The following is a 247,263-nucleotide window of genomic DNA, read 5'->3' on the forward strand; positions in this document are numbered from 1 at the left end:
TCCTTTTACCTTTACTTTAACAAGGCTTTACAGCCGACCAGGGAGGCATTTGCCTGATTGCTCTTGAGCAACCCCCTGATACCCTTACAGAAGCTGACACCAAGACTTTATTTGTGTTGCACGTAGGGAAGTGTATTGCTTTAATTATCAGCAGACATGGCCTGTGCACATTCCGGCCAAATGGCTCTATCTTTTCCTCTACTCACACCCGAGACCTATCCAACGTGGCAGGTCAAAATGAAAGCGCTTTTACAAAGGGAAAAGCTATTCCACACCATAGAAGATGACCCCCCCCCCCAGGAGGATGCAGATGAATGGCCTGAGTGGCACGTTGCAGACATGAGACCCCGGGGGACAATTGTTTTGAGTGTCTCAGACCACTTGTTGGTAAACTTAGAGGGTCAAGAGACTGCACGGGCTGTTTGGCGTAAACCGAAAGTTATGCATTTGAGACAAGGTGCCAGTTCCAGCGTGATTTTCTTCAAGAAGCTGTGCAGGCTGCAATTAAAGAAAGGTGGCGACTTGAAAAGAACTCTTCTTAATATATCCGTGTACTCCCAGAAGTCGACCTCGCCATTGTTTCTTTCCAAAGCCTCATCAATGACAGAAGAGGCCTTTTTGTTGTGCAGTTGGGAGAGAATAAAGAAGGAAAGATGGTTACAGTGGCTGAAACCAGTGGAAAAAGCAAGCGTTCTTCTGATGAATTCAAGCACACACAAGAGTATGATACATTTAGTCATCCTTCCTGGGATGTTCTAGGAGAGCTGTGTCTCTCCTAATGTCATGGGGCTCCCAACTCCCATTGGCCCCAGTTAGCACAGCCAACAGTCAGAGATGACAGAGGTTGTGGTCCAGACACTCCTGGGGGAAAACACAATGGGGAAAGCTGGCTCAGAAAAATCCAAGGTTGGAAGCAGTGTGTGATGGCCTGGGAATCTGGTTCAGAGGCTGAACCTGAAGAATCCCAGCCTGCATAGGAGTCCCCGCCTCCAGGGCCGGCTGAGCCAGGGCAGGGGCTTGAATCTGAAGGGCCCACACGTGTGCCGGATCCTCAGGAGCAGACACCAGATGAATTCACTCTGGCTCCAGAGGTGATTGAGGACCCGTTGCCTGCAGGTGCTCCTCTCTCAGCCCTGTCAGGGGAGGGGGAGGTAGCCTCTGGGTCCAGTAACCCTCCAGCCTCTCCTGAGCTGCAGAGGCTCAGGGCAGAGAGGCCGAGGGAACTAAGTTCTCTCAGGAGGAGTGCTCGCCTCCAGGCCAGGAGACCTGTGGATCGGGACCGCCTTGGCCCCAGAGGAGATAAAGGCCAGTCAGCCCAGTCCCAGGTTGCGGGAGCAACATTGCTGGAAACCTGTTTCTGCCAGCACCCTGACCTGCTCTTCCCAAGTTCCTGACCACGCCTGGCTCCTTGCCTTGGACCCCGCTTCACCCTTGACAGACAGCCTCCAGACCCTCGACCCAGGACCGGACTCAGACCACGCCGCACGGTAACCTCCCCAGGACCAGCACACAGTGGTAGTTTCAGCCCAATCCTTCAATAGCAGGCTGATAACCAAGAATAACTTACAGGAGGGATGGGGAAACTGCCACACACACACACACACCCCGAATATTGCTGGACTCTCCAACTCACAGTGACCCCAGCAGTTGACAGGGCAATTCCTGCACTCAGGGATCAAAATCCCCCATTGCAACCATTGGAACCAAGAAAACAGTAACTTGTAACATGGAATTCTTCACAGAGAACATTCTAATGCATTTTTTGTTTCATCACTGCTAGATGTCATAACACTTTGTTAAATTTTATGCCAGACTGATTCTAACATTGGTTTTCACTTTTGACATCTTGGGTAAACTGTTTAGAGGTCTTTGTAGATTAAACAGTAAAAGTGTTGCACCCAAGTGGGGTTTTCCTTTCCTTTTCTGTCTGTGGAACAACTTCTGCAAGCATAACAGAACACCCCCTCCTTCTCCTCCTCAGCGCAGTCACAGAAAATCCACTCTGGAAGGTTGTGGAGAGGGAGCAGAGGGAGGAGAGAGGGAGGAGGCTTGGCTGGCCTTGTGCGGATCATTCTGCTAAATAAATAAAAAATGAAAAAGTACCTTAACAGTTGACTAGTACCAGCCAGGAGGGGGGAATGGTAAGTAATTGCTTTACAGCTGAAGGGGAGATGGCTTCAAAACAAGAAATTTCTTAATCCCGAAAAGGGAAAAGCAAAGGGCAATCTGAGAAGTGAGAATTTTGAAAAGATGAAGAGAACTGAAGTGCTTCCCCCATTGCAAGCAGTAACCCAACTGAGCAACAAACCACCCTCTCCTGCTCCTCACCTGTGGCATGTCTGGAAGCTGGTCCTTTACCAGTTGACGCAGTCCGCTCTCACTCAGCACACGGCGTTCCTTAGGCTGAAGCATTGCACTCTCATTCATGCCCATTCTCTGTGGTTCTTCTGCATACTGATTGAAAACATCGATGATTATAGAAAGGGAGCGCTCCAGTTTAGTGCGGCTGCCTGACATTTTGACCTGTCAAGAGAACTTTCAGGTGAGTCAAGGAAGTGGAGGAAATGCGGACAGACTCCAGCCTTCCTCTTGAATGGCGATCAGTTGCCACAGAATCGTATTTAAGCTCCATGCTCAGAGGAATTTGGCAGAACATCAAGCTGGGCAACCCATGCAGATGGGAGGAGTACAAGTAATATATTTAATATAGCATCATCATTATCATCAAACAATCAATGTTAATCAAACAGTTATTAAACAGTCACAGACCAGATTAACTCGTACAGCTAGTCAGCAAAGCATAACACCGGAAAAAACAAAGGACAATTTCAATACAGATTAGGCCATAACAGCAATTTAAAATTAGACAGCATAAATAAAATTAAGTATTTGCCTTCGCCTGCATATTGGCATTGGAAAGCTCTTGTTTCCTGCGCCTAATAGCAGCTACGCAGAATTTGGCAACATTGATCGTAATTTCAGGAACCTTATCTTCTACCAAGGCTCTCATACGTTGGAGTTCTGGTTCATTTTTAAGCTTTTGTAGAACTGGGGCAATAAAGGTCAGGCGTAGATCCTCGTAGTAACTACAGTGCAGCAATACATGCAGACTTGTTTCCACTTCCGATGAGCCACATGGGCAAACACGTGACTCATATGGTTTGCCCTCATATCTGCCTAGCAGCAGGGCAGAGGGCAGAACGTTAAATCTGGCCAGGGTAAAGGAGTGTCTGTACTTAGGTATTTGTAAATCAGCCAGATAATTTGCGGGTGAGAACCCTCTCCCAAAGTCTCTAATTGTGGCATGTTTATCCATTTTGCCCATATGACATTGCAGCTCTATGTCCCTAATGCGTTGAAGCACTTGACTTCTGGCTCTCTCATATCCTGCCGCTATCAAGATCTGCGGGGAGAATCCCAAGCTTCTTATCTTTTCAAACAGGGAAGCTTTCCAGGTAGAATGAAAGGTGTCTAAGAGTGTTAAAGGAGCCAAACCGGCCGGGGAAAAAATAAGTTTTAACCAGTAGTGTATCTTTAGAATCCACAACCGCGCGTTAACGGGTGGTTGTCCAACTTCTAAGAGGACAGCTATATTAGATACACAGGGGGGATCCCCAATAAACACCGATAGAATTTTGTTTGAAATGCCTCCATAGGCGCAAAATTTTTAAAACTGCAAACCTGGGATCCATAAGTGAGTTGTGGGAGTATTTTTGCAGCAAAAACCTGGGAGGCTGCCGGAACGTATTTACCCCCTTTCCCGTGAAAAAATCTTTTAAGGGCTTTATTGGCCCTTCCTGCGTTGGCAATGGCGTTTTTCATCTGTTGGTGCCACGAGACCCTTTCCTGAAAAGTTATTCCCAGGTATTTGAAAGTTGCTACCTGGTCAATAGGTTGACCATTAATTCTCCATTTGTGTTTCCTTCTTTTTTTTGAAAACACCATAATTTTACATTTGCTGTAATTTATTGATAGTTGTTCCGCTTGACAATAGTCAGCAAGTGATCTCAAAAGCTTCCTCAAGCCAACACAGGAAAAGGAGAGTAGGACTGCGTCGTCCGCATACAGAAGCACCGGGAGGGGCATACCTGCCAGATTGGGAGGGTGGGCATTTTCTTTCGCCATATTTACTGCTAGAGAGTTGATATAAAAATTAAATAACATTGGCGCGAGGACACATCCTTGTTTAACCCCATAGTGCGTTTGAATTTTTTTAGTTAGATGGCATGACCGATCGCATCTTACCCTCACCCTGGTGTTTTCGTATAGACCACGGATAAGGCGTAATAAGCGTTTATCTATGTTTGTAGCGCCAAGCTTTTCCCAGAGTCTGTCCCTTGGTATTAGATCAAAAGCCGATTTAAAATCCACAAAAGCTGCATATAAAGACCCCCCTTTTCTAGAGTATTTGTCTGCCAGGTGTTGAAGGATAAGGGCCTGGTCTATAGTTGAACGCTTTGCTCTAAAACCAGCTTGAGCTTCTGATAGAATATGCTCTCTTTCCATCCACTCCACTAATTTATCACATAAATAAGCAGCGTACAGTTTGCTAATAATACTTAATAGACTGATTGGTCTGTAGTTAGCTGGCTCAGTTCTGTTTCCTTTCTTGAATATTGGAATGATGATGGCTAAACCCCAGTCCTCGGGGATAATAGCTGCTTGATTTATACTAGTGAACAAGGCGGCTAGCACAGGGGCCCACCATTCAACATTTGCCTTAAGAATTTCTGGTGGGATATTGTCAGCACCCGGGGCTTTCCCTGATTTAAGAGATTGAATAAGGCCAGTAATTTCTTCTGTGGTTACAGGGGGCCATTCCTTGCCAAATTCACTTGAAGCAGGAAGCAGAACTGGGACCAGTTGATTTGATGAATATAATGAGAGGAAATAGGCCTCCCATGCTCCAACGGGTATAGAGTATTCGATTTCAATCGGGGAGTCTCTCCAGCTTTTTGCAATTGTTTTCCAAAACGTGGCAGAATCTTTCCTTTGGGAGGCCTCCACTAGGCACTGCCATTCCTCCCTTTGTGCCTGGAGCTTTTTCTTGTTAATCAAAGCTTTATAACTGCGTTTTAACTCAAACCAGTCTAATGGAAGCGAAGGTAAGTTCGCTGATCTATAGTTCCTGTACTTATCCAGCATGAGGCGTTTCATAGCCATGCATTCTTGGTCAAACCAAGGTTTGGATTTATTAGAGTGTAGAGATTGCCGTGGCATTTTTTTGTTGGTCAGATAAGGTTGTAGAGACGAAATCAGTTCCCAGAACATGTCTAATCTAGCCTCAGGAGTTGGGGAATTAACGAGGTTCTCCTTTCTAGGAAGGAAAGTATCTGAGTGAAGTCTTTCCGATATTTCATCACTCAATTTGCTGGACCATTTAATACGTGAGTATCTTAGCTCCATGTTTTCGAAACATGGGGCTACAAGTTTATCAGAGCAAAATAAATCTTTTCTTACATCCAGTATTAAACAAAGCAGTAGGTGGTCGCTGTCAACCCTCTCCACCACTTTACATTCCCGTGCTCTGCTCAAAAGGTTAGATGACACCAGGACGTAATCGATAGTGGAGGCTCCCATGTTGGATATAAATGTAAATTCCCCACTGGGTTCTCTGTCGACACGACCATTTAATACAGTCAGATCCAGATTGTTGGAAAAACGTAAAAGGCATAGGCCTGCGTAGTTGCAGCCCTTGTCTTTTGAGAGCCTTGGGGGAATAGAAAGGGCTTCTTCAGAAATGGGAGGTACGTCACGGAAATGAGCATATAACGCTTCGTCTGATTGGCCAATTCTGGCATTTAAATCCCCAGCCAGAAGCACTGCCGCTGCAGGAGTTTGATTCATTAGCTCATTGACATATGATTCTAGCCTATGCCAGATATTTTTGATAAGCTGCTTGCCTCTTTGGGGAGGGGCATATATATTAATCAATAGAAGTGTGCAATATCTGCATTTCATTAATAATGCCATGGCCACACTGCTCAGAGGCTCCAGCTCGACGAAAGATGCTCTCAGCCTTGTGGATATTAGAATGCCTAGCCCACCCTTTACTCGTCCCCCTTTGTTGCTAGGTGAACCTGCGAGCGAAAATGAGGCAAAACCATTTACATCTAAATCCCCTGTTAGCCATGTCTCTTGCAGGAAGACTATATCATGATCTTGAATAAAATTGACAAATGATTGGTCAGTCGCCTTGTTGAGCCAACCAGCAATGTTCCATGATAAAAAATTAAGATTGGCTTTATCGCAGTCGAGTCTTTGTCAATTATTAGCTAACGTACTTTTAGGGTTTGTCGCTTTATGTATCGGTCGCCTATCGTCTTTGTATGGCGGGCTATCCAGCCGCTCTATGATTTCAATAGGTGGATGCAAAGTGCTCACGTTTGTGGACACCGGATCTTTATTATGCATAAATTCCTTCTGTGGATATTCTGTTGCGGCCTGATTTTGGCCCAATTCTGTTTCATCTAGGTATCTCACTTTGTCCCATACGTCTGGTGGGGTCACCTTAGGGATATTTCTCCTTCGAGGGGGTGATGGAGTGCTCTCCTTGAAGGGTGGCACATTCTCTCTTGGTGGAAAGTTAATCTCCGCTTTGATCTGAAGGTTACGTGTTGTGGTCTTTTTTTGGTCCCCCTTAATAACCTCGTTGCCTGAAGCTCTCTCGGCCAGCTTATCTCTTAGCTTGTCTACTCTTCCCAAGATGTCAGTTTGTATTAATGGTGGGAACGTCCAGAATTGGTCAATTAGGATATTTTCTTCCATAGTGTAGAAATCCTCACCTTTGCTCACAAGGCATTGCGGATTCTGTTTGTCAGGCCAGAATTTTGAGAGTTGTTTCCCCTTTCTAAGATTTGCCTGCTTAGTTTTCAAAAGGGGGCTCAAATTTTGAAGAGCCTAAGTATTGTTATCCATGCTTTTAAAAAGGCAGGTCTTGACCTAAAAATAAACTTGGCCAGGTTCTGATCCCTAAAAGTGGTCAGTGCTCTCACTGAGTGACCATCATAATGTAGATATTCCACCGAGATGATATCATTAGAATTAACCATTCCTGGCAGTATGTCATTTAGGCTAGATACAAAGTTCATTATTCGCTGTTTCCCTGTAAGGAAGCCCTTAGGCTTCGGGAAGTTCGTGAGTACCAATTTTTGGGGATTTAGGATCAAATTCCAATCTCTTTCCTGACTGGAGGCTTGCCAGGTCTGAAGGGGTGTATCATCTCTACTGAACGCTTCCTCTTCCCCGCTGTTCGGTTTGCTAGGTGTTTTATTGCCTTCATAGGTAGAGGCCTCTACTTCCGCAGCATCAGGTTTGTTAAATAGTTGGTTATCCAGGGACTGAATTGTTACTTCTGCCTTCTCACTTGCTACTGGAGTCAGCCTTGACGAGTCCTCCTTAGCCGGTTGCTGTGTAACTATCTTTGTTTCTCTCTTTTTACCCTTCTTTTTGCTGCCCCGTATGATCGATTTATTTGGGGCCGAGGGAAGAAGTTTAAACAATTTCTGCCAATGTATGCTTCGATTACTGCAGGTATGCTTGGCTTTCCTTGTTGTTTTGATATTTTTACTTTTCTTCACTTTTACCCTAGAGTTATGTCTTTGCAGATTCTTATTTATTACTGGTTTGTTCGTCCCCACTAGCTCAACTGTTTTATGTTCTTGGGACATATCATTTAATTTTATCTCTTTTAATTGAGGTATGAGATTTTCTACTAACGTCAGCAGTAGCCCATTTGTTATTGTTAGATAATTTTTTATGTTGGCTAGATCAGTACTTATTGCTAGGGAATAATCCAAAGGGCGGCCGTCACTCAATTCTGTTTGAGAGTATTTTGGAATAGGTATCTGGTTTTGATGGGTTGATGTAATTTCTTCCGTGGGCAGCTGTTCCTTAGTAATAGAGGTATTTCCCTCCTGAAGTTCCTCGGCTAAAGCTAGTTCTTGCGCTAGGCTGCATGGAGAGTTAATATTTCCAGTATCTTGATATATCTCTTTAAAATGAGACGTCCAATCAAGAACAGTAAGAGAGGGGGGTATTACTTCATCAAGAATTAACTCTTTTTGTGGACTCTTACCCTCCTCCATCTTAGGAAAGTAATTTGTGATTTTGCTTTGTCTTTTACCAGGGCCCGGGGGACTGATTGCCGAGTCAGGCAGTATACCCAACTCCTTATATGTTCTTCTAGTAAAAACCATGGTAAAAGTTGTCTTGATATAGAGAGAGGGCAGTTTACCCCAGGTGCGACTGCCTTAAATTGGGGGGCAAGTGGGGGTATCAAGCTATATTCCCACCTGCTCTCTGCAGCAGCTTCCTGATGTGCTCATCAACAGCCTCAGTATATTTCTCTATTTTGAGTTCTCTGCTTTTAGATCTTGGCGATTGTCCTAAGCCTGTAGTTTTCACCTCAATCATGCGACCAGCGCTGTTTCACAGATGCTGCAACCTAGTCAGAATATAATAATAAAACAATGCTGCCAAAGGGACAGCAGTAGTAAAACGGCTAAAAACTACATTAAAGTTAAAATTGCCTTATTTAGGCAATTTATGTGCAGCTGGAAAAGGATAATAGTGGAGTTTGGCTATAGCGCATGTACAGCTATGATAACCTTGTATTTCGGGCCCTAGCTTAGTCTTTAGAGGCCATCTCCCACCGCCCTATACTGAACGAAGGATATCCAAGAGCCCCAGAAGGGAAACTTTCTGTGGGCTGGTTCACTGATTCCTTCTACAGAGGCCTACCACATAAGGCAGGGCACAGAACGATATCTTGCTGAAGCCGGTTTTCCAAACCTCCAGAGGGTCCTATCCGATACACTGTTGTAGAGTTATTGTGTAGATTAAAAACTTCCTGTAAAAAACTCAGGATGCCTTCACCAGGAGTCTCTGAGAGTATAAATGCTGGTCTCCTCAGAACAGTTTGTTAAAATGAAGAGTCTTTCCAGCTACTGCTCTTCCTCTTCAGCTGCGAAGCAGGAATGCTGTCCCCAGCTAGTTCACACAGCCCCCCAGCTGGGCGGGGGTCAGTCAGTTCAGTTAACCCCCGAATCTCCAAGCTTTATCTTTCTCTGTGTTCAGCAGAGCTGGGTGTCTATGGGCCAGTCTCAAAGCAGGGCTCACAGTCGTGTCTCTCCTTACCCTTCTTCTCCAGGCACCGTTGGTCGGGTAAGCAGTTCACAGTTCTGTCTTTAGACCTCTTCTCTCTCTGCTCTCAGTTCAGGCAGCAGCGTTCTCTCCTCTCTGGCAGCCTTGACCGGGCAGCTGATAAGGAGGGAGGGAGCAGGCTGGGACAAGCTGAAGACAAGCTCGCAGAGCCAACAGGAATTATAAAAGTGCTCAGAGTCTTTAAAATGTTTTCCGTTTGTTAGAAATTGGCATCCGGAGGGCAATTATGATAAGGTTTTAAAAGAATAAAAGTGAGCGCCGGAGAGCGTGACTTGCCTCGGCGCCATCTTGGCTCCTCCTTTGTTCAATGTTAAGTAAGTGGAGGAAATGGAGCTAGACTCCAGCCTTCCTCTTGAATGGCAACAGATTGATCCATTTTGCGAGGACTTCCGGGTTGGCGCCTCCGGCAATGGCGGAGCTCCTCCGATCGGGAGGAACTTGCTCCGTGAAAAGCAGGGTCTGACCGCCACGGCGAAGGCGGAGACCCATAGAAATCACAGGCGGGAGAAGCCTGTGAACCTGGGATTCGGCTGGCACCTTTTGCGCCTCCCCTACTCGCAGGGAACCCCTGTTTTGGGGATCCGGAGCGACGTGGGGTGAGTGGCGCGGTGCTTTGAATCGACTGCTTCTTTCACAGAGTGAAGCCGCATTGCTGCTGCCGGAGAGCGCTGACTTTTTCCTGTGGACAATTGGATTTTAAACAACTACCCGTGAGTAGAACGGAAAATTGGATTTCTAAATACTTTAATCTGGCATCGAAGCGGGAAGGTTCTAAACAGGAAGTCCGCCTTCTGCTTTTGTAAATAGATTGAAGCAAAGACGCTACAAGCTAAAGTCTCTGAAAGTTTTTGACAAAGGTTTGAATTTCCATCGGACAAAAATATAAAACCCCCCTTGGAAGCAGGAGAAGAGGGGGGAAGTTTTGGATCTAGTGTGCCTGCAGGAGAGAGTGAGAATTAAATTGCCACTGCTCTGAACCTGGAAAAGGGCTGCCAGATGACGTTTGGGGAATGTTCATTGACAGAACGGATTTGACAGTTAGCTATAAGAAAGATAGTTTCCATTGTCCTCTTTTGCGTTCAAAAAAGGAGGAAAAAGTAACTGAAAATTGAAACTATTTTTATTTGTTCGAGTCGTGCTTGAAAGAATTGATACAAGTGGAGACTATTTCCCTCTAGAGGGAGCATGTGAAACTGTTACAGGAATGTAACAGGGAGATCTCCAGCTGCAAGATAAGGATTCTGAGAACCAGAGATTGACCTTGGATCATTCAAAATGCTGATAGGAGAAGCTATTGTGACTGTATTATATAAGATAAACTACTCGCTGGAACAGCTTCATAAAAAGACAGATGACACGATTTTTAAAATTGACAACTTGGAACAGAAAGTGACTAATTTGAGTCAAAAAGTGAGCACCAACACAGAAACAATTCAGGACTTGGCACAGGAACATACCTTGGCAGGACAAATGGTGGAGGAAAAGGAGAAAGCTGTTGTTGTGAAACCTAAAGTAGTACAAGCGGGATTCTCAATTTTTCAGAAGCAAATTGAGGATTATAAATTGAGATCTTCCATGATTGAACCTAGCAAAAGTCAGATCTTGAGGATTGGATCCCGGCTTGGGAAGAAGGAAAGTTGGAAAGATCCCTTTATCCAGGGATTGACTGACTTTTGGGACATGGGCCTGGGTTTGGAGGAGCTTGAAGTTTTGGGGGCCTCTAGATTTGGAGGAATCCTGAAATACGTCCTGAAATTCTTTATGGACTTTAGTTTTAACTATGGAAACTTGGCTGAACCATCGAGAAGGAATAAAAGTATTGCTAGGTTGGAATTTTCCCGAGATTTGCTCCCGAGCATCAAAGAATATGAAGAAGATCCGCAGAAGGGACTTGGAAAAGATTTAAGAGCCTCGGACATAAGATCTCCAGGTTGATGGACTATATGGAACTGACGGAAAGGACTGGCAGAATCAGAAACCAGGGAGAGGAGACGGTGGAAGAACACTGGAAAATTTAAAGTGTATATTTAGAAATATTGTAAAAGTAATGACTGTTAGAAAGATGGTGGAATGATATTTTATGGATTTAGCAGACATGATATGAGAAGCTAAGTACACATAAGTAATTTAGTCTTAATGGGAAATAAGGCTTATATGTTATTTATAATATGATAGAAAATAGAGAAAGATGGAAAGAATTTGCTGAAACAAGTACTAGAAGTGGGATATAAAAAGGGAGGTGTGAGGAAGTCGAGGAAACAAGGGAATGAAGGATAGAGTATGGAAAAGGAGGGATGTTTTTAAATTGTTTTTGTTTTGCTTTATTCATGTGTTTAGTTTAATGGGTTTAGGTTGGGTTTGTATTGTTTATATATTGTACTGTATTGTTTTTGCTTTTCTTCTCTTTTTTTCTTTTTTCTTTTTTCTTGTCTTTTTCTTTCTTCACCTTTTTGTAACTTTTAAAAGCAATAAATATTATTTTTTAAAAAAAACAGATTGATCCATTTTGCATTACCTTTTATGGGAAAGTGCGCCTTGGTTTTGGTACGCTTTGGTCTTGGAACGCATTTCCGGATCGGATTAACTTTGAGAACCAAGATACCACCGTATAATCTTAATGCTCTTGCTAACTTGAAAACCCATCTAAAGAAACAGTGTCCCATGGACCATGTTCCAGTCTTTAGAGACAGGTCCTGTGAAGATTTTACTCTGAACATCCCATTTAGATTCTTTAAGACCTCTTTAAGATTCTTTCTGAATCCAGGGATATGATGATCTTCAATTTGTCAACTAATTTGTATGGCACAGGTATTTACTGGGGCGGCTAGACACTGTATTAATTTGCTTTAAAAATTTAAAGAATATTTTAAAAACAAAGAATACTTTGCATCAGTTTTCCCATGAAAAACATTGAGTTAACCAGCCTGGAATCACCTGGATCCCCACTGGGGGCCATTTTTAAGAAACAGTGTCATGTGGACCATGTTCCAATCTTTAGAGGCAGGTCTTATGAACATTTCAGTTCCTCAAGAGCTCATGCATAGAGCCCTTCTGGACCTAGGGATATGATATTCTTTGTCAATTAATTTGTCAGGCCCAGGGACCTGCACTATATCTTCTGCAGTGAAGAGTGAAGACTGATGCTAATAATTTATCCAGCTGCTCTACAATTTCCCTGTCTTCCTTTCAAAAGACCTTCTATTCCTCTTCATCCAAAATTCCAGCTCCCCACCCACCACCCAGAACCAGTTTCTTCCTTCTAACAAAAAGAAACAGTATGTTATGTTGATCTTTAAACAAGATTTCTATTTTCTTACTAAGTCTTTTTGCCACTTCTCATTTATCCTACTGGAATCCTCTTATCCCCGAGGGAATGTCCCTGACCTGCAGTTTTTGCTCCAGCTAAGATTCTGTTACTGTGCTTCTGAAAAACACCCCACAAAAGGTGATGGATCTTTGAATCAAATCTTTATTGTCTCAGGAGGACATGAGCTTTAGAGATGGAGTTGAGTTGATGGATTCTTCACCTCCAGGTTGGTTCTTCATGGTGTGGAGTTCTCATAGAACATGGTAAGAAATCTTCTTACTAGATCCGCAAACTCCCGATAGGTGACCAAGGTATCATTGCCTTCCAAAACTTCATCAACAACAGAAGAGGCCTTTTTGTTGTGCAGTTGGGAGAGAATAAAGAAGGAAAGATGGTTACAGTGGCTGAAACCAGTGGAAAAAGCAAGCGGTCTTCTGATGAATTCAAGCACACACAAGAGTATGTACATTTAGTCATACAAACTGCATACATATTGATTATGTTAGAAATGTCGGTTTGCAAGCCCCCCCCTCCACAGAGGCTGGCCCCTCTAGCTGTCCTCGGAGCTTGCATACCGGTAACCTCCTCTGGCTGATATCCAGACAGACCAGTTAGATTTTGATAGGCGACATTTTCCCAAGTGTGGGTAAAATGCACACCCCTCCTCCTGCTTCTGCAGGGGAAAGAAAATAAGTCAGAAATCTATTTACATGATGTTTATTTCTGACATTACAGCACTACAGAAAAACACGTCCTTTCAGTTCAGTTCTTCCAGCAAGTCTGGCAAACTTCCTGTACATGCGCACACGGAAGGTTTCAAATTACACTCTTCACAGAGACTTTTCCAGCCTGTGAACTTCCTGGGAAATTCTTCTTTCCCACATATAGGCGCATCATTTGATGTCAACAATCTGGCTGTCTGCAGCTGTGATGTTTCCATATACTGACATCCTCCCCCATATGAATCATCGTTAGCTGCGGACAAAGCTTGATCCAGAGAAGAAAACAAACAGTTGTTATACATGTAACAATCCCCTGTTGTTTCAGTTCCACCCTTGGAACTACCCGCCACTGGTTTCACCAATGTAACTCTCTGGTTGTCTGTTTTCCAAGGAATGAGTGCATCTGCATTACCTTGGTTAGGGAATGTAGTGTTATGCTTAGCAACTCCCTGTTGTGCTTTGTCTCTGACTTAGACACACCTTTAACCTGTTTTGAGCTGTCAACAATAGCAATACATGCAACAGCTGAACTAGCAAACTCTTGAGAATACCTCTTGGGTGGTACGCCCTTTGTTATTCTCTCAGACCTGCTTATGAGGTGCTGATCCTCTTTGCTGACTGGTTCAGTTTCAGGACTTTTCGGAGAACCAGTTCCAATAGTAAACAGTGGTTCATCCTTAACCTGCAAAGATCTAGCTTTTGTGTGTGAACCTTTCTCAATAACTGTGTCAACAGAACTCTCTGAACTTTCAGTACCACTATAATCAGAATAATCAAATTCATCATCTGAATCATCAGCAGTGGGAAATGTGTGAAAAATTACTCTCTCCTGCCCAGGAGCACTTTCTAGAAATTTTGTGAGAATCACCTGACCAGATTCAGACAAAATTACTCTGTAGAGACCCTTTTCATAACCCACAAAAATGCCTTTGGCATTCTTCACCCCATCTGGAGTTTCCGTCCTGATTTGAGATCCAAAAACCTTAAAATGCACTACAGAAGGTTTTCTGCGGAATAGCCTCTCAAAAGGAGAACATTCCATGGATGTCAGGGAACTGTCATCTGAGACGAAGGAGGTGAAAGGGCTCATGGAGGGTGAGAGAGACCACTCAGCGGAGGAGGGGACCAGCAGGGGGAGAAGTGGAGTTCCAAGGGAAAGTGAGTCGGAGGGAGAGCTCAGAGATACTTCTAGCGAGAACAGTGGGGGGGTTTCAGGACCTCCCCTAGGAACACCCACTCCTCGGCGGAAACTGTCACGCCGAGAGTCCAGAAGACGCGTTTCCGTTAAGGAGCTTTTATGCTGGAAGAAGTTCCGTAAACGCCCACTGTCCGATTCAACGAGCGATTGATGGAGCCACGCTTAAGGAGCTCCATCACAGACAGAGGTTTGGGAACTTAGCCAAACTCTGAGGGATCAGGATTTTACGCACAAGCAGCTCATCATCCCATCACAGCAATCGGACAGTCCCTGAAAGCAGCTTGTGCAGAGAGGCATCATGAGTGACCCAGCCGGAGCCGGAGGAGCAGGAGGAGCTGGAGGAGGTCCAACTCTGGAAGAAAGGTACAGAATGTTGGAACTCCAGCTAGCAATGCAAACGGCGAGGCTAGAAGAAAGGAGGGCGCAGGATGCAGAAAAGGCAAAAGGCGCTACACTAGCAAGAAAGATGCCAGGAATGGTGCAGAAGTTTGGGGGGGACCCCAGGAACTACCAAGCCTTTAGGACAGAGATGCAGTATGCTCTTGAACTGCAGTTTAATGACTTTCCCGATGAGGCGTCGCGAGTGGCGTTTGTGATTGGCCATCTCGAAGGAGGGGCGAGAGACTGGGTCAGGCCCCTGATGGCAGGGAATAGTGACATGCTGAAGGACGCGAGGAAGTTTTTTCGCGCCATGGATTTGATGTTTTCCAGCGAGATTGAACAGGGACTGGTACGCAGACAATTGATGGCTTGCAAACAGGGGAGCCGATCGGTTCGTGAGTACTGGACTGAGTTTACAATGTTGATACATAGATTGGGGTGGGACCTATCGGCGGAACCCATTCAAATGCTATTTGAAGAGGGGCTTTCTTCGGCGGTGAAAGACGAACTTTCCCGGGCGCCCAGGGCGGAGTCTATGGACCAGCTGACCAAATCAGCGCTGACCATTGGAGCGCGCCAGGAGGCAAGAGCCTTGGAGAAGCGGGAGGGGAAAGGAGAGCGTTGGAGGGATTTCCGCATTCCAGAGATTCCAGAGCCAAGTTTCCCGCCCGGAGAGCCGATGGAAGTTGGAACAGCGCGCGCGCGCGCAGTTTCAAATCCCAGTGAAGGGAGGAAGAAGGAGGGAAAGAGCGCCAAGAAATGTTACCTCTGCCAGCAGCCAGGTCACTTTGCCAGAGTCTGCCCGCAAAGAAAGGAATGGCAAGGGATGGCAGGGGCTGTTGGGGGGAAGGAGGAGGAAGTCCAGGAGCCAGTAAAAGCCAACGCCTGTCTGCCTCTGTCAGGGCACTGCAGACAGGCCAAGGAGCAGTAAAAGTGCCCACTCCGGAACCTCCAAGACCAGCCCTAGTAATAGAGGTGTTGCTAGAGCTGGCAAACGGATACCCACTAAAGACCAAGGCGCTGTTAGACTCAGGCAGCTCCTGTAATTTTATGAGCAAGGAGTTTGCAGCGGAACACCAGATACAGACACTCCCTTTAAGCAACCCCCTGCAGGTCACTACGATCGATGGGAGGGAGCTGTTGGGGGGAGAAGTTAGCCTACAGACCGTCCCAATGGTTATGAGGGTGGCAAGGCACACCGAAAGGATAGCGTTCAATGTAGCCACCCTGGGAGGGGCGCCAGTCATTTTGGGAATGAGCTGGCTAGCGTTGCATGACCCGCTAGTGGGCTGGCATCAGAGAGTGGTGTCCTTTGGGTCAGGACATTGCCTGGAACACTGCAAAGAGGGAAAGGTGCCAGAAGGGGCAAAAGCCTCCATAGCAGGGACGGAAGTGGCGAACAAAGGGAAGGTGCCCAAACAATACGCTGACCTGAGCAAGGTCTTCAGCGAAAGGGAAGCAGATAAACTACCACCGCATAGAGACTTTGACTGCCAGATTAACCTGGTCCCTGGGGCCCATCTACCCGTGGGCAAGCTGTACGCCATGTCAGACAGGGAAATGCAGGAGTTGAGGGAGTTTATTGACAAAAACCTGAAGAGAGGTTTCATCAGAGAGTCCAGAGCGGTGGGGGGCAGTCCAGTGTTTTTTGTGGACAAAAAAAACACGGATAAACCGAGATTGGTCGTGGACTACCGGGCCCTGAATGCCGTGTCAGAACCAGTGACTTTCCCCATGCCCAGGATTGATGACATTTTGACCAGGGTGAGGAAGGGAAAGATATTCACGAAACTGGACTTGAGAGGAGCGTACAACCTGATACGAATAAAGAAGGGGGATGAATGGAAGACAATGATGTTCACCCCCCTAGGGGCTTTCGAATATCGCGTTATGCCATTCGGATTGCAATCAGGCTCCGCCTGTTTTCAATCGCTCATGAACCATGTACTGGGACCTTTGCTCTACAAGAATTGCGTGGCATTCCTCGATGACGTGCTGATATATTCGGAGAATGAGGAGCAGCATGTGAAGGATGTCAGGGAAGTGCTGAGCCAGCTGCAAGCAAACCAGTTGTGGGTGAAATTGGAGAAGTGTCAGTTCCACACCAAGGAGGTGGAATTCCTGGGGTACCGCTTATCAGACAAGGGATTAGCCATGGATCCAGGCAAGGTCCAGGCGGTGCTGGAATGGAAGACACCGAAAACCAAAAAAGATGTGCAAAGGTTCTTAGGGTTTGGGAACTTTTACCGTAAATTCATCAAGAACTTTGCCCACTTAACGGCTCCCATCACGGACTGTCTAAGCAGCAAGAAGAAATTCGTTTGGACGGCAGAGGCGGAGCACGCTTTTGAGGAATTGAAAAAGGCATTCGCTTCGGAAGAACAGCTCCTGCATGTGGATTTACAAAAACCCATGAGAGTGGAAACTGATGCCTCAGACCGGGCGGTGGGGGCAGTGCTGCTTCAGCCAGGGAGCAATAAGTCGGAATGGAGACCGTGTGCCTTCTTTTCGCGTAAGCTGAACAAATCCGAGAGGAACTACACGGTATATGACCGAGAACTACTCGCCATTCACGAAGCGTTCCGGAGATGGAGACACTTACTAATTGGCGCACAGCATAAGGTGCAAGTGTGTACGGACCACAAGAATTTGGAGTATTGGAGAACAGCACGAGTGCTCAACCAACGACAAGTGAGATGGGCCCAGGAGTTCTCCAAATTCCATTTTGAAATCTGCTACGTGCCAGGTCCAGAAAACATCAGAGCGGACGCTCTCTCTCGCAAACCTGAATATTTGGAGGGGGAGGGAGCGCCAGAAGAGAGACATATTATCCCAGAGGACCACTGGGTGTGTGGTGCGGCCTGGGTGGGGCAAAGAGAACTGGTAGAGGGGACGGTCAATGATGAGTACGCCCAGGATAAGCTCAGAGGTTTAAGGAGAGAGGGAGAAGACCCAGGAGGTTTTGAAGAAAGAAATGGGGCATTGTATTACAAAGGGGCACTATATATACCCGAAGGGGAATTGAGGGGGAGAGTACTCAAACAGTTGCACGACAATCCCACAGCGGGGCATTTTGGGCAACACAAGACCATGTGGTTGGTGACCAGGGAGTTTTGGTGGCCCAAGGTGAGGGAGGATGTACGGGAGTATGTGAGAAGGTGTGACCAATGCCAGAGAGCCAAAGGAGAAAGGCGGGCACCAGCGGGTTTATTAGAACCGTTACCCACACCAGAAAGACCGTGGGAGGCGGTGTCGATAGATTTTATGACTGATCTGCCCAAATCCCAGGGGAAAACCGCCATACTAGTCGTAGTAGACCAGTTAACTAAGATGGGTCACTTTGTAGCTTGCTCACATGCAGTCACGGCGGAAGAGACAGCGAAATTGTTTGTAGAACATATTTTTAGGCTGCATGGCGCCCCCTTGAGGCTGGTGTCCGACAGAGGGAAACAGTTCACGTCCAGATTCTGGAGGAAGCTTATGAGCTTGTTGCACGTAGAGGTCAACTTTTCGACTGCCAGGCACCCTGAGACCAATGGGCAGGCGGAGAGGGCAAACGGTATCCTTCAACAATACCTGAGGTGCTATGTCAATGACAGAGAAAACGATTGGGTCGAAAAGTTGGCACTAGCGGAATTTGCTTACAATAATGCAGAGAATGTGTCCACCGGGATGAGCCCATTTTTGGCTAATTATGGGTGCCACCCCAGGGCGTTTCCAGGGGAAGGAGGAGAGAGATGGAGTGTTCCGGCCGCTGAACTTTTTGTAGAAGAAATGGAAGCGATCCATCGTCAACTCCAACACCACTTAGAAAGGGCCAAAGAAGAATATAAGAGGCAGGCAGACAAGAGCAGAAGGGAAGGTGAAACAATTAGGGTGGGGAGTCGGGTCTGGCTATCAACCCAAGGGTTGCCGTACAAGGGGGGTTGCAAGAAATTGAGACCCAAAAGATTGGGACCATTTGAGGTCATCCAACAGATCAACCCAGTGGCTTTCAGACTCCGGTTACCGAACCACATGAAACTGCACCCAGTATTCCACAGGTCATTACTGTCACCATACCGGGGGGAAGGTGAAGGGGTATCCACACGGGGGCCAGCCATAGAAGAAAGGGAAAGCCGCAACTATGTGGCGGAAATCATCGACTCCAGGTGGAAGGGGAATCAGGTGGAGTATTTGGTCGCGTGGGAAGGGGAACCGGAGTCAGAAAACACCTGGGTGAAGGCAGAGGAGGTCCATGACGAGGTCTTGATCGAAACGTTCCACCAAAGGTTCCCCAGGAAACCTCAGCCAGTAGCGAGGTTCCGAAGGGAGTACTTTGGCACCACCGACGATGAGGAGGAACTGGAGGGATTCAGGGAATCGGAGTTGGAAGGAGGTACCGACTCCGAGGAGGAGGAGTACTTGGAAACCGGGAACAGCAAAAGGTGGAGGGAAGTGTTCGAAACTTCGGAAGATGAGGGAGGTTCCTTCAGGGGTTTTGCTCCCTCGCCTCCCGCAGAGGAGGGGAGGGAAGGGGGTGAAGGGGGCCCTGGAGGGGAGGTGGATGTCAGGGAACTGTCATCTGAGACGAAGGAGGTGAAAGGGCTCATGGAGGGTGAGAGAGACCACTCAGCGGAGGAGGGGACCAGCAGGGGGAGAAGTGGAGTTCCAAGGGAAAGTGAGTCGGAGGGAGAGCTCAGAGATACTTCTAGCGAGAACAGTGGGGGGGTTTCAGGACCTCCCCTAGGAACACCCACTCCTCGGCGGAAACTGTCACGCCGAGAGTCCAGAAGACGCGTTTCCGTTAAGGAGCTTTTATGCTGGAAGAAGTTCCGTAAACGCCCACTGTCCGATTCAACGAGCGATTGATGGAGCCACGCTTAAGGAGCTCCATCACAGACAGAGGTTTGGGAACTTAGCCAAACTCTGAGGGATCAGGATTTTACGCACAAGCAGCTCATCATCCCATCACAATACCCTTTGAAACCTTTCTAACCCAAGTGTAACAAAAACATGATAAAGATTCAGCCAAAACTCATGTGCCAAGTGTGAACTCAGCAATTGTGCCTTCATGCCATTTTGCAACTCCTTGTTCACTTTTACACAAACAGTTTACACAAACAGTTCTGCAGCTTCAGAAACAGCAACTTTGTGCTCTATCCCTTGCTTCTCAAGGAAATCCTGAAAATCCTGTGAAAGAAAAATTGGCTTTTCATCTGTGAAAAGAAAATCAATATTAGCATCATGAACATTCTTAACCTTATCACAAAACTCCTTAAACCTTTCCAAGGTTTCTCTGGGACTCTGCAAAATGTATGTCCATACATATTGAGAAAAATGATCAACAAATAGTATTTTGCATTGCCTCTAGATGGTGCGAAAGGACCAATTACATCAGCATACACTCGCTGAAAAACTTTGTTAATCTTTGTTGCCTTTCCTCTCGTGTCTTCTTTCGCGATACCTGCAAGAGAAAGCATTTTAGATTCACATGCTGTACACATTTTATAATCATTTTTATCAAAAGTTAACAGATACAGTCCGTCTTTCTCTCTGGCAGAAAGATACAGCTCTCCATCTTTGTAGATTTTGCAGCTTTCCTCATCATAGGATAACACCAGTTTCTTCTTAGTTATTTGAGAAACACTCAGCAAATTGTACTTTAAATCAGGAACAAAATAAACATTGTTTATAGTCAAGTTCAGGCTTTCTAGATACACAGTTCGGATCCTGGTTGCTTCTATTTCCTGGCCGTTGGCCAGTTTCACAGTGAAGTGTTGCTTCTCAAACGTAGAAAACAGTTCCCGGCGTGATGCCATGTGTTGCGTCGCTCCTGTGTCAATAACAAATGCGTTTTCCACTGATTATGTGGCTTTTAGTGACATCAAAGCCATATCTGGTTTCGCCTGGGACTGGGTACGACCTTTGTTTGAGGCCTCAGGCTTTACAGAGCTCCCTCTAGCTCCTTTCTCCTGATGTGGTGTCTCCTGACGAACAGCGTTCTGAGCTACAGCTTTCTGCTCTGTAGCAATAGTAGTGGGGGTGCTTGATTTCCAAGCTTCACTCCCCCCATCAGCAACAGCCATTGCAGCAACAGCAGGGCCATCATCAGCAACTGCAGCAACAGTCCCTTCACTTCCCTGTTGTGGCTCAAAGCTCCTTTCAGCTTTCGATGAGCTCTCAGGAATTTGGCTAGCTTCATCTTGGCTCTCCCCCTTTGGCACAACCAATTCTCGGTCCTTGCTTCCCACCCCAGCTTCACAAGCTTTGCGAAGTGACTCCCAAGCAACCCTTGGTTCTTCTGCACCCTTTAGGACTGGCTCAAGATAAGCTTCCACATTTTCCGCCAAAATTCTGATCACACGCTGTTTCAATTCACTTTGAATTGCAGCCTTCTTCCCCTGTGCTTGTACAGCAACAGGCTGTGGAGTCTGGACTAAGTCCCATAATTGCTCTCCCACCAGCAAGAATTCCATTGCAAATGACCATTCTAGCCAGTTTTGGCTTTTCAGTTTCTGAGAGAACAGAGCCATCTTTAATCCCAAGCTGCAGCTTCAGCTACAAGCTGGAAAATCCAAAAGTCTATATCCTGTTTACTAGCTGCTTTGCACCTGGCAGTCAGCCCAGCTGCCTGGAATTTTCACTTCCGAGAATCTGTAAACAATAAGCCTTCGCTGCAATCCAACAGCAATCAGCATGCTGCTTTGGAAAGTCCCTTTCCAACAGTTTGTTTACAAGCGTCACTGAAAAACACTCAGCCTTGCTTTCGTTTTTGAAGCTTCTTTTCTCTCTTTGCTCTTTAAGCTAACCAGCTCATAAATTTAGCTCAAAAAGTACTCACGATTCCGTCTCCAAGCAATGGCAGCTCTTATCAGCTCTGGAATGTGAAGTATGTGGCTGCTCTCCGCTCTGTTTTATCCAAAACAAGACACTGGTTCAGCACTTCCAGTGCCTCGGCGGCATATGCAAAGGAGAAATAGAGCTGAGTGTAATCAGCATACGTACTACGAACCTCCGGATAAACCCACCCAGTGGTGTATATGTGTGTGTGTGTGTATATATATATATACACACACACACACACACACACACACACACTTTTATTGGTTTTTTTACATATCATTTCCAAAAATCATTTAACATTACTGTATTTTTCGCCCCATAGGGCGCACCGCCCCATAGGACGCACCTAGTTTTTTTGGGGGGGGAAATAAAGAAAAAAAATATTTCCCCCCCAGGCGCAGGGCTGGCGCGGGGGAAGCCCGAGCTTCCCCCAACCCCAGCCCCGAGAACAGCCTGCTATCCGCAAGCCTAGGGAGCCCGGCGGGAAGTCCCAGGCTTCGGAATGCAGGCAGCTCTGCGCAGCCATCCGGAGCCCGGCACGACTTCACACCGGTCTCCCGAGGGTTGCGCAGAGCTTCCTGAAGCCTGGAGAGCGAGAGGGGTCGGTGCGCACCGACCCCTCTCGCTCTCCAGGCTTCACCGAAAGCCTGCATTCGCCCCATAGGACGCACACACATTTCCCCTTCATTTTTGGAGGGGGAAAAGTGCATCCTATAGGGCGAAAAATACGGTAACTTAGTGGATATTTCACCTCTCCCATTGCAAGAATCTACTAGCAATGTTTTCAGAAAGGAGGGGGCAGAATCTGCTCATCACTTCTTCTGAGAGCCAGTGTGGTGTAGTGGTTAAGAACAGTAGACTTGTAATCTGGTCAACCGGGTTCGATTCCCCACTCCTCCACATGCAGCTGCTGGGTGACCTTGGGCTAGTCACACTTCTTTGAAGTCTCTCAGCCCCACTCACCTCACAGAGTGTTTGTTTTTCGGGAGGAAGGGAAAGGAGAATGTTAGCCGCTTTGAGACTCCTTCGGGTAGTGATAAAGTGGGATATCAAATCCAAACTACTACTACTACTACTACTACTACTACTACTACTCTTCTTCTTCTTCTTCTTCTTCTTCTTCTTCTTCTTCTTCTTCTTCTTCTTCTTCTTCTTTCTTCTTCCGCTCCAGCCTGACTCTGTGGAAGTCTGAGTGTTATCTGTGTACAGTGGTACCTCAGGTTACATATGCTTCAGGTTACAGACTCCGCTAACCCAGAAATAGTGCTTCAGGTTAAGTACTTTGCTTCACTGTAGAGATAAGATGACTCCTTAAGCAACTGTAACACTCATGCAGTCCAGTAGTCTCTGTTAGTCTTTAGTTTCTAGTTTATTTTTAGTTTGCAGTAGCTGTAAAAGAATAAAGAAGATATGCTTCAGAGCCGTCATTCGTGTAGTTCATATTCTGCTGTGCTCTGCGGACTTTGGCACTGAGTTTGGTGCTCACAGCTCAAAGTTGTGAGTCCATAGCAGTTAGACCTGCTTCGCTTCAGTGAGAGCTTTCCCAGCTCTCCTGGCCCAGTCGGGGCTGAAGAGGTTGAGCCCAGTCGTTGGCACCGGCTCAAAGGCAAAGCTGACATCGGTTATGGGGCCCAGTGGCTTCTGACGCTGATGCCGGACGGCAGAACAGAAGCTGCAAGTTGGATTTATTTGCGGTGCCCAGAAGTAGAGTTTTCAGAGCTGTTTTCCAAGCTGTTTTCCATGCTGCTGCTGCTGCTTGTTTTATGGAGGTACGTTGCTGGCTGCCAAGAAAAGAAGATATCGTCCCTGTTTGCCTGCTAATTGCGCGGCGAGTGGGAGAGAGAGTGGCTGAAGGAGTCCAAGTGTAATGGCTTGGCTCTCCAACAGAAGCGAGACACCGGCAGTTATTATCTCAGGTTTATTGCTCAAACACATAAATCACTCCGGAGCTACTTCACTCAGACTCTGACTCCAAGTTTGCAGTTGCCGAGTCTAAACTCCACCCCTTCCTCTTCTTCCAACAGGGGGAAAAACCCTTTGAGTTTTGGGGCTGGCTATTCCTGGCCTCTCTCCATCTGTTTCTGAGCTAAGATTGATGTTTTGTGTATCCCTGCTCTGGCTCCCTCTGCCTTGACCACTATGCTCAGGGATCAGGTTACCATTGCTATCTGCTGCCTGCCCTCTGTTCTCTGAAGCCGTGCCACTAGGCTGTCCCTCCTCCCTCTCACATTCCACTGTTCTTATCTCTCTTTCTCTGGCCTCATTCCCAGCCACTGTCAGCTCCGGAACAAAGCTGTCAGGGAACTGCCATTGGCTCAGGGGCAAGAGGGGAAAAACCGGATGGATTACAGAGAGCCCCCAAAGATCATGGGAAGCAGCACCTCCTCGGCGGAGGAGAGTAACCACGCTTCCGGCGGAGAGGAGCTGCAGGGCTCGGGGGAGGCGAGGCAGTGCCAGGACACCTTGCCTGGGCAAAGCGGGGAGGTGAGAGGTCCTCCGTTACCCACGCCCTCCCTGCGCAGTAGGCTTCCGCGCAGAGAGGGGAAGCGCAGACTGGGTGTCAAGAAACTACTCTGCTGGGGAAGGTTTAAGGACCGCCCACTCTCAGATTCTGCCAGTGAATGAGCGAGCCACAGAATAGTGGCGCTATGCATGGTGAAGGTTTTTTGGCACCAATAACAAGGCTTTTTTAAGGGACGTGGGTGGCGCTGTGGGTTAAACCACAGTGCCTAGGGCTTGCCGATCAGAAGGTCGGCGGTTCGAATCCCCGCGACGGGGTGAGCTCCCGTTGCTCGGTCCCTGCTCCTGCCAACCTAGCAGTTCAAAAGCACATCAAAGTGCAAGTAGATAAATAGGTACCGCTCCGGCGGGAAGGTAAACGGCATTTCCGTGTGCTGCTCTGGTTCGCCAGAAGCGGCTTAGTCATGCTGGCCACATGACCCGGAAGCTGTCTGTGGACAAACGCTGGCTCCCTTGGCCAGTACAGCAAGATGAGCGCCGCAACCCCAGAGTTGGTCACGACTGGGCCTAATGGTCAGGGGTCCTTTTACCTTTACTTTAACAAGGCTTTACAGCCGACCAGGGAGGCATTTGCCTGATTGCTCTTGAGCAACCCCCTGATACCCTTACAGAAGCTGACACCAAGACTTTATTTGTGTTGCACGTAGGGAAGTGTGTTGCTTTAATTATCAGCAGACATGGCCTGTGCACATTCCGGCCAAATGGCTCTATCTTTTCCTCTACTCACACCCGAGACCTATCCAACGTGGCAGGTCAAAATGAAAGCGCTTTTACAAAGGGAAAAGCTATTCCACACCATAGAAGATGACCCCCCCCCCAGGAGGATGCAGATGAATGGCCTGAGTGGCACGTTGCAGACATGAGACCCCGGGGGACAATTGTTTTGAGTGTCTCAGACCACTTGTTGGTAAACTTAGAGGGTCAAGAGACTGCACGGGCTGTTTGGCGCAAACCGAAAGTTATGCATTTGAGACAAGGTGCCAGTTCCAGCGTGATTTTCTTCAAGAAGCTGTGCAGGCTGCAATTAAAGAAAGGTGGCGATTTGCCCAGCCATCTGTCCCAATTAAAACGCCTCAGACAGGACCTTGTTCAGTGAGACCTGAATATTTCAGAGGCTGTGTTTTCAATGTTAATGATAAATAGCCTAGATGATTCTTTTGATGGCGTAGCTGCCCAAATATCAACCATGCCTTCTGACCGGCAAACAGAAGATTATGTGTCTAGTGTGCTCTTGAATGAGTGGGATCGCAGACAGGATCAAAGGTGAAGCTGACAAACGTCTTATCTTATACAATATTTTAGATTTCCATCAACCACCTCTGATGATTTTCCATTCTTTATCACTTATTCTGCATTTCTTAATTTCTCTATTACTCTTAATTATCATTAACCAATAATTCTCTTCGTAGTCTTTCTTGTAATATTTCAAATAGTCCTCCTTACCGAACTTGTTGCAGTCCTAGTAGCATAATCTGTTCATTACAATTGCTTTTCAAATAGTTCATATATTTACTCCAGTCTTCTAAGAATCTCTGGTCCCGCAGGTTTCAAACCTTTCCTGTTAATTTATCTAATTCTGCACAGTCCATCAATTTCATCCGCCATTCTTCTTTCGTCGGTAATTCATCTTGCTTCCATTTTTGTGCCCCCACCCAGTGGTTTCATGTAGATGTTAAACAACATGGGGATAGGATTGAGCCCTGCGGAACCCCACATTGAAGGTTCCATGGGGCTGAAAAGCATTCCCCAAGCAACAATCTCTGGGAACGACCATTCTAGTAGGACTGGAAGAAGCCAAAGCGGTGCCACCCACTCCTAGTTTGGAGAGTTGCTCCAGAAGGAAACCATGGTGGATGGTATCAAAAGCTGCTGAGAGGTCGAGGAGAATTAACAGTTTCTCTTAATTAATTAACAGTTTTCTTAATTAATGTTTCTCTTCTCTCTGTCTCAACAGAGGTCAGCATACAGGGCGACCAAAGCAGTTTCTGTGCCTAAACCCCGATTGAAATGATTCAGAAAAGCAGTTTCTTCCGAAAACGCCTTGTTCTGGTCTGCGACCACTTGCTCCAGACCCCCGGTGATGACCTTATATCCATTGATGCAATCAAAGCAAATAAAGATTGGTGGATCCCACTTTTAGCAGCACTTTACACGCATATAAACAAAACAGCAAAATTTCCCTCAAGCTGGAGCTCTGCGTTGATTGTATTAATACATAAGAAAGGCCCACGTACAGAGCCGAGCAACTTTAGGCCAATCAGCTTGCTAAATGTCATTGGGAAGATTTACTCGGGGTACCTGCTAAACAAACTATCGAAATGGATGGAGGACGACAATATCATTGCCGATGAACAGGCGGGTTTTCGCCCTGGAAGATCTACCACAGACCAAATATTAACCTTGAATCACCTGGCGGAAAAGTATGCCGGCAAAGCCCCAAAGGTTCTTCATGTGGCTTTTATTGACCTTAAGCAGGCATTTGATTGAATCTCTAGAAAGCAGCTATGGACAAAACTGGCTGCTACAAAGATCGATCGTCGTCTCCTTCATCTGATTATCAGCCTCCATACAAACACCTTTCTGAGAATCAGGCTAGACAATAAAGGCCTAGTCTCCAACCCTGTTACCACCACTAGAGGGGTAAGACAGGGTTGTCTATTGGCCCCAGCATTGTTTAGCTTTTACATTAACTCACTGGTGACTCACATGGCCAATGATGCTTTCCACCACCACCACCCCCAAATTAGCAGGCTCTGAATGTTCTTCTGTATGCGGATGACGCCGCACTTCTTGCCAGATTCCCTATTGGACTGAGGAGAATGTTGCAAGCTCTACATGAATACTGTGATCAGCATGAGCTCCAACCCAACTATGCTAAGACCAAGATCATGGTCTTCTCTGCCCGACCGAGACTCCATCGATGGTCAATGAACGGGATCCCCCTAGAGCAGGTTAACTGCTTTAAATATCTGGGACAAGTAATACGGTCAAATAGGTCTTTTCTGGCCCATAGAGACTATATAACAACTAATGCATCTAAAGCAGCCATCCAGATTAGATCTCTATATGCTAAGAATCAGGCTCAATCAGTGAAGATAGCTTTGAGACTCTTTCAAATGAAAGTCCTCCCCCTTCTTTTGGTGGGCATCTCTTTAGGCTCCCGTAGGGATTTTTTGAAACTGGATTCTATCCAAACGCGATTCCTTAGAGCCATCCTTAGGATTCCCCCCTCGGTAGCGGGTGCGGTTATGAGATTAGAGGTCGGCTGGCAAGCTCTACGGTATGTGGCCTTGAAGACGAAGCTCTGGCTATGGCTCAAGCTTTGTTTTAAACCAGTGGGTATTGCCCCCTTGATATTGAGGGACGATTTCCAATCATCGTGGGAAAGGGAGGTCATTAACGAGGTTCAATCCTGCGGATCGTCTCACCTTTACTTTGAGTCTATGACGTACAATCAAGCTAGAGCTGTGATCTCCCGGAGACTGAGTGACATTGCCAGACAAGAGGACATAGCCCTGGTAAAACCAGGGATGTTCCTAGGGGACCAGATTTATCGGACCATACCAGCCCCCTACCTTGCAGAAATCCACTATGTTGAATACCGCAGACTTCTTACAGCTTCTAGATTAAATGTCCTTGACTCTGCGATATTGTGGGGAAGGTACAGGGGAGTACCATACGCCCAGAGAACCTGTCATTGTGCCATGGGTGTGGTTGAGTCCACTGAACACATTCTCTTGACTTGCCCTTCTTATGCAGAGCTTAGACAAAATTTTATAGACCCACACCTATGTCAATTTAGCTTCCTACCCGGAGAAAACCAGGTTTTACACTTGCTGAATAATGTCACTAGAGCTATACCTTCCTTGGTGGCCAAATTTCTTTTTTTAGCTTTTAAGCGTCGCAAGACAATAATTGACTGTATTGATATGGGGCTATCTGTTTAGCCCATTTTAGTGTTGGCTAAGTTCTAAAATCTTCCTGGATGTTTTAACTGTGTATTGACAAATGTACTTTTTTTCTGACTGACGGTTGAATAAAAGGTTGGTGATGACCACTCGCTACAGAACCTTGCTCAGGAAAGGGAGATTAGCAACTGGCCCATAGTTAGCTAGGTTTTCCGAATCCAGGGAAGGTTTCTTAAGGACTGGTTTTACCACCGCCTCCTCCAAACAGGCAGAGATTACCCAATCTCGCAAAGAGGCATTGATCAACTCCCTGGACCAGCCAGCTGTATGTCTTTTCCTTCAATGGACTTCCAACTTCACTCTTGCAGTTTAAATGGGAACACTTTCTACAAATTTTGTCAGTGTTTTTAATTAAAAGCTAAGGGTGGGGCAATGTGCTCTACGTGGGGCTACCTTTGAAGGTGACCCAGAAACTACAATCAATCCAGAATGCAGCAGCTACACTGATGACTGTAAGTGGCTGCCAGGACCATATAACACTGGTCCTGAGAGATCTGCATTAGCTCCCAGTATGTTTCCGAGTACAATTCAAAGTGTTGGTGCTAAACGGCCTTGGCCCAGTAAACCTGAAGGAGCGTCTCCACCCCCATCGTCCAGCCCAGACACTGAGGTCCAGCGCCGAGGGCCTTCTGGCGGTTCCCTCATTGCGAGAAGTGAGGTTACAGGGAACCAGACAGAGGGCCTTCTCAGTAGTGGTGCCCGCTCTGTGGAACACCCTCCCATCAGCTGTCAAGGAAATAAGCAGCTATCCTGTTTTTAAAAGACATCTGAAGGCAGCCCTGCTTAGGGAAGTTTTTAGTATTTAATGCTGTATTGTTTTTAAAACTCGATTGGGAGCTGCCCAGAGTGGCTGGGGAAACACAGCCAGATGGGCAGGGTATAAATAATAAATTATTATTATTATTTCAGCTGGTTGAAGATCTTTGGCTAAACCTCAAAGTGTTGAACCGATACAGTCGGAAGGAAGCATGACTGGTTTCAAGAGAGATGACTCCCAGGAAAACACTGCATTGCGCTACCGCCAGGCTGTTCTAATAAATTGGGTAGCGCACTAATTATCGCTGCTCGTGTGTGTGTGTGTGTGTGTGTAAAATAATGGATCCAAAAATTCCTGGACTCTTCTTGGTGGTGTTATCAGCACCTTAAACAATTCAGCAGCATCAAGAAACTTGGCTATCTCACTGCTCACCCCTGACCCCAGGTCAACATGTTTAAAAGCACAAGTCCCAAAACCAGCAAGAGTATTGTTAGCCCAGAAATGGAAACAAGAAGAAATTCTGATGAAAGAAGAATGGCAGACGAAATTAATGGACTATGCAGAATTGGACAAAATGGCAGGAAGGATTCGAAACCTGCGGGACCAGAGATTTACAGAAGATTGGAAGAAGTATATGAATTATTTGAAGAGCAACTGTAATCAACAAATTACGCTACTGGGAATACAATAAGTTTCGTAAGGAGAAATATATGAAGTGTTACAAAGTAGAAAAAGATAGAGATATTGGTTATGAGTTTGAAATATAATAGGGAAGATAAGAAATGCATACTGAGAGATTAGATTGGAAAATTTTCAGACAGGATTGATGGAAGTCAAAAATTTGAATAAGATGTAAAAGTGTAGGAGTGCTCTTATTAATCAGAGTTCAATCCTTCCTTTACTTTGAGAACGCCTCATAAAAGTATGTTTAATTACTGTTGAAAATGATATGTTAAAAAAACTAATTAAAATTTATATTAAAAAATAATAATAATAAAGTACAAGTCCCAAAACCAATCCTTCTTGCACCCCTCCTTTGGAAGAAGAGCCCATTAATCAAACATCCTAGCCGAGCTCAATGCATGTACCTCTTGCACCATCTAGTGGCTCAGATTGTTGTCACGGTATGATGACAATCTTGCACAAAGCACCCAGTTTCCTTGATACTTGTCATTAACCAAACAAGCATCCTGATTTCCTGACCTGCAGCACACGTTCTGCCTGCTCTTCTGTTGCTCTTGGTCAGGGCTGGAGTCAGATGCAGGTCAGCAATAAAGGAGGAAGATCTCCGTCGTCAGCGAAATTAACTCTTTATCCAAGGAAACGAACGTACAGCTCAGCCTCGTGGCCTCAGCAACATTTCTCATTAGGTCTTGCCCCTATGGAGCAGTTGCCAGGACTGGAGGTCCCGGCCTTCCACACCTCCCTAAGGCTCTGTCTCTCCCAGATGTTTCCCTTTTTTATATATATAAATACATCTTTATTGGTTTAAAATTCAACCTTACAATAAAGGTAAGTACAACAAAGTTAAGCACAGAAAAGAAAAAGAAAAGAAAAAAAGAATTCTCCACATCAAAAACTACAAAAAGTTTAAAAGTAACAAGAAAAGAAAAAGAAAAGAGCAATTAAAAGTACCAGATATTTATACAGCATCATGTCTTATCCAATAAAGTCTTCTGTGAAAAGCTTCCTGTCGTTCTCATGATACTTTTTCTTTTGTCTTGATTTTATCACACAGTTTGTTTTATATCTTTGCCCATATATTCCTCTAAGATGTTTATTCCATTTATTTATTATGCACAAATATCATTCAATTCTGCTAGGATGGTATCATTTTTACAATATAGTCTTATGTATTCCTTAAATATTTTCCATTCTCCGTATACTTTTTGATTTAAGGTTCCCCTGACTTTTCCAGTTTGCTAGTTGAAAATACTCTATCATGAGTGTTTGCCATTTCTGTTATTGTTGGTGTTATTTCGCCTTTCCAACTTCTGTATTCTCCCAGTGGTCTCTCCCAGGTGTTTCCCAAGCAGCCTCAACATGTGTCTACACACCTCTAGTCCCTGCTCTGCCTTCCTCATTATCCTGCACATTCTTGGAGACCAAGGGGGAGAGGAACTTGTCTGTGCTGGGGGGGGGGGCTAACCGAGAGGTGAGGTCCGAGTCCAGTCCTAGGTTGATGGTGCGGTATGGAGGCTGTCCGTCAAAGCTGTAGCTGGTCCAAGGCAGGGAGTCGGGTGAGGTCAGGAACTCTGGCAGAAGAGCAGGACAGGGTGCAGGCAGGAACAGGCTAGCAACAACATTGCTCCCGCAACCTGGGACTGGGCTGACTGGCTTTTATCTGCCCCAAGGCATAGGGTGGCCCCGGTCCACAGGTGACTCACCTCTCCTGGCCTGGAGGCGAGCACTCCTCCTGAGAGAACTTAGTTCCCTCCGCCTCTCTGCCCTGAGCCTCTGCAGCTCAAGAGAGACTGGAGGGTTACCGGACCCAGAGGCAACCTCAGCTTCCTCTGACGGGGCTGAGAGTGGAGCATCTGCAGGCAATGGGTCCTCCATCACCTCAGGGGCCAGAGCAGACTCAGCTGGTGCCTGCACCTGAGGATTCAGCACAGGTGAGGACCCTTCAGGCTCATGCCCCAGCCCCGGCTCAGCTGGTTCTGGAGGCGGGGACTCCTGTGCAGGCTGGGATTCCTCAGGTTCAGCCTCTGAGTCTGAATCCCAGGCCATCACACCATCACAGCAAGAGAGGGAGACTTCCTGGATTTTTCAGCAGCCCCTTGACCCACCCACCCCCTTCTCTTCTTCAGCCTTGGAGTCTGAACTGCTCCCTATCACAGGCTCTTCCCGCACACTTCACCCTGTTGCCACTTCAAGTATCTGGCACCTCCTCCCAATCTTCTCCCTCTGATCTCTCCTTGGTATCCCATTACCTCTGGGGATTCCCTTTGGGGTTCCCCTGTTGCTGCCTCCCACATCCCCTCCTCGCCCAGCCAACTTGGACCGAGAACTTTGCGAACTTGGACTGTTGATAAGTGTAATAAGAATGTTAAGGTTCAACCACAGAGCCTAGGACTTGCCGATCAGAAGGTCAGCGGTTCAAATCCCCGCGACGGGGTGAGCTCCCGTTGCTCGGTCCCAGCTCCTGCCCACCTAGCAGTTCGAGAGCACGTCAAGGTGCAAGTAGATAAATAGGTACCGCTCCGGCGGGAAGGTAAATGGCATTTCCGTGCGCTGCTCTGGTTCACCAGAAGCGGCTTAGTCATGCTGGCCACATGACCCGGAAGCTGTACTCCGGCTCCCTCGGCCAATAAAGCAAGATGAGCGCCGCAACCCCAAAGTTGGCCACGACTGGACCTAATGGTCAGGGGTCCCTTTACCTTTTACTGCACAAATCCTTCTTGAAATTTTGTCTTGCTTTTTGAGCAGCTGTTGATGAGTGCTTTTTGCATGTCAGCCGTGATAGGGACTGTTTAATGGTGTTTGGGAATTGTTCCAATATCCATGTGTCTCGGAATGCCTCTGCGCTACATTGGAACACGGCGAAGAATGAGCAAGGCCTTTGCATAATGCAACTCTGCTACGGAGGCTTTCATCCTGACTTAAACATGTCAGAAACTCATCATCTTGGATGTGCCTGTTAGAGAATCATTCCGCCAGAAACAAGTAGAAGTTTCTAGAAGGTTCCAGAACATTATATATGGGAGTGGCACTCTGAGCTTAATTAGCATCAGCTGGAAGTGCCAATAAAAAGAAGGCCACTTGGCTGCATTTTTTGCAGACTTCTGACCGAAGTGTGCCTGTAAAATCTGCTGAAGGACTGTTCCTGTAATTTACGGAATGCAGGAGATAAGAGAGACTTTGTTTGAAAGCGTGCTGTTAATTGCTGTTTATAGTAACAGTTGAAAAAATATCTTTGCTACCGTAATGCTTGTACCCAGTCAGGGAATCAAATCTCTTGACCGAGACTTCACAGAGTTTGGCAAGTCATCTTTAAAACAACTTCTGTTGTTGTCCACTGCTTCCAGGAAGATTACTCTGCTGAACAATTGAAAGAGGTTTTACCTACACACAAGTATATGCGCAGTGAGAGTGTGTGGACAGTAAACTTTTAATAGTGCCAAGTGTGGGGACTGTGGAGACGCAGAACTGGGACTGGAGAAGAAGAGAGATTCTGATGGATTGGAAACTTGCTTGAAAGGAATAAGCTGTTACTATACAGTGGACGCTCGGGTTGCGAACGTGATCCGTGCGGGAGGCACATTCGCAACCCGCAGCGCCACGTCTGCGCACACACATGTCACGATTTAGCACTTCTGCGCATGCGCGACCGTCGAAACCCGGAAGTAACCTCTTCTGGTACTTCCGGGTTTCAGCAGCCCGTAACCTAAAAACGCGCAACCTGAGGCGTCTGTAACCTGAGGTATGACTGTACTGGAGTTGGATGAAAAGTGTTACTGTTTTTGATTGTGTGTGTTCTAATGCCTTTGTTAACTTACCTGTTATTGTTCTACAGGGAAGCTGCATTCTGCTGCCTGTTCGTTTATCTGGGGACAGATACCTTGTTCTTGGAGAGAGGTAGTGTTGTTGTTTTTTGGGGGGGAGCGGGGAATCAGCTGTTATGCCTGTGGCCCCTTCTAAACTTTGCATCCAGCAGGGATGCAATTCCTGGGACAGCCAGGCTAGCTTCCTGGTGTGGTAATGGCCTAAGTATGGGTCATTATAGGGACGCGGGTGGCACTGTGGGTTAAACCACAGAGCCTAGGGCTTGCCGATCAGAAGGTCGGCGGTTCGAATCCCCACGACGGGGTGAGCTCCCATTGCTCGGTCCCTGCTCCTGCCAACCTAGCAGTTCGAAAGCACGTCAAAGTGCAAGTAGATAAATAGGTACTGCTCTGGCGGGAAGGTAAACAGCGTTTCTGTGCACTGCTCTGGTTCGCCAGAAGTGGCTTAGTCATGCTGGCCACATGACCTGGAAGCTGTACGCTGGCTCCCTTGGCCAATAAAGCGAGATGAGCGCCGCAACCCCAGAGTCGTCCATGACTGGACGTAACGGTCAGGGGTCCCATTAATGGTCAGGGGTCCCTTTACCTTATGGGTCATTAACATAACAAAAGAAATGGCTTGGCAACATAGGGCAAACAGCTGGGGGGGCGGCCTACCTCAACTAACTGATGGTGAGGAAGACAAAGCAGCTGGGAAAGCCAGAGTCAGAGCCATGCCTGATTTCGGCTTGAATCCAAGTCTGTGGCTGTGCAAGAAGCAAGACCCTCTTGGGCTGTTAATGCTGCGAGCCCCTCCATCGTAGACTCAGCCAGGGGTCAGCAAACTTTTTCAGCAGGGGGCCGGTCCACTGCCAGACTATATTCTGAAGGAAAAAAAATGAACGAATTCCATGCCCCACAAATAACCCAGAGATGCATTTTAAATAAAAGGACACATTCCACTCATGTAAAAACACACTGATTCCCGGACCATCCGCGGGCTGGATTTAAAAGGCGATTGGGCCAGATCCAGCCCTCGGGCCTTAGTTTGCCTACCCATGACTCAGGCTTTATATATGTGTGAATAAACCATGTATCTTAAAGAGACCACAGTCTCTGCTGTCCCTCATTCCAAGGAAACTGAACCCTGGGTAAGCTCCTGGAACCCCTGGAAATTGAGGAAATTGAGGAAATCCGTTTGCATTTTGATTATTACAGAATTAAGCATTTCCTTCTGTAAAAAAAAAACAATGTTAATTTTTATAGGCCGATGTATGTAATGGTACTGCTGGTTTTTCCTGTTACGATCAGCCATTCTATTCTGTATGTGTTTTTCCTATTATGAATTCATGGTAATGGATTTTGGGTTTTTTTAAAGGTATGTTCCATTGAAAAGTGGTGGGCTTACCTTCATGGGAGGTTTTTCAACAGAGGTTGGGCAGCCCACATTGCAAGGAGCCAGACTAGATGACCCCGGGGGTCCCCGCCAACGCTACAATTCTATGAACAGATGCTTTAGGGTCACATGTCTCGTGCAAATCCTTTATTTGGCAGCTTTTACAACAGGCAGTACCAATTTATGGGGGGAGCTCAATCGTGGTCTGGGCCACATCGGTCCTCGCCGTGACTCAGGCGATGGGTATCGTCTACCAGGAGAGCAAACACTTTGGTGAACTCCTCAAAAGTCAGTTGTCCGGTCTTGTCAACATCTGCCTTTTTGAAGAGCTCTTTCATGTAGTCTGGGCGGTTTCTGTTCTGTAAGGGAAGACGGGGAGAACTAGATGAAACTTTGGTTGGCAAATGCTCCTCTGAAAACATCATGATCTGCCTTATTCTTTGACCTTAGGGGACCAGATATGGCTGGACTACAATTGCCATTATCCATCACCACTTAAAAAAAAACCCATGATATGGCTCTCAAGGCAATTTTCCATTGATGGCTGATTGCTGTTCTACAGCTCCCTCTGGTGTCACATTTTTATAACATATTTTTAACGTTTTAACTGACCAGTGTAGATAATAATAATAATAATAATAATAATTTATTTTTATACCCCTCCCATCTAGCTGGGTTTTCCCAGCCACTCTGGGCGGCTCCCAACAAAATATTAATAATAATAATAATAATAGAAAGCGATAAAATATCAAATATTTAAAACTTCCCTAAACAGGGCTGCCTTCAGATTTCTTCTCAAAGTCGTATAAGTTATTTATCTCCTTGACATCTGAGGGAGAGTGTTCCACAGGGAGGGTGCCACTACCGAGAAGGCCCTCTGCCTGGTTCCTTGTAACTTCGCTTCTCGCAGTGAGGGAACCGCCAGAAGGCCCTCGGCGCTGGACCTCAGTGTCCGGGCTGAACGATGGGGGTGGAGACACTCTTTCAGGTATACTGGAAGATTAGTCCTGATTAGTTCTGTCAGTATTTTGCAGGAGGGATAAAATAAAATAAAATCCTTCCAGTAGCACCTTAGAGACCAACGTAAGTTTGTTATTGGTATGAGCTTTTGTGTGCATGCACACTTCTTCAGATACACTGAAACAGAAGTCACCAGACCTTTATATATAGTGAGAAGGTGGGGAGGGGAATGACTCAGAAGGGTGGTGGGAATGGGTGATTGGCTGATAGGTGTGGTAAATCAGTTGACGACTGTTAACGACAGTAATTGGTCTTACAGGAAAAAGCAAGGGATTAGATGGCCAAAAATAGCATTATCATGTATAATGAGATAAGAATCCAGTGTCTCTATTCGGACCAGGTCTCCATGGTTTTGAGTTTGTTAACAGGTCCCTTTCCCACCACCCTTCTGAGTAAAACCCCTCCCCACCCTCTCACTATATGTAAGGTTCTGGTGACTTCTGTTTCAGTGTACAGTGGTACCTCAGGTTACAGATGCTTCAGGTTACAGACACCGCTAACCCAGAAATAGTACCTCGGGTTAAGAACTTTGCTTCAGGATGAGAACAGAAATCGTGCGGTGGCAGCGGGAGGCCCCTTTAGCTAAAGTGGTACCTCAGGTTAAGAACAGTTTCAGGTTAAGAACAGACCTCCAGAACAAATTAAGTTCTTAACCTGAGGTACCACTGTATCTGAAGAAGTGTGCATACACACGAAAGCTCATACCAATAACAAACTTCTCTAAGGTGCTACTGGAAGGATTTTTTAAATTTTATTTCAGCTACGGCAGACCAACACAGCTACCTACCTATATCTAGAATGGCAGGAGGGATGTAGGTGCATACTAAAAGCTCACCCCCAGGCCTCCCCATTTCGCCCCACATGGCCTTTTGAGGGAAGCTATGCCCAGCAGCCCTGCAACTAAAATCATACATAATGTGGGGCGTTGGTGTGGCAGGGAAGGCTTCAAAGGAAGAATCGGGGATTTGAAGTGGGCCCCCAATAGTTCCTTGGGGACCACAGTTTGGTTAAAGGTGCTGAGAGTTGCTAGGGGACCCTCTTTCCCCCTCACAGCGCTACAGTTCCCAGGGTGGTTTAACAGTCCATCCATTTTCCTGGGGAACTCAGTAAAGACCAGGTCTCATCTAACCTCTGCATCACCTTTGCTCAAGCAAATCAGGATGAACTCTCGGCAAACAGGTCATCCGGATGGCCCCAACATTACAAGAAAGCTAGCATCTTAAAAAGCAAAGACATCACCTTGCCAACAAAGGTCCGTATAGTTAAAGCTATGGTTTTCCCAGTAGTGATGTATGGAAGTGAGAGCTGGACCATAAAGAAGGCTGATCGCCAAAGAATGGATGCTTTTGAATTATGGTGCTGGAGGAGACTCTTGAGAGTCCCATGGACTGCAAGAAGATCAAACCTTTCCATTCTTAAAGAAATCAGCCCTGAGTGCTCACTGGAAGGACAGATCCTGAAGCTGAGGCTCCAATACTTTGGCCACCTCGTGAGAAGAGAAGACTCCCTGGAAAAGCCCCTGATGTTGGGGAAGATGGAGGGCACAAGGAGAAGGGGACGACAGAGGACGAGATGGTGGGACAGTGTTCTCTAAGCTACCAGTATGAGTTTGACCAAACTGCGGGAGGCAGTGGAAGACAGGAGTGCCTGGTGTGCTCTGGTCCAGGGGGTCACCAAGAGTCGGACATGACTAAACGACTAAACAACAACAACATGACTCCCGATTTTTTGCAAACACATTTGCACCACCAACAACGCCATTTCCTTTGGCTTCACTCACGCAGGCAGCCAGGAAAGTGGGAGCTTGGCTCTTGAGAAGCTCCGTCATGTCCTTGAGGCTCAAGAAGTCATCTTTGCCTTCCCGAGGAGCGAACTGATGGTAGATGTTCACAATGATCTCGAGCGCCAACTCCAGAGTGCAGTGAGGCAAACTATCCAACGTGGCTGGAGCCTTGGGATGGGTAACCGGAGGGTGTTGGTGGGAACTCGGAGGATGGGTTGCCATTCTCTGCAATCTCTGCTGACCTGGAAGAGGCAGGCATATGCATGAAACTGTTAAGATATTCCGTTCCACCTTAAGAGGAACAGGCATGACTGTTATGTGTCACATGCCTGTTTACATTCCAGCACAGCTTGCTGGGAACTTCCGTTTGTGTATAGCTTTTGCTTATGCTTCTTGCTTTGGACATGCAAGGAGAGCAGACATGTTTTTCTTTGTGCTGATGTATGCTAAATAAACTGCTGTGAATATGCTTTACATATGCCTCTATCTGCCCTTCTGTTGCGAAGAGGTTTTTTTTACTCTGCTGGCTTGCGTGCTTAGCTTCTGAAAGGTTTCTGAAGACCTGAGTCACAGTTTGATGCAGAACCAAGGACTGGAGTTTGACCAGCAACCGGCTGGTGGGCTGGAGCCAGCTGGGGGCCTGCCAATTGCCCCCGTTCCCCTTGGACACATCTCAACAGAAACGTGTTCATAATCATGGGCCTTTTCGGCCACTAAAGCTATGAAGAATTTAGGAAGCCGCAAGCCAGCAAGATATTCCAGTTCAGCCACCAGCAGCAGCTAAGGATGTGTGAATGTGTCCCTTTCGATTTCTCAGTTCTCCAAAAGCCTATACATTGACAATACTACGATAGTACTTAGAACAGTCGTGGCTTCCTGCCCATCGCCCCTTGCAAAGAAAGAACCATGGCAATTGTAGATTGTTAAGGCTGGAAGTGAGAAGTGAGGAGGAATTAAAGAACCTTTTATTGAGGGTGAAAGAGGAGAGCGCAAAATATGGTCTGAAGCTCAACATCAAAAAAACGAAGATCATGTCCACTGGTCCCATCACCTCCTGGCAAATAGAAGGGGAAGAAATGGAGGCAGTGAGAGATTTTACTTTCTTGGGCTCCATGATCACTGCAGATGGTGACAGCAGCCACGAAATTAAGAGACGCCTGCTTCTTGGGAGGAAAGCAATGACCAACCTAGACAGCATCTTAAAAAGTAGAGACATCACCTTGCTGACAAAGGTCCATATAGTTAAAGCTATGGTTTTCCCAGTAGTGATGTATGGAAGTGAGAGCTGGACCATCAAGAAGGCTGATCGTCGAAGAATTGATGCTTTTGAATTATGGTGCTGGAGGAGACTCTTGAGAGTCCCATGGACTGCAAGAAGATCAAACCTCTCCATTCTGAAGGAAATCAGCCCTGAGTGCTCACTGGAAGGACAGATCGTGAAGCTGAGGCTCCAATACTTTGGCCACCTCATGAGAAGAGAAGACTCCCTGGAAAAGACCCTGATGTTGGGAAAGATGGAGGGCACAAGGAGAAGGGGACGACAGAGGACGAGATGGTTGGATAGTGTCTTCGAAGCGACCAACATGAGTCTGACCAAACTGCGGGAGGCAGTGGAAGACAGAAGTGCCTGGCGTGCTCTGGTCCATGGGGTCACGAAAAGTCGGACACGACTAAATGACTAAACAACAACAACAAGGCTGGAAGTCTCTCCTTGTTCCTATGTTTCAGTCATGTTCCACAGGAATACGTGGCAGGGCTGTCCACACCCAGATGTTGTTGTACAAACAGCTGTGGAGGCTGCAGGGCCCTAGAGGAACATGCCCAGACCCCTGGTCCCTCTCACAGAACTCTAGGTTAGGTAAAATCATCACCTAACTCTCCAAAATTATAAAGACCTCCTAAAGGACTCTGCAAATGAGGCAGAAAAGCAGGAGCCTCTTTTGTTTGGCAAGGAAACATTTGAGAAACTATTACTACTATCATCGTCATAATCGCCACCACATTTATAACTCGCCCTTTACCACCAAGTTACAACCATTTAAGATTTAAAAAACAGTTAAATCAGATTACAGGCACAGGAGCAGGTGGAACCAGAAAACACACACCTTGGGTGTCAAAGGCCAGGTGAAGAAAGCTGTAAAGTTGTACAGTAAGCCTGCAGTTTACACAGGGGTTACGATCCGGCGATTGCGCCTAAAGCCAAAATTACGTATAGTCAAAACTCATTTGGTTCAATGGCGGTTGGGTTTGCCAAAGTCCCCTTTTGGCCACTTAAAAACATATTGCCAAAACTTAGATAGCTTGAGGGTTTACTGGGAAGTGAAAAGCCAGATGAACCTCTGGGAGGCGGGAATTCCACAACTTTAGGGGCTGCCACAGAGAAGGCCCTCTCCTGGTAGACCACCACCCCAAACCTCTGAGGGAGGGGGGAGCTACCAAAAGGGTCATCTCTGCTCATTTTATTACCGGGGGGGTGGTCCTTTAAGGAGGAAGAGGGCCTTTCAGATATTTGGCGCCTAAGTCGTTTAGGGTGGGCCCCAAATGGGTGGGCCCTGAATTGGGCCCAGAAACAGACCAGTAGCCAATCCAACGCTTTTAGAACAGACCTTATGCAACATCTAAAGGCAACCCCAGCCAGCGGCGGAACATTTTCCCCTTCTGCCCAGGGCGGGCATGCACCCAAGGGGGGCGGGGCACAGAGGGTGCCCTCCCAGGCGCAGGATAGCCACTCTGGCGCATGGAGCGGCACGCGTGCCCTGCAACCAGGGGCGGAACGAGTCACCGATGGCGGACATTTGGCCTGCTGCCCACCCACAACTGCCAAATGTCACCCCCCTCAGCGAAGACACCCAGGGCGGTACGCCCCCACCATAACCCCCTTCCTCCACCCCTGACTCCAGCCACTGCGTTTTGGACCTGTGGAAGTTTTCTGAGACATTTCCAGGGGCAGCACCATGTACCGGTTATTGCAATCACTGGAGGACAGGTTTTGGCGCAACACTTCTCTAAAGAGAGGGATTGTAAGAAAGAGACTCACCGAGCTTGCCAGCTGATTCCTAGCCGTGGATGTGATGTAGGGCTCTCCTGGCACTGTTTATATATACCTCCCTGAGTCTGGATTTCAGCGATGGTGATGACACAAGAGACGGCTGCTTATGAGGGAGTGATTGGGTGCCACCCAGGAATTACCATACAACCTGTTTCCTGATGGGAAGTCATTAATCCTGACCAAATTCCATATGCGTCTGAAAACACCTTTCATTTTGTCACCTTCCACCCTTGTGCAATGATTAAGAGCCAAAGTTGACGTGATTGCAGTTGTGTTTCTTGTATCCATGCCTTCTAGCCTGCACTGCAACAGTCGAGGGAGGGCAGGAAGCCAGGCAGAGAAAGTTAGACTTCGTCTTTAGCTTCGCTGCCACCGCTAAACAGCCCTTTCAACCTTCTTGGACTAGAACTGGTCCAGCCTATTCCCAAGAGTGATTTGAGCAGGATGACAATCAGGTGGCGGCTTAATAACCTTTGAAGGTGACTGGGAAATAACTAATCCAGAATGTGGCAGCTAGACTGGTGACTGGGAGCGGCCGCCGGGACCACATAACACTGGTCTTGAAAGACCTACATTGGCTCCCAGTACGTTTCTGAGCACAATATCAAAGTGTTGGTGCTGACCTTGAAAGCCCTAAACAGCCTTGGTCCAGTATACCTGAAAGAGCGTCTCCACGCCCATTGTTCTGCCCGGACACTGAGGTCCAGCTCTGAGGGCCTTCTGGCAGTTCCCTCACTGTGAGAAGCCAAGTTAAAGGGAACCAGGCAGAGGGCCTTCTCGGTAGCGGCGCCTGCCCTGTGGAACGCCCTCCCACCAGATGTCAAAGAGAAGAACAACTACCAGACTTTTAGAAGACATCTGAAGGCAGCCCTGTTTAGGGAAGCTTTTAATGTTTAATAGACTATTGTATTTTAATATTCTGTTGGAAGCCGCCCAGAGTGGCTGGGGAAACCCAGCCAGATGGGCGGGGTATAAATAATAAAGTATTATTATAATAATAATTACTATTATTCTGATCTTGCAACGCAGCCGTGCGATTTCATTTTGCAAAGGTCACCTTCCTGGGGCAGGTGATGATTAAAAGCAATATAAAGGTATAATTCCTGCAGCAAAGATAATCCTATGCAAATGCACCTGAGAGTAAGCCCAATTGTATACAGAGACAGATTTCCTTCTGAGTGTTACTGCAGGAAGGCATAGGATATGAGAGGGGGTGTCTGTCTGTCTTCTCTCACTGCTACCTCTCTCCCCTCCACTTCCAGTTTTATCTATTTATGCTAATTGAAAGAACTGGTGCAAAACATGCCAGTGTAAAGGGACAAAAAGGGGCATGTGGATGGTAGGAAGTGGGATTATTATTATTATTAATTGAATTTTTGAATTTATATACCGCCCTATACCCCAAGGTCTTGGTGCACTTCACTGAACAAAATCAAAATATAAAACCACAAAATACATAATCAAAATAAAAACAACAACCGTAATAACCCCCCACCCCCAAAAACCACATTTTAAAAGGGCATAGGATCATCACAACATTTAAATTAAGACAATTAACAAATCCACTCGTTAGAAAGACCATGATCTCAGAAATGTCTGCAGGAATATTTAGGGGCAACCAAATTGGCTGGGTGCCTTTCTGATACAGTTAAGCTGCATCCTAACTGTTTACTGGTTCTTTGTTCATGTTTCCTGTTTTCTTTTCCCAAGCAGAGATAGTGTCTTGGCGTGGTGGCAGCTCCCTAGAAAAAGGTCAGCAACTTTGGGGTTCCCCCCTTTAAAAAGGTCAGCAACACGGGGAAATGGGGGGTCCCCCGCCGGAGGGATCTTTGCACCACAGCGCCGGATATGCAAACTGTTGTGGACATGCTGGGAGGTGGATTTGAGACGGGGGAAACGAATAACCGAAGGAAACAGAAGTAGACAAATTGGCCCATCCGTCCCTTTGATAGGCAAAATCCCATTAGCAAGAAGGTGGTGAGCTCAGCTGTACAGAAAGGATCCCCAGCTCCCAAAGTTCCCAAACTTGTTCTACCAAGGGTTTTGCAATCCACTGTTGAGAACCCTTTGGTTCCAGTACACAGAGAGGCGTCCATGTTGTTGAAATGTGGTACCCGGAAGGAGAACGAATGGAAGAGCCATCTCAAAAGTCCTCATCTACATCCCAAATCACTTACTGGAACTCTGAAACAGGTAGATCCTTTGCGGAGACTGACTCATCTTCAGGCAGCTCCGGCAATTATTTCCCAATCATGAACTTAGCAGAGTCTTGACACACCTAGATCAGTAGCATCAACACAGATTGGCAGCAGCTCTCCGTGGTTTGGGGCAGAGCCATTCTCAGCCCAGCTGGAAATGCCGGGAATTCGACCTTCGGCCTTTGTCCATGCAGAGACGGCTCTACCAATGAGCTGTAGCCCTTTGTCAAACATTTCCAAAATGCAGTCACAGACTAGACACGTTTGTGGGGGCCATAACTAGCCATTCAAAGAAAGGAGGGGCTCTTTGTTGTATTATAGAATTGTAGAGTTGGAAGAGACCCTGAGGATCATCTAGTCCAGGCATGTCCGGGTTCAAGTAGGCTATGATCTACTATCCAGTATCAAAAACTGGCAGTGATCTACCACACTCTCCCTTTGTCATTCTTCACCTTCTTCGCTTTAGGGGCAAGGGGCAAGGCGTTGTTGGGGGCCAGAGAAACCCTGAAATATACTCGGAGTCGAGTGTGGATTTCATGCTCTTTATTCAGCTCATAGTAGGGAGGAAGGCCAGTTCCCCCGAAATGTCTGCTTTATATACATTATTTACACAATGGGCCCCATGTCATTGGCTAATTCCGAGATTCTCCTGTAGATCAATCAGGTTGCGGATTCACTTCCACTTGGAGTTGAATTGGGTGGCTCCTGTGGACCAATCAGACTGCTGCATTCTGGATCCTATTGTTCTAGGACCAATCAGACTGCTGCATTTTGGATCCTATTGTTCTAGGACCAATCAGACTGCTGCATTTTGGGTCCTATTCAACTCAGTACATAACAGGATCCCTAACTGCTCAAAAGCCAGGGGAGTTTGAAAATACAAGAGAAGCATTGCAGGGTTTTTAATAATCCCACTCTCCAGCCTCTTGTTCAGAGATTGGCAAGAACTGAACATGAACAGAGAGCTGGGCACCACAAAGGGAAGGGAAGGAGGCATGCTAAAGAGCTGGGAGATGGCAAGCCAGCTAGGTAGGCAGCTATGTAGGGCAAATGTCTTGGAAGTGTGCAGGTAGATGCATGCTTCTTTTTGTATATTGTGAAAATAATTATTTATTTGGATTTATGAAGTCTATTTATGAAAAAGAGGGCTTAACAGTTTAGCTTATTAAATGGCAATATTATTAAATACACTAATGATGTTCATTGGCTCTTGGACATTTGATTAAGCTCGATGAGTTTGCTTGCTTAAATACACAAGGAGTTTAAAGGAGTAATAGAGTTGCCTGGAAGTTGCCGTCAAGACAGACAAGGCGGTTCCTGAAGGGGCAGCAGCAAACCAATGAGCGTTACAAAGCCCAGCTACGCTTGTAACATTCAAGATTTTTCTTACACTTGTCCATTATAGTGCTTTTGTTATTTTTCTCGTTGAATAAAGCACGGTGAACCATGTGTATCATTATAATGGATTGCTCTGAAGTCATTTCTTCACCAGGTAAAGTCATTTCAGCCCCCACCCCCTATTCCACCCCCAATCTGTCCTGTATTTTGCCTGGCCAAAGGCGGCAACCCTGAGTCAAGCCATTAGTCCATCTAGGTCAGTATTGTGGACACTGACTGGCAACAGCTCTCCAGGATTTGCAAGTGTTATGGAAATTACGGGGGGGCACATCTTTAAAGTTATTAAATGTTACAAATATTATGCATAAATGTATCCTTTCAGCTTGGCAGCTCAGGGAAGTTACCTAGCTTTAAAAATCACATAAAATCAACTCCTTTGCCAGTTTCCTTCATTCCACCGCCAATTTGGAAACCACTCAGTCCCCACCATAATCCCTCAAGCGGGAGGTCACCTACTCACAGGAAGGTACTCATAGGTGTCAATCTCTGGGCACAATTCAAAGTGTTGGTGCTGACCTTTAAAGCCCTAAACGGCCTCGGTCCAGTATATCTGAAGGAGTGTCTCCACCTCCACCGTTCTGCCTGGACACTGAGGTCCAGTGCTGAGGGCCTTCTGGCGGTTCCCTCACTGCGAGAGGCCAAGTTACAGGGAACCAGGCAGAGGGCCTTCTCGGTAGTGGCGCCCGCCCTGTGGAACGCCCTCCCATCAGATGTCAAAGCGATAAACATCTACCTGACATTCAGAAGACATCTGAAGGCAGCCCTGTTCAGGGAAGTTTTTAATATGTGACATTTTAGTGTATCTTTCATCTTTGTTGGAAGCCGCCCAGAGTGGCTGGGGAAACCCAGCCAGATGGGCGGGGTACAAATAATAAATTATTATTATTATTATAAAGGCACTCCTCCAGACTTGCCCAGGTGGCAGACTATACAAACCAAAGTTCTATTTTCCCTTTGTAGTAGGTGCTTAAAATGTACTTCCCAATACATATCCTGTATCTGCCTGTTGCCCCAACATATCCCTCCTATGTTAATCATGTATAACCCTCCCCTTTTCTGATATAGTAATGATGTAGTGATGATGCTTAATGAACTGTATGCTGGGATAAGATTTTTGTTGTTGTTGTTTAGTCGTTTAGTCGTGTCCGACTCTTCGTGACCCCATGGACCAGAGCACGCCAGGCACTCCTGTCTTCCACTGTCTCCCGCAGTTTGGTCAAACTCATGTTGGTAGCTTCGAGAACACTGTCCAACCATCTCGTCCTCTGTCATTCCCTTCTCCTTGTGCCCTCCATCTTTCCCAACATCAGGGTCTTTTCCAGGGAGTCTTCTCTTCTCATGAGGTGGCCCAAAGTCTTGGAGCCTCAGCTTCAGGATCTGTCCTTCCAGTGAGCACTCAGGGCTGATTTCCTTCAGAATGGAGAGGTTTGATCTTCTTGCAGTCCATGGGACTCTCAAGAGTCTCCTCCAGCACCATAATTGAAAAGCATCAATTCTTCGGCGATCAGCCTTCTTTATGGTCCAGCTTTCACTTCCATACATCAGTACTGGGAAAACCATAGCTTTAACTATGCGGACCTTTGTTGGCAAGGTGATGTCTCTGCTTTTTAAGATGCTGCCTAGGTTGGTCATTGCTTTTCTCCCAAGAAGCAGGCATCTTTTAATTTCATGGCTGCTGTCACCATCTGCAGTGATCATGGAGCCCAAGAAAGTAAAATCTCTCACTGCCTACATTTCTTCCCCTCCTATTTGACAGGAGGTGATGGGACCAGTAGCCATGATCTTCATTTTTTTGATGTTGAGCTTCAGACCATATGTTGCGCTCTCCTCTTTCACCCTCATTAAAAGATTATTTAATTCCTCCACACTTTCTGCCATCAAGGTTGTGTCATCTGCATATCTGAGGTTGTTGATATTTCTTCCGGCAATCTTAATTCCGGCTAGGGATTCATCCAGCCCAGCCTTTCGCATGATGAATTCTGCATATAAGTTAAATAAGCAGGGAGACAATATACAGCCTTGTCGTACTCCTTTCCCAATTTTGAACCAATCAGTTGTTCCAAAGTCCTTGTGACCCCATCCTCGGGGTTCAAAATTCCTCTTTGAACCTGTTGCGCAATAAACTTTGGTCTACATCTATTTGCTCTGGTTGGTGGCTGGACTCCTTCCTCTATTCCACAGGGACCCGCGGGCTCTGCCCAATGAGCTGGGTCACTGAGCAGCCTCGCACCTAGAGTTTTCCGTAACATCAAGCAAGGGGTCTCTCTCTCTCAGCCCTACATGGGGATGCCAGGGACCAAACGTGAGACCTTCTGCATGCGCCAAACAATAGCCCTTCTCTAGTTCCTGCTTGCACAGGCTCCGCCCACTGGCCCATGCCCCCCCCAAACCTCGCTAAGGTGAGAATGTGGCCCTGGGGCTGAAAAAGGGTTCTCCAGCCTTATATGCGCCATGAACCTGAAACTCGGGCAATTGTACTATGTTTCACAACACCCCATAGACTTCAGGAACGTTGTGAGTTGATCATGAAGGCAAACTTCTTTTCCTTGTTATTTGTTCCAAGCCAGCGCCTGGTATCTGCCTGTCCTTCCTGTTATTGTGGTTCCTTTAAGTGTCCACTGCTCTTAGCCATTGATATGCAAATCCTCCATTGATATGCCAAGCAAGTTGTTCTGTGGCCCCATTTGCACAATCCAGGTCACCAGATTCGACAAGCAATAGCTGGCTTTTCCAAGGCTTGCAAAGTGGCCTGAGTTATTAGTCGTGGGTGGATGGGCGTCGCTGCTTTCCGTGTTTTCATACCCCCAAAATGTTGGGTGTTCTCATAATGGACCACGTTGCGCCAGCCACAATGCTGATGTTTACTCATTTAGACGTAAGTGCATAAGAAGAGGTTGCTGGATCAGGCCAATGGCCCATTGAGTCCAGCATCCTGTTCTCACAGTGGCCAACCCAGATGCCTCAATGGGAACTCGCAAGCATGACTCGAACACAGGACCCCTCTCCCCTCCTGCGGTTTCCAGCCATCGGTATTCAGAAGCATTGCTGAGGCATAGCCATCGTGGTTAGTAGGCATTGGTAGCCCTAAATCACATGGCGTTAAGTAAATTAAACTCTTTATTAAAAGATACAAGGCTGCTCAGCCCAGGCCTGGTGAGCACATCAATTCGTCCCAGTAGATCTTGCCCATATCAGGCAGTTGTGGGGGTCTCTCCCTTCCCATAGCTGCCTAATTCTCCTCCTCCCCCAAAGTTCTTCCCAAGCAATCTGAGACTCCATCGCCGTGCCTGTCTCTGTTCCACCCTCTGCATACCTCTTCTGGTCCTGGGAGACTGGGGAGAAGGGAGCTGGTCACAGCCGGAAGGGAAGGCACCTTGGCTTCTTCTTCATCCTGACTCATTGCTGCCTCTTGCCGCCCCCCCTCCAACTTCCACTTCTGCCTCTGATTCTGATCTGCTTTCTGCCACAGCCTCTTCCTGCTCACTAAACCCTGTCGCCTCTTCATCTTCTGACACCTCCTCCAAGTCTTCTCCTTCTGACCACCCATGGTTTTCCTACCACCCATCCCCAGGCATCCGGGGCAGTAGAGGCAGGGGGAAATTCCTGGCAATGCTCCTCAGGGGCTTCTGGGGAGTTCACTGCAACCCGCGGTGTCGCTTAAGCCCATATCTGCCAACTTGAACGGCAGAACAGGTGCAACCTGGGAGTGTGTCCCTGCCAAGGACGAACCTCCGTCTCTGGCATGATTTGTGATCGGTTCCTCACTAATTTGGAACATTGGTGTTTATTATGTGGCGCTCCTGAAACAGCATATTATAACAGGCTGCAATCAATCAGCTGCCGAGAAGACTGGGTTTGGCTCTTTGAAGGTATTTGAATGATTTTTATGAAGCTTGAAAACCCTTACAACAGCTAGCAAAGAAGAAGGAGGGACAAGGTGCTTTGTGCTTTCATATGTTTTCCAAATGTTTTTTTTTCTTCTGCAAAATAAAGAGATGTGTGTAGTTGTAGCTATATTATTCTGCCTGACACCGAGGAAAAGAGGGTGGAGGCTCTTGATTTCTGCTGAACAAGGAATTTAACAATGCTTTATTATGCCCTCCCCCCTCGACCGAGGTTGAATGGACTTTATATAAATTATCTTTGGACTGGACCAGGAGTATGAGGGAGAAATTAAGAGCAAGAAGATGAACGGCTGCTAATTAAATCTGACAAGAGGTTTCATTTGTGAAAAGGCTTTATCTTTTTGCTGCGTGCCAAAGAAGAACCCCAGAGTGGAATTTTAATTGTGGAGAATGGACATCTTATCTGGGAGTTATTTATAAACGCAGCCTTGTATGCAAGCTGGGAACAGAGGAAGGGAAGGAATGTGGCTTTGTAAACATGGCAGTGAACTGGACAAAAAAAGAAAGCAATTAACACTCCCAACACACCAGGTCTGAGAACAACATTTATGAAGGACTACATGCGCTGTGGGTTAAACCACAGAGCCTAGGACTTGCCTATCAGAAGGTCGCCGGTTCGAATCCCAGCGACGGGGTGAGCTCCCGTTGCTCGGTCCTTGCTCCTGCCAACCTAGCAGTTCAAAAGCATGTCAAAGTGCAAGTAGATAAATAGGTACCACTCTGGTGGGAAGGTAAACAGCATTTCTGTGCACTGCTCTGGTTCGCCAGAAGTGGCTTAGTCATGCTGGCCACATGACCTGGAAGCTGTACGACGGCTCCCTCGGCCAATAAAGCGAGATGAGCGCCGCAACCCCAGAGTCAGCCACGACTGGACCTAATGATCAGGGGTCCCTTTACCTCCTTACATGCGTGAAATGGATTTTATATTTACGAAAAACAACAGAGGTGCTGTATGTAAGGAAACAGTAAAAGTCAGCTGTAAGAATGGACTAACATCAAGAGAAGGATTATTAAATGGAGATCACAGAAGGATGAAGTGGCTACATGAGGAAGTAATGGACATATTTTTGCAACAGGAGCGGGAAACCTGATTTTACCCCCAAGGAATTGTATTAATTGTGTGATCAGGACTGATTTGTAATAATTTGGGAAACTGATTAAAAATATTAATTAAAAAAAGAAATAAGTGTTACATTTAAGGCAGTAGATAAAGGATTTGAAGAGAAACACCAAGGATGGGAAGTCAAAAGGTTTTAAGGGAATATTGCATTGAAACGGAACTGAATTTGTAAAACTGTATGAAAATTAATAAAAATGGATGCAAACGAAACAAAAGACATGAGGAGAAGACCCAGAGAGTTCTCAATGAAGTGTGTTTTATTGTTCTTATGACAAGACTTTGAAGTCTTCTAGTGCCAGTGATGTAGTCAGGCAGGGGTGCCTACAATCCATGGGAATGGATGACTCAAGAATGGGATCCATTGGGACTGTGGCTGCCTTGCAGGTGGGCCGTGGCTAACTCAGTGCCCCGTCTCGGGCAGGCGGTGGGATCTGTTGTGAGCATCTATGAGGGCAAGCTCCAGCACAGGCAAGAACTCAGTGAACTTCAGCTTCCCGTCACGGCTCTTGTCTGCTTTTTCAAACATCTTCTTGATGTAAGCATCCTGGTTCATACCGGGCTGCGGATAAGATTGAGGAGGAAGCAAGAAAGGGTTATATTTATTTGTTCATCATTATTATTAATTTCCCGCTCTTCACCCTAAGGTCCCGAGGCAGCTTACAATATTAAAACACAACATGAAAACATTTTAATGCAACTTCCATCCACAGAAATAAGGTGAGCTCTTAAAATATGCATCTTCAGCTTCTCCAAAAGCTGTAGGAAGGCGCCAGGCTCTGGAGACAGAGTTCCACAGCTTTGGGGCCACACCAGAAAAGACCCTGTCCTGCGTCACCACCATCCCCTGAACATCTGAGGGTGGAAGAACTACCAAGAGGTCCCACTCTGCCGATCTCAGCACCCAAGAGGGTCTTGAGGGAAGGAGGTGGTCTTTCAGTTATTTGGGGACAGATTCCAGCTTCCATTAGCCCTATCAGTCGTGGCCAGTGAGCAGGGGGTTGTGGGAGTTGTAGTCCTGTCCCTGGCCTTAGAAGAAGGCAAGAGCTGAGATGGTGGTATCTCAGGCTCAGGAAAAGCAAGAGACGGTCTAGTTCAGGGTTTCCCAAGTTTGGTTCTCCAGCTGTTTTTGGACTACATTTCCCATCTTCCCTGGCTACTGGTCCTGCTAGCTAGGGATGATGGAAGCTGTAGTCCCAAAAGAGCTGGAGAACTAAGATGGGAAAACTGGGGTCTAGTTAAAGGCCAAGGGAGCCACAAATGTTATTGCACTCCAACTCCCATCAGCTCTATCCAGCATGACTAAGGGTCAGGAGATGATGGGAGTTGGAGTCCAGCATCCTCTGGAGGGCCACGGGAACACACACACACACCAGGACCAAGAGCTTTGCCCCCATCCCTGTGGCCACAGTTTTCCCAGCTGTCCATCAGTGCTTACAGGTAGAGTGTCCTTCAAGAAAAGCTGAGCTTCTTCCTTCAATAGCTTCTCAAACTCCTTGAACTGCAGGTAGTCATCCATTGGGTTCCGAATGGCATACTGGTGGAAGATGTTGATTATGCACTCCAAAGCCTTCTCCAGGAGAGTTTTCATCTTGCTAAGCCTTTGGGAGGATACAGAGGAGAGGGAGGAAAAGGGGAGAGGGGTTCAAGGCTCAGCTCTGACCATAAGGGGAGTAAGAGGAGTAACCAACATGGCGGCCTCAAGACGTTGCTGATTTCCAGCACATATAATCTCTGTAGTTGGTTGGACTACAACTCCCATCATCCTTGTCCACAGGACTCTGCAGGTTGTGGATGATGGGCATTGTAGTCCACTCGCATCTGGGGACAACGAAGCCTGGGCTATGCTTCCTGGCCGTGGCTCTCCTGGAATTCAGGTGGGTGACATTCTCAGCCCTACTTCCTCCAAATCAAGTAAGATTCTAGACCTCTTGATTTTGAACGAAGGGCTGATTTAAAGTGCTGGCATCCAGGACCCAGAAAGAACACATTAAAGCCCCTTGGAAGCAGCTTTTAAAATGAGCCCGCAAATTTGCCTACAAAACGTTTTTACTAGTCTGCTAAGCAAGGCTGATAAATTTCCAGCTGTGTGGCCAGGGCAGTGAAAAATAAAATAAGATAATGGACTTTCTAACCGAGCAGGTTGTTAGAAGATGGAAAGAAGGTTCATTCTAGACTCCCTCCAGTAGCCCTAGGTATTTCTGCATTGGTAATGGAGGAAGGGACTCTGGGTTAACCCTACTCAGAGCAGACCCATTGTAATGGATGGACTGGGCTAGATTAGCTCCATTGCTTTCAATGGGCTGACTCTGAGTACCCCTTAGTCAGCTACCGCCCTCTCCTTCCTTCGCAGCTAGCAGCAAATCAAAGCAGGCAGAGGAGGAGAGCAGTTCCCCTGGGAGGCTGCTTCCAAGCCACCTCCAGGTTGGCTGCCAAGAGATGAGGACTTACCTGAGTTTCCAAAGGGAGCGAGATCCGAGAAGAGAGGTGATGTGATGTGAATGCAGGCATCAAGGCAGGCGGGTTTTTATAGCCTCCTCAGCTGCGGAAGAGTCTTGCAAATCATCCCGGCTTGTGCTAATTTCATCTCCTCTGGAAAGAGCCTCCCATTGCGAAATGTCAAATAAGCACCTGCCACGCCCGCCTTGATGAAATCAAGGATGCATTTTGTCAGGTGTGATTTAGTGGAGATTCCTGCCTTGCAGGGGGCTGGAATAGATGGCGCTCGGGGCCCCTTGAAACTCTGCAGTTCCATCATTTTATGTTTTAAGAGAGGCGGTTCAGATACATGTCTGTCAAGTGACTGATTGAACTGCTTGTTTTGCCTCCCAAATAATAATAATAATAGAATAATTTATTGTTTATAACCCGCCCATCTGGCTGGGTTTCCCCAGCCACTCTGGGCAGCTCCCAAGAGGATTGATGATGATGATGATGATGATGATACAGTGAACGCTCAGGTTGGGAACATGATCTGTGCTGGAGGCACATTTGCAACCTGCAGGTTCGCAACCTGCAGCGCCGCTTGTGCGCATGCGCAGGTTGCAATTTGGTGCTTCTGCACATGTACAAAGCGCAATTTTACTGTCTTTGTGCATGCGCGAGCACCAAAACCCAGAAGTAACCCCTTCCAGTACTTCCGGGTTCAGCGCGGTGTGCAACCCGAAAACACGTAACCTGAAGCGTCTGTAACCTGAGGTATGACTGTAATAATAATAATAAAACGATAAAACATCAGACATTAAAAACTTCCCTAAACAGGGCTGCCTTCAGATGTCTTCTAAAAGTCAGATAGTTGTTTATTTCCTTGACATCTGATGGGAGGGCGTTCTACAGGGCGGGCACCACCACCGAGAAGGCCCTCTCCCAAACTCTTTACAGTCTCATTGGGTCTTTGGGTTCAAATCAAGAAGGTAAGTGGGACCCAAGTGGGCCACTTTTTTTAGGTTTGGGGTTTTCTGATTATTTTCCAGACTCAGGCACCCATGTGGCTGGCTGATTGGACCAGAGCCTTCAGTGCTGTGTAACATTTTGAGGGAGGAGTCTTTGGGCACAATGCCTTTGGGGTGGGGGGGACACAGGGAAGATTGATGAAACGTTGGGGGCAGCAGAGCTTAGTTCCTACACAGAGCAGGGGGCTGGCTCAGCTGAGGATGCTCTCCAGACATCGCTGGGCTCCAAAGCCCATCAGCCCTGGGCAATACAGCCAATAGTCATGGAAGATGGGAGCTGAAATCCATCAACATCTGGAGGACCAGAGAAGCCACATCCCCGTGGTCGACAGCCAGGGCCGGATTTAGGTTTGATGAGGCCCTGAGCTACTGAAGGTAATGGGGCCCTTTATATGTCCAGCTGTCCTTTGTCAAAAACAAATTGTCCCTGTTTTTTGTGCTGAATATATGCTATATGGTAATTTATGGACCTAATAGGTATCTAAAGCCGTTTGTGCATATTGCCATGCAACCAGTCCATGCAGAATGTAGGCACCCATATATAGAAAGGAGCAAACCAGTGATATTTTAGGGAGCAGGCTAGCAGGCGGGGCCCATGACTTACATCATAGGTGCCTACACAACACAAAACACTGTTTCTGTATGTAGGTTTTATTTTATTTGTTTTTTATCTTATATTATGGAAATGTACATCTGGGGTTTTTTCCCTTTAAATTTTTTTGGGGCCCCCAAGAGAGTGGGGCCCTAAGCTGTAGTTTGTTTAGCTTATACGCAAATCCAGCACAAGACAGCACTGAGATAAGCAATTATAGACCCCAACAGATTATCCTTGCTCACCAACTCCACCTACTCCCTACCCCTGCCAACCCCCCAGCTTTTACAGCAGTGGTTCCCAAATGTTTTTGGGCCACCACCCTCTTGGTTCCTTCAACACATCCCCCGGATCCGCCTTCCCTACCCTATGAAAAGCATTATTGAGTATAGTGCTTTGCATGACTCGCAAAGAAAGATAAGGACACAAGGTTCAGAACAGCAACCCACCCCCTTGCCTCTTAACACTGCCCTTAGTGATCCCACCTTGGGGACCACTGCTTTAGGTAAAGGTAAAGGACCCCTGGACAGTTAAGTCCAGTCAATGATGACTGTGGGCACTCATCTCACTTTCAGGCCGAGGGAGCCTGCCTTCGTCCACAGACAGCTTTCTGGGTCATGTGGCCAGCATGACTAAACCGCTTCTGGCATAACGGGACACCATGACGGAAACCAGAGCGCAGAGAAACACCGTTTACCTTCCCGCCACAGTGGTACCTATTTATCTACTTGCCCCAGTGTGCTTTCAAATTACTAGGTTGGCAGAAGCTGGGGCAGAGCAACAGGAGCTCACCCCGTCGCAGGGATTCGAACCGCCAACCTCTGATCGGCAAGCCCAAGAGGCTCAGTGGTTTAGACCACAGCACCACCCGACTAACCCTTCAAACAACAAAGCGTTAACCACACTCTGAACCTAACCAGCCAGGGCCCCCTCTGCCACTGCTTTACACCTCACCCTAACCCCAAACCCCTTCATTGTTCACTCAGAACTCGCCCCCCCATCTTCTCACAACTCGCCCCAATCCTAAAATCCTCTTGCTGCTGCTGTACTCAGAGAAGAAAGGAACGAAGAGGCGAAAGTCTTTCTCCCGGCACTGACACTCATTTCCTTCTGTCGGAGGTGAAGAGAGAAGGGGAGAGAGATTTCATCCTCTTCATTCCCCTCTCCTCAGCGAACAGCAGGTGATCTACAGTGTGACGCCTTTTCCCCTTGCAAAAATATTATATAGCAAGATAAGCAAGACCCTGCCTGCTTGCTCTGCTGGCCTGCGACCCCACACCACCAGCCTGCCTGCTTCCCCCATTCTGCCCATTGTTGCCATGCTGCTGTACGCATGGCCCCCTGCTGGCGGCTGCACAAACTACAGCGTGCCGACTTTCCCCCTTGCAAAAAATATCATATAGTAAGATAAGAAAAATACTTCATGGTGCTTTGGGAGTAGGGAGCTCGTGGGACGATAGCATCACCTGGAGGGCTTCAGGGTCCCTATCCATACAGGTAGAGAGTAGTGCACTTGATACACCAGTGATCTAAATCATGGTTGCTTCCTAAGCTCCTAAAGATGGCAAAATGGTGTCATCTCCAACTGTGCTGTCATTTACACTGCCATCTATAGTTGAAATAGCAATATAACAGTTAACTCGGCATCACACTTTCCGAATTTCTCCTACCTGACGCAGGATTCAGCAGGCGTGAAATACAATAAAGAGTGGAGGCAAAGGGCAATAGATGGGCAGGAAAGAGGAACTCCACCCTAGCTTAGCTGTCTGTTGCCAATGAGTCATTCTCCACTAGATCTCTTACCAAAAGCCCCACTAGTTTGTCCTGGAAGACGGATCATGCCTCTGGCACTTTAGGGAAGCAACTCCCATGTTTTGATTGTGCAGGGTTGCAGCACATTAAAGGTAAATATAACCTTGGCCAAACCAGTTATGGAAATCCAGCTCCTGCAGCTAACACATAGGCCAGGAAGAGTGCGGACCTTCCAGCCCATGTTGGTGCAAGGGGAAAATATAGATTTGGGCCAAATACTCTTTGGTGAGAAGGGACGCGGGTGGTGCTGTGGGTTAAACCACAGAGCCTAGGGCTTGCCGATCAGAAGGTTGGCGGTTCGAATCCCCGCGACGGGGTGAGCTCCCGTTGCTCGGTCCCTGCTCCTGCCCACCTAGCAGTTCGAAAGTACGTCAAAGTGCAAGTAGATAAATAGGTACTGCTCTGGCGGGAAGGTAAACGGTGTTTCTGTGTGCTGCTCTGGTTCATCAGAAGCGGCTTAGTCATGCTGACCACATGACCCAGAAGCTGTACGCCGGCTCCCTCCGCCAATAAAGCGAGATGAGCACTGCAACCCCAGAGAACCCCAGCAGAGATTTAAAGTCACTAAATGTGCAGCAAAGTAAAGTGTGGAAATATAGGCAGTTAGATCTTTAAAATGTGTCTTTCCAAGTGAGTTCTGAAAGAGTCCCCTGTTCCCCCAGCAGAGGAAAAGAGCACGTTTCATAAGTTCAGCATGGTTTACATACAAACTCTCCAAAGGTCAGGTTCATGTGCCGTTGCATACATCAATCAGAAAGGTTGCGCAGGCAGTAAAACTTCGTTTAGTTCCAAAGTCATGAAAGTTCCTAATTATTGGTATAGGAAATCAAGAACGGTTTCTGAGAGCATGCAGTTAATCTGGAACAACCAGCTTTGCTTCTTCAAACTGAGCTTCTCAGTAAGTCTGGAGTGGGGTGAAGGAACAAAGTCTTGATTACCTTGATTACCCTTTGAAGGTGAGCTAAGGCCAGCAGGACAGCTTACTCTATGGTCTTAACCCCTTCATGCATTAATTAGACTTAAGCCTGTTGATTCTATGAAGTGGGCTATCCCACAGCCCAAGGGCCAAACGTGGCCCTCTAGGCCTCTCTATCTGCGCCTCAGAAATCTCTGCCGGCCACATCCCGCACAGGCCCAGCTTCACCCCTGAGTGTTTCTGCCTGTCTGCAATGTATCCATGAAATTCCCTGATCATGCTCCTTGCTTACCAGGAGGGAAGAGCAAGAAGGGTGTGTTCGTGTATGTAGTAACTATACATGCAAGACCTATAAAGCCCTATGTGGGTTAGGTCCAGACTATTTGAAAGACTGTGTACCCTCATAGAAACCTGCCCAGGTTCTGAGATCTTAAATCGAGGCCCTTCGCTTGCTCCCACCCCCCTCACAGCCATGCTTGCTGGAGACACAGGGACAGGGCCTTCTCGGTGGCTGCTCCCCATCTTCGGAACTCCCTCTCTAGAGAAGTTAGGCTGGCTCCCTCCTCCTTGTCATTCCACAGGCAGGGGAGGGCTTTCTTTTCTTCTTTTTTAATTTTTAAATTTATTTTGACAAAGTAATAATCATAAATAAATAAATAAGAATAAAAAACATGCACCCCACTACCGAGACCATTCCGTTGTAACTATCCAGCCTCCCAAAATTTCAACACCTCTTGCGATGGTTTGACCCCTTTCCGTTTTAACAGTACAAATTCAACGAACACCCTCCATATCTCCTCAAAATCAGTTCTCCTGCGTATCCCCCGTCTTACCTTAATGGCACATGTTAATTTATCATTAATAGTTATATCCCACACCTCTTTATACTATTTTCCCATTTTATATTCTGCTTGCCCCTTCCGCTTCCTAGCTATCATAATTTGTGCAGCTGTCAATACATTTGTGAGCAAGTCCTTCATAGCCTGCAAACCTTCCACCCCCATCGTAAATTGATAACAATGCTACCTCTGGACTTTCGGTCAGCTTTAACCCAGTGATTTCTGTCATCTCCTTAAACACCCTTTGCCAGAAAAATTGTACATATTTACACCCCCAGCACATGTGAACATAATTCCCTGTTTCCTGGCATCTCCTCCAACATACTAAACATTCCTTGTTTATTTGATTTAATCTGACTAGTGTTAAATACCATCTTCCAAACTAATTTATAACAATTTTCTTTTATTCTTATAGACAACATACAATTCTCCCATATTTAGGTGAAGGCTTTCTTCATCCCTTTGGGAGCTGTTGTTGTTTTTCAAGGAAAGGGCTGTGCAGTTTTCATTATAATTATCTGTACATTTTAAAAGATTTGTCCATACGTTTTATCAATGTTTTATTGTTTCATTGTTTTTAAATTATTATTATTTTCCTGTTTTAGCTGTATAAACCAGCTTGAGACCCTGTCGGGGTGGGAGGAAATGTAGGATATATGCAGTGCAAAGATACATTTCGCATTCCTTGCTTGTAAGAATGAAATAAGATAAATTTGACCCCAAATTTTTCATATATCAAGAACATAAGAATAGCCTGCTAGATCTGGGCCCAAAAGGGTCTAACCAGCTCAGCATCCTGCTCTCACAGTGGGTACCACAGTGATAAAGCAATGACAAACCTAGATAGCATCTTAAAAAGTAGAGACATCACCTTGCCAACAAAGGTCCGTATAGTTAAAGCTATGGTTTTCCCAGTAGTGATGTATGGAAGTGAGAGCTGGACCATAAAGAAGGCTGATCGCCGAAGAATTGATGCTTTTGAATTATGGTGCTGGAGGAGACTTGAGAGTCCCATGGACTGCAAGAAGATCAAACCTCTCCATTCTGAAGGAAATCAGCCCTGAGTGCTCACTGGAAGGCCAGATCCTGAAGCTGAGGCTCCAAGACTTTGGGCCACCTCATGAGAAGAGAAGACTCCCTGGAAAAGACCCTGATGTTGGGAAAGATGGAGGGCACAAGGAGAAGGGGACGACAGAGGACGAGATGGTTGGACAGTGTTCTCGAAGCTACCAACATGAGTTTGACCAAACTGCGGGAGACAGTGGAAGACAGGAGTGCCTGGCGTGCTCTGGTCCAGGGGGTCACGAAGAGTCGGACACGACTAAACTACTAAACAACAACAACAACAACACCACAACAATGCCTCAGTGGAAAGCCCTGCAAGCTGGACAGGAGTGCGAATCCCACCAACGGCTATGGGGAGGCATATTCTTCATACATTAAGACGAATTCATCTCTGCCCCTGCACAACAAATCCGCTTTGGAAATGAATCAGATTTTTGGGCAATAGATATAGGACATAATATCTCTGGGGAAAACTTTGGAAAAGTGATTTGAAGTTATCAGCATGTTATTCTTTGAAGGAGAACTACAGTGGTACCTCGGGTTACATACGCTTCAGGTTACATACGCTTCAAGTTACAGACTCTGCTAACCCAGAAATAATACCTCAGGTTAAGAACTTTACTTCAGGATGAGAACAGAAATCGTGCTCCGGCGGTGCGGCAGCAGCGGGAGGCCCCATTAGCTAAAGTGGTGCTTCAGGTTAAGAACAGTTTCAGGTTAAGAACGGACCTCCAGAAGGAATTAAGTAGGTAACCAGAGGTACCACTGTACTTGAAAATGATTTACAGATGGTATTTAACTCCGAGTTGGCTTGCTAAGAGGGATGCAGGTGGCGCTGTGGTCTAAACCACAGAGCCTAGGGCTTGCCAATCAAAAGGTCAGTGGTTCGAATCCCCGAGACAGGGTGAGCTCCCGTTGCTCAGTCCCAGCTCCTGCCAACCTAGCAGTTCGAAAGCACGTCAAAATGCAAGTAGATAAATAGGTACCACTCCAGGGGGAAGGTAAACGGCGTTTCCGTGCGCTGCTCTGGTTCGCCAGAAGCGGCTTAGTCATGCTGGCCACATGACCCGGAAGCTGTATGCCGGCTCTTCGGCCAATAAAGCGAGATGAGCGCCCAGAGTCGTCCACGACTGGACCTAACGGTCAGGGGTCCCTTTACCTTTACCTAGGTTTGCTAAGATGTATAAGACTGAATCAGATAAGTGCTGGAGAGGCAAAGAGGCTGAGGGAATGTTTTTTCATATGTGGTGGGCCTGTAAAAGGGTAAAAGAGTGTTGGGAAATAATTCATAATGAACTGGGAAAAAATGTTTAAAAGTACTTTTCATTTTAAAAAAAAAAGTCCTTTTTGTTGGGGATAATTCAGACAGAAATTCCCAGGTGTCAGAAAAGGTTATTTTTGTATGCCACTACTGTGACCTGTGTTTTGTTAGCCCCAAAATGGAAAATGAGGGAGTCCCAACTAAAGAAGAATGAGAACTTAAGTTGACAGAATATGCACAGCTTGCAGACTTAACCTATAGAATAAGAGAACAAGAAGAACATATGTTTAGAGAAGATTGGAAAATGTTTATTGAATATATGGGGGGGAATGATGTACACTTGAAAACGTTGGCAGCTTTAAGATAAATTCAACAGTGTAAACAAGTTTTGATGGATGTAATAATGGAATATTGAATGGTTTAGTTTATGTAAAATATGCAGGGATTTATGGTAAGTAAAAATGAACTATGGAAAGAGAGGAAGGGAAGTCGTTGATATTATCAGGATGTTTAAATGAGTATTCAAAATTGTAAAACAGAAAATTGGATTAAAATTATATTAAAAAGAAATAGAAATGAATCAGATTTTATGCAGTCAGGAAACTGACAGGGACAGGCATGGAAAGAACCAACAACGAACAGGAAGATGTATGAACACCCCCAAGGGAACCGCTATGAATTCTCATTGAGGTGTTATAGCAGGCATCCCCAACCTTTGGCCCTCCAGATGTTTTGGACTACAATTCCCATCATCCCTGACCACTAGTCCTGTTAGCTAGGGATCATGGGAGTTGTAGGCCAAAACATCTGGAGGGCCAAGGTTGAGGAAGCCTGTGTTATAGGATAGGTAGATAAGCGATGGGGTAGTTGCTACTTCATCACACCACTAGATGGCAGTCTGAGACCAGCTCACTTTCCTTTCATTAGTTTTAAATAGATTTGGTTGTTTTCTTTTTTTTTTTTTTAATGAATATTTATTGAATTTTCCAATTTTATGTAAAGACAAAAAGAAAAAGAAAAAGAAAAAAAAATTAAAAACAATTCAGTTTCTATAACAGTTTTCAGTCACATATTTCTTTGACTTCCTCATACCTCCCCTTCTTGTTCTCTAGTTCAATTTGTTAATTCAGCAAATCCTAATCTCTTAACATTCCTTTTAAAGTATCGCCTTATTTTCCACTCAACTTTTTTAAATTTAGTAACAAAAACAGTTATAATCCCCATTATCTTTATCATAACAGCTGGAAACCACCAAAGTTCAAACCAACATCTTTTCAAAGTTCATTAATTTTATAATGTTTCTGTAGATATTCCTTAAATTTCTTCCAATCTTCTTCTGCTGACTTTTCTCCCTGGTCGCGGATTCTGCCGGTCATTTCTGCCAGTCCCATACAGTCAATCAACTTCATCTGCCATTCTTCCAGAGTGGGTAAATCTTGAGTCTTCCAGTGCTTTGCTATAAGTATTCTTGCTGCTATGTATGCTACAACGGCAGCTAGATTTGGTTGTTTTCATTCCGTTGGAGTTTAATTGCTGTTTAACAGTTGTCTTTTGTATGTCTTAGCTCCCCACCCCCTATGTTATCTGTGTCATTTCAACTTGCATAAACCGCCTTGAGTCCCAATCTGAGGAAAAGGCAGGATAAAAGTTAAGATAATATTGGTGATAATTCATGGGTCCTTTTCATATTCTGAGGTTGTTATCTGGTCCAAAAAAACACCAAGAACCAGGCCAAAGCTGTGCTGCCCAGGTCTGGATCATTGCCTGTTAGATGTCGTAAAGGCACATACAGTATGTAACCTTTGAAGTTACTCGGAATGTGTTTCCTACTGGGAAAGGAAGTTACTTTCCATGCAATGGGAAATTCCTAATGGGGAGTGTTATATACTGAAGTTCTCACCCTGGGCCAGCAGGGGAATACTGTAGATAGTTTTCACTCAGGTCCACATATGCAAATAAGGGATTGAAAGTGACGTTCAGTGATTGGATAGTTACAGAAAGTGGTTACTGTTGCGTTGTACTGGAGCTCTGTATAAGCAGGCTGGCTGAACCCTTCAGTTCAGTTCTGTTCTGGCCTGTGAATAAACAAGAGCTGTCTGAAGAATTGCTGTGTCGTCTGATATGTTCACCTACAACTTAACAGGGAGATTATGTGGTTGGCACTGGAGAAGGGAAAGGAACGGCAGGGTGTGATTGAGTATGTACAGAGTGCTTTCCCTCCAGCACTTAGTCTCTGCAAAGAGCCTGCCACACCCCTGAGGGTTAAGAATAAGGCTGGGAATTTTGGGTCTTGCAGTAAGGTTAAGGCTTACTGGGAAATGATATACAGTGGTACCTCGGTTGTTGAACGCTTTGGAAGTCGAACGTTTTGGCTTTCGAATGCCGACAACCCAGAAGCCAATGCTTCCATTTTCAAACACGCCTTGGAGGTCGAACACCTTTCGAGACACATTTCTCCATTTTCTCAATGGAAATTGCCGGCCGCTCATTGCGCCTCGGTTGTCGAACATTTCAGAAGTCGAACGGTCTCCCGGAACCGATTACGTTCGACAACCAAGGTACCACTGTACAATGAAATGAAAAAGATGTTCAAAATAACATTTGAAACAAACAAACACAGAAGCCTTTCTCTTGAGAATTATAGGGACAGAACTACCCAAATTGTATAGAAACTTATTCATGTACGCGACTATAGAAGAAGTCCCAGCAAAGGAAGAATGGATACAAAAACTAATGGAAGATGCAGAAATGGCGAAACTGACTGGAAGAATAAGAAATCAAGATAGCAAACTTTCAATAAAGGAGTGGAAATGGTTTGTTGAATATTTACAAATAAATTGTAAACAGATAAAAACACTGGCAGGATTATTGTAATAACCTACAGTTGCGTAAGAGTTTATATTTAAAGTAGATAAATGAGTAAGCAAATTTGGACATGCAGAAGATATTAATAAATTTAAGGAACCGCAGAAAGAGGGGGAAGGAAGTCAAGTTTTAAAATGTCAAAATGATTGTGAAATCAGTGAAATGTATATATCTGAAAAATATAAATGAAAGATATTAAATAAAAAAAAAGAATGAGGTTGGGAACAGTGGAGGCTGTACCATTTGGGTGTTTATGAAAGACAATCTTACTCGGCTATGCGTGATCGCCAAAGAAGAAGAAGACCATTTGGGTGGCCTCAGTCTGACCTCACCTGCCTGGCTCCTTTTTTACCACCAGATGCAGGTGGCGCGGTGGTCTAAACCACAGAGCCTAGGGCTTGCCGATCAGAAGGTCAGCGGTTCGAATCCCCGCAACGGGGTGAGCTCCCATTGCTCGGTCCCTGCTCCTGCCAACCTAGCAGTTCAAAAGCACGTCAAACTGCAAGTAGATAAATAGGTACCACTCCGGCGGGAAGGTAAACAGCGTTTCCATGGGCTGCTTAGAACAGGATGTTTAGCCCGGAGAAGAGAAGATGGAGAGGCGATACAATAGCCATATCTGAAGGGCCATCTCGTGGGAAAAGGAGCAAGCCTGTTTTCTCCTGCTCTGGAAATTGATGTAAAAATTGGGGTTTGGCTTTTTCTGCCCAATTCCCCAAGGGACTCTGAGTCCCCGAAGTCCATGATCAGTCAGAGAAAAATGGATAGAGGCTGGATCAGTAGAAAGCAAGGCAGATGTTTATTTTTCTGTTGCAACAGAGTTCCCTTCCAAGGAGGGAGAGACCCTGATTAAAAGTGTGCAGGAACCTTTAAAGACTATGACATTGCCCAACCCCCTTAGCCAAAGAACACCCCAAAATCAGCATACTAACATCATAGGAGATGGTCTACAGCAGAAATCCTGTCTGCCAGGATGCCTGATTGCATTACCTGGGCAACCTGGGCATTCTTTTGTGATGATTAATTCTTTAGTTCCTGAATCCAGGTCACAGGCTCACCCTATTCATACACAAATACACCCTTAAGACAGGATTTGTAAGTGAAAAGACAATGGGAAGGCTTTCCCCATTTGCCTCCCTTACTGCAGAGGAACATTTGAGGTCTTTGGGAGAGTCAAAATGACTCCAGGGTTGCTCTCCTGTACTATTTCAGACACATGGTTTATATATTTAGATATGTGTGCATTTATGAATATTTATCCTATATTTGAGACCTTAAAATTCTTATAACAGGAGGGTAAGTCCCAAACTGGATGCTGGTGGCGCTGTGGTCTATACCACAGAGCCTAGGGCTTGCCGATCAGAAGGGCAGAGGTTCGAATCCCCGCGACGGGGTGATCTCCCGTTGCTCGGTCCCAGCTCCTGCCAACCTAGCGGTTCGAAAGCACATCAAAGTACAAGTAGATAAATAGGTACTGCTCCGGTGGGAAGGTAAACAGAGTTTCCATGCGCTGCTCTGGTTCGCCAGAAGCGGCTTAGTCATGCTGGCCACATGACCCGGAAGCTGTACGCCGGCTCTCTCAGCCAGTAAAGCAAGATGAGCGCCACAACCCCAGAGTCGGTCATGACTGGACCTAATGGTCAGGGGTCCCTTTACCTTTAAGTCCTAAACTGACTGATTCAAATGACAAGTGCCTATGCTACATTCTGAGGCCTGAGGGTGATGCCTGCAAGCTTCATGACAGTCTTTTTAAAATGTTTTATTACTACTAGCAATTATTCCTGAAGGAACATCGCCCCCATCTTTCAGCCCAGACACTGAGATCAGCTCTGACTGTTTTCTAGTGGTTCCCTCACAATGAGACATGATGCTCCAGGGAACTGGGCAAAGGGCCTTCTCGGTAGTGGCACCTGCCCTGTGGAGAACACCCTCCCAGGAGATGTCCAGCAGAAAAGTAACTATGTAACCTTTAGAAGACATCTGAAGGAAGGTTTTTTTATGTTTGATGTTTTATTATGTTTTTATATCTGTTGGAAGCTGCCCAGAATTTCTGGGGCAATCCACTCAGATGAGCAGGGTACAAATAATAAAATTATTATAATAATTATTAATAGTCTTAAAGGAACTCTGGCCCACCTGGAGATCCATACCCTCCACCTGCCACCTGACAACTTCAGGTAAGACTTGAAGGTCTGGCCACCATAAGTTGTTTTAAGCATATATTTAATGTTGTATTTTATGTAACATTTTCTTGTGTTGTAAGTGATCGTTATAAGGTGAAGGGTGGGACGACAACAACAACAACAGAATAAATAAATCTGGAGGTGCCTTATGAGGAACGGTTGAGGGAACTGGGTTTGTTAAGAGGAAAAGTGAGAGGAGATATGATAGCCATCTTCAAATATCTTTTTTATATATAATTATTTTTTTTTTAGTTTTTCGTCATATAATTTTCAGCAGTAATTAAACATACTTTCATATCTTATACCATTTTTTTGACTTCCATCAATCAGATCTGAAAATTTTCCAATCTATTCACTAAATATACATTTCTTACTTCCACAATTACATTTAACTCATAACTGATATCTCTCTTCTTTCTCTATTTTGCAATGTTTCATACATTTCTCCTTACAAAACTTCTTGTAGTCCTACTAGCGTAATTTGTTGATTACAGTTGCTCTTCAAACAGTTCATATATTTCTTCCAATCTTCTGTGAATCTCTGGTCCCGCAGGTTCCGAATCCTTCCTGTCATTTTATCCAATTCTGCGTAGTCCGTTACTTTTGTCTGCCATTCTTCTTTCGTTGGAAGCCAAATATCTTAAGGGCTGCCGCATAGAAGAGGGAACAAGCTTGTCTCTCTCTCTTTTTTTTTTTTTTGAGAAATATTTATTAAAGTTTTACAAAAACAAATATACAAAAACACATAATAAAAGAAAAAAAGAAATAAAAATAAACACACAGAAAAAATAAGAAAAATTAAAAACAATTCCATTTTTCATAACTTAAAACTCATTTGCTTGTTTCTTTGACCTCCTCACACCTCCCCTTCTTGTATTCCCATTTAAATAATCAAATCAGCAAATCCTTACCCTCTTTCATTTATCTTATCTCTATAACTTAACATTTTATAACTCTGTATTTTCATCCATTATCAATTCATTTTTGCATATTCTTATTAACTTTGTTGCTAATACCACTTATTTCCAATCCAACATCATTTTAATTATGTTTTTACCTATTTATAACCCTTTTTCCATGTTCTCTTAAAGCATTACAGCTGGAAACCACTTAGTTTTTATCCAACATCATTCTAACATTCATTAATTTTACAATATTTCTGTAGATAGTCTTTAAATTTCTTCCACTCTTCTTCCACCGACTCTTCTCCCTGGTCTCGGATTCTGCCAGTCATTTCTGCCAATCCCATATAATCCATCACCTTCATCTGCCATTCTTCCAAGGTGGGTAGATCTTGTGTCTTCCAATACTTTGCAATAAGTATTCTTGCTGCTGTTGTAGCGTACATAAAAAAAGTTCTGTCCTTCTTTGGCACCAATTGGCCGACCATGCCCAGGAGAAAGGCCTCTGGTTTCTTCAAAATGGTATATTGTCTCCTCCTGATTTGGAGGGTAGAACTCGAACCCGGGACTTCCAAGTTGCAAGGAAGGAGATTCCGACTGAACATCAGGAAAAACTTTCTGACAGCGAGAGCTGTTCCAAAGTGGAAAGGTCTCCCTCGCGAGGTGGTGGACTCTTTCCTTCCTTGGAGGTTTCTAAGCATAAGTTGGGGGTGGGGGGGCGAGTCTGCGATGGATGCTTTCAGCTGAGACTGATGCATTGCAGGGGGTTGGTCTGGATGACCCTGGGGTGTCCCTCTCTCTTCCCCCCCCCCGCCACTCTGAGATCCTACGCTTCTACGGAGGGCGCCACAGGTCTCTCCCGCCCGCCCCCCTCCCTCCCCTCCTGAATCCCATGCATCAAGTGCGGCGGCGGGACGGGGGGGGGGCTGAGTTCTCTCCAGGGTCCTCCTCTGCGGCAGGTGGCGCACTTTCCGCCTCTGCGGAGGGGGGGGAGGAGGAGGAGGGAGGGAGGAGGAGCGGGCTGAGCAGCTGAGCGCAGGCAGGCCGGGCTCAGGCTATGGCGTGGGCTGGAGGGTAGCGGGAGCGGCAGCGCAGCCACCGCCGGAGTTTGCCCAGGTAAGGAGACGCGCGCATTGGATGGAGTGCAATGCAAGGCGAGGCGATGCGATGCAACGCGCCTCGCCTTTCGCCTCCTTTCCTTCCTTCCCCTCCCTCCCTCCCCCTCAGCAGCGACCCCTTCATTTTCTCTCCCTCCCCTTCCCAAGCCCATCTTTCTCATCCCGGCCCTCCCCCCCTCCCAACTTCTGACAGAGACCCCCCCACACACACACCCCACCCCACCCCACCCCACCTCTCCCCCCAATCCAGCCCCTGCGCTCCCCTTGAGGTCTGGGTTTTTTGCAAAGAGGAATTTGCCTTCCCTCTCCAAAACAACAACACTCCCAACCCAACTCTGCTTCTCTCTCTTTCTCTTTTATTTTTAACACCCCCTTTTCTCTGCGGGCACACTTTCCTCCTCCTCCCCCCTCCCCACCCCCCTCTTCTCCTCCCCCCCACACCCCGCCATAAATAAGAATAAATTGGCAGTCCCAGCCAGTGATTGCATCACTTCTTCTCCAGACAGGGGCCAATTCTGCTAGGAACTGGATCCTCTGCCGGTTCTCAGTGCGTCTTCTTGTGATTGCTCCTCCTGTTGTATTTTTACCCCCTTTGAGTCTTATTTATCTCTCTCCCCCCCCCCGGAAAAAAATGCACTTTCAGCCCTCTTCCCCCCCCCCTTCCCAGTTCCTAGTCTGCTTTCCTCCTCTCTGACACAGTAGACAGGGGAGGCGACAGCAATGGAGACCTTGAACTGTTGTTTTGTTTGTCTGTTTGTTTGTTTGGGGTGGACTGCAATGGCTACTGGCTTTCCACCCACCCACCCGCTGTCAAAACCAGTTAGAGGCCTCAGTTCCCAGGAGTATTTCCAAGTCCATCCCCAAATCTCTCCCTCTTACTCGCACATGATTGAAATCTCAGTTCTGGCTCGCATTCCTTTATACCTCCTCCCCATGATATCCTGAACTAGAAGGCTTATATTTTTTAAAGGTAAAGGGACCCTTGACCATTAGGTCCAGTCGTGGCCGACTCTGGGGTTGCGGCGCTCATCTCACTTTATTGGCCAAGGGAGCCGGCGTACAGCTTCTGGGTCATGTGGCCAGCATGACTAAGCCGCTTCTGGTGAACCAGAGCAGTCCATGGAAACGCCGTTTACCTTCCCGCCAGAGTGGTACCTATTTATCTACTTGCACTTTGACGTGCTTTCGAACTGCTAGGTTGGCAGGAGCAGGGACCGAACAACGGAAGCTCACCCCGTCGTGGGGATTCGAACCGCCGACCTTCTGATTGGCAGGTCCTAGGCTCTGTGGTTTAGCCCACAGCGCCACCCAAGAGAGGGGAAATTCCACATTTATTTTACCCCCACCCCCACTCTGCAACACCCACAAACTGTCTCGCGCACCCCCCCACTTTTCCTGGAGCCCCTCACAATATTTATTTCTTCTTTTCTGCCAATTAATTTTTTCTGCTTTTTGAAAACCAGCATCAAATTCATTCAGATTTTCCCCTCGCAATATTTCCACTGGCCTTCCCTCCCCTCCTTCTCTGCTTTCACACACCCCACAGAGCTTCTCCTCTGCGCCCCCCCAGCCCCAGTTAGGAGTTTCACAGCCCCCCATCCCTCTTGCTCAACCTCAGAGACGTGTTGTTCCAAATCTGGCAGGTGTCTGTGGGCTGAGGGGTGCGAGTCCTCTGTTTCCGGAGTGCGAATTAGGTTCCGCACTTTCGTTTTTGGACGCTTATTCCCCCGCCTATTATAATATTTTGGTGCTTTTTAGAACATTTCTGGTTTCCTCCTCTGCGGTTCTCACTTCCCGATACTCGGGGCAACACCTGGCTTCTCGCGCGCGGCCAACAGCTGCCGCAGATTTGTTTTATTGTTATGTATTGAATTTATATATGTCCCACTCCCCTTTCCCGTCTTGCCCAGAGCTGAGCTGTATCCTCTGCACTCCGCTTCTGATGGAGGGGGTGCTGAGACCTCTTCCCAGCTCTCAGCATCAGAATAAAAACAGCAGAGGCCGGCGGCAGGATCAGGCCTAAGGCCCATCCAGTCCAGCATCTTGTTCTTGCAGGGGTCAACTCGATGCCTCAATGGGAAACTAGCCAGCAGGATCCGAGCGCAAGAGCCTTTCTGCGGTTTCTCATGCAACGCGTTGGCCATTAATATACACAGAACAATAATTATACATACTTTATCAACCTTCTGAGAAAAATACAAAACATTAAGCAAAGCCACAAAGGCTTGCGAACTACCAGCCTCAAATGAACTTATAATGTCTGGTTTCAATAGATTTTTCAAATGCTTAACTCAGTCTTTTGAATAAGTTCATGAAGATACCAACAAAAGGTAAGTTCGGTGATATTCACAATACCGAGAGATGCTAGTGGAGTTGCAGATAGAGACAGGGTGCCGGCGTTTTGCACCTGTTTCGCCCTGGCAGTCCAAGTAATCAAAAGGCCGCTGTTTGCCCCCGATGGCTAAGCAAATCAGTCTCTAAAGCTTAAGCCAAGAAAGAGTATTCTCTATAAGGTTGAATATCAATATACGTATCAAGACTTTGAGATCAGACGACTGAAGAAGCCCGGAAAACTATCTTGGGAGTGTGCTTACCTGCAAGCCCCAGTTAAAGGGCCTGATAATAAATTATTATTATTATTATTATTATTATTATTATTATTATTATTATTTCTTATTTATAACCCACCCATCTGGCTGCTTCCAATCTGGGCGGCTTCCAAACGAGTGTTAAAAACAATACAGCGTTAAATATTAAAAACTTCCCTAAACAGGGCTTCCTTCAGATGTCTTTTAAAGATAGGATAGCTGCTTATTTCCTTCACATCTGAAGGGAGGGCGTTCCACGGGGGGGGTCCACTACCGAGAAGGCCCTCTGTCTGGTTCCCTATAACCTCACTTCTTGCCCCCGATGGCTAAGCAAATCAGTCTCTTAAGCTTAAGCCAAGAAAGGGTATTCTCTATAAGATTGAATATCAAAATACGTATCAAGACTTGGAGATTAGACCACCGAAGAAGCCCGGAAAACTATCTTGGGAGTGTGCTTAACTGCAAGCCCCAGTTAAAGGGCCCCATCGGGGGCGAACAGCGGCCTTTTGATTACTTGGACTGCCAGGGCGAAACAGGTGCAAAACGCCGGCACCCTGTCTCTATCTGCAACTCCACTAGCATCTCTCGGTATTGTGAATATCACCGAACTTACCTTTTGTTGGTATCTTCATGAACTTTTCCAAAAGACTGAGTTAAGCATTTGAAAGATCTATTGAAACCAGACATCATTAAGTTCATTTGAGGCTGGGTAGTTCGCAAGTCTTTGTGGCTTTGTTTAACGTTTTGTATTTTTTCTCAGAAGGTTGATAAAGTATGTATAATTATTGTTCTGTGTATATTAATCGCCGACGTGTTGCATGAGTTGCACTACAGCAGCAGCAACACAGGTTGCATTTTTCTAGCATTCCTGCGGTTTCTAGCAACTGGGATTCAGAAGTAGGGAGGTTATGGGATTCAGAATGGCTACTAGCCCGCTCCTCCATCCATCTGTCTCATCATCTGAAAGCCATCCAAGTTGGGAGCCCTCTTCCTGCAGCTGTGAGTTCCGCAGTTGCACAAAGAAGTCCTTCTTTCAGTTTGTCCTGAAACTTCCCTTTTCAGCTTCAACAGGTGCCCCCCGAGTTCTAGGGCTCATGAGATAAGGAGGAAAACTTTTCTCTAACTGCTTTTCCCCTGTGCCAGGCAGAATTCTATAAGCTGCTGTCCTGTCTCCTCGATTCTCTAAACTGAAATCACTTAACTCCTATCCCCAGCAGTTTCATCTCGCCGTCTAATACCCAGATTAATATCTGGCCCGATCTGTTCTGTGGCTTCTCCCCAGACAGCTGTTGTCTCAGGAAAAATATTGGGGGCGAGGGGGGGTGGCTGCGGCTGCACAGAGAGCCCATTGTCGTCGTCCTCCAGCTGCGTGTCAGTTTCTTCTCTGCAATTTCTTTATTTCGTTTATTCCATAAGATGCATTTATTTATTTATTTGCCTTCGCTAGGAGGTTCCGAGACGGGATGCGGCAAATAGAAAATGCAGCTTTTAAAACAGTTATTTTTAAAAAAAACAAAATAAAATGCAATTTTTTAAAAAATAAAATGCATAAAAAGCCATTCCAAAAAATGGAACGACGTACAGTGGTACCTCTGGTTACGTACTTAAATCGTTCTAGAGGTCCGTTCTTAACCTGAAACTGTTCTTAACCTGAAGCACCACTTTAGCTAATGGGGCCTCCTGCTGCCGCCGCACTGCTGGAGCACGATTTCTGTTCTCATCCTGAAGCAAAGTTCTTAACCCGAGATATTATTTCTGGGTTAGCGGAGTCTGTAACCTGAAGCATATGTAACCTGAAGTGTATGTAACCCAAGGTACCAGTGTAATATAAATTCAGCAAAGGAGGTGGGCCGCTTTTCACAGAGGATGAGGTTTCTTCGTGCAGCGCGTTGCTAAACTGCGGAACTCACTGCTACAGGGCCACCGATTTCGACATGAGAAGACGGTGCTGGACTAGACAGGCCATTGACCTGATCTGGTCGGCCACTGTGAGAACAGGATGCCTAACCCAGCTGGGGTTTGGGCCTGATCCAGAACGGTTACTCTGATGTTCTTCTTTCGTTAATAACGATACGATGAGGAAGATGATTGAGGAAGGGCGAGGCGGTTGTTCTTAGTGGTTTCCTAAGGGGTTTTTGTACTTCTGCAAACCTCTGGGTTCTCCCCAGGTGTCCTCAGCCTAACAAACGGCTGAGAGGGAAGAGGTTCAACAGCAGTGTTAGAAACTCAGATATATAAGCTCGGCGCCAAATACAGTGGTACCTCAGGTTAAGTACTTAATTCGTTCCAGAGGTCCGTTCTTAACCTGAAACTGTACTTAACCTGAAGCACCACTTTAGCTAATGGGGCCTCCTGCTGCCGCCGCACCGCCACCACGCGATTTCTGTTCTCATCCTGAAGCAAAGTTCTTAACCCAAGGTGCTATTTCTGGGTTAGCGGAGTCTGTAACCTGAAGCGTCTGTACCCCGAGGTACCACTGTAGCTCCTTAAACCAAGGTTGCAGTCCCCAAAACTGAATGCCTAGTTGCAACATTTTGGGGTAAGACAACCCTAAGTCTTATTTTTCAAATAACGCACTGGCTGTGATTGATGATCAGCTAAACATCTGGCTAGTTCAGATGACCTCCTTGAGCGAGGTTAAGAGCTTTGAGAACTTAAAGAAGAAAAGTCACGTGATCCAGGGACAGTCCACATATATATCGGCCTATTTCAACCTCTTTTTCTTAATGGCGGAACGGACCATTCATAATGCAGGGATATTCTTCACAACCGTGATCAGGGCAGTGGAGTGGGATAAGTGAAGACAAGCAACCACAAAGAGCTATAAGGTTGTTCACTGTTGTTCACAGAAAAAGCATTTTGGTTCCTGAAATTCATTCCGATTGTGCAGATAAAATATAAGGAATAGAATTCTACAGAATGGGTGTTAGTGTGCGGAAACAGTTCAGATCCAAGGATCTCCAGGCATGCACCTCCAGATGGTGAAGATGTCAGGCCTGGGAATCTTAACTCGGTCGCAAGCGGCCAATAGCCAGGTGCAAAATGCGCCTAAAGGTAAAGGGACCCCTGACCATCAGGTCCAGTCGTGACCGACTCTGGGGTTGCGGCGCTCATCTCGCTTTATTGGCCGAGGGAGCCAGCGTACAGCTTCCGGGTCATGTGGCCAGCAGGACTAAGCCGCTTCTGGCAAACCAGAGCAGCGCACGGAAACGCCGTTTACCTTCCCGCCGGAGCGGTACCTATTTATCTACTTGCACTTTGATGTGCTTTCGAACTGCTAGGTTGGCAGGAGCAGGGACCGAGCAAAGGGAGTTCACCCCATCGCGGGGATTCGAACCGCCGACCTTCTGATCGGCAAGTCCTAGGCTCTGTGGTTTAACCCACAGCGCCACCCACGTCCAAAATGCGCCTAGCGCCTGGCTAATTTCGAACACTGCCTGTTTGTGGAGTTCCCCTTGGGGCATCTGCTGGGCTGCTTTGCCTGATGCTGCTATAGGACTCTCATGTAGAACCTCCAGGTCCAGGTCCAGTCTATCCTGATTCTTAGGGGCAATTGCCCTTAGGGGCAATTGTCCGCTGTGAGGACAGGACGCTGTGCTAGACGGGCTCCCTTCAGCACTTTGCAAGGCGCGATTCAGGCCTCTTTTGCGTAGGCAGGGATCCTGCTTTCTCTCTGAGCGCAAGGGAGCCTTTCTTTCGCCCTCTGCTCAGCAAGAAGCAGAACCGGGACTTCCCAGTTTTCTTCCCCTCCCTGGCTTCTGCTCAAAGAGGGTGTCGCCCACCCTGGTCTTCTCCGGTCACACTTCCCTTTCCCAGAGCTCTGGGAGTTTTCGCTTCCTCCCTTCTCCCGCACTTTCTCTGCCCTCATCCTGGCACCGCAGAAGGGAAGTGCAAATTCTTCGCTCCCTTCCTGAGTTGGAAGGCAGCACTGAGTGTTCCTCCGCTGGCTGCCCCCCCCCCGCCCCCCGCTTTCAGCAGTGCGATTATCACACCTGCGGTCCCGAGACTTCGGAGAAGTTTGGTGCCAGGGACGGATCCTGCAGTAAGTCGCCCCTGTCGGAAGCCACATCCCTGCTGGGCGAGTGCTTCTCTGCGTTGGACGCCTCGCTCCCTGTTCAGGAGGGTTGTTACAGCTGGGAGAGGGGCCGTTGAAGGCTGGATGTGGCCCTCCGGATCCCCTCTCCGGACCTCGGGACCCTTCTCAGGCCACACCCCTCCCTAAACCACGCCCACTCCCTGCCTATTAGCACCACCCCCTGCCCAGAATGTAGCCTGTAATACAGATCTGTTGTTCTGCCCACCAGTGTCATGTGGACTCCAGAACGTTGCTTAGAAAGGATTGTGGCCCTCGGGCGAAGAACGCTTCCTCACCCTGTAGTCTGGGGGTGCTTATGGGGCATCCCCTGCTCTCTTTCAGGATCGCTTTCACTCTGAAAGTTGGCCTAATTTCCCCCCTCTCTATATTTATGAATGCGCATATTGAAATATTTCGGATGTTTTTGCCTGCACCCTGAGGCTTTCGAGGAGCTGGCAGTGCCGCTGTTGTTTGCAGAAGGCGCCTTAGCTCAGTGGTTGCTGGCAGAAAGTCTCCCAGAAGCTTTGATCCCCGGTGTCTCCAGGCAGAAATTTCCCCCTGCCCTGCAGAGCTGCTGCCAGTCAGTGTATACAGTACTGAGTGACGTGGCTCAACCACCTGACCTCCTGCGAGGCGGCTCCCTATACATTCTTTTGCTCAGATTCATGCGGACTAGAACCTTGCGTTGCTTTTTTGAGACGGAGGCTGCAGTTCAGTGTGTAGAGCTCTGCGTGCAGGTGGTCTCAGTCTCCGACATCTCCAGGCCAGGCTGGGAGAGAGCGCCACCTTGGAAAGGCGCTGCCAGCCAGTGTATGCAATATTGAGCTAGGTGGGCTAAGCGCCTGACTGCTGCATGCATTTTCCTGAGTTCCCGTGAGAAGGGAGCTCAGCCAAAGACTTTTGAGTGGTGCTTTCGACAGCAATCTGGTGCATGGAAAAAGCGAACCAGGAACACCCGTCTCCTGCTGTTTCCTGTTGTTGCGCTGGGTATCTGGATGGTGTTTTTTTGTCTTTGGGGGGAATGGATGGGGGACGGTTGTCAGAAGCAGAGTAGAAACAGCATTTTGCAGGGCAGCCACTGCTTGTTTCCATTAACTGGCCTCCCAGGTGCTCCCTCCCTGCTGAGCTGCATGTTCGGTGCTTGCCAAACCTTCTCCTTGACATGCTAGCTTTCTGCATGCAGGGGCTTTCCCCGTTCTATATGCATGCCTGCAGCGTGGGAACATTAATAGAATCCTAGAACCGAAGTGCCGCAAGGGGCCTGAGAGTCAACCCACTGCAATGCAGGAATCCCAGCTGAAGAATCTCCGACAGATCCTGCCTCTGTTGTTGTTGTTAATTGAATTTATATAATCTGTTTTAAAATCTCCGGCACAGGAGAGCCCATCACTTTCAGAGGCAGTTCGTTCCGCTGTCTGTTCAACAGTTCAGCTCCTCTTCCTCCCAAAAGTAGTACAGTCCGGGCAGGCCTTTGCTGAACTTTTCGCCTTTTAAGAGGGCCAGAGAGAAAGCAGTTCTCGGGAAGGGGGCAGCGGAAGCAAAGGGACAGTTGACCCCACACCCTGATTTGACCCAGCCGTCAAATCCTGGCGGGCCCCCTCCTCGCAGCTCAAAATGTTGTTTAGAAACAAAAAAGGCACTTCAGCAGCGGGAGTAGCGTGTTCAAAAGCCGCCACAGCTGTGCCTGGAGGGGGGAGATGGGACAGGGGACCTTTCACCCGAGTTGCGAAACGGCTTTTAACTTTCGGTTTTAGGGCAGAGAGATCGTGAGCCGCGTGCTGCCGAGCCGTAAACCGGTCTGTGCGTCCGGTCTTCCCTCGGTCGTGGTTGACAGGCGGAGAGGTACGTTGGGGGGCAGCGAGTGCGGGGCAGCCCTCGGCGGGCCTGATCCGGCTGCCTGGCTGCCTGCCTGTCTAACGGCATTCAGAGGAGGTATGTCCTTTTGAGGCCTCGTCCGGAAGAAAAATAAGGAGAATCGACTGCCCCCAACCTCAGCAGATGCTTCCCCAGCCCCACACCGGCCCAGAGCAGGCCGCCTCGCAAGGGCATCGCGTTCAGTGGGCACAGCTAGGTGGTGACAGAGGTGGGAGTCATGTGTGTGTGTGTGTGTGTGTGTGTTTTTGTGTGTGTGTGCAGCCGAATCTAAAAATAAATCAACTGAACATTGGAGGGAAGGCAGGAGAGACCATTTGGGAAGGACGCTGAACTCCTGAGCAGCTGGATATCAGCCAGGCGGGGAGTTGTGGGTCGGGGGCTCATCTAGGTCCACCTTTCCCACGCTCCCCCCCCCCAATTTCTGTACAGGAGAGAGCAGCTGCGAAGGGAAGCTGTCAACCCATGCGTTTATATGCATGCCATCTCAAAACCCGTTTTTTTTGCCATGTGAGAGGGGGAGTAAGATAAGGGGGGGTTGCAAAAACCAACACACACCCCTGCAACTACAACAAAAAAAGTATCTCTTCATTTGGGCTTTTGACCCTTGGCTATATTTCTCACTGAGGTGGCAAACCGGCGTCTTTGACGGACACCAAGTTAAGGCGGTTCCCGCAAAAGGGACAGTTCCCACGTGTGTTGATAATAATAATAATAATAATAATAATAATAATAATAATAATAATAATACAACATTTATTTATACCCTGCCCTTCCCAGTTCAGAAAAACAGGCTCAGGGTGGCTAACAACAAATTTAAAGCACTTAATTGTGATACAACAACAAAAAGCACAAAATATAGTACAAAAGCGTGAATAACAATAAATTCAAAGTTCTAAAATCAATTTGGGGGAAATCCATCCAATAAACATCAGATGATCACCAGGGCTAGCTGGCTAAATTAGTCTTATTTGGGCCAGCGAGGAGACCAGGGGAGAATTAGCTGTGGGGTCCCAGAGCGCATAACCTTCATAAAAAGAGGAGAGGGAGGGAAGGAAGGGGAATAAAAAAATCAGGCAAAATTCATATTGAAAGCCAGGTGGAATAGCTCTGTCTTACAGGCCCTGCAGAAGGAGGTTAGATCCTGAAGGGCCCTGGTCTCATGGGACAGAGCATTCCACCAAGTCGGAGCCATCACTCCGATGGGATGGGAGGCGAAGAATCCCCGTGCACGTGAAAGCTAGCATTTCTGGATGGAGGGTGTCGGAACAGTGCGGCGCTCCGACGTCATTTGACCCGGAAGCCAAGTTGCAGCGGAGAAGTGCCGCCTTGCAAGTGCGGTCGCAGCAGGAAGCTCTTGAGTTCTCCCTTCCTTCCTCTTTCCTCTCTCTCGACACACAGATCTTGGGTCTGTAATATGCTTAAGAACAAGGTCATGGAAGCTGGAAGGGGTAGAATGAGACCGTACCACTTCAGGCTGCGGGTGGGAGGGGGCGAAACCACTTTTGAATGCTCCCACAGTTACTCCCACATTTTTAAATTTTATATCCTGCCAGTAGAAAGCTAGCACATCAGGGGAGAAGGCTGGCCGATATACTAGCTTTCTGCTTGTGGGGAGGTTTGAGGGCGTGGTTTCCCTACTGTCCCCTACATCTGGAAGTGTGGGGGGGCATTCTTACCACGGGCAACCATGTTATAGCCAGTGTTTATACCTTTGCTTGACTGTGTTTCTTGCTTGTCTGGATGCTGGATAGAGAGAGGTCTGAGAGTGAGTGCAGAATCTAGCCTGCTGTTGTCCTGCCCACTTTTGTCCTTGGCCCCTCCCACTACCGCTCTGCCACCCTGTGTCCCGGACCGCCATGCCCTCTCTGAGCATGTGCAGAGTTGTCACACTGCCACCGCCCCCCAAGAATTAGCACAAAGGTCGCCTGCAGGAAGTGGCGTCCGTGGTGAGTCCCTCTTGGGATTTTTTAAGAGCTGTGAGTTGCACCCAGTTCCTCCTCTTTGCTTCCGTAGTCCCCAGCACCCATTTCCTCCTGAAAGAGCCCCCGCCCTACGGGTTCCACCATATCAGCAGAAACGTGACCGCTGACGCCCCCTTCTTTGGATTCCTCCTTCCCCTTTCAACCTCAGAGACCCAGAGAGACACGCAAATACACAAACACATATGAACACCCACACACAAACCTGTCTCGCTCTCTCTATACAGTGGTACCTCGGGTTAAGTACTTAATTCGTTCCGGAGGTCCGTTGTTAACCTGAAACTGTTCTTAACCTGAAGCACCACTTTAGCTAATGGGGCCTCCTGCTGCTGCTGCGCCGCCAGAGCACGATTTCTGTTCTCATCCTGAAGCAAAGTTGTTAACCGAAGGTACTGGGTTAGCGGAGTCTGTAACCTGAAGCGTATGTAACCTGAAGCGTATGTAACCCGAGGTACAACTGTATATATACTCTGTAGCTGTGAATTATTATTATTATTATTTTATTGTTATAACTTATACCCCACTCTTCACCGGGTTAAGACAATTTAAAGGTAAAGGGACCCCTGAAGGTTAGGTCCAGTCGCAGACGACTCTGGGGTTGCAGCGCTCATCTCGATTTATTGGCCGAGGGAGCCGGCATACAGCTTCCGGGTCATGTGGCCAGCATGACTAAACCACTTCTGGCGAACCAGAGCAGCGCATGGAAATGCCGTTTACCTTCCCGCCAGAGCGGTACCTATTTATCTACTTGCACTTGATGTGCTTTCAAACTGCTAGGTTGGCAGGAGCAGGGACCGAGCAACGGGAGCTCACCCCGTGGTGGGGATTCGAACCGCCGAACCTCTGATTGGAAAGCCTAAGGCTCAGTGGTTTAGACCACAGTGCCACCCGCGTCCCTAAGACAATTTAAAACACAAAGTTAAAAACAATGTTCAAAAACTTAACAATTAGACAAATGCACGATCACACACACACACACACACGCTAATAAAAATAACGACACCTAATGAAAAGTCACAAAAGTTCACGCAGTTGCCTATCCTAGGTTTAGATCTCCAGTCTTTTTGCATTAGAAATCACGAGAGAGAGAGAAGGGGACAGGAACCCCACCCTTCCCAGAAGCCTTCTCCAACATCTTTCTCGAGACTTTGGTTGCTGTGGCTGGGGACCATTTCTGGCCAGGGTGCTTCCACCCCCGCAGAACACGTCGCCGGTTTTCATTCTTTTAGGGAAGTTTTCTACAGACCACTTTTCTGCGCAAACGGCAGAATCAAGAACTGCACGTAACGTGGACCAAATCGGTCAGTCGCCTTGGGGGGGGGGGGATGGTTTTTGTCACCGTTGGCACGGCAGAGGCTCCTGGCTGGCACCTTTCCCTCGGAATGGCTTCTGAAACACTTCCGTTTCGCTGCCCTGCCAGTTTGTTTCGCTGGTTCTGGCATTATGAGAGACGGGGGACACGTCCCAAGGCTGTAAAATGGCACACGGCAGAGAGGAATTCTTCCTCCGTCTCTTGTAAGGCCACAACTCGGGGGCATCTGATTCAGAACAGGTAAAAAGGCTGTGCTTCTCTTATCTGTTCAACGGCGGAACTCCCTGCCACAGAAGGCAGGGTGGCCGCCATTTTGGATGGCCAAGGCACAGTCTGACCCCCCTCCTTTGGTAATCCTCATAGAACTCTAGCCCAATGGTTGCCATTAATTTGATTCTGAATTCATTTTAGAATGAATTGATTTTAGAATGTATTTCAACTGATTGATTGTGATTTTATGTAAACTGTGGTACTTTTATTGTTGTTAGCCGCTCTGAGCCCGGCTTCGGCTGTGGAGGGCGGGATAGAAATAAAATTGTATTTTATTATTTTATTATTACAGTCATACCTCGGGTTGAAGTAGCTTCGGGTTGAGCATTTTCGGGTTGCACTCCGCGGCGACCCGGAAGTAATGGAGTGCGTTACTTCCGGGTTTCGCCGCTTGCGCATGCGCGGACACTCAGAATGACGTCACACGCATGCGCGGAATGGCGAATCACGACCCGTGGACATGAGTTGCGTCCACTTCAGGAGGCAAACAGGGCTCCGGAACGGATTCCGTTCGCATCCAGAGGTACGACTGTATTTTTTATTTTTTTTTAAATAATTTTTATTAACTGGCCAATCACATCAAATTAAATCACATCACATAAATTCCAAATTATAAAGCCAAATTTTTAAATTTTGTTGGGGGAACCCATACTTCAAGATCCAAAGGGGGATTCGGATCATCTTCTTATTACTGCGTTAATGTCCAAATCAGTCCCAATCAGTCCAAACAAAATTCATAATTCTACCCAGTCTTATCTTGGTGTTTCCACATCATATCTTGTTCATATAATTTCTATTTTTCCTTTACGATCTCTTCTGTTAGTCTCCTTAAGCCGATAAGCAAAATAATGACTGTATTATTATTTTAGAGGAGCGGTGGACAAATTCATGTAGGAGAAGCCTAGCGATGGTACACGATGGCCATTCTCTGCCTCCACAGGTTTCATGTCTCTCGCGCCGCGGCAACGGGCCGCCGAACATTCTGCGCAGGCCGCCATTGGCTGGGAGCTTCCCGGGAGGCGGGGCTTCTCACCTGGCTCTTCTTCATATTCCCCTGTTGCAGATGCCGTGAGCCGCCGCCATGACGGACGAGTGGGCCCCGCAGCTGGTGGACTACTTTGTGGTGGCCGGCTTGGCGGACACTTCGGCGCCGCTGGAGGATGAGAGCCAGCCGCCTCGCCCGTCCCGGCCCAGCGAGCCCATCGTGGACGTGGCAGTCATCGTGCGCTCACAGGGCGAGGAGGTGCCTCACGGCTTCACCTGCATCGACCGCACCACCTCCGGGAACCCCGTGGAGCTCAACGCCGGGCTGCTCAACAACCCCCAGATGTACATCTGCTACAGGAGGGGCCGGGACAAGCCCCCCATTGTGGAGCTGGGGTAGGTGACTCCAGTCCGTTTCACGTAGGGCCGCCTCTGAAGAGGGTTCGGAAACTTCAGCTGGTGCAGAATCCGGAGCAAGACGGTTTGAGCCTATTGCACTGATCCCAGTCCGACTGCACTGGCTACCGATTAGTTTCCGGGCCCAATTCCAAGTGCTGGTTTTGACCTGTAAAGCCTTAAACGGCTCAGGACCGCGATACCTCAAGCACTGCCTCTTTCCGTATGAACCTACCCGGACCCTGAGATCATCTTCTGAGGCCCTCCTTTGTGTGCCTCCTCCGAGAGAGGTCAGGAGGGTGGCAACACAAGAACGGGGCCTTCTCTGCAGTGGCTCCCCATCTGTGGATTGCTCTCCCCAGGGAAGTTTGCCTGGTGTCTTCATTGTACACCTTCAGGCGCCAGGCAAAAATGTTCCTTTTTAACCAGGCCTTTGGGTGATCTGATTTACATCTTATGCCCTTTTAAACTGTGCTTCGGGGGGGGGGACTGTTGGGTTGTTGTTATTTTTATTATGTATTTTGTGTTTTAGATCTTGATTTTTTTCTGTGAACTGCCCTGAGACCCCTGGGTATAAAGCGATATATACTGTATTTTTCCTTGTATAACATGCCCCCAACCAATCGCCCGTCCCACATATGCACTATCCATGTATAAGATGCCGCCCCCCCTCCCGATTTTTAACATTATTTTAGAGCAGCCTTTCTCAACCTGTGGGTCCCCAGATGTTGTTGAACTACAACTCCCATCACCCCTAGCTAGCAAGGCCAGAGCTCAGGGATGATGGGAGTTGCAGTCCAACAACATCTGGGGACCCACAGGTTGAGAACTACTGTTTTAGAGTAAAAAAAACCTTGTCTTCTACACAGAAAAGTATGGTAAATTCAATAAATAATAATATTGGACTACTGCAATGCGCTCTGTGTGGGGCTACCTTTGAATGTGACCCGGAAACTACAACTAATCCAGCATGCGGCAGCTAGACTGGTGACTGGGAGTGGCCACCGAGACCACATAACACCGGTCCGGAGAGATCTGCATTGGCTCCCAGTACGTTTCCGAGCACAATTCAAAGTGTTGGTGTTGACCTTTAAAGCCCTAAATGGCCTCAGTCCAGTATACTTGAAGGAGCGTCTCCACCCCCATCGTTCAGCCCGGACACTGAGGTCCAGCGCCGAGGGCCTTCTGGCGGTTCCCTCCCTGTGAGAAGTGAAGTTACAGGGAACCAGGCAGAGGGCCTTCTCGGTAGTGGCACCCGCCCTGTGGAACGCCCTCCCATCAGATGTCAAAGCGATAAACAACTACCTGACATTCAGAAGACATCTTAAGGCAGCCCTGTTCAGGGAAGTTTTTAATGTGTGACAATTTAGTGTATTTTTGGTCTCTGTGGAAGCCGCCCAGAGTGGCTGGGGAAACCCAGCCAGATGGGCGGGGTATAAATAATAAATTATTATTATTATTATTATTATTATTATTATTATTATTATTATTATTATTTGGGAGACAGTTGGGAGAGCATGACACTCTTCATCTCAGGGTTGTGGGTTCGAACCCCACGTTGGGCAAAAGATTCCTGCATTGTGGGGGGTTGGACTAGATGACCCTGGGTGTCCCTTCCAACTCTGCCAATTCGCAGAGAATGCTATCGACAGCTACTGTCTCGGGTGGCTGTGTTCTGCCTCCACTGTCGCTTCTGAATACCAGTGGCCGGGAATCTCAAGGGAGGGAGTCCTCCTTGAGAGTTTCCCAATGGTTGTCCATTGTAGGCTTGGTGAGCCCCTGGCCTCATACAGCAGGCTTCTTCTGATGTCCTTAGGTAGGGTGGTTGGTTGGGTATGTGGGCGTTCAGCACGCATGAGATGGGCCCCAATATATTTCAGAATGCCTTTCCCCTTATGAAAGCACACGGACCCTGTTAGATCTTCGTCTGAGGCCCTCTCCCCTTCTTGAGAGAGGTTGGCAACAAGGGACGGGGCCTTTTCAGTGGTGGCACCCTGCTTGTGGAAAGCTCTCCTGACAATAACGTCCTTTCAGTGCCAGTACATCTGGCAGATCAGGGCAATTTGCTGTCTGGTATGTTTCCCACTGAGCTCCTTGGAGGAAAACGGAGCTATAAAATGGAAAACGATTGAAGTCCCAACCAAAGAAGAATGGCAGCTTAAGTTGACAGAATATGCACAATTTGCAGGCTTGACATACAGAATAAGAGAACAAGGAGAACATATCATTAAAGAAGATTGGAAAACATTTATTGAATATATGGGAAATAATTGTGTACAGCTAAAAACGCTGGCAGCGTTAAGATAACTTCAACAGAGTAAATTGATGGATGCAATAACGGAAAACCGATTGTTATAGTTTTTGTAAAACATGCAGGGATTTAAGATATGTAAAATGAACCGTGGAAAGAGGAGAAGGGAAGTCACTGCCATCTTAAGGATGTAAAATGTTTATTTGAAATTCTAGAACAGGAAATTTAATAAGAATTATATTAGGAAAATAAAATAAAACGGAGCTGTAAACACGATAAATAAAGGGATAACGTGGAACTGAGAGTACCGCAAAGGACAGGTCCTTAGAATCGTATTGTTGGTAGGGGGCTCCAGGGGTCATCTAGTCCAACCCCCCGCAATCCCTATTCCTCATATTGAAACGCACACTCTCTTTTGCCGTTTGCCTAGGGTGCACTACGACGGAAAGGACCACCCGAAGCCCGGCTACAAAATCATCGACACGACTCCCTATAGCCATTCGGCTAACCTGGCCTCGGGAGCCCCCGGGCACCAGCGCACCTTTCTGACGTACCGGCGAGCCAGCGAGAGCCAGGCCTACAGCACGCTGGGCATCACCGACATCTGCCTTATCATGCCCAGCAAAGGCGAGAGCCTCCCGCACACCTTCTGCCGCGTGGACCGGAACCTCAACGCGGGCATGGTGAGTCCCGGAGCTCAGGTGCTGCCCTGGCGCAGTGGCAGAACTCATGGCTCTGTACCCAGGAGGTCCCTGGCATCTCCAGGGGGGGCTGGGGCTTCCTCCTCCTCTCCCATCTGAAATCCTGAAGTGTGGCTGCCGGTCAGTGCACGCAGTACTGATCTGGATGGAGCAACGAGCTGGCAAATTGTCCCAGCTCCGCTCAATTCCTGTTTTGTCCTCTATTCACAGTTGGAAGGGACCACAAGGATCATCTAATCCAACTCCCCTTCAATGCAGGAATCTTTGGCCGAATGTGGGATTCAAACCCACAACCCTCAGATTAAGAGTCTCATGCTCTGCCAACTGAGCCATCTCATTGCTCAGAACCAGGAGGGCTGGAACCTTCCTGGAGAGGAGGGCAGCCAAGTACCTGCTTTTGAGTGCAGAAGGTACCAGGATCAGCCCCTGGTGTTTCCAGTTGAAGACCCGGGGAGCAGGTCATGGGGAAAATTTTCCTGCTCTTCTTGAGACCCTGGAGAGCAGCTGTCGGTCAGTGTAGCCAGTATTAGGTTAGCTGGACAAATACCCTTGACTCGGTCCGGGCAGATTTCTCTGTTCCCAAGGCTGCTTTTTCTGTGGTGCAGCCAATTGCTTTCCTCCACCTTTTCTTGCCTATCTCTTTTCTGCAGTGGGGACCAGCCCTCTACATCTGCTACAAGATGGCGCTGGCAAAAGGGAACACTCTGGTTTACCAAGCAGGTATGTCTCGGACAGAGGACACGTGGCTCTTGGGGGCCTTATTGAGCTCCCTGTGTGTGTTGACTTATCTTTTTTAAGAAACTGCCATCCTGTCGCCCGGCTCTAACACAGGGGCAGGGAGACATTTGGCCCTCCAGGTGCCAGTGGAGTCCAATTCTTCTCCTCTCCACTGAGGATGCTCAGATCAAAGTGCCGTCAATCTCCCGAGAGAGGCCCCCGCCTGAAACCCTGGAGAGATGCTGCCAGTCCGTGCAGGCAATACTGAACCAGGTGGATCAGTGATTGGAGCACTCACTTTATATTGCCAGCTTGTCTTGATATACCAGGTGTGACCGGAAAGTTTGGTGAACGGTCACAGAAATCGGACAGCGAGAAATATTCGAGCATAAAGTCGGCATCGGAAACCCACAAAATGCTCGCAATTGTGTACAGAGATGAAGCTGCAACTCAAAAGACAGTGTGTGAGTAGTTTAAACGTTTCCGTGAAGGGCGGCAAACCATCGAAGACGACCCTCAGACCGTTGACAAGCAGAACGGCAGCAAATGTCGACAGAGGTTGTGAGTTATTGATGCGGGATCAGCGTTTGTCCGTCCAAATGATGGTGAAAGAATTTCATGTTCCACGTGAAATTGTTACTGAGTTTGTCCCACCCTCCATATTCTCTCGATCTGGCCCCACCGGATTTCTTTCTTTTTCCAAAACTGAAATCGTCACTGAAAGGGCACAGATTTTCCAACATTCCACACCTCCAAGCGGCTGTGACGAGGGAACTGAAAGCAGTATGGAAAGAGGACTTCTCCAGAAGTTTCCAACAGCTCTACGAGCATTGTCAACGGTGCATTGTAACAGAGAGGGCCTACTTTGAAGACCTGTAAGGCATGTATGTTCTCGCTGTCTGATTTCTGTGACCGTTCACCAAACTTTCCTGTCACACCGTGTATATCGGCTGCCACGCTGATGGAGTTGGTCCTGATTTTTGAGGAGCGTCCCTGTCGGGAGAGATGGCGTGGGGGGAGGACGTATTTGAGATGTGTGGGTCCTTGGATGCTGAGAGCTTCTCAGGTTAAAACCAGCAGCATGAAACTCAAAGCCTGTGAACTCAGGCGAAATCTGATTGCACCTCCCCAAGGTTCCAAAGGAGTCACAAAAACATCTGAGTAGTCTTCAAGGGCAGGTCCCATGTAGCGCAGAATGCAGTAGTCAAGCCTGAAGGTTGCAGGGAATCATGGATCAGTGGATCAGGATCCCCTCTTCCTGGGAATGGGTAGACCCTGAGGGATAGTTGTAATTAATTGACGGGGAGGGACCGAAACAGCTTCCTCCCATTTGTCTTCCCCTTCCAGGTCTCCTTAGTCGCTACCCAGAGGAGGACAACGAGGCGTTCCCGTTGCCGGAGTCCGTGGCTGTTTTTTGCCTGCCCATGGGGGCGACCATCGAGAGCTGGCCGGCCGACACAAAGTACCAGCTTCCTGTCTTCTCCACCTTCGTGTTGACCGGGGCTTCGGGAGACAAGGTAGTCAGATTGCATGGTGGTGGGAACTACTTTTTGGGCTGGGTCAGAGAACCTGGGGTGGGTGATTAGATAGATAGATAGATAGATAGATAGATAGATAGATAGATAGATAATTTATTACGGTCAAAGACCAGCTTCCATAACACAATAAAAACAGCGTTCATAAAGATAAAATATACAATCAGAGCAGATTGCAGCAATACCTCATGAGTTAAAATTGAGATACCATAGATTCCGGCGTATAAGAGAGAGCCAGTGTGGTGTAGTGGTTCACAGCGGTAGATTCGTAATCTGGGGAACCGGGTTCGCGTCTCCGCTCCTCCACATGCAGCTGCTGGGTGACCTTGGGCCAGTCACACTTCTCTGAAGTCTCTCAGCCCCACTCACCTCACAGAGTGTTGTTGTGGGGGAAGAAGGGAAAGGAGATTGTTAGCCGCTTTAAGACTCCTTCGGGTAGTGATAAAGCGGGATATCAAATCCAAACTCTTCTTCTTCTTCTTCTTCTTCTTCTTCTTCACCCCGGAAAAGAGGTTAAAAAGTTGGGGGTCGTCTTGTACACCGGGTATGGGCGGAGCCCGCCCCCCCCCCACTGCTGCCCCCCCAGTCGCCTAATACACTGGAATCTACGGTATATACATACAGTGATACCTCGGATTAAGTACTTAATTCGTTCCAGAGGTCCGTTCTTAACCTGAAGCACCACTTTAGCTAATGGGGCCTCCTGCTGCTGCCGCGCCACCGGAGCACGATTTCTGTTCTCATCCTGAAGCAAAGTTCTTAACCTGAAGCACTATTTCTGGGTTAGCGGAGTCTGTAACCTGACGCGTCTGTAACCTGAAGCGTATGTAACCCGAGGTACCACTGTACACCCGTACAACTAAGATTTGAGCTACCATAAAAATTGACCCTGAGGCACCCCAAAGGGCGACCAGCATTTCCCTAGTTCCCTATTCTAGAGGATGATCTGTGCCTACAAATCTGGGTGCAGAATCCGGCTACCAGCCAGGTCGACTCAGTTTGACTCAGTTCCCAGAACCAGACTGGGAACAAGCTTTGGGCCATTACCATCGATAGAAGGCTACTATATTTAATTCAGGTAGTACATTCAAATACGGCACTTAGAGTCAGGTGCAGCCGGCTAGGGCACTTAACAGACCCCATTAAAACATTTAAGGGTGTTAGGCAAGGGTGCCTTTTGGCCCCTTTATTATTTAATTTTTATTTAGATAACCTGGTAACCACTCTCCATAACCTCAACTACCACCCTCCGAAGTTAGCAAACTGGCACATCACAGCCCTTCTTTACGCAGATGACGCGGTAATACTATCCAGAACCCCCATAGGGCTTAAAAAGGTAAAGGGACCCCTGACCATTAGGTCCAGTTGTGGCTGACTCTGGGGTTGCGGTGCTCATCTCGCTTTACTGGCCGAGGGAGCCGGCATACAGCTTCCGGGTCATGTGGCCAGCATGACTAAGCCGCTTCTGGCGAACCAGAGCAGCGCACGGAAACGCCATTTACCTTCCCGCCAGAGTGGTACCTATTTATCTACTTGCACTTTGACGTGCTTTCGAACTGCTAGGTTGGCAGGAGCAGGGACCGAGCAACGGGAGCTCACCCTGTCCCAGTGATTCGAACCGCCGACCTTCTGATCGGCAAGTCCTAGGCTCTGTGGTTTAACCCACAGCGCCACCCACGTCCCATAGGGCCTAGAAGAGCACTAAGAAAATTAGCTGCCTATTGTGAGACGAAATGTCTGGGGTGAGTGACATGGGCTCTCAGGGAGCAATCGGATATTTGGGATAGAGGGCTGTGCTAATTGGCAGGACTGTACCAACTTAGTGCATGTGTGTGGGTTTTGTTGCAGACAGGTTAGGGCAAGTCTTTATTTTATTTGGGTGCTTCGGCAACAGAGGTGTCTGGCAATCTACATGAAAAAAATGTTTTTAAAAAATGATTGGTTGGTTGCATTTATCACCTCCATCTCCTGCCAAAGGAGCCCCAGGTGGCAAACAACAAATAATAAAAACATATTTAAACATCATAAAAACATTTGCAATGAAGATGCAAACTAGGAAAGAGCTCAACATAAACTTGACAAAAACATGAATCACAGCCCAAAAACCAATAGCCAGAGAGTTAACAACCTATAAAAACAGTCTTTAGAAGACCAATATCATAGGGTGGGTCTTAAAACATTCAAATTCCAGAGTCTTGGAAATCTTTAAAAGACCAGCAAGTGAGCTATTGTGGTTGGCGTTCATTTTTCATGTTAACGTCAATATCCTGGCATTTGCTTCCTTCACCATGTGTTCACAGCGTGGCAATTGGCAAACAAGTCTGCAGATGTTTCTAGTCCACAATGTTTATTACAGAAGCCTGTCCCGCGCACATAACACACCTATAAACATAACAGTGGCAAATAATAATAATAATAATAATAATAATAATAATAATAATAATAATAAATTATTTTATTTATATCCCGCCCTCCCCAGCCGAAGCCGGGCTCAGGGCGGCTAACAACAATAATACAGTACAACAGTACAACACAACACTCTAAAATCATTCATTATAAAATTAATTCAAATCAAACCAATGGCAACCATTGGCCCATAGCTCCGCGAAGATTGCCGAAGGAGGGAGTCAGGCTGTGCCCTAGCCAAAAGCCTGGTGGAACAGCTCTGTCTTGCAGGCCCTGCGGAAAGATGTCAGGTCCCGCAGGGCCCTAGTCTCTTGTGTCAGAGTGTTCCACCAGATTGGAGCCACAGCCGAAAAAGCCCTGGCTCTAGTTGAGGCCAGCCTAAACTCTCTGTGGCCTGGGACCTTCAGGATGTTTTTATTTGAAGACCGTAAGTTCCTCTGTGGGACATACCAGGAGAGGCGGTCCCGTAGGTACGAGGGTCCTAGGCCATATAGGGCTTTAAAAGTTAAAACCAGCACCTTAAACCTGATCCTGTACTCCACCGGGAGCCAGTGCAGCTGGTATAGCACCGGGTGAATGTGATCTCGCAGCGAGGACCCCGTAAGGAGTCTCGCTGCAGCATTCTGCACCCGCTGGAGTTTCTGGATCAGTCTCAAGGGCAGCCCCACGTAGAGCGAGTTACAATAATCCAGTCTGGAGGTGACCGTCGCGTGGATCACAGTGGCTAGGTCAGGGCAAGAGAGGTACCCTTTGTTTTGCCAGTTTAACAACAATAAGAAGAAGAAGCATTATCCCCGTTCTCCGAAGATTCCCTTCCAGGTCGCCTGGAGTTACTCTTCACTCACCCTAGGTGAGCGACTGTTTCACCAAGGTTGCACAGGGCTCTGACTTTCCTCCTTCCCTTCTTCGGCTTCTCTTGCTCTCACTCCCAGGTGTATGGCGCTGCCATCCAGTTCTACGAGTCCTTCCCGCGGGAACGCCTCTCAGAGCGGCAGTGCATGTGGCTGAACCTCCTCACCGTCGTCGACCGGCGCCCCATCACCAGCAAATCGGTTCAGACACGCAAGAGCATCTGCGTCCTGTCCCACTGGCCCTTTTTCGACGTCTTCCGGAAATTCCTCACTTTCCTGTACCGTTACAGCATCTCGGGGCCTCACGTTCTTCCGCTCGAGGCGTAAGTTGGGGATGCGGCCGATAGGATCGGGGCCTCTGTGTGTGCTTGCGAGGACTGAAACGTAAGCAGAACCTTGTCTAGATAACAGCCACAGATCCCTCTAATCTGAGATGGTAGATGGCAGAATGTCTCGCCAAAGTGGCGCATGCTCTCTTTATCTCCTGCATGGACTACTGCAATGCTCTCTGTGTGGGGCTACCTTTGAAGGTACCTTTGAACTACAACTGATCCAGAATGCAGCAGCTAAATGGTGACTGGGAGTGGCCACCAAGACCACATAACACCAGTCCCGAAATACCTACATTGGCTCCCAGGACGTTTCCGAGCACAACATTTAAGGCCCTAAATAACCTCGGCCCAGTATACCTGAAGGAGCGTCTCCACCCCCATTGTTCTGCATGGACACTGAGGTCCAGCACCAAGGGACTTGTGGCAGTTCCCTCAGAAGTGAGGTTGCAGGGAACCAGACAGAGGGCCTTCTTGGCAGTGGCGCCCGCCCTGTGGAACGCCCTCTCATCAGATGTCAAGGAAATAAACAACTATAAACAACTCCCACGAGAATAATAATAATAATAACAATAATAATAATTTATACCCTGCCCATCTGGCTGGGCTTCCCCAGCCACTCTGGGCGGCTTACAACAAAATATTAAAATACAGTAATGAATCAAACATTAAAAGCTTCCCTAAACAGGGCTGCCTTCAGATGTCTTCTAAAAGTCTGGTAATTGTTGTTCTCCTTGACATCTGGTGGGAGGGCGTTCCACAGGGCGGGTGCCACCACCGAGAAGGCCCTCTGCCTGGTTCCCGGTAACTTGGCTTCTCACAGTGAGGGAACTGCCAGAAGGCCCTCAGAGCTGGACCTCAGCGTCCGGGCAGAATGAGGGGGGTGGAGACGCTCCTTCAGTTATACTGGTCTGAGGCCGTTTAGGGCTTTAAAGGCCACCACCAACACTTTGAATTGTGCTTGGAAACGCACTGGGAGCCAATGTAGGCTATCCCTGTCCAGATAGGGGCATAGCTGGGCCACCAGCTGAAGCTGATGGAAGGCACTGCGACTTTAAAGGAGGAATAGACAAATTCCTGGAGGAGAGGGCTCTGTGGTTTCTAGCCACAATGTTTATACTCTTGCCCCCACAGCTGGAGGGCAGTAATGCTTCTGAATCAGGCGGATCATTGGCCTGATCCAGCAAAGCTCTTCCTATGCCTGTAAGCTGCTGTTACAGGGCAGAGATGGCGATTGTGGTTTTATTTGTGTGTGTGTGTGTGTGTGTGTGTGTGTGTGTGTGTGTGTGTGTAAGGGTGTTCTTCTTCCCTGTGACTTCTCTGTTGCTCTTTCCAGGCACATCTCTCATTTCATGCACAATGTCCCCTTCCCATCTCCACAGCGGCCTCGGATCCTGGTTCAGGTAAGCAGAAAGTGGAGGAACCCAGAGCCTTTGCTCATCCTGTTGTTGGCAGCGGGGGGGAAGGGGTTGCAGGTCGCACCTTCCCCGGGTGACGGGGAATCAGCTGGGCAATTCCATTGTGTTAGCAGTAGTGTTGTGGCAAACTCAGAGGTGCACGCTGCCTTCATAATAGTCGCAACCGCACTTCCTTGCCACTGTACCCCCTTCTAAGATTATACATAAATATGCATTGTTATTGTTGTTGTTGTTATTGTTATATTATTTCAATTTATATAATGCCCAGGAGGTCCCAGGACGGTGCACATTATAAAAACACATTACAGAGCATCAGTGATAAAAACATAATGAAAAGCATACCAACAGACAGCCTAATAATAAAATAGTTGTCATGCTAACAGTCCTCTCCCCCAGGCATAGGCAAACTCTGGCCCTCCAGATGTTTGGGACTACAATTCCCATCATCCCTAGCTAACAGGACCAGTGGTCAGGGATGATGGGGATTATAGTCCCAAACATCTGGAGGGCCGGAGTTTGCCTGTGCCTGTCATAGATGGCCATCGGCCTTCGCCTGGCGCCTAAAGACATGTAGTGGTGGCACCAGGTGAGCCTCTCTCATCAGTTGGGGAGCCACCACAGAAAAGGCCCTCATAACTAGGGATGTATTGGAACAATCAGTGTAGATCTCCATGTGTTTGCCTTTCAGTTAGGTTTACTATTTTCTCCACATCCAATGATTTGGACTGCTCCAATATCTTATTATGTTGTGTTTTCCTTGAAGTTCCACTGTACACAATGGAACTTGCCTGTCGTCCTCTTGAAACTGAAGCACCTTGAGATTTCAGTGTTCCTGAATGCTTAGCTTTGGAGCATACATTACATCTCCTCCTCGGTGTTCTTCCCGCACTCCTCCAGAGTGACCCAGGGAGCCGATCCTCAGGGGCCATCTTACCTCTTTCCTCTCCCGATTGGCTCTAAACAGTACAAAGGGTGAGGAGACTTCTTCTCATTGGCTTAAAACAGGCATGGCCAAACTTGGCCCTCCAGCTGTTTTGGGACTACAGCTCCCATCATCCCTAGCTAACAGGACCAGTGGTCAGGGATGGTGGGAATTGTAGTCCCAAAACAGCTGGAGGGCCAAGTTTGGCCATGCCTGGAGCCTTAAAAGCTCCCCTTTTCATGCTGGTTGGCTGCCTCTAGGATGCTGTGAATTGACGGATCCTGCTGCTAAAACAGTAATGGGTCTTTGACACACACACACCCGCAACCCTAGACCGCTACATCTCTGTCTGTCAGGCAGCTGAAGAAGGAGCCATTGGTCAAACCAGGACCTTCTACGTAATAACCATTTGCTCAACCCCTGAGTGATGCTTGGAGAGAGGCCCTTAGCTGTTCAGTCCGCCTACCTTGCATTAAGGAGGTCCCAGGCATCTCCAGGTCAGACCAGAAATTGTCCCCCTGTCTGAAACCCTGGAGAGCTGTGCTGTCAGCCTGTATAGAAAATTCTGAGCTAGATATATATATTGAAAGTATAAAACTGGGAATCTGAAGATTATGGTTCATCTGGGGCGGAGGATTGAGAAATGATGTCCGACCTCTGATGGACATGCATGTTTTGCAGTAATCTGAGTGTTGCGCTAATAAAGGACAACTTTTGGTCTGCACTGCTGATTGTTTGGGCTGTATCTAAAGCTGTGTCTTCTCTGTACGGAATCACTCAGGAGTTGGTTGTTCTCTTTCTCTCCCCTCTCCCTTTTTGCCTGTCCAGATGTCTTCCTACGATAACATGCTCCTGTGCCAGCCTGTTTCATCTCCTCTGCCACTCAGGTATGCTCTTCTGATGGAATTAGATCTGCTGCTAGCTAGAAGTTTCGCCCAAGGGAACTTCTGCCTGGACCAGTGTGTCGCGTGAAACTACGGTCTGGCTCATGCGGGACCATGTTCAAAGTGTAACTCTTAGTATATAAACAGGTTGGGATGAGTTTGCCTATGAGATCGATTTATCCCATGCATGCCTACTTGACCACTGCAATCTGAAGAACTGGGACTGTTGCAGGTGCCACGAAATACCACTATGTGTTTATAATAAATTGATATATCATCGTGGCAGCACGCAAACCTTGGAACTCCCTGCCTATTGACAAGCACCTTTGCTAGATTCCTTTCAGTGCCTGCTTAGGAATGCTTTAAGGCAAGCCTATCCTAGACATGTGGAACACGGGTGGCGCTGTGGGTTAAACCACAGAGACTAGAACTTGCCGATCAGAAGGTCGGCGGTTCAAATCCCCACGATGGGGTGAGCTCCCGTTGCTCAGTCCCTGCTCCTGCCAACCTAGCAGTTCGAAAGCACGTCAAAGTGCAAGTAGATAAATAGGTACCGCTCTGGCGGGAAGGTAAACAGTGTTTCCGTGCGCTGCTCTGGTTTGCCAGAAGTGGCTTAGTCATGCTCCCTCGGCCAATAAAGCGAGATGAGCGCCGCAACCCCAGAGTCGTCCGCGACTGGACCTAATGGTTAGGGGTCCCTTTACCTTTACTATCCTAGACATGTAGTATCCTGACATGTGTTTTAATCTGGGTTTTAAAAAACTGTTTTAACTATTAAAAGGTTTCAAATAACTGCTTTTAACTGCTTTTGTTTCCACTGTGTACATTTAAAGGTAAAATTAACAGTAAGCAAAGATGAAAACATGTCAGTATCCGCATGGCTGCATAGGCTTCCCTAAACAAAAATGCTTTTGTGTAGGTGCCAAAAAGTTTTAAATTAAATTCAGTACAGTGGTACCTCGGGTTACATACGCTTCAGGTTACAGACTCCGCTAACCCAGAAATAGTACCTCAGGTTAAGAACTTTGCTTCAGGATGAGAACAGAAATCGTGCTCCAGCGGCACGACGGTAGCAGGAGGCCCCATTAGCTAAAGTTGCCTTTTCACCGTCCACGACCTTCTTTCCTTACAGTGGCGCCAGCTTCCTCACTCTGCTGCAGACACTGGGTCCCGAAAACGCCGTGGCCCTCCTTGTGGCGGTGCTGACGGAGCAGAAGCTGCTCATCCACTCCCTGCGGCCGGACGTCTTGACCAGCGTGGGCGAAGCCTTGGTCTCTGTGAGTCGGGGCTCCTGGGTGGCCTTTGGGGGTTCAGGTGGGGCAGAAGACGGGGGGGCAGCAGTAGGCAAAGCCAGGAATATGGTAAAGGTAAAGGGACCCCTGACCATTAGGTCCAGTCGTGGCCGACTCTGGGGTTGCGGCGCTCATCTCGCTTTATTGGCCAAGGGAGCCGGTGTACAGCTTCCGGGTCATGTGGCCAGCATGACTAAGCCTCTTCTGGCGAACCAGAGCAGTGCACGGAAACGCCGTTTACCTTCCCGCCGGAGCGGTACCTATTTATCTACTTGCACTTTGACGTGCTTTCAAACTGCTAGGTTGGCAGGAGCAGGGACCGAGCAACGGAAGCTCACCCCGTCGTGGGGATTCGAACCACCGACCTTCTGATCGGCAAGTCCTAGGCTCTGTAGTTTAACCCACAGCGCCACCCACATCCCAGTAATAGGTGGAGCGAAAGACCATGACAGGCAGAGCCAGCTAAACCCACATTCACCCCATACCTTTAAAGCTCTATGATGCTGGTTTCAACCACTATATTCTTCCCCTCAAGAATTCAACCATGGTTAAATGGGCCGGCCCAAGACTTCGGCCATAACATAGATATGAGCCAATGGAAATAATAGAATAGAATAGAATAGAATAGAATAGAATAGAATAGAATAGAATAGAATAGAATAGAATAGAATTTATAATTTATTCCCTGCCCATCTGGCTGGGTTTCCCCAGCCACTCTGGGCGGCTTCCAACAAAGTATTAAAATACAGTGGTCTGTTAAACATTAAAAGCTTCCCTAAACAGGGCTGCCTTCAGGTGTCTTCTAAAAGTCTGGCAGTTGTTCTTCTCTTTGACATCTAGTGGGAGGGGTGGGTGGGAAAACTTATGGAAAGTAAACTGGAAATTTACGGTGTGCTAAAGCAGCGAGCCTCTTGGGCTTGCCAATCAGAAGGTCGGCAGGTTCGAATCCCTGCGGCGGGTTGAGCTCCCGTTGCTCGGTCCCTGCTCCTGCCAACCTAGCAGTTCAAAAGCACGTCAAAGTGCAAGTAGATAAATAGGTACCACTCCAGCAGGCCTTTCCGTGCGCTGCTCTGGTTCGCCAGAAGCGGCTTAGTCATGCGGGCCACATGACCCGGAAAAACTGTCTGCGGACAAACGCCGGCTCCCTCGGCCTGAAAGCGAGATGAGCACCGCAACCCCAGAGTTTTTTGCAGCTGGACTTAACTGTCAGGGGTCCTTTACCTTTTTTATACTCTAAGGGACAACCTTTTAAAAATGTTATATCGTTGGTATTTGACCCCTGGAAACTATCAAAAATGTATAGAAGCGTCCCCAATACCTGCTGGTGATGTGGAGAAACATGCGGTACCATGTATCATATGTGGTGGGTGTGTAAAAAGATCAAAGCCTTCTGGAATGATATTTATTTAGAACTTTAAAAAATGTTAAAAGTAAAAGGTGAAGGGTGGCTTACAGCACATAAAAATTTTTCAATACCCAGAGTGGTTTAACCAGGCATAGGCAAACTCGGCCCTCCAGATGTTTTGGGACTACAACTCCCATCATCCCTGACCACTGGTCCTGTTAGCTAGGGATGATGGGAGTTGCAGTCCCAAAACATCTGGAGGGCCGAGTTTGCCTATGCCTGGGTTTAACAACACTTCTTCCCAGGAAACTCTGGGAGTTGTAGCTCTGTGAGCGGGAATTCTCATCAACCGTAGCAAACTACAGTTCCCAGAAATTTTTTTTTGGGGGGGAGAGAAGCTTGAAGTGGGATAGCACTGCTTTAAATGTGCAGTGCATATGGGCCCCCGGTTTCCTCCATCTAGGCCTCGCAACACATTTTTATTCCCCTGCCAGATCCTTCCCAGGCCCCCAGCCCTCACCTCTGCGTTTGCTCCCCCCAGATGATATTCCCGCTGCACTGGCAGTGCCCTTACATCCCCCTCTGCCCGCTCACCCTGGCCGACGTGCTGTGCGCCCCGGTGCCCTTCATCGTCGGGGTCCACTCCAGCTACTTCGACCTCTACGACCCGCCGCACGACGTCATCTGCGTCGATCTGGACACCAATACCATCTTCCAGTGAGTGCCGCAAGCGGATGGGGGGGCGCGCGACCTGCTCCCCATCCCCCTTGCAAGGACTCCCCGCCGCCCCCTTCCATAGCTGTCAACTTACAGATTTGAAAATAAGGGACCAGCAGCCTCGAAAATAAGGGATCAGCAGCCAAAATGAGGGATCAACAATTACTTTTATAAAATACATATTTTGTTGCGTGCAAATGGCTTTAGATACCTATTAGGTCCATAAATTACCATATAGCATATATTCAACACAAAAAAACAGCAACAATTTGTTGTTGACAAAGCAAGCTGGACATAGAAAGGGCCCCAGTACCTTCAGTAGCTTATTTAAGAGACATCATCAATAAGGGACAGCAGCGGGACATGGTGCTGGGATAAGGGACTGTCCCGCCAAATAAGGGACGCTTGACAGCTATGCCCCCTTCTCTCTCTTTTTAAACTTGTTTGTTTTATTACATTTTAAGAGATCGGCACAAATCGTATCTGCATCAATATAAATGACTTTCAGGGTTTAAGATCTCCCTCGTTCGTATTACAGTAATTAGCAAAGGGTGCCCCCCCCCACTTCGTGTGGAGCAGTGGTTAGAGTGTCGGGCCAGGTGCTAGGAGACCAGGGTTTGAATCCCCACTTGGTCACGAGGCTCACTCCCTGGGACAAGTCCCTGCCTCTCAGCCTAAGCTACCTCACAAGGTTGTTGTTGGATTAAATGAAGAGAACCCTGAGGCCATCTTGAGCTCTGTGGAGAAGAAAATGAGGTGGGATATAAATGCTACAAATTAATAATAATAATAATAATAATAATAATAATAATAATAATAATAATAATTTATAATAATTATTTATTATTTATACCCTACCCATCTGGCTGGGGTATAAATCGTACTTTATGGGTTAAAACAGTTGTTTTTTATTAATTCAAGGTTCTTCAGCGGCCATTCCTCTATAGATAAATCTGTGGGTCTCTCCATTAGTATCCCACTGTTCCTCCAAGGAGCTCAAGGTAGGGAATACGGCCCCCTTATTTTCCCCCCTCTGTGACGTAGGGTAGGCCGAGAGTGAGCGGCTGGCCTGAGGTCACGCCCAGCAAGTTTCATGGCTCAGAGGGGATTCGAACCCTGCTCTCTCCCAGCTCTTCATCCTGAAGTCTGGCCACACTGGATCTCACTCCCCGCTTGCTGTTTGTCTTCGTGCAAGCTTTCCCTGATGGGGAATCAGTGCAGCTGGGGAATCTGTTTTCAAAAGAGCAACTCTGGGAGGGGGTCCTCTTTGCAGGTGGGGAGCAGGCAGGGAGGGGTGGGGGAACGCCGTGGCTGCAGGGCAGGCCAGCAGGAGGCACTAACCGTAAAGGCAGCTTTGCTCCATGCGCAGGTGCGAGGAAAGGAAGCTGCTGTCGACACGGTCGCTGCCTCGGAAACCGTGCAAGGTGCTCTTGGCTTGCTTGAACTCCCTGTACCATCAGCTGGATGAAAGTGAGTAGTCAGTGCATGCAGCGGAGGGAATTAGGATCAGAGGGGATGCAAATGATGTGACATGAAACCATGGCAAACGCTCCTCCATCCAAACAAGCAAGAGGCATAACCATGGTTCGTGGGCATATTCCACGCCAGTAGAAGGACTCAGGGAAGGGGTGCAACAGGGTCTGTGTGGGAATCTGGCCAGGGGAAGTCCCGAGAGAAAAACAGAGAGGCCCGGAAGGCCCTCCCCTAGGTCTGCAGTTCCCCGTTGTTAATGCAAGCCAAGGTTTATAAACCAACAAACCGTGGTTTAGGCCTCTCTGTCTGACCCTTGGTACTTACCCCAGGCCACACCCCTCAGAACCCTCCTCTGCCACGCCCCTCACCCCAGGCCACACCCCTCAGACTCTCCTCTGCCACGCCCCTCTCCCCAGGCCACACCCTTCAGAACTCCCCTTTGCCACACCCCTCTCCCCAGGCCACACCCCTCAGAACCCTCCTCTGCCACGCCCCTCACCCCAGGCCACACCCCTCAGACTCTCCTCTGCCACGCCCCTCTCCCCAGGCCACACCCTTCAGAACTCCCCTTTGCCACACCCCTCTCCCCAGGCCACACCCCTCAGAACCCTCTTCTGCCACGCCCCTCACCCCAGGCCACACCCCTCAGACTCTCCTCTGCCACGCCCCTCTCCCCAGGCCACACCCTTCAGAACTCCCCTTTGCCACACCCCTCTCCCCAGGCCACACCCCTCAGAACCCTCTTCTGCCACGCCCCTCACCCCAGGCCACACCCCTCAGACTCTCCTCTGCCACGCCCCTCTCCCCAGGCCACACCCCTCAGAACTCCCCTTTGCCACGCCCCTCTCCCCAGGCCACACCCCTCAGAACTCCCCTTTGCCACACCGCTATTCCCAGGCCACACCCCCTCATCACCAACCCGGGTGCCTGCGTGGATGATAGAAAGACGAGTCTGTGTAGAAACTAGCCTACTGTACAATGCCGTACAACTTTTCATTTTTTTTATCCAACCACTTTTGCCCTCAGAAGGCTACCCGTAACAGAATGTGGCCCAGGGACAGAGAGCGTCTCCCAGCCCCCTGGGCTGGATCTGGCCTTGTACGAGTTAGGTTCCTTGGCTCCTCTTTCCCACTAGCAGAAGAAGCATCCCTTCCACTGCCAGAGGCAGCGATGCTTCCAATACAGTACCAGTTCCTGGGAATCATATTTGTGGAGAGTGTTGTTTCACTCAGGGGCTGCTTTGGGGCTGCGCATTGGGGAATCTGGTTGACCACAGTGAGAACAGGATATTGGACTGAGACGGCCAGACTCTTCTGATGTTCAAATGCTTGTGTGCTTCCTGTCCCAGAAGACTGGGCCCCGCTAGTACCAAACTACCTGTTTTTGTAACGTGGTTTCTATGTTTTATTTCTGCATACTCTTTAGGTATTCTTTTTTGGGGGGGTGTAATATTAAGAGACACGGGTGGCACTGTGGGTTAAACCACAGAGCCTAGGACTTGTCAATTAGAAGGTCGGCGGTTCGAATCCCCGCGACGGGGTGAGCTCCCGTTGCTCGGTCCCTGCTCCTGCCAACCTAGCAGTTCGAAAGCACGTCAAAGTGCAAGTAGATAAATAGGTACTGCTCCGGCGGGAAGGTAAACGGCGTTTCCGTGTGCTGCTCTGGTTCGCCAGAAGCGGCTTAGTCATGCTGGCCACATGACCCGGAAGCTGTACGCCGGCTCCCTCGGCCAATAAAGCGAGATGAGCGCCGCAACCCCAGAGTCAGCCACGACTGGACCTAATGGTCAGGGCTCCCTTTACCCTTAATATTAAGAGACTTAGAAATGCTTAGAACAGGGTGTCCAAACTTTTTTCAAAGAGGGCCAGATTTGATGAACTGAACATGCACGAGGGCCAACCAAAGCTGTTGAGCTTTTTTTCCAGCATTTTGGGGGATTTTACAACAGGAAATAAACTGCCACAGGGGCTGGATTCAATCAGCAGGCGGGCAGGATTAGGCCCTCGGGCCGGACTTTGAACATGCCTGGCTTACAAACAAATTTCATTGCAGCCTTTTCAGAATCATAAAATTTGGGAGTGATACCCATACGAAGATGGGTTCGAACCCCACGTTGGGCAAAAAAAACCTTCCCGTATTGGACTAGATGAACCTTGTGGTTCCTTCCAGCTCTACAATTCTATGATTCTGTGAGATAATCCTGCTGACAGGATCCCTGACAGGTTGGCCACCCAGCCTCCACTTAGAAACCACGAGGGCAGCCTTTCTCAACCTGTGTGTCCCCAGATGTGGCTGGACTACAACTCCCATCATCCCAACTAGCAACTCCAGAGCTGAGTGATGATGGGAGTTGTAGTCCAACCACATCTTGGGACCCACAGGTTGAGAACCGCTGCACTAGGGGAAGAGAGCTTGAATACCTCTCCTTAATTTAATGATTATTTAGTTAAATTTGTTAAGTTAAACTAACTGGAAGTAGCTTGCAGATACTTAATGGGCTTAGGATTTTATCTATGTTAAGTGATGAATTAATATGTTTAATTCTATAAGGTGAAGATTTAAGGATGTTAATGTTTAAGTTAAATTTCTTAAAAATTGGGATTTGGAAAACCGTTAAAAGGACATGAAATGAAATTCAACCAAGGGGATGAGAGGAAGTCACTTAACAAAGTTAACAACTGTAATTTTTAATAAGGCTATGATTTATGATTGTTTTGTTTGTTTGTCTTGTGTGTTTGTTTGTTTGTTTGTTTGTTTATAATATTGTGAAAACCAATAAATTTTTTTTGGGGGGGGGGAATGAATACCTCTGCTGAATGCCCTTGTCGCCCTCTCCTCTGCAGTGTACAACCGGCCCGTCGAGGAAGCGACCCTGGAATTCCTGCTGACCGACTACGACGTCATCTACGGCCGGCGGAAACAGCTGGAACTGGACATCCAGGGGGCTTTCCTGCGCTTCATGGCCTGCCTGCTGAAGGGCTATCGCTGCTACCTCCTGCCCATCACCCAGGCGCCCTCTGAGAAGACACGCGACTCCAGTAGCCTCTTCAACCTCCAGGGTACGGCAAGAAAGGGGAGGGAGCTGTCGCGGCGCCCGGGTCCTGCGTGGGGGCTTCCCCTGCAGGAGAGGATGCTCGGCTAGAGGGGCCATGGGCCTGATCCACCAGCCAGGCTCTTAGAGCCATATAATTGTCTGGCCCAGCTCCCTGCAACGCAGGAATCTTTCGCCCCACGTGGGGTTCAAACCCACGACCTTAAGATTAAGAGAATCATGCTCTTCCGACTGAGCTATCTTCTTATGTTTCAGTGAGGGAGGGCATATTCATGGATCAGCAGCTTCTGGTCGCAGGGACTATATTCTGCCTCCCAGGATGACATAGACCATCGAGACATATAAAATGTAGACGTGTGTTTTAGTCTGGTTTTCAACTTTGTCGTTGATCTTTTCTTCTGAATTCTTCAAACAGTTGTTTTTCTTTTCTTTTTTTCAAATGTTTTTTATTGATTTTCACAAACATAAATAAAACTTAAACTTAAATTGTGCAAGGTAAATAAGATAACACAAAATGTTGATTGTAAAAGCAAACAGTTGTTTTTCTGATAATTTCATCACTTTATTTTTTGCAAAACCTCTTTGAGGTTTTTTGCTTGTTTTCTGCAATCATACGGTAGATAAAGTTTACGAGATGCATACATAACAACAACAACAGCAGCAAAATGTTTGAGGCTTTTCGCTTGTTTTGTTTTATAAGCGGTATACAAACTTTATGAAATGTGTTTTATGACACGTGTGTTAGCCTGGTTTTTAGCTTTGGTGTTATTCTGAATTATTTTTTTCCAATTTTAAAAATAGCTGTTTCGTCGCTTTATTTTTTTGCAAAACCTCTTTGAGGTTTTTTGCTTGTTTTCTGCAATCATATAGTACATAAATTTCATGAGATAAGTACATAACGACGGCAACAACAACGACAATATCTTGAGTGCAGATTTGAACCTGAGTCTACCTGGTCCAGTGCTCTAACCACTACACCACCACTGCCTCCCATTCTCCCCCCTCCCCAATCCAGGCTTCCTGAAGTCACGTGACCGGGCGTATCATAAGTTTTACGGGCAGCTCCTCCGCACCCAACTCTTCACGCAGTTCATTGAGGAGTGCTCCTTCGTCAACGACCGCCACACGTCCCTAGAGTTCTTCGACTCCTGCGTGGAGAAGGTGACAGGAAGGGAGCTAAATGTGGGTTCAGCTGGGGCCCAGGAAATGGGTGCTGTACAGATCAGGCTATTGAACAGTCAAAAATGAGATTTGGTGAATTTCATCTGTCGAGTGTGCTACTTAAAGCAATGGGGGGATACTTCATTCAAGGGTGGGTGGGTGTCCCCGCAGAACTTAGTCCAGTCCCAGTACAGTGGTACTTTGGTTCTCAAATGCCTTAGTACTCAAACAACTTGGAACCCAAACACTGCAAACCCGGAAGTAAGTGTTCCGGTTTGCGAACTTTTTTGAGAAGCCGAATGTGCTTCGTTTTGAGTGTTACGCTTCCGATTTGAGTGCCACACTTCCGTTTTGAGTGTTATGCAGAGGTCTGTCTGGTTTTGCTATTTATTTTGCGTTTTTGTTTTTGCGGATCTTTTTGTTTTGTTTTTGTGACTGTGTGGAACCCAGTTCAGCTACTGATTGTGTGACTGCAGTACATTGTTTATTGCTTTTATTTTATGGCTCAATGGTCTCGTTAGATAGTAAAATTCATGTTAAATTGCTGTTTTTAAAAGTCTGGAATGGATTAATCCATTTTGCTTTACAATGGTACCTCGGGTTACATACGCTTCAGGTTACAGATGCTTCAGGTTACAGACTCCGCTAACCCAGATATAGTACCTTGGGTTAAGAACTTTGCTTCAGGATGAGAACAGAAATTGGGCAGCGGCAGCAGGAGGCAAAGTGATGCTTCAGGTTAAGAACAGTTTCAGGTTAAGAACGGACCTCCAGAACGAATTAAGTACGTAACCAGAGGTACCACTGTACTTTCTTTGGGATAGCATGCCTTGGTTTTGGAACGCTTTGGTTTTGGAACAGACATCTGGAACGGATTAAGTTTGAGAACCAAGGTACCACTGTAAGGCTTTTTCAGTCTACAAGAGCTCCTTCAAATGGTCATTAAATTAAAAAAAGGACTTTAAAAAGTGACCGCTTCCTAGATGCCCTGATGTGAGGCCATGATGCCACGTTAATGCACTTCACAAGATCTCTCTGTCTCCTGCCATCGCTGTTCCTGCTCAGGTGCAAGTGGACCTGGAGAAGATGGAGGAATCTCCCCTGATTGAACTAGACGACACTCATGGCAGCGAACACACCGTCTTCATCATGCCCCCGGAGGAGCCAACCGGGCCCAATGGCACTGAGCTGCCACCGCGCTACCAGTGAGTTCTGCTGGAATCACAGCATGGCAGAGTTGGGAAGGGGCCCCTCAGGAGTCATCCAGCCCAACCCTCTGTGATGCAGAAATCACAGCTAAAGAGTCCCCGGCCGAACAGCTCTTAATATCAGGACGTTCCTCCTAACGTTTAGTCGGAACTTCTTTTCTTGCAACTTGAACGCCTTGGTTCAGGTCCTGCCTTCTGGAGCAGCGGAAATCTAGCTTGCTCCACCTTCGACGTGACAGCCCTCCAAATGTTTGAAGAAGACTTCTGTGTCACTTACCATAACACACACTGATTTTGTGTGTATAAATTGGGGTGTGGGAGAAACATAAACGGTTTAGATAATTTTGTTCAAATGTTGAGAGAGAGCATAGCTTGAGATTTCGTTTTTGTTTTTGTTTTTTGGGTTGCATCAGAATGTTGACCCTACTCAGATAAGACCCTGTGAAATTAATTAGTGGGCCTGCAATCTTCCCAGTCACACCTTGAGGTGACCAGCAGAAACCAGGGTGGGGCTTGACATGGAGAGGAGAGCCTCTTTGGGGAAGGGTTATAACTCAGCAGCAGAACAGTCCCTGCCTTGCAAGAATTCCATCCCAAAATGTCCAGAAAAGTTTCCTGTCTGAAATCCTGGAGAGCACTACTGCCAGTCCGTGTCAGCAGTATTGAGCTAGATGCACTAACCGTCCAACTCAAGTGACTCATTTTCTTATTTATTCAGAACAGTGAGGACTAGAATCTTACTTTCCTTTTGCAGGAAGGGGCTGCCGCTCAGTGCTATAGCATCTGCTTTGCAAATTTGCATAAAACGCCGGAGAGCTGCTGACCGTCAGTGTGGTCTGTGCTGAGCTAGGGGGACAGCGGTCTGACTCTGTATATGGCCGTTCCTATGTGCCTGTTTAGAACTATTCAGAAGCAGGAGGTCTAGAAGCCACAACTCAGCCGACCGCCTCCTTCTCTCTCTTCACTCCAGGTACGACGGCTTCCCCAGGCTGCAGGCCAAGCTCTTTGAGCGGCCCCAGGACCAGCTCATGCCCTCACTCTGCCAAGCCCGGACCAGCGCTCCCAGCAGCCCAGCTCCACGCAGGACCAAACAGGTAGGGTTTGCACCTGGGTTTGCAGCAGTGGCTACAGGTGTCCCCAGCCACTCTGTGCCTTATAGCTGTTGAATGGTTTCTTTAAATATTAAGGTTCATTATTGTTTCACAAGATGTGTATCTCTTTAAAGGCCTGAGCAAATATCATGACCTAGTTATACAGCAGGTGCTGTTAAGTTGTGTTAATTAAGCTGTGTCAGCAATTGGGTATAGTATATAAAGAGCAGCGTGTACCTCTCTCAGTACCCTGGTGAATGGGTCATACTTATAGATTTAATGTAATTTAATGTCAGAGGAGTTTTTGTTTTTGTAATTAAAGCCAAACAAAAGTTATTTTTGCGTTTCTTCATTGTTTCCTGAATGTGTGGTCTCCCCAGCACGCTTTCTGCAGCGCAATTAATCTACTAAATAACCAACAATGGAACATAAAAAATTGTAAAACATGAGACATAAAAAAATTCCCGATACAGGGTTGCCTTCAGATGTCTTTCTAAAAGTCAGATAGGTGTTTATTTCCTTGACATCTGGTGGGAGGGCGTTCCACAGGGCGGGCGCCACTACCAAGAAGGCCCTCTGCCTGGTTCCCTGTAACCTCACTTCTCGCAGGGAGGGAACCGCCAGAAGCGTCTTGGAGCTGGACCTTAAGGGCACTTTCACATTGCACATTTAAAGCGCTGTGTGTGAAATATCATTTTAAATAGACATGGCTTTCCCCCACAAAGGATTCTGGGAGCTGTCATTTGTTGAGGGTGCTGAGAGCTGTTAGGAGACCTCATTCCCAGAGCTGTTTTGACATTCAATCCCTCTTCCCAGGGAACTCTGGGAGTTATAGCTCTGTAAAGGGAATAGTGGTCTCCTAACTTGCAGCATCCTTAACTGACCACAGTTCCCAAGAGTCCTGCGGAGGAAGCCATGATGTTTTGAAAAGATACCACAGGGCTTTAGTAGTAGGGTTCAGATGTGGCCTAACCCTGGTTGATTAACTTCAGCAGGTCTGCTCTGGGTAGAAATAACCCTGGCTAATCCCTGTTGGGGACGCGGGTGGCGCTGTGGGTTAAACCACAGAGCCTAGGACTTGCCGATCAGAAGGTTGGCGGTTCGAATCCCCGCAACGGGGTGAGCTCTCGTTGCTCGGTCCCTGCTCCTGCCAACCTAGCAGTTCAAAAGCACGTCAAAGTGCAAGTAGATAAATAGGTACCACTCTGGTGGGAAGGTAAACTGCTCCGTGCACTGCTCTGGTTTGCCAGAAGCGGCTTAGTCATTCTGGCCACATGACCAGGAAGCTGTACGCCGGCTCCCTCAGCCAATAAAGCCAGCCACAACCCCAGAGTCGGTCAGGACTGGACCTAATGGTCAGGGGTCCCTTTACCTTTACCTTAATCCCTGTTGACCTTGGGCTACAGTGCAGTTGAGAAATAAATTGTTCGAGTTCACTTGTGACCTTCTCTCTTTCTTCTCCCCAAAACCCCACAAATCTTCCCCACTCGAGGGATGATTCCAACAGATTCCACACAAAAAAACGCTTATGTCCCTGTGGAGATGGCAGTACCGAATCGGTGGCACATGCCCTCCTGGCTTGCACGCTTTATAAAGACTTGAGGAATGAGATTATCACCCCTCTTTTATTGTCCATTCCGGGTCGGTCACCCACTGCCACAGTGCCCTTTCTCTTGGCAGATCATCAAGATGAGAAGGTGACAGCAAAGGTTGCAGGGTTTTTTTAGCTGAGGCAATGAGAATAAGATCCACTATCTGACTATTGATTCAAAACCCTAAAAATGTATTTTATATAATTGACTTTTTATTTCTATTCTTTGTATATCGTATTGTTGTTTTATTGCTATGGCCGATGGCAGACGCAAATAAAGATTCATTCATTCATTCCCCGTCCCTTACAGGAAATGAAGGTAGCCCAGCGGGTGGCTCAGAAGTACTCTGCGATGCCCGATATGTGGGCTAAGTGCCTGCTTGGGCACTGCTACGGCCTGTGGTTCATCACGCTGCCCACCTACGTGCGGGCTGCAACCTCTAAGGTGCGGGCCCTGCAGACAGCCTACGAGGTGCTCAAGCAGATGGAGACCAAGAAGGTGGTGCTTCCTGATGAGGTAGTTGCTGGAGCCTGATGCCGCCTCCCCAATGTTTAGCGTGCAGAATTGGTTCGGTCCTTTGAATTCATCTGAACCTACTGTTTATAATAAATAATAATAATAATAATAATTTTTTATTTATAGCCCACCCTTCCTGGTTCAGAAAACCGGGCTCAGGGCGGCTAACAACAAATTTAAAACACTTAATTGAAGCAACAAAAAACAGCATAAAATACAGTATAAAACGTGAATAACAATAAATTCAGAATATAGGGGGGGAAATCCATCCAATAAACATCAGATGATCACCAGGGCTAGCTGGCTAAATTAGTCCTATTTGGGCCAGCGAGGAGACCAGGGGAGAATTAGCTGTGGGATCCCAGAGCAGGTAATCTTCATAAAAAGGGGAGGGGGAGGTAAGGAAGGGGAATAAAAGATCAGGCTAAGTTCAAATTGAAAGCCAGGTAGAATAGCTCTGTCTTATGGGTCCTGCAGAAGGAGGTTAAATCCTGCAGGGCCCTGGTCTCATGGGACAGAGCATTCCACCAGGTCGGAGCCATCACTGAGAAGGCCCTCGTCCTGGTGGAGGATAGTCTGACTTCCTTAGGGCCTGGGACCTCTAAACTATGATTATTCATGGACCTTAAGGTCCTCTGTGGGGCAGACCAGGAAGAGGCGGTCCCGTAAATACAGGGCTGCCTTCAGATGTCGTCTAAAAGTCTGGTAGTTGTTGTTCTCTTTGACATCCGGTGGGAGGGTGTTCCACAGGGCGGGTGCCACTACCGAGAAGGCCCTCTGCCTGGTTCCCTGTAACTTGGCTTCTCACAGTGAGGGAACCGCCAGAAGGCCCTCAGCGCTGGACCTCAGTGTCCGGGCAGAATGATGGGGGTGGAGACGCTCCTTCAGATATACTGAATTGTAGGTCTGTCATGTGGGATTCTCCCTTGGCAAGGGGTAAGGCAGGGAACGGGATAAGCAACCCACAACTGTTCATGCCCTCTCTTTGCTCTCCCGCTTCTCAGGTTTGCTACCGAATCCTGATGCAGCTGTGTGGTCAATACGGCGAGCCTGTCCTCTCCGTCCGAGTGCTGCTGGAGATGAAGCGGGCTGGCATTGTGCCCAACACCATCACCTATGGCTACTACAACAAGGTAACTCGCTTGCAGACCTCTCCACTTTCCCTCGTGCTGCCTTGGCTTTGCCAGAGGGCATTCTGCTTCAACAGGGCACAGGGTATAAGGATGTGTGTCCGGCGTCTGCTGGGGCTCGGGGGACCTGCAGAGAGAAGTGGTGGTGATTATGAGAAACTTTCTGGCCCAGAGTCTGGTCTGAGGAGTTGAAAAGACAGATCAGGACCCTGGAGAGCTCCTAGCAAGCCCAGCTGGCTGAGTTATGGGAGATGTTGTCTCAGCGCAAGGCTGAGAGGGCTTGGAACTGCTACCTGTGCTCCTGTGTGGTTCTGGAATGGAAGATGCTGTAGGGAACTTGCCCAGGGGACTCTCAGGAAGATAGAAAGAGCCACATATTCAGGCCAGAGAACTGCAGAAGGATGCTCATGCCTAGTTTGGCCCCTAAGCATTATTTCTCACCCAATTTAGGGAGGAGACGAAAGCTTTATAACTCTGGATCAGAACCCCTTGCTGATCTTCGGCAAATTGCCCTGAGATCTACCAGTAGTAATAGTAATAGTAATTTATTATTTGTACCCCGCCCATGTGGCTGGGTTTCTCCAGCCACTCTGGCCGGCTTCCAGCAAAGATTAAAAATACATTAAAATGTCACACATTAAAAACTTCCCTGAACAGGGCTGCTTCAGATGTCTTCTAAATGTCAGGTAGTTCTTTCTCTCTTTGACATCTGATGGGAGGGCGTTCCACAGGGAGGGCGCCACTACCGAGAAGGCCCTCTGCCTGGTTCCCTGTAGCTTAGCTTCTCGCAGTGAGGGAACCGCCAGAAGGCCTTCAGCGCTGGACCTCAGTGTCTGGGCAGAACGATGGGGGTGGAGACACTCCTTCAGGTATACTGGGCCAAGGCCGTTTAGGGCTTTATAGGTCAACACCAACACTTTGAATTGTGCTCGGAAACGGACTGGGAGCCAATGTAGGTCTTTCAAGACTGGTGTTATGTGGTCTCGAGATCCCGAGAGCTCCCTTCCACCCGCCACTTGCTTTGTTACCCTCTCACCTCCATAGGCCATTTTGGAATGCAAATGGCCGTCTGGTACCCAGGGAGGCCGCCTCCGCTGGGCCAAGCTGCGCAACGTCGTCCTGGGGGCCGCCCAGTTCCGCCAGCCCCTGCGGCAGCGGCAGCGTGAGGCAGAATCGCAGAGCGTCAGCGGCCAGTCAGGTATGGAAACCTTGCCTTATGAGGAACGGTTGAAGGAGCTGGGTATGTTTAGCCTGGGAAAGAGGAGAGTTGAGAGGAGACATGATGTGCTGGTCCTGGGGGGTTACCGTGCAGCGTGGTCCGAGTCCTGTCCGAGGTCAAGGGTGTGGTATGGGGGCTGTCCGTCAAGGCTGAAACGGGGTCCAAGGCAAGGAGTCGGGTGAGGTCAGGAACTCTGGCAGAAGAGCAGGACAAGGTGCCGGCAGGAACAGGTTACCAACAATGTTGCTCCCACAACCTGGGACTGGGGCTGGCTGGCTTTTATCTCTTCTGAGGCATAGGGCGGCCCCGATCCTCAGGTGACTCGCCTCTCCTGGCCTGGAGGCGAGCACTCCTCCTGCGGGAACTTAGTTCCCTCCGCCTCTCTGCCCTGAGCCTCTGCAGCTCAGGAGAGGCTGGAGGGTCACTGGACCCAGAGGCAACCTCACCTTCCCCTGACGGGGCTGAGAGTGGAGCATCTGCAGGCAATGGGTCCTTAATCATCTCCAGAGCCAGTGCAGATTCAGCTGGTGTCTGCTCCTGAGGATCCGGCACAGGTGAGGGCCCTTCAGGTTCAAGCCCCAGCCCGGCTCAGCCGGTCCTGGAGGCGGGGACTCCTGTGCAGGCTGGGATTCCTCAGGTTCAGCCTCTGAATCCGATTCCCAGGCCATCACACATGATAGCCATCTTCGTATAGCTAAAGGGCTGTCACATGGAAGATGGGGCAAGCTTGGCAAGCCAATGGAAGGGGCCTTGCTACCTCAGGTGTTGCCTGGGAGAACGGCCCCTGGCGGAGGCAGTTCAGGGAGAGAGAAAAACATTGAGGAGGGAGAGTGTTGATGGTTGAAAGGTGCCTTTGAAAGTGTGATTTGATTTCCCCAAACTGCTTTGAGGTGGGGTCTGGGTGGGGGGACGTAAGCAGGTTAAGAAAAGTGTCATCTAGAGCTCATTGGGATGGATATGCTAGCAGGTTAATCATAATGCAAAGGACTTAAAAGGTTTGGTCCGAGCTGGCTGCTGGAGACGGTATTTTTCTCCCTGCTTCCATTGGCAGAAGGCAGAGGCATCAAGATGCCAGGCTCCCGCTCCCGGTCCCGGTCCAATCTGCAGCGGCAGACGACTTGGTCTGGGGGCAACGTGACTGAGAACCTTCCGTCCACGTCGCTGGTGAAGAGCGGCAGCCTCAGTTTCCCTCAGCAGGAGCCAGAAGCTGGAGTGGCTCGTGGTGAGTTTTGGAGGCGGGCGGAGGGGTCCTTGGAGAGGGGCAACTGAAGGCACCGGACATCTCCTATTTCTTTTCTTCCTTCCTTTCTTTTTTAAAATGGGAGATGGGCGAAATGCATTAAGGATCTCGAAAATAGTTGCAACAGGATCAATATATCCAACAGGGGGAGGAGGGAGAACCTAATAAGAGCCCTTGGATCAGTCAGACCTGATCACAAGAGCATCGTTCTCTCTTGTGGCTTCCTGCAGCTGGTATTCAAAAGCATCACTGCCTCCGACTGTCGAGTCAGAAGACAGCCGTCGTGGCTATTGGCCTTGATAGCCTTCCCCTCCGTGAATTTGCCCAGTCCCCTTTTAAAGCCATCCACCTTGGTGGCCGTCACTGCCTCCTGTGGCAGGGAGTTCCACAGTTTAACGCTGGATGTCCCTGAGCTCTAGTGTTCCTCTTACTCGCTTTTTCTCTAAACTAGGCCAACACTTCAGCAATACCTTTCTGCCCCGCTGTATCTGCCGAATTCTCTCGCAGGATTCCTGTGGCCATGTGCCAGTGGTGGGCGGGGCCAGAGCCCCAAGTGGGAGGGGCAATGAACATTCCAAGGGCTGTGTGCTGGTGGTGGGTGGGGCCAGAGGCAAAAGTAGGAGGGGCAATGAACATTCCAAGGGCCATGTGCTGTGGTGGACGGGGCCAGAGCCCAAAGTGGGAGGGGCAAGGAGCATGAATTTTATTTCTTACAGTAGGACACTTCCTTACACACATTTGCACACCCCACCTGCTTTACCCGACATTAAGGCAGGCCAAGAGGCACAAGCAGAGTCCACGGACAGGTTCCAGCTAGGCAAAAACCATCAAGGAGGGTGCAAAGCAGGGACAGTGCTTGATGTGCCCTGAGAGCTGGATAGCATGGCTTGGAGGGCCGCATTTGACCCCACGCCCTGGCCTAATAATAATAATAATAATAATTTATTATTTGTACCCCACCCATCTGGCTGGGTTTCTCCAGCCACTCTGGGCGGCTTCCAACAAAGATTAAAAATACATTAAAATGTCACACATTAAAAACTTCCCTGAACAGGGCTGCCTTCAGAAGTCTTCTAAAAGTCAGATAGTTGTTTATCTCTTTGACATCTGATGGGAGGGCGTTCCACAGGGCAGGTGCCACTACCGAGAAGGCCCTCTGCCTGGTTCCCTGTAACTTCACTTCTCGCAGGGAGGGAACCGCCAGAAGGCCCTCGGCGCTAGACCTCAGTGTCGGGGCAGAACGATGGGGGTGGAGACGCTCCTTCAGGTATTCTGGACTGAGGCCGTTTAGGGCTTTAAAAGTCAGCACCAACACTTTGAATTGTGCTTGGAAACGTACTGCTGTAACCCATATCAGTCCTTTCCTGTCCTCTCCCGCTTTGCAGCGACCAAGGGCCTGGGTGCCACAGACCACGGCAGCAGCAGCACCCTCCCCGCCCTGCCCCACTGGCTGCAAGGCCGGGCCGGGAGCTCCGAGGACGGGAGCCTGTCGGACGTCAGCAGCTTCTTGACGGACGAGAGCGACAGGTTGACCCTGAGCAGCGTGGACACTCAGCCGGGCCCGGGGCGGTTGGAAGGCTCTGCCACAGGGTCGGAAAACCGCGGCATAGGGAGCGGCACACCACGCAGAAGCCTGGCCGCCAAACTCCAGCAGCTGCTCTCGCCCATCAAGCGGCCGTCGCTGAGACAGGGCGCCACCGCGGAGCATTCGCACGCACGCCGCGGGTCCGAGCAGCGGGAGCTCCCACCTCGCCGCAGCCCGCTGGAAAGCCGCTTATTGCTTCCTCGCGAGCGCCCGGGCTCCACTGCCTCCGAGGTAGGGAGGCCTGAGCAGCAGGCTGCGCGGTAACCGTGCCAGAGGTGGTTCTGGAACAAAGCAGGTTTTGGAATAAAGGCTTCCGGCCTGTTTAGGCAACTCCTCATTTATGTGTGTTCAAGGGCTGCGTCTCGCCAAAGTAATAATAATAATAATAATAATAATAATAATAATAATAAATTTTATTTATATCTCGCCCTCCCCGGCCGAAGCCGGGCTCAGAGCGCCTAACAACAGTAAAATGCTACAACATTCTAAAATCATTTCATTATAAAATCAGTTCAAATCAGATTAATGGCAACCACTGGGCTAGAGTTCTGTGAGGATTGCCAAAGGAGGGGGTCAGGCTGCGCCTTGGCCAAAGGCCTGGTGGAACAGCTCTGTCTTGCAGGCCCTGCGGAAAGAGGTCAAGTCCCGCAGGGCCCTAGTCTCTTGTGACAGAGCGTTCCACCAGATTGGAGCCGCAGCCGAAAAAGCCCTGGCTCTGGTTGAGGCCAGCCTAACCTCCCAGGACCTCCAAGATGTTTTTGTTTGAAGACCATAAGGTCCTCCGTGGAACATACCAGGAGAGGCGGTAAGAGAGACGGTCCCGTAGGTACAAGGGTCCTAGGCTGTATAGAGCTTTAAAGGTTAAAACCAGCACCTTAAACCTGATCCTGTACTCCACCAGGAGCCAGTGTAGCTGGTATAGCACTGGGTGAATGTGATCTCGCAGCGAGGAGTCTCGCCGCGGCATTCTGCACCTGCTGGAGTTTCTGGGTCAGACTCAAGGGCAGCCCCACATAGAGCGAGTTACAGTAATCCAGTCTGGAGGTGACCGTCACCTGGATCACAGTGGCTAGGTCAGGGCGAGAGAGGTAAGGAGCCAACTGCTTGGCTTGGCGGAGATGAAAAACAAACCCGGAAGTGGCATGAAAAGGGGCGAAAACGGCCCTGAAAGAGCGCAAAAATTGGGCGGAACTATGCTTTAGCAATCCCACAAGCCTTTGCAAGTGCAATCCCGCGAGCCCTTGCACCAACCTTTGAGGCCTGGGGAGTCGGGGAGTCGGAATTTGAGCAAGGAGGTTTGGAGGGAGCGATTGTGGTGTTTGCAGGCGTCTTCAATGGTGTTCCCAGTAAACACAATTTTGCTTAAGTGTGCGCTGCCTCAGGACTTAACCCCCGTGTAAATGGGGAGTTGCCTCTACCCGGGTTCCTATTATCGCCCTTCCTCCTTGCTTGGTTACTCGATTCACTGTCTCCGTTTGAGGTGTGCGTTATTTCTTGTTACGGTTTATGCTACAAAATTCAACAATTATTCCCCACCCCACCTCACTTTTCTTTGCAACAGAGTTCCGTGTCCCTGGGCAGCGAGTACGATTATTCGAACAGCTCCTTGTGCAGTTTCAACCTCCGGAAATCCACCGATCTGCTGACAGAGTCTCCGGCGGTTGAGGTATATTCCAGCTTGCCGTCCCTGACTCGTTCTGCCTGCATCCCTCAAAAGCTCCTCTCTCCACCATCCGTACTTTAACGTACTGTAGGTGTACTCTCCAAGCATCATAATTAAGCCTCAGTTATTTGCAATGCACTCAATGTGGGGCTGGGACGCGGGTGGCGCTGTGGGTTAAACCACAGAGCCTAGGAATTGCCGATCAGAAGGTCGGCGGTTCGAAGCCCCGCAACGGAGTGAGCTCCCGTCGCTCGGTCCCTGCTCCTGCCAACCTAGCAGTTCGAAAGCACGTCAAAGTGCAAGTAGATAAATAGGTACCACTCCAGTGGGAAGGTAAACGGCATTTCCATGGACTGCTCTGGTTCGCCAGAAGCGGCTTAGTCATGCTGGCCACATGACCCGGAAGCTGTACGCTGGCTCCCTCGGCCAATAAAGCGAGATGAGCGCCGCAACCCCAGAGTCGGTCATGACTTGGCCTAATGGTCAGGGGTCCCGTTACCTTTCGGGGGCTTGATCTGGAGACTCCACCTGGTTCAAAACACTGCAGCTCGACTGTTTAATTTCATTTAATTTAGTATTACATTTCTACTGTGCCTTTTCTCCCTAGGAGATCAAGGTACATGGTTCCCCCCTGCCCCAACTCCAATTCATCCTTGCAACAACCCCAGGAGGTGGGTTAGTCTGAGGGCCTGTGAATGGTCCAAGGTCAGCCGGTGAGCAGAGATACTAGAACTCGGGTCTCACAGGTCCAAGTCTGTCACTGTAACCCCTACACAACACTGTCCCCTACCTTCTCTGCTGAAATGCGAGCTCCATTAGGTGCCTCCTTCTCCTGAGTTGTTCCTATGCCACAAATAAGAACCGGTTCATCAAGAGCCAGTGCCAGAGCTTGCTTTTTTCCTCTTCCCTCCCTAATCCTTTGCCCTTGTGTGCCGTGACTTTAAGCTTGCAGGCCGGGAACTGTCTTGTTGCAACGGACAGTCTGCAAGCGACTCTTTGCCCTCTGTGATTCTATCGGCCTTTGCCAAGCAAGTTTCTTTCCTGATCTTCCTCAGGTCCTGCTCTCTAGCTGTTCCCGGTGCCAGGCCTGCAGCTCGTTGGTGTACGACGAAGAGGTGATGGCCGGCTGGAGTTCGGACGATTCCAACCTCAACACCACCTGCTCCTTCTGTGCCCGCCCCTTCGTGCCCTTCCTCAGCATTGAGATCCAGGATTTCCAGGCGGCCCCCAGGTCAGAACCCCGGACGGTTCCACTCCCCTTTCATTATGGCGGTGGCCCGGTCAGCAGCACTGGCTGCTGTCCATTGGGACTGGTGGGGCGGAACTTAGGGGGGCCCACCACTTGGCGGCACAGGAGGCAGTGACAGGCAGTGGTTACAACCAGTGAAAGGCTCCTAAGACTGGTGGGGCGGAAGTCAGGGAGCCACCAGTAGGTGGCGCCAGAGCAGATGGCTGGCAGTGAATTAGAGAACTGAGACTGTTCTTAACAGCAAACTGTGGTCAGCCTGGAATTGTATGCAATGCTGGGCCTTTTTTCAAAGGAGAACCATTGAAACTAATTTAGGTCCATTTTCAATAGGTCTACTCTTGAGTAGAGCTCGGTTGGATACAACCCTATGTGTCTGGGTTGTGCCTTTCTGACCTTCAGAGGAGAGCTCAATTCCTCTTTTTTTTAAAAAAAAAAAGTCCAAAAAGCAAAAGCAAAAAAACCCCTCCAAATATTCCATGCACCTAGAAATCTAGTATGTCAGGATGATGGAGTCCAGCAGCATCTTCTCCAGCATTCTAGTTTTCTAGGTGCAGGGATTTATTTATTACACATATGGATATGTGATTTTCCCTTTTTTTAAGTAAAGCTCTAGTCCTCATGTTTGCAAAATAAATAAATAAAAAGAAGGACTAGAATACATTGGCATATATACTGAGTAGATGTTTTTCTCTCCATCATTTCCGCCTCCCCAGCATCGCTGACACATCGGACACCAGCTCTATCTCCTCCGATTGGCCGCGGGACAGCGAAGCCCCTGCACCAGGGAGCCAGGGCCCCGTCCTCAGCGACCGCTCCCACTGCCTGTCTCTGGATGAAGCTGAGCCGGAACCCGGAAGGGAGTCCAGGGCTGGGTCTCTGTGCAACGGCTTCACCGAGTCTCCGGTGCGGATGGGCTTTGGGGGAGAACCTTCTGGGTCTTGCAGCTAGAAAACGGAGGTGTTGCGATGAGAGGAAGAGCAACACGGAGAGCCCAAGGGCCTTATTCCCGTTTGGGCAAGCTCTCGAGGGCCGCGTGATGCTAGTGGTGGGCGGAGCCAGAGGCGGAAGTGGGCGGGCAACACATGTAAATGGCACCTTTGCGCGGTGGGCTAGTTCCTGCTACACGCAAGAGACTCATCCAGGGAAGCCAGAGGGCATAATCAGGGTTCAAGGGAGGGTAGGATTCGAACCCGTGGCTTCAATCACAGGGAAAAAACACTTGGGGTACAAAGCAGGCCTGACGAAGGGTGTATATGGAGGGCCGCATCTGGCCCCTGAGCCTGTGGTCCCCACCCTCCCCTCCCCCCATTCTAGCTAGACAGGCCTATTTTGAACCCGGGCTCACCTCCTTGGCATTAAATGCTGCGGACTTGCTTCTGGAACTTTTGAAGTTGGCTTGATGCCGTATGGCCACGTTCGATCCCTACCAGGCATGGCGCCGGGCCTTCGATTTAGCTTCTTTAAAGTAAAATTCAAAAATCAACTTTCTAGTCCTCACCAAAATCTGATACTGCCTCTTGCTTGCCTGGTGTTTGTATGAGTGTGCATGTAGAAATTTATTCATACCCCACCTTTTTACCTGACGGGGCTTAAGCCTGCTTACGGTTAAGAATAAGAACTGCCAGAAACATACCGTTACAGAGGTGAAATTCAGATTAATCTCTTGTCCTCCTGTTGCCTCTGGCCCTTCCCACTGTTGCAATGCGGCCCCCAGAAGCTTGCCAGGAGGGCAAGTGGAAGGCGGTTCTCCGTCCAGAGCACTGAACCAAGCATTCCCCCTCTATATAAGTCAGCTTCCTGTTTTCCTACCTATCCGTTTTTTTTATCCTGGCCCCTTTTTTATATTGTGGGGTCCAGCGGTAAAGTTGAAAATGGGCGAGAGCAACGCAGGGGTTGACGTCAGTCACAACGCCTTCCTTGTTCTTACCTGTGCTTCATTTCCCCCACTTCCAGGTTCCTCAGGGTCCGGCCCCCGAAGTGGAACACCTGGCCTTTGCCTACCTGAGCCCCTTAGTCCTGCGGAAGGAGCTGGAGACCCTCCTGGAGAACGAGGGAGGGGACTTCCTGTCTCAGCCGGAGCTGGTGGACAACCACCCAATCATCTACTGGAACCTGGTGTGGTACTTCCAGCGTCTGGGTCTGCCCAGCAGCCTCCCCCAGCTGCTCCTGGCCAGCAAGCACTTCCAGTCAGTGCCGCAGGTGAGTCATCTCCCCTTCCCTCTTTATCCTCACTGGAACAACCCTGTGAAGTAGGTTAGACCAAGAGAGGTGGGAACCTTCTATGGTCCTCCAACACATTGTTGGACTCCAACACCCATCAACTCCAGGCAGCCTGGCCCAATGGTCAGGGGTGATGGGAGGCCATTGAGATCTAAAGGACCAGAGACTCCCTGCCCTGGACACACATCCCAACCAATCAGGGATCATATATTAAATACAATTGCAGAGATGTAAAGCAGGGGCACAGAGCCTGTTGCACTCCAGAAACTGCTGGACTCCCAACTTCCAGCAGTCAGGGGTGATGGGAGTTTACACCTCTGAAAGTGCATTAAAGCCCTATGCGGCCTAGGATCCACGTACCTACGGGACCGCCTCTCCTGGTATGCCCCGCGGAGGACCTTAAGGTCCACTTCGGAGGTCCCGAGCCTCAAGGAGGTTAGATTGGTCTCAACTAGGGCCAGGGCCTTTTCAGCACTGGCCCCGATGTGGTGGTACGCTTTGTCACAAGAGACTAGGGCACTGCGGAACTTGACATCTTTCCGCAGGGCCTGCAAGACAGAGCTGTTCCACCTGGCCTTTGGTTTGGACTTGGTGTGACCCTTATGTTTCCCTCCCCTTATGGTATTGATTTATCAGCTATTTTAAAATGAGGCTGCATTTTAAATTGCATTTTAACCTGTATTTTAAATTGGTTTGTTTGTTTTTCTCTCCCCCCCCCTCTCTTTTTCCCCTATTATGTTTTTACTGTGATTTTATTGGTGTTAGCCGCCCTGAGCCTGGCTCTGGCCAGGGAGAGAGGGGTATAAATAAAATTTATTATTATTATTATGTGATATGTGATCTCTGATTGGCTGGGGCATGTTTCACACAGTGAGCCTGTGGTCCTCCAGGTGTAGCTGGACTGCCACACACATTAGCCCTGGCCATCCCTGGTGATGGGAGTTGTAGTCTAGCAACTTCTGGTTCCTTCCCATTGCCCTAAAGCAAGTTGTCCAGAAATTGTCCTGTGACTTTCTGACCGTAAGAGATCTGACAGTAAGAGCTGCTCAGTAGTGGAACCGTCTCCCTCGGGAAGTTGTGGAGAGATTGGATGGTCATCTGTCCTGGATGCTTTATCTGAGATTCCTGCATTTGGGGGGGGCTGGACTAGATGACCCTCGGGGTCCCTTCCAACTCTACAATTCCATGATTCTGTTACCAGGGTTGGGGAGGAGCCAGGGTGTGACCCTCCAAGTGTTGCTAGACTCCAACTCCCCTCATCTCGGACCATTGGCTTCTCAATACGGCTTATATTATTATTAATAATAATAATTTATTATTTGTACCCTGCCCATCTGGCTGGGTTTCCCCAGCCACTCTGGGCGGCTTCCAACAAAGATTAAAAATACATTAAAATGTCACATATTAAAAACTCCCAATCAAGTGTTAAAAACAGTACAGCGTTAAATATTAAAAACTTCCCTGAACAGGGCTACCTTCAGATGTCTTCTAAATGTCAGGGAGTTGTTGTTCTCTTTGACATCTGATGGGAGGGCGTTCCACAGGGCGGGTGCCACCACCGAGAAGGCCCTCTGCCTGGTTCCCTGTAACTTGGCTTCTCTCAATGAGGGAATCACCAGAAGGCCCTCAGTGCTGGACCTCAGCGTCCGGGCAGAACAATGGGGGTGGAGATGCTCCTTCAGGTATACAGGGCCGAGGCTTACACACTGCAACTATGATACTTGGCTTATATTTCAGCTTCCGGCCCATTAATAGCATTGCAGTTGTTTTACTGACTGATTGGTTAATTATGTAATGTGACTTAAGTTGTACCTGTGGTGTTTCATTACGCCATTGTTATTTATTGTCGGGAAGATGCTTTGGGATCCGTATGAGCGGGCAGCAACATAGAAAGACAGATTATTTGTTTTGCGCTCTCTGACCTTCCCCAATGACTGCCCTCCCTCTCCGCAGGGCTTGCCTCAGGAGGGACTTCTCGTGAACATACGTTTGGTTTGGGATGTGTTGACGCCAGACCCCGACAGCTACCCCCCACTTTACGTCCTCTGGAGGTTCCACGGTAAGCGGCGTGTTCCAGGAATAGCAAGACCACTGGTTACCTTTTTGTGGGGTTGCTAGGCGGAGGGGAGGGACCATTCCAGGAGATGGCCTGCCCGCGCCTCGTCCTGTTTGTTAGCTGTGTGGAAAACCCCCGCTGAGCTAGATAAATGTGATCCCATTTAGCCTTTCACCAGCCGTGTTCATGAGGAATGGAGCTTCCATGTTCAAGAGCAGTCTGCCTCTCTGTCCTGGGGACAAACAGCAGGGGAGGGCTATTCCATCCATCCATCCATCCATTCATTCAACTTGTATAACCACTTCACGTTTCAGCAGAAATCTCTTTTACCTATCCCACCACCTCAAAAGAAGATTATACGGGCAACTCCCAGTTTCCACGAGGGTTACATAATGCGGCATGTCAGTGAAATCACGAATATTTGAAACACTATTGTAAAAAGCCTGCAAGCGCCACAGTTGCTCCCTCTAAGCCTCCTTGCCCAAACTCCAACTCTCCACAGACCTTAACGGTCAGTGCAAGGGTTTCCTGGGATTGAACCTGCAACGGCTCGTGGGTCGCTAGGCACTGTTTCTATGTCTTTTTTTGCCCTTTCTACGCTCTTTTTTAGGGTCCTTTTTTTGCCACTTCTGGGCTTGGGGCGATGCACGCTCACGCATGCCTTGAACACACATAATTGATATAATGCAATGTAAGAAATAGGGATGGAGCTATGTAGAGGCATCGGCTGCCTTCACAGTTTTTCCCACATTGTGTTTTTTTGCATAACATACACACACACACACACAGACACACCATGATTTGTGATATATTGCCAGGTCAAAAATTATGAAACCAATATCGCAATATGGACTTCAGACCGGTTTTGGACGATATATCGCCCAGCCCCGGAATGCATCATGATTTGCGATATACAGTCAAACCTTGGTTCCCGAATGGCTTAGTCGCTGAACAAATCAGCTCCCAAACGCCACAAACCCAGAAGTAAGGGTTTGTGAACGTTTTTCAGAAGCCGAACATCGGACACGGCTTCAACTTGAGTGCAGGAAGCTCCTGCAGCCAATTGGAACCTGCGCCTTGGTTTTCGAATGGTTTTGGGAGTCAAACGGACTCCCGGAATGGATTAAGTTCGAGAACCAAGGTACCACTGTATTGCCAGGTCAACAATTATGAAACCAATATCACGATATGGACTTCAGACCCGTATTGGACAATATATTGATATATATTGAGACCTCCGGGTATAGGGCAGTATATAAATTCCACAAATAAAATAAATATTGCCCATCCCTAGCGCGGTCACACGGCAATTGGATGCGCATAAACACAGTACAGTGGTACCTCGGGTTAAGTACTTAATTTGTTCCGGAGGTCCGTTCTTAATCTGAAACTGTTCTTAACCTGAAGCACCACTTTAGCTAATAGGGCCCCCTGCCACTGCCGCGCTCTTTTGTTCGGGGCTTCCATCTTGTTCCACCTTGTGGCAGGTGGGAGTCCTGTCGCGACAGTCTTCAATAAAGGCCAAGCCTACTGGCTGCTGTTTTGCTTTGGTATTCCTGGCTGGTATCCTTGTTTTTTGTCCAAGGGAGCCCTCAGATTTCTCCGTTAACACCACATAATCTCCCCATTAGGAATTTCCCATTGCATGGAAAGTAACTTCCTTTCCCACTAGGAAACACATTCCAAGTACAGTGGTACCTCAGGTTAAGTACTTAATTCGTTCTGGAGGTCTGTACTTAACCTGAAACTGTTCTTAACCTGAAGCACCACTTTAGCTAATGGGGCCTCCTGCCGCAGGAACACGATTTCTGTTCTCATCCTGAAGCAAAGTTCTTAACCTGAAGCACTATTTCTGGGTTAGTGGAGTCTGTAACCTGAAGCGTATGTAACATGAGGTACCACTGTACATACTTAGGCGCACACTCTCTGTCTCTCACACCCCATATATAGTGCAAAATTCACAGACTACCAAATACGGTTACAACTAATAATAACAGCAGAAAATCCACATTTTGTGCAACACAGTTAAGCAGCAGCAAGTACCTCAAAGCAATATGCATAAGTCTGCTTGCAGACACGTAACCGCCTTTCTTCGCACCCCACCCAGGTAACATCCCCACCCGCCTCCAGTCCTGGCGCCGACACAACCACCCCTTCTCGCTCTCGTTCCTGGAGGCTGTGCTGAGCTCGGTCGGGATGGGCGAGATGCACAAGGCCATCTCTCTGTTCCTGGACACGGTGAAGGAGCAGTCCGGCACGGCACACATGCCCAGGTACGGTTTCTCCTCTCCTGCCCCTCTGCCCACCCACTCCTGCACTTCCCTGCGGCAAACATGAACCCACCTGGCCCAGTGTTGCCTACACTGGCTGGCAGAGGCCGTCCGGGGTTTCAGGCGAGAGTCTTTCCCCTGCCCTGCCTGGGCATGTCGGGGATTGAAGCCTGGGCGTTCTGCATGCTAGGCAGGTGTCCTGCTACTCTGCCATGGCCCTCTCCTCTAAAGATAAAAGTAGGATTCTACTTCCCGTGCTTCTGGATGAAGGGTATATTTAAATACTCACAGAGGAAGATGCCTTATATTAAGTCAGACTGTTGGGATTTGGGGCAGACATACCTGGAGATGGCGGAACCGGAGGCCTTCCTCATCCAAGTGCCCTGTTGCTTTGGCTTGATCCTTTCCCTAAAGGCAAGCCAAGATTCCAGTCCTTATGAAAAAAGGGGTGGTTTAATAATAATAATAATAATAATAATAATAATAATAATAATAATAATAATTTATTATTTATACCCTGCCCATCTGGCTGAATTTCCCCAGCCACTCTGGGCAGCTCCCAATCAAGTGTTTAAAACAGTACAGCGTTAAATATTAAAAACTTCCCTGAACAGGGCTGCTTTAAGATGTCTTCTGAATGTCAGGTAGTTGTTTATCTCTTTGACATCTGCTGGGAGGGCGTTCCACAGGGCAGGCACCACTACCGAGAAGGCCCTCTGCCTGCTTCCCTGTAGCCTCACTTCTCGCAATGAGGGAACCGCCAGAAGGCCCTCGGCGCTGAATCTCAGTGTCCGGGCTGAACAATGGGTGTGGAGACGCTCTTTCAGGTATACTGGGCCGAGGCCATTTAGGGCTTTCAAGGTCAGCACCAACACTTTGAATTGTGCTTGGAAACGTACTGGGAGCCAATGCAGATCTCTCAGAACCGGTGTTATGTGGTCTCGGCGGCCGCTCCCAGTCACCAGTCTAGCTGCCGCGTTCTGGATTAGTTGCAGTTTCCGGGTCACCTTCAAAGGTAGCCTCATGTAGAGCGCATTGCAGTAGTCCAAGCAAGACATAACCAGAGCATGCACCACTCTGGCAAGACAGTATGCGGGCAGGTAGGGTTTTAGCCTGCGTACCAGATGGAGCTGGTAAACAGCTGCCCTGGACACAGAATTGACCTGCACCTCCATGGACAGCTGTGAGTCCAGAATGACTCCCAGGCTGCGCACCTGGTCCTTCAGGGGCACAGTTACTCCATTCAGGACCAGGGAGTCCCCCACACCCACCCACTCCCTGTCCCCAAAAAACAGTACTTCTGTCTTGTCAGGATTCAACCTCAATAGGAACATAGGGAGCTACCTCTCAGTGTGTTGGACCATCCAACTCAGTGCTGTCTGCACTGACTGACAGCATCTCGCCACAGTTTCAGGCAGCCATACCAGGAGATGCTGGGGTTTAAAGTGGGGGCCTTCTACATGCAAGTCAGGTGCCCTGCTGCCAAGCTAAAAAATTCCCCGTGGTCCCATGGGCACTTTCACAGGGACTTTTGCGCTGCTCTGATTCCCTCTCCTCTTCTTCTCCTTAGGAGCGTTTACCACGAGATTCTCTTCTTGAAGCTGGCAGCCCTGGGCAGAGACCACGTGGACATTGGTAAGTGCAAGGCCCCTGCATCCCAGAGGGGTTTGAATGGCACAAGCTACTTGGAGAGAGAGAGAGAGGATGTCTGGAGAGCTGCTGCCGGCCAGTGTAAGCACTGCTGAGCTGGATGGGACTGTGGTCTGTATAAGGCAGCCTCTTAAGTTCCTAAGCAGGAAGGGGAAGTGAGAAAGAGATCTCCGCACCCAGCAGTTTCACAAGTCATTACCCACACAGGCTGCATTCATGAGGTCTAGGAACTTGCTTGTATTTCTTCCCCCCCAAAGAAAAAAGCCTAACATTCTCAATAATATTTTTGGCACTTTCTTTGCATCCATGAAGTTTGAAAATGTGCTTGCGTTGTACATTTTTGAGATATGTTTTTCCTTACCCTCTTAACAGTTTGATTTCAAAGTCTTATCTTTGTTCTGCATTTCTATCTTTTTAAAAAATATTTCATTTACTTGACAATACTGAAACCAATCGGATATCCATTCTCTTCTTGTTTTTTTAAGGTTTACAACCACCTTCAGAAAAATTTAATGTAGCCCATTCTGCCCCCATATTTATTTTCTTTTGTGGGAAATAGCACCAGGGGCGTTTTTCTTTCCATATAGACTGCTTCTTACAATAGGTTAAAAAAAAATCTTTGTCGACTTTTACCTCCTAAATCCTCACAATGCTGAAGTGCAAATTCGAGGTGCTTTCTTTGTGTCCATGAGGCCTAGAAACCTGCCTGTGTTTATTTAAAAATGAAAGGATGAAAAAAGCTGAAATTCTTAGGATGCTGAGTTCCATGAGGTCTAGAAACCTGCCTGTGTTCATTTAAAAATAGAAAGACAAAAAAAGCTGAAATTCTCAGGATGCTGAGATCCAGCTGTCAGGTCCTTCTGCTTCTCCCATAGCAGTTCTCAACCTGTGGGTCCCCAGATGTTGTTGGACTACAACTCCCATCACCCCTGAGCTCTGGCCTTGCTTGAACATGCCTGGCTTACAAACAAATTTTATTGCAGCCTTTTCAGAATCATAAAATTTGGGAGTGATACCCATACGAGCCCCACGTTAGGCAAAAAAATCTTCCCGTGTTGGCCTAGATGAACCTTGTGTTTCCTTCCAGCTCAACAATTCTATGATTCTGTGAGGTAATCCTGCTGATAGGATCCCTGATAGGTTGGCCACTCAACCTCTGCTTAGAAACCACGAGGGCAGCCTTTCTCAACCTGTGAGATGTTGTTGAACTACAACTCCCATCACCCCTAGCTAGCAAGGCCAGAGCTCAGGGATGATGGGAGTTGTAGTCCAACAACATCTGGGGGCCCACAGGTTGAGAACCGCTGTAAGAGGAAACCTGGAGAAGAGGGAGCGCCTTCACTTTCTGCCTCTTCCCCTCTCTGCAGCCGACTTCGACAAGAAATACAAATCTGCCTATTCTAAGCTGGCCAGCAGTGTGGGGAAGGAGACTCTGAAGCAATGGAGAGCCCAGCCGCTCACCTCCAAGGCCATCGACTGCCGGAAAAGCTTTGGGGCCAACCTGGAATGCTAGCGGGGGTCACCCGTGCCGCCGCCGCCAATCTTCCCCCCTGCCGTTTCACCTCTGGCACCCCCACCCTCCAATTCCTGCAACATAGGAATCGCCAAGGACACAACGGGAGCTGATAACCAAATCGCGGCGGGAGCCGGTCGCTGCCACCGCAGGACCTCCTCTGGGGCAGACTAGGGGACCCCGGAACGAGAGGCCCATCGCCGTCCTCTCCTCAGAGACCCCTCTGGTCCCTGTGTCCCCCCCGGAGCTGGGGCGGGGTGTCCCAACGCTAGCCGGCAGTGGGGAGACGGCGGGTCTCAGGGACCAGGTGCATTTGGGGTTTCGGGAGTGCCTGTCCCCATCCCTCCTGTCCCAGCACTGCACTCTGCACGTGCATGAGAACACACGGACGCCGTCCCCTCCCTCTCCTGTCTCCCCCCTTCCTCCCCACCCGGGTCGACCCCTCCCAGAGCTCCTCTATATTTTTGTGCACTGTGTTATTTTCTGGAAGGCAAGTCTGCCCATTTCTTCCCGCGACACATCAGGGTTCAATTCAAGAAGAGGGCAACCCATCTCAAAGCCAAGTTGGGTTTTTGTTTTTTGTTTTTACCGTCAGTGTTTTTTTTCCGGGGCTGGGTGGGGGTGGGAAAGGGGGGGAGGGAGAGAGAGAGAGCTATTTTATAATTTATTTATTGTCGAGACCTTTTTCGTTGTTGTTGTTGTCGCTTTAACTGCCGAAAAGAGGAGCCCGCTAGCAGGTGATGGGGTGGTTGGGGTTGAAGAGCCCATTCTACAAGTCCACCTCCCTCTTTCTCTGCTTTGCCAGGCCCTTCCCCAAGGGAAGGGTTGTCTCCAGCTAAGTTCTGCTCAGGCTTGTTGAAATTAATGGCGTTGGGCCCCATCCGCACTACACATTTAAAGCGGTATCATACCGCTTTAAACAGTCATTGCTTTCCCCGCCCCCAAAGAATCCTGGGAGATGTAGTTCATTAAGGGTTCTCAAAGTTGTTAGGAGACCTCTCTTCCCCCTCACAGAACTATAATTCCCAGAGTTCCCTTAAAGAGAAAGGTTGGTGGTTAAACCACTCTGGGATTTGTAGCTCTGGGAGGGGAACAGGGGTCTCCGTGCAACTCTCGGCACCCTTAACAAACCACAGCTCCCAGAATGCTTTGGTGTGGGGAGCCGTGACTGTTTAAAGTGGTATCGTAGGGCTTTAAATGTATGTTGCGGGTGCAGCCTAGCTTAGGCCCGTTAATTTCAGCGAGTCTGAGCAGAACAAACGTTCGGTGCAACCCGGCGTGTCGTCCCGCCACCCCACTTTCTCCTCAGGGCTTGGATTGTGCAATATGGAGGCTGATCTCCATCAAGACCCTATTTGTTGTATTCTTCATTTTGTTGGTTTGTCCGTTTCGATGTTCCCAGTTCTGTAAATAAAGAGGCTTCTGTATTTTCCTTCCGGGGTACTGCACACGCGTCTTCGATTGGGGCACAAGAGGAGGCCGGGCTCAGGTTCGCCTCAGAAACCCAAGTCCGTAAATGCGATGATGGAACGCAAAGATCTGCTTTAATGTGTGATCCCTGATGGGTTGGGATATGTGTTTATCCCATACATTTAAAGTGCTGCAAGACCACTTTAAACAGTCACGGCCTCCCCTAAAAGATTCTGAGACCTGTCGTTTCTTAAGGGAGCTGAGAGCTGTTAGGAGACCCCAGCTCCACTCATAGAACTACAATTCCCAGAGTTCTCTGGGAAGAGAGATGGGTTGCTAAACCATTCTGTCTCAAACCCCGCAGAGTCAGGACAGACAGTAGTAAACTACATGGACCCAATGATCCAAACTGGAGGTATAAAGCCACTTCCTACGTTCTTCAGATCGTTCGGAGCCATGAGGACTGGAATCTTAACTTTCATTTTAGGGGAAAGACCACTGCTCTGTATTGCAGCACCTGCTGTACGTGCAACAGAGCCCAAATCCCATCTCTAGCTTTTCAAGATGGGATGCGTCCAAACCCCAGAGAGCTACTGGCCAGTCCGTGCAGAGCAGCGATGGGGAAACACTGGCCCTCCAGATATTCCTGAACTTCACCACCTCACTCAGCATGTCCAGTGGTCAGGAGTTGTATTCAAGGGGTGTCTAGGGCAGCCTTTCTCAACCTGTGGGTCCCCAGATGTTGTTGAACTACAACTCCTATCACCCCTAGCTAGCAAGGCCAGAGCTCAGGGATGATGGGAGTTGTAGTCCAACAACATCGAGGGATCCGCAGGTTGAGAAAAGCTGGTCTAGGGAGAGACAAAGGTTTGCCCCCCCCCCCCCCCCGGTATAGACAGTCCTAAGCTAGATGTCCTGGCAGATCTAACTCGGGAAATGGCAGTTTTTTTAATGTTTCCAAGGGCACATCTGTGCCATACATTTAAAGCCATTTTAAGAGCCGTGACTCCCCCAGCCTTGCCCCCAAAGAATTCTGGGAAGTGTAGTTGTTTGAGGGTTGAGAGCTACAATTCCTTGGCAAGAGGAATTGGTTGATAAGAGCCAACTAATTCTGGTTTTGTCCTCGCCTTCCCTCCACAAAGGCCAGGTGGAGACTAAGGAGGTTGCAGGGAGCCAGGGTCGCCCACCGGAATGATTGCAAGGCCACAAGCGCACCATCCATTTAAAGCACTTTTAGCCAGTCATGGCTCCCTTCGCAGAATTACGAAGGGTCCTGGGGATTTGCTAGGAGACCCTTCTATTCCTCTCCCAGAGTTGCAGCTCTGAATGTGACTTCATTAAGGAGGTGGGCAGGTGGAGCGGTCCCAATGGACCGGCCTCCACTATCTGGTGTCAGCAGTGGGGGATTCAAAATGGCGCCCCCAAGAGCATTATGGGAAACGTGAAATCCTGGCTCACGGACCCAGGGCAAGTTCTGGTGGAGTCTCCTGGGCTGCTGAGGCTCCAGATCTGTCTACCAGCACAACCCTGTGCATGTTTGCTCAGAAGCCGCCCCCGCTGTATTTAATGGGGCTTCCTTTCCCCACACGCGTGGAGGACTGCCGCCTGAGACCAGACACTCCATTTTCTTATAGGGCGGAGGACGTCACACCAGGAAAACGAACCTCAATTGTGTTGCTTTGTTCTTTAACGGGGACGGAGGGAAACGGCCAGGAACTGAATCGCCAGCCTCCCCTGGGATGACCTTGCCAGACTTTTGGCGCTGGGGCTTGCCAGAAATAGCCTGTTTAGGAAATCAATACTTCCCTCGCTTTCTGTTTTGGGTGGCAGAAGCTTATTGGCCCCCGCCGCTTCACCGTCATCTGTACTTGTGGGGAGGGCCCGGAGCCTGTCAGTCATACGCCGCCAGCCAATGAGGGGCAGAGAAGCAGAAGGAAGCCATAGATCCAGGCCGGAGTCCCAACTGGCACCATGCCATCTTTCCTTTTGTAAACTGGCAGCCATGTTGAGTCCTGGCGATATCTGGGCTTCAGGGACTGCTCTACAGGGGTTTTTTTAAAATTTTATTTTAGGCTTGCCGCTACCGCCACCTGTTCTTTTCTCTTTTCTTGCATTCTCTTTGATGAAGAGCCACAACTCTGGGCAAGCTTTTTCTCCCCAAATTTATTTATTTGGTTTTCAAATCACAGAGATATATCAAACATAGATCATAAAAACAAGGTTCCAAGGAATCTCCTGGACTTCCATCCTCCCCTTTGTGCGTCTTATTATTAATCATTTCCTCCCAGATCTTTTATGATACTCCAAATCCTTTACCTCTTCCAGTATGTCCAGAATTCAGCCTTAAGCTACAAGTGTTACTCCAATCTTCCTAATGATTTTAACTGTTTACAATGGTCTTTAAGATAAGTTATAAATTCTCCCCATTCCTTATTAAAATTTTGGTCTTCCTGATTTCTGACTCTTCCGGTCGTTTTAGCCATTTCAGCATAGTCGATTAATTTCATTCTTCTCTGGCTGGGACTTTATCTTCTTTCCATCTCTAGGCCAGTAACATCCGTGCAGCTGTGGTCACATACATAAATAGTCTTTTCTTCTCCTTTGGGATTTCGGCTCCTAGAATTCCTAAAAGGAAGGCTTCAGGAAAGTTGTTTTAAACATTTTTTTCAACTCATTATATATCATTTCCCAAAATCCTTTTACTACCTTACAATTCCACCACATATGATAAAAGGTGTCTTCTAAAGTGCATGCTTTTCACGTAGAAGGACTCGGGTTCGATCAGCAGCAAGACTTGGACACAGCCCTTGGAGCACACCGAAACGCCATTTACCTTCCCGCTAGAGTGGTACCTATTTATCTACTTGCACTTTGACGTGCTTTCAAACTGCTAGGGTGGCAGGAGCTGGGACCGAGCAACGGGAGCTCACCCCATCGTGGGGATTCGAACCGCTGACCTTCTGATCAGCAAGTCCTAGGCTCTGTGGTTTAACCCACAGCGCCACCCGCGTCCCTCAGCTTTTCCTTAGGACGTCCCTATTTTCTTTGGAGAAATGTTGGAGGGTACAAAGCTCTGACTCGGAGTAAGGCAGCATTGCATGTTTAGTATTTAAAATAGTTTCAGTCCCCATTAACTCTGGGTAGAAAATTCCCTGCCTGGAACCCTGGAATGCCACTGCCAGTCAGTGTAGACAATACTGGACTGAATGGGTCCATGTTCTGACTCCATGTAAGACATTTTCCTGTGTTCCTTTCCGAAACATTTTGGTTTGGTTTGAAGGCAGAACCTTTGGCAGTGTAGCTTAGGTGGGCAAATGTCCTGACTAGGAAACAGCTGATTCTGGGTTCAATTCCTGATGGTGCCAAAATCCCTCCCGTAATAATAATAATAATTTTTATTTATACCCTGCCCTCCCCAGCTAAGGCCGGGCTCAAGGCAGCTAACAAGCAATAATAAAAACAAATTGAATGGATACAACTTAAAAACAAGATTAAAATACAACATTAAAATATTGAAACATTAAAATATTAAAATGTAGCCTCATCGCAGGAAGAGAAGGAAAGGAAAAAAGAAAGAGAGGGAGGGAGGGAATCAAATTGACTCCAAGCCAAAGGCCAGGCAAAACAACTCTGTCTTACAGGCCCTGCGGAATGAAATCAGATCCTGCAGGGCCCTGGTCTCATGAGACAGAGCGTTCCACCAGGCCGGAGCCAGTGTTGAAAAGGCCCTGGCTCTGGTTGAAGCTAATCCAACTTCCTTAGGGCCCCAGACCACTAGGGTGTTGCTATTTATGGACCTTAAGGTCCTCCGTGGGGTATACCAGGAGAGGTGGTCCTGTAGGTACAAGGGTCCTACGCCATGAAGGGCTTTAAAGGTCAAAACCAGCACCTTAAATCTGACCCTGTACTCCACCGGGAGCCAGTGCAGCTGGAAAAGCACCGGGTGAATATGCTCCCATGGCAGAGACCCCGTGAGGAGCCTCGCTGCAGCATTCTGCACCCGCTGGAGTTTCTGGGACAGCTTCAAGGGCAGCCCCGCGTAGAGCGAATTACAGTAGTCAAGCCTGGAGGTGACTGTCGCATGGATCACTGTGGCCAGGTCAGGGCGGGAAAAGTAAGGGACCTAGGAGAGGCAGAACCCTCCCATGGCAGAAGTGCACAAAACCTTGCACTATAATCTAATGGGGAAAGCTTGCACCATTTTAAGTGCAGAGAAACTAGCTGGTGACCTGATAGAAGTTTACAAGATTATGCATGGCATGGAGAAAGATTATAGAGAAAATACTTTTGTCTTCCCTCTTTCATAACACTAGATATCCAATGAAAGCTGGATGTTGGAAGATTCTGGACAGATAACAGGAGTTAACTTCTTCATGCAGCCTAACCTTGTGAAGTGAAAGGATAAGAAAGAGTGATTTATATCCAGATGCTAGGATAGAGATGATAAGGAAAACAGGAAGACATAATGAGAGGTAAAGGAGGTAGTGTGGGATTGGTAGGAGTCAATGTTTGTTTTTCTTTTTAGTGTTTATATTATTAACGTGTAAGATATGGATTTGTTTTTTTTCGTATGTTGGTTTTTGTGTATTGTTATTTGTTGATATTTTTTGTGTTGTTGTGTAGAAAATACGAAATAAAAATTGAATTTTTAAAAAAACAAAAAACTTCTTCAGGCAGCCCAGAGCAGAACTATGGCACTTGCTCCCGTAGTAGTCAATTATAGCCACCATCGTGGAGGGCTTTAAAAGAGGATTACATACCCTCCAACATTTCTCCGATGAAAATAAAGACATCCTATTCAACAACAACAATAATTTTTATTTTTATTTTTATTTATACCCCGCCGATCTGAACAGGTTGCCCAGCCAATTTGGGTAGCTTCCAACATTTAAAAACATAATAAAACATTGAACATTTTAAAACTTCCCTATATAAGGCTGCCTTCAGATGTCCTCTAGGGACACGGTTGGCGCTGTGGGTTAAACCACAGAGCCTAGGACTTGCTGATCAGAAGGTCGGCAGTTCGAATCCTCGCGACGGGGTGAGCTCCCATTGTTCGGTCCCTGCTCCTGCCAACCTAGCAGTTCGAAAGCACGTCAAAGTGCAAGTTGATAAATAGGTACCACTCCGGTGGGAAGGTAAACGGCGTTTCCGTGTGCTGCTCTGCTTCGCCAGAAGTGGCTTAGTCATGCTGGCCACATGCCCCGGAAGCTGTACACCGGCTCCCTCGGCCAGTAAAGTGAGATGAGCGCTGCAACCCCAGAGTCGGTCACGACTGGACCTAATGGTCAGGGGTCCCTTTACCTTTACCATTACAGATATCCTCTAAAGGTTGTATAGTTACCTATCTCCTTAGCTCTGGAGTTGCATAACTCCATAACCCCCAACATTTCTCTGATGGAAATAGGGATGTCCTAGGCCTAGACAAAACCACAAAGGACAAGGCTAGCCATGATGGCTAGCCATGATGGCTGTGCTCTGTCTCCACTGCCATACTGAGGCAGCAATGCTTCTGAATACCACTTGCTGGGAGTCACAAATGAGGAGAGTGCTCTTACACTCAGGTTCTGCTTATAGGCTTCCCATAATAATAATATAATAATTCATTATTTATACCCCGCCCACCTGGCTGGGTTTCCCCAGTCACTCTGGGCAGCTTCCAACAAAATATTAAAAATACAATAAAACACCAGACATTAAAAACTTTCCTAAACAGGGCTGTCTTCAGATGTCTTCTAAAAGTCAGATAGTTGTTTCTTTCCTTGACATCTGATGGCCGGGTGCCACTGCCGAGAAGGCCCTCTGCCTGGTTCCCTGTAAGTTCACTTCTGGCAGTGAGGGAACTGCCAGAAGACCCTCGGAGCTGGACCTCAGTGTCCGGGCTGAATGATAAGGGTGGAGACGTTCCTTCAGGTATACAGGGCCGTTGAGAACTTTAAAGGTCAGCACGAACACTCTGAATTGTGCTTGGAAATGCAGTGGGAGCCATAAACTGAAACAATGTGCCTCAGTTAAGACTATAATAAACACAAGTCGCAAGGTGGCTGTGGCAGTCGGTTAGGTGGCGGGGAGTGGATTTATTTATTTATTTATAATAATCTTTATTGCATTTTTTAAAACTTACAAGATGAAAATAAATTAATCCATACACCCACTTGTACAAAAAAAGAGAATGATACATAAAAGAAAGTATGAAAATAAACAAATCAACAAGAAAAGAAAAAGATATTTATCGAATACACAAAATTATTTAAGGAGCACAAACCATAATTTGGATATTCTATACACAAAAATCCTAAAAGACATTACCCTCATATTCCATATTTTCTATTTTCCTTTACCATTACACTCTTTCTGTTCCACTAAGCTGGTTTGAGTCCCGTATATGTTAGTTGATTTCCCTCTTATCTCTTAGCGGTTTCCATATTTCTCTTACATTAGGTAATCTGTGTTCCATTATTCAGTATAAAAATTCCCTTATGTCTGTGAAGTTAGTGTAAGCACAACCAAGTGTTGTTCTTGGAACCATGTTTTGTCAGATGCGGAGTGGATTCTTTCAGGAGCCAGAGCCTATGTGTTTCCAGGGCTGTTTGAAGATTGACCAATACACAATAAAATATTTTTGCATATGCATTTGTGTGTGCGCACAAAATTGCAACATGTGCGTGTAACACGTTATCTGCTTGAAACTTAAGTGCAGGATGAAATCTACCTGAACCTGCTTACTTAAAATGTTTTCTGCCTTCCTCAATAATATATTTGTTACAATCAAAACAAAAAAAAAATTTTCCCTTCCAGTAGCACCTTAAAGACCAACTAAGTTAGTTCTTGGTATGAGCTTTCGTGTGCATGCACACTTCTTCAGAAGAAGTGTGCATGCACACGAAAGCTCATACCAAAAACTAACTTAGTTGGTCTTTAAGGTGCTACTGGAAGGGGAAAATTTTTTTTTGTTTTGACTGTGGCAGACCAACACGGCTACCTATCTGTAACTGGAATATTTGTTACAATTTAGTCAAGAGAGGATGCTTCCCTCAAGGAACGATGGGAGCTGCGAGGAGGATCAGAAATTCGCAAAGTGGTTTCAATCGCTCTTCCCAGGGCATTCTGGGAATTGCCGCTCTGGGAGGGGGGCAGGGGGTCTCCTATCTATCCTTAGCACTCTTAACAAACTACACTTCCCAGAATTCCTTGGATGAAGCAAGGACTGTTCATAGTGGTCTCTTCTTTCTTTGGCAATCACTCATAGCCAAGTATGATTGTCTTCAATGGCCATGGTCTTAACGGTGTGTCTGTAAATGACCACAGAGGCCAATTCTGGATCCACACATCCTTCCACGGTGGGGAAATAGATTTCCAGACGCGAGTTGATCACTTCTCATTTGTTGTTGTTGTTTAGTCGTTTAGTTGTGTCCGACTCTTCGTGACCCCCTGGACCAGAGCACGCCAGGCACTCCTGTCTTCCACTGCCTCCCGCAGTTTGGTCAAACTCATGCTGGTAGCTTCGAGAACACTGTCCAACCATCTCGTCCTCTGTCGTCCCCTTCTCCTTGTGCCCTCCATCTTTCCCAACATCAGGGTCTTTTCCAGGGAGTCTTCTCTTCTCATGAGGTGGCCAAAGTATTGGAGCCTCAGCTTCAGGATCTGTCCTTCCAGTGAGCACTCAGGGCTGATTTCCTTAATAATGGAGAGGTTTGGTCTTCTTGCAGTCCATGGGACTCTCAAGAATCTCCTCCAGCACCATAATTCAAAAGCATCAATTCTTCGGCGATCAGCCTTCTTTATGGTCTTTTTAGGGGGGTTTTGAATGTTTTATGTAGTTTTGTAGCAGTTTTATGTAGCTTTTATGTAGTTTTATGTAGTTTTCAATTTCATTGTTCCGCAAGGGACAATGACAATAAATATATTGTATCGTATCGTATCGTATGGTCCAGCTCTCACTTCCATACATCACTACTGGGAAAACCATAGCTTTAACTATATGGACCTTTGTCAGCAAGGTGATGTCTCTGCTTTTTAAGATGCTGTCTAGGTTTGTCATTGCTTTTCTCCCAAGAAGCAGGCGTCTCTTAATTTCGTGGCTGCTGTCACCATCTGCAGTGATCATGGAGCCCAAGAAAGTAACATCTCTCTCTGCCTCCATTTCTTCCCTTTCTATTTGCCAGGAGGTGATGGGACCAGTGGCCATGATCTTCATTTTTTTGATAGCGTGATTAAATGCATGCTGTGAATTGGGTGACCTTGGGAAAGTCCCTGCTGTTTCTTCCAGCCTAGCCTACCTCGCACGGTTCTTGCGAAGATAACAGGGAAACGGCCTCATTGGGCCATCTTGAGAACTTTAAAGGAAAAGCAGGATATAAATGTGACAATGAACAAAGCGACAAACGCAACCGAGAGGGAAACCTGTGGCCCTCTGGTTGTTGCTGGACTCCAATTCCCATCAGCCCTCAGCCAGCATGTTCAGTGGTCAGGGGTGATGGGAGTTGTAGTCCAGCAAGTATCTGCCTTCAAACTGCTCACTGAAAGCTTTTTTAACTCTGTGTTTGGGGCCATTCCACACACAAGACTAGCAATATAAACACCTTTATTCATTATAATGTGACTGTTTGGCAATTTTGGAAAGAGCCACTCCTGCCAACCTGACTCATTCCAGCGTGGCTTGAGGCCTAGTGCAGGCCAGAAGCCCAAAGACTACTGTACTTCTTTTCCCCTTTTTTTTTGGCTTCTTATTTTATTTTAATTCATTTTCAATGCCAAATTTGAGGAGGGCAACAAAGGCGAGGGTGGCCAATGGGGGCCAAAATGCCCTGAGGGAAGAGGACGGAAGCCAATCAGGCCTCCTTCCTCCTCCCCCGCCCCCGCACCTTTATTTTTTTGCCCGCCGACACATCCATCCATGAGGCGGCCGGTTACCCGGATGTGGCGGCTAAAAAGGGGACCCATTAAAAAGGCGCCCCGCGGGGAACTCCGCCGCCGCTCGTTGGCCTCACGCGACGCCACTCACCCGTCCGGCGGAGCCAATGGGCGCCGCCGGGCGGGAAACCCCGCACCCGCCTCGCCGGACCATTGGCCCGAGCGCTCGTCGCTCAAACCGCGCCGCCCAATGGGCGTCGTAGCTGGCCGTTGGGAGGCGGGCCGTGCCCGGCGGGGCCCGCTGCCCAATCAGGAGCATTGTTTGTGGTGGGTGCCGGCTCCGGCGGCGGCTGCTGGTGGTGGTGTCGGTGGCGCCGCGTCTGCTGTCCGCCGCCAGCCCACCCCTTCCCCTCCCGGCTCCCCGCGCCGCCCTCCGCTCGGCCTGAGGGGCCTCGAACTCCACACGCGAACACCCCGTCAGGTGAGGGGGGAGAATAAAGGGGGCGGGGCTGAGGCTGTGACTGACAGGGGCAATGCCCTATGGGGGGTCCCCAAGCGGGGGGGCCTTCAAATGAGGGGGGGTTGTGGGCCAGAGTTTTTTGGGGGGGTCAGTTCGGATATTGGGGTTGAGGGGTTTTGTCTGCCGCCCTGGGTTGTGAGTGGCCACCCCCGTGGCCTTTGGGCTTGTGGGGGGGATGTGGGGGTGCAATGAGAAAGAGCTTCAATTTTGGAGGGGGGAGGGGAGGGGTGCCATCTTGAATTTTGCAGCTTAAGGGTGGGTGTCTGCGTGGCGTGATATTGGGGGCGCCACCCACGTGACTGGTGGGGAGGCTGCCCTTTTCAAGGGGTGCCTGTAGGGCCTTCCTGGGATTTTAGGGTTCAGAAGAAAGCAGTCTGGGTTTTCTGGGCGGGGGTGTGTGTGTGTGTGTGTCGCCTATTGCCAAACAGGAGCTGCTGCACCATCCCTTTGGGGGCTGGGGTCACTTATTTGTGTTGGGGGTGTCATTTTAAATATTGGGGTTCAGTCTGGGGTCGTCCGTGTGGTTTGGGGGATGCCTTTCAAACGGTCCCTCTGCTGAAATACGAATTGTGTGCTGGTGGGTGTTTGGAGGAGCCACCCTGGATATTGGGGTTCGGAAGAAGGGGCGTCTGTGGAGCTTTCCTGTTGCAGTGAGGTGAGATGCCGTCACAGTGGCTTTTGGGCCAGGAGGTGTGTGAGCCCAATGAGGTGTTTTCTTAAGCTGGTGCTATCATGGAAATTGGGGATCTGTCTGGCAAGGTATATGGGGGTGCCATGCACGTGACTTATGAAGCTGGAGGATGGGTGCGGAGGTGGCCTTCCTTTGATGTGTCTGCCGTCATGTGTCCTGGCTTTTGGGGTTCAGAAGAGGGGAGTGTCTGGGGCTCTCCTACTGCAACAGGGAGGGAAAGATGCCATCCTAACACCCTCAGGGTTGTGGTGGGCGGGGGTGAAGCCTTTCTTTTTTTTTTAGGGAGTGCCGTTCTTCATATTGGGGTTCAGGAAGAGATTTACGGACACTAATTTCTTGTAAGGCATTTACATTACGTTAATATTTTCCAAATATTAAGCTAGGTAGTGAATAGGTCCTAAAAGATTTGGGGAGGCACTCCTTTAGGGGGCAGTTGTTAGGAGCTGCCCTGAATATTGAAGTCTGGAAAGTGGGGGGGGGTGTCTGTGGGGCACAGCTCATGCAAGCCATGGAGGTACTGTACCTTTCTAGTGACAGGGGTATGTATGGGTCACAGGAAGGGGGTGAGTATCCTTCCTCCGCCATCCTGAATATTGGGAGTTCCAAAGCAAAAGAAAGGTGGGGTGGATCATGAAGGCTCGTCTGGTGTGGGGTGAATATGATGCTGTGGATCCAGTTGAGGGTTCTTTTGTGAGGTGTTCTGTCTTGAATATTGGGGCTCAGTAGTGGGTTATGCCATTCTAGTGGATATCCATTTGGGGTTTTATGTGGGTTAGATGGAGGGTCAGGATCTCATTTCACAGAAGCCTGTCATCCTCAGTCATTGATACAGAAGGGTGTATCTATTCTGAAATGTGGGGGTGCTGCTGTGAGAGGGGCTTTGGCTGTGCGAGTCAGATGTGCAGTGGAGCTGTCCCTTTTATTTTTGCGGGGGTGCTTGGGAGATGGGGGCATTTGGTTGAGAGTGGTGTTCTTTTTTCTGGGATGGGAGTAAGTTTTCAACAATAAAGTTACAGGGGACAACCTTAACGAAGGAAGCCTGAAGTGGGGGGTATTTTGGGGGTGGTACAGCAGAAACTGGGGGTGGTGATGGAGAATCTTTGGAAGATCTTTTTTGGACTGAATGGAAGAAATAGCAGAGATTAAATACTGATGGGGAGAAAAAGCTGTAAAGGAGTTCCTCTTAGGGAAGCTGAGTCTTCAGGGAGTTTTTCTGTGGTGTTTCTTGAGGATGGGGGAGAGAAAATGATAAGCCTGGCCTAGCAGAAAGGCCCTGAAGGGTATCTCCTGCTAAGGGGTGACAGCACTGGCAGGGACAGAAGATAAAATGGGGGTGTACTCCAGGCCTTAACTGCTTGTTTTCCTGATGGGAGCGGATTGAGGTTTTCGGGTGTCGCTGGCTGAGTATTAAATTGGCATGTCTCAGATCAGTAGACAATGCAAGGACGGCAAGGAGCTTGTTTTAATGATGAATTAAACGTGGCACCGAGTCAAGAGGGTGGCAGTGTCTGTGTGTGGAGTTGGGGTACCTGCTTTATAAATTGCAGCCATCCTCTCAGGAGAAGATGTGGGGCTTGTCTGTTGCTCCTTTCCACCTTTGGGGTAGAATGCTTGAAACCCTGAACCCTGCTTTGGATTTGCTGCCGGGGGGGGGGGGTGAGCCAGAGAAAGCAAATCCACTCTCGTGCCCCCCTTCACTCCTTTTTCACCTCCAGGCAGGCAGGGGCACGTGGAGAAAGACAAGCCTCTCCCCAAGAGCTTGGGGTGTGTGGTGGGGGGAGTTTGTCATCTGTCTAGTCATCACATAATCCTGGCGAAGGGTTTGAAGTGGGGCTGGGGCAGGATCATTTTTTTAAAAAAAAAACAAACCCCAACAACAACCACCTAGGGTTGTCTTCCCTCCCAAAACTGGACTGCGTGAGTATCTTAGCCCCCTCTCCCTACCCCGCCATCGGTTTCTCATAGATTTAAGAATTGGGAGGGGGGAAGCATGAGCACCCCCTTATGCCTTTTCTTCACAGAGCCTAGAGTGAATCTGCTTTCTCCACCCACTTAGCCGCTGCTGGTGCCGCCACTGCCTCCCCTGTGGGTGTTAAGAGCAGGCTACTTGCATCCTTCACATTAAAATAATAATAACGATGATGGGGAGGGGGCGACTTCTCTCTCTCTCTCTCACCCTGGACGCATCCTTCCTAGCCAGTGGGGCAGAGGTATGCCCTAAGGATGTTTCCTAACTGGAGAGGCACATGCCGGCACTGTCTGAAGAGCCCTGTGGGGACAGCGGGTGATGCGTAGGACTCCTTCTCCCCCCCCCCCCTTTCTCCTCGGAGAGGACATTTTATTTGGGAGTGTGCTGCTTTCTTGTTCTTCTGCCAGAGTGGAGGGTTAATGCTTCGGAAGCTTTGACCGGAGATGGTGGAATCGACTGTGGGGGCGGGGTGGAGGAGGCGGCGTCTGGACGGAGATGCTGCCTTATTGATCGCCTCCACCTGACGGTCATCACCAGTTTTTTTTGGGGGGACACAATTCCACTTTCTCCCCCATCCCGCCCAGCTGGGCTAAGGGGAAGGTTTTGTCAGCACAGAAAGTGGGTGGGGAAGGGGTCCAGCCCCTCATCTGGGATTGCAGGAGGGAGGGGAGGACGCATGGTCGTAACAAGCAACCACTTAGCGAGGACAATGGTTATTAAGCATCATGCGCAGCTGATTGGAGGAAACCGAGTCTAATTTTTTGTGCATTTTGGGGTGGGGTGGGGGCACTGCTTGCAGCTCCAACTTTATCGGTGTGCCAAGTGGTGGGTGGGGAGGGCTCCCCTCCTTTGGAAATTTGGAAATAAAACCCTCCCAGCTTCGATCCTCAAGGCAGATGGGTTTCAAACTGCCTGAGGAAGAAGCCGCTTTGCTGGATATTGGCGCCTTTTTTACTGGAATGCCAGAGCCCCACCCTAGCCCAGGGCCACAGTGAGGTGTGTGTGTGTACACCAAATTACTGTGTTGGGCACATAGGTAGGTTCCTGAGCTGGGAGGTTTTTTGGTTCGGCGCTCCCTGGCCCGGAGCCCTTGTGGGACGCCTCCTGATGGAGCCGATGGGAGGAAGGGAAGTTGAACGTTGTCTGTATAAACTGGAAAAACCAATAAAAAAGTTCTATATTAAAAAACAAGCGCATACACAGTCTGGGCCATTGTGCAAAGCTCTTTAGTTTGCTGCGGCAACAACCTGGTTTTGGAAGATCTCTGGGCATGGCTGCTGAGCCCTCATTGTCATGCCTTGATGCGGTAGAAATCTTATACCTAGTTCTTCGCTTCTGTCAGATTTGCGCCCGCAAGTTCAGAATTCCTTTCCCCACCCCATGTGGGTTACTTAGGACTGGGCTTTGGAACACCTGATTTGTAGGGCTACTGCCATGAAGAGAACAGGATGTAGCCCAGTGTGATACAGGGTACCTGTTTTGCATGCAGAAGGTCCCAGGTTATGTCTCTGAATAAGGCTGTGAAAGATCTGTGTCTAAGGCCCTGATGTGTAGCTAACGTAATAGTGTTATTCAGAAGTTCTTGGACTCCCTGGTCCCAGCAGCCTTGGCTGGGATGGCCAGTACTCAGGCTGCTGAGAGCTGCAGTCCAGTAACTATAAGGCATCATGTTGGTTCCCCCTGGTGTAGAAATTGAGTTTAAAAGAGGATTAGACACATTCACAGAGGATAAGCTTATCAGTGGCTACCATCTACAATGACTATGTCCCACCTCCCCTCTTCGGACAGTATACTTTTGAACACCACTTGCTAGAAGCCATAGAAGGGAAGGGTGCTATTGCACTTACGTAGTTCCTGCTTTTTCAGGCTTCTCCTTGGGACATCTGGATCTGTTTGACCACCGTGGGAACAGGATGCTAGACTAGATGGGCCTGATCCAATAAGGCTCTTCTCAGGTTCTTGATACTGTGCTAGATGGACCGATTCCCTGTGAGGCAACTTCCTGTGTTCCTAATTTAGGTGAACACCTAGATTTTAAAACTACGTCTCTCCCGCATCCGCCACTTCCCGCCAACCAGTCAAGACTGGGATTGGTCCAATGCCATTGGGCTGGGCCTTTGCTGAACTTTGTTGGTAATATGTTGCACACGGTTGGGTCCAGCTCAGGGGTAGGCAACCTAAGACCCATGGGCCGGATGCAGCCCAATCGCCTTCTTATTCCGGCCCGCGGATGGTCTGGGAATCAGTGTGTTTTTACATGAGTAGAATGTGTCCTTTTATTTAAAATGCACCTCTGGGTTATTTATGGGGCATAGGAATTCATTCACCCCCCCAAAAAAAATAATCCTGCCCACCACATGCTCTGAGGGACGGTGGACCGGCCCGCGGCTGAAAAAGGTTGTTGACCCCTGGTCCAACTGAACGATCTGTGATTGGACCCCATGTTTATTTTACTTTTGCTGTTAAAGCAGTTGGAGGGGGTAGGTGGGTGGGCTCCAACCTGATTGGACCAGTGGTGCTGGGGAGCATTTAAGCCTTCTCCTTTAAGCCCTGCCATGCTTTGATTCTCCTCCCAAGATGCTGTCAGTCCCCGGGGACATAATAAGGGTTTCTGGCCCTGATCCTCACTGTTCACCATCCCAGAATGATTTGAGAGGAGGAGACCCTGTCTTAATACAAAGTCAAACCCATCAGTGTTGTCTACTCCAAGGGTGGGGAACCTGTGCTTCCCACCCCCCATTTGCAGCTAGACTACCAACTCCCATGAGTCCCAGCCAGTGCATTGCCTCATCCATGGTTTCCCAAACTTCTGAGTTCATTGAACCCCTTCAATGAGTCATCATTGAACCCAAACCCAAATTCTTAGGGATGTGCATGAAATAAAGCCAAGAAATAACAATATACAATCAACTTTTATTAATCATTGGTCACCATTACTGGGAATCATAACACATTTTTTTAAAAAATCTTATTAAATTCAAAGCTTCCTTGTTGGCAAGGGAAGTGCGCTCTGTGCATGCTCATGACCCTTGTTCTGAGGCTGTTTTTGCGGAATATATCATTAACTTCTTTCCCACTCCTAAGCTGTTTTCAGGCTCTTAAGTTTTTTATTCCCCCACCTCACAATCCCATCAACCCCAGGGGGCCAGTATTGATCTCTTTGAGAAACCCTGGCCTGGCCAATGGTCAGGGGTTATAGGAGTTCCAAGGGAAGCACAACGTAAGAAGTCAGGCCATTGGTCCATCTGGCTTAGCATTGCGTGCACTGACTGGAAGCAACTCCAGGATTTCAAACTGGGGTCTCTCCCATCCCTACATGGAGATGCCAGGGATTGAATCTGTGACCTCCAGCATACAATGCAGTTTCTCTGCCATTCCCCAAAGATTTCCTGTTCTACTCACACACAATTTATGCAGTGCATCCACAAAATTGGCGTGCTGTTCTCAGTGCCAATGCCTCTAGATGCTATGAGGATTAACCACAGAGAAGTGCTTTGCTGGTGGATTGGGAAGGCCCAGAAAGCAATAGAAATTTCTGAAAGTGGGCCTCCTGTGCCCCCAGAAATTGTTGGGGAGGGCGAACTTTTGAGAAAAGTTTTTGACAAGGCTATGAATGGCTTTTCCTCTGAGTGCCTGAATACCCCTTCTTCCCATTCTGCAGTGTGGAGATGCAGTCAGAAACTTAAATGTTCCCACAAGCTGCCTTTCCTGTTTCCATAGAATATGATGCAATTCCAAGCTCCTCAAAACATTTGTAGAGCTCAGCTTGTTAGGCAGTAGAAAAGGGGGGGGTAGAAACGAGATCTCCCACCCATGTAACCTCTCTTTCCCCTCCTGACTGGTTTTCAATGTGGTGGGGGCACCCACATTTAGCCTGCAGGTGCCAGAGCATCAGCAAAGGGTGATCAAAGTCAAACCTACCACGTGGGCATGGTGACAATAAAATGGATGGGGAGAATCATATCCTACCCCTCGAATTCCGTTGGAGGAAGTGCATAATTTTTTGTTTCATTTTTAAACTCCATTTAAATTCCATTCATTTCAGAGGCCATTAAATACCCGGACAAAAAGAACAGCTTTGTCCAGATGGCTAACTGCTAGCAAAGTAGACATCTGATCAGTAGATATGCAGAAAGTCCTTGTAGTGAGCACAGTCCATTAAGAGCACCCCATCAATTTGTTCCCTATAAAAGGACTCTCTTAAATTTGCTTTTTCCACCATCTGTTGTTCTATTCCCTTTCTTTCTGCCTTAGGTGGGGGTTGCTCTTAACCTCCTTGCTCATAACATGGGCACCCTGGTTCTAACAGCAGAGAGCGTCACAGCACTTTCACAGGGGTCTCCAACCTTCTTAAGCCCATGGGTACGTCTTGGATGTTTTAAGTGAGTGCCATGGGTACCACACACAACCTGTTCCCTTCCCTCCCACTTCCCAAGGATGGCGCCCCCCACTTCCAAGAGATAGAAATTGCACACACCCTCCCTTCACTTCCCCAAGAGATCTAAGTAAAAGTCAGATCCAATAGAATTAACCCAAGCCTTGAAAAGCACGCAGAGCTGAAAGAGGAAGTGGGGAAGGACGTCACTCATCCAGCTTCCTCTTTCAGCTGTGTACTTTTTAAGGGAGATGATGGGAACCACCCACACTACCTGATGACCTAGGGGACAGTGATTAGTGGGGGGAGGCTCAGAGGGTTTGCCAGCAGCATGGGAGGGCCTCAAGGCCACCATTGCACCCATGGGCACCACACTGACAACTCCCTAAGACATTGTGGACCGCAAAGCTATGATAATGAAACTATTTCAGGCTTTATTCCAAATGTAGGGATACAGGCAAGAGTTATACCAAGGGCTTGGGAAAAGCTTCTGGCTATCAAGTCTTAAAAAACAAGGAGGCTGTTGTGTTGACCCTCTTCCCATGTCCGAAAAGGTGGGTGGGAAATTGAAGGCCTGCTGTTCCTGATGGGGTGGAGAGGACCTCCTGCATGAAAATGCCTGTTTTTGACTAGTGGGGCTTCCCAAAACTTTTTGATGGCCAACAAAGACATGATGGTCCTCCGCTTCAGCCCATTGTGGCCAGCATTGCTGGCTCATATTACCACCACCCACCTGCAGGTAGCCTGTAGTGCGGGGAATTGATCAAGGGGCAGGTGCATTATTATTTATATCCCATCTTCCCTCCAAGGAGGTCAAGGTGGCATGCATTGTCCTTCCGTTTCATCCTCCACAACCCTGTGAGGAAGCTTAGGCTGAGAGGCGGTGACTGGGTGTGCCCACTGAGGTGTGCCCACTGAGGACCTCATGGCTGAATAGGGATTTGAACCCTGGTCTGCCTAGTCTGACACTCTAACCACTCAGGGGTTTGGCGATCTTGCCCCTGCCCCCAGCCCCTTTGCAAAGAGCATAGTATCTACATCAGGATCAAAAACACCTCCTCCCAGGGTGGGGTCAAAGGGGAAGAGGAACACGTTGATCTTGTTGAAGCGAATGGAAGGGGGATACTTCTCTCTCTTTAGCTGAGGATGACGAGCTGTGCCTGGGCAGAACAAGGGAGCTCCAGTGAAGGTGTCTGGAGAGAGCAAAGGGGAGGAAAAGTGCAGAATGACCCTTTTAACTGCACCATCCCTCATTTTACTGAGGAGGGGTCTCATAGCGATGGCAGCTGTGCCTCCATTTGAAAATACGACAACATGTACACCCTGTTTAAAAAGAACGGGCACGCCTTTAAAATGCTAGATATTTTTTAGGATATTAAGACAGAAATGTGCCTCCAGTTAACTATCAGTAGTTTGAGAAACAGTGTTGGGCTTTTGACTTAGGAGATGGGTCCCCACCTTTAAACCCCACTTCTTCCCAAGGTCCCATGTCCATTTCTCCTTCTTTTAGTCAAGTGGGGAAATTCAGGCCCTGGAGCCGATTGCAGCCCACCCCAACGTCGCTGCCTGGACCTTGGGACTCTCCTCAGGTTGCACACTCCCGACTCCTCCCCTCCTGCCCCTGAGTGTTTTTGTCTCACTGGAATGTGCCCTTGAACTCTGATAATGCTTCTTGCTTGCCTGCATAGAGGATTAGAGAGGGGTATGTGTGTAGAAACAAGCCAACTGTAAGAAGGTAAAATTTAAATTTATTGCTCCTCCCACTTTTGCCTCTGGCGCTGCCCACCACTGGAACTCGGCCTGAAAAGGGTTCCCCCACCCCTGGGCTACGTTTTGGGAAATCTCAGGTACCCAGTTAACTAGGGTCCCCCCCCCCCCCCGATCCTGTCTTTTTAGCAAACTTAGAGTTATTTTTCTCCTAGCTTCATTTGGAGCCAGCTTCTTAAAATTTCCTACTGACAGCTTTAAAAATTTGAAGTTGTTTCCCGGCCCTTGCTCTTTGTCCTTGCCAATAAAATACTAACTTTGCTCTTTTGGTAACAAGGCACATTCTGTGAAGTCGGTAGACATTTGCCAGATTTGGAAAGCATTCAGAGTGTGGAACTGGGTGGTTCGTGTCTGTTTGTTTTAGGCCGGGATACTGTCCCATTGGAGTTAAAGCTTTAGGCCAGTGTTTCCCAAATGTCTTAACCAGCCTAACTTTTTAAAGAAATAGTTGTCAAACAGTAGCCTTCCATTAACATGGGTGTAGGGAACCTTTGACCCTCCAGATGTTGCTGAACTACAGCTCCCATCAGACCCAGCAATGGCATGGGGTGATGGGAGTTGTAGTTCTCCAGCATCCGGAGGGCCAAAGTTTCACCACACTTTTAAGTTCTGTTGCGTAAAAAATGACATTTGTTTCTTCACTGTTTCTCCAGAGGGCAGGACTAGCACCAGTGGCAGTGAGGCTGCATAGGATACATACATCTATGAGTCTGGACTGTTGATGACTTGACAAAACTAAACCAGTTCCCCACCACACCAAAAAATGCGTGTTAGAAAGAAGAATTGAAGCATGTTCAACCTCCTCTGTCAGAGTCATTACGTGCCTCTGAATGCCAGGTCCTGGGAATCGCAAGTGGGGAGAGTTGCTGTTGCACTCGGGTCCCGCATGCAAGCTTCCCATCGGGGCATTTTGTTGGCCATTGTGGGAACAGGATCCAGCAGGGCTCTTCTTACCGTATGTTCTTAACTTCATTCTTACTAAACTACCAATTTTATGTGCAGAATGTTGGGGAGCAGGGCTTTGATGTACATTTAGCCATGCAGACATTCCCCACTGTTCCAGTTCTGAAGTGGCATAGTCAAAACACAGGTATTTATCACCCCACTGAGAACTAAGATCCTAAGTGGAACAATGTAGAGCTACCTTTGGCTAACAGCTAATTAGACCAAAGGCGGCCACAGGGTAATCTCCGCTACCGCCTCCCCCCAAAAAATGATTTGAAAGAAGCAGTCTGTTGTAGCCAATAGAATATTGTGCTGCTTCAGAAGGTGGCAGGCACTCAGACTACAAAGATTGTCAGGAGAGTTGCCATTGCAACCTACGAGGATCCTGTTCTGAGCAGGGAATCAGACTAGATGAGCTCTTACGCTCCTTCTAGTCTTCTGGCATGCTTTTAGTTTTTACAAAGTTACAACCCATCCTGGGACATTATGGTGAAGGGCAGTGAAGAAATCTGATAAATAGTAATACTAGTAGCCCCCGAACCCAGGGCAGCAACTCATACAGAGCAGTGATGGGAAAACCTCCTCTGTGGGTGAGGTTCCTTGAGTTTTTCTCTCTCTCCCTGCACCGTAATTTGACTTATTTCTCTTGATTGGTCATTGATCCCACTGCACACTTTTGAAATTTACTACAGCAGAGCAAGTTCACATGGCAACTCCTGCCCCCCCCAAAAGAGAAACCCCCTCCCAGCTGTTTCTCCACTTGCTTCCTTTCCTGCTCCTTTGTTAGGCTCATTTATGTCACTTGGTGGCACCCATCAACCAGCCACTCGGGGCGGCTCAGCCTGCAGAGTCTCAGTTGGCGGTATTGAATCCTGCTTCTGAGAGGAGCGCGGACGACATTAAGTGAGATGGATAACTGGGAACTGTTCGGGAGACAAGATTTTTACTGCTGACTAGCTCTCTCTCCCTCTCTCTCTCTCTCTCGCTTTGAACGGTTTGCTTGTTGGGGTTTCCATCCTCTCTTCTCTCCCCCACCCCTTACAGCCTCATTCTTGTTTGTATGAGGAGCAAGATAATTCACTTTAATGAATTACTGTATAAAACTTGTTTCACTGCAGTGGGTCTTCATTCTTCCCCACCCACCCTCTTCTCGCTGCCACAGATTTACTGTTTGGGAGTGGAACAGTATTAAGTCAGATCTCATTCCACTTGTTTCAGAAGACCACAATTCCCTGGCTGGTATGTGCAGCGGGAGCTCCCATGAGATATTTCACTTGGATGAAGGGACGCTTGCAAGGGGAGAAGGTTGGGGTGTGAAAGAGAGGTTGTCGGCCCTTAGCAAGGATTGGGGCTCGGGCCACCAGAACCTGGAGGGGGGGAGGCAGAAGGAGGTACATGGTCCTCATCCAAGCAGGTCTCAAGCTCTAGAGAAGGGATGGGGAGCCTTTTCCAGCTCGGGGGCAGCATTCCCTTCTTGGCAAGATATTGAGGGTCACTTTCCAGTGGTGGGCAGGACTAGAGGCAAACGTGGGCTAAACAGGGAATGAAAATTTTCCCTTTGTACAGTAGGCACACACACTTCATTCATACAACTACTGTTACCAGAATTCAAGGACAGAGGGTAGAACCTAGCAGAGTCCCAAGAGCCCAGACAGAGAGGCTTGGAGGGTCGTATTTGGCCCCTGGGCCTCAGGTTCCGCACCTTAGATGTCACTAAAGCTGTTGTGGCTGTTTCAACAGATGTTCTTCCAAGATTACATAGTGAAACTAGCTGCCACCCCGTTTGCTGCCTAGCAACCCAAAGCCAGGTAATCCCAGATCTTACAGTCCTTGGGATATCTCATAACGGCACTGGGACAGCCTGAGAACTATGACGCATGTCCTTTCCCTAGCTCTTAGTTGCTGGTGGATATTACTTGAATATTTGATAATATCTGAGCAGCCCATTTTTTTGCAGGGGCAGGATTGGTAAAATAGCAATCTACTTTGGGACTGGGCAGCCATAAGATTGTCCAGTCTCTTAACCCAAAGGCTTTGTGAGCAACTTCCCTTCTCGGACATAAAATCCCTCCCCCCTTGCATTTTTAAGAGCTAACTGTGGTTAGCGTTAACATGTGCACCAATCTCAACACCAACCATGGTCAGTTGCAAATTTAAAGATGGAACCAGCTTTGCAAACTCTTGGTTTGAACTTAACCACAGCTAAGATAAATTGTGCCCATGGAATGCCAACCATGGCTAGCTCTGAACAGGGTAGTTGTTTTACACATGAGAGAAGAAAGGGCTTTAAAAAGAGAATGTGAGCCCAAGGGATGCTGCTTATATTCCCTAAGTACAGTTGGGTCAGCCTTGCATTAAGCACATACCTGTTAGCCAGGGGCAACAAGGGATTGTATGCAGGCGAGCGAGTCAGCTGGTGGAAGATGACTCTGGTGCTCTGCCCCTCCTCTGCACCTAGCATAGAAACCCAGGCCACATCCGCGCCAAACATTTAAAGCACTGTGATGCCACTTTAAACATTCGTGGCTTCCCCCAAAGAATTCTGGGAGCTGTAGTTTGTTAAGGGTGCCAAGAGTTGTTAGGAAACCTCTATTTCTCTTGTAGAGTTACAATTCCCAGAGTTCCCTGTGGAAAAGAGGGAAATGTAGCTCTGGGAAGGGGACTCTTAACAACTCTCAGAACACATAACAAACAGCAGCTCCCAGAATCCTTTTGGGGGAAGCCGTGACTGTTTAAAGTGGTATCATACTACTTCAAATGTATGGCACAGATGTGGCCTTAAGTCACGTCCATTGGTGTCAGTGGATATACTCTGTGCATGACTTAGTTGGAGACAACCCAAGAATTTTCAGCTCGGTTCCACTAGAGTGCAGGAAAGGCACAGAATATCAACTTTTAATTTCAATTTTTTATAGCTCTTGTGGGCTTATTTACAAGGCTGGGTTAGGGGACCAGACTGTGTCGTCTACGCTCGGCCTTGGCGGTTCCAAAAGCCCTCTTTAAAAGTTTCCTGTTTTCATCCCTCAAAACTTGGCTTCTCTTCTTGAAGTTGTACACAGAGTTGCAGTGCTTTGATTTTGGCAAATCTGGAGGCCGCCTGTATGGAGACGCTGTTCAGTTACATTCTTCAGACCATCTTAAATTGTCTCGGGAAGTGGTGCAGGTAAAGATGGCTACTACATCTGTTTGCTTTGTTTTTTTTAAAAAAAGATAATTGGGAAGCTTCTGCCGTCTTTTTTTTTTTTTTGCCACAAGCAAACTCCTCGCCCGCATTCGGAATGAGGGCGGCTATAGCGCGCTTCCCAATTTTTCCTCCTTTTTGGAAGAAGAAAATCCATCTGTTCCGGATGCTGGCACTCAAAATGGTTGCCTGGAAATGGGCTCCCCTCCTTTCGCCCCCCCCTCACTGAACAAGACCGAATCGATTACGTATCTCTCTTCCGCCACACACACCCCTTTTCACCTCTCTCCCTGAGTCATTCTCTAACTCAGGCAAGCCTCCCATCCTAATTCAATCAGGGGCGGAGTGTGTGGGGGAGCAGACTTCACAGCGGTAAAATACTTGAGGGCCTTCTTTTTTCAATAGCTTATTGTTCAGGTTTTCTCGACCATTATGGGGAAACAAACAGCCACAAGGGGGGCGGGAATCTGGGCATTCAAATGGGTGCTACACAAGAGAGGTGGGAGAGAATACCTCACATTCCTATGCTTCAGAATCAAATTCTCAAGGCACCTGGGTTTGGGGCTCTTTTCTCTCCCCCGTCCCTTTCTTTCAGCCCAGGTGTCTGGTATACTTACCAGTTTGGCAGTATGGCTGGGTGGCAGAGCTCCACCAGTGCACAGAAAAGTCACAGAATGCCAGTTCTGCAGTTTTATTTTGATTTTTTAAAAGGGTTTCTAGGCCTTATGGCTGCGGAGGTAGACTTGATTGTTTGTGAGCAACACCAGCAGAAGCCTCAGGCTCCCACTATTCCAAAGGTGCCTGAATAAAGGTTGTATCCAACTAAGTCTTACTCAGACCCATCGATATCAATTGACTTAAACAGGGCACATTCACACCGCTGTAACAGCACTTTAAACAGTCCCCGAAGAATCCTGGGAACTGTAGTTTGTTAAGGGTGCTGAGAGTTCTTAGGAGACACCCCCCATTTCCCTCATAGAGCTACAATTCCCAGAATGCACTGTGAAGTGATTGATTGTTAAACCACTCTGGGAATTGTAGTTCTGGGAGCGCAAAAAGGGTCTCCAAACAACTCTTGTCACCCATAACAAACTACAGCTCCCAGGATTCTTTGGGGTAAGTCATGACTGTTTAAAACGACTTCATAGGTCTTGACATATACAGTGGTACCTCGGGTTAAGTACTTAATTCGTTCCGGAGGTCCGTTCTTAACCTGAAACTGTTCTTAACCTGAAGCACCACTTTAGCTAATGGGGCCTCCTGCTGCTGCCGCGCCACTGGAGCAAGATTTCTGTTCTCATCGTGAAGCAAAGCTTTTAACCCGAGGTACTATTTCTGGGTTAGTGGAGTCTGTAACCTGAAGCGTATGTAACCTGAAGCGTATGTAACCTGAAGCATATGTAACCCAAGGTACCACTGTATATCAATCTCCTTTACAGTGGAACCGTGGGTTACAGCGGGGATCCGTTCCAGAGGCCACAACGCAACTGAAAGTGCTGAGTCTGCGTGTGCACGATTTAGCGCTTTTGCGCATGCGCAGATACAATTTAGCGCTTATGTGCAGGCACGAACAGCACAAACCTGGAAGTAGCCCATTCTGGTACTTCCAGGTTTGCGCCGGTCTCAAGCTGAGGGTGACATAACCCGAGGCTTCACTGTATTGGCATAGAAAAAGTGCATCATATACATGGATCTTGACATATACAGGATGTGAATGTGGCCTTTGTCAAATCCATTGATACCAATGATTCTACTCTGAATAAGATGTAGTTGGAGACAACCTGAGGATTTTTTGCTCACTTCTACCAGAGTGCAGGAAAGTCACAGGATATCATATTTTAATTTCATTTTAAAAAGTTTCTAACCCTCAGGGCTTCAAATACAGGCTTGGACGTGTGTGTGAAATGCCTGCCTGAACCTCAGGCTTCCCCAAAGGGTGGCCGCATAAGATTTTCCAGCTATTGGCAGAGTTAAAAAAAAAGGTAAAGGACCCCTGACAGTTAAGTCCAGTCACAGACGACTCTGGGGTTGCGGTGCTCATCTCGCTTTACAGGCCGAGGGAGCCGGCGTTTATCCGCAGAGTACCTCATATGAATGTTTTAGTAACTCCCCTCCTGCAATATCTAATAGTAGTAGTGCTAATTATATGTAAGTAAGCATGGAAACGGACATCATTTTATGCAGGTTGCAGAATTAAGGCTTCCTGAGCACAGAATTTAGATTGCCTTGGGTAAGGATTTTGGTTTGTGCTTATGCATACAGGCATGCATAACTTCAGTACAAAATATAGTATCTGCAACCTGTTCTTAGTGCAGAGAGACTCTTTCAGGGAATGCAATTATATAAAGTGCGCTACAACGGGAAGGTGCCCATTAAGAACACAAGAGCCCTCCTGGATCAGAACCAGTCCAGGATCTGGCCTCCCATAGTGGGCAGCCAGATGCTGCTGAAAGCAGAGCAATGAAGATGATAGCTGGCCCCCATTTCCTCCTAGCCTCTGGTATTTGGAGAGAGAGTGCTTCTGATCCCAGAGGTTCCATTTAACTATCACTCCCTCTAATAGCAAACTTGGGATGCTGAGTGTTGATGGCTTTGTGGTCAATACGAAGTTACTGAGTAACTAGAGGGGAGGTATTAATATGCTTAGGGGAGGACCACAGAATGGTGAGTATCTCCTGGCAGGGGTTGGGAAGTGGAAACCAAGAGGGTAGAGGATTGTAATTAGAGTGTCCTGGAAGACATCGTGGTGGGCACCTGAACAGGAGCACTCCATACTGCAACATTTTGTTGCAGCTCCAACTTATCATGGAGACTAGCCATTGGCAGAGTTCTCCATTCATTCGTCCTATCCCCGTTTAAAACCAGAGGCTATCACCACATCCTTTGCCAGGGAGTTCCATCAGTTAATTCCATGCTGTTAGAAGAAGCACTTTCTTTTGTCTGTCCTGAAGCTGCTAACTGATGGATTTCAGTGAGCCACTCGGAGCATTATACAAGCTTTTCTTGAGCCCCGACTGGAATATTTAAACCAGCCTTACAAATAAGAAAGTCTTGATGCTCACAATGGTTGTTGTGTTTGTTTTTAATAGTTGCCCTGCATTGTGCTATTAAAGGAAGGGGGGAGATCCAAGGTTTTAATGAGGTCTCCCTACCTGTTGCCCGGAGGCAAGTCTGACTCACCATAGGCAAGTGAGCTACTTGCAAACTTTGCATTGGTTGACTGGGATATTCTTGAAGAAATCTTTCTAAAGAGACCCTAATTTTCCTTTTTTTAAAAAAAGAACAACAACCTCAAGCTGCATGTTCGCTATGAAACTACAGCATCCATAAATCCATGTACCTTTAAAACAGGCATGTCCAACAGGTAGATCGTGATCTACCGATAGATCACTGAACATCTGAGGTAGATCACTGGCTCCCCCCAAAGAAGCTCAACAACTTTGACCTGAACCCCCCAAAAAGGGGGGGTAGATCACTCCCAGTTTTTAACTTTGTGAGTAGATCGCAGTCTCTTGGGAGTTGGCCACCCCTGCTTTAAAAGAATGGGAATAGAGCCTGCTTTTTTCCTTCCCCGGTTTTCCCCTTTGCTTGCCCTCCCCCTTTTTCCTCACCAGAGCTTCTCCCCACCAGCCACACTACATTCCTTCATAAACCTTAACACCTTAGAAACAGAGTGAATTATACAAATTAAATGTAATTGACTTGATTTGCATAGTTCTAAGTAGAAAATTCAGAGTGTGTGGAGTGGGAGAGTTAGGATTTCTGAGAATTCCAGTGTGAAACGGACCTGATTTGCACCCCCAAAACTAAAGTGTGGATCAGAACATAATTTTGCCCTTGCCCGAATTTTGTGATGCAATTCTCGTCTTGAAAAACAAAACTGCCAGGAATGCTTTCAAAATGCGTATATTGAGATAAAACCCATTTAGAAATGTGCCCATTGAGATGAACAATGCAAAATTTAGTGGCAAAAAGGTTGTTTAAATTTGTGTTTGAACTTGTACTCTAAACATGGATTTTCTTGGAGTTTTCTACGAATAAAATTTACCAATTAATGTGAAGTCTGAACTGGGCTTAAAAAACAAGCACGTGTCCGGTAGGCCAGGACTGCAGAGAGACTGATCCATCCATCCCTAGAGGGGAATACACCCTGCCCTCTGCATAATTACCCATTAATTACCTTCCTTGTTTCTGTTGTGGGCCAGATTGGGCCACTTTTCCTAATAAGCTCAGCTTGGTTGGCGCCAGGCTGGAAATTCTACAGTAATTATCAGTTTGAATTAGGGCCACATCGTTTTAGTTAGTTAAGACTAATCATTTGAAAACATCTTTTGATCAACCAAAAAGCTCTTCCGGTTAATAAGCAGGCAGGGTGAAACCACTGCCCCACAGGCTCAAAGGCAGTCTCCCTCCGAGTACCATTGATTGGGGAACAAACAGAGCCGCTCTTTGCTGTGCTAGAGGGTTTCCCACTGTTGACATCTGGAGGGCCACAGTTGCTCTGTCTTGACCAGTAAACAGGACCCAGCATGATGAAGGGGCTGAATTCTGTGGGACTCATCAAGCAAGATACCATTTTTGGCACAGATGTCCCTGCAAACTGGGGTCATCTAGGGTGCTGTTAGCAACCTTCCCAACAGTGTCCCAAAATTGACAATTTTGCTATCATGTATGTTGATGCCTGCCATATTCCTCTAAAGAGGAAAGAGAACCGGGGGGGGGCAGTTTTGGTACATGGTGGCATCTTGGCCAACCATCCCTTGTCTTGGATCAGCCTTTATCAGCAGGCATTCCTGGGGTGGACAGAAGGGCCTGGCTTGAGGCAAGCTGCTCCAATAATCAGTCATGCATTCCCAGCTGAGGATGCGCAAGAAATTCAATCCAGGTTGGGTTTTGAGGCGAGCTTGCGTAATTCTCACTGTCCGAAACCAAAGGACACAGCCGTCCTCTGAAATCCACACTTCGACGAATTTTGCAGTTCGCTTCTCCAGCCTAGCAGCCCAGAAATGCAGGTCCTGGGGTTAAGGCATGAATGAAAATGCATATACCATTGAAAATGCCATTTCATAATGCATTATATTAAAGGAAATTATTTGCTGGTGGGGGGACTGGGACGTGTACGTTAGGCAAAATCAGCATATAGTAGGCATGTCTATTAGGAGAAATTCGCACTCAGTTACTGATGAATTTTCAGGAGGACCGTTTTCTTTGAAAAATCACAAACTGATTGGGGGGGGCCTCACAAACTGAACTGAACTTGAGAAATGAAATGGGACAATTTTGCCCATCCCTACTCCCATGTTGAGGGTGGTGGGAAGGGGACTCAGCTATTGGAGTAAGCCATGGTAGTACAGTAGTACCTTGGGTTACATACGCTTCAGGTTACAGACTCCGCTAACCCAGAAATAGTGCTTCAGGTTAAGAACTTTGCTTCAGGATAAGAACAAAAATTGTGCTTTGGCGGCACAGCGGCAGCAGGAGGCCCCATTAGCTAAAGTGGTGCTTCAGGTTAAGAACAGTTTCAGGTTAAGAACGGACCTCCGGAACGAATTAAGTACTTAACCCGAGGTACCACTGTACATGTGTTGCATTGCTACCTGCTGCAGTAGAAATCTCCTGCCCGTTTACAAACACACATTTGTGCATTTGCTCACTTGGAGCCATCGGGTGCTTTGAATGCACAACCTCGGAGTTTGGATTAGTCTGGACATATTTGTGATTGACCCTTATGAGGGTGGGGGGCTGGCATCTACCATGGATAAGCTCTCTTCAACATAGAGTGGATGTGGGGAACCTTTCACCTTCCAGAAGTTGCTGAACTATGACTTCCATCATCCCTCACCATTGCCCATGGGTGTAGGGGCTGGTGGGAGTTGTAGTTCAGCAATGTCCCGAAAACCTAAAGTTCCCCCACAGTTGACGGAGAAACAAGGAAAAAAGACCTGAGCAACGTGTAGGCTGAACTTTGGGTACTAAATTGAAAGCCGCCATGAATCTCAAGATGGTATGGTAAGCATGATGCTCTGTCTTTACAACTCTATGGTGAAAGGCTGATATTCCTGGCATAATGCCATTAGAGTGCCAGCCACTTCCATTTAATACCCAAAGTGCTCCTAAGGACTGGACTAGGACTAGGCCCCTGGCTTTCCACCCTGACCAATGGCCCAGATAGACCCGGCCAATGGTAGGTTGACAAAGAGTCTGGCCAATCAGACAGGGCATGTTGATCAGATTTCCTGGTTTGTTTGCTCCGCCTCGGAGCATTGGAGCCTAGCAGCAAAAATTGATTCAGAGACCATCAGACAGAGCGGTTTGCCCAATGGCCGAAACCAGTCTTGGAGGCGGCCCGGGAAAGTTTGAGCTGAGGAGGTTATCTTGGTTAGCATGTCTACATGGCTTTCCGGCCTACCTCGCGTGGTCTTGTAGCAAGAACCAAGAGTGTGCTGGCCTTGACACTTTTAGCACTTAGGTCGTCATAGTTGGCCTTGGGTTGGAAGATGGCATCTGCAGCTCACAGCTGACAAGGCGTTTTGCAACAGCAGATTTCAGAGGCAGGTTTTTGACCCATCATACTCAGCTGAGCACCCGTGACACATCTTGTGACCAGTATACAGCTGTGAGGGGTGGGTGAGTGTGCCAAGGCTTCTCCCTTACTTGATTCTCTTTCACCCTCTCACAATATTGTGCACCTTTTTCTTTTTCTTTTTTTACAATAATAGGCTGTGCATTGGTTAGACCTTCCTGTTTTTGCTTGATTCCCCTCTTCACGAGATGTTCTACCTTGGGTGCTTCAGGTCAAAGGTGCCTCCCGACGGGACATCTTTTTTAAAAAAAACCAGCCAGCCAACCCACCCAGGGAACTTATTCTCAGCAGCTAAATGGTTAAAAGACCCTTGGAAGCCAATGCTTATGAATGAGAGAAGCAAAGTTTGGCCAGGTGCCAGGATACGCTTTAAGGAGTGGGGGCAACCCAGCGAGAGCGTGAGAGAGACCTGATGATGGGATCCTTGCGGGGGGGGGAGGCAGGGAGGGGAAGAGGGGGCGCCCGCACAAGCCACACAGCCGACTGCCTCCGATGCCACGACCAACTTAATTTTTATATTTATTTATTTTTTTCTTAAGCGATAATTCCATGTCCTGAGGTTACAAACCGGCTGCAACTGGTTTTATTTTTTTTTCTTCTTCTCTCCCCTTCCCTTCCCCTGCCCCCGCTAAGCATCATGGGTAAAAGTAAGCATCCCCCCCTTTTCTTTTGTTTAATATAACGGCACCACAGATGATTGGCAGGGACGTGCCCGTTCCACGACTGGGCTCTGGCAGGTCCCTGGAGGGGGATGGCACGCCGCGGCCGTCCATGTTCCACCGAGGGGGCTTCTGGTGAAAAAGCACCCTGGCTTTCCTCCCTACCCTCCTCACGGGCTGGCGAACCGACTCCCCCTCCATCTGTCTGTCTCTTCCCTCCTCTTGACAAGTCGGGGAGGGAGTGGGAACACGCTACCTGTAAGTATATTCCTCCCTTTTTTTTCCTTTTTTTTTACTGCCTTAAAAAAAATCTCTTTTTTTAAATTATTATTCAGACAAAAGGTTCTTTAGGGACTAGCTAAGTCCTTTTCTCCCAAAAAATCTTTCATCGCTCTCGAACGTCGGGTTTTGTATTTTTATTTATTATTTTATTTATTATTTTTTAAAAAACACCTTTACTGTCTTGTCTAAATGCAATCATGGATTAATTCATTGATTTTTGGCTTTCGCCCTCCCTGCTTCTGTCCCCCCCTTTTTTTTTCACATGGCTACCGGTCTGGAGCCACAGGGGAAGAATATATTTTGTGCTGGGGGTGGCACGGGCGGCAGTGGAGGAGGCGGCAGGAAGGTGGCTTATTTCGGAGAATGTGGCAAAGGCATTCTATTGTCTCTCTGGCATGCTGATAGTTTGATCGAATACCCGAACCTTCTCTCTCTCCCCCGTCTCTCTCTCTCTCCCCCCTTTCCATCTCCACCCCCCCTTCCTTTTCATGTCAGCTACAACCCCACTCTGTGAATGGAGGCAGCCAGCTGACGAGGGAGCGCGCTGGCATGGTGCCAAGGGCTGGGAGACGCGTTTGCGCGTGTGTGGAGCTTATACGGCGAGCACAAAGCAGTGGCAGGGAGGTGGAAGCGGCATGTGGGGGGGGGGAGAAGAGAGAGAGAGGCCTTCCTTGCGGTCTAGGAAATCGCAGCCTATTATATAAGGGAGTCTGCGTCACTCAGGCTGACGGGAGGAGAGTCGGGGGAGAGGAGAGAGAGAGAGGCTGGTCTCTTAAACCTCCTTTTGTCCCCCCACCCCTCTTTTTTCATTCTGTTTACAGTGATCACCGAGTTAATGCTGATATTACACCCCCCCCCCAAAAAAACTTCCTCTGCCCTCTCGCTGAAAGAAAGAATGAAAAAAACCTCATAGCTTCTAAGCAAACCAGTGTTCCTGGAGGATTTCTTTGCCACCTTTTCTTGCACAAGGGAGGGGGAGAGGAACTCTTACACACACATGCACTCCCCACCCCCTAAAAATAATAATTGCCCTCTCTTTCGTCTCTCTACGAACTGACCCACTAAATTCGAGAAATGAGGCATGAAAGGTTCCTGGATTCCTCCACATCCCTCTGAGTCAAAGATTTCGTTTGGTGATGTTGCTTTCGTTTGCTATCACGGAGCGGCTTTCATCGCCTGCTTCTTAATAATGTTGTCTGCTTCGGTTTGTTTGGGGCTTCAAAAGGGATGTGCCGCTGTGGTGGGTCAGCTCCGGCATGAAGGTATCCCATGTTTATGTTTTGTTTTACTGGTGTGCGGTTTTTTGGGTTTGGTTTGGTTTTTTGCACCCTCCGCTTTGAGAAGCCGCAAAGTTGTGTTGGCCAGCAGGGGTTTCTCTGTTGGCAGGGAGAAAGGCACTCTGTACCTGCTCAGTGTATGTCTTTACGTGCTGCAAGGTTTCTGTGGCCAAGCGCTAGGTGAAAATTCACGCCCAGGAGAACTGAATTCAATGGGAACGAAGAGTTGTGAGCCTGCTCTTGCTCAAAGCCTTCCTCTCTGTCCATGGCTGAAATGAAACCCGAGCCCCTAAGAACAGGAGCGGCTAATGCCTGTTGGGACTGGCAGGGCAGAAGGCAGAGAGGCCAACCGTACCTGGAGCCAGAACCAACCAGAGGCAAAGCCAAGGGCAGGCTGTACTCCTACAGTGAACACAGTGGGGCTTCCTTTGCTGGTAGACTGCTCAGGCAGGGACAACAGTAGTGGCTGGTGCTCATTGGGACTGATGGGGTGGAAGACCAGGAGCCCAAAAGTAGGTGGTGCCAGAGATAATGAGTGGCAGAGCCAACCAGTTCAAGCTTTGTCCCCATCCCCTTCTTGCTAAGTTCTACGAGGGTCAACACTGAGACCAAGAAGCTGGCAGGCAGGGCTACCGCCTGGACTGGTTGTTGTAAGCGGGTAGGTGGGGCCTGGCTGAGGGCAGATAGAGGTTGGTGGGGCTGTGCATGGTTTGCCCAGGTGGACCACCCTCCACTTCATAAGAAGACCCCTGGATCTGTCCCTTTGGGCATTCTGTTTCCCACAGGGGCTGAGCAGGTGGCCTCTGGGAACCCCAAGTGGACCATGAAGGCCATAACCCATTCCTGTACCTGTCACACACACACAAATACACCCCCGGAACTGGTACTGGGGGTAAACTGCCTCTGAACCTAAAGGTTCCATGTAGCTATTGTGGAAAATCACCATCTGATCAGCTTACCCGTTCTGAATATCTCATCCTTTCTCAAAAGGATGAGGAATCTCCAAAGGACTCCCATCCAAAGGACTCCCCTCAGCCCCAGCTAGCCATGGTCAGCAGTCAATGGAGGAGTAGCCCTGGTGGATCTTCTTGCCCAGCATCCCCTTTTCCTCACAGCGGCCTGCCAGGCCCTTCTGGGAAGACCACATCTGCACATGGAGGCAGCACCTTCTGTTTGTCTATGGTCGTTGCCAAGCATTTGGAGGAATATCGCTGCTAAACCTGGTGGTTCTGCTGAGTTATCATGGCGAGCACCGATTGATGCTGAGCTTTAACCCTCTATGATGCATGGAGATGGTTGGTGCTGGTAAAGTACCGAGTTAAAGCCCCTGGCTGACTGCCGGATGGAGTTGTAGCTCAGTGGCAGAGCAGGCACCTTGCATGCAAAGGGTCTTGGGTTCAATCTCCAACATCTCCAGGTAGGGGCTGGGAAAGGCACCCCTCTTGAACCCCTGAAGAGTCACTGCCAGGCGTGTAAACAGTACTGAGCTAGATGGACCAATGATCTGACTCTGTGACAGGCAGCGTCGTTTGTTTGAGGCGCTGAAATTTAAATGAAGTCAGACCTAAAATGCATGTGCTTTCCGTATGAAAGATCCCATTTTCAGACCTCCAGTATCTCCACTTACGAATTGCAAATACTCTATTCTGAAATCTGGAGAATAAGGTTAAACAATACTAAGCCGGGTGGGCAATGGTTTGGCTTGGTATAAGGCAGCCCCCGACAGAACTTGGTGTGCCCCCAAGGGACAACTCTATCCACTTGAGACTCGTTTCAGTGGGAGTGAAAGGACTTCTCTGAATGTTGTCTGCAGTTGCTCTCCTGCCTTTCCTTTCTCTCTCCCTCCTCTCCGCTCTCCACCAGTGGGAGTTAGAGGACTGTCCTGTGCTCCCTGGCCTACTGATGGAATAGAGTTAGGTGGTCGAATCCTGAGCTGGTAGAATAGACTGTACCACTTTGGATTGCAAGCAGGGGCTACTGCTTTCAAGCATTCCCCATTCATTTATTAAAAATGAAAGGCACCTAGCATCAGAAATGACTGTATCAGAGGAAAAGTTCCAGCCCAGCCTTCCCTGGCTGTGCTTATTCCCCCTGCCATGTAAAAAGCTTTCCAAGATGTAATCCACTCCCTTCAATCTGACTTGGCACAGTCCAGGTTTTTTTTTTTTAGCCACCACCTTATAAACCAGGCCTGTTCTGTAGAGTAATGTGGTTAAGAACCCTAAGCTGGTAGAACAGACTGTAACGTTTTTTAGACTACAAGTCTGGCAAAGCATAGATCCCCTCCCCTGCATTTAAAGCACAAAAAGATATTCCTTGCAAGTAGAAAACAAACGCAGCAAGGAGCTTCCTTCCTGGGAAGGAAGGAGGCCAGGCTCCTTGCTGTTCTAGATTTATACTTTGGGGAAGTATAGGTGTTTGGAGCTTGGGTTGCTGTTGATGTTTGGGGCTTGGGCATTTGTCCCTCGCTTGCAGCCTGAAATGGCGCAGGGACTAAGGGGTGGTCATTAAGAAACCCCCTCCTGAACACTCCATTCTGACTCTTGCCGTCTCCGGACAAGAGAGCTGCAAGAACTGATGTAAGAACCCAGGTAGAGTTAGGAGCTAAGAAGGTGAGCCATGAGTCTGGAAGGTCCCCGATAAAAATGTTTACCCTCTGCTAGGAAGCCTTTGACTGGCCTATGGGCAAAGCTGGCTTTTGTTTAGCAAACTGCTTTCCCCTCACCTGCAATAGAAACATAACAAGAGCAGGACCTGAGCAATAGCAGCTCTCCCCCGCTTGCGGTTCCTAGCTGCTGATAACCAGAGGCCTCCTTCCTTCCCACGGTGGAGTGAGAACATAGCCATCATGGCTGGCAGCCACTGATAGCCGCGTCCTCTGTGGATTTGTCTAAATCTCTTTTAAAGCCATCCAAGTTGGTGCCCAGCAGTACCTCTTGCAGGAGTGAATTCCATAGTTCAACTGTGCTTTGCATGGAAAAAGTAGTTCATTTCATCCCAAATCTTCCAACAGCTTCATTGGCTGTCCCCGAGTTCTAGTATTAGGAGTAAGAGGTGTATACAATGATAAATAAATATATGCAATAATTCATGGTGTAGAGAAAGTGGATAGAAAGAAGTATTTCACTTTCTCTACACCATGCATAATTGTATATAGCTTATTATGTTTCCCCACCCCACAGGGGATAATAATGCAAGGGAAGCCCTGCTAGTTCACTTCATCCAGTGCCTGCTGTTCCCCTCAAGGCCCAACAACCCCCCCTTGCCAATGGATCCCCTCCCAGCAACTAGTATTCAGGATTAGGCAGCCTCTGAACAATGCAGGTGCTGCTTACAGCCGTCAAGGCCAATAGGTGTTGATAGGCCCATCACCACAAACAGAGCCCAAGGAAGCTGTCCTCTAGCCCAGTAGTGGCTACTCTGAGTAACAACGACTCTCCAGGGTGTTGGGCAGAGAAAGGTCTTCCATCTGTTACCTGATCCTCTTTAGCTGGTGATGCCAGATACTAATCCTGGCACCTTCTATGTAAGCGTGCTCTCTTTGTCATGTGACAGTGAGTTCCGTAGATTAATTCGGTGCCGCATGCAACAAGTACTTCCTTTGCGTGCTTGGAATCTGCTGCTAGTCAGTTTTGTGGGGTGACTCCCAAACCCCAAAATTTCTCCATCCATAGTTTTATAAACTTGGTGTGTGTGTGTGTGTGTGTGTGTGAGAGAGAGAGAGAGAGAGAGAGAGAGAGAGAGAGAGAGATGGCATTGTGTTCTTCGTCATTGTCTTTTTGTCCCTTTTCCCCAGTGTGGAATTTGCCAGCTTCACCCTGCACACTGTGTTGAGATGTTTTCCATTGTGTGTTGGACCGCCTTATAGGGCTGGTGTAAGGATTAACGTGGCCATACAGAGGAAAATGCTGTGGAGACTCCCCCAAGTTCTTTCATGGATCTGAAGTGTATACTGTATATACCTTTTGAAGCAGGATAAACTGCCCTCTGTATGCAGCTAGGTAGTCAAATTTCGTGTACTGTTCCTTTCAAATGATTTCACTTCCTTCAAATCCCAGGTAGCCAAAATTTTCCCCCGTCCGTCCTCTGTTCATTTTGCTAGCTTGATCCTCCCTGCCCTACCTCTAATGTTCCTCTGGGAGAAACCATGCAGGGGTGGGAATGTCCCCGGTCTAAAACCCCAGACGACCGCTGCCAGTCAGTGTCAGCAGTACTGAGCTAGATGAGCCCGGCTGGTCTTACTTGGTATAAGGCTGCGTCTTACGTTCCTATGTTATGGGGAAGGGCCGTAGCTCAAGCACCTTCTCTGTATGCAGAAGGTCCCAGATTCAATTCCTGGCACCCCCCAAGTAGGGCTGAGAGTGTTCCATTCTGAAATCTCGGAGAGCGGCTGCTGGTCTGTGTTGACAATACTGAACTAAGTAGTCGGTATAAGGTCATTTCCTGCATTCAACAAGCCCACTTTAATGCCGAGAGCTTTTGCAGTGTCTTGCGGGCTGAGCTGCTTTATTACAAGGGGAGCTTTTCAGCATCTTTGGATAATTTGCTTCCGACGAGCTGTAAGGAAGATGCGGGGTGGGGGTGGGAGAGCCATTTCAATGAGCTTGCGCCGAAATGGCTCCTACGGATAACTGCGCCGGCAGCTGTTCTCTCTGCTTCCTTCGAAAACAAGAGTCCGGTTTGTCTGGGGACATCTAGGTCTCTCTTGTCGCCACTTCTCCGTACGCACTTTCTGAGAACCGTTGTCTTGCTGTCGTTGGGGAGCGTGATTTGTAATCCTCCCCCCCCCCCCCCACAACTGCAATGGATCGCGGTGGAATTTGGATCGCGGGCTCCTTGGAAGAAAGCTGTGATTTGTTTGTAAGGCGAGCTTCTTTTCCTTCTCCTCAGTCTCCAGACTCACAAGGCACAATTGCTGCGGAGAGTATCTCTTTTTGCCAAGTTGGGTGCGGAATGAGAAACGGGGGGGGGGGGCAGAGAGAGAGAGTGTGTTGTGCCAGCATAGGCACTGGCAGGAAGAGGCAGGGTCTGAGCCAGTCTGAGAAGGGTGGCTGGGAATGGCTTGATCTTCTCGCATCTCTCCTCCCCGTCCTGCTCTTCGGACCGCCTGGCTGTCAAGTCCCGGTTTCCTTTTTTGGCGATTGTCCTTTTTATAGCATTGTATGGAAACGTTTCGTCTTGGGAGACAGCCATTTTGTGCGTGTCCTGTCTCGAAACGCATCTCTCTTTCTTTTCATTTTTTTTTTTTTTAACAGCAGTGACATCCGCTTCGCTCTCGGAGAAGCTGAGGCGGAGCAGCTTTTGATGGTGGTGGGTGGGGGGGAGAGCTGACAGTGTTGAGCCAGCACCGGCACCCCTTTCCCAGACCCAGAGGGTGCGGTGGGGGCAATAACCTCTGCAGGGTGGGCTCAGAGCAAGGCAGAAGAAACTGTGCCAAAGGCAGGGACCACGTGCACCCGTGTGATTCTTAAGATTGTGAAATTTGGAATCTCGATGATCTTGTACAGTACAGTCTGTTGTAGGCTGAAGGTAAAGCAGGATGGAGACTGTCCTGAGCAGAGAAGTATTTCAACAGCTTGTTAGCCAGCATGCTACGTAGATGGTGCTTTCCACGTAACAGGGGCAGTGAGCCCCAGAATGCCAAATTCTGGGGACAGACAGGAGGTGCCCTGCAAGTGGGATTCCCAGGGGCAGCTGATTGGCTGCTGGGGTGAAAATAAGATGTTGCACTAGATTGGGGTGGGGAACCTTCCTCAGCCCGAGGACCACATTCCCTTCTGGGCAGCCCTCTGAGGGCCATGTGCCAGTGGTGGGTGGGGCCAAGGGCAAAGTGGGCGGATCAACGTATGTAAATGTTACCTTTGTACCATAGGCCAGTTTCTGCACATGCTCACACACCCTTCTCTGTCCTCCATCCAGGCAAGCTAGCATCATAATCGCAGAGTTCAAAGAGAACTTCCAGGCAGGCAGAATCCTCTCTGAAAGGGGGTACAGCAAGGCTGGTGGGATGTGTGGCCTGAGAAAAGAGGGTGTGGCTCATGGAGAGGTATGGCCCAGGGAGATTCCCGAGGGCCAGGTGCACATTCCCGAGGGCCAGGCCACATTCAACCTTCCGCCACCCCGCCCCCTGCACTGGGCATACATTTGGTCTGACCCTAGAGGGCTCTCTTTGTGTTTTCAGATGACCAGGAGTTGTCTCCATGCTCTAAGGGTGACCTTTCAGGGGGAGTTCAGAGCCTGTCCAGAGTTCAGAAACAGAAGGGAGGACTAGACGGCCCCTTGATCTGATTTGGCAGGGCAAAAAAAAAAGCATCACATTTCTATAGGGTATGAAGTGCCCTGTTTCCAGCACTGGGGATCAGCAACTGGCAGTCCCTGGGGACAAATCCAACCCCTAGCGGAGTATTCCTGTCCTCTCATTTGCCCAGCATCAGTGAGGGATTTGGGAATGGTGGGGGTTCGATGCTGCAGGATTCTTTGGCGATGGTAGGGCTGGCGATTGGGCCTTCTTCTCAAAGCAGCCCTCCAGAAATACTCAGTTGCCCACCTCCCTCTGGAACAAGAGATTTGTGAAACTTTGCACGTTGTTTTCCCGTAATACTTGCTGTCTTCTGGAGAATGAATAGCAAGCTAGAATAGAATCCTGGGATATCCATAGATGGGCAGACCTAGCAGATGACCATGCTGTAAGCTTGCGGTGGAGTAGTGCACGGTCTTCTCTCCAGGAAGTGAAAGAGTATGTTTCTGCCTCTGGAGCGGTCAGGCTCTGGGACCAAATGTTCAGATCCTCCTATGGATCCCAACATCCTTGAAAGTGCCGCAGCTCAGTGGTAGAGCATCTGTGTGGCATGCCGAAGGTCCCAGGTTCAATCCCTGGCATCTCCAGTTAGAGCTGGGAGAGAACCCTCTCAGAAAACCTAAGAGAGCTGCTGCCAGTCAGTGTAGACAGTACCAAACTAGATGGACCAATTAACTGATTTGTTATTGGGCAGCTTCTTAAATCACCCTGTTATTCAGAAACATGAGGACTGGAATCTTGGTTTATTATTGGGTAAAGGACTATAACTGATAGGGGTAGTCCCAGGCAGACTCAGTCTCTAGGTAGGGCTGGGGAAAGACTCTGGTCTCGAATCCTGGGGACCCTCTGCCCATCAGTGTAGGCAATATGGAACTAGATGGGGAAAGAGGCAGCTTCTTGGAGTTCCTATGGAATACACTGGCTTGGGAGCAGGAAGAGGGCCTTTTCCATGGCCGTGCCTAGGCTCTGGAACTTTCTCCCAAGGGAATCATGTCTCACCCAAAACATAGTCAAAACCTTCCTTTTTTAAAGACGGCATTTGACTCATAGATGGCTGTTTTGTCTTTATTTTTTTATTATTATTCAGGGTTTGATCTGCTACTCTGGTGGTATTGGGAGTGGGGGTTGTTCGGTATTTAGTGTCTTAATGTCTCTGTAATTGATATTTCAAATTGTGCTTTGATCTTCTTATTAGCCTCCTTGAGTTTTTAAATAAGGAAAGGCAGGGTGTAAATGTGTTTAAAGGAAAGCAGAGAAATTTACCACCACCCAGAATCGCACAATTATGGGCCACTGACAGCAGCCTTCTGGGCACGGCATATGAAACCCCCAAGGGGAGGAGTGCGTAACATTATTTTAAGGACTCGAAAACATTTCTTCATCTTTCCAGTGAAAACTGCGGGGGGAACACTCCTTTTTTGCCGCCCCTTAATTGAAACCCAGTAGGCCCCCAGAGGAGCAGACAGAGCAGGCAAAATTTGCTCTTGTAGTCCATCGGCAACCACAGCGAGGGTAGGAACAGGGCAGAACGATGTCTTTGTGGATCTTTTGTTGCTGACGGCTCTAGCTGGAGAAGGCCTAAATGCCTGCAGTTCTTCTTTAGCAGCTAATTAAAATGAAAAACAAAATTGGAACAGGAGCCAGGAATGTCGACTGCACCCACTGTCTCCCACACAAACCTTGCCACGGGCACAGGCAATGGGCTCCGCAAAGACCCTCCCTCCTGCTGTTGGCTGTAACAGAGCCTCATCTTCATGCACCTTGGCTGCTGGCTTTATCTGTAGGCCGAGACTCAGGATTTGAGTAGCTTTGAGTCATGTAGGAAAAGAAATCTTGAGAACATCTGGTGGTGGTGGTGGTGGCAACCCAGGACAGAGACAAATAAGAGAGTCCTGATCACCCAAAGAAGGGCCTCTGCTAAAGCCTTCGTTTTTTCCATTCAAGAACTTATTAAGATCTTTTGTCTGCAGGGGTTAGGTTGGCTGGAGAAAGAAGCCACAATGAATAATAGGGGGATCCTTAGGCTTTGGGGGCTAGGCAGACAGGGGGCTGGTATCAAGACAGGCATCTGAACTGAGGTTGTCTCTACTTCCCTATCATATGCAGCAGCGATGGGAAATCAGGCCCTCCAACTACTACAGTGGTACCTCGGGTTACATAAGCTTCAGGTTACATAAGCTTCAGGTTACAGACTCCGCTAACCCAGAAATATTACCTCAGGTTAAGAACTTTGCTTCAGGATGAGAACCTAAATCGTGCTCCGGCGGCGGCGGGAGGCCCCATTAGCTAAAGTGGTGCTTCAAGTTAAGAACAGTTTCAGGTTAAGAACAGACCTCCAGAACTAATTAAGTTCTTAACCCGAAGTACCACTGTACTGCTCTCCAACTCCCATCATCCCCGACTGTTGGCTGTGCTGGCTGGCAATGGTCCAAGGCAGCATGCGCATTGATTACCCAATCGTAGAGCCCACCCATGCTAGAACGCTTCTCACAACATGGGTTAAGGCAGCTCAACACTCCATTCTACTGAAGGGAACCTTTCACCCCCTCTCCGTTGCTTGCGCACCATGCAGAAATGTGGTGTGTAACCAACTGCCCTTGGATGACTTTATCGAAGAATTGGGTTTCTTAAAGGAGCGCAGAAATGGCAGCAATTGGAGAAAATCATAAGAATGTGAGAGTAGCTGGATCAGGCGGGTCCAGCATCCTGTTCTCACAGTGGCCATCCAGATGCTCAGTGGGAGGCCCACAAGTAAGACCTGAGTGCAGCAGCAACTCTCCCCTCCTGTAATTTCCAGGAACTGGCATTTCCGGCTCCAGCTCTGAAGGCACAGCATAGCTGTCATAGCTAGTAGGCACTGCTATCGTTCTCCACAAATTTGCCTAATCCTCTTTTAAAGCCATCCAGGGGCCATTGCTACCCCTTGTGGGAGTGAGTTCCATAAGTTTAAATCCACACGCAGAGTCAGTCTGCCTCTCTATATGCATCGGATACTTGATGGAGGTGAACAAAAGAGAGAGCGAGAAAGAGAGAAGGCCACTACCTTCATGTTGTGGTTGTGGGTTTCCAGCAGGCCTCTCTGGTCAGAAGCCCAGTACTAGATAAAGGACTAGGTAGACCTTTCAGTCTGAGCCCAAGGGTGGGGAACTTCAGGCCCAAATGTGGCCCTCCACACCTCTCTCTCTGGCCCTTGGGACTCTCCCTACACCACCCCCCTTCCCATGCCATAACTTTTTGGGTTTTTTGCCTGGCTGGAATGTACCCTTAGCCTGTGATCATGTCTCGTGCCTTGCCTGCATGGAGGACAGAGAGGCTTGTGTGTGGAAGCCCCTGTCCTTTGCATGGCTGGAACATTGCCAACTTCCACCTCGGATGCTGTTAGGCTTCAACACCCACAATCCACCGCCAGCTTAAGCAATGGTCAGGGGTGATGGAAGTTGTAGTCCAACAGTATCGAGGAAGCCAGGGTTTGAAAACACTGGCCTAATCTATACATCCATTGCTCCACCCACTTTTACCTCTGGCTGTCCCTGCCCCTGGCATGCGGCCCCCAGCAGATGGGTCACGAGTGAATGTGGACCTCAAGCTGAACAAAATTCTCCACTCCGGTTTGACCTATAAGGCAGCTCCCATCCTCTTGCAATCAATGGGTCGCTCAGAGCACAGTCTGTGTGTGTGTGTGTGTGTGTGTGTGTGTGTGTGTGTGTGTGTGTGTGTAGCTTGAAACAGAACCAGATAAACGGCATGCCAAAGCCCTTTGGGTGAGATGCTGTCCAGCCTCCTACATGTCAGCCACGTGGCCTCTCCTCATTCCCAGAAGCTTTGCAGGCCACAAATCTATCTGTACGGATAAATCTGACTTACTTGATTTCTCTCAGATTGCTGTGACTCCAGGCCTGCGTCGGATCAGCTGGCTGTCCCTTGGGTTTTGTTCCAACATTCTACTTTTTCGCTTCTCCCTCCTCCTTCCCCCTCGCTCTGCATCTCCATTGCTTTCTGGGTACCTTCACTGCTCCTGTTTGCCTGCTGCGCTCCCCAAGGGTTTTACAAGCCCTCATGGAGCTTCCTGGGGAACTGATTTGGGGAAGGGGAGGGCACAGAATCTGCCTCTGTGGGTTTTTAAAACCAGCACCTCCCGCAGATGAAGGACTGCTGGATCAGGCCATCAGCCCATCTTAGTCCAGTGTCCTGTTTTCACAGTGGCCAACCAGCATCCCTAATGGGAAGCGTGAAGGCAGGACTTGGAGCGCAAGAGCACTCTCTCCTCTTGCAGCTTCCAACAACTGGTATCGAACAGCAGTACTGCCTCCTACCATGGAGGCATAGCATGGCCATCATCGCTAGTAGCCATTAATAGCCTTCTCCTCTGTGAATGTGTCAGTTTTTCTTTTAAACCCATCCACGTTGGTGGTCATCACTGCCTCCTGTGGGACCAAATTCATAGATAAACTCTGCACTCCACAAAGAAACACTTTTTCCTTTCCTGAATCTTCCAGCGTTCAGCTTAATTGAATATCCAGGAGTTCTAGTGTGGTGAGAGAGGGAGGAGAAAAGCTTTCCCCTGTCCGTTTTCTCCATTCTGTGCGTAGTTTTATAAACTCATATCAATCCTATCTAATATGTGGTGGTTTACCTATTCATTTTTCCCTAACCATGTTTGCAATAGTTTTCTAGTCTTCGTGTTGTCCCAAAGCATGAAAGTTAGCGCAACGTTGTGGTGGTGGTGTTTCCCACCTGGGAACCATGGGTTTCCTTTTCAGGGTTACACTTTGCAGAGATAGATGATGCTTAAGGCAAGAATGGGGGAACCCAGACCTGTGGGGGATGCAGGCCTGGTGTCTAGTTGTGGTCTTACTGGCCTCTCTCAGATCTTTCCCCAGCCCCTGCTTCGTGCCCCCCCCTTGAATGTTTTTCCCTATCTGGGATGACTCCTTGGATTCTGATTATGCCTCTTGTTTTCCTTGATGGAAGATTTGCGGGGGGGGGGTGTAGAAATTAGCCTACGGTACAAAGTTAAAATTTTCATTCATTGCTACACCAATTTTGTCCTCTGGACACGGCCACCAATGGCACTTGGCCCCTGGAAGGTTGCCCAGGCAGGGTTGTGGCCCTCAGACTGAAGAAGGTCGCCCAGTCCTGGCTTAAAGAATATCTTTCTCTCTTGAGATATACCAGGGAGTCTGTGCTGCACATTCCAACACTGTCCAAAGCAGGGTCGCTGAGCATGTGAGGCAGGGCCTTCTCAGTTGTGGCTCCCAGACTTCAGTATAGCCGCACTCAGGAGGCCTGTTGAACAGTGTTTGGAATTCACCAGGCACATTTTGCACCTGACTATCGGCCACTTGCGACCAAGTGAAGATGCCCGGGTGCCAGGATGGCGCCTGACATCTCTGGAGGTACATGCCTGGGGATCCTTGGATCTTGACTGTTTTCACACACTAGCAACACATCCTGTAGAATTCTGTCCATTATATTTTATCTGCACGATCAGAATGACTTTCAGGAAACAAAAAGGTGTATTGAAAAATACAACACTTGAGCCATCTGACCCAAAATTGGCAACTAGGCATTTCATTTTGGTGACAGTAACCCTGGTTTAGGGATGTGGGTGGTGCTGTGGGTTAAACCACAGAGCCAGAGTTCTGTGGTTGGTGATTCGAATCCCCACGACGGGGTGAGCTCCTATTGCTCAGTCCCAGCTCCTGCCAACCTAGCAGTTCGAAAGCACATCAAAGTGCAAGTAGATAAATAGGTACCGCTTCGGTGGGAAGGTAAACAGCATTTCTGTGCGCTGCTCTGGTTCGCCAGAAGTGGCTTAGTCATGCTAGCCACATGACCCAGAAGCTGTACGCCAGCTCCCTCGGCCAGTAAAATGAGATGAGCGCCACAACCCCAGAGTCGTCCACGACTGGACCTAACGGTCAGGGGTCCCTGTATCTTTTTAAAACTGGTTTAAGGAGGCGTTTGGTGCCTAGCTTATATAACTGAGTTTCTAATACTGCTGTTGAACCTCTCGCCTCTCAGCCTTTTGTAGGCTTTTGCAGACCACCTTGTTTAGATGGGCCTTGGGTTTGGATAAAAACCACCAGGGTGGTTTTCATTTGATTCAGTTTATCTTTTGTTATCAAACTCCCCCCACCTTTGTTATTCTGTTGTTTTTCCTAAATCTCACCATGAGAACATGGGGAACTTTCTTATGCGCAGCGAAACCTTAGCTCAGTTATGTCTATGCTGGCTTCCCAACCCTCCCTGCATGCAGGTCCCTAGCTCAATCCCTGGCATTTCCAGAAGGGACCAGGAGAGACTCTGTGCCTGACAGCCTGGGGAACTTCTGCCAGTTAGTGTGGACAATGCTGTACTAGATGGACCAGTGCTTCCTGTGTTCCTACGTGGCAGGTATATGACCTGGGACCTTTGCCTGGCAAAGCACTTTGAGCTACAGCACCACAGACTCCTGTCTGAAACCTCAGAGAGCCACTGCTAGTCAGTGTATAGATGATACTTATCTGGATGGACCAATCATTTAACTTGCTATGTCAGGGATGTGAAGAATGTGGCCCTCCAGGCGTTTCCAAATTCCCACCATCCCCAACCATTGGGCCATGCTGCCTGGGGCTGATCGGAGTTATAGTCCAAAACATCTGGAGAGTACTAGGTTGAGGAAAGCATATTTAAAATAACAACAACTTACCAGCCAGTAATAATAATAATAATAATAATAATAATAATAATAATAATAATAATTTATTATTTATACCCCGCCCATCTGGCTGGGCCTCCCCAGCCACTCTGGGCGGCTTCCATAGAAACCAAAAACACAGTAAAATATCACACGTTAAATATCACAGTACAGTGGTACCTTAGGTTACATACACTTCAAGTTACATACGCTTCAGGTTACAGACTCCGCTAACCCAGAAATATTACCTCGGGTTAAGAACTTTGCTTCAGGATGAGAACATAAATTGTGCGGCGGCGCAGCAGCAGCAGGAGGCCCCATTAGCTAAAGTGGTGCTTCAGGTTAAGAACAGTTTCAGGTTAAGAACAGACCTCCAGAACGAATTAAGTTCTTAACCCGAGGTACCACTTTATAAAACATAATGATTGTGGCTGGGTGAACTGATCTGAGGTCTTAATTGAGAGGAGGCGTCTGCCGTGCTTGCAAGAGGAGGAGGGGAGGTTGGGCAGGAGCCAGAGGCCAGGTTAAGTGGGGTCGTGCCAAGTGGGGACTGGGACAAAGGGACGCTTGTGCCAAGGACAGCCAGGTCAGCCCTGAGGCCACAACGTTTGATGCAGAGTCTTCCAAACAATGGCTTGTGTTTGGACGTAATGCTCAACCGCAGATCAGTGCCATGGAAATGGGCCTTGGCAAGCACCCTCTCTCTTTGCTTCTGGTGCAGCCCCAGGGACCAGATCAGAAGCTTAACCACAGTTACTCATTCCACCCAAGCTGAGTCACTTTGGTAATCCAAACAGAGTGGCAAACAAACCAGGATTGTGAACCACAGGTTGAAGCTGGCTTCTTTCCCTAAGCCAGCCTTCCCCAACATCATACCCTCCAGGGTTTCCCACAGCATCCGGTTATAAGAACAGGACTAGATGGGCCATTGGCTCTTCTTATGTCCTTGTGACGTTGTTGGACTCCCATCAGCCTCAGACAGCATTGCCAGTGGTTAGGGATGGTGGGAGTTGGGAGTGAAATTGGGGGGAAGTGCCCTGAACCATAGTTAAGACTAACCACAGTTTATGCTGGTTTGGGCATAGTGAATAACTATGGTTATTTGAAAACCAAAGCAAATATTTGCTGTTTCGTCATGGCCTTGCCTGCGGAGTGGAAGGGAAGTTCTCAAGCTCTGAGGCTGATGCACAAAACTTCTTGCCCATGGTTTAGTGTTACGTGCAAGCTCGGCCAATCAGGCGGCTAGGATAAAAACCAGTAGGGGCATGAGCCTCGAATGGCAGGAAGCCCCTGTGGCTTTCTTTAATCACTAGGCTCTCCTGTAGGCATTGAAGACCTGAGTGCTGACCTTACCAGGGATCAAACACATGTTTCAAGAAAGTGCATCTCTGGGTTCTTGGATACCTTCCTCGGCATCCCAAGGTCAGACAAAGCAAACAGTCACTTGCCAAGTTCTGTTTTTTTTGGAGGGAGGGAGGGAGAGAGAAAAACCCTATTTGTATCACTCCCAGTCCCTGCCAGAATTTTGTCCCTGGAGATCTTGGTCACATTGGGATTAAAGGAGAACATAGGTGTGCCCCTCGCCGCATGCTCCCTAACCCCAGATGATGCAGTCAGAACAAACTTTGGTTGCAATTAAAATAACTTTGCACAGCAGCGGGGTGTTTGTACTGAGGTTTCCGTAGTCCCCATTAAAGCAACAGTTTTCTGTTGGGAACTGTTTCCATAACCATCTCCTCTGGAGTCTGGGAAGGGTCTTTTTCACAGGTATAGAAACTGGCTGGGGGGGTGTGTGAATATTTACCAACCTGCCAAATTATTTGGCTACAAGCAACTTTGCTAAACAGAAACGAAGGTCACTTAGGAACATAGGAAGCTGCTTTATACTGAGCAACTGTTGGTCCATCTAGCTTGTTATTGTCTATATCGACTGGCAGCGAATCTTCTTGGTTTCAGGTAGGATATTCCCAGCCCTGCCAGGAGACTGAACCTGCATGCAGAGCAGATGCTCTCTCCAGGGAGCTGTTGTGGGTCTCTGAAATACAATAGTAATATTTCACTCCTCACGGTTGTGAAGAAATGTATGGTTTTATTTTTTTTTTAAAGATATTTATTGAAGTTTTACAAAAACATAAGTTTACAAAATAAAAAAGGTCATATAAAAAGAAAAAGATACAAAAAAGAGAACATAGAAAAATACATGAAAAAGAAAAAAGAAGAATAAAAATACAAAAGACAAAAGACAAATAGCTAAAAAAGAATTAAAAACAAATCCGTTTTTTGTAACTTTGAACTCATTAGCTTATTTCCTTGGCCTCCTCACACCTCCCCTTTTTGTATTCCCATTTAAATAATCAAATCAGCAAATCCTTACCCTCTTTCGTTTATCTTAACTCTGTATCTTAACATATTATAACTCTATATTTTCATCCATTATCAATTCATTTTTGCATATTCTTATTAACTTTGTTGCTAATGCCACTTATTTTCAATCCAACATCATTTTAACATTCATTAATTTTACAGTATTTCTGAAGATAGTCTTTAAATTTCTTCCAGTCTTCTTCCACCAACTCTTCTCCCAAGTCTCGGATTCTGCCAGTCATTTCCGCCAATTCCATATAATCCGTCACCTTCATCTGCCACTCTTCCAGGGTGGGTAACTCTTGTGTCTTCCAATACTTTGCAATAAGTATTCTTGCTGCTGTTGTTGCATACATAAAGAAAGTTCTATCCTTCTTTGGCACCAATTGGCCGACTATGCCCAGGAGAAAGGCCTCTGGTTTCTTCAGGAAGGTATATTTAAATACCTTTTTCATTTCATTATAGATCATCTCCCAGAAAGCCTTAATCTTTGGGCACGTCCACCAAAGGTGAAAGAATGTACCAGAAATGTATGGTTTTAAACCTCGGACCTTCCACACACAAAGCAGATGGTCTTCGGCCCTTCCCCAGACATTTACCCGGGAGCAACCCCGAGTTTGCAACAACTGAGATAAAGAACTCCCCTACATGAAAAGGTTGAAGCATTTGGGACATGCTAGCTCAGAGAATAGGCGAGTAAGAGATGACATGATAGAAGTTCGTAAAATTATGCATGGCATGGAGAGCGTGGGTAGAGCAAAGTTTTCCTCCCTCTTTCGTAAGCCCAAGAAACACGTGGGTGTCCAATAAAGCTGAATGTTGGAAGATTCAGGACAGATAAAAGAAAGTGCTTCCTCATACAACACATTGTTAAACTACGCCCGCAGGAGAAAGTGATGGCCACCAACTTGGATGATTTTAAAAGAGGATTGGAGAAATCGGTGGAGAATAGGCTTTCAGTGGTTAATGGCCACAGTTGCTGTGCTCGGCTTCCGCTGTAAAAGGCTGGTTAAACTTGCTGGAGACCACAGGAAAGAAGAGGGTTCTTGTGCCCAGGTCCTGCTTGCATCTGGTTGGACTCTGCAAAAACAGTGTATTGGACTAGTTGGGCCATTGGCCTGATCCAGCAAACAGGCTCCTCTTATGTTCCTAAGACTACAGACTTAATTTGTCATTTAAATTGAGCATGACCCCCCTTGGACTCAGTGAGAATTGCTTCTGAGCAAATTTAGGATTGATCCAGCAAGCTTTGAAATGTGTAATACAGTAGGTGAGGTACAATTCTTCTCTGTGATGCTGAATTTTAGCTTGTGGGGCTGGTGTTAAGTACCCACATGCCAGTTTTGTGAGGCTATTTTTGTTAAAGGTATTGTTTCATTCTAACTCAGAGTGGTGGGTTTTTTTAAAAAAAAACCTCCTTTTTTTGTTTAAGCTTCTTTTTCTTTTTTAAAGAAGGCTTCTGTGTTGGAATTTTTTTGTCAAAAAGGCAACCTTATCAAAATGGAATCAATGAATTGGTTAAACAAGGAGGTGATTAATCAGCAGTGGAATGATTTAATCACCTGACAAGGACTGGTTTCTGAGACATACACTTAAGTGTGTGTGTGTATGTGTGTGTGTGCATACACACAGAGTCTGCAATGCACATCTTCCCTCTGAACATGTCCCTGCATGCCTGACTGTCTTCTGGCTCCGGGCTTGTCCTCCAAAATGCGTTCCCAGCCAAGCCTGCTCCGGAGGTGGGGGAGGTTTGCCTTCAGGGCTGTGATAAAAAGTTGTCTGAGGACAGATGAAAGCACGCCAACGTATTGTTTATTGAGCCGGTTTTGCTGCTCGTGAAGATTTATACCCCACTTTTCTCACAGAGGCTCAGCGGCAGCTTTTGATGTGTCCTGGCGCTACCAGTCTGCTTACTGGACCAGGAACGAACCCTAAACAACAAACACTGAGTGCCTTAAGGACAACCTGCTTCTGATAGTGGTCACTTATAGTGGTCCTCCATTATATTGCGGTTCCCCGGTTTATACCAGGAACTGAGCCTTTAGGGTCATAGCTTTTAGCGTCCGTCTCTCATAACACTAGAGCACATCCTGAATGATGCAAGATTCGGGGCAGATAAAATACCTTCTTCATGCACTGCATCACGGGAGGCAGTAATGGCCACAAACTTTGGCTTTAAAAGAGAATTGGACAAATTAATGGAAGAGAAGGCTTTCACCAGCTACTAGCCATGACGGCTATGTTCTCCCTCCACCGTCAGAGGCAGTAGGCCTCTGAATACCAGTTGCTGGAAGCCACAAAAGGGGAGAGTTGTCCTGCTTTATGGTTTCGCACAGGCATCTGGTCGGCCACTGTGAGAACAGGATGTTGGACTGTATGGGGCACTGACCTGTTTCAGCAGGACTCTAATTATGTTCTTGGGTTCTTATTAATCTCTTACTGCAACAGAGCTGGGTAGTCTTTGGTCTGGTTGCACTGAGTCATCCATGGAGCCCCCGAGATCAATGGATGGCAGCCACAATGTGGGAAATCCTGCTATCCTCTGCCGAGGCTCAGTGTATTGTTTTTATTTCTCCCAGCCTTCCCCAGCCCCTCTGGATCTTGCTAGGCTCCCAGCTCCCATCATCATCCCTGACATCTGGCCATGCTGACTGTTGCTGGGACTAACAGGAGTTGTGAGTTCAGCAGCATCCAGAGGGTACCATGTTAAGCAAGACTCGGATCAAGAATGAGGATGTCCTGAGCTTCAGCAGAAGACCGCATAGAGTTTTCTGAGCCTATTCAGCAACATCAAATCATTAGGAATCTATTTTTTGATTGCATGTTATGTAATGCACTTGTAAATGATTGTCAAGTGAGAAACCTTCACTATAGAACACAAAGACGTGTGAAAAGTATACACTGAATCCCATCAACATTGGGAGCAAAAACGGGGAAGGGAGATGAGATAGAAAAATGGAGGGACAGGCACATTGCTCAGTTCTGGAGCACAGGATTTGTGTGGAGGAAGCCAAATTCATCCTCTGGCATCTCCATTGAAACAGGCATTTCTGGGAAAGACCTCCAAACCCGAGACTGCTGGCAGCTCCCACCAATCAGAGGAGACGGTCTGATTCCCAAGCATCTTCATGTGTTCTGATTAGGGATGTAAGAACGAGGGTGATTTCTGTTTCCACCTGCCTTTGTCACATTCAGCATTGTTTCCATTCCACTGCAGTTCAGTTTCTGCCAAATATTATGTTACTCGCCTTGCTGTGCACTGTTTAACATACTTATTTAAGTAATTTATGGATTTAATGTCGTTAAGGACTTGTTTCCACATCTTTCTTATAAATGCTAGGGAAACACAGTATGAATGATGAGGAACTGCTCATTTATATATACTTTGTGGGCTGAAAATGGCGAATACATGTTGTTGTTTGATGGATTTAATTTCTATTCTGGGCATGGGACGAATAAGCAGGCACCAGCAATTTCTGTTTCCATTTTCGATGGACTTCTCTGACATCTCTAGTTCTGATACACTCATTATGAGTCTGCTACACTCCTGTCCTCGAAATCCTGTCTCAAATGTCACTGTAAAAGCAAGCTGCTTTTTAAAGCTACTCGTTTATCCACATCATATACAGCCACTCACAAAGCAATAAATGTCCGAACTCCCATTCCAGCCCAAGAGGAACCCAACAATTCTCTATAAAGGAAAACAGATAGTGTATCAGGACTAGCGTTCTTCTCAAAAGCTTCCCAGCCATATGTAGCACCTTGACTCGTCTATGGCAAACAAGTGGTTGCTTCCAGCAGAAGCTTCACTCATTTAGACTGCTGAGTGCCTAAAAAATATGTGGGCAAGTGATATAGTGAGAGATTTTTGTGGATTAGTGTCTTCTAAGGATGTGCATGCAAGGCTGTCAAATGTCAGTACATGTCCAAAGAACTGTATTTTACTTTTTCTGAGGGGAGGGGGGAGAGGCCATTAGGGATGAGGGACAAATTCTGTTTGGTTTGCATTTAAAGGTGAAAGTACCTAAATTGCACTTTCTGAAACAATACGTGAATCAAAACAGCCGTCTTGCAAAATTCACACCTCACTGAATTTTGCAACACAGTTCTCTGGGCAAGTGGGGTCAAGTGTGCATAAAAATACACCTATCAGTGAAAATAATATACAGGCATGCATATTAGGGGAAGTTGCTTTGCAAACGTGTGTATTAGGCAAAGTTGCATCCAAAACTGTATACCGGGAGCGGCGCACGCTAGAATTCTGATCTGTTTTCGTGAAGGCAAATCACAAAGCAATGTGAAAATAACTGAACTAAGGATTAGAAATGAAAGAAACTTGAAAACTGCTAATTTCCTTGAAAACTCCTCTCTCTTTATTCATTCATTTTCCTACATTTATATACTTCCTTTCCTCCAGTCCTGGAACCCAAGGCAGCTAGCATGTGGTTCTCAGGAGGTATCCCATCCAGGCACACACCAGACCCAGGCCTGATTTGCTTCTGCAAAGCGGAAACCGTGTGCCTTCAAACCATACCCATGCAAATGGCATTTTGCACAGTGGGCCACAAGATGCCTCTGGGAAGCCAGCAAGCAGGGTATGGAGGCAGCAGCCCTCTAGGGTCTGGTTTGGTATTGTTCCCAGCAATGAGTATTGTGAGGTTGACTTCTTCTGCACTGGGGGGGGGGGGTCCATTTTTAGCCATTGTGGCCAATAGCTACTGATTGGTCAGGGCTCAGAAATCTGTTGCCCTCTAGTTGTTCTTGGACTCCAACTCTCACCCATCCCCAAATAGCATGGCCAATGGTCAGGAGTGATGGGAGCCGTAGTCCAACAACATCTGGAGGGCCACAGGTTCCCCATTCCTGGCTTTGGAGCTGTGATACTGAGTGTCACATCCTTGCCATCCTTGTTTCCCCCCCTGACCGTATCCTCTGCTCTCCCTTACCATGGCAGGATGGACCGTATGACAGAGGACGCCCTGCGCCTGAATCTCTTGAAGCGGAGCCTGGACCAAGCCGATGAGCGGGATGACGTCCTGGCCAAGAGGCTGAAGATGGAAGGGCATGAGGCCATGGAGCGCCTCAAGATGCTGGCGCTGCTCAAGAGGAAGGACCTGGCGGGCATCGAGGTGCCCCATGAGCTGCCCGTCAAGCAGGATGGCCTGAAGGTCTATGAGGAGAAGCTGAATGGGAACATGAGGCCCCACACGGACAGCCGGTCTTCAGGGAGGCCGGGGAAGGAAAACATCAATGAGGAGCCAGTGGACATGAGCGCAAAGAGAAGGTAGGGAGCCCTTTTGTGTTTGCATGTATATCTTCCTATATACATAAATATGTAAGGCTGTCATCATGCAGCCCTGTTGGAGGATTTGTAGTGCCTTATCCTGGGTTTCCATGAAGAAAAACCAAAGAGACCAAGAAAATTGAGTTTGGTGGTTGCATGGGGTAGGAAGGGGAAGCACTAGGGAGTTAATGTGGGGGGAATGGCAGGGGGTCTTGGTTGGTGACTGGAGCAAGCCAGTGCATGAATGAATGAATGAATGAATGAATGAATGAATGAATGAATGAATATCTATTCCACCTTTCATTCTACAGTCATAGGGCTCTGTACTGAAGATAAAATAAAAACTTCAGTACACTGAGTGGGGTGTAGACAGTGTCAGACTAGGACCTGGGAGAGACCATGGTTCAGACCCTCCACTCAGCCATGAAGCACACTGGGGTGACATTGGGCCAATTGATATCTCTCAGCCAAGCTTACTTTGCAGGGTTCTTGTAAGGACAAAACGAGGAGGGAGAAATCCACATATGCCACATTGAGCTCCTTGTGGAGGGGAGAGAGCAATACAAACGTAATAATGAGCAAATAATAGAAATGACTGCAACGTTTAAAAAAAAGCAGCACCATAAAATTGGGGGAGAAATTCATCAAATCCATCCAAACCATACTACTCTCTCCCTCCAAATGTTTGGCAAAAGAGGTATGTGTTAACATGTCATCTAAAAAGAACAAAGCAGCAAGACATAACCTGGTATGGAGGGAGTTTCATATTGTCATTAAGAAGGATAGGAGCACCCTTGGCTCAAGGTTCTATTTATCTCCCCTTTTTGTTCTTGTCAATACTGTGCAACCGTGTGAAATGTCTTAAGACTGTGAACATTACGTGTCTGAAACTTTGGCAAGCCACTGCCAGCCTGTGTAGACAGCACTGAGCTCGATGGACAAAAGGTCTGACCTGCCTGATGTGGCAAGATTCCCATGTTCCTAACTAGATGAGATTTTTTAATGATGCAAATCTAACTCATCACTTTAGAATAGCCACGCTTACAATAACTGCAATCTGCTTATTTAATTTATTTGCTTTGGGTGCCCCTTCTTAGGCCTTTCCTTTTCCCAAAGGCAATGAGGGGAGTTGTTGCCAATCACTTTCTGTTCAGTTTTTTTCTTCTCCAGAGGAACACAGTAATTGACAAAGCAGATGTGTTAATGGATCTGGGTCAGGCTTATTAATTTCAGTGGGACTACTCTGAGTAGAACTTACTTGTATAAGACCCAAGGGGCTTCCTCCAGAGCCAGTATTTTGACACCCATCCTTTGTCAATTTCACCTGATTCCAATATGCTATGAAATGTCTCTGAAGTTGTGGTTTTTATATAATTCATTTCACGTGGTGTTGTCTTACACAGATGTGTGTGCGTGTGCGCGCGCACACATATCTCCAGCCCTACCGTTATTTATTTATTTATTTATTTATTTATTTATTTAATTGAGTCAATGTCTATGTCGCCCTTCGTCTGAAGATGACAGGGCAGTTTGCAATATAAAAACACAAAAATGCATACCATAATAACAAACGAAAACAGTTAAAAAGGACATAGAATAGGCTGTCTCAGGCTGGGCAATAGCAGTGAGCTCCTGGGAGGGGACAGAGTCATGCCTCCTGTGTGGGCCACACACTTCACCCCTGAGCTGACGCGGTGCCCTCAGATGGAAGCTGACATAGGAAGCTGCCTCATACCGAGTCAGGCCCTTGGTCCATCTAGCACAATATTGTCTCCACTGACTGGCAGTGGCTCTCCGGGGTTTCAAGCAAGGGGCATTCGCGGCCCTACCTGGAGATGCTGGGAATTGAACGCACGACCTTCTGCACAAAAAGCTGGTGCTCTGTCACTGAGCTGCAGTTCTTCCCTTCAACCCCCAGCCATACCCTGGCGTAGTTCAGTCATGCTGCCGGTAACAGAGGAAGAGCCATTCCAGCTGGTTTGTCTGTGCAAAAGGGGGACATTGCCACCTTGTCCATTGCCTCAAGCGGCAAAAGGCCCTGGACTGGTCCGGCATCAGCATCCCTACGCCAGTTCTTCTTTAGCGAAATCATCTGCTCTGGTATTTTGCTGGAAGTGTTTGCTTGAGTTGATTGCTTTGTTTTGAATGCTGTGCTCAGTGGGCATTGCAGTGGGCATTGCTGGATCAAGCCAATGGCCCCTCTAGTCCAGCATCCTCTTCTCACACTGGCCAACCAAATTGCGAACGGTTGTTCTTCCAGGAGGCCACACACGTAGTGTCTTCGCCCCCTGTGCATGGGGACCTCACTACATCCTTCAATCTGCCCGCCCGCCCCTGCCTTTATCACTGGTCCAGGGGGAGGGAACAGGTGTCAACCAGCCCCAAGGTTTGACTGACATGGGCTCCATCTCAAGATGTGAAATCCTGACTCACTCGCGCAGCTCAGAGGCGCAGTGCCAGCCGTGGGAGGGAGCAAAGCGTCTCTAAGGCAGGAAGCACCACGGGTGCCACTCTGTTTGGCGGGTGGCAATGCTGATGGCAGCAGCCCAGGCTGCCTGCCTGCCATCTGCTCTTCCGCCCCTGCGCGCCGGTCATCATCATCCTCTTGTTCCCTTTGCACTCGAACAGAAGGATCTTCCGGGGAGCTCAGGGTGCGGGGCTTGGTTAGCAGAAGGCTGTTACTGACTGCTCAAAGAGGACCCCCTAAGAACATCAGAAAAGCCCTGCAGCTTAGAGGAGGCAGAGCATAGCCATTATGGATGGTAGCCTCTTTCCTCCTTGAGTTTACCAAATCCTCTTTTAAAGGCATCCACCCGTAACCCCTCTCATCAGGCAAGAGGAGGAGGCAGGCGGAATTGGAAGAGCTGGACAGATCAGACCCAGGGGGACTGATTCGCCGCAGAGGATCTTGCTGAGTTGTGTCTCTGTGCTAATCGGGGGTTAGTGGGGTAGTCTTTATTTTCCACCCTAGGTAAAATAATGCCTGGAGCAACACTTCTGCATACGCAACCTTTCCCCAAGCCCCCAAAGAAGTGGGGAGAGAAGTTCTGCAGTCTCTTTACACTAGGGGTGTGGAAATCTGTACACTTCCAGAGGTTGTTAGATTCTGGCCGACAGCAGCTAGCATGGGCAGTGGTTAGGGCGGATGGAAGTTAAGAAGCAGGAGGACAGGCGTTGCGTTGATAAAGAACATAAGAAGGGCCCTGCAGGATCAGGCCAGTGGCCCATCTAGTCCAGCGCCCTGTTCTTGCAGTGGCCAGCCAGATCCCTGTGGGAAACCCCCAGGCAGGACCCCGAGCACGAGAGCACTCAGCCCTCCTGCATTTTCCAGGAACTGCGATTCAGAAGCACTGCGGCCTCTGGCCATGGAGACAGAGCACAGCCATTGTGGGTAGTAGCCATTGATAGCTTTCTCTTTCGTGAATTTGTCCAGTCCTCTTTTAAAGCCGTCCTGGTTGGCGGCCACCACTGTCTTCTGTGAGGGCAAGTTCATGGCTCAGCTATGCACCATGTGAAGAAGTTGTAGTGGAGGGTTGCTTTTTGAACTCAACAATATGGTGCCCTCCAGGTCTGCCTGGAGTCCCATCATCCACGATGACCCCTTGGCTCATGCTGACTGCTGGGGCTGATGGGAACTGGGAGTCCAACGTGCTCCAGAGAGCCACAGTTTTCCCACCCCTTTGCAAATCCTTTGCTTTCTGTGAAAGGCTGAGGGTTACAGAGCAGGTCGGGATCTGTGTGAACCTATGGGTTCTGAAAATAGCCTTTTCAGGCACTCAGTCTCCTTTCAGAGTGGCATTTTCCCTCGCTTGAGATTGATTAAAGTTTAGTGTGCTTGACGCTTTGTTCCACCCGCCCCCCTCCTGAAGTGTGACATAAAGCCATCTGTGCTGGGGGAGAGCTGTGCAACGTTGGCCACACCAGTCCTACTTTCCTGTAGAGAGAGGGAGGGAAAAATCTAAGATCCCTGTCAAAGGAAGAAATAATTGCAAGGAGTTGGTTCCCTCCCCCCCCCCGCCCAAAAAAAGCATCAACAAAAAAATGATGACTGAAAGGCTAAGGACCTGATTACAGTTTTCATAAACCACGAAGTGATTTCATGGCAGGAAGTGAGTAGGCAAAGCTTATAACACAGATTGGGATTGAAGCAGGCCAAATCCTACTCAGAGTAAGACCGTTGGTCTAGATGGTCTAGTTCATCATGGCCGTGATTTTGATGGGTCTAGTCTAGAGTAGGATTTAGCTGGATGCAATCCGTTATACCGAAACGTCATCCGTCTCATTGCTCGTGGAGCTTCAGTGTGCTTGAAGTTAATGTGTCCGTCTTCTGACTGTACGCAGCTCTGTGTGTGCACTGGTGTCCTCTTGCAGTTTCATACCTGAGGCACAGTGCATGCTAATGCCTTGGAGCCGAGGACTGTTGCTCTTGTCAGGATCCTAAGAAGTTCAGCTCTCATCCAGAGGCTTACAAGAGCCCCTCGGGCTTCCTTTTTTTTAAAAAAAGAAAGATTTAAGACTTTATTTTCAAGATGTATATCAAGCATTATAACAAAACATTGACCTTTGGAATACTGTTGTAGTGTGTGATCTTATAATGCGTTTTTCTTTTTTTCTTTTTTTTGTAATAATTTTTATTAATTTTAATACAAAAAAAACATATGTTGCCATATCAAAAAAATTTCACAAAATTTCTCTTTTGGACTTCCATCAGCTTCACTGCCAATCATTAGTATTTAATATTTAGTTACACATTTCCTAATTTTAATAATGCCTTTTAATACACCCTTTCAGTCTTATATTCTTTTTTGCAATACTCCTCAAACTTTCAGAGAACTTCTTGAAATCCCGCAAGCGTTGTTTGCTCATCACATATACTTTTCAGATACTCTGTAAACTTCCCCCAGTCCTCGATGAACTTGTGGTCTCGTTGATATCTGATCTTGCCAGTTAATTTATCTAATTTTGCATAGTCCATCAGTCGCATTCTCCATTCTTCAAGGGTCGGTAGATCCTCCTGTTTCCATTTTTGGGCCATTAATATTCTCGCCGCTGTTACTGCATATTGGAAAAGTTTACAATCCTTTCTATTTATTTCATTTCCTACAATTCCTAGAAGAAAGGCCTCTGGTTTCTTTACGAATGTATATTTCAACATCTTTTTCAATTCGTTATATATCATTTCCCAGAAACCCTTCACTTTCTTACATTCCCACTACATATGATAGAATGTCCCTTCTTTTTCTTTACATTTCCAACACTTATTACATGTTTTAAACATTTTCGCTAGTTTAACCGGTGTAATATACCATCTATATACCATTTTCATACCATTTCTTTTATTGCAGTACATGCTGTAAATTTTATATTTTCTTTCCATACTTTAGAGCCCCTTGGGCTTCCATCCCTCATTGTGTCAGAGAAAAGTTTGAAAAGCATGGAGGGCATCATTTGGGCCTCATGGTGGCAGAGGTTTTGAAAATGTATGGCCCCTGTATCATTTGGTAGAATATTGCAGGAGGTTCCTTATAACATGGAATTCCACCTTTTCAGAATTCCCTCTTCAGTGGGAACATGCGCCTAGTCCTCTTGGGAATGCTGCAGTCATGTAAAAACAGAAAGGTTGTGGCTTTCAAGGCTTAGTACAAGGGGAATATGTGGCCGTGTGCACATTGCCCTTTACTCCTCGTCCACTGCTCTCCCACTGCTGGTTTCTGAAGCCGAGCACACATGACACGAGCCACATGCCGTATGTATCCTGTACTCTTGAGAAATCCTGCTGTTCGGTGTGCTTTCCCTCAAACCTGCTTCCATCCGATTTGAAAAAGTAACTCACCGTTAAGTTTGTGAGGTGTGTCCATTTGAGACAGCTGTTGAGCATGCTCAGATGACAGCTTCACTTAATAGGAGATTTGGGAGGAGTTATAAGCCTAGGGAAACAAATCAGGTAATGCACATCAGGTGAAGGCACCCCTGCCGGCTGCGTATGACAGTGTTAAAATGTGACTTGAAATGGGGGGGGGGCAGGAGACAATGATCTCCCTGCATTTCGGTATGCTAATGTGTACATCACCTGTGTGTCTGATGCTTAGTGCATGGGGGGATATGCATGTTCACGAGCACGCTCTGCCCAGCCCTCCATCTCTCCTTTAGCCCCATTCCTAGTTGTTCTGCTCCTCCCTTTCAACTGTTCCTCTCTAGTATTTGAGGCACACACACCCTCCCAGCCTTAATTTTACAAAAGCCCTAGTCGTATGCACAAAATAAACTGTGCCAATAGCATAAATTTACACACAATGCACATTGGTCAGCCGAAGTCAAGGGCAGAGACAATTTTCCTGTTACAACGCTGATTTTGGGAGGGGGGTTAGTTGCCAACAAAAAAAAGCCCTATGTGATGTCATAAAGCATGGCAGCAGCGCTTGGTTACTGCTGGATGACATCGCCCCGTCTCCGAGTGACAGGAAGTGGCGGCCGCTGCTGGTTGCCCAGCGATTCCACTTCCAGGTCACTGTTTGACCCAGACCCTGCTTACAAATCCCTTCCTGAAAGGGAGAATCTTTCCAAGGTTGCGATGAGTATGGAGTTCAGGTATATCCTCTTTCCTTGTGAAAACTCTGGGGCTTCTCTCATATCTCCCATTTTCTTTACTTTGCAGTCTCTCTAGTTTAAAATTTCTTGCCATACGCCCTTTCTGGCTTTTCATGGAGCATTCCCCTTAGAATCAGTCTTCCTCATTGCTCCCTCCCCCCGTTTTTTGTTGTGCAGCTCCTTCGCAGGGACCAGAAATATTCGTGGTGCCTGGCTTGTTCATCTCCTAGAAAATCTAATTCCCTGCTTGAACCAAATTAATTGGCCAACTACATGTTAATTGAGGATTAGAGGTTGACCTCCTGTCAGTTAATTGGTGGGGTTAACAAGCAAACACCCCTGAATTCAGGACACACTGGCTTGTCTCCCTCTTGCACCAAGTTTTAATATAAAACAGGATCTTGAAAATGTGACTTTTTATTCCTGTTTGAATAAGAGTAGCAGCTAATTTTCCCTCTGGAAAGAGCCTGGCTTTCAAACAAATCCACAAGCGTCACTCTCCTACTCAGCTAGGCTAGCAATATGTGGAGTGACAGAAAGGAGCCATTTTTGGTCACACACACGCACACACAGCTCTGATTGCCTGAAGGCAACACCGACTTGCCACAGGTTAAATGACAGTTTGCAAGGCTGGTTTTCTTTCAGTGCAATGAAATCATGGGCAACCAAAAATCAATGGGGCTCAGCTGGCAATAGGTTGGCTGCCTGATCCAGCCTTAGGGTTCTTCTCTTGTTATTCATGGCTAAGGAATGGATTTCAGCCTTTCCCCCCTGATTTGCTAGCTTTCTACATGCAACACAGGCTTCTGTGTTTTCTTATGGGGAAGGATAGAACACTGTGGAACTCACATGGGCCTGCGGTCTGGAACTGTACCAGCCCAATATGCCTCTGAATCACAGGTGGGGAAGGTGGCCGTTGAACTTTGGTCCTTACCGCAAGCTTCCCACCATGGCATCTGCTTGGACACTATGAGAGTGGGACACTGGCCGAGATGAGCCCCTTTGGCCTGATCCCAGCAGCAGGGGTCTTCTTAACATTCTTAGAACCTGTTGTGATTCCGCACGATGTGCGCAGGAAAGCTCTCGGCGTCAGAGAGTGTGTGGTGCCTCTGACGTATCCACTGAGAGCATCTCAAGGCTAGGAAGGATCCCTGTCACGGGGCCACATTCGCTGCACACACCGCCAGCATACCCATGTTGCTTTCTCGCTGTCAGATGTTTTCAAATTCAGCCTTCTTGATCAGACCTTCAGTCCACCCACCGATGCAATTGATTATCCCAGTAAGGATTGCAGCAGAGAAATGTAAGGAAATAGACATGGAAGAGAAGGTTATAGAGCCAACGATCTGTCCTTGGTAGAGATGAGCCCCAGTGTTTGCTGTCTCCATGGCTTTCTGCATCAGGGTTGGGCAGCCTCGGGCAAAAGGTGACCCTCAGGACTCTTCCCCAGGCACACACCTCTCCCTGTGCATTGCCCTTCTCTGTGCCTTGCTTCACTCTCTTTGAGTGTTTTTGCCCAGCTGGAATGTCTCTTGAACTCAGAAAAACTAAAACAGGGATGGAGAACTTATGAGGCCTTCCAGGCATTGTCAGACTCCCAACTCCCATCAGCCCCAGCTGATGTTCGGCGTTAATAACGTCTGAAGGGCCAAAGGGTCCCCTTCCCTGCGTTACATACTGTGGGTCACTGAGAGAGAGAGAGAGAGAGAGAGAGAGAGAGAGAGAGAGAGAGAGAGATGTGCAGCTCAGCATCTTTCTCATAATTCCCCATCCTTTTCTTTTTTAATTCAGCAGTGACCAGGACAGGGGACGGCTCACCCCCTCGCCAGACATCATTGTCCTTTCTGATAATGAGGCCTCCAGTCCCCGTTCCAGTTCCCGCATGGAAGAGAGGCTCAAGGCTGCCAATCTGGAAATGTTCAAGGTAAGTGGCTCCTCAGGCCAAGGGACTGAGCACATCCTTAAGCTGCGAAAGAGTGTGTGCAGGCTCTCAGGCCACACAGAATGCTTCTTCAGATGGCTGTTTGTTTCTCATTTTGAAGCTACCACAGCCAAGTGTCTTTGCAGGCCACATTCATGCAACAGGTTTAAAGTGCTGTGACACCACTTTAAAATGGCTCCCCCGGCGCAAGAAGTCTGGGAGCTGTAGTTTGTTGAGGGTCAGTTTGAGCTGAGAGTCATTAGCAGGCCTCTTGTTCCCCATAACAAGAACTACAATTCCCAGTTTCCTGAGAAGAGGGATTAATTGTTAAACCCCTCTGAGAATTGTAGCTGCATAATTCCTGGCAGGACAGGGGATGTGTCCATTCTCCAAATGGACTGCAAATCCCATCATCCCTGACCATTGGCCATGCTGCCCAGGTCTGATGGGAGCTGGAGTCCCATCATCCCTAGCTGTGGTGACCATGGTGGCCACAGCCGAAGAGTGGTGCTTCCAGACCAAGCAGTCCTGCTTGATGGGTGTGGGGTGGCAGCCGAACTGCAAGTGTCTCTTAACCTTCCTTCCTCCTCCTCCTTCTCCTCCTTCACCACAGGGCAAAGGCATTGAGGAGAGGCAGCAGCTCATCAAGCAGCTGCGGGACGAGCTGCGGCTGGAGGAGGCCCGGCTGGTGCTGCTGAAGAAGCTACGGCAGAGCCAGCTGCAGAAGGAGAACGTGGTGCAAAAGGTAAGGCTTGGGTGGGCACCCAGACTTCCCACCAGGGCACAACACTGCACCTTAGAAATGTCAGCTGCCGCATTGGATCCGTCCGTCACCCTTTGCTCATTGGAGCAAGAAGACCGTGGGTGTGTGACGCTGATTTCCCTCTCTGTATACGGAGATTCTCAGAGGCATCACCCAGAAGTGGCCAGGGACCATTGGGGACTGGTAGGGCAGAAGGCAGGGAGCCCAACAGCAGGTGGCACCAGAGAGCTGGTGGCAAACAGAGCCATCAAATTGTAGTTTTGTTCCCCATCCTCCTCCTCCTCTCCCTGCTGAGTTCTACAAAGGTAGAATGGAGACTGGGGAGGAGGAAACAACCAAGACTACCCCCTGGGCTTGTTGTGAGGCGGGGGCTGGCTGAGATTGGGGAGGGGGGCAGTGCCCCATTTGCCCAAGCAGACTCGTCTCCACTGGCATCGCCGGTCCCTGCAATGCATGCTCTCCCGCAGTCTCTGAGACCTGACTGACAGGGCATTCCAGGGGCCTATTAACTGGGCTGCCCCCCACCATTCCAAAGTGGGTGCACCTCCCCATTACTCCAGAAGTGTAAGTTTTATCTTTGCGTAAAGCGAACGTTGCCTCCAGTTTTGAGCCAACAAAACTCTGCTCCAGAGATGGAGAGCTTTAGAGCATCCCAATCACTCTAGTCTCCCTATTTTCTTTCTCTCCTCTAGACTCCAGTTGTCCAAAACGCAGCATCTATTGTCCAGCCATCTCCTGCCCATGTCGGACAGCAGGCTCTGTCCAAACTTCCCTCCCGGCCTGGAGCTCAAGGGGTTGAGCCCCAAAACCTCCGAACATTACAGGTAAGAGGCCTGCAACATGGCAGTGTGTCCCCTTCTGTGTCCCATCTCTTGAGCGCCTCTTACCTGGCTATAAATGGAGGCAGTGCCTCATTTGTTCCTGCCTCTTCTCTCACCTACCATGCCGTAGAGCAGCAAAGCAGATTTTTCCGTTTAGTGCAGGGGCAACAAACCTCCATCCCATGAGTCTGATTGGGCCTAGACATGCTCACCTGCCCTAGAGCAGGTAGGGAGGTACAGGCAGAGCTTTTCTGGATCGACAGCTCCCCTCGTAAAGCAGTTCCCAGGAAGCCTTTTGCCTGTGCTGTTCAAAGCAGATCAAATCCTTTATTATGCATTCGCAGACCCACTAAGAGCATGCCGGAGATAAAAGCATGAGCAGTGAAACATGTGCTTGCTTAAAATACAATATAATGCAAGGGATAAAAGCATACATACATCTAAAATACTATAGGCTGCAAATGATGAAAAACATAAGATGCAAATTGGAATTAAAATGAAAGTATCATCTTGCAAGAACTTTGAACCCGCACAGTTTGATTTCTAACCGTACTGGGGGAGTCTGTTGATTGACAGGTGGGTGGCTCCTCCCACCTGTCAAACTTGATGGCACTGGTGTGTGGGGGGATATAAAGGATCTGGCCTGCCAGCCAGATCCAATTGCCCACCCCTACTTCATAGTCTGTCCAGCTGCTTCCAAGAAATCCCCCCCCCCCCCGGCATCATTGTCGCAGTTCCCAGAAGTCCATCAGTGCTGTGCTGACCTTTATTTTTCTGTGCAAACTCCACCAAGTTGGAAGAAAGGGCCATGACCCTTTTTACTGGAATGGAAACCGTGCCAAGTCGCTCAGGAGCAGCACAGGGGCAGCTTTCCTGGGAAGTTATTTTTCTTCAAAAGTCAGTTTATGAGGACCTACCTGCGCACCCATGCCTCTGGCTGTCCCTGTAGAAAATGCCACAGTTCAAAGGACTGGAAATCAGTAGCGCAGTTTTCATTTTCGGGAAAGGTTTTTAATGGAGTTTTGGCTCATGGCCCTGGCCTGGCATGGTGATAAGGGGGTTAGGGTACCTGCCCTATGAGGAAAGGGGGAGCTGCTGTATACCTGAATCTCCCAAGTAAAGCTGAGAAAGAGCTACTGTCCGTCAGCGTCAACAACACTGAGCTGCATGGACTCAGGATAAGGCAGCTTCCGATTTAAATCAGCCAGTTATCCGATGAGGGCTAGAATAGTAGCTGTAGTTTGGATGGATGCACATGCTTTGCAGACAAGAGGTCCCAAGTTCAGGCTGCCAGTTGGGTATAGATCAACTGCTTTGAGCCCCAGGTGCCAGGTACGTCCTACTGGGAATGGCATGGGGATGTGCTTTGTAGATGGACCTGCTGCACTGCAGAAGAAGTTGCAAATCTCGCCTTTGTTCCATGCTCTCCATCTCTCTAAAACACACGCTTTTCTCCTTTTTGGAGCAGGGTCACAGCGTCATCCGGTCCGCCACCAACACGACCCTCCCCCACATGCTTATGTCGCAGCGCGTCATCGCACCAAACCCCGCCCAGCTCCAAGGGCAACGTGTCCCTCCGAAACCGGGCCTCATCCGCACCACAACTCCGAGCATGAGCCCCGCCATCAGCTACCAGCCAGTGAGTAAAGCAGCCCGGAAAGGGTGGGAGGGCCAGTGGGCCTGATCTTCTTACACGGCCACCTTGCCCATGCGGCAGTTTGAAACTTTGAAATTTGGGGGTGGGACTTTGTGGAGCCCGAGAACAGCATTTCCACATGGGTAACCTCAGCGGCGGGAGGGGCCAGAGATAAAATGGGTGTGTGGATCACCTTTGTACAATAAGCTAGGTTTTATTTATTTATTAAGGGAGACGGGTGGCACTGTGGTCTAAACCACTGAGCCTCTTGGGCTTGCCAATCAGGAGATCGGTGGTTCAAATCCCTGCAACAGAGTGCGCTCCCGTTGCTCTGTCCCAGCTCCTGCCAACCTAGCAGTTTGAAAGCACACCAGTGCAAGTAGATAAATAGGTGCCCCTGCGGCGGGCAGGTAAACTGTGTTTCCATGCTCTCTATTTTCCGTTATGGTGTCCCGTTGCACCAGAAGCGGTTTAGTCACGCTGGCCACATGACCCAGAAAGCTGTCTGTGGACAAACGCTGACTCCCTTGGCCTGAAAGCGAGATGAGTGCCACAACCCCATAGTCTCCTTTGACTGGACTTAACTGTCCAGGGGTTGTTTACCTATTTATTTATTTTTATTTTAGCTATTTATTTATTAAGTTTGTGTGATCAGTTGAAGGCCACATTCCAGACAGGCAAAAGCACTCAAGGAGGGTGTGAATCAGGGCTGCTGGTGAGGGGATGTGGCCTTTAGTGAAGGGGCGTGGCCTGGAGAGAGTCCCAAAGGTCAGAGAGAAAAGCCTTGGAGGGCCGCACACCTTTAACATTTTCTTTCTTGTCCCCTCTACTCTTCTACGCCTTTCCTCCGCAGCAGTCCAGCTCGGCCGTCCCCTGCCAGCGCACCACGTCGTCTGCCATCTACATGAACCTTGCCTCCCACATCCAGCCGGGCACGGTGAACCGGGTGTCGTCGCCTCTGCCCAGCCCCAGCGCGCTCAACGATGCCGCCAACTCCCAGGCGGCCGCCAAGCTCGCCTTGCGCAAGCAACTGGAAAAGACCCTCCTGGAGATCCCGCCCCCCAAACCGCCCGCCCCTTTGCTCCACTTCCTGCCCAGCGCAGCCAACAGCGAGTTCATCTACATGGTGGGGCTGGAGGAGGTGGTGCAGAGCGTCATTGACAGCCAAGGTAAAGGCTAGTGTCGGGGGCAAGGGCCGCAGAATAGGCGGTGCAACTGGGTTGAAAGAGGGTGTCTGAGGGAAATGAGCTGGAAATCCCGTTTCCCATGCCTCCTGATTCAGGGGACACGGGGAACTAGCCTATTGCTGTCCACCTGATGGAGCCGTCCTGTCACAGATAAAACTGTTTTAGTTATTGGTATGCTTTTAAGATTTTTTAAATCCAAAAACATTATTATTCTGCTCCAGGGTTAGTCTGACAATAGAGGCAAACTGGGCCACACTCACTCGCGTTTGTCCCCCTCCCCCCTTTTTCTTTGCATAAATGAGGCTGCATTTTAATGTTTTAATGTTGTATTTTATTCTTGTTTTGAAGTTGTATTCATTCAACTTCTTTTTATTATTGGTTCTTAGCCACCCTGAGCCCGGCCTTGGCTGGGGAGGGCAGGGTATAAATAAAATTTATTATTTATTATTATTATAAACGAATGTTTAGCTTGTGCTAAAAGTCGTTGAAATTCTGAACCCTGGAGGTCTTCTCCACACCCCCTTGGCCTGGAACAGTTCCTGAGAGAAAGGTCCCCCTTCCTTTGTGTGATGCATCTTCTTCTACCCCCCTTTCCCAGGCAAAGGTTGTGCTTCCCTCTTGCGAGTGGAGCCCTTTGTTTGCGCCCAGTGCCGCACAGACTTCACCCCGCACTGGAAGCAGGAGAAGAACGGCAAGATCCTGTGTGAGCAGTGCATGACCTCCAACCAGAAGAAGGCGCTTAAGGCTGAGCACACCAACCGGCTGAAGAATGCCTTTGTCAAAGCTCTGCAGCAAGAGCAGGTGGGTCCCTGCTGCCCTGTCAATGGGAGGGAGGGAGGGAGGGAAGCCCAGTCAATCCAGGTGAACTAGAAGAGGTGCGTGCTTCCTGTCCCTCTGAAGAAGAGACATAGCTCAGTGTCAGAGCTCTGCAACTAGAAGGTGCCAGGATCATTCCTCAATGGCACCACCACGATGGGCCGAGAGGAGGTTTCCTGAACGAAACCCTGGCAAGTTGCTTTCCCTCAGTTCAGGCGACACTGAGCTCAGCAAACTCAGTATTAGGCAGCTTCCCATGTTCCTCATTGCTCAACGTACATTTTGAAGGGCTGTAGCTCAGTGGTAGAGCGTCTGCTTTGCACGTGGAAAGATCTGGGTTCAATCCTCAGCGTCCCCAGGTAGGGCTGGGCACAGATCCTTGTCTGAAACCATGGAGAGCTAGTCAGTGTCGGCAACACTGTGCTAGGTGGATCCAATCGTCCACTGACTCTTTATAAGGCAACTTTACAAGGTCCCTGTTGAATTCTTCGCCAGTGTTTCCCCCTTGCACGTTTATTCAGCACGAATAAAGAGTTTTGGAAACCAACTTTGAAACAGTCGTCGTAGCTTCCCCTTCCTCTTCTCAACCCTGACCCCTTGGGGCACTGGGAATTGTAGTTTGGGGAGGCAGCAGTCCACTGAAATGAATGCACGGGGTTAGATCGGCAAGATTCACTCCCAAGGAAAACCAGCAGTGGAAAGCTAAGTTTTTCAGGCCTTCTCGAATGCCGGAACTGAGCAAGTGTTAGCTGGAAGAGAGCCCCACCAGCAGGAAGGCCCCGTCTCATGCGCTCACCAAACTAGCCAGTTTCAGTGGCTGGCACACAAACCGGGCCGTGGGTATTGGACTGCAGGCAGGGTCATCCGAATGCAGGTTGTTTGCAGGGTGGGTGGGCGGCCTGTGTACCGCCAGATGACAGCCACATGGCCCAACTCATGACCAGCCTCTTCTTTTTCCCTCCGGCAGGAGATAGAGCAGCGGTTGCAGCAGCAGGCAGCGTTGTCCCCCACCGCCACTCCCGCCAGCGTGTCCAGCGTTAGCAAACAGGAAAGCATCATGCGACATCACACACTCCGCCAGGTGAGAAGCCCTTCCTCGCCCAGCCCCTTCTGGCAAAGTGGCCCCTTTCGCATCCCACAACCACCAGCTGTTCGGCTACCCCCTCCCCTCAAAACAGCCTTCTGATCTTGTCTCCAGGGCAGCCCATTCCCCTCCCCTCCAAAAGCAAAAGGCTGTTCTCGTGTGATGTGGGGGGAAGAGCATTCAATCCGAACATTCAGCAGCCGCAGAAGTTATGTGGCGTGCTTCTGAAACTTAGGTAGCCGCTCACTGGCAGACTCCCTCAAAACAACCTTCAGCGAAGGAACGGAGGACAGCAGACTGGTCCTGCTGTAACAATAGTTAAACGGACAGGACTAGGTAAAATGAAGCGAAGGAAGGTTTGAGAGATGATGAGATACGTGATTTATGATATGTATGAAGCAGCAGAGTTTTTTTAATACTGCCTCTCTCTGCTGCGAGAGTCCCATGTTTTGGAATATTGGAAAAACCTATCCGAAAATAGATTAAGTTTAATAATGCACCGCCTAGTAATACAATTCAATGTATCTTGATTCAGATAGGTAGCTGTGTTGGTCTGATGCAGTCAAAATAAAAAATACTAAGGTGCTACTGGACAATTTTGTTATTATTATTTCGAATTCAGTGTATGTTTGTTTTTATAATGATGATATAATCATCATTATTCCTACCATATTTTTGTGATTGTCAGTTGTTTGGAACTTGTTTTAATCTTTAATTGTTGTTAACACACCCTGTGGCCTTAGGTAGGGCGAAGGGCAGGTAATTGATAATGCATTGTGTGTGTGTGTGTGTGTGTGTGTGTGTGTGTGAGAGAGAGAGAGAGAGAGAGAGAGAGAGAGAGAGAGATAACGAACACTGGAGGGTGGTCCATTAAAGTGAATGGGGTGCTGTCCCACCAGCTTCAGCCAGCCCCCACCTGCCTGCCTTCACAACTGGTCCAGGGGTGGTTTGGCTCTGCCTGCCATTGGCTCCACTTACTTTTGGTTCCCTTCCTTCTTCCCCACCAGTTCCAGCAATCACGCCTCCTTTATTGGATGTATTTGCTAAATTGAGTAGCAATAGTATTATTGAAAAACCAAATGCAGCAGAGCTTTGAAAACCCTGTGTGTCTTATGCAAACATTTATCTTAACCCTCCACACAAAATTACTACACAGTCGTCTTATTCCTGTCCACTCAAAACACGTCTGGTTGTGTGCTGAGTAATTCATGTCGGCAGAAAATGAATCTCCAAATCAGCACTGTGAAGCGCGAAACACTGAGTGGATTTTGGACCCGATACTTTTATTTGTTTGTGCCCCACTCATTTTCCTGATGTTCTGTTTCCTCTGCCCCCCCCTTCTCTCTCCAGGCACCGCAACCCCAGAGCACCCTGCAGCGTGGCATCCCCACTTCGGCCCGCTCCATGCTGTCCAACTTTGCGCAGGCCCCACAGCTTTCCGTGGCGGGAGGCCTTCTCGGCATGCCAGGTAGAGTCTTCCAGTATTTGGGGGGTGGGGGCAGAGATGCGCAGAGGACCCTGCCTGAATATATAGCCTGCCCTTTGCCAGCCGATCCCAGCGGTGGTCCCACAGGAAGGGATCATTCAGCCCCAGGAAGAGAGTTGCCCAGATGGGGGGGGGGGAGTTTTCGGGTGGCTGGTACACATTCAGACCACATGGCTGAACCTTTGTAATGGGCCAGGGGACATCCATCATAGTGAGGGCCAGATAGTGTTGGAAGGGAAAACCAGTGTATTGCAAGACACAGAGACATAAATCCCTGTGCCTCAGGGCAAGGGGGGAATCAGTCTCTCTCTCTTACATGCATTGAATAATGCAAATGACGTGGACGATTTTGTTGAAATATGGCATCCTTTTATAGAACACTTTGCCAATACCCCTGAAGAATGGCAGCTACTGAAATCACAGATTGGACTTCAGCAAACTTAACTAGATGGATCTATCCTGGAGTGGGGGGGGGAAGTCGAGTTGGGGTTCTTGTATCTTTTTGCTCTTTTCTATAATTGTTATATATTGGAAATTTTAAAAAAATATTCTTTTTTTTAAAAAGACAGGAAATGCAAAGGGGGCACGTTTCAGCCAGGCAAAAGCACTTAAGAAGGGTGGAAATTGGGGCTGGTGATGAGATTGGGAGGGGCCGCGTTTGGCCCCTGGCCCTGAGGTTCCCCACCCACGCATGAGACACATTCCCAGGAAAGAAATTGGCTGCCTGTGCCTCATAGCAGGAACATTCCTACCTCTTCCTCTTCCCAGGTGTCAACATCGCCTACCTGAACGCCGGGATCGGGGGCCACAAAGCGTCGAGCCTGGCAGACCGGCAGCGGGAGTACCTTTTAGATATGATCCCGCCACGCTCTATATCGCAGTCCATCAGCGGGCAGAAATAACACCAGCTGCGCCCCCCTCCCTACCCTTTTCCCACCCACCTGCCCCCCCCCCTCATCCGTCGCATGCAGTGCCTGTACTGGTGCCTACCATATGTGGAGGAAAAGACAAAAAACGAAAAAAGACAAAAAAGAAGACGACAAAAAAACCACAAAAAATGAGAAAAAAAGACAAGAACATTTAAAAAAAAACACTTCAGTGACCTGCCCTCTTCCGGAACCAACTCTCCCTCCCGCTTCTCTTCTCATCTCCGGATTTTGTTTGCGGGGAGAGGCCAGGCGCCCCCGTCCCTCCTCCCTCCCTCCTTCGCTCCGTTCCCGAGGTCAGAACGCGTCTGCTTGGATCCTGCACTATACACTATGTTAATGCTTTGTTTTACGCTCCCTTTTATTTTATTTTTTAATTTGTAATGATAACGCGTAGAATTTTTAAACTTGTTGTGTTCTTATTTTTATTTCCCTTTGGCTTAAAACGGACGGCTGAGAGAGAGAGAGAGCGCACCTTTTCTTTTTTGTTTCTTTTTTTAAAAAAAGGAAATCTTTCTTAGAGACTTTGAAAGGCTCCTCCTCCTGAAAGCTGATCGGGGCTGACTCAGGGCTTTCGGCAGGGTTGTTACAGAGGCACCCCAAGGTGGGGAGGTGTAGGCCACCCCCATGGGTGTGGCCGATTATCTAGAAGCCACAGCCCTGGAAGCCGACGGCATCTCAGAGAGTCATCCCTGGTTTGGGTGGGTTTCTTTGTTTCCAAAGGAGTGGGCTAGAGGGGCATGAGTTTGCCATTGGCAGAGCAGGGCACGCTTCTCTGAAACGTCCATGCCAGGGAACTATGCCGCCTGCGCCCTTGGAGACGGGCCTCCGAAGAGGAACTGTGCTGGGTGCTTTCAAACGCTCTTTGGCTCTCTTCACCCCTCTGAGCTGTTGGCTTCCCCCAAGCCTGCCACCCTGTCTGGTCTCCGTTACGCCACCCCTTTCCCAGACCAAAGGAGCTCCAGGCGTCATGTCGGTTTCCCAAAACGTTTCTCCGCGGAGCCATCTCTTCGCTCGTCTCTCCTGCGCCGTTCGTGCCACAGAGGCCACCGTTGACGGGCCAGGAACATCTTGCAGCGTTGCGTCGGCGGAGGATACCAGGACGTGTAACCGGCCTTCTCTGCCCACCCTTCAGTTGCCGCCGGGGGAGCTTCAGCGAGAGAGAGAGCGCCAAATGTTTCAAGGTCTGCCACTGCCACCAGAGCCCTCAAGATCAGCCCCGGAGGCGTTTCCCTGACATCGGACCCTCGCGAGCAGAGAGCGAATTGCTCAGTCACACCCCAGGCCGCTGCAGGAGCTCTTTGAGCTGTACTCCACCCTGCTCTGCTTTGTTTAAATTTTCTGCTTTTTCTGCTCTGCTCCTCCAGTCTGAAGCGATGGGGAGGGAAAGGGAGCATCCCTCTCTCCCTCTTGGGGTTCCCCCTCCCCGCCGGTCTTTTTTCACTCGTGTCCCCCTTTCGGAAGCACTGAATCAAGGACCCCAAAGCCCCCTGAACTCGCGCACACAGGCATCCCAGCCGGCACTCCCCACCAGGTCTGCGGTATACCCTCCCCACGCCTGCGCTTCCTCTCCCCCCCCCTCCAATCACTGAGCACTTAACAAAGAAACAGAGGTGGGGGGAACCGCCCATGCATTGGGAGGGGCCGCCAGATACTTTTCATAAGCTAGCAGCAGGTTAGCATTGCAGGTGTGTGTAGATTGGGATAGCTAACTCTGAGGTTCTCCCGCTCTGATGTTGCCAGGCCAATTGTCCCATCATCCCTGGGTTATGGTCCAAGCTCCCTGGGGCTGGTGGGAGATGGTGTCTGGCCGCATCTTTGAGGGCCACAAGGTTAGCTATCAATATATACATGCATATGTACACACACGCTAGACACGCAAACCAATAGTTTCCGTTTCCCTGGAAAGCTTTTTCTTTTCGCTCCAGGATCCTTCCGACTGTCGAGATGCCGGCAGGAAGGTTTCCTTTGAAAACAAAAACAAAGTTTGGCTGCGTCTTAAGATATCTCCTCCATGTGCTTACACCCTTCCTTGCCTCCTTGAGGACCCCGAACCCTTGCCCACCCTCCCCAATTTGCTTAAATTCGATCTACGATCTTCCCTCGCCCCAAAACAAGTGCCATTGTCCTCCCCGCACCCCTTTAGAATCGTTGCCAGGTGTGAACCAGTTCCAGCCACCTAGTGTTATTGGGGAGGGGGTGGGTATCCTTTTGGTCTTGTGTTGTTGTTTTCTATTAAAAAAAAATAATACGGTGATGTAAGAAATGTGCAATAATTATTGCCTCTGCCTTTCAGGGCCCAGGCAGAGGCTTTGGTGGCAAGCATTGAATGGTAGCAAACCAGCCACTACTTTGGAGTTTTTGGGGGGGGGGCAAGGATTAGCCACTCCCCCCCCTCCCCACCGCCATCACCACACTGGGGTGGCATATATGGCTTTGGCAGTAGAGCAGAGGACTCCCCCCACCCCACCCCCTGGAAGAATCCTGCCTATTGAATCAGTGCTTCTCTCATTCTCTGGCTCCTGCCAGTCTTTTCCTACCCCAAAGGGTGACCCCCAACAAAGTTCTGCTCCAATGAGGCTCCTTCAAATGAATGAATGGACCTAAGTCATCTCCCACCCACCAGGGCTGTTCTAAAAACTAGTAACGACCCAAAGTTTGCCGTTCTAGATCAGCCAGCCAGAGCTTGTTCTCTTCCACCCTGTTTCTGTTGGGACCACCTTTTCCCCTGCCTGCAAAATGTCCTAAAGGAGCCTGGACGTCTGCTCATCAGACCAGCCCAAGGACCACACTTAGAGTTTTTTCACCTTCCCCCAGAAGAGGGTCTTCCCAGTGGGATTAGCAGCCAGCCTCCTTGCAGAATAAATTTGCTCCTGGCTCAAACTTTCCAGGTTGGCAAACATTTTTCTTTTTTTGGATGCAGGTGTTTTGGGATGAGGGAAAGGCACTGATCTAGGAAGGATTTCTTCTTCACCTCTTTTTTTTCTCTCTCTCTTTAGCACAGAGAGGGGAAGAATGGAGGGGGGCATCTCTATAGGGGAGAGTGGGGAGACTGCCCTACCTTGCGCACTCAGGCAGGTAACTCCACTTTCACTTCCCCCGGGAGCGCGCCTCTTTAGCATAGAGCAGGATCCTGGCCCTTTGGCACTTCTGCCCGGTGGCTGGACCTACTCAGCCAATTTGGAGCAGGTTGGGGGGGGGCTTGGCTCCCCACCCCCTCAACCCCCCTCTTTTCAAACCAAGTCCCTTCCCAGGATGCAATATTTGCCTGTGGTGGACACACAGCCCCATAAATCCCTTTCCACCCGCCCCATAAATCCCTTACTTTAAAATTGATTCCCATCTTTCTGCTTTCCTAAAGCCAACAAATGTCTTTCTCTCACATATACACACACAAACCCATTTCTCTCTTTGTTTTTCTGAGTGGGCGGGGGGGTGTAATGTAGAAAACCATCCTTTTTCATGGTACAGAATTAAGGGTTTCCTTTTCCATCTTATGGGTTTTTTTCCCTCTCTCTCTTTTCCAGATTAGTCATACGTGCTTTGTGGTTGATGCTGTTTTTATTTTTCTCCCGCTTTTCTTCCATCGGGGGGGTGGGGTGGGGGGTGGGAGGAGAAGCGTAACTCGCCTCCCTCGGCCTCTGTTTCACTCCCCCTGCCCCACAACCTCGGTTTCCTCTCCTTCCCCCCATTTTTTTCGCTCCCTTTCTCCTCCCCCACCCCCACCCCCGACGAGCTCTTCTTAGCTTAACAATACTTGCTGCCGAAACATTATAACTAAAGACTTTTCTTCGTTGTATATAAGCTATTTCTTGACACATTTAAAAATAAAAAAAAACGAAAACTGAAAAAAAAAAGTTTGGGGGCGGGGGTACGGAAAAGCCGACAACAAAAAACAAACAAACCGGGGTGGGTAAATTGTACATTTGTGTAGAGAAAACAAAAACGACAAAAAGAGAAGACAGCTTGGCCATGAATATTGTGAAAGTTGTTTAACGTCCTTTTTGTAGTGTGACCTTCTTTGTGTATGGCGTTTAAAATGTGCAAAAGGCAGTTTCCTGGAGATCGGGGGGGGGGAGGAGGCTGGGGCGGGGCGCTATGCAGCTCATGTCACCCGCCCCACACTTTACCCACCCGCACCCCCCAAAAAAAGCTGAAACGGACTTGGTGGTAGCCATCATTTCCCCAAAAAGGTGCCTTTTCTTTCCCTTGTGTCAGAAGCAAGGAGTCCCACAAACTACCAGCATGCACACGGACTTTGAGCCTTGGTAGAGGCCACAGGCCCAGGGGCTCCCTCCCCATCCCCATCCCCGTCCCCCCCCAACCCCAAGTTTTCACAAACGGGGGAATCAAAACAAATACTAGTATTAAACTATCAATGTATTTGCACTGTTTGTAACGAATGCTTTAGGCTTGAGACAGCATACACTTCTCTCGACTGTTCCTCATCCGGCGTCCATACACTCAGCTCCCACCGACCCCAATTTCCAGGGGGAGACAGTACTTCTCCCTGCACCTCCCCTTTCAACCATTTGCTGATCCCTCTCAGCTTCATCCCCTTTCATTCTTTCTGCCTTTCAGTGATCCACTTTCTATCATCCCTGCTCCCCCCAAAACCCCCTCTTAAATATCAGTGACATTCTAGGGACTGTTTGATATTCTTTCCCCTGCGCCCCAAGAAAGTGCATCCAGGATTTGAGTTCCTGAAAATCTTGGGTTGTTTTTTTTAATTATGTGGACCGTGCATCTATCCCTCATGGTTACAGCACACAAGCGACACTTGCGAAGGTTTCCACCATCCAGGTAGGCAGAGATTGTGCTCTGCTTAGCTAAGCTGTGCATCCATACATGTGAGTGTGCATGCATGTACATACAGGAAGGGAGAATGTGACTCCTTCCACATCAACCGGCCATTGCCAAACAAGTTCAAAGCCCATCAGTGCAGTGAGGAATATCGGGCTTAATGTCTCTTGTACGAAACCTCCGTCAGCTTCAGCTTCCTGAGGTTCTTAACGTGGGGATGGAAAGGTGTAATAGATTCTCTACGAAAGGCAAGCACTCCAATACCTTTGAGATCCGTTGAGTGTGAAGAGAGCCGCTTAAAGGTCTTGTCCCATCTTAATGGGAGCCTGAAATCTTTGCATGCCAGTGCGTTCTGAGTAGAGTCTCTCCTTAACTCTCAACCCCACCAATTTAATTGAGGGCCATCCCTACGAGCTGTCAGACCCTCTTATGGAGGACTCTTCAAGAAATGGGCCTTGTCTCTTATCAACTTTGGAGAATGACAGTTCCAGAAATGGACCAAAGTGTGCTGCTTTCGCAATTTGTGCAACCCTTCTTAATGCCTTTTGTTTATTTGCCCTTAAGATTCCAGGGAGTCTGGTTCCTAACACTCCAGGGAAAGTTTGGCTCCTTTTCCCAATGCTATTTCATTTCCCTTTGGACCAAGTCAGGCGTTTGGGAGTAGCTTTCTGACTTCTTGGTCAGTGTGCTCACTTCTTGGTTCTTTTTATAAAGCCAAGCTTCTAGTCTTTATCACATTACTAAACTCAAGAGGACTCCAGCATTTAAGGGCTGTGATTTTTGCAGCCTGCCATTACGGGTGCATTCTTTGTGACCTTATGTCATGCACCCCAATATCGCCTCTCTTGGAAATCTATATTCAAACCCCCAGGTGTGGAGGCTTCAAGGAAAATCTGAGCAAAGCTTTTGTGAAACCAGAATGTGTTCACCATTGGTTTGAAGGATCCTGTGTGTGTGTGTGTGTGTGTCCTGAGGGACAGAATCACGTTTTTAAATTTTGGTGTCACATGACGAGCCCCCAGAGCTGACTCAATGATCCATCCCACATTTGATCTGCAGCATGCTGGATAACATTGACTGGACTTGATGGTGGCCGAAAAGCACTTTCTCACCTTCCCATACTTCCTGGAGTGTAGCCCTCCTGGTGTGCAGGTTGCATGCAGTGCTGTTCCTACTCGGAGTAGACCCATTGAAAGCAATGGACGTGACCAACTTAGGCCACTTTTCATTTCTGCAGGCTTGCTCTTGAGTATACCTTAGGTGTGCACAACCCTGCATCTTCACATCTCTGGTCCCAGACCTCTCTCCCTCAACTATTCAGCCGATGGCATGGTCCCAATTCCCCCCTCTTCTGTCTCCTGGCCTGAATTCGGGAACCCGCACCCCCAGTTGAGCAAAGTGTCTGGAGGCTTCTGCAAAGAGGGTGGGAGAGTCAACCAGATGAACATCAGATGGTCCCTTTGCCGCCTTAGGGGTGATTGGCTGCGTGGCCACTTCGTCCCTCCTGACGTTGCTAAGCGACAGCTCTCCATCCCTAGCCATTGAACGTGCTTGCTGGGGCTGATGGGAGTTGTAGTTCAGCAACATCAGGAGGGCCAAAGGATTCCCACTTGTGGGGTGTGGACTCCTGGTGCCCTCCCTCACCTGAGCACTTCTTCCTTGGCCAACTCTTTTTCTGTACCCTCTCGATCTGCAGCCATGCTCACCATTCCTTGCACCAGGCTGTTGACCATGAGTCAACCTTACTCTAGTTCTTGGGAACCAGCCACCACCTCTTAATACGGTCATAATTTCCGCCCTACTCAACCTTCACCTTCTCTTTCCCCCCCACACTCCCATTGTGGATCCTGTATCTCGTAGCCCCCCCCCCCCCAGCACAACATGATATCTCTTGCAAGGATCACAGCAAATCCGGGGAGGTCAGTTGCAACCGTCCTACAGCCATATGTTACAGAGGCAGGGTTCAGCTCCACCCCCCTATCTCTTTGGGTCAAGAGCAATGGTTGTCCCCTTGCTGGGGCTGCCAGCTCTCAGATCAAGGGCCTAACTTGCCAGAGAGGCCCTTCTTCCTCTCCTCCCCACACCCCAAAAACATCCCATTTTGCCACTCTCCCTCTTCAGCCTTCAATTCCTCTAGCTCAGGTGGGAAGCTGCAGCCCTCCAGATGTTGGGAACCTGTGGCCTTCCGGATGTTGCTGCAGTGCAGCTCCCACCATCCCTGGCCGTTTGGCGCGTGGGCTGAAGCTGATGGGAGTTGGAAGTCCAGCAACAGCCAGGGGGCCACCGATTCCCCGTCCCCACAGCACGGGGGGCTCAGGGCACCACGAGTCGTTCCATTGCAGGAGCAGGGTGTGCGTGTGTTAAAAAGACGAAAAAATCATGCGGCTTAGCACACACACACACACCAATTTGAAACCCAGGGCAGCGAGAGACAGCTGAGCTCAGGAGGGGATCAGAGAGAATTGCAGCTGCAAATTATCGGGGTGAAGGGGGGGGAACCTTGGTGGAAATCGGGCCTTTTGCACAATTTTAAGAGGGCTTTTAATTTTAATTTTCCGCATTGTGTTTTTGAAAATCCGGTTTAAAAGGAGAAGGAAGGAAGAAAAAAAAAGCTGTTTAAATATTGCCAATTGATTATGCAGTGACCTGATTAAAAATAATAATAATAAGCTAATTTTTGGAGAAAGGATTAAAAAAAAAACTTTGTAATATTTATCACTTGCAAGCTATGTTTAATAAAGAAAGGAATGGTTTATACATTTTGATGTGACTGGCGCATTTTGGATTTGCTGTCAGGGAGAGGTCTTTGGAGGCAGCACCATAGAATTTTTTTAATGGCTACAGTGGTACCTTGGGTTACATACGCTTCAGGTTACAGTCTCCGCTAACCCAGAAATAGTGCTTCAGTTTAAGAACTTTGCTTCAGGATGAGAACAGAAATTGTTCTCCCGTGGCACGGCAGCAGCAGGAGGCCCCATTAGCTAAAGTGGTGCTTCAGGTTAAGAACAGTTTCAGGTTAAGTACGGACCTCCGGAACGAATTAAGTACTTAACCTGAGGTACCACTGTAGTTGTGTTTGCATATGGGTCACCAATCAGCCCAACTCCTTGGGCTACTCCCCCTAGTGGTGAGGAACAGCTAACACTGCCCTTCTAGCATTTGGGACTTTCTGGTTTAGAGAAAAGGTGAGTTAAGAATCTCCGGCCTGCAGGACCTCTCTTACAAACTCGCCTCCGCCAGTTGTTTGTGGATGGATTTGTGAGCATAGGGTGTGTGCATGCAAATTCGATGTGTGCACAGCTTTGACTCCGCCCATGGTTGGCTTTGGCCCCGCCCACCACTGGCACAAGCCCCACCCATCTTGGGGCTGAAAAGGCTCCCCCTGACTTAATCCGTATTCTCCCCCAAGGTCATGGGGGGGGGGTCCCTTCCCAGCCTTGCAGCTGGAGAACTTCTTAACCGGACGGGGGAAATGGGGACCTTCAAAAGAGGTGCTGAGGAGCCACTTAATTTATGCCTTTTCCCCATAACTTCAGAATTGTGTAAAAATATATATATATCACCCTTCAAATACTATTTTTAAAAAGCTTTTCTCATCTCAAGGCATTTTTTAGTCTCTGGAAGTTGCATTCCAAACTAGGTGAGTGAGCAGTGAATGCCAGCTTTTTCAGGAAACCCTCCAGAATTTGCTGATTCAGTTAATGAAGGTAACTGATGGGCCATTGGATAATAATAATAATAATAATAATAATAATAATAATAATAATAATAATAATAGAAGAAGTTCCTATCTCGCCCTTCCTCCCAGTGGAGCCCAGGCTGGCAAACATACAGTGCATAAGGGTTAAAAACGAAATGTTTAAACGCTGTCAAAACTTTTATCTGGGAGCAAACCACAGGGATGTTTTTGACACTTGAAGTGTATGTTTTTTAGGCCCCAACTTACAGTTGTAAGTGGTTTTAATACTGTGTTTTAGGGCTGTAACCTGCCCAGGGACCTTAGGGGGAATGGCAGGAAATAGATGATTAAAATAAACTCAGGCTGCAGTCCTGTGCTATGTGTTTTATACATTTAAAGCAGTATCATACCACTTGAAACAGCCACAGCTTTCCCCAAAAGAATCCTGGGAACTGTAGTTTGCTAGTGGCTCTGAAAGGTGTTAGGAGGACACCCTGCACTTATCTTAAAGGTAAAGGATCCCTGACCATTAGGTCCAGTCGTGACCGACTCTGGGGTTGCGGCGCTCATCTCGCTTTACTGGCCGAGGGAGCTGGCGTACAGCTTCTGGGTCATGTGGCCAGCATGACTAAGCCGCTTCTGGCAAAACAGAGCAGCGCACGGAAACGCTGTTTACCTTCCCGCCGGAGCGGTACCTATTTATCTCCTTGCACTTTGACGTGCTTTCGAACTGCTAGGTTGGCAGGAGCTGGGACCGAGCAACGGGAGCTCACCCCGTCGTGGGGATTTGAACCGCTGACCTTCTGATCGGCAAGTTCTAGGCTCTGTGGTTTAACCCACAGCGCCACCCACGTCCCTGTCTTTATCTTACAGAGCCACAATTCCCAGAGTGGTTTAACAATCCATCCAAGGGAACAGTGGGAATTGTAGCTGTGCTAGGAAAATAGGGTGTCTCCTATAACAACTCAGCACCCTAACAAACTACAGTTCCCAGGATTTCTTTGGGGGAAGCTGTGACTGTTTGTAGTGCTGTGGTGCTTTAAATGTATAGTGCAGATGGAATCTACTTAGAATATCCATTGCATGTCCTGTCAAAAAACAATACTAAGACAAAGCCAGACGCACTCTTTTTAAATTTCATTCTGTGTGTCGGTTCAGATTCATTGCCCAATGTCAATCTCTGCTAATGGGTGGAAAGTTCCATTTCTTCTGCCCCCTCCCACAAAAACAAAACAGTAGAACCAAGGGTTGTTTTGCACATTGTTTTTTTTTAATTTTCAACACAAGACAAGAAAGATTTCCAGACATCAACCCTGCATCCTTGAGGTTTTGAAACCTTCGGTGGCTACCTCTCTTTGAACCGAGCTGTAAAATTGGGGCCAGTGCAGAAGGTGCAATACAAACGAGTTACTCTTGGGTAGGAATAGGAGAAATCTCTCCTGGCAGTTCATTGGTCTTGTTTGTTTTAAATCACAAAAACAAGGGGACAAGTTCACATGATGGTGTAACTTGAAATTTAAAAAAATCAGGGAAAAAATCATTTTCAAATTCAGAATGGAGTTTTTTTTAATTTTAAAAAAACCTTCAATAAGGTGAGTTTTTAAAATGATGCTGCACGGTACAACATATGGTATTTTCAGTTTTTCCTCCTTAAAAAAAATTCAGCAGCATAAAAAAAGGGGAAATTTAGAATTAAGTGAAATTTTGCAGGCCAATTTAAAGTGAGGAGAATGTTCTACCAATTCCAACTTTCCCCTTCCATTTACACATTAAATTCCCCCGTGGTGACAGGAGGGAATTCAACATTTGGTATCCTCCTCCCAGTTGCTTTGGGTGCCTTGTGATGCCAGTTAAAGCTGTCTCCGCACCCTCTCGCCTTTTAAACCCCGATCTTGTTGACACCTAGTTAATTCTTAGAATCGGCTGAGGAGCCCCCTGGAATTTCAAAACCACAAGTTGCCTTTCCGTTTGTAACCACCAAGCATTGAACAGTGATGGAGAAGATTTGGGGAGTCCCTCCTGCATCTCTCCACCACACCCCCCAAACAAACATTTATGATGGTCCCACTTCTCTGGTCCTCTCCATCGCCTTTGGGCCGTACTCTCTCTCTCGCATAGGACGTTAGCTTTTCCGCAGCCAGGGGGTCTCCCTTCTCCAATAATTAATCTTCCAGGAGGACCCCGGGCTGTGGCTTCTTAAAGCTTGTTTACTTCGTTTCACAAAACACAAGTTTTTTCCGTAACAAATTTTAGGTTCAAAAGCATTTTCTTTTCTCATTGGTAACTAGCCATTTCCCCTCCTTTACAAAGATGGGCGTAGTTACAGTGGTTCGTCGGAAGCGGAGGCCAGGCTTGGAAACTAGAGAGTGCTGTTGCCAACCCAACAAATCTCATGGATATGTCTTTGGGGTGTGTTAGACTTTTCAAGACAAGGGGCATTTTTAGGCTGTGAAAAGCTCCCGGCTGGGTGTGCTCCTTCAGCTCAAAATATCCACCGTGATGAACGCGTATGGGTTGCTTTTAAAATGGGTTCGTGTTCTGGGAGCTGTTGAATTTTGGGTCGAAAGTGTCTGTGCTGGATGGTGACCTAACGTCATAGACTACACTTACCCAACCTGGTGCCCTCCAGATTTTCTGGACCACAGCCAAGCACAGTCTGTCATCAAAAGGCAGAAGAAGAGTGTAACCGGGCGATTAGGTGGCAAGAATGTTAATTTATAATATGTCGTAGCACTGGGAATTTGGTTTAAGTTAAGCAAGGTATCTGGTCAGCTAGTCACCTATGGTGAGCCAGAATCTCAGCCAGGCGTGGAACCTTTAAAACAGGACAAAACCTGACTCTTTTTTTTTTGAAAAAAGCAATAAATGGGAAACCTTTTATAGGTAAACAGGTAAGACTTTGCAATCCAAAGTGGCTACCACTTTTTTTCCGCAAATGACATATTTTGTTTGTAAGTTGGCAACATTTATTTGCCAGCCTGAAGTAGAACAGAGTGGGATGGTTTAATTGTTGGAGAAATAATGTTCTATCTGGAGGGGGGCGCTAGAAATGGGTTGTCCTTTCAAGAGGACCTTTGCTCCAGCCCTCCAGATTTTCATAAGAGAAAGGACCTATTTTTAGTAGATGTTCAGATATATATTAGGGCTGCCGTTTTTCAGCTGGTTAATCGGTTAATCCAGCTTGAGAAAGAGGAGGAGGGATGCCTCTTCTGAGATGGTGTGGGAAGAGGACCAAGAAAGGATGCCTCATCTGAAAGCATGCCAGAAGTGGGATACCTTCATCTGTGAACTGAAAGGTTGGAATACCTCTTCCGAGATGACATTGAAAAGCCGATTCCTTCCTGCGTGAGCAAGAAGGTCGGATACTTCTTCCAAGAAGATCCGAGAAGAGGGATCCCTTCCTGCGTGGGAAAGATTAAGGGCAGGTGCCTCTTACTGGACAGTGCATGCTGTTGTAGTACATGTATCACCTTAGAAAAACAAAACAGGTTTGGGGAGGGCGTTAGGGTTAGATTTAATTGGCCGATTCATGTGTTCATGGTCTTTAATCATGTGATACCCCCGATAACGGATTATGGCCAGTATTCACAGAATTCTGAAACGAGTTCCTCCATGAGCCAAAGCAGGCTTTTGACTTGGCTTATAACAGACAGGTTTTGAAAAAGGGTGTTTTGTCCTCTGACATCAGGCAGAGTATGCTGACTTGCTTACAGAATGGAATTTGTCAGTTCCACAGAGGCCAACATGTCCCAGATCTGGGTCTAATTTGTTTGCATGATCTGCGAGCCGATATTTACTGGAGGGTTCTTTATATCTGATTTTGCCACCACTGTGTGTTTGTTAGGGGAGCACTTTTAGATCCCAGGGCACTGGAGAAAAGAAAGAAGGGTTTTTGTAAATAAACTTTTGATGTGAACAGGTTATTTTTTAGAAGCTAAAGGAGTTGAGGATGAGGCAGTGCTTCTTGAAAAGCTCGTTTAGTTGCAAGCAAGTATTGTATATTTCTTGCTGCAAGACCTTTGGGGTACAAGATTTCCCATGATAAAATGGGGAGGAGATCAGGCAAGATCCATTCCTGAAGAAGTTTTTCTATGTCTGTGTCCATATGGAAAAAGTATTTGTGAAAATACACACGAAACTCAGCATACCTAGTGACATTATGTCACATGGAGATATTTTAAACCTCTTTGATTCGGAATATAAATTTCATTGGCTGTGTAATTCCTGCAAAACAGAGTTGTGCGCATCTGTGTTGTGGGTAATTTGAAGGATGTTTTTCAAAAAGATAAAAGAGTTATTTCAGGTGTTTGCGTTTTCTGTTTGAGCCTGGCATTGTGCATTTACTGGCATAACTGAACAGATTTGTTGGCAGACAGCTCACTGGTTCTCAAGGTTATCAGCAAATCCAGATTAGCTGATAGCTTGCTCAGAAATAAGTTCCACTGATCATTTGTTGTTGTTTTTTTAAAGAGTCCCACAGCTGGCCTTGTTCCTAACATGTGTGGATTTCATAATGTGCATTCTCACAGTTAAGCTTCCTGTACATTTGTGCTTGATGAAGCTCTGGCACATTGCCCTGTTGGTTCACATTCAGAGGTAGTTGACCTCACACCTGGAAACATTTAAAATGGTCCTTCCCAACCCCGTACCCTCCAGATGTTCCTGGACTACGAAACCCATCATCCCTGACAGTTGGCCACGCTGGCTGCAGGTGATGGGAGTTTGAGTCCAACAACACCAAGAGAGTGTCAGGTTGTGGAAAGCTGGCTTAAAGCAATAGGAGAAGTTGTTGTTGTCTTCTAAAACTTACTTCAGTGAATATTTCACTGTATTTTGGAAATATCAGTAGTAGTCTGTCATGCACGGAGTTAAAGATTTATTTTCTCCTGTGTTTCATATGGAAGTGAAAGCTGGACCATAAAGAAGGCTGATCGCCGAAGAATTGATGCTTTTGAATTATGGTGCTGGAGGAGACTCTTGAGAGTCCCATGGACTGCAAGAAGATCAAACCTCTCCATTCTTAAGGAAATCAGCCCTGAGTGCTCACTGGAAGGCCAGATCCTGAAGCTGAGGCTCCAATACTTTGGCCACCTCATGAGAAGAGAAGACTCCCTGAAAAAGACCCTGATATTGGGAAAGATGGAGGGCACAAGGAGAAGGGGACGACAGAGGACAAGATGGTTAGACAGTGTTCTGGAAGCTACGAACATGAGTTTGACCAAACTGCGGGAGGCAGTGGAAGACAGGAGTGCCTGGCGTGCTCTGGTCCAGGGGGTCACGAAGAGGCGGACACGACTAAACGACTAAACAACAACAACAAGTGTTTCGGTTTGTGCTGCTTAGATTACCCTTGACTAACATCAGTCTCCTCCATTGTGCATCTATGCCGAATGTGCAAAAGCCGCTGGAGAAATATTCTTACTAATTCTGTTGGTCGAGCTCTGCCAAAGTTCAAGATTTCTCTGGCAAATCTGTTGCCAGAAATGGGATTTCCTTGGTTCCCTATGTCGCCTTGCCTCTAACGTTACCAGACTTTTTTCAATGAATCCGGGGACACTTTTCAACATCAGTCGGAATGATAGTGGACATGATAGGGGACCGATTTGTAAATCCGGGGTCTGTCCCCAGGAAACGGGGACATCTGGTAACCTTACTTACTTGCCTACATTCTCCACTGCTTTCCCAGTTATTTAAGTCTCTGGTGGTTTTCACTTCAGCGATAGTTTTGGGTGTTGTAGGTTTGTTTGTTTGTTTGTTTGTTTGTTTGTTTGTTTATGGGGGCGACTTGGTATAAGGCAGCTTCCTCTGTTCCTGTGTCAGAGCTGTGCCATGGGTTTCGTAGTCTTTCAAGCTACGTCAAACCCAGCATCATGGATTTTGTGGTCTGTAACAGGGGTGTCCAGCTCCCAAGAGACTGTGATCTACTCCCACTATAAATAAACTCCATATACCCATAAATCCAAAATAAGTTCAATACCCATTGGATTGATCAGAGTTGTTTAGCTTTTTTGGGGGGGAGGGGGTGATCGCTGGAGATCACAGGATCGACCAGGGACAGCCCACAATCTACCGGTAGATTGCGACTGACCTATTGGACAGCCCTGGTCAATAAAGCTGTGTGAAAGCTTAAGTTATCTTTTCACATTTATGTTTGGCCACAATTGTGCTGTAAGATTGGGGGCGGGGGTTGTAATTTTAAAGTTGTGTGATGACCCAATGGAGCAAACATTCCCATATTTTAAATAGGTGCAAAATGGTGGTGCTTGAACAATTCTACAAGAGATGGCTTGTTTTGAAAGTTAAAACAGTTTGAAAAGTGGCTTGTCCGTAGTGTAAAATGAGCAGGGATTGGGTGGTGCTGGATATGTGGGTTTCTCAATACGGGACATGTTTTGTGCTTAACTAAAGTGTTTCTTGTGTTATCTCCTGTAAGAAGCAGTAGTTTGGTGTGTTAACTTTACAACCATGGGATCTTTGTGGTAGGAGGAGCCTCATGTATGAACAAATATGCCGGAGTAGTGATGAATTCATCACAGCTTCACAGCTCTTAATTAAAGCAAATTTTGAAGGGGAAAACCACCACTAGGTTTATGATTACTGAATCATATATATGAATACACTGAGAAACTCAGAAACCAAGCAGTAACTGAGCAATGGGGGGAAAGGAAGATGATGGAGAAGGGGAAAGCTGTGATTTACATCCCCAAACCAGGGTTTCCCAAACTTCGGTCCCCAGCTGTTCTTGGACTACAACTCCCATCACTAGCCGGACCAGTGGTCAGGGATGATGGGAGTTGTAGTCCAAAAAAACAGCTGGAGACCCAAGTTTGGGAAACCTTGCTCTGCACATGTATTTGAGAATTGCATTGAAATGTAGGACTTGCATCCGAGAGGGAAAACATCTGCAGGATCAGGCTGCAAACAGAAGATCCACTAAGGAACATTTCTGCATGCTTAAGCCTGGGGAAACTTGGGTTGGCGAGAGGGGATCCTCCATATGTCATTGGATTCCCAACTCCCATCAGCCCTAGCCCTAAGACTGATGGGAGTTGTAGTCCAGCAATGTCTGGAGGGATGCAGATTCCCCACCCAGGGGAAGTTAAATATTTTCCAAAAAGGTTCTTAAGGAGATAAGTCGAAATAGGACAGAGATCTGTCATTCAGTGTCGCCATTGGCAATGAATGGATAAGAAGTTGTAAGACTGTTGTAAGAGCGGATCTGCAGATGAAGGAACTGTCAAGAGTAGCGATGGAAAGATTGTAGAGGAGCCAGTGGTATGCAAAGCTTAGGGACTGAATATTCTACCTTGGGACATCAGACGGGTGGTGGAAGAAGACTTCTGTTCAATGTTTACTGAAACGAGCATCTCAAAGACTTGGGTTGGGCAGCTGCTTTTGACATCTCAATTAAAAAGTGGGCATCTTTGGTGAGGATGACTTAGTCCTTGTAAGAAGATACTTTAATGAATGTGGCTTCCTGCAAACGAGGGTGGCAGGCGCCAACCCTGAAAGGGGGCGTGGCTTCTGGGACGGGTGGAGATTTCTTAGAAGTGGGATTGGCCTTGTAGCTTCTTACCAGACCTCAGCTGACATTAATAGATCTCAAGAGCAGGCCAGTGGCCATTAAGATGAGCTGCATGTGAGGAAACAGGCTCAGAGGAATAAGTTCAGCTGGCATTTTAACACGGACTGACCCGATCCGCGATTCCCGAACCAGAACACAAACTGAAACGCAGCTCGCCTTCCAAATTCTGCACACAAGGATGTGTGTGTTTGCGAAAGCAAAACCCCAGAGTTCATTGTTATATTTGGGAAAGTCGCTTCCAAAATAAGAAGCCTATTAGCTGCATTTTCCTCTATACGGTTTTTGCCTGCTGGTAGAATATCTACGGATCTTAATGCAGGCGTCTTAAAAAAATAAAGAATTGCACAAACCGACACAAAAATGAGCTTAAGGTTGGGATAATGTGAAATGAAAACAAAAGGGGGGGCAGATTCAGCCCCCCGCCAGCCACAGAGACGCGAGTGGAGTCGCTCGAGTGGTTTCTTAAAGCTATATAGTAAACGTGTTCCCACATGACCAGAAATTAGACCACCAGTGGGCATCTTTGAAGATCAGCTGCAACGGTTTTGAAAAGCACCTTTGGTTATGCTTGAATCGAGGTGGGTCACGGTGGATATGTAAAAACCAAAAGAAATAAAGGAGGAACAACAGACTCTGGGTTGGGCCCGTTTTGATTGGGCAGTTAATTTTGACAGGAAGTGGGGTGCCGTTGGAAAGCTCCCCATTTCCTGTCGGCCTCTGGCGATTCCATAGAACCACTGTGTGTGTCTCCACTATCTGGGAGACACTCGTCTATCAAAGGGAGGTGGGGAAATCTCAACTCTCATCAACTAGGAAGAGATCATTTTTGCCTAAAGCACTAAAAATAATCCAAAAGAAAAAGGTTGAGTATTATTAATTTTTTTTCATATTTTTTTTGGTAGGGGAAAAGGGAAGAGGGAAAAGTAAGGGGGATATTTTGGTTATGATTCCTAGAGAAGGAACTAGGGTGAAAAATGGGGGAGAGGGGGTCAGCAAAGCTTTAGGAAACGTCTACCTAACAGTACTTTTTTTCTTTTCCTCTCATACACAAAACTTTGGGTCGACAGGGTTTCGTTTTTCCGCAAGCGCACAGAGAGAATCACACCTGCGCGAGGCAAATTTTGAGGTCACTCGGACATGCGCTCTCTCTCACATACAGTCTAACGCTGGCCGACTGTGCTTTTCTTTGTTTTGAAAGAGCTGACAATCAAAATCAGGAAGAGAAGGAAAGGACAGATGGAAAGGACACCAGCCTGGGCACTGTGAAGTCATGTTCACACGGACAAAGATAAGGGGGCTTTTGCTGGGATCATCTAGACCACGTACGTCCACCTCTACAGTCCGAGTGGCTAAGGTGTTTGGTCTAGGACCCACGAAACCAGGATTCCTGCTCAGCCATGAATCTTCAGTGGGTGCGACGTTGGGCCAGCCAGTCTCTCTCAGCCTAACCTACCTCACAGGCTTGTTGTGAGGATAAAATGGGTAGGGGAGGAGAACTATGTTTGCCACCTTGAGCTCCTTGGAGAAGAGGTGGGGTGGTTGTCCTCTTTGGGCGTCAAGAATATCACCCTGCTGGAGCAAGGACAGCAGTTGAAGCCAAGGCTAAAGTTGTGAACTGGCAGAATTTGGAAGATGAGGAAGGGACGTGGGTGGCGCTTTGGGTTAAACCACAGAGCCTAGGGCTTGCTGATCAGAAGGTCGGTGGTTCGAATCCCCGCGACGGAGTGAGTTCCCATTGCTTGGTCCCTGCTCCTGCCAACCTAGCAGTTCGAAAGCACGTCAAAGTGCAAGGAGATAAATAGGTACCGCTCCAGCGGGAAGGTAAATGGCGTTTCCATGCACTGCTCTGGTTCGCCAGAAGCGGCTTAGTCATGCTGGCCACATGACCCGGAAGCTGTACGCCGGCTCCCTCGGTCAATAAAGCGAGATGAGCACCACAACCCCAGAGTCGGCCACGACTGGACCTAATGGTCAGGGGTCCCTTTACCTTTAAGGCAAGATGAAAGCTTTGGTGGTTTACGAGTGGAGGCCACCAAGGTCTGAGACACAATGTCGAGTGTGCTGGCTTTCAGAGACCCTGATACCAATCGGTCGATAGATCAGTGTTATCGATCAAGCCACCAACTCGTTGGCAATCAAGTTCTGTACATGCAGTTTCCAGGTTTTTGCCCCTAAATGTTTAACGTTTAGGCGGAGACTGCCCTCCTCAGCGTAAATCCATTACAATTAATGGCTCTGAACCGGTTATGCCCGTTAACTTCAACCGGTATGCTCTGAGCAGGAGTAGCATTTGTGTACTTATTCAGAGTAGCGATTCTTTTCTCTTTGGCAGCTAGAGGAATGCTGAACTTAGTCCACTCCAAACAATAAAAAGGAGAAGAGGGGAGATGTGCTGGACTTTTGTGACTGTGAACTTCATGGCTGAGCTTCCGGTTCAAGTTAAAACCCCGTCCGTTTTTTTTTAAAAAAAGCTGCCTGAGGAGGATGGAGCTAAGCTTCCACCACATCTTGATATGCCGGCTTTGGTGTCCGAGAAAAGAGAAAGAGGCCAGGAAAGGAAGGAAAAGAAGAAATGGAGGAAGGCGCTGGTGTAACCATAGTGTCTGATCCTCTGAGATGGACACACTATGTGGGCCTCACAGTCGAGGCTCTTTAGCTCTAAGGGAGGTTCTGGAGGTAATTCTGGTTTGGGAGTAATTTGGAGAGCTAAGTCACTGAGCCTCCAACCAAATCTTGGATGGCCTCCCTCAGGGGACTGAGGGAGTCCGCCCACAGCCAGAATCTGGGTGGGACATTTTGGTTCTGTCAATAAATACGTTCCCCCTTACAACTGAAGAGCCCCACGGCAGTCGGGCCGGAGGTCCCAGCTGCCGCGGCTGTTTCCAGAGGGCTAACAGCGGCCCCCTACGCCTCGTAGGCCACCATCCTCCCTCTTCTGAGAAACGTCAAATGCTAAGGCTCTGTCCTCACACACGGTTAAAGCTCTACATCTTTGGAAAGCAGTTCAGCAAACTTTTGTGTATCATCTTAAAAAATATTTGGATAGAGACGTCATATATATAATATATATATATCAAAAAAAAGACACTCTGTAGGAAGCAGCAAGAGGAGCTATGGAAAAGGGGGAAAGGAATGTGAGGCTTTGGGTGAAGCGTCCCCCCCCTGCCCACCCCATTGCCCCCCTCATGACAGAGGACGGAGGTGGGTATTTGGGAGAGGGGGGGTCCGCTGCTGCTGCTCCCACTTTTGGTTTGGCGATATTTGGTATGCTGGTGCCGAGCGCCCAGGCACCATGGGTGGGAGGTGTCGGAAAGGGACGGTCCTCATCCCACCCCGAATGGACCACATGACTCATTAGGGAGTAATTTTGGAGCCTCAACCTCCCCAAAGCCCCGGTAATTCGTAGGGGGTTTGGCTTCGGCACAATTTGGGCAGGGGGAGATCAGCTTTCACATCCATTCTTGAGGCAGCCGAGAATGAGAACGGAGAGAAGTTGTCTCTTTCCCCCTTGCTTCCTGGCTTTCCCTCAAGATGGCTGCCTCAAGTTCCGGAACCTTCCGGTTGCCGTGGAAAGCTGCTCCCTGTCGCCCCACCTCTCTGCCACTGCCCCTTCTCCCTTTTGGCAAGAGGGGTGGGGTGGGATTTAAGCAGCCAGAGGGTGGCTGGCAGGTTGAGGTAGTTTTGGTATTTGTATCAAAAATAGATCATTCGGGAGAACTGGGGTGGGAGTAGGGCTCAGGTGGCGGCTGGACCGGACGCTATGGGGCTGGCCGTCCAGCGGAGGTGAGGTAGATTCTTTGGAGGTTTGCGGTTGGAATCCTGGATGGGTGGTGGGAAATTGGGGGCAGGGGAAAGCCCTGCCTCAACAGAGCTGCCACGGGGCCCCGTCGAGGGGCCTCCCCCTACTCCGTTCCCACCGGGCATTGGCTTAACCACTGGGCTGTGAAGGAGGGCAGCGCTCAACGGTCACTTCAAAGTGGGGAGTGTCATGGGCGGTGAGTCCATCGGAGGATGGGGGGTTCTGTGAGGAGAAAGGAAGGCAGGTTAACCCCATTGCCCTTTCGGACGCCGCCTTTTGGCCCGCAAGCCTTGTTCCTCACTCCCAGGGTGCCCTGCAGATATATCAGGCCCTGCTGGCCATCCCCCCGGCCCCCGTTTGACCCTCTGAGTATAAGCTCCGGAGAGAAAATATGATGGCATTGAGGCCTTATTCACACTGTGCATTTAAAAAAACTATGATAACACTTTGGGGGAAATTCTGAAGAATCCTGGGAGGTGTAGTTTGTTCATGGTGCTGACAGCTGCTATTCCCCTCCCAGAGCAATTATTATTATTATTATTATTATTATTATTATTATTCATAACCCTCCCATCTGTCTGGGTTTCCTCAGCCACTCTGGGCAGATTCCAGCAGAATATTAAAAACACGATAAAACATCAAACATTAAAAACTTCCCTAAACAGGGTTGCCTCCAGATGTCTTCTAAATGTCAGATAGTTGTTTATTTCCTTGACATCTGATGGGAGGGTGTTCCGCAGGGCGCCACTACCGAGAAGGCCCTCTGCCTTCAGCTCCTGGAGTTTCCCGGGAAGAGGGATCGATTGCTAAAACACTCTGGGAATTGTGGTTCCAGGAGGGGAATAGCAACTCTCGGCACCATTAACAGCTCCTGGGTTTCACTGAAGGAGACCCTGACTGTTTGAAGAGATATGACAGTGATTTACATCTTCACCCATGTCATTACCAGGGCTGCTGCCATGGCCCTTCCCCCAGGGGCACCTTGGTTCTGTCTGGGACAGCTGCTGAGCTAAAAGCAGGCATACACACACACCCATCCTCACCTGGGTAACCAGTTCCACCATCTCTGAGGGTTTTGCCCCACCCTCCAGCTTCCGCTGGTTCCGGGGAGGCTCCCGCGTGGTGGTCTGCACCGGTTCTGTTCCTTGTGGGATGGTCCAGCTTTCTTGGGTCCCTTTCTTACAGAACAGGCTGTAGAGGGAAGACGTAGAGAGAAGGGGTTCTTTCCCGAAACATTTCTTAAAAGGTACATAGGAAATCTGCCCAGGATGATGATGATGATATTTTGTTTTTAGTTTATTTTAAAATTAAGCCTGTATATTTTATCTTTCTATATAATATTATTGCAAGCATCACACTGCATTTTGCAGGATCCGTGAGCAGGGGGCAACGGCCCCTAGTACTGTCATACCTCATGTTACGTTTGCTTGGTGTTACGTTTTTTCAGGTTGCGACCCGGAAGTACCAGAAAGGGTTACTTCTGGGTTTCGCCGCTCGTGTATGCACAGTAGTGCTAAATCGAGCTTCACGCATGTGCACAAGCACCAAATCGTGCCGCGTACCTGCACAGATACACCGCTTCAGGTTACGGGCTTTTCATGTTGCGAACGGGCCTCCAGAACGGATCCCGTTCACAACCAGTCAAACTTCGGCTGTCAAAAAGAATCCGTTCCAGAAGCCTGTTCAGCTTCCAAAATGTTTGACAACTGAGGCGCAGCTTCCGATTGGTTGCAAGAGCTTCCTGCACTCAGCGGAAGCCGTGTCAGACATTCGGCTTCCAAAAAGCGTTTGAAAACCGGAGCATTTATTTCCGGGTTTTCGTCATTCAGGAACCGAAACATTCCATAACGGAGCTGTTCAGGAACTGAGGTTTGACTGTAATACATTTTAAACTAGGATACCATGGTATAATAGCATAACATCATCTCTTAAAGTTAAAAAAAAATATTACAAGAAACATATGTAACCTCAGGGTCACAAAAGTTAGAAGCAATCATATGAGTCACAAATACATGGTAGTTATAGTTAAAGAGACTGGGAGGGGACACTTAGAATAAACATTTCAGGAAACTATTACTTTTGTGTTTATATCCTGTCTTTCCTCCAAGGACATGGTTCTCTCTCCCCCCCCCCCTCCATTTCATCCTTACAACAACCTTGTTGAAGTTGGTTAGGAGGAGAGGCAGGGACCAGCTTAAGCTCATCTAGCAAGCTTCATGGCTGATTTGTGCACCCTGGTCTCCCAGGTCCTATCCCAACACCCTAATCATGATACCACACTGACTCTACCCATCATGGCTGCAATCTGTTTATGTACATAGTTAGGGCCTAGAGGGTGACAGGAACTTCAGGAAGATCCACTGGGACTTTAAAAGAGAAGTGTTAGGGCATACGATGTACCCCTAGGAAGGAACTACGGTCGTACCTTGGTTTTCGAACAGCTTAGTTCTCAAACGGTTTGGCTCTCGAACGCCGCACACCCAGAAGCGACTGTTCCGGTTTGAGAACTAATTTTGGCACCTGAATGCCTGATGAGGCTTCCAATTGGCTGCAGGACCTTCCTGCAGCCAATCAGAAGCTGCGTTTGGGTTTCCGAACGTTTTGGAAGTCGAACGGCCTTCCGGAACGGATTCCGTCCGACTTCCAAGGTACGACTGTACTGTGAGTTTTGCAGAGGGCCCTGGGTGAAAAAACATGGGCAACTGTGGGTTAGGATCGAAAGTTCAGCAGGTGACATGGCACTTTTCCTGTGGTGTACCCCTCGGAAGATTGTGCATGTGGGAATGGGGCCCTTTGGGTGGATAAGGTCCTCCCCCCCAAAAAAAAACACCCCGCTGCTATATTTGGGTGTCTAGGGAAATTAGGGGGTGCTGGGAGGTCCAAGTGATTCGTTCAGAGCAGCCTCCACATCCTCACCTCTTGCGGTAGCCAAACATAAGGAAGAGGACACAGAATATAATGCACGCCATGCCAATGTGGACGCCAACCACGATGCCAGCGAGGGAGCTCTCCCCATCCTGCCCACACTGGCACACTGAGTTGGCATCTGTGGGAAAAAGCACAGTCATTAGAGAATGGAGGTCCCAGAGATGGAGAGGCGAGAGGGTGGAGATCAGCAACTGGAACGCTCCAAAAGCCCACCTAGCCTTGCACTCTAGGCAATCAAGAAGTTTTGGGGAACATCGCAAGCCTAAAGCTACCCATTTCTGTTTCTCTTCATTTCTTGTTTTTCCAAAGATTCAGTTCTGTTCACATGAATTTATCACAGGCCAAAATTGTGGAAACCTTTAGGAAATGTTGAAATTCTAAGGTTTGGTGGTTCAGAACACCAGTCTTTTTCAGAATGACACCATAAAACAATACCATAAATACCATGTATCAATAAAAAGATAACGTAATGCAGAAGATAAAACACAATAAACTGGGTTGAATTGTTCTACCTAAAGTTACAGCTAAATAACCAGAAAAGGCAGATTTGCTTAAAACTGACAAAAGACTGATGTTATGAGACATCAGACCCAGGAAATCCCAAAAGTTTCCACAATTTGGCCACTCTAGTGTGGAGAAGGGGACGACAGAGGACGAGATGGCTGGATAGTGTTTGCGAAGCTACAAACATGAGCCTGACCAAACTGCGGGAGGCAGTGGAAGACAGGAGTGCCTGGCGTGCTCTGGTCCATGGGGTCACGAAGAGTCAGACACGAATAAACGACTAAACAACAAAGTGTGTATTTAGAAGAATCCTCATGAAAATTCATTAATGAAAATTCATTTTAGTGCAAATTTCTCCCAATAGACACACCTTTGTAATTTCGCCTAATTATCAACATTTTTGCAAAGCAGTTTTTCCTTACGGAATGCACTTTTTCTGTTATTTTCACTAGTATATGCGTTTTTGTAGGGAAGTATGAATTTTGAAGGGTGGCCCCACTCCAGTTTGCGAATTGTTTCGGTAAATCTAAATTAGGTACATTTGCCTTTAAATACGAACAGAATTGAATTTATTCCCCATCGCCATAAGTGTGTGTGTTTCTAGTTCTTACCCAGCCTCTCAGAATTCTCCTTGAGGGAGACAAACCGCACACTGCTGTTCCCATCGCCGTTCCCGTTGAAGGCCTGGAGTTTGATCTCGTACATGGCAGATGGTTCTGTGGGAGAGAGTTTGGAAAGGCGAGTGGAGTGGAGGTTAGGTTTCTGGAAGCCGACACTAGGGGGCAACATTGATGGAGAATCTGAGGGCTAGCTAGCAGGGGAAGCTGAGGGGGCAATTTCTCCATCATGTGGCAAGGAATCTGCCTCAGACCGGAACAGACTATTAGTCCACATACCGTATTTTTCGCTCTATAGGACGCACCAGACCATAGGAGGGGGAGAACAGGGGGGGGAATTCTCCCCCTCTCTGCGCAGCGCCCCTTCAGCGAAGCAGTAGGAGAAATGGAGCCCCTTCCAGTTCTCCTCCCGCTTCGCTGAAGGGGCGCTGCGCAGAGAGGGAAAACTGTGCAGCGCCTCTCCAGTGAAGCGAAGCCTGGAGAGCAAGAGGGATCGGTGTGCACCGACCCCTCTCGCTCTCCAGGCTTCAGGCGGCTATCCACAAGCCTTCGGAGCGCAGCGAGAACTCCTGCTGCGCTCCGAAGGCTTGCGGATAGCTGCCTGAAGCCCCTGGAGCTGCGCTCCGGGGGCTTCAGGTGGCTTCAGCAAAAGCAACACGAAGCCTCCGGAGCGCGGGGGGAGCTCTCCCTCTGCGCTTCGGAGGTTTCATGTTGCTATCGCTGAAGCCAAGGAGCCTGCATTCGCTCCATAGGACGCACACACATCTCCCCTTAATTTTTGGAGGGGAAAAAGTGCGTCCTATAGAGCGAAAAATACAGTAGTTCTGCGTTGTCTACTCTGACCAGCAGCAGCTCTGCAGGGCGTCTTCCCACAACCACTGGATCCTGGAGACACCAGAGAGCTGAAGCTACGGTCCCCCTCGCAGGAGGCCCAGGAGGAGACTCACCCAAGTTGCTGAACGTGAAAGAGTTGGCCATGCCGGGTAAGAGCTCTGGGCCCTCGTAGTGGGCGCTGGGCAGCTTTCGGAGGTAGAGCTTGAAGCCTTCGATTCGGCCCGGCTTGGCAGGCAGCTCCCAAAAGACGTAGACGGCACTGTTGTTGAGAATCTTGGTGAAAAAGCCCAGTGCTGCGGGGACTGAGTAGACGGGGGGAAAGGTGAGTGCCGGCCTTCCCACCCAGATGGAGAGAAGCAGGGACACAGCATCTCCCGTACCTGGGGGTCTCTCTCAGTCCCATGCTATTGTCAGGAAGCTGTCAGTGGCTCCCGGCTGGTTGCCCGGGCATTATAAAGACAAGGGAAAGTTTCTTACAGTCCTTTTTTATTTCAATCTTTACAGAGAGAGGCTTTGGAACCCAGCCTCTTGGATAATGGCATTGTCCCAAGTGAATCGCTACCCTGTCTCTCCCACGTCCTCATTCGTCATCATCATAACCTCCTCTACGGGTGCCGCTACGTGCCCTCTGTCTTTGAGCTCTTTGCTCTCCTACATTATTATTATTATTATTATTATTATTATTATTATTATTATTATTGACTTCTTGGTTTACAAAAGTATGTGCAATGTCTCGTTTTTCAAGTTACATTTTCTATAGGTCAGTTTCATTTGTTGAGACATTAGGGTTACATTAGGAAGAAAATGGGAGGAAGAGGTGGAGGGGGTCGTGGTGAGTCAGGGTGGGGTCGGGTGGCGATGTTTCTATTTTGCTTAATGTACGTGTGGGTTTTTGTGTCAGCGTAGCTTGTGCAGGTTCTGTTTGCTATTCACTTGCGTTCCTTTGGTGGTGAGAGAGGTTGGGGTTGGCCTAGGGCAGTGTTTCTCAACCTGTGGGTCCCCAGATGCTGTTGGACTACAACTCCCATCATTCCTAGCCAGCACAACCAGTGGTCAGGGATGATGGGAGTTGTAGTCCAACAACATACGGGGACCCACAGGTTGAGAACCGCTGGCCTAGGGTGTGGTTGCTTGTTTGTGATTGGCTGTGGTGAACTTTGTTTTCGTGTGTGAGTGGAGTGGGTGGGTGTTTTTGAATCAGGTTAGCCATACTGATTTGCACACTCTCCTACCTTTAAGGATTGCCAGCTTCTGGGAGATAGAGGGTCTGGGATGCTTTATAATGACAATGTGTTGTTCTGGCTCTCTCGTGATTTCCCAGCTTTCCCCCTCATCTGCCTCTGAGCTGCAACCTCCCTCAAACCCCTGTTGTAAATCTGTACTGTCTTTCCTCTTCCTCTTCTCTGGAAGGGTCAGGATGGGTCTCTGCCATTCCTCCTCTGCCCAGACCCTGACAGCTATTACCATTTGTGGCTGCTGCCCAGTATAGTAGGGATACAGGGTTGCGAGGTGTGTGTGTGTGTGTGTGTGTGTCAAAGACCTATTACTATTTCTGCAACATTGCCCCTGTCTCCGGTGTCTATACCTGCCCAATCAGCATGAAAAGGGAGCATTTTAGCCACTGAGAAGATGTCCTGACCCTTTGTGCCAACTGGAGTCAATCAGAGAAGGAAGGTGAGGACGGGTTCCTAGGGACACTCTGGAGAAGGTAAAACAGCGAGGAGTTGCTGTCCCGCATGCTCCCAAGCTAACCGTGTAGGAGCATCAAAGACACAAAGTGCTTTGGTTCCAAGAGAACGGCGTGCATTTCAGTTACGTACAATGGAAAGTCAAAGGAAACACAACTTGAGTCATTCCAGATAGCTCAGTTGGTTAGAATAGGGGTTGTCAACCTGCACTAGTGGGCATTTCAGGATTCTAGGTGGGCAATAGGGGGTTCTAAGGCACAAGCTGAATCCTCATTCCACTGAGCACTGCTGAGTGGTAAGAAAATTTTACCATCAAGAAAGATGCATTAGTGGGCGGTTGGTATAAAAAGGTTGACTACCCCTGGGTTAGAACATGCTGCTGATAACACCGAGGCTGCAGGTTTGATTCCCTTATGGGACAGCCGCATATTCCTGCATTGCAGGGGGTTGGAATAGATGATTCTCGGGGTCCCTTCCAACTCTACAATTCAATGATCATCCATACTAAAAAAAAGATACTGGGGCACACCATGTTGTTTGCATTGAGAAGAGCACATCTATCTGAAAGGCCACACACAGAGATTTGCAACGATCATTGCAATGCATCCCTAATCATGATCTCTGTGTAGCTATAAGGTAATTGCACTTCTGAATTTGCCAAACCAAGAATGGATAATAATAATAATAATAATAATAATAATAATAATAATAATAATATTTTTTTATTTATATTCCGCCCTCCCCAGCCGAAGCCGGGCTCAGAGCGGATAACAACAATAAAATGATACATTCTAAAATCATTTCATTTCATTATAAAATCAGTTCAAATCAGATTAATGGCAACCATTGGGCTAGAGTTCTGTGAGGATTGCCAAAGGAGGGGGTCAGGCTGTGCCCTGGCCAAAGGCCTGGTGGAACAGCTCTGTCTTGCAGGCCCTGCAGAAAGATGTCAAGTCCCGCAGGGCCCTAGTCTCTTGTGACAGAGCGTTCCACCAGATCGGGGCCACAGCCGAAAAAGCCCTGGCTCTGGTTGAGGCCAGCCTAACCTCCCTGTGGCCCGGGACCTTCAAGATGTTTTTGTTTGAAGACCGTAAGGTCCTCAGTGGGACATACCAGGAGAGGCGGTCCCATAGGTACGAGGGTCCTAGGCCGTATAGGGCTTTAAAGGATGGGGCAGGAAGCGGAGGTACCAAGGGCAGGTACAGCCGGAGCCAACGACAGGCACAGCCAACAAATGCTGGTCTCGCCCCCGTTTTCCTCATCTACAAGGAATGGCACTGAGATGGAGGAGAAGGAAGACCGCTCCAATGGGTCTACTCACTGCTGCCCAGAGTGGTGGCCAGGATGGGCTGGGAATCCTGGCTGGCGCCCAGGGGTGAGTAAGCCTTCAGGTAGATAGAGTACGTTGTCGAGGGCTCTAGGTTGGTGAAGACGTGCTGGAAGGTGGTCTTGCTGACAGCCTCCTGGAGCTCCCGGCTGTCGGACTCTGCAGGAGGTGCAAGGAGGAAGAGAGGTGAATTTTTCGGATGGGATCAGCATGGGACCTCCTGGCTCGGACCAAAGGCCCACCTCGCCCAGCATCCTGTTCTCCCAAAGCGTCCAATCAGGTGCCTTCACGAAGCCCACAGGAAGGGCGCAACATCAACAACCTTCCCTGAGAGTTTGTCCCCAACAACGGAGGTTCCGTTCTTAACCATTGGGGCTATTCACGTACGAGAATTCCTGCAAAGACCCCCCTCACACAACTTACTTGTGGGATCGCCTGACACCATAACTACCCAACCACCCGCTCTGATCTGGCACCGTTACAGTATGCCTTCCGCATTTGTAAGAAAACGAAATCTTTTCCTGCGGCACCATCCCTGGCGTACGTAGTGCACCAAACCTGCGCCTGGAAAGTGAACCTTGGGTGGGAATTTGGGGTGAGGCTCACCACTCACCTCCCGCCTTGCGGATGTGCAGCACGTAACCGATTATGGCCTCTGTCACTTCCATGGGGGGCTCCAGCCAAGACACCTGGATGGAGGTGGTGGAGAGGGCAGTGGCCTGGACCCCTTCTGGGGAGCTGGGGAGCTCCTTGGACAGGGCCACAGCTAGCCGGGCACTAGCCTGGTTGGTCCCTGCGCTGTTTTCCGCAATGCACTGGTAGATGGCTTCGTCCGCTGAGGTAATCCGCTGGATCATCAAGGTGCTATGGAAAGGTGTTTTTTTGAGGGGGAAGAGGCATTAGCAAGACAAAGACAGACGGTGTTGTGGCAGAAGAGGTGGAAAGTCTTATCTTTGGTTTAGAAAAGGGCACATCTCTGCTGATTTTCATTTTGAAAACACCTAGTTCGGCAGGTGCAGGCTTTAACCACTGTTAAGGAACTCGTCTGCCTTGACTGTTGTGTACATGGTGCAGAATTTTGAATTATTATTTTTTGTAGCCTGACAGTCAGTGACAGAGAAAAGGGAGGTAAATGTCCCCAAATGAATAAATGAGTAATTTGGAATATGCAGAAAATATAAAAAAATTAATTTAAAGAACCGCAGAAAGAGGGGGGAAGGAAGTCAGGTTTCAAAATGTTAAAATGATTATAAAATTATTGAAATAGGATAAAATTGAAAATTGATAATAATAATGGCATGCTGCGACTGTCCTATGCTTCCAGGGTTTTTTAAAAAATGTTTTATTGTTTTACTAAGTATACAACATGACTAACAGAGTATTCCTACAATTCAACAGGGGGGAAAGTAGAGCATGGTCAGGTATAAGGTAAGGAGATGAAAGACAGAAAGAAAAAATATTAAAAGAAGCCTGTACAACAGAGGCAACATGGCAGTATTCCAAGATAAGACACACGGAGTGGATCAGAAACTCATATAATCAAAAACAGCAGCAGATGAAATCATATTTGGATGGAATTTGCCATCTGCGTTGTTTAACAAACTGATGGAGAAAAGGGAGATAAAGAGTTCTTAATGGCTGAGAAATGTTCTCTGTCTGTCTGTCTGTCTGTCTCTCTCTCCCTCCAGCCTTTGGAAAGTTACACTCTTCCTGTGTTTCCTGAATACACACAGACACAGACACAGACACAGACACACATCCCTCTCTCTACATAGGGCTCCTTCAGCAGGAAGTAGGATGGGGATAAAACTAGAATTAGTTGACTCTCCTCTGGTTGGCTCTGGCGCCCCCTACTGCTGGGCTCCCTGCCTTCCGTCCCACCAGACCCCAAAGGGCACCAGCTGCCACCACTGCCCAGCCCTGGCTTAATCCTTTCTAAGTGTGTTCTCTGAGGACGTTCCCGGTCTCACCTGTTGTTGTGCGTCAGCTTGATGTTCTCGCCGGGCGCCAGGACCTTGCCGTTCTTCAGCCAGATCAGGTGGGGTTCCGGCACACCTTGGGCCACGCAGGTGAAAATAGCGCTGCTGCCGGGGGGCTTGGAGACAGATTGGGGCCATTGCACAAACTCTGGCGGGGCTGAGGGGGAGAGGAGAGCAGGAAGGGAAGTTTAGTCATGGTACCAAGCCAACATCTTAGGGTCGTGAACATTACTGGCAATGACTGGTTTGAAAAAAGCAACCCTAAGGGCATAAGAACACGAAAAGAGTATCATTCTTCTCTAAACTAAATGAACACTTCAGCAAGACCTCTCTGCCCTGCTTCATCTGCCTTATCTAATTTACTGTATCTGTCTATCCACCCATAAATGTTCAGAGGAGGGTGGCCAGTGTCGAAGCACCCAAGCTCAGAGATTTTGTTTTGTATGCAGAAAGGTCCTCTGCAGGGCCAGCTTTAGGTTTGATGAGGCCCTTGGCTACTGAAGGTAATGGGGCCCTTTGTATGTCCAGCTGTCCTTTGTCAACAACAAATTGTTGCTGTTTTTTGTGCTGAATATATGCTACATAGTAATGTATGGACCTAATAGGTATCTAAAGCCATTTGTGCATGTTGCCATGCAACCAGTCCATGCAGAATGTAGGCACCCTATATCTAGAAAGGAGCAAACCAGTGATATTTTAGGGAGCAGGCTAGCCGGCGAGGCCCATGACTTACATCAGGGGTCAGCAAACTTTTTCGGCAGGGGGCCTGTCCACTGTCCCTCAGTGCTTGTGGGGGGCCGCACTATATTTTTTTGGGGGGGGATGAACAAATTCCTATGCCCCACAAATAACCCGGAGATGCATTTTAAATAAAAGAACACATTCTACTCATGTAAAAACACGCTGATTCCTGGACCATCCGCGGGCCGGATTTAGAAGGCAATTGGGCCGGATCCAGCCCCTGGGCCTTAGTTTGCCTACCCATGACTTACATCATAGGAGCCTACACAACACAAAACACTGCTGCTGTATGTAGGTTTTATTTTATTTGTTTTTTTATCTTATATTTTGGAAATGTACATCCAGCTGTGTTTTTTCCTTTAATTTTTTTTGGGGGGGCCTCAAAAGAGTGGGGCCCTGAGCTAGTTGTGACTTGGTATAAGCTCCTATTCTGAAGGGGGCTATAGCTCAGCAGCCAAACATCTGCTTTGCATGAGCTCCTTAGAGAAAAATGTGTGGGACATAAATGCAAAAAAAATAGAAGGGGGGGTTGGAGTCATGTGCATGCATAAACACGCATGGAATTGCACGTGCGCACCCCGTGTCTCTCCCCTCGGCGCATCCACACCCGCATGGCGCTCTGTGGACCAACGCCACAGTTTCTCGTGACCCTTTCCAAATCTGCCCTTGCCCTGCTCCCTTCTCTTCTGGCTCCGAGGACTCAGATGTGCCAAAAATAATGTCCATTGCCCATTTCGCAGCCTCTCTCTCCCTCAGGATCTGGTTGCCGGGGTCACCTCCCTCCTCCCCCCGCCCCAGGGGGTGGGGGGGTGGGGTGGGGCAGAGTTCCCGCTAGACACAATTACAAATCCACTCAACCCTGCCAGACGCACGAACTCTCTCTCTCTTTGCAAATCCTGCATTATGCAGAATGCACACAAATTGCACAGAGACGAGGCCCTGGAAATTTCGTACTGTTCACGGTTTTTTTAAAAAAAAAAAGTTTTCAAAGAAGAGGGAGTCACACACACACACACACAGGAGCAAAACAGCTCTCTGCAATGGGCAGAAATTTTTTTTTTAAACCCCTCACTTATTAGATTTCCCACATCGTTCTCAGTTTCTGACCCTCCTCCCCTCTTCCCTGGATCCACCAAAATGCTTTCCTGGTTCTCCTTCCCCAAGAAACAAAAAGAAATCATTGTGTTAAGCGAATGCAACTCGTCCTAAATCATCTTTTTTCCCCGCTGTCCTGAATTGGTGCTTCCGTTTGCTCCGAAAGCAGCCAATTTCTCTCTCTGGGCTCATCCACACAATTGATTAATGTGGGCAGTAATCTTCCTAAACCTCCTTTAATTCTCTGTCGTCCTATGACTGGCAGAATCCGAGACCTGGGAGAAGAGTTGGTGGAAGAAGACTGGAAGAAATTTAAAGACTATCTGCAGAAACACTGTAAAATTAATGAATGTTAAAATGATGTCGGATTGAAAATAAGTGGCATTAGCAACAAAGTTAATAAGAGTATGCAAAATTGAACTGATAATGGATGAAAATATAGAGTTATAATATGTTAAGATATAGAGTTAAGATAAACGAAAGGGGGTAAGGATTTGCTGATTTGATTATTTAAATGGGGATACAAAAAGGGGAGGTGTGAGGAGGCCAAGGAAATAAGATAATGAGTTAGGGTTACATGCTGGCCACATGACCCAGAAAAACTGTCTGCGGACAAACGTCGGCTCCCTCGGCCAGTAAAGCGAGATGAGCACCGCAATCACAGAGTCGTTCGCGACTGGACATAACTGTCAGGGATCCTTTACCTTTACAGTGGTACCTCGGGTTACAGATGCTTCAGGTTACAGACGCTTCAGGTTACAGACTCCACTAACCCAGAAATAGTACCTCAGGTTAAGAACTTTGCTTCAGCATGAGAACAGAGATCGTGGGCTGGCGGCGCAGCGGCAGCAGAAAGCCCCATTAGCTAAAGTGGTACCTCAGGTTAAGAACAGTTTTAGATTAAGAACGGACCTCCAGAATGAATTAAGTACTTAACCCGAGGTAACACTGTATACAGGATTGTCTTCAGGTGGTTCAAGCGGTCTGATAACTCCATACCCTCCATCATTTTAGGACATTCCAGGATCAAATCAGAAACTGGGACTGCTTCTCTAAATCAGGGATGTCCCTGGAAAATAGGGACACTTGGAGGCTCCGTGTATGTTGATGCTTTAAGTGCAGTTTGCTAAGGGTGATGAATGTTGTTAAGAGACCCCCTCTTCCCCTCCAATACCCAGAGTTCCCTGGGGTGCTAAACCACACTGGGAACTGTAGCTCAGTAGCAAACTCCAGTTCCCAATATTCTCAGAGGGAAAGGCACAAATTTTAAGGCAATATGATACGGCTCAAAGGCATGTGGCCTCCTTTAAGTTTTGAACTGGACTTTTTGGAGCCATTTTCGAAAGACATCTAAATCCCTCTATGCGGGGCAGGCTGGCTGCGGAAGGAATCGGGCTCAGGCGCCACAGCCCCATGGATCAGTCCTGGTCCCCCAGCTGCGCCACAGCCGAGAGGAGCCCCTCTCAACATCCCCCCACCCACTCCTGGCCGCAGCGTGGGAGCGGCCTCGGAGGCAGATGTCACATTGAAAGGCCTGACACCCTCCAGAAAAGAAGCTTTAAGCTTGCGAGACGGGCCGCATCTCATTAGCTCGCCAAAGGGCTGGGAAATGCACAGCGGCCCCCTCTCCGCCTCGCCCCCCAAACAAAGGAGAGGAGAGACGGCCCCTCACTTGAAAATGGCTTTGTCGTCCAGACGGGGCCGGCATGGCAATGGAGGGGGGCGAGAGAGCGAACTCTGCCCTTTCCCCGTGCCCCATAGAATGCGCCAGAGGAATCTGCGCACCTTCTCACACGCCCAGCAACCACCCTGAAACATATGCTCGCTCGGACCCTTGCTCTTGGCGAAGCTGGGAGATAACAGGAGGTCAGGAAGCAGGGAGTTTAAAAGAATCTGAAGGGACATAGAGATACCCCCCCCCCGGCCTTCTGGATAGCCCCCTAGCCATCGCTCAGGAATACAGCGCCTGCCTTGCAGACAGAAGGTCCCACGTTCTCCAAGTAAGGCTAGGAGTTGTCCCACACCTGAAAACCTGGAGAGCCACTGGCCTTTGTTCAAAAGTTTGAGGACTAGAACCTTGCATTCTTTTTAAGGGAAGGGTTGCAGCTGGGTGGGAGAGAATCTGCTTTGCCTGCAGAAGGTTCAGTCCCCCAGCCTCCCCAGGAAGGCTTGAGAGCCGTCCCTTCCCTGAAACCTTGGGCTGCCGGTCAGTGAGGACAATGGTAAGCTAGCTGGGTCAAGAGCCTGACTCAGGCCGAAGTGGCTTCCTCTGTTCCGAATGCCACAGAACACCTGCTATGCATGCAGAAGGTTCAGTCTCTGGCATCCATGGTTAGAAGCAGGCAGGCAATGGGGAAGAACCTTTATAACCTGAGAGCCTAGATGGATGCTGCCAGTCAGAGTAAGCAGTGCTGGCCTAGGTGAATAAATAGGTCAACCCCACAATCACCTCATTACATAAATCATGTTCAGAATACCACAACACACACATAACTGGCTGTAAAGTAACATAACATTATATATAATGAAACTGTAATTGTCATATCAAAAAATTGCAAAGCACAGTTCCTGGTGGCAATAACATATCATATCACTATTAGTATGTTTTGTGTGTGTTGTGGGATTCTGAACATGATTTACGTAATGAGGCGATTGTGGTGTGTGTTGACCTAGTCATTTGCCATGGCTGTTTCTATTGATATAATTTAGGTAATTAATGATGTTACATATCAATAGTTTGATTATTACAATATAAAAAGTGGAAACAGCAATGACTATGTGTTGTGGTATTCTGGAGGTGAAGAAATAGCCTGACATACTCTAAGTCACCTTCCTAATGTTCCTTTCATCTCCGCAGTATATCGGTTTTAATGCCACCTTTTCCTCCAGAGAGCTCAAGGGCAGCTGCATGGCATAGGGGGGATTCGAACCCTGATCTCGCCCAGGTCCTAATCCGACGCTCTAACCACTGCGCCACACTGGGAGAGGGACCCACTGTCCCAACAGCCTAACACTCTCCACCCCCTTTTTAATCTAAGCAGCGGACCTCTAAGCCAGCCCATTCTGCACCTGAACACTTCTGATAGCTTAGGGGACTGACCCACATGCTAAACACCTCTTTGCCTCTTAACAATGGACTGATCCTCCCATTTTTCCATTTTCGCCTCCAAGTCCATATTCATGTGTCATCCTAGAGAGAAGAAATCGAAGGGGATCTGGCAGCAGTGTGTGTGTGTGAGGGGGTCATGACCTCTGCCCTTTCACCCCGCAAAGTCAAGTGTGCCATTCCCAGCTGGGACGTGCCGGCCAAACCTCGGAGACTCCATCTTCACCCACCGTCTCGTCGCACCCTTGACCTCTCCTGCGGACCCTCGAAGAGCCACAGCTCATGTGCTGGAGGGGGTAGAGGAAGGCTTAAGGGGCGTTCCTGTACCCCTTGACTCCCCAACACAGACCGCTGCTTTCTTCACACACACACACACACACACACACACACACACACACACACACTTTTGTATGAAAACAGAGCCCTGGCAATTCCGAATTCACCGCCACCGCAAGGGGTCCATTTGGCCGACGCCGTTCTCCTGACAGGGTAGTGGGGTGGCTGTTTTGGTTTGTTTTTTTCCTCCCATCAATCACCCCCAGGCCCTTTTGTCCTCAGCGCATGGGTCATGGAATCGACCCCACATCTCTTTATCTGAGCCACGGCCCAGAATCGATGGCCGCTCTGGGGGCTGGTTCGATCCTGCCTCTCATCAACCCTTGAGATGAGAAAGCGGCGGGGGGGGGGGAGAGGCAAGGAGAGGGGGCAGCGAGATGTTCTGAAATGAAACTGATATCAGGGACAAAACACCTTGAAGAGAGAGAGAGACCCAAGACAAGGGGCAATTTCTGTCGAGCAGAAAATGGAGGAGAGCTGTTCATGGTGAGGCGTCCAGGACTTTGTGTCCGGGAGGCAAAGGTCACAGGGGTTTGTAGCCAGACTAAGGAGGCCTTACGAACTCAGAGATGTTTTACCAGCGTAATCAGGGATTTTTCATAGGCAAAATCATGGTGGCGGGTCACCGGCCGACAGATTCAGAACCCCAGTAAAACATTTATGAGGCTCCAGCGAAACTGCTTCACCCCTCTTGATGGCTTGTGTTGACATTGATGGTGGTGATTACTGGGGGGGGGAGATTAATCAGTGTTAGGGTGGGGGGGTGAAGGCTTGTCTGTTGCAAAATCCCAAGGGGAGGGGGAAACCTCTTGCCCCGACGCTCACATAGGCGAAGAGCCTTGAGGGGTTAAACCGAAACAATCCCGCTATCCCCAGTATCCTGATTCCGTCAGCGTCCAGCCCGATAGTTCACAAGCACAATGGTAACAGCTCTCCCCGGGATCTGGCGTTCACAGGCAGGCTATACCTGAACATGGAAGTTCTGTTTCCCACCTACGTCGGCTATTAAAATAAGCATGATAAGGAAGGTTTGGATCCTGCATAGCCATTCTAGTCCACTTAGTGTCTAATCAGATGTCTGCTGGTTTTCTGGATTCCTCCACCAGGCATAACCCACATGCTTTCAATTCTACCATAGGGACTAGAAACCTGGGGATTTTTTATATAAAAAAAAGCTGCCAATTTCACTTTATCTCATTTTATCATTTTTTCCCAAACAGTTGCAATATCTCCATATCTCCACATCACTTTGAGGTGGGCGTGTTACTAGTTTTTTTAAATAATAATAATAATAATAATAATAATAATAATAATAATAATACAGTGGTACCTTGGGTTACATACGCTTCAGGTTACAGACGCTTCAGGTTACAGACTCCGCTAACCCATAAATAATACCTCAGGTTAAGAACTTTGCTTCAGGATGAGAACAGAAATCATGTGGCGACAGTGTGAGGCCCCATTAGCTAAAGTGGTACCTCAGGTTAAGAACAGTTTCAGGTTAAGAATGGACCTCCAGAACGAATTAAGTTCTTAACCTGAGGTACCACTATAATCCTCAATGGGGATTTTAACCTAGGTTCTAGTCTGGCACTTTAATCAGTACACTGCACTGGTTCTGGACAAACTAGGTGTGCTGAGAAAAGGGCATACGCTTTGCACATGCTCAGAATCGCATGCTTCCCTTTAATTTCTGCTCCATGCAGAACGCCGCACACCGCCCGACACTCTCCCCACCGATGGCAGAAAGGACAAAGAATGCAACGCAGGCCAAGTACTCTAGCCAGACACCACCACCCTGGTCCTCTGAGGCCCACATTCACCTTGAACCATGAGGATGCCCTGTGCCGTACGGCGAACCCTGGTGCCAGGCCGGTTGGCGGCACAGACGTAAACTCCGGCGTGCTTCACGGACACGTCTGAGATCATGAGATTCCCAGTTCCCAGGACCTGGATCCCTTCGACGCCGATGGAACGTCCGTCTGTGAGGAGAGAGAGAGAAGGCGAGACATTAAGATTTGTAGGGACGGCGAGTGTGCCAGTGTCACGCAAACACGGACCTCTACAGAAAAGCTTCTCTCTCCCTCCATAATGGCATGAGGTCTGGTTACACAAATATGATTACTCTCTCTCAATTTCCCCACTCACCCAAGCGACTCCAAGACACGATCGGCCGAGGGTTGCCAGTAGCGATGCATTCCAAGATGGCCGTCTGGTGCACCGTGATGGTCAGGTTCTGCGGACCGGAGAGGATGACCGGCTCCTTGTAGAGCTTGGCCACTGAGACTGGTGAGAGAGAATGGAGGGAAAATGAGGTGGGTGCTTCGTCCCCCTGAACTTCTGAGCCCATCATTTCCAGAGGCACAGAAAGCAATCCAAGCTTAGCATCTGAAAGAGGCAGCTCTTCCTAATCTGCCAGTTACGGTTTCCCTCGGTTCCTCATTTTTCCTTGATTCAGCCATAGGGACTGGCAACTTGGACCTTTATTTAATTAATGCTGTCTGTTCATTTTGGCTTCTTCTTTCCCCAGAGTTCAGTCCAGTTCTCCACATTTCCACATCAGCTTGCAAACTTCTTTTCTAAGCCCTCACACAAAAAAATTCTCAGTATTTTAGCGTGCGTTTTTCCTGATGGACACATATATTTTTTTCTTTGCCGTTCTTCCTAATGCAAGGCATCTTTCTGTGTTATTTGTATCCATTCTTAGCCCTGCTCAGAGCAGGCCCACCCAAGTTAACACACGTGCCCGATATAGGGGTCTACATAGCAGCTCTACGTAGAACTTCATAGAATCATAGACTCTTAGAGTTCAAAGGGACCCCTACGGTCATCTATGCATCCTTCAATGCAAAGGAATCTCAGCTATTGGAATCTCAACTTCATCAGATACAACCTTTGCTTTCGAAAGCACCTCAGAGAAACCCCTGCCCCACCTTGCCAGCTCCATGCCCTCCATCTCTAGCTCACTAGACCAGTGGCCAATTTTCCAAATACCCCCCAAGGAAAATCAGCTGGCTTCCCTGCCTCATCCCAGATGTGATTCAGCTGTGGGTCCTGCATTGCAGAGGGCTGGGTGGCCCTCCGCTGATTCTCACCGCTGATGCTCAGCATGGCCTCCTGGCTGTAACGGGTGTTGGCGATGTTGCTGGCCACACAGCGGTAGGTGCCCACGTCGGAACGCCGCACGCCCGTGATCTGAAGGATCCCGGTGGGGAGCAATGTGTACCTGGCAGAATTAGGAAGAGAGAGAATGAAACAGAGAAGAGGTTGGAAGTGGGTCTCCGGCCTCCCCTGGGCCAGCGGGGGGAGTGAATCCCCTTTGAAGGAAGGCTGCAGCCTTTGGGACTTGGGGATGGCTTATGATGCCCAGTGAAATGGATAACATGGATAGGGGGAAAATGGAAGGGAGAAGGGAAGCAGGACAAATCCATCAGCTCTGCTAAGTGACCGGCAGCTGAGTGAGGCCCAGGTGAAGGTAAAGGTAAAGGGACCCTGATCATTAGGTCCAGTCGTGGCCAACTCTGGGGTTGCGGCGCTCATCTCGCTTTACTGGCTGAGGGAGCCAGCGTACAGCTTCCGGGTCATGTGGCCAGCATCACTAAGCCACTTCTGGAGAACCAGAGCAGCGCACGGAAACGTCATTTACCTTCCCGCCAGAGTGGTACCTATTTATCTACTTGCACTTTGACATGTTTTCGAACTGCTAGGTTGGCAGGAGGTGAAGCCCAGGACTTTGCCCCCAAGTCCTGTGTATATATATATATACACACACACACACACACACACACACACACACTTTCATTAAATTTTCTGTTTTACAATTTCAAACCAACATTTTACAAACTTTAAACTATACAACAACTTCCCTTCTTCTCTTTCCATTTTACATATCTTACATCCATCTGCATATTTTGTTATAACCATTCAAATCAATTTTCCACCCTTACACCCATCAATAATTATTTGCTCTGTTGAATTTATCTTAACGCTGTCAGTGTTTTCAGCTGTATACAGCTATTTCCCATGTACTCAATAAACGTTTTCTAATCTGCTTTAAACTGTATTTTTCCATCTATAAGACACCCCCATATATAAGATGCCCCCTATTTTGGGGGACTCAGATTTAAGAAAAGGAGGGGAGATGTATCCGTGTATAAGACACCCCCTAATTTTTGACATTATTTTTAAGGAGAAAAACCTAGTCTTATACACGGAAAAATACGGTATGTTCTTCTTCCTCTCTTATGCTGTATGTTAAACCTGCAAGTTGTGCATATTCTATCAACTTGAGCTGCCCGTCCTCTTTAGCTGGGACGTTGCTCCCTTCCAAAGTCCTGCCTTGTTGGTTATTGCTGATTCCTGGGACGCTTCCTTCCCTCACCTTACACTCACTCACCACAAACCAAATCCGTAACACACAAGCACACCAGTCCCCTCCAACCATACCACCAGCACCCCAGGCCCATTCAAGAGCTCACCGGTAGTCATCCGTCAGCAGGGCTGTGCGGTTGCGCTCCCAGGTTATTGTGGCTTCGGGGACGCCCTGGATGAAGCACTGGAACCGGGCGACGCCTCCCTCTTCTACGGCCATGGATTCTGGGTGCATGTGGAATTTGGACAGAGCTGCGGGGAGAAACAGGGTGCAATCACCACCTCCACCCCCAAGACGCATGCGGAGCTCCCCCCAGCAATGTTGCTGGCATCATCTACAGTCGTACCTTGGGACTTGTATGTTTTGGCTCCCAAACGCGGCAAACCCAGACGTGAGTGTTCTGGTCTGCAAACGTTTTTCGGAAGTCAAATGTGTGGGGATGATTCGGGAGGCAGGAGAGGATATATTATTGAATGATATCCTTCCTAACTTGCGCTAGCAAGTTCCGTATTCCAGCAGAGTTCCAAACATCCCCCTTTTTAAATTATGCAGCGATCAGCTTGTTCCTGACTCATCTGAGTCTTACTATTAAAGATCCCTTCATGGTAAAATCCCTTCTAATCCCTCTTAAAAAGAATAAACACAAGAATCTGATTAACGTTAATATAAAAGTAGTTACTCACAGATTCATTCAGGTTCATAGGCATATCCCTGAAGGCAGACTTAGGTTACATAACAACTAGAACTATTCCATAAAGGAGTTAGTCCCAACAAGTGATTGCGACTAAGCAGTCACTTCCCCAAACACACAGCAACATACAAAATGGAGAGCACACACCGATCAGAACATGGAGGCCATGTGCTCCTCCGTGCTAGTACAACACAGCATACCCTCTTCAAGTCACATGCAGTGGAAGTCTGTCCCAACTCAGGAGGAAACAGGAAGTCTTCTCCTGAGTGGTACAAAACATCCCCTAAGATGTCCACTGTAGGAATGTTCTCCTTGACTGCTATAAGTTTTACATCCCACAGAACGGACTTCCGGAACGGATTATGTTCGAGAACCAAGGTACAGCTGTACGTAGAACTGTCAGCATGCATGGCACTTTTGGGAGCGGAAGCCCCTGCCCCAAGGACATTACAGTCCATGTGGTGTAAGAGATGGAAGAAGAGATCCAAGACCCAAGGACCCAAGATCCAAACTTGGATTGGTGGGAAAAGAGTAATAATGGTCAGCAAGACAGTTGGAACAGAGGGAGCTGCCTCATACGGAGTCAGGCCATTGATCCATATAGTTCAGTATTGTCTACACCAGGTTTCCTCAACCTTGGCCCTCCAGATGTTTTTGGCCTACAACTCCCATGATCCCTAGCTAGCAGGACCAGTGGTCAGGGATGATGGGAATTGTAGTCTCAAAACATCTGGAGCGCTGAGGTTGAGGAAGCCTGGCCTACACTGGGTGGCAGTGACTCTCCAGGAGATCTCTCCCAGCCTTACCAGGAGATGCTGAAGATTGAACCCAGGTCCTTCTGCCTGAGGAGATTTCTGAGGGCCAGACAGAAAGGTCTGGAGGAGCTGAATATGCCCTCCCTCAGGCCTGAGCATCTCCACCCCAATGTATAAATTACAGAGTTAATAAAAAGCATGGAAACAAAACAAGAAAACACTCCCACCAGGGGTGGACTTGGGTAAATTTTTTGTAACATGGCCCCCTGTACAAGGCCAAAATTTGGCACCCTCCCAAAACGGATCTTCCCAATTATGGAACTTCTCCATTTTGGACCCTCTCGGCTTGGCACAAATCTGAACCCCCAAATGGATCTTCTCCATGATGGATCTTCTCGGTTTGGAGCCCCCTTGACTTCCTCACCCATTGTGGGATAACTTCCTGCACCACCCTAAATCCAGCACTGCTCCCAGCCCGCCCGCTGCACCCTTTTTGAACCCACAGAAGATAGCGCCAAATGGCGGCCATCTTGGCCGGCCCAAACTCACTCGCAATTTGCACTCGGGCCTTGCGGCTGACCAGCAGGCCGTAGCGGTTCTGGGCAGTGCAGCTGTACTCTCCGGCGCTGGAGTCGCTCGTGGCATTGGCGTCCACCGCTCCGCCTCCCCGGGGCCGCCGGTGCACACTTTCCAGCCGCAGGGAGCCGTTGGACAAGATGGCGGCATGGCTGTCGTTGGAGAGGGCCACCCCGTTCCGGTACCAGGTGATGGCGATGGGCGCCTCACCTTCCACTTGGCAGTGCAAGAGGAGCGGGCGATCTCGGATGGCGATCACGTCGCTGGGCTCCAAGAGGAACGCCAGCTCTGAAGGGTAGGCCAGGCCTGTGAGAAAGAATGAGATTTACAGGCCTGGAAAGCCAGCCTCCACTATCCATGGTGGTTGTTTGTTTGTTTGTTTGTTACGCAACATGGTATTTTACTTATTTATTTCATAAAATTTGCTTTGATGGTTGTTGGGTTTCGTTTTGCTTTGTTTACAACCAAGCGGCATACACGTTTTATGAAATAAATAAAACTTGTATACCGCTTGATCAGAAAGCAACCCTAAGCAAAACTTGAAAGAAATTTGCAAAAAAAGAGAAGAAAACGAATACGAGTATTATTTATTCGTTTGCCAAAGCCATTACCGAAAACAAAATACATTGCAGGGATAAGACAACTGTTAAAACCAGGCATTCTGTCAGAAAAGAGTTTGCTCCCCAGAAGAATTTAACTGGTCGTCTCCACAAAATTTATATACTACTTGACTGTATAAAAACAACAACCCAAAGAAACCTCAAAGCGCTTCGCAAAATGAAGACTAAAATTATCAGTAAAAACAGCTATTTGAAACATTTTGAAAAATAATTAAAATCAATGATAAGCTTTTTTTTTGAAGGCACTCTGCCACTGAGTTACAGCTCTTGCCCTTGAGAGAAAAACAGAACTTCTCTGTACTCAAGCAAGAAAAAAAACCACCTCTTATTTTCAGACTCTTGGGTCTATCTAGCTCTATATTGTCTACACTGACTGACAGCAGCTCTCCATGTTTTCAGGAGAGGGGACAATTCCCAATTCCCAGCTCTACTTAGAGATGGCAGGGACAAAACCTGGGACCTTTTGCACGCAAAGCAGATGCTCTACCTCTTCCCTTAAATACAATAGTAAGATTCTAGTCCTCATTGTTCTGAACTGAGAGATGATTTTTAAAAAGAGCAGAGGAAGCTGGAGGGAGGAAAAAGTAAGATATAAATGCAGTAAAATAAATAGCAAAAATGTTTATTAATAACCAACAATGATTATTATTAAATAATAATAATAATCCAGAGTCAATGTAAGGATGCAACAACAAGCAAAGAGGTGACATTGCTCCTTCTCATCCCACAATTCTCGTGCCAAGGCCCCGTCTTCACTGCTCTCCCTCCCCCCACAAAAAAACCCCTCATCCCCTTCCCCTTATGTCCCCAAATTGCCTCTGAGTGCCAAAGAGCCTTGAACGGGAGTCTAAAATTAGCTCTGGGGACTTGGGGAAGAACAAGGGCAATTAAGAGCCTCTTGGCTTCCGAGTGGGGTGATTTCTATAGCTTCAAAGGGGCTAATCTCGCTTCCTTTCACCCTCACTTCCTGGCCCATACCACACCCCATTGGGGGTCGTCGCCCCCTCTTCTCTCCCTCCCCTGCCCACCCGCACAACACATCCAAGAGGCATTTCATTCACAAGCCGTGTTTTTTGGCCGCAGACCAAAGAGGGCCAGCTCTGTCTCTGGCCACACCCTCCGACAGTCGGGGTGTCTGCCAAAAAAAGGGACAAAAAAAAGGAGGAAGGAAGTTGGATTTGGGGTGAGGGGGGGTTGGCACCACGCCAAAATGATGCGCTCAAAGCACGCTCTGCCACACGTTGGCTTGCGTCCCAGACTTGGAGGGGATGGGGATGTGTGGGCAAGGGCAGCAATGCACAGCTGGGGCACAGTTGTAAGACGAGGGGTTTTAGGGCAGAGTTTTGGGGGCCCCCACGCAGCCGAATGAGCAGGAGGGTCCTCAGATACAGTGGGACGGGCTGGCAGCAGGTGCTGCGCCCTCTAAACATGTGTGAGTTGGCAATGGGGGCTCCATCACACCTGGAGCGTAACTAAGCTGACTTGTAGGTGTCACACACACCCTGGGTCTGCCTAGGCCCATTCTAACTCCCCTGCCTAGCCATGATTCTCCCAGGGTCCCAGGCACGGAAAGATCGTTCCAAAATCCCCAGCTCAAAATCTAATTAGAGAGGCCCAGGATTGAACCCAGAAACTTCAAATCTTGTGCTCTACTACTAAGGAACACTGGTATTGGTTTTCTACAAGAGCATTGGCCTCCTGAGCCCAGTGTTGCCCACACGGACTGGCAGAGGCTTTCCAGTCTTTCTCCAACCCTAGCTGGAGATGCCTGGGATTTTCTACATGGAAAACGTGTGGGTTAGCCCTGAGCTATGATCCTTTCCCTCAGTAGATAGAGCGTGAGACTCTTAGTCGCAGGGTTGTGGGTTTGAGACCCATGTTGGGCAAGGGGTTCCTGCATTATGGGGGGTTGGACTAGATGATCGCGATGGTCCCTTCCAACTCTACGATTCCGTGATTCTATAAAATACATTCAGATCACGGTCCTCACGTTTGTAAAGAAAGGGATGGTTTAACAGGAACAAAAGGAAGCTACTTCATCACGAAGTTAGCCCATTGGCCCAACTAGCTCAGTGCCCTGACTGGCAGCTGCTCTCCAGGTTTTCAAGCAGGGTTGCTAACTGGAGATGCCAGGATTTGAACCCGGGACCTTCTGCATGCTCTGCCTACCCGTGACAAAATAAAGAAATAAAGTCAGATTCTACTTCTGAGACGAGTCCCTGCTTCAGTCCTTGGCCTCTCCTGTTAAGGCTGGAAGTTTCCCCTGCCTGAAACCCAGGACAGCTGCTGCCAGTCAGTGTAGACTGACTGTAGACTGTAAACTGACAGTGTAGACAATGTTGAGCGAGATGGGCTAAAGCTCTGACTCAGAATAAGACAGCTTCCAATTTAAGCCAGCCGTTTATCCAGCGCCATGAGGACCAGAATTTCATTTTATTTTATTGAATTTCTGTGCAATCCCTTCCTCATCATAATGTCTCAGGGCGGCTCACAGCATCTCACTTCACTTCTGAGGCCTGAGCTCAGCAGCGGCGCCTAAAATTCCTGAAAAGCAAAGCCAAGTCGCTTGACTTTCTCCTCAGGTTCACTCCTCAGGCTCAGCCCAGGGGAGAGGGCCTTCTTCTCCGCAGGATCCCTGGGGTGTCCACACACGGGTGCTGTCCACGTGGCCGCCCCAGACAACCTCCCTCTCTTTCCCCCCCAACCCCATAAGCTCCCAAACCAAACAGATGGAAACTGCTGTGCGAAGTGGGGGGAAATAAATAAAGAGACTTTAATCCCCTCAGAGGGAGGGCTGCTCGCTCAGCCGGCCGGCCGGCACAAAGTTAAACTCTGGGCGATGACAATGGGCTCTGTGGAGAAAAGGGGGGCGAGGGAGGTGGGGAGACGGGATTGTCCCCCCCCTTGACATCTTGATGGATGCCACCATTCAAGGCCGCCTTAGCAACTGCATGGCTGGCCGGGGAGGCCCCATAGCCCGGCTGTTGAGAGAGGCTTTGCGGGGGGCCCGGCATGGCGGACAATGGGCTGGGTCAGAAGGGGCCGAGGCAGGCCCTATTGTCCCGTCCCCTGCTCGGCAGCCCCCCGCCTTCCTCGCGCCCCATCTGCCGGCCCACGTGACGGGCTCGGGGTGAGGTTCCCATGACTTGCCCCATCACTCATGGACGTGGGTCTCCATGTCGGACCCTCGCCTCCGCCCCGCCATCGGTCACAGGCCTAGGGCTGGCCGCCCCCCACCCGGTCACACACCCACTGTCCCTCAGGCTGGGCCAAAGAAGGGGGTTACGACCCCCAGGTTTCGCCTCCTTTCTAAGTCCCCTCAGGCAAATTGCCTTTGGACTTGACGTCGGGGCGCAACCATTCGTGAAATGGAGTCGACGGGCCTGTGACGAGGAGAGGGTGCGAGGCTTGGCGTGAGCTGGCCAGAGTTGGGGGGCTGCGTACACACCCCGCGTTCAAAGCACATTTGAAGCACAGGCAGATGCCCTAAGGATCTGGGAACTGTAGCGTGCCCAGTTCACAGCGCCCTGACCAAACTAAATATGGTAGGCCGTTGCACTCAATTCTGCACATCCCACTAGTTCCCTGGGAAGCCTAAGGTCTCCTTGGGCAGCCTACACACTGTTTATTTCAAGCACAAGACTTCCCCCAGAGAATGCTGGGAATTGTAGCTTGCCCCTCAAAGAGCTACAGTTCCCAGCACCCTCAGCAAACTAGAGTTTGCGGGATTCCCCAGTTCTGCTTGGAAGAAAGGGGGTTCCCTTAGAATAAGGATCAGGCTGGGAAACACAGTTTTGTACAAGGAGCTCATGAAAGAAGAGCCTAGGAGTCAAGGTTCTTCTGTCCCTGCTTCTAATTCCCCATAATACTGTATATCCAAACTGCTGAGGAAATTCTCTTTCTCTCTCTCTTTGTCTCTCTCTTTCCAGGGAAGTTTGGCAACTTAAATAAGAGTTTGCCTTGTTCTCTCTCTCTCTCCCAGAGGCGTCTGCCATAAGATATTGGCAATTGTGGGATGGGGTGATGGGGAGCAATTTGCCATGTCCCTTAGGGGCCCCTATCTATCCTGTGAGGGCCCCACACATCCCAAAACAAACAGGGGTTGGAAAATGTGGCTTGAACCATCGTTGAATTTCTCACCACCACTACACTACCATGCTGTACATGATTATCTCTCCACTATCACCTTCATTCTAAATCATGCTTTAACTTCATCTGCCAAAATACAAGGGGCTGTTTCAAAGGCCAACCCATCCCTGCTTTTGTGTTGTGGTTTTTTAAGGGTGCAACCTGAAGCGGAAGCAATACTTTTGTGTGTGTCTAATTCTGGTGCAATCAACATTAATAATAATAATTATATATTGGGTAACACCCTCTGGGGGAGTAGGAATTTGCTCCCCACCCCCTGCTCCCATTTGAGTTTGGTTGTCTCTGATAGAGCATGTCAGGAGCCTGAAATCAACTCAGGACCCACGTCACTGATTTAGTGATAGGGCATTCCCCCCTTCCACCAAAACTGATGCCATGAAAATGCACCAGTCCCAAATGTTGCCTCTTCCATCATCTGTCTTAGCTATAAACCATTGCAGATTATTATTATTATTATTATTATTATTATTATTATTATTATTATCAGCTAATAAAACACATCATGTGTAAGATCACTGAACTCTAGTTTTATTGAGATCATATCCAAGCTACAATGACTTTGGAAAAACTTTGCTCTAAGAGCGAATGCCTTATATACTGAGTTACATCGCTGGTCCAGCTAGCTCAGTAGTTATCCACATTGCATAGCAGCAGCTCTCTCCCGACGCTACCAGGAGATGCTCAGTGATTGAAACTGAGACCTTCTGCATGCAACGCAGATTCTCTCTCACAAGACTACAACCTTCCCAAATGGTGTGCAGAAACTTCTAACGGGAGAAATCTGTTTTGTAGATTCTGCAAGGCTGTTTTGTCTGTTTGTTTCCCCCCTGTTGGGCTCGCAAGGGGCAACCCTTTTGGAATTTGCAAACTTCCACCGATGGCCTCTTTCAAGCATCATGCTGCCCAGCCAAACAGATCACTTGCGTAAAGTGGGTTAGTTTTAAGAGTTAGGTGGGTGGTGGAAGTAGCTGACTCCAGATATATGTGTCAACTTAAAAGTCTAGCAGTGCAGCATTTCAGATAAGTGCCTTATTATTTCAGCTGCAAATAAAGCTCAGTTTGTGGGGTTGTTGGGCACTAAGGAACTTTGGATAAAAGAAGGAAAAAGGGAGCAGGTTTTGGCACATGAGACAAGATGGGTTGGTAACAAATCTTCATTAATATATTTTTAAGGACCAGTAACGAACTGCATTAACTTATGAATTTTATTATTTCAGTCACAGACCAGTTCCAGCCCACATACAATATCAAGGAAGTCATAAAACACAATAGGGATACATTTGAATTTGCAATTAACTTATTTGCATTTCAAAACCCCCAAACTGACATCTATTTTTAAGGCCTTTGAAAGTACTTAAAAACAAAACAAAACTACACCCACTTCTGACCAGAAATATAATTTTATTCTTCATGTCCTAGACTAACAGTTCCCAAACTTTCGCCCCTCCACAGACCACCTAAAATTGGTTTAGTGTCCTGGCAGATAAACTTAACGACTGTTGCAGCAATTGCAACGTGGTGCTGGATGATTTTGAATTGTATTTTTTTTACAGACACGCCATGGACCATTCAAATGAAATTTGTGGGCTGTTGATGGTCTACAGACCTCAGTCTGGAAACTCCTTTTCTAGACACAGAGCATTTTTCCAAATTGGTGGGAGGCAAATGATAAGGGTTTTCAAGAAGGTAGCTGTATAGTGCAATGATATGGGTGCTTGCTCAGGTATAGGTCCCAGTGTGCTCTGCAGGGCTTGATCTTAAGAAAGTGCACATGAGATTTCAGCCATAGCTGTGGCAAATTTCCCCTTGCCTCTTGAAATCTGCTTCAACTTTTTTTAAAAAAAAGAGCGGTGGTGGTTAAACAAACAAGCAAATGTGTATTTAGGGTGAAACAGGGGGTCAAAATATGAATGGATGTTTCCGTTTTCTCCAGTGTTTCTGTGAAGAAGAAGAAAAACACCATAGCACCATAGCACGCCCCAATAAAACACACTAGAGAGTTAGGATCCATTAACTCTCGTGAGTTACAGCCTGCACCGATAGCCCTATAAAATGTGCCGCCAACAAACATCTCTGTGTAGGAGCTCCCAAGTCCTGCTCAGGCAGAGAAATAAACCCAGAAGACCTCTGTTTCCCCAGCCAGCTCTATTAACCTGCGTTAAAACACCCTTCTCCTTCCTGTACCCAGAGACGATCCACTGTAGGGTCACAAATTTCATACGGGGTGAGGTTCCTGTGTGCCCGGGATTGAGTTGAGACACGACCAGACTTTGAACCACGAAAGCAAGACGAGAACACTCAGATCAACCCTATCCCAGTTTCCAGAGCACTGAAACAAATTTGTGAATGGGCTACACAACCAAAAAAACACACTGAGACCTAGCTCTCGGGAGAGAATCCTTGTTCAACCCCCAAACAATCCAATCGGCTTTATTGCCACCTTCAAAAACCCAACAGCTTCAAGCTCTAATTGTCCTGTCTTGAGCGGACATCTGGGAGACAGCGAAACAACCCTGTCTAGGACTTGAAAAGAAAGAAACCTTTTGCAATTGGCATAACATTGTCCCATCCATAGACCCTCCTTCCAAATTTCTGGTCCATCCATAGCTTGATTTACGTAGCGGGGGATAAATGAACTGTTTCTTGTGCTGGGGTTGCCACTCTATTGATGCTTATAAACCTCTGTCTCCCCCCCCCCCATTTGAACGTTCAGAATCTGAGAAAGTTGTCCCGTCAGAGAAGAAATATCAAAACAGAAAAACACAAAATCATCTATTCTCCTCTCATCCCTCCATGCACACAACTGTCAGTCAGTCCATCAACTCTTGGTTTGGCAAACCGATCTGTGAACTCAGTCATAGTAGACTCGGTTTCCGCAATCTCCCAGTCTCCCTCTCCCCAGTTTGCAAATGAATAGAGCTCTCCCAACTCACTAGAGTGGTATTATAACCAGGGGGAATCCTATGGACTTTGAGATTTCACCCAGACCTAAGTATCCAAGATTTGACAATATGCCAAACGCAAATTAAATTTAGATCCAAAGCGACTTGAGATTGCACTGCTATTTGGGCAGGCAGGGGAATAATTTGCTGAAGTTTTGCAATGAATGTGGGGACTGGAGGGGGGGACATACAACAGAATCTCTAACACATACCCCATCCTCACTGATTTCTCCCAAATCCAGAGTCACTGCACCCGCCCCAAAATGGTTCGATTTCACACGACGGAGGAGAAACAGAAGAAGTCCAACTAAGATATTGTTATCCATACATATACAGAGCTACGTAGGCAGGTGAATTCAAAGTGAATTAAGGAAGATATATATATGTCTGAAAACCCACTTACCCCAATCTTGCAGAAACAGCCCCAAGACCAACCAACCGCTCCAAGGTGACATCCCCCAAAATTTAGCACGCCGGTGGGTAAAACCATGAAAATAGGGAAAAATCCACTTGTACTTCTGAACAAAATACGCCAAAAAAAGGGGGAAAGTTTCTGCAGGAACTTTTTAAGAAAAAGGGTGGTCAGGAGGTAATTCCATGTATGAGTTTTGGGCGATCTCTTCTAATTCAGCAAAGCACCCCACCCCCCCAAAAAACAAAAATTATTAGTCTTTGGCCTAAACTTGTATATATATCTGTATGTTTTGCACTAGTCTGTGATCATGGCCCGCTTTCCAGTTCCACCCTCCCACCCACCCACCCCAATTTTCCTGACCCCTCAATTCCGCTGGCTTCTAACTTTGCTGGCCAGTGGCCTCTCTCAGTGCTACTGCTGGACAGGGGGCGAGCTGCCTAATTATTATTCCCATTGTTTGGCCTCTCTGACGGCCACAGACACTGATACAATTGGACTGGGGTGCAAGGGGGGGTGTGCTTGCAGGCTTGGGTGTGAAAGGCAGCTGGAGGCAGGCCTGCCCAATTACAGCTCAGCATAAAGATGAGAGGCAGGGGCTGCTCGCTCCCCACCCCCTTCTCCTCCCACCCCCCCCAACACCTCATCCCTCTTGGGAAACATTGATGTGTGTCCAATGCCTCGTTCTATAGCCCTTTTGCTGGGTCATAATATTGGGGAGGGGGAACTGTGTTTGATTTGCAAGCTGCTGAGAATGGTAAATCCTGTTCGTGGCTAGGATTTCATGAGCAAATGTCCCCACTCCTTTAAATTTTAAGGGTGCAAAATAATGACATCAGAAGTGACCAAAACAGATGAGCTCCCCTCTTCATGGGAAGACCACAAGAGCCTCTCTTTTGTATATGTTTACCACCAGTCCTCACCCCACAAATGCTGGGCCCCTTTCCAAGTTGTTCTCTGCCAGATTCCACAAGGACTAGAATCTTCGGCAGTTAAGACAAAGTTCTGCCCCAAAAGCATAGCATTAAATCAGATCGCATTCTGTGGGATATACGGGTTTTTTTTTGGTGTGTTTTTTAAAGTACCCTTTGAGTGACGCTGAACCACACTCAACAGAAGTCAGACCTTGCACTATGTTGACAACGGAAATGGTCAGAATGTGTAATTTGTAAAGGTGATGATCTTGACTGTATAAGAACCTAGAAGTTGTTTGGGAGAATTTGTAATTTTATCTTATTTGACTGCTTGTCCCTGTATTATTATTGTTGTAATGAAAGTGAAAATAGAACAAAACCGCATTAGATTTTTGCATAGACTCAGGGGTGAGTTACCAGCAGCCTGTGGGCCAAATCTAATCTTTCTTCCACTCAGCCTTTGAAAAAACAACATGGAACACTCACCTGCATTTCTCCACCATTTCCATGAGGACCAGCACCCCTGGCTTTAAAAAAAGAAAAACAAGCGACATTCAGAGAATCATCGCTTTCTCTGTACTCAGATGGGCCTGGAAGATCTTGAGCGGATGTGAAGGGAGGTGGGTGTTTATTGACACCGTGCGATATCTGCAATGGCCTATTTACACAAGCAACTCATCCCTTGATGGCTGCAGTCACCAAGTGACAAAAATTCATGCCTAAAATCTGCGTACCTCCTGGGTGCTGTCCCAGGTACTGAAGGCCCAATATCTGGGGCTGATGGAGGGGGTGGGATTCTCCTTTGCTGCCCACCCACCCACCCACTCCAGTCACTCTTGCATCACCCCACAGACTGCCCCAAGCCATTTCACCGCATGGAATCCAGGCATTCGGGTGCTTCCTTTCCCATCCCATCCTGCAGAGATGTGGGCAAGAAGCTCGACTTTCTCAGCTTATAGACTATATCCTTTGCATCATAGGACCTGAGAGGGAGACCCCAAACATCCAGCAGGCACCCCCTCCAAAAAAAACCCCTCCACTGAATTTTCTAGTATGTTCCATATGCATGCCTGAGCACACATTTCATGCATATCTCCAGTACGATAAGGGATGTGAGACAGAGTCAATGGGGAGGGGTGTTTCTGAGGCCTAAAGCACCCCCACATCCCCCAATCTTTGGGGAGGAGGGAGTTCTGGCGACAACCGTTGGAAGTGGTTCCTCTCTGTGCCCAACTGCTCCCCTTTTCCATCTCACCCCCCCTTTCCTCTCTCGCTCCCAGCCCCTCTTATCCTATTAGCCGCACTTAGAGCTCCTGTGGTTACCGGGGCTACGGGGCCTACCCCCTTCTCTGCCCGCCCTTCCAGCCCCATTCATGGTATCACTTTCACAAGCTGCTGGCCCTATTATCCCCTCACAATGGGGCACTGAGCCACAGGCCCCTTTTTATGGCAGAGGTGAGAGGGAAAGAGGAGGGAGGGGTGTCTGGGGGATGACAATGGCAGAGAAAGAGAGAGAAAGGTCTCAGAGAGGAACCCCCCTAGTTTCTCTCGGCCTGCACCCCCAAACTGCAATGGGTCGCGGTTGTATTTTTTTAGTGGGGTGATGCCATAAGCCCTCACCCTATGGTTTGTTTCCACAGAGGCATCTGCCCAAAGCAGACCCAACGACGATGCATTTATTTGGCAGAGTGGTTTGTTTGTCCATCGGCCTGTTCTCTTTGGGTTTTCTGACATCTCTCAGGATGTTGTCACGAAACTTGGTGTAGGGGGTTTCCCCAAGATGGGGCAATTGCGAACGACAGCTGCCATTTTGGAACAAGGCAAGGGAACCAAAACATCACCTTGGCATGACTTTTTGGGGCATTGGTTCAGCCGTTTCTTGAGAAGTCGTCGTCAAACCCAGCATGGGCATTCAGGAGGGAGGGTTGCCATATTTCAAAAAGTGGAAATCCAGACACACAAAGGTTGTTTGAGCTTTTTTTTTCAGTTTTGCTCACCCAAAGTTGTTGTTTTTTGTTTGTTTGTTTTTTGCAAAATCTCAAAAACAGAGGAAGAAGTTTTTGAGCTACTTTTTAAGGAAATTCACCAAAATCTACACTTCCAACATGGGTTGCCATATGTCCAGGCATTAAGTGATTTCAGCCCATATTCTGTTTCCAATAGCCAAATCCCAGCAAAGTCTGGGGAATTCTGGGGGTATGGCAGTCCTAAGCGTAGACAGTGGTCTTCATCAAGGTTTGGCATGACAGGCTCAAACTCACAACTGACACTTTTGACAGTTAAAAATCACAACATTTTTTGGTTCCTACAAATTCCTGGGGAGCGCCAGGCCCTCACTGATAGTTGTAAAACAATGTACATAGCACAAGGCCATTCACTTTGATGGAGTTTGATACAACCTGACGGATTGGTTTTATCCAGCTATCTTCCCATCCATCTCATGTGTAATTATTGCGCCTTGTTGTCTAATGCGGTTTTGTTCTATTTTCACAACCTGAAACTGTTCTTAACCTGAAGCACCACTTTAACTAATGGGGCCTCCTGCTGCCGCCACACCGCCGGAGCATGATTTCTGTTCTCATCCTGAAGCAAATTTCTTAACCAGAGGTGCTATTTCTGGGTTAGCAGAGTCTGTAACCTGAAGTGTCTGTAACATGAAGTGTCTCTAACCCGAGGTACCACTGTACTACTACAACAGTTACTACTACTACTACATTATCATCATCTGAGTGTGTACGCATTCTCTCTCTCTCCTCCAAGAAGCTCAGAGCGATGCACACCCCTCGCTTCACCCTCACAACAACCCTGTGAGGTGGGCCACATGGCAACTGGCTCAAAGCTAGCTCAGCCCCCAAGGGAGTTGAATCTAGTAAGGCTTCTGGCTGCAATGCTCCAAAACCACATTACTTTTTCCCTTGCGTTTCCCCCTTAAACAGCTGCTTGAGCACATTGCTGTGGTCATTGGGGGGTAATGTTGTTGTTGTTTGAATTTATATACCACCCTATACACAAAGGCAAGGGACACGGGTGGCGCTGTGGGTTAAACCACAGAGCCTAGGGCTTGCCGATCGGAAGGTCAGCGGTTCGAATCCCTGCAACAGGGTGAGCTCCCGTTACTCGGTCCCTGCTCCTTCCAACCTAGCAGTTCGAAAGCACGTCAAAGTGCAAGTAGATAAATAGGTACCGCTCCGGTGGGAAGGTAAACGGCATTTCCGTGCGCTGCTCTGGTTCACCAGAAGCGGCTTAGACATGCTGGCCACATGACCCGGAAGCTGTACGCCGGCTCCCTCGGCCAGTAAAGCGAGATGAGCGCCGCAACCCCAGAGTCAGTCACGACTGGACCTAATGGCCAGGGGTCCCTTTACCTTACCTTTACCCAAAGGTCTCAGGGAGGTTCACAGAATAAAATCAAAATATAAAACCACAAAAAACACAATCAAAATAAAAACAACCACCCAATAACCCCGCCCCATTTAAAAAGGAGCTGCAGGAAATCAACTTAGAATATTCTGC

At 48.1% G+C, this 247,263-nt stretch overlaps 5 protein-coding genes and 2 long non-coding RNA genes across 21 annotated transcripts; 2 read left to right on the forward strand and 5 right to left on the reverse strand.

Moving 5' to 3' along the window:
- Positions 1-3,814: 3,814 nt before the first annotated feature.
- On the reverse strand, positions 3,815-9,458 carry LOC310752024. Its single transcript, XR_014542799.1, has 2 exons — positions 9,139-9,458; positions 3,815-8,851 (listed from the first exon to the last, which is right to left on the reverse strand). It is a non-coding gene; the product is annotated as an uncharacterized lncRNA (long non-coding RNA).
- Positions 9,459-34,855: 25,397 nt separating this feature from the next.
- On the reverse strand, positions 34,856-39,719 carry LOC310751883 (protein S100-A7-like). Its single transcript, XM_083591638.1, has 3 exons — positions 39,632-39,719; positions 37,524-37,768; positions 34,856-35,082 (listed from the first exon to the last, which is right to left on the reverse strand). Exons 2-3 carry the CDS (start codon positions 37,746-37,748, stop codon positions 34,918-34,920), a joined length of 390 nt encoding a protein of 129 aa, XP_083447764.1. The 5' UTR covers positions 37,749-37,768; positions 39,632-39,719; the 3' UTR covers positions 34,856-34,917.
- Positions 39,720-49,435: 9,716 nt separating this feature from the next.
- LOC310751898 (protein S100-A12-like) lies at positions 49,436-51,799 on the reverse strand. Its single transcript, XM_083591656.1, has 3 exons — positions 51,645-51,799; positions 50,632-50,794; positions 49,436-49,755 (listed from the first exon to the last, which is right to left on the reverse strand). Exons 2-3 carry the CDS (start codon positions 50,782-50,784, stop codon positions 49,597-49,599), a joined length of 312 nt encoding a protein of 103 aa, XP_083447782.1. The 5' UTR covers positions 50,785-50,794; positions 51,645-51,799; the 3' UTR covers positions 49,436-49,596.
- A 14,270-nt stretch (positions 51,800-66,069) lies between these two features.
- Positions 66,070-124,365, forward strand: DENND4B (DENN domain containing 4B). 3 transcript variants are annotated; one of them, XM_083590947.1, is made up of 29 exons: positions 66,095-66,196; positions 74,616-74,703; positions 79,361-79,677; positions 82,359-82,611; positions 83,280-83,349; positions 84,694-84,863; positions 88,220-88,461; positions 89,804-89,870; positions 91,636-91,694; positions 92,824-92,968; positions 94,870-95,045; positions 96,415-96,515; positions 99,362-99,577; positions 100,586-100,731; positions 101,797-101,936; positions 102,910-103,033; positions 104,932-105,138; positions 106,143-106,271; positions 107,313-107,466; positions 108,539-108,709; positions 110,113-110,543; positions 111,874-111,978; positions 113,031-113,206; positions 113,938-114,127; positions 115,178-115,423; positions 117,398-117,503; positions 119,608-119,773; positions 121,341-121,405; positions 122,788-124,365. In XM_083590947.1, exons 3-29 carry the CDS (start codon positions 79,379-79,381, stop codon positions 122,931-122,933), a joined length of 4,500 nt encoding a protein of 1,499 aa, XP_083447073.1. In that variant the 5' UTR covers positions 66,095-66,196; positions 74,616-74,703; positions 79,361-79,378; the 3' UTR covers positions 122,934-124,365. The 3 variants fall into 3 exon arrangements, with proteins under 3 accessions (XP_083447072.1, XP_083447074.1, XP_083447073.1); XM_083590946.1 differs by lacking the exon at positions 74,616-74,703 and having other exon boundaries at positions 66,070-66,196; XM_083590948.1 differs by lacking the exon at positions 74,616-74,703 and having other exon boundaries at positions 66,070-66,196; positions 101,803-101,936.
- Positions 124,366-133,447: 9,082 nt separating this feature from the next.
- GATAD2B (GATA zinc finger domain containing 2B) lies at positions 133,448-200,863 on the forward strand. Of its 13 annotated transcripts, none has more exons than XM_083591193.1 (11): positions 133,448-133,677; positions 175,741-176,070; positions 184,450-184,582; positions 185,193-185,324; positions 186,035-186,166; positions 187,632-187,802; positions 188,653-188,968; positions 189,585-189,787; positions 190,770-190,883; positions 192,237-192,525; positions 192,569-200,863. In XM_083591193.1, exons 2-11 carry the CDS (start codon positions 175,742-175,744, stop codon positions 192,640-192,642), a joined length of 1,893 nt encoding a protein of 630 aa, XP_083447319.1. In that variant the 5' UTR covers positions 133,448-133,677; position 175,741; the 3' UTR covers positions 192,643-200,863. The 13 variants fall into 13 exon arrangements, with proteins under 13 accessions (XP_083447319.1, XP_083447325.1, XP_083447324.1 ...); XM_083591199.1 differs by having other exon boundaries at positions 192,237-192,354; positions 193,141-200,863; XM_083591198.1 differs by having other exon boundaries at positions 133,518-133,677; positions 188,656-188,968.
- A 3,860-nt stretch (positions 200,864-204,723) lies between these two features.
- Positions 204,724-207,433, reverse strand: LOC310751976. Its single transcript, XR_014542746.1, has 2 exons — positions 207,099-207,433; positions 204,724-206,666 (listed from the first exon to the last, which is right to left on the reverse strand). It is a non-coding gene; the product is annotated as an uncharacterized lncRNA (long non-coding RNA).
- A 4,399-nt stretch (positions 207,434-211,832) lies between these two features.
- LOC310751675 (immunoglobulin superfamily DCC subclass member 3-like) lies at positions 211,833-243,153 on the reverse strand. The gene is made up of 14 exons (XM_083591119.1): positions 242,828-243,153; positions 234,687-235,019; positions 232,798-232,942; positions 231,415-231,545; positions 230,468-230,605; positions 230,143-230,301; positions 223,033-223,198; positions 221,676-221,926; positions 221,057-221,221; positions 218,161-218,349; positions 217,208-217,312; positions 216,081-216,210; positions 214,208-214,355; positions 211,833-213,386 (listed from the first exon to the last, which is right to left on the reverse strand). Exons 1-14 carry the CDS (start codon positions 242,877-242,879, stop codon positions 213,294-213,296), a joined length of 2,205 nt encoding a protein of 734 aa, XP_083447245.1. The 5' UTR covers positions 242,880-243,153; the 3' UTR covers positions 211,833-213,293.
- Positions 243,154-247,263: the final 4,110 nt, after the last annotated feature.

This window comes from Podarcis filfolensis (genome assembly GCF_964270895.1).
Source record: "Podarcis filfolensis genome assembly, chromosome: 16".
NCBI classification, from domain to species: domain Eukaryota; kingdom Metazoa; phylum Chordata; class Lepidosauria; order Squamata; family Lacertidae; genus Podarcis; species Podarcis filfolensis.

Coding starts and splice junctions, on each gene's coding strand:
- LOC310751883 (XM_083591638.1), bottom strand. CDS start 37,748: ATGGCAACCCATCCTCCGAGTTCCCACCAACACCCTCCGGTTACCCAT. Junction 35,083..37,523: donor CCACTTTCCTGGCTGCCTGC/GTGAGTGAAGCC, acceptor CTTCCCTTACAG/AACAGAAACCGCCCAGACTA.
- LOC310751898 (XM_083591656.1), bottom strand. CDS start 50,784: ATGAAAACTCTCCTGGAGAAGGCTTTGGAGTGCATAATCAACATCTTC. Junction 49,756..50,631: donor TCTTGAAGGACACTCTACCT/GTAAGCACTGAT, acceptor TCTTATCCGCAG/CCCGGTATGAACCAGGATGC.
- DENND4B (XM_083590946.1), top strand. CDS start 79,379: ATGACGGACGAGTGGGCCCCGCAGCTGGTGGACTACTTTGTGGTGGCC. Junction 96,516..99,361: donor GTACCATCAGCTGGATGAAA/GTGAGTAGTCAG, acceptor TCTCCTCTGCAG/TGTACAACCGGCCCGTCGAG. Junction 115,424..117,397: donor ACTTCCAGTCAGTGCCGCAG/GTGAGTCATCTC, acceptor CCCTCTCCGCAG/GGCTTGCCTCAGGAGGGACT.
- GATAD2B (XM_083591193.1), top strand. CDS start 175,742: ATGGACCGTATGACAGAGGACGCCCTGCGCCTGAATCTCTTGAAGCGG. Junction 186,167..187,631: donor AAAACCTCCGAACATTACAG/GTAAGAGGCCTG, acceptor TTTTTGGAGCAG/GGTCACAGCGTCATCCGGTC. Junction 190,884..192,236: donor GACATCACACACTCCGCCAG/GTGAGAAGCCCT, acceptor TTCTCTCTCCAG/GCACCGCAACCCCAGAGCAC.
- LOC310751675 (XM_083591119.1), bottom strand. CDS start 242,879: ATGTCACCTTGGAGCGGTTGGTTGGTCTTGGGGCTGTTTCTGCAAGAT. Junction 230,606..231,414: donor GGCCATGCTGAGCATCAGCG/GTGAGAATCAGC, acceptor CTCTCTCACCAG/TCTCAGTGGCCAAGCTCTAC. Junction 230,302..230,467: donor CGTGTCTTGGAGTCGCTTGG/GTGAGTGGGGAA, acceptor CTCTCCTCACAG/ACGGACGTTCCATCGGCGTC.